This window comes from Myodes glareolus, chromosome 14 (assembly GCF_982192425.1).
Source record: "Myodes glareolus chromosome 14, mMyoGla1.1, whole genome shotgun sequence".
NCBI lineage: Eukaryota > Metazoa > Chordata > Mammalia > Rodentia > Cricetidae > Myodes > Myodes glareolus.
The window spans coordinates 76,082,711-76,371,068 of record NC_142039.1 but is presented as its reverse complement, the minus strand read 5'-3'; the positions used below and the strand labels follow the sequence as shown (position 1 = coordinate 76,371,068).

Sequence of the window (288,358 nt, the reverse complement as noted above, 5' to 3'; positions counted from 1 at the left end):
TTCATTGTATGTGGTACTGTGTACATACACATTAAAGACATTCGACTACAAACACTCCTACCCCAGACCTTTTTTTCTCTCTTCTCCTAGTCCACTTTGCTACCTAAGACAGCTTCCCTTACATTTTTATGCATATGCATGCATAATTTCATGGGTCTGTGTAAGATTGAGGAAAAATAAAGAAAACAAAGCTCATATCTTTCTGATACTGTAGGTCGTGAAAGACAATCACCATGCAGTTGGTGCCAATTTTCCTACAGGTAACTTAACTTTATTTTTATGGCTAAAAAAAAAAATCCCATCACGCATATACACTGTATTGTCTTTATCTAGTCCTCTGTGATGGGCAGGTAGACTGGTTCCATAACTAAGCTATTGAGACCAGCACTGCACTGAGCGCTGGTTGGCAAAGAGCCCTGAGACGCTGCCTTGAGTCCTTCAGGTAGATCCAGTCTTCATTCTCTCAGGTATCGCCGTACTAGCTTCTATAAGAGCCAGACTCATTCATAGTCCTAGCCATAGAAATTTGTCCACACTGTCAGAGAATTAATTAAAAAATTTGTGCCTCTTTTTTGCCTCACGATCTGGCACACAACTGAAGGCAATGATGACTGTCTCGCCCCTAGAAGCCATCAGGTGCCAATAGTTCAACCGTGAGCAGTAGAGCCCCATGAATCCATGCTGGCTGTTGATGGGTTCACTCTTGTCCAGGCCCCATGCAGGCAGCCACAGCTGCTGGGAGGTCACGTTTGCAACAGTGGTGTCAGGCCTTAAAGACATTTCACGCTTCTTCTCCGTATCTTTCATCTCTGGCATTCTTTCCAATCCCTTCTTACAGTATTCTCTGAGCCTCAGAGGAAAGTCAGAGGGTTATAACAGGGTGTATCCACGTGTGGAATTGAATTTCATATAGCCATAAAAGGCATCAGGAATGAGCTCGATGGAGCAACTGCACATCAGAGAGCTTACAGCTAATGGCATGTTGCGTAGGAGAGAGTTGGTAAGAGTAGACTGTGCACACACCCAGTACCAGAAGCTCAGGAGTCAGATGATGCTTATGCAATTCATCTGATTTAAATGCTTGATAGTGTGCACACAAATAAGAATACCATGTTATACATCAAGAATATATGCAAATTTTAATTTCAAAACTTATCATTTTAACAGGAGCTATAGGTACTAATGTAAAATGCAGGAAATTTATATTATGAGCAAAACTTATGTGTCATGTAAATCTTCATTTGATGTAACTGGAAAAGGCACTCAGGGAGATTTACTTTTTCTTCCCTTGGAAAGCAGGTACATAGACTGAAGGCTGAGGACCACGTTGGATTGTGACGGGGCCCCAAGTGACTTAACTGCTGTGCCATACGGCACTTGCCATTTCGGCATCAGTTTGCCTACGGGAAGAACACAGTCATCGTCCCTCCTTCAAAAAGACTGGAAAGAGAAACAGGGAGAAACACCGTTTGCCATTCTGTCGGGTTCAGTCAGACAGCAGCACATGCTGTGTCCTGGACTCCATCTGTCCGAGGCTGTGTCCTGTTAGGTGGTTGACTATTTGGTGAGCCCTCACCCCTGCCAGTGCTGAAGCTGTCAAGCATAGGTAGGACTTGGGACTCAGAAGCATTTTGCTCTCCTTTTTACTTTGGAGGGAAAGAGCGCTGGATCTGAAGGAGATCAGGAGGAGGACGCCAGCTTCCCACGCTGACAAGGTGGCTGCATCCTGAAACCTGCACATGCCATTCCAGGTGCCTGAATCATGAGCATGACAGTGAGCCCATGGAGCCCAGGTTCACTCCATGGTTACCTACGGGAGGTTCTGCCCAACACATGGTAGCCAGTAATTCTCAGGCACCATGAGAGACATTTCCTCCCTCAGTTAAGACATCAGCATAGATTCCAGTGGCCAGAAAGGAACTTGTGTGCTCTGGAAAAACCAAAGCTCATTCCCTTAGAGGAAAGAATTTTTTCAGGATCCAAAACGTGCCTGCCCCACAAACACCTGAGAGGGCTCTACAGCTCCCATAGCACACCTGCCGAGAGAGGTCGCGCCTGGAAACTGCATCAGTCCTGAGCTAGGGCCTCTCCTGAGACAAGGGTCTACACCCCAATCCCACAGGGCCTTTTCACACAACCATCCAATTTTTCCTTTATTTAAAGATGGGATTATCAAGTATCTGTCATTCCCATTGCTCTCCTCCCCCACCTCTTCCTCTTCCACCTCCTCCTTCGCTGCTGTCTCCGACTCAATTCTTCCCATTCTAAAATTTGAAGTCCCCAGGACTAGAACCTGAGGAACTTTCCCAACCCCTTCAGTGCCTCCACTCTGGATGCCCAAGGTCAGTATTTAAATTCCACACATAAATGTGGTTGTGTGGTGTTTGACTTTCCATCCTTTAACTTAGTGTCTTCCAGGTCTGTTGATGATACTGGCAAGGACCAGGTCTACTTTTTAAAGGAAGATTGTATAACATGGTGTAGATATAACACATTTTCTTTGCATAGTCTTCAGTTGATGAGCAGTTAAATGCATTGCATATTTTTTAGCACTGTTTAGACTAGGGTTGCAATGATCAGGAACATGGAGATATTTTGCAGCTGCACTGTTTCCAATGACTCCTGAAACTTTTCTGAGCACAGCTACATTCCTGTCTCCCAGGTTAGAGGTGGAATATTTTATGCTTACGTTTCTCTCTCAGATTCACAGATGAAACTGTGTGCATCTTCCATGAAAAGTGTGGTGGTCTGCCATGTTTCTGCAAGGTGGAATCAATAAAACCAAGATAATTAACGCACACATGATTCAATCGTTCACTTTTAATTAGCACTGCATTCCTCTATCAAGGGGTTTCATTAAGACATCACTGTGCTTGCTTAGAATGATCATGTCCACCTCCTGTAGCTACTCTTTCTCGCCCTCCCTACTGCCCACTTCTTCCAAATAGATAGTAATTCTCGTACTTTTGAATCTTTCTTCCACACCCTAGATGAAAGAATACATGTAACCTCTAGGGAAATCTCTCTCTCTCTCTCTCTCGCTCGCTTGCTCTCTCTCTCTCTCTCTCTCTCTCTCTGTCTCTGTGTGTGTGTGTGTGTGTGTAGCACACTTTCTGATCATCTTCCTGTTCGTGGTACCTGTCACTGATTCTATAGTAAGCTATTATGAGTCATACCATGACAAAGATAGATTCTTAAGGCTTCTCTATTGTAGGCCAACTTAAATTCTTTTGGGTTCATACTCAAAAATATGGATAGGATATATTATAGTTACTTTTGGTTTTTAAGGGACTTAACACTATTTCCATAGTGGCTGCACTATTTATAATCCTAGAAACAACGAAAAAGCAATCTTTTCTCTCTGGACTTCTGCTAGCATTTGTTATAGTTATTTTTGTGTGTGTGTATGTGCATGTGTGTGCGTGTGTGTCTGTATGTTGCGTGTGGTGTGCATGTGTATCTCTATATGTGTTTGTGTGTATGGTGTGTGTATGTGTGTTTATGTATGATGTGTATGTATGTGTGTGTGGTGTGTATGTGGTCTCTATATATGTTTGTGTGTATGGTGTGTGTGTTTATGTATGATGTGTATGTGTGTGTGTATATATATATATGGTATATATGTATGTATGTGGCTGAGACCCTGAAACTAGGAAAACCCCCAGCAAAATGAAAGGCTGTTTCTGATCTGAGCATCTTCAGTTGAAAGGAACAAATGATCCGCTGAACAGGGCAAAATGCTTCTTGTCAATGGCTTTAGTCATTCAGTGAACAAGCAGTAAGCTTTGGGCAGTGTACCTCATGGCCAAACTATTCAATGATTTGCAGTCTAGGGGTAGAAGTGATTGGATGAGCACCACACTCCAAGTGAAAGTATGAAGGGACAGTGCAGCGCTGACTGAAAGCTGATTTAGGAGTTCCCTGCTAACCTTTGGCCAAGTATGCTTTGGTAGTGTTGACTCAGCAGGGATGGGCAGGTCAAACCAGGCTTCCTTTTGTCTTGACTCTGTCTTTCTCATGAGTCCAGGGATGCCCTCTCAATGGCATGATCTAATCTTGGATCATAGGGATCACTCATAGTAGAAAATACCCCATAGATATGTCCGAGCTGCCAACCACTCCATGCCAACAACTCACATGAACCATTCTAGTGTGGCTGCAGATACCCTGTGCCTACTTGGCTTGTATTTCCGTGTGGTTCACAATTTTCTTGGGGTGGGAGTGAGTGGTAGGAATTTGGGACAAGAAAATAGATCTTTAGGCTGGGAAGACAACAAGACCAGAAGTTGAGGATGTCATTCCAGATTCTTGCCACTGTCAAAGACTGAATTCAGTGAGGGGACAAAGAAAAGATGTGGGCCTTTGTGTGTCCATATGTACAAACCCAGGTATGTGCACACGTGCATGTATACGCTTGGATGGTATGTGTGTATGTGCATATGTGTGCGTGTGCACACCTGTGCACACACACAGGTGTAGGCCAAGTTTGAGGCTGAGCATGCCCCTCAGTTGCTCTCTAGTTTCTGAAACAGAATGTCTCACTGGACCTGGAGTTGGCTAACTCAGCTAGTCCTGCTGGGCAGGTGGTGCAAGGAATTCCTGTCTCTGCTCTGACCCCAGCTCCAGGGATACTGGCTCGTGGCACTACACCCAGATGTTATGTGAGGATGGTGACAGGAACTCAGGTCCTCAGGCCTTAACCACAAACATTTTATGAACTGAGCATGCTCCCTGGAAAGGGCGCACACTACGGGATTCAAGAGAGGCCTCTCAGGGAGAGTACATTGTACGTGGTTAGGACAAGGGGAACCTTAAATCTGGAGGATTTGATATAAGGATAGGCAGTCATTCCTTACTACAGTGACTTAACAAGAGATCTCCTACTTCTTATCTATGTCAGAATGCAGGTTGGAAGCTCAGATGTGGGCTGGTTGCTGAGCGGTTAAGAGCACGGGCTGCTCTTCCAGAGGATCCAAGGTCAATTCCCAGCACCCACATGGCAGCTCCAGTTCCAGGGTGTCTGGCACCCTCACACAGACATATATGCAGGCAAAACACCAATGAACATAAAATTTCCAAAAATAAATCGTTTTTTTAATAAAAATGAGCTCAGATGTGATCTTCCATTTAGGATGAAGTTAAGCTGGACATAACTCCACCTCTAAAATAAGATACTACAGAAGCTTAGACTCCTACTTGCTTACTTTTATTTTATTTTTATTTTTATTTTTATTTTGAGACAGAGTCTCACTATGTAGCCCTGGCAGGCCTGGAACTTACTATATAAACCAGACTGACTTGGAACTCACAGAGACACCCCTGCCTCTGCTTCCTGGGTGCTGAGATTAAATGTCCACCCTACCATGCCAGACTAATTTTACATTCATCTTGGATTTCATTGTCTTTCTTCCTTTTGGCTCTTTTGCCAATAAAATTGACTGATGTTGGCTGGTTCATTTTCATTAGCTGGTTCGGGCTTCTGATGTATATTTTATCCTTGTTTGCTGCCCAAACACAGGAGTTTGGGAGCAGTCTGAGTGGCATCTGAACCTAAAGACACGCAGGGTCAGCCTAGGTTACGGTGTCCCGTGGGCAACTCTTCCGAAAAGCCTTTAGGCTCCGACTGAAATAATGCTGAGCACCAACAGGAGGAACGTTCTGTGTCACCTCAGGTGTTAAACGTCTTCCTGGTGAAGCAACATTTGGTGACACCTGTCCTTGAGTCTCTTAAATGACTGGTCTGTGACAGGGGAAACTTGCCAACAGTCCCATCTGGGACATTCTCAGTTCATGTTTTCAGGAGCACTGTGCACGGGACAACGCCACACTTGGCGCCTACAGAAGATAAGGAATCAAAAGAATTTGACTGACGAAGTTCCCTGCCTCAGCCCAGAGTCTGCACTTGAACACCTGCAACTCCAGGACACCCTGGGTCCCAGGTGGAGTCAGTTCATCGGCACAGACAAGGGGCTTCCATGTGGGGGAAGTGAAGGCCTGACCACTATGTCTCCCCAGCGCCCCTTGTAACTCTCATCAGATGCCTTATTTAAAGGGCTTATTTGGACACAGAACCAAATTTTTCAGAAAACTTTTTATTTTCTTCTTAAATAAGCTTCTGGCTATTGACCAAAAACTGATCATGCTTAGAAGGTTTAGAGAATTCCCAGAGTGCAGAAAAAGATTTCATGCACTGAAAAAGTGGAGAATATGATAGTCCATGAAGGAATTCTAGAACAAACACACAGCAGAAGTTATCTTAAAGAGATGATTTTGTGATGGGAATTGAAGTTGAATGAAAGCCATATATCATTACTTGTGTGGTCATACTGCACACGGCATAAAAGTTACCGTCTCAGCATGAGTATGCCGTGGATCAGTGATCTTCTCTAAGCTGTGCCTCCATCATGGTCATCGAGATCCCGTACACTTACAGCACCTTAACATCGGCCCAGGTTTATTGATCACGTTTAGTGTGAATTCCGCTCCTCTGCATTTCCATAAGTCACCCCTTTTCTCCACGGGCTTGTCTGCTCTATACAAGCCATAAAAAGTTTCATACATTATGCAGTCTTTAGTGTCTGGGTTATTCAAGACGAGGCTCTTATTGTCCATCAAAAAGGTGTCAGAACTTTGTATATTTTCAAGGCTGAAATCATTCCTTTAATGAATACTCATTTTTGCTTATCCATTTCCAGTGGAAAAGTATTTGTTTTTGCCTGTAATTTTTAGATACTAAAAGTAATGGTAGTAGAATACTTGTGCACACAATTTTCTTTCCTCTTGGGTAAAAATATTGGAGGAGAGATATATGTGAATCTCTCCAAGGACTACCCCAGTCTTCTCTGAATTGTTACTTCAGTTCACACTTGCAGACGAGAAGCAGAAGGAAGAAAATTGGTGATGGCTTTTTTGGTGGAAGAAAAATTGACCTTTTTGCTTTTTTTCTCCCAGGATTTTGTGAAGGGCTGACCAGTTACAAAAGGAGCCCATGCTCTTTGCTGACTATGCAGGTCCCAAACAGCATGTTGTGGAGGGGGGCAACACAGACCCTCTCTCTGGACAGGAGTTTCAGGTCTGTATGGTCTTTTTTATTTGTCTTTTCTTTCTACAAAAGCATAAAATCTTTCCTTTTCCTATTATTATTCTGTCTGCAGCAGAAAACAGACTTGACAAATAAGAAATTTCAACGCTGAAACTTCTGAACTTTGATGCCTCAAGTTGCAGAACATTCCAGGGTCCATCCTAAGACTTTATGACAGCAATGTCTGCATTAAAAAGAAAGCTTCAAGCAAAAATGAGGAGCGAAGGACAGGAACTGTCTCAGGGTACCCCCAGGTGCTTACTCATCTCCTCAGCAGCTTTCGGAGCGAGGATAGCTCCACCTCAGCTTCAGGAGGCATAAAGGCTGAACAGTCACTAACCTCAGCGTCATCAGCTAAGAGTATAGATCAACCTAGAACTCTGTAAGACTGAGTGAAAGTATCACGTTTTGATCTAGGCAGTCATCTCTACAATCTTCTCTTCAAAGTTCTTCAAGCCTGGAGAACAGGCGTTGGATCGCCTTGGAAGGTCACAGCAACACCTGGTGCTTCTGGGATGCATCAGTCATTCTTATTTCCTTAACCTTTCTCTGATTCTGACCTCCACAACCCTCCTGCGACACTCGGGGCTGAACTGGGAACTCATGATAGCTGTGAACTGTGGGAACTGAGTTCCTCTTACTAGGAAGGGATTCTGCAAGCTGTCTTCAATTTGCTCCTCGTCTTCCTGCAAACTGCCCACACCTGTAGCTCTGTGGCGATGACCATTGCAAGATCATATGTATGTCTCTAATTCCAGAGATGTGCTGACGAAAGGTCACATTTCCCGTTAGCCTGTTGTAACAAGGAGAAAGCTACAGGCCTGAGTTGGTTTCTACATGGATGATAAATAGATCTTAAGCAGAAAGAAGCTTATGAATAAGAATGTCATATGGCTCCATGTTTTAGTCAAAGAACACAGAACATGCTTAACCAACGTTGTTCGGAAAAGATCACAGTGATATCTCACTGAGCATTGTTTTCTACAGTGGACTTTCTATGAGTAATGAGGGTTGAGAAATCCTGTGGTTTGTTTTCCTTAACGGGTCAGAGCCTACACATCATAGATTGACAGATGCTTCCTCATCCAGAACCATCCAAACTCTATCTCAATCCCAGCATGAAGCTCTTTCAAAGGAAAGTCTTTGAGTTCAATCCCAAGCAGAGATCAAAGAAGCGTAACCTTGAACTCAGTGGTGCCAATCAAAGCAGACCCCAAATACTGATGACTTCCCAGTTCTTCACCTAGGTTTGTGCAGACACCTCATAACTTTTGCTGTAGCTGAAGATGTGAGAAAAGAAAGACCTCAGAGTGAGCAGTCAAAGAAGATGAATTAGAAGTACCCCATGTCTCAGGACACCCCTCACCCCAGTCCATTCCTAGGTTTGCTTTAACTATTTCCTCCCCATTTGGGGATTGCCTCCCCTAAAGATTCTGAGAAACCCAGCAGCCATCCTCCCTGACACTGGGGAGAATAAGGCCAGAGTCTGCAATCACCAGGAGACCCAGCTTAGCTGTGAAATCAAGGGGAGACACACGGCTAGAATATAATTGTTCATGGGGCAGCATTGACAATGAATTTAACCAAAATCTCTCCTTCTACAGGAAAAGTAGGATTATGGTGGAAATCCACCCAGAGCTAACTCGATCCTTCTGCCCTGAGCCAAGTGCCAAGCCCTGTGAAAACACTTTCCCTGCTGTCACTGGACTCACACGTTCTGCTTCCCTGGAGCAGGGACCCAAGGCTCCTTCCCCACAGTCCACCAAGGCAGCCCACACCCAATGCCTCAGGACAGGGTGGAAATCAATGTTAGTGTCAATATGAGCCTGCGGTCCCACAACCTGGAGGTCCAGTCCGATTGCCCACCCAGTCAATTGCAGGGAGGGGTAACTGGGCAGGGACACTGTCCTGGAGCCACAGATTTGGGATTTAAAGCCTGGATCCACCTGCATCTGGGACAGAGCCTGGGACCTCAGCAACCTCGGAAGACCTGAGACTGTGAAGAACACCTGTCCAGCGGTGGACATCCCAGGTGAGCCCTTAGCTCTGCCTAGGCAGACTGGAAACTGACACTGGGGGAGCACCATAGAGGGGCTCCTTGCTGCACCATGCAGCTCCCTCAGGAAAGGAGGTATCAACTCAACCTTAGCAGACCTGGTGTGGGAATGCAGAGTAAGGTGGATGGGGATCCCAGGAGGTCACTCGACACTTCAGGGGGCCTATGTTGTTCAGTGTCCAAGTGAGTTGAAAGTCAAGGCCTGAGTACAGCAAGTGCCAGCTTGTCCCCTGAACTGTAGCTGTATGCCCCTAAACATGGGCATAGCTCCAGTGGCAACAGGAAACATCCCCATGCATATCGCTGCCAAGAAAAATCCATTGGTCTGCTATGACAGGTTGAGGAGATGAGCTATGGCGTGTCTTTTGCCAATTTCCCTATCTCAAGTATTACATAAAAAACTTACAAGGCTTGAGCCTGGGTAGTCTGTCCTTCGATCCCAAATATACAAGTGGCTCTGTCACCCAGTGACTTACCCTTGTGGCCAGTTCTCGTTGAGACAATGAGATAAGGTTCTAAGGTACATCCCAGTTATGAGAAAGATGTATTCCTAGCTACTGTTTTTCCAAGATTTACCAGACAGGACATTGCAGAGAGATTTAAGAAGAAAGAAGCCAAGGCATAGTGGCCCTCAATGCATACACTGGCCAAGAAAAAAATGTCTGGTACCTTCAAATCATACAAATCTCTTTGTGTCTAAATCTTGTTTAGCTTTCTTGAGCTCAATAAGAATGGCACAGACCCTAAGACAACTATGTCTTAAGAAGTTAAAGTTGCTTTAAGCTTCTGAACCAGAAGATGCAGCTGGACACTGTGCTGAGCTAAGTGCACAGTGCACACACACTCCAGTGCTTGGAGCCCGGGCAATTGCTCTTCATTTTTTCTTTTGACTGATGGAATCCCTCTATATGTGTGCTTTAAAAACTGTGTTTTTAGTCTTTTCAACAATCTTTAGGTAAATCATTGATAGAAGGGTTAAAATAATTTCATTCCTTGTTGGCAACCAGAATTTATGAGATAGAAATATGATTTTATTTATGAGATAGAAATATGATTTTATTCAAGCACTGAAGTCATCAGAACCACATTTCTTCTCCATCTCTAGGTTCTGGAAGCATGATTCCTCTTTTCTTCCTGGCCACTCTTTGCTTGGGGGTGGTCTCAGCGGCTCCAACACATGATCCCAGTTTGGATGCTGAATGGCATGAATGGAAGACAAGACATGGAAAAACATACATCACGGTTGGTACCATAAAAACTACCCAGGGGCAACGCAGAGACAATGGTCCTGGGTGTGCCAAGTGTATAGAGGATTTACATAGTGAAGCCAGTTTCTTCAGGGCATGACCACAGTTTAGGAGCTGTGATAGCAAACCATGCTATTGACTGGGGACTGGATTGTGGCTTCCAGGGGTGTGCGGCCTCCCTGGGTTCCCACCACCTGTAGCAGCAGGTCCACCGAGGGACTGAGGAGTGGGCGTACAGTAGAATGACCACACGCTGTATTGATTCCAGCACGAAGAAGGGCAGAAGAGAGCGGTGTGGGAGGACAACAGGAAGGTGATTGAGCTGCACAACGAGGACTACGCCAAGGGAGTGCATGACTTCAGCATGGAGATGAATGCCTTCGGGGACTTGGTGAGTGTGCATGGACAGACGACAGAACGGGACCTCCTCTCTGCAGCTCTTCGTAAGCCATCTCTCCTTTGCAATGATTTCTTTGCTCTTTCTTGAAGACCAATACAGAATTCAGGGAATTGATGACTGGCTTTCAAAGCATGGGATCCAAGGAGATGGATGTGTTCCAGGAGCCTCTGCTGGGTGATGTCCCCAAGTTTGTGGACTGGAGGAATCATGGCTATGTGACTCCCGTGAAAAACCAGGTAGGACATGTCGTATTCTCGGTATCACTGTCCACCAGCCAGTCAAGAAAGAAATGCCATCCTTCAATGCTAACTGTGGATCTGCACGCACCTCACTGTGAAATTATTGTATCATATGAATTACTGTCGAACATCTATGTTAATTTTCTAGGTGAGAGCTTTTTCTTTCCTTTTTAGGGTCACTGTGGTGCTTGTTGGGCATTTAGTGCCGTTGGTTCCCTAGAAGGACAGATGTTCCGGAAAACAGGCAGACTGGTTCCTCTGAGTGAACAGAACCTAGTGGACTGTTCCTGGTCCTACGGCAACAGAGGCTGTGACGGTGGTCTGATGGAACATGCCTTCCAGTATGTGAAGGACAACGGGGGCTTGGACACCAGTGTGTCCTATCCTTACGAAGCACGGGTAAGAAGTAGTCTCCTGTGGTCATTCTCGCTCAGGTTTTAAAAGGCATAAGAATTGTGCAGATGATACACTATCCTAAAAACTCATCTCTCCGTGGTAGAATCCATCCATTAAACCTCAGTGCCGCTGAGAAAGCGTCAGCCTGCGCATGCTGATCTGATTCCATGACTTCCATGCAGCTGTCCCTGCTTCTGTTCCCATGGAGAGCATGCAAACCCTTCCACAGATAGTTCAGATTTCTCCGCTGTGAAAATGTATTATCCACAGGCCTATCTATGGATTGTCATTGACAGTGCATGAGCTAGTTTCTACCAGCCACTGAAATCTACCAGCTCATCAGGTCATGTGAAATTTTATAAACACAGAAGCTTGGAGACCCTCAGCGGCATGTGCTGAGTCACCTGTGTGGATGGCAGCTGAGCTGAGCAGAGTTCTGGCTCTGGGTCCCCAGGAGGTGGACAGCAATAACCATGATTTTTTTTTTTAACCTCTGTCTTTCAAAGAACGGAACCTGCAGGTACAATCCTAAAAATTCTGCTGCTAAAGTCATGGGCTTTGTGAAAATCCCACCAAGTGAATATCTCCTTATGAAGGCTGTGGCTACCGTGGGGCCCATCTCCGTCGGGATTGACACCAAACATCATTCATTCCAGTTCTACAGGGGTGGTAAGTGCTTTCCAGGAATCACAAGAAGCTGTGCCTCCACAATGGCTCATCACCTTTATGTCTCATTTTCACATCAACACCTTGAGTTTTAAATATTACTTTTTCAATGGGAGCAGTATTTATGATTTGGTTTTGCTTGACATTAAGAACAATCCTATGAATTTATGTCCAACGTTGTTTTTTAATTAGCAAGGTGAGGTTTTATGTGACATAATTTTATTGAATTCTCTGTTTTTGCTTAATCTTTAAGATTTTAAATAGCTAGTCCATTTCTGTAGTTCAGTCTCAGGGGTGCTTCTGGATTCCTGTATTTTGTATTTTTCTGTGGTTTCTAAGAACCGACATGCTTTGTAAGCAGGTTGAAATTTCTTACAACCATTCAAGCAAGTGTTTTCCCTGAGGATTTTTGCAATCCTTTATTTCTGTGATGTTACATGAGAGTTTATGTACCGGGGCTGGAGAGATGGCTCAGTGGTAAAGAGCACTGACTGCTCTTCCAGAGGACCTGGGTTCAAGTCCTAGCGCCCACATGGCTGCTCACAACTGTCTGTGACTCCAAGATCTGACATCCTCACATGGACAATCATGTAGCAAAACACCAATGCAAATAAAATAAAAATAAATTATATATATAAAGAGTTTATGTCCCATGTCTTGTTAACACAGGATCACTCCCGTCTGTATGACATTGAACCAAAATTAAAAATCCTCCCATTATGGTGGTTGACATCAGTCACAGTGGGGCTGCTGGAGCCTCTCATTTGGCCTTGATTTTGTCTCTCAGGCATGTATTATGAGCCAAGCTGTAGCAGCAGTAAGTTGGATCATGCCGTCCTGGTGGTTGGCTATGGTGAAGAATCAGATGGCAAGAAATACTGGCTGGTCAAGAACAGGTATAAATAACCAAAAAGCATTTATGTTGGGGACACTAAAGGAAAGTACGGCTGGTCAGGTCGCACTTGGGTGCAGGTTTCAGCAATTCACCCCACATATTTTAAATACAGACGTTTTAGGGCGTTTGTAATAACAAGGCTCTATCATGGTTTGGAGAGTGTTAAGATGGAATTTGAATGCATTTCTAGTTCTGAGCTAAATGTGGGTGGGAAGATGCCCTGTCCTATCGCTGCTGTGGTTCACAGTCACGTGTAACCAAGAGTTGACCCTCTGCCTTCTCCCATGCTGTCTGTTAAGTGTGGCCTCTGTCTCTGTTTAATCGGGAGTTAATGTCATGAAGCCTCTGTGCTGTGTTCTTTCCTCCTAATGGCGAATATGCTCTTCTCCCAGCTGGGGCACAGGTTGGGGCATGAACGGCTACATAAAGATGGCCCGAGACCGCAACAACAACTGTGGAATTGTGACACACGCCGTGTACCCCACTGTGTGAGCTGCTGGGCAGTGACAGGAAGAAGTGGTAATGGCACGTGGGGGGGCTCCCCCTTCCTGGATCAGCCTCTGCTGTGGGAGTGACAGCCGAGTCACTGCGGATCCACACTCGATGTGACTTTTGGACATTTCTCTCCAGTCAAGCGTGACTGCCGCTCTGCTCCTGTGAGCAGATTTGCATTAATGAGCTATGAAATTTCAATTTTTTTACAAGATGTATACAGTTCTTATAAAACCTACATTTAAAAGACTGATGGGGCTTTCTTCTGTCTTTGTTGCCATGGCTTCTCTTAGTCACACGTGCCTTTCAGTAGCACAGAGGAGGTGGCAGTGGTGTTTAGGGCAAAGGGTGGGTGACTTTGTCGTCGGGTCAATAATCCAGTCATGATCAGATTTTGAGGTACTCGCCATCAATCAGGATCTGAAAACATGTGAAACTTTCAGAATTTTAAAGTTTTAATTCACATATATTTTCAAAGTTTAAATTATTTGCCATTCTGTGTAGCGAGATGGCACTTTGGGCGGTTCCATGGAACTGGGCCTGGGCCTTGATCCCCTTTTGGAGACATCAGTTCTGAGTTCTGACTGTCCTGTCACCTTGTAGCCAGATCTATCGTGACAGGATGCTTGCATGCTGAAGCGACATCTTCATAACCGACAGGGTCTTACAACGCAGGAGCATGGGATGCTGCTATTGTATCACTTTTCTTCATAGTTATTATTGGTATCTTTTAGCACGTATAACAGACAGGCATGAGCTCAGCGGCCCAGTGAGCCATCTATCTTGGAACTGCAGAAGAAGCACAGCTTACCCTGTCCCCAGGCATTTGATGATTACAAAAAGAAAAAAACCAAAAACAAACAAACAAACAAACAAAAACCAGTCTTCCTGCTGGCCCTGCAGCTTCAAAAACAGTTTACATAAAGAGTACAATTAGCTTCCCCATTCTTCCCTTAAAGAATTCTTCTTCCCCTTTTCCTGTCATTAGTTACAAACCAGCAAGCTTTGATGCAGGTATCTGCTCTCTCCTGAACTCTGGTCGGCGAGTGTGTCCTGTGCCCTGATCACCCTGTGACTAGAACTTGAGGCACCACCTCTAGAACTAGAGATCCTGCTCTAGCTGATTTTGATCACCCAAGATCTCATCTTTGGTTTTTTCCTACAAACTGACCTATTCCTAAGGTCCACACAGGGCAGAGCTGAGCAGGAGGAACATCTGGTTCTTTACAGAAAGGAGTGCTGCCTGTGATGTGCGTGCTGTGCACCGCAGTCAGGCAGTGTGACGCTGAGATTCGGTTCCAGATGTGGACATACGGCCATCCTGTTGAGTTGTAGGAGCTGATACCTGAAGGTCAGGAACAGCCGGTCAGAGGGAGGACTGTGCAAGGCAGAGGGAAGAACAGGGTCAAGGGGCCTGAGGAAGTGACAGTTATCTTTGTCTATAGCAGAGAAAGACAGAACAGTGAGAGCGCCAGGCCCAGATCCTGGCGGTGGAGGTGCAGGTGATGAGTGTTGCAGGGTATGGGCAGAGAGGGGAGTAGCTTGCAGATGTAGGGGGGAGTTTAGTGTGACCCAGGCCTGTGTGGCAGGTAGGTGTGAAGACGGCCTTACCGTGAGAACTGTGTCTGACGGTTGGGCATCAGTGTCAAGGTGCAGGGGAAGCTGGACCCTTGCTAACAGGAATTATTGACAATACTTAACTTCATATGGGGAAGGAAAAAAAAAGCAGGATACCTAAAACAATCCTGGACAATAAAAGAACTTGCAGAGGTATCACCTTTCCTGATTTTAAGCTTTACTATAGGGATATAGTAAGAAAAACTAGATGGCATTGGCCTAAAAACAGACAAGTGGACTAACGGAACTGAACTGAAGACATAAATCCACACACCTATGAACACTTGATTTTTGACAAAGAAGTCAAAAGTATACAAAGGTTGGAGGCTCTATGATGACGGTTAGGGTATTCATCAGTCTGATTACACGGGAAGGCCAGGTTAGGGACTGTTTTCTCTATTGCTAGGACTCTTAGCTGGTGTCATTCTCGTGGAACATTGGGGATTTCCCTAGCACCAGCTTTCTCCCTAATCCCACAATGGCTACCAGTATCTATCAAGATATCTTTCATTGTTCTCCCACTCCTTCCCCACTTCAACTCGGCCACCATGTTCCCTCATGTTCTCCTCCCCCATTCTTGCCCCTTTCTTGTCCCCTTCCCCCAGTTTACCCAGAAGACCTCATCTAATTCCACTCCCCAGGGCGATCCATGTGTCCCCCTTAGCATCCTCCTTGTTACCTGTCTCCTCTGGATCTGTAGTCTGATTGTCCTTTGCTTTACATCTAGCATCTATTTATGAGTGAGTACATAAAGCTGTTTGCCTTTCTGAGTCTGGGTTACCTTATTAAGGATGGTTTTTTTCTAGTTCTACCCATTTGCCTGCAAATTTCAAGATGCCATTGTTTTTCACAACTAAGTAATACTCCATTGTGCAAACGTGCTACATTTTCATTATCCATTCTTCTGTTGAGGGGCATTTAGGATGTTTTCAGATTGTGGCTATTACAAATAATGCTGCTCGATGGAACCAGATTCAGAGATTCACAACCAAGCACCAGGCCAAGCTCAGGGAATCCAGACAAAGAGAAGGAAGAGGGAATATGTGAGCAAGGGAGGTCATGATCATGAAGAAGAAATCTACAGAGACAGCTGAATCAAGTTTGTAGGAACTCATGAACTCTAGACCAACAGCTGTGGAGCCTCCATGGGACCGAACTAGGCCCTCTGCTTGTGGGAGACAGTTGTGTAGTTTGGTCTATCTGAGGGGCCATAACAGTAGAATAATGATCTATCCCTGGTGCATAAACTAGCCTGTTGAAGTCCATTCTTTATGGTGGGGTGCCCTGTTCAGCCTTAATACAATGGGGTGAGGCTTGGTCCCACCTCAACCTAATGGCCAGGCTTTGTTGACTCCCTATGGGAGACCTTACCCTTTGAGAGGAGGAGTGGATGGGAGAACTGTGGTTGAAATGAAAAAAAAAATTAAAAGAAACAAATTAATAAAAATTATACGATGGAAAAAGAAAGTATCTTCAACAATGGTGCTGGTCTAACTGGATGTTGGCATGTAGAAGAATGCATATAACTCCATATCTATCACCCTGCACAAAATTCAAGTCCAAGTGCATAAAAGAGTTCAACATAAATATCCAGACACATTGAAAAGGTGTAAAATAGTCTTGAATGCATTGACATAGGAGACAACTTCCCAAGCTCCAATAGTGCAGACACTACAGAGTGGGAAAAGATCTTCACCAACCTGACATCTGACAAAGGGTTGACTTCCAAAATATGCAAAGAACTCAAGAAACTAGAAATCAACAAACCAAGTAATCTAATTAAAAAACAAGCTGCAAGTCAAAACAAAATTCTCAACAGAATTTCAAATGGCCAAGAAACATTCTTTTACATGGTCGACATCATTAGCCATCAGGGAAATACAAATCAAAATGACTCCAAGATTCTATCTTACACCTATCAGAATGGCTAAAATCAAAAACACAAGTGACAGCTCATGCTGGAGAAAATGTGGAGCAAGGAAAACATTGTTCCATTGTTGGTGGGAGTGCAAACTTGTACAGTCACTTTGGAAATCAATATGGTGGTTTCTCAGAAAACTGGGAATCAGTCTACCACAAGACCAAGTCATGCCACTCTTGGGCATCTACCCATAGGATGCTCCATCTGCCACAAGGACCCTTGCTCAATTCTGTTCATAGAGGCTTTGCAATAGCCAGAACATGACAACAGCCGAGATGTCTCTCAACCAAGGAAGGGGTAAACAAATGTGGTACCTTTACACAATGGAGTATTACTCAACTGTTAAAAACAATGGCATCATGATATTTGCAGGCACATGGATGAAACTGGGAAAAATCATACTGAGTGATGAAACCAAGACTCAGAAAAACAAAGGTATGTACTCACTCATAAGTGGATATTAGCTGTAAAGTAAAGGATAATCACGCTACAGTCCACAGACCCAGAGAGACTAGGTAACAAGGAGGCTTCAAGGGGGAACACCCAGACCTCCATGGGAAGGGAAAATAGGAGAGATTTCATGAGTGGACTGGGGACTGGTGGAGATGGGAACATGAGTGATCAGATTGAGAGAGAATGGAGGAGGAAAGTACTGAAAGAGACTTCTGGAATGAGTGGAGGCATTTTGGGTCAGATAAAAACTTGGCACAAGAGAATCTCCCAGGAGTCTGCAAGGTTGGCTCCAGCTAAGAATCTTAGCAATAGCAGATACATAGTCTGAACTGGCCATTTCCTGTGACCAGGCAAGACTTCAAGAGGACAGAGTGGGACACCAACCCAGTCACATAACCTTCAACCTACAGTCTGTCCTACCTCTAGGATGTGCTGAGAACAAGGTGGCCTAGGGTTTGAGGGAGTGGTCAACCAATGGCTGGTCTAGCCTAATACCCATGTCAGGAGAGTAAGCCTACCCCTGGACCCCACCTAGAGCGCCAAGACCCACAGACTAGATGGCCCAGAGACCTAGGACAGAACCCCAAATGACTGGAGAAAAATGTAATGTCAGTATAATGGTGCCTAATGACACTCTGCTATACTCATAGATTTCGTAAGAGAGGCTTCATCCACCAACTGATGAAAACAGATGTAGATCCACAACCAAGCATGAGATGAAGCTCTGGGAATCCTGCAGACTCCAGAGGAAAAAAGGATTGTAGGAGCCAGAGTGGTCAAGGACACCACAAGAAACCCCACAGAATCAACTAACCTGGGGTCATAGGGGCTCACAGAGACTGAACTGACAGTCAGGGAGCCGGCATGGCACTGACCTAGGATATATATTGTGTAGTTTGATCCTCTTGTGGGACTCCTAACAGTGGGAGCATGGGCTTTCTCTGACTCTTTACTGACTTTTGGGAACCTACTCCTTATACTGGGTCTCCTTGCTCACCTTGAGATATAGGCAGATACTCAGTCTTACTGCACCTTTTATGCCATGTTTTGTTGATATCCATGGGAGACCTACCCTTTCCTGAACAGAAAACGGAAGAGGGGTGGATTGAGGGGTGGGAACAGATGGGGTTGAGGGGCAGAACTGTGAGGAGAAGAAGGAGGGAAAACTGTGGCCCCAATGTATAATTAATTAACTAATTAATAGAAAATCAGCCCTCCTATAAAGGAATGCTTTCAGTCATGGAACCATATAAGGCAATGCCACCTGCTACAGTATGGATGGATGATAAAAGTCTCATCTTGAATAATCCAGACACAGAAGACTGCATAATGTATGAAACTTTTTATGGCTTGTATAGAGCAGACAAGCCCATGGAGAAAAGGGGTAACTTATGGAAACGCAGAGAAGGGGAATTCACACTAAACGTGATCAATAAACCTGGGCCGATGTTAAGGTGCTATAAGTGCACGGGATCTCGATGACCGTGATGGAGGCACAGCTTAGAGAAGATCACTGATCCACGGCATACTCATGCTGAGACGGTAACTTTTATGCCGTGTGCAGTATGACCACACAAGTAATGATATATATCATATATATAATATCTTATATACAAAGTACACACAAAGGCAAGATTGAAACCCATGACATCACAGACGCTGGTGAGGAGGGTGAAGATCTTCTATGGGGACCGTCAGGTGCACACATACCTGAGCTGGATGCTCCAGGGGAAGTATGGCCCCACCTCAGAGGACGAGTTACTCTTGGCCTTGAACTTTGCTAGAGGGGAGTGCTATGCAGCGGTGCCCCTCCCGTCACCCTCACAGAACCACCGTGCTTCACGGACAGTGGGTCGGAATCACGTGAAGGGCCCAGGGGCAGTGAGAGTGCTGATCTTCACAAAGCCTGGGAAAGGGTTCCTGAATGCGGTATTCTAGGAATTTTCCAAGAATGCACAGGACAGGCAATGACTGGGGCGATCACAACAAGACACATTTCCATTGCAGATAAGCGGTCTTGGGAAAACCAGTTTGTGTGAGCGTCCCTGCAGTGGAGATGGCCGATGGGGTTATACACCTACGTAGTCATTAATGGATCAGAAACACAACCGAGCTGTGGAGTCCTCACCTCCTTCTTCCTCCCTGCCCTGAGCTCTTATTTTGCGCGTTCAACTCTGGAGGTGTGAGGACCCCAGAAGGTGTGAGGACACCAGGAGGTGTGAGGACACCAGGAGGTGTGGAATGTAAATCCCAAGGACTAAAAGATAAATAACAAAGGCCGACAAAACCGACGCCTCACTGATTACTTCTCATGTGGTACAATGCTAGAAAAAAATAAAAGTAACAGCACACAGCAGGTTGGAAGTGTGTGTGTGTGTGTGTGTGTGTGTGTGAGAGAGAGAGAGAGAGAGACAGAGAGAGAGAGAGAGAGACAGAGAGAGAGAGAGACAGAAACAGAAAGAGATATAAACAGAGTATGTGTGTGAGGAGAGAGACACACACAGACAGACAGAAACAGAGACAGAGAAAGTATGTGTTTATGGAACAATAATAACAAAAAGAGGAATAAGAGGTCATGAATTTGAGAGGAATTAGAAAGCAGAGAAATTAGAGGGGGGGGAGAGGAAGACTTGATGTGAACTCAGAATCGTAAAATTCAATGTGAAGTTAAACATGGCACAGCATGGAAGACTTCACAAAGGATCATGACTACACCCACAGCTGCCACGGGGATACTGCCCTGCAGTTAGGGACCCTCTGAGGGAACACCCCAAGAGGAGCAAGGTGGCTTTGTAGCCAAGGAGCACAGTAGGGCTCAGGACATGAAAATATCAAGAAGAGGGATCAGAAGTGAGTGGACGCTGCTGAGCACAACTGCAGGCCAGCCAGCGGGAGCACGGCCAGCCAGCAGGAGCACAGCCAGCCAGCAGGAGCACGGCCAGCGGGAGCACAGCCAGCGGGAGGACATGCTGTCTGAGGCAGGAGGAGCCAGAGGGTCCTGATCAGAGAGGACTGGAAGGACGGTGCTCCTGCTGTCATGGCATCCTACTCTTGAGCTTCACCGGAGATGGCAAGGAAGTGCACAGTGGGACAGCTTGAGATTGGAGTCTGATGTGATTTGGGCCCCACATCATTTCGCAGACCTTGTAGGAACCGGTGTTTTCCATGACTGATGTGGATATTCATACCTCCAGCTGCCTGCTTCGATGTCCTTCCCCACTTCTCCAAAACTTAGTTTCCTGGTATAATTTTAACTTCAAGGCACTGTGAGCAAGTTTGGCGCAGGTGTCAAAGCTTTCTCCCCTGGTATGGCTGATGTTGACTCGGTGTTATTCAGTTTTAGGAAGATTTTTTTGTTTTACGGGTATAGCTTCTGGTGTTATGAGGAGAAACAACCTCACAGCAAAGATCCCAGCCCTTTGGCTCTTACCCCCTTTTCCCAAATGTTCCCTGGGCTTTAGCTGTGGGAGAGTCTTGTAGATGTAGCCACTGGGACTGGATTCCACAACTTCTCGTTTTGGTTGGTTGTGGTTTTCTGGAATGTATATGTATATGTGAATACATATATGCATATAAAAACAATTTATGATATAAAAAAAAGTGTCCATAAAGTTGAGGAACAGGGAAGGGTATGTGCAAGGTTCTAGGAGAATGGAAGTGGAGGGGGATGGTAATTAAATGGAAAAGTAGAAAGAAAAAGAAAGACTGATAAGTAAAAGGCAGAGACACCTGCTTGTGTAGGCAAATTTAAATGCTAGGTGGAACTTCAGACACCAAGATGCAAATGCCCAGGGAACACTGGGTGAGAACAAAGCTTTGGTGAGGAATCCAGGGCTGTGCTGGAACGTGACCTCCCTGAAGCTTCTCAGCCCAACTGGAAGAGCAGCAAGGTGTGTCAGTCCAGACCTCCGGACCTCCCAGAAGAGCATTCCTTCTTCCCAGGCATGGGCAAACCCTCGGGGTGAAGGTCTGCTTCCTGACAGGCTAGCTCAGAAGAGCCCTGCGGAAGCAGCCCAGGGAAGAAACTCTGGGTGGGAGGGTAGCAGAATCTTTCTGGACACATTGCTTTGTAGGAAACGGATCTTGGTTCTGAAGACCAGGTGGGGTTGTTTATTCCCCCATCAAGGGCTAAGATAAGCAAAAATGGGATATCTCCATACGGGGCAGTCACTCAACTTCAGAACCGTGAGACTGACGTATGTGTGGGACTGACCGTGTTGGAATGGCCACAGCTCTGCAAACAGCGGGAACAGTGGTTTACTTCCAGCATGGTTGCAGTGCCGAGGGGGATACCAGCTTCGCCCTGCAGCAGTCCTCAGACTCACACAGAAAACTGAGGGGTGAACACGGAACTTGGGAGAGAGCAGACGCTTACAGAGAACAGATTTTCAGTTTAGGAATACAGAATAATAAACTCTGCAGCTCTATGGTGATGTTGGTCAAGACCGTGTGTCAGTTCCTAATTCCAGAGATGTGCTGATAAAAGGGTCGCACTTGTTCCTCTTCTGTAACAATGAGCAAGTTATGGGTCTGAGTTTGTTTCTAAATGAATTATAAATAGAGTCCTAAGTAGGAATAAACTTATAAAAAGAATGTCACATGACTCCATGTTTTAATAAAAAAAACTCAGAACAGACTTAGCAACAGTTTTTTGAGAAAGATCACAGCGACGCCTCACTAAAACTTGTTTTCTACAATGTACTTCAGGTGACGGCTGGGGTTTATTTTCCTTAATGGGTCAATGACAAGAGCTTTCGTCTGCACACTGTAGATTTACAGTGTTTCCTCCTCACTCACATTAGGTCCAAAGTAAACCCCAAGGCAGAGACTGAGGGACCACAACAGAGGCTCAGATCTGCCCATCAAAGCAGATCCCAAATACTGATGACTTCCCTGTTCTTCACCTAGGTGTGTGCAGAGACCTCACAACTTTTTATTTTGTTTTGTTTTTTGTTTTCTGTTTCGATGATTTGGGGGGGGGTTGTTGTTGTTTTTGGTTTTTTTGTTTGTTTGTTTGTTTTGAGACAGGGTTTCTCTGTAGCTTTGGAGCCTGTCCTAGAACTAGCTCTTGTGGACCAGGCTGGCCTTGACCTCTGAGATCCTCTTGCTTCAGCCTCCCAAGTGACAGGATTAAGGGCGTGTGCTACCACCGCCCAGTTTAAGACCTGACATCTTTTGCTGTAGCTAAAGATGTGAGGCAAGAGAGACCCCAGAAAGAGCAAACAGGATGGAATGAGGTACAAGAGCCCCGAGTCTCAAAATACACTTCACTGCAGTCCATTCCTAGGTTTGCTTTGACTATCTCCTCCCTGTTTGGGGATTGCCTCCCCTAAAGATTCTGAGAAACCCAGCTGCCATCCTCCCTGATCCTGGGGAGAATAAGGCCAGAGTCTGCAACCACCAGGAGACCCAGCTTAGCTGTGAAATCAAGGGGAGGCACACGGCTAGAATATAATTGTTCATGGGGCAGCACTGACAGTGCTTTTAACCAAAATCTCTCCTTCTAAAGAAAAAGTAGGATTATGATGGAAATCCACCCAGAGCTAGCTCAACCCTTCTGCCCTGAGCCAAGTGCCAAGCCCTGTGAAAACACTTTCCCTGCTGTCACTGGACTCACACATTCTGCTTCCCTGGAGCAGGGACCCAAGGCTCCTTCCCCACAGTCCACCAAGGCAGCCCACACCCAATGCCTCAGGACAGGGTGGAAATCAATGTTAGTGTCAATATGAGCCTGCGGTCCCACAGCCTGGAGGTCCAGTCTGATTGCCCACCCAGTCAATTGCAGGGAGGGGTAACTGGGCAGGGACACTGTCCTGGAGTCACAGATTTGGGATTTAAAGCCTGGATCCACCTGCAGCTGGGACAGAGCCTGGGACCTCAGCAACCTCGGAAGACCTGAGACTGTGAAGAACACCTGTCCAGCGGTGGACATCCCAGGTGAGCCCATAGCTCTGCCTAGGCAGACTGGAAACTGACACTGGGGGAGCACCATAGAGAGGCTCCTTGCTGCACCATGCAGCTCCCTCAGGAAAGGAGGTATCAACTCAACCTTAGCAGACCTGGTGTGGGGGTGCAGAGTAGGGTGGATGGGGATCCCAGGGCATCACCAGATCTTCAGGAGTTCACGTGTGTGCCAAGTCTCCCTAACATGAAACTTTTCACTCTGAGTGAGCAGAGCCTAGTAGACTGCCACTAGTTACATGGGTACAGAAAGTACCAATTGTCCTCTAGTGAAGCTGTGAGGGCTATCACCTCTTGTCCCAGAAGAGATCACCATTCTCACGTAAATGCAAAAAAGGACGATCCTCTGGGCTCATTGGGCATGTGAATGAGTCTGCGGGCATGACCCTCATAAAGCCGGAACCTGGCATTAGTCTATCCTTGCATCCCCACTGTGTAGGTGGCTACAGCAACCTGTACTCAACCGTGGGGCCCTCTTCATTGAGACAGTGAGGGGGAATTCTGAAGGCTCTTCCCAGTTGTGGGGCAGACAGATTCCTACCTGTTGTCCTTCCAAGACTCTCTAGAGAAGACATTCCAGAAACATTTCAGAAGGGAGAGTGGGCAAGGCATAGTTGACTCCTGGTGTATACCGGCCAAAAAAAGATGTCTTGTGATCCCACCCAAGTCTTGGAGATCTCATTGTGTGTAACGGGGTCACATTGTGCTTAAGTTGTGCTTAGGATACCTCATATCCAGGTAACAAAATCTTGGCCAACTATATCTTAAGTAGGTGTTGCTTTAACCTTCTGAACCTCGGGGGCATCCAGACCCTGTGGTGATCTAAATGCACAGTAGACACACACACACACACACACACACACACACACTCCAAATGTCGGCGCTCTGGGCAGCTGCTCTGCATGTTGTTAAAATCAGGGAATGTTGTTGCTCATCTATATTTTAAGCCAGACTCATTCTCAGCTATGTCAACAGGCATTAAGATGATTAAAATAATTTTATTCTGCCCTAATGGCCTTAACATCTTCTGTAGAAATAAGAGTTGACTGAAGAATTTCTGAGCTCATAGTCTCATTTTTTCTCCATCTCTAGGTTCTGGAAGCATGATTCCTCTTTTCTTCCTGGTCACTCTTTGCTTGGGGGTGGTCTCAGCAATTCCAATGCCCAATCCCAGTTTGGATGCTGAATGGCATGAATGGAAGACAAGACACGGGAAAACATACAGCATGGTTAGTACCATAAAAACTCCCAGGGGCAACGCAGAGACAATGGTCCTGGCCATGCCAAGTGTATAGAGGGTTTACATAGTGAAAGCCAGTTTCTTCAGGGCATGACCACAGTTTAGGAGCTGTGATAGCAAACCACGCTGTGGACTGGGGACTGGATTGTGGCTTCCAGGGGTGTGCAGCCTCCCTGGGTTCCCACCACCTGTAGCAGCAGGTCCACCGAGGGACCGAGGATTGGGCGTACAGTAGAATGACCACACGCTGTATTGATTCCAGCACGAAGAAGGGCAGAAGAGAGCGGTGTGGGAGGACAACAGGAAGGTGATTGAGCTGCACAACGAGGACTACGCCAAGGGAGTGCATGACTTCAGCTTGGAGATGAACGCCTTCGGGGACTTGGTGAGTGTGCATGGACAGACGACAGAACGGGACCTCCTCTCTGCAGCTCTTCGTAAGCCATCTCTCCTTTGCAATGATTTCTTTACTCTTTCTTGAAGACCAATACAGAATTCAGGGAATTGATGACTGGCTTTCAAAGCATGGGATCCGAGGAGATGGATGTGTTCCAGGAGCCTCTGCTGGGTGATGTCCCCAAGTTTGTGGACTGGAGGAATCATGGCTATGTGACTCCCGTGAAAAACCAGGTAGGACATGTATTCTCGGTATCACTGTCCACCAGCCAGTCAAGAAAGAAATGCCATCCTTGTCTTGCTGACTACTGGGGCAGCATGCAGTTCACTGATAGCGAAATTATTGTTTCATGTGATTTGCTGTCAAACATCTGTCTTAGTTTTCTAGGTGAGAGCTTTTTCTTTCCTTTTTAGGGTCAGTGTGGTGCTTGTTGGGCATTTAGTGCCGTTGGTTCCCTAGAAGGACAGATGTTCCGGAAAACAGGCAGACTGGTTCCTCTGAGTGAACAGAACCTAGTGGACTGTTCCTGGTCCTACGGCAACAGCGGCTGTGACGGTGGTCTAATGGAGTATGCCTTCCAGTATGTGAAGGACAACAGGGGCCTGGACGCAAGGGCGACTTACGCGTATGAAGCTCGGGTAAGTATAAATCCTAAGATGTTGTCTGTCCTGATCAGGTTTACAAAGTGGAAAAATTACAAAGTTAATGTACTGTCCTCAGAACTTGTTTCCATGGTAGAATCCATCCTCTTAAAGCCCTGAGTGCAGCTGTGAAAGTGTCAGCCTGGGCATGCTGATCTGATTCCATGACTTCCATGTAGCTGTCTCTGCTTGTGTTCCCATGGAGAGCATGCAAACCCTTCCACAGGTAGTTCAGATTTCTCAGCCTGGATAGCTAGTATCTATAGGAACATGCATGGCATGCCTGAAATCTACCAGCTTCTCGGGTCCTGTGACGTTTTATAAGCGTGTAGATGTGGAGATCACCTGTGGGAATGACGCTGAGCCTAGAGGAGTTCTTACTCAGGATCCCTGGGAGGTGGATGGCAATAACCAGGACTTTTTCTTTTTTTACCTTTGTCTTTCAAAGAACGGACCCTGCAGATATGATCCAAAGAATTCTGCAGCTAATGTCACAGGCTTTGTGAGGATCCCAGTTAGTGAGGCAGCCCTAATGAATGCCGTGGCCACTGTGGGGCCCGTCTCTGTGGGAATTGATTCTCATCACTATTCCTTCAGGTTCTACAGTGGAGGTAAGTGTTCTTCCTTCCTGTAATCAGGGGTATGTGCCTCCAACACAGTCCATGAGTTTGACTTGTTGGTATATAAAGTCTGATGTAAATATTTTGAACAGGAGAAATATTTATGCTGTTTCTATAGAACATTATTTAAACAGAATTCCACAAACATACAAACACACACACAGATAGATAGATAGATAGATAGATAGATAGATAGATAGATAGATATCCATTTTCTTAATTAGCAAATTGAGTTTTATGCGTCTTAATTTTACTTATTTATTTATTTTTTGTTTTGTTTTTTTGTTTTTGTTTTATCAAGATAGGGTTTCTCTAGCTTTAGAGTCTGTCCTGGAACTCACTTTGTAGACCAGGCTGGCCTTGAACTCAGAGATCTGCCTGTCTCTGCCTTCCCAGCACTAGGATTAAAGGCGTGCACCACCACTGTCCAGCAGGTCTTAATTTTACTGAATTTTCTGCAGTTACTGAATCTTTAAAACTTTAAATAGCTAGTCCATTTCTGCAGTTCAATCTCAGGGGTCCTTGATTCCTGTATTTTGTATTTTCATGTGGTTTTTATGAACTGACATACTTTGTAAGCAGATTGATTTCTTACAACCATTCAAGCAAATATTTGCCCTGAGGACTTCTGTGAACCTTTCTCTGTTAGGTTACCTAAAAGAGTTTATGTCCCAAGTCTTGCTAAAAAAGGATCACTCCTGTCTGTATGACATTGAACCAAAATTAGAAATCCTCCCATTATTGTGGGTGACAGCAGTCACAGTGGGGCTGCTGGAGCCTCTCATTCGGTCTTGATTTTGTCTCTCAGGCATGTATTATGAGCCACGCTGTAGCAGCAGTGATCTGGATCACGCCGTCCTGGTGGTCGGCTATGGTGAAGAATCAGATGGCAAGAAATACTGGCTGGTCAAGAACAGGTATAAATAACCAGAAAACATTTATGTCGGAGACACTGAAGGAAAGTACGGCTGGTCAGGTCGCACTTGGGTGCAGGTTTCAGCAATTCACCCCACATATTTTAAATACAGACGTTTTAGGAAGTTTGTAATAATAAGACTCTATCATGGTTTGGAGAGTGTTAAGATGGAATTGAATGCATTTCTAGTTCTGAGCTAAATGTGGGTGGGAAGATGCCCTGTCCTATCGCTGCTGTGGTTCACAGTCACGTGTAATCAAGAGTTGACCCTCTGCCTTCTCCCATCCTGTCTGTTAAGTGTGGCCTCTGTTTCTGTTTAATCGGGAGTTAATGTCATGAAGCCTCTGTGCTGTGTTCTTTCCTCCTAATGGCGAATATGCTCTTCTCCCAGCTGGGGCGCAGGTTGGGGCATGAACGGCTACATAAAGATGGCCCGAGACCGCAACAACAACTGTGGAATTGTGACACACGCCGTGTACCCCACTGTGTGAGCTGCTGGGCAGTGACAGGAAGAAGTGGTAATGGCATGTGGCGGGGCTCCCCCTTCCTGGATCAGCCTCTGCTGTGGGAGTGACAGCCGAGTCACTGCAGATCCACACCCGATGTGACTTCTGGACATTTCTCTCCAGTAAAACGTGACTGCCGCTCTGCTCCTGTGAGCAGATTTGCATTAATGAGTTATGAAAATTCATTTTTTTACAAGATGGATACAGTCCTTATAAAACCTACGTTTAGAAGATGGATGGGGCTTCTCTTAGTCACACCTGTGGTTTGGTGTGCGGACACAGGAGGTGGCGGTGGTTTAGGGCAAAGGATCAATATTGTCATCAAGTCAATATTTCAGCGATGATCAGAGTTCATTCCAGACTTTTATGTACTCACCATCAACCACAGTGCAACAAGTAATAAAAAAATCTAAATGAAAATTCTTGAAATTTGAATTTTTTTAATCTACACAAATTTTCAGGTTTAAATTGTTTGCCATTCTGGATAGTGAAGTGGCACCGTGGACTGTCCCGCTGACGTGGGCCTGGGTATGGCACCGTGGACTGTCCCGCTGACGTGGGCCTGGGTATGGCACTGTGGGCTGTCCCGCTGAAGTGGGCCTGGGCTTTACCTTTTCAAGGACATCTGAACAAAGCCATCACTTCCATTCATTCCGTGATTTCTGTCTATGCTTTTTAGGGTTTGAAAAAATTTACCACATATTCTTTGAATTTTGAATCAGGAGAAATGTTGGGCCTGAAGGGGAGGGCATTACAATTTTGGGGAGGCAATGTCTCTCCTACCTTAGAGGAGAAACGGAATGTTAAACATGATACACAGTGTGGTATTGTCTTACAAAGCACAAGTGTTTCTCTCTGTACATATAATCCCTTTTCAAATACGTGCATATGAAGAGAAGCTTTAATTTTATTGCTACAGCAATTTCTCACTGGGACACTTCAAGCAAAATTATACCGAGTAACAAAAAAATAATGCAATATTAAAAGCTACCATTTCCAACCAGACCCCACTTCCTCCCATTGCCAACATCGCTGGTAACAATTTGCCACAGATTCTTCTTTTCCTTCTTTATGAATAAATACACAACTATTTACCAGTTTTGTAGATAGAGCCCTTAAATTCTATTTGCCCTTTGATGATATTCTGGGATGCATGTTTTAAGATTTCACTTTTATGCTCAGTGGTGAATGCTGAACCCTTCTATGCCTCTAAACATAAACCGTATCTAATGGTCTCTGGCAAATACTTAATACTAATTTTATAAGTCTTTACATATGTGAGATATGGGGTACTAACACTTACGTGTTTACCTCTGAAAGATGACGGTGAGTTTCCAGGCACAACAGTATGCTTACTCAAAAAGCATTAGACATTCCTGGATATCATCCACTCCAAACAACCCACCCCAGTCTCAGGAGCAAACAAAAGGCCCTTCCTTCTCCACAGTCTCACCAACCCTAAACCAATCCTCTTTGGTCACAGCAAGTGGCTGAAGACAAAATCTTCCCTGACTCTTCTCTATGGTTAGGGGAGAGTTTGAGGATCATGCCCGGGGCTTTTTCCCCTGCTCCCAGTGGAGCTAGGGCAGGACCTTGCGGAACAGCGGCAAAGGAATAGTGGCCCTCATAGAAGAGGAGGATCCTCAGAGACACATCTCGGAAGGCTGAAAACAAGATGCTTTGGAAAGCCCTACAGGAAGAATGAGCAGGTCCATAGAGCAGTGGTTCTCAACCTTTGGGTCGCAATCCCTTTTGGGGCCACACATCAGATCTCCTGCATATAAAATGTTTATATTAGCTGAGTGGTGATGGTGCATGCCTTTAATCCCAGCACTCAGGAGGCAGAGGCAGGCGGATCTTTGAGTGTTTGAGCCCAGCCTGGTCTACAAGAACTAGTACCAGGACAGGCTCCAAAGCTACAGAGAAACCCAGTCTCAGAAAAAAAAAAAGATTTATATTACAATTCATAACAGTAGCAAAATTATAGTTATGAAGTAGCAACAAAATAATTGTATAGTTGGGGGTCACCACAACATGAGGAACTGTATTAAAGGGTCACAGCACTGGGAAGGTTGAGAACCACCGTGTTAAAGCCCCCCTCCCCCATCACACCTAGTCCTAAAGTAGAGGAGAAAGAGTAATGGTGATTCCACCAGAGGAGAGTGTCAGGATCTGCTTGTCTTCAGAGTCAGTGCTCTGAGTAAAAGGCCGTTGTGAAAGCCTGAACGATCAGATGTCAAGTCCCACACAGACGACACGGAACTTGCATCTAAAGGGCTATTCCACTACTGTACCTAGAAGGTCCGAATGTCCACTCTAGACACAAATGCGGGTAGAATCTTTGACCTGAGAGCCGATCAGTGCATTCCTTTGCTTTTAGCCTCAGGCTCCAGCTTCTGCTCTGGCTTTCTTTTTGACTGTCAGCTGCTAAGATTTTGGTGGCATCTGAAGTCAAGGAAGCAGCTGTACCTGTTGCAGGCAGGTGATGGGCTTACGGGGGACTAGAGTCAGAGGTTTCAGGGACCTGGAGATGGTGGCTGAGCACCGACAAGCAGAACCCTGTGCTGGGTGAGTGTGAAACTTTATCTTCATGGTGAAGTGATAGGCACAAGTGCTGGATTTCAGGCTTGTCAGTCACAGGGTTTCGCTGTGTCCTGGGGCCATTTTCAACTTCTTTCTCCTTATCAGGACACAGTCGTGTCTGCAGGGCACCTAACACAGGGAAGATGCTCAGTTTAGTGCCTGACACAATACAAGGAAGACAAAGAAAGCAGCTGACAAACTGCTGGGTCTGTGTACACAGATGCAGACTGCACATCTGTGGATCCAAGCCCACTACCTGGGGTGCACAGGCAGAATGACGTCATTGACACGCACTATGGAGCTGTACAATGTCTAATCTCATTGCAGAGAGGGTGGGAGGTTGAGAGGGGACTTTGTGGACCGTGGAGCTGAATTCTTCTGAGATTGTTATAACGTCCCTGACGGTGAGTGACCGCTAAATACTTAAAAGTTGCAGAATTTGTGGGTCAAAAAGACCCATAGGTGGAGAGACAATTTTGTCTCTTCATCTTAGCCATTCTGACTGGGGTCAGGTGAAATTTCAACATTTTAATTCGAACTAGAGTTATCTAGAACACAAACCTGCAGCCACCCTTATGACCAACACTAGGACTCTCTGCATAGTGAACTGTACCCCCGAACTGTGATTCAGAGTGAACCCTTCATTTCTCAAAACATCTCTTGTCATAACATTTTATCAAAACAGAAAAATGACAGGTGATACTTGAGTTTTAAAATCTTACTGATAATATTGCCTGTTTTTTTTAAAGAGATTCTTTGTAGATACCAAGCATGTCAACGTTCCTTATACCATACTTGTGTATGTAGAGCCAACACAATTTCCAATGAAATTCCATGTGAAAAGAGAAAACAATATGTTAATTTTATTTTGTTTTGAATTGATAAATGACCTATTGTGCTTTTTAATTTCTGTTGGCATGATAAAACACTGACCAAAAACAACTTGGGAAGGAAAGGGTTTGTTTTAGCTTATAGTTTACAAACCAACATGAAGGAAGTCAGGAGAGGAACTCAAGGCAGGAGTTTGGAGGCATGAACAGAAGCAGAAGCCATGGAGGCACTCTGGTTACTGGCATTTCCCTCAGTGCTTTCTCCTCTTTTCTTAAACAACTCATGACCACCTGCTCTCTGAGGTCATCTCTATGACATCACCTTCAGTAGGCTGGATCCTACCACATTAATCATTAATTAAGAAAATGTCTCAGCTGGACAAGATTGGGAATGTAGGGATGTGGATCTGGGGGAGAGGGGAGGTGTGGGGTGACTTCAGAGGAGTGGAGGGAGGGGAAACTGCGGTTGAGATGTATTATATGACAGAAGAATCTATTTTCAATAAAAAAGAAATATTCAGAGGGGATTTCTATTCTAAGGTATTTAATAAAGATCCAAAAATTAAAACTAAGCCCAATTTGCAATTACAAGGACATGCAGTGGGAACTTGATTGAATAACAAACAGACATATATATATATATATATACATACATATACATATACTGGAACTAGCTCTTATAGACCAGGCTATAACTCACAGAGATCCACCTTCCTCTGCCTCCCGAGTGATGGAATTAAAGGAGTGTGCCACCACCACTCGGCTTTGACATTAAACTATTATGAATAGTTAAAATTCTATGTAAGGTTTCCTTTGAATATGGTTGAATATTAAGTGTTGTCTGAAAAGAAAAATAATAGTATTTATGTGTGTATGTGTATCACTATTATATAAAAATGCTGACAATAAAAAAAAATTAGAAAAAAAAGAAAATGTCTCAGAGACTTGCCTGTAGGTCATTATGATGGAAGTATTTTCTTAATCAAGGTTCTCTCTCCCCAGACAACCCTAGATTGTGTCAAACTGACAAAAAAAAAAAGCCAATCGACATACTTAAGCTGCTGGCATGGTTTTTATTATAATTTAATTAAGTGGAATGTTTTATCTTCACTGAGGAGTACATATTCTCTCCAGAAAGTTTCTTAGGGCCCATCTCATCTGTTTTAGATGGAACTGATATTTATTTCAACCTTTAATTAGCAAAAGTTTATTTCATTTATTGGCATATTGTTTAAAAGCTCCAGAGTGATTTTAAAAGTTTTACAGTGGAATTAATTCTAAAGAGAAGGCAATACCCCAGTTACTGCCCATACCACTGTACCTTGTATAAAAATTCTAAACTCAATAGAGTTTTGTTTCTAAGAAAGAAAATTAAAGAGAAGGAAAATAAAAGGAATAAAGATAATTCTGAGGGGAAAAAGTAAAATTATAAAACACTTCTGAAATTATCTTATCAATAGCCCTTTGTAAGAGGGATTTTAGGTGCTAATCAGAACTGGTACTATTTCCCTCCTTATTTCATTGTCTCTTATCTCTTTTAATATCTTTTAAAAATTCCTTCCATGATAGAAATGGAGCAGAAACAAATAAACAACAAAGCTTATTTATGTCTGCTGGTGGCACAAATCTGTCTGAGAAACATACACACGCTCTCTGTAAGATTCAAACAGGGCCAGCCCGGTTCATAGGTGACTCCTGATCCTCATGGTGGGGCTGGTTACTGTTTGGAAAACAAGGCAGAGTTCCTCATACCCAGACCCTGTATGCCTTCCGTCTCCCTGCTCTGTGCTCCTCCCCTGGATGGAGCATTTCAGCTCTGCCCACATCAATTCATCACAGTCACAGAGTCCAGCTACGCCTATTTAATTCTCCGTGTAATCCATGCAGGAGAGAAACAAGACATTGCGTACATTTCTCTATTCAAAGATGGGAAACAGAAAGTATCCAAATTACTTGCACAAGGATGCACAGCTAATTTGCCTTTTCTTTTTCAGCTACATATTAGATCACTACCTCTTGTTTTACACAATTATTATAAGGAGTGAACAGAATTAAATCAGCCTTGTATTGTTCACATTAAGGTTTTTTTAATGATTATCATGATAATGAAATAATACCAAGATTTTTTTTATGATACTTTGAAATTAGGACACCTCCTAAGAGGATACTAAAATTAAGGCTAAAAGAATCAGACTTGGTCTAGAGAGTGAGTACTGGAAGGATGCATTCAGTAAGGGATTCTTTTTCTGCTAGAGAAATCTTCAGAAACATCTGCAAAGACATGTGTGCAAATATATTCCTTACAACATTATTTAAATGAAAACTAAAATCGGTATGCTCACCAGGAAAAGAAGACTTGGATTTTAAAATAATTTTCATTTTATCAATTTTCCTTACTGGAGGACCCTCATGTCATGTGAGCACATGGCTGTCAGAGGACAGTTGGTGGCGGTTGGCTCTGTCCTCCCAGCATGTGGGTTCCAGAGATCAAAGTCATACCATAGAGTGAGCTATGTGCATTGAAAAAGGCAGATATGGGTATGTAACAGCTGGGGCAAAACAGGAAAGTATGGAACACTTAATGCCACTGAAGAGCCTAAATATAAGCCGGGCAGTGGTGGCACTCAGCTTTTATCCCAACGCTCAGGAAGCAGAGGCAGGCAGATCTTTGTGAGTTTGAGATCAACCAGGTCTACAGAGCTAGTTCCAAAACAGCCAGAATTCACATCTAAAAAAGAAAAGAAAGAAAAAGAAAAGGAAAAAGAGCCTGGTATATTCTACAAACATGAAATTGTAGAACCCGAGAAATACTCCAAGGTCTGGTGACGTCTAAGGAGACTTCAAGCTGCAGGCTTCTGGCCCCACCCCCACCCCCACCTGCGCTCTTTAACAAGCAGGCCCTTAATTTCAAGGTTGCCAAAAGAACTCTATGATCCAGGTCCCACAGCACAATTGTAACTACAAAACTCTCAAAAATGAAGACAAGATCAAGGTTGAGCTATGTTAGGGCCAAGTGACAATCACAGGCTCTTACAACCTGGGTAAAAATCCGAGATGAAAGGCACAAAGTGAGCTTGGTTGTAATGTCTTTTGAAAGAATAAAAAACACAGAGAATACCATTCTAGATGCCACAGTTTTTTAAAAATTTCCCTCTGGGAACAGAGAATACATTAAAACTTGCTGTTTAGGGGGTCCTTTAATGAGAGAGCTACTTACATCTTTAGGTCAGTGGGAAATAAAAGAATTGCAAAGTTTAAACATTATTGAAAGGAGATACTGACCCCCCCACACACACACACACTTCAACTCGACTACAGACTTCTCTGCTGCTGGTCCTTGCTAATCCCTTGGTGCATAGCATGAAATGCAAGGGCTCAAACAAACAACTCTCCATTATCCCAAGATCTTCCTCACCCCAACACCTGTATCATCTCTCTGGGAGACAGAGACTGGAGATGCTGTAGACCTGGCTGAAGGGCTGAAGGAAAGTCAAGACTGCCATTGTAGTCTCAGGCTTGCTCCCCTAAGCCAGCATCCGGGGATTTTCTGCCTCCATCCTCCCAGGAGAAGGAGAAGCATTCTTTAAATGTTCACACATGTATTGCGAACCCCAAATCCATTTGGAAGTTCTCTGTGGGATCCGTAGAAGGGGGAGCTAAGCACAACACTTGGTTTTTATAGTGGCAGAGAACCAACCATCATCGGTGGAGCAGAGTGCTGTGGTTATGGGTACAGAGTGGTTTCCCCGGACTGAGCTAAATACTGCATCAGTGCAGAATTATGTCTGACAAATGCAGGAGACTGAAGCACAATTAATAAAAACTCAGATACAGAAATTGGGGTTCAGTCTGAAGACCCAAAAAGCAAAGCAGCCAGACACTGGTTTTTACCTCGACCGCCATCCTAAAGGGCGATCCTGCCTCCAGGAATCTCAGAATGAGACTGTGTGTTGAGAACTGTTTCCTCCCGTTTTATAATTCTTTCTAGGATTGGGATTAAAGGCATGTACTGTCTGGTTTCCATGGCTACTAGTGTGGCTACTGTGATTAAAGGTCCGTGTGATTGTTGTTACTGGGATTGAAGGTGTGTGTTACCATTACCTGATCTGTAAGGCTGGCCAGTGGGGCTGTTTTACTCTCAGCATCTTTAGGCAGTCTTTATTTATTAACACACAACTGAAATGCCACTAAATGAGATGGCAGTAGGATGGGTGGTAAGCAATTTCTCAACATCACCATTTTAATGTGGTATTAACATGCTTTGGGGTTGGATGGACTTCCTTTTCTCAAGCATATGAAGATTTACCAGGGATACAACTGATTATATCAAGGTGTTACTTAATTTCTAACACAACTATGTGAGGTTCTGGTATTGTCCCCGTTTATACTGTGCTGTAGGAATTCCTTCTTCAATACTGGATGAAGTCAAGGCTTGGAGACAGTCTTATGTCTCAGTGCTATGCCTAACAGAAGCAGGTGTGAGCTACCTGCTTTCTAAAGGCAGTATAGGGAGTAATGAGTTGCGTTTAAGGCATATTGACTTCAGCTGTTGCCTGCCGTGTCCCTCACATTACCAGTCACTCTTGTGATGTAGATGTGTGAGTGCAAATGCTTCTAAACAGAAGTTTTTAAAATAGTCTCTGTTTAAGTTGTCAGTTTAACATTCATAGGAACAATTCTTTTCATTAATAGGTCAAAGAATTAATAAGAAAGAAAAAGGGATTGCTCAGTCTCATTAGTATTCAAAAAGAAAAAAATCTAAACAGCAGGTGGAAATGAAGACTCACAAAATTCCATGGTCTTGTTCCTTTTTATTAAAAGTGTAAGGGAAAGGGTTGGAGATGCCAACAAAACATACATGAAGAAAGAATAAAAATAAATGTTCTTAAAAGAGTGTGCACAGTGCCCACAGAGTCAGAAGAGGATGTTGGACCCTGGGAAGTGGCATTTCAGGTGTTTGTAAGCAGCTACAGGTTCTGGGAACCAAGTTAGTTTCTCTGTAAGAACAGCCAGTGTCCTGAGCACAGGGCATCTCCAACCCTTTCCCTTACACTTTTAATAAAAAGGAACAAGACCATGGAATTTTGTGAGTCTTCATTTCCACCTGCTGTTTAGATTTTTTTCTTTTTGAATACTAATGAGACTGAGCAATCCCTTTTTCTTTCTTATTAATTCTTTGACCTATTAATGAAAAGAATTGTTCCTATGAATGTTAAACTGACAACTTAAACAGAGACTATTTTAAAAACTTCTGTTTAGAAGCATTTGCACTCACACATCTACATCACAAGAGTGACTGGTAATGTGAGGGACACGGCAGGCAACAGCTGAAGTCAATATGCCTTAAACGCAACTCATTACTCCCTATACTGCCTTTAGAAAGCAGGTAGCTCACACCTGCTTCTGTTAGGCATAGCACTGAGACATAAGACTGTCTCCAAGCCTTGACTTCATCCAGTATTGAAGAAGGAATTCCTACAGCACAGTATAAACGGGGACAATACCAGAACCTCACATAGTTGTGTTAGAAATTAAGTAACACCTTGATATAATCAGTTGTATCCCTGGTAAATCTTCATATGCTTGAGAAAAGGAAGTCCATCCAACCCCAAAGCATGTTAATACCACATTAAAATGGTGATGTTGAGAAATTGCTTACCACCCATCCTACTGCCATCTCATTTAGTGGCATTTCAGTTGTGTGTTAATAAATAAAGACTGCCTAAAGATGCTGAGAGTAAAACAGCCCCACTGGCCAGCCTTACAGATCAGGTAATGGTAACACACACCTTCAATCCCAGTAACAACAATCACACGGACCTTTAATCACAGTAGCCACACTAGTAGCCATGGAAACCAGACAGTACATGCCTTTAATCCCAATCCTAGAAAGAATTATAAAACGGGAGGAAACAGTTCTCAACACACAGTCTCATTCTGAGATTCCTGGAGGCAGGATCGCCCTTTAGGACGGCGGTCGAGGTAAAAACCAGTGTCTGGCTGCTTTGCTTTTTGGGTCTTCAGACTGAACCCCAATTTCTGTATCTGAGTTTTTATTAATTGTGCTTCAGTCTCCTGCATTTGTCAGACATAATTCTGCACTGATGCAGTATTTAGCTCAGTCCGGGGAAACCACTCTGTACCCATAACCACAGCACTCTGCTCCACCGATGATGGTGTCATTGTATAGGTAAGTATGACCACATCAGTGAAGGGTGCAGGAACACAAATGTAGCAATGAGAAGCTCTCTGAAGGCAAGAAGTAACCAAGATGAGCAGCCTTTCAGTGAGCAGAACTTAGCTGAGCAGGAGGGTCTTGACTTTCACCCTTCCCTTATAGCAATCCCCCATCTGCCTGCATCAATTTGCTTTGCAAAGAAAGGAATCTCAAGACAGAGAGTACTACGAGAAGTGGAACAAACCTTAGCTCAGAGATCATCAGAAGGTGAAACTCCAAGTCTCCCTAGAGCCCTTATCTCTGCTTGTATTCCAATCACCTGCTGTCATGACAGAATAGCGAAGAACAGACTAAGGGCTACTAAGGAAAAGAGTTACCAATGGTCTTCAACCATAATGAGATACACTAAGGACCATTGCAATAGGCAGAGGCACCATTGCAACGGGGCCCTGGAGCTGAGGAAGAAGATGGGCTTAAGTACAGCACAGTCATAGATGAGAGGCACAGGTGCACACGGAGAAATCTCATGGGTAAGGAGGACTCTGGTCAAACAGCCCTAACAGGATTCTTGCTGCAAACAGACCAGAATGAGCAGCTGTCAGCTACAGCATAGTGGGGAAAGAAAGGAACCTGATCAGATATGAAGCACAAACAGATATTCAGAATACGGGTTTTACTTAACTGACTTCAAAAGACTCTTTGCTAAACCCGGTGCACAGATGGAACCAGCAGAAGACTCAGGAGCCTGGCTGAAGCCAGTCCAAATGTAATCTTTGAAGTCAGGCTGGCTGGACAAGGCTGAGGACCCACATCTACCTGGAGCCTCCAGCATCTAGAATAGTATGCTGTCCTCTACCTCATTGGAGTGTCCTCCCTTGACCGTTTAGAGCAAACAAAATTCTGCCCCTTCTTAAGACCTATGCGTTGTCAGACTTTTCAGCCAAGACATAAAAATCCCTAACTGAAAATCAGTTATTCAAACAGTGGAGTTCATTCATCCACTGACCCTAAACACATACCCGAGCCACGTTTTCCAAAGAAGAAGCTGTTTCCAGGCATGGTGCTGGATGCTTGCAACTCTAGCATTAGGCAGGGAGATCACAAGGGCAGCCTGGAGACACAGTGAGACCTTGCCTCAAAAGAAAAGGAGAAAAGGGGGTAAAAGATGCTTGCATCAATCAATCCCCCCAAAATCAAAACCAAGGAGCTCAGAAGATCTGCTAAATCATTGCTTCCACCCCGTGAGGTGATGGTTCTTTTCTGTGTGCCCTGCCCCTCTTCCCAACTACTCAAATCGTAGGTTGCTGCTTCCTGTTCTTAACGCCAGTGATCCCAAGCTTTATCCCCAACCCTGTAGGGTCCAAGGAGAAACCAGTTCTACTCCGTAGAACACACAGAAGCTGGCCTTCCTTCCAGCCCAGTGTTCAACTGCCAGAAGCACTTACAAGTTCAGTGTGGGATGCACAGATCCTAGACAAGAAGGTGACAGCCACTTCTCCAAGTGCGTTTTACACTCACATGGGGTCTCGACTGGTGTGATGTCCTCTTCTGTAGAAGTCAGATGGTGGCAAGAAGTACAAGTCAGATCTGTGAAAGAGAAACTCTGAGACCTGGAAGAGGGTTTGTGGGTTACTGACCTGGGATGAGACTGGCGAAGGTGAGGATTAACCCCCACATGCTGGCTCCTTACAAGCTCCTGAACCAGGATGCTGAGCAATAATCTGACTTAAACATATGTGCCATAACCTATGTCCCTGGCTATGAAATAGGATTAGTGTAGTTTTCTGTGGCCCAACATGGAATAACCAAGGTTCAAAGAAAGATAAATGTGCGTCGATTCCAAAGCAACACTCTAGCCATGCCACCTGAGGACAGGGAGATATTGTACCAAGATCCATCTGCTAATAGCAGTCGTCAAAGTCATTTCCCTACAACATGGGCATAGAGGAGCAGGGAAGGCCAAACACAGCACCGTGGCCTTTCTAGGATGCGCCAATGCTTTTTGTGTCTGCAGATATTTCAATAGTCGGGCACAAATGTGTCTTTTACTCTCTTGCTGAGATGGTTCTCTCTCTCTTGATCCTACATTTAGACATCTCTTGATCAAGATTCACTCAGTAAAAAAGAGTCCATGGATTCTCTGATGCATTTTCATCCCTTTCCACAGAGAGACCACCGTTTAGAACAGCAGCTTCCACACGTCCTCTGCCCGGCTCAAGCGGTGGTGCAGATAATGCACCATTTAGGGAGCTGAAGCCACGTCAAAGGTAGAGCAGGAGTGAAGACCTGTTGATGGAGGGATCACATTGAACTCTGTGCTGCCTTAGGTATGGAGACCTGTTGATAGAGGAATCACACTGAACCCTGATGACTTAGGGATGGAGACCTGTTGATAGAGGGATCACACTGAGTTCTGCTGCCTTAGGAACGGAGACCTGTTGATGGAGGGATCACACTGAACTCTGCTGCCTTTCCAGAGACCATCTTCTTCCAGTCACATGCAGATGCATTTCCAAGCCCCTGAGCTCCAGGCACTGAGTATGGGATGAAGGGTTTCTTTATTGTCAATATCTTGAGGCCGTGTGTGTATGGATGGTTTTTGAAGCTCTTCTGCTGATGACAAGGTTATTTACTGGGAAAAGTACATGATTGCCAGCGATGGTGTCGGGAAATCCAGTTTTCCACACATAATGAATGGAGCTTATCATTGGCTTATAATGTATATTGACATTATTTTAGTGGATCCGACACCTGCACATAAGCAATAGAGCTACAGTGGTCTGGAGAGTTGTCTTGGTGAATAAAAGGACTCACTACCTACCTGATGGCCCGAGTTTAGCTCTCAGAATCTACATGGTGGAAAGAGAGAATTGACTTCCACAAGCTCCTCCGACCTGTAGGTGTGCACTGTATTATATGTGTGTGCATGCCACACACACGCACATACACGCGCGTGCGCTCACACACACACACACACACACACACACACACACACACACACACAATAAATGCATGCTTTTTTTTAAAAAAAGCGAACTGTAAAAGAGATAGAAGAAAACACCAGAGAAAAGTTTTTGTGACATAGGGTTTGATAGTGCTTTTCAAACATGACACAATAATTAAGTAAATCAATTGAATTTCATTAAATTAGAAACCTTATTTCATTCAGTGTAATAGAAAAACCAATGCTCAGAGAAAAAACAGTTGCCAGTCATGACTCTAATGAAGAGCTAACATCTAGAAGATTCGAAGAACTCCTAAATGCCAACTCCAAAATGACCAGACAAAACAGCCCAGTTAAACCACAGAGCCCCAAAAGAGAGTGTCCTTCATGGTCAATACTGAGCACTCACACAGAGAAGACACTCCATATCGTTAGTCACTAGAAATGGACAAATCAGAGTCATAATACGATGAATGGAGAAGAGCAAAAGGAAACAATGTGGCTGAGGTGACTAGAGACGTGTGCTGCGTACGGGCAGTAAGGATAAATCCACTATTAACACAGAATTACTTGCCCAGGACTCTCACTTTTGGGTAACTATGCAAAAGGACTGAAAGCAGTTATTTGTAGGTCAACATTGAACGCAGAATCGTAGAGTGTCTGTCAAGGAATGTGGTGTTGACCAAAAAAATGGGACATTGTTATTCAGCCTTAAAAATAAAGACATTTATGACGTGACATCTGAGCAGTATCATTATGATATTATGTAAAGGAAATATTCAGACATAAAAGAGCAAATCCAGCATGGCTCCATTCCCACGCACCTAGAGATTCCTTAGTCTGCTGTGTACCGCTGTCCTGGAGTGGGAGGGGGAATGGAGAGGGGGGCTGGGTAATTTATGATGAACATAAGTAATCATCTCACAGGCTGAAAAGTTACATATCAAGGTGCCAGGATCTATGAGTGCCTTCTTGCTGGGCCTTAACATGGCAGAGGGTATTTTGAAAAGAGAGCAACAAGAGGGTGAAGGTCAAATGTCAAAGGGTTAGGGCATTCCACCCTCAGGTAAAAACATTCTCTGGGACAGACTGGGACCGACCAAGAAACCACACCCAGAGAGGCAGAGAGGTCTCGGGCCACACCCATCAGCTGTGACAGCAAATTGCCCTGCAGAAGATGAGGAGGGTTAGGCTGGCCAGCAAATCTGTGATTTCAAAGCCAGAGGCCAGGTAGCGGAGTCCGAGGATTGCAAAATCGCAATCTCTGAAAAGCTGAATTTGAGGCGTGCACCTGTGCAGCTACATCACCTCAGGTAAGCTTCCCCAGCCCCGTGAGGGTGAAGAGAGGGATTTGAGGAGGTGATCCTCCAGGGTACAAGCTAACTGGATCTCAGAAACAGGAATGTCTTCTCCAGTGGAGCCAACAGCAGACAGTGAATGGGGCATCCCGCGAGGCCTCCAGACCACACGGTGTGGGAGGGGGTGTCCCAGAATATGTAATTATGTCAAGGTCTGAGTCTGGCAACGTGAAACAGAAAAGCTGGACTCAAGCAGAGGAGGCTCAGATGCTCACCTCTCCCTGTACCGATTCTGCCAGACAAAGTCCTCTCATTTTCAGAAATGGAGACAGCGAAGTGGACAAGGGGTCTGAACACTAACCAAAACGTTAGCTGCAGTTGATACCTGCTGGCAAAGGAAAAATCAGTTTCCTCCAACTGTGTGTCATGTAGATCCGCCATGTTCCAGGGCAAACCCTGTGCCCAGGCATAGTTGATCAACACAGAATGAACTCAGCGCTGTTTTTGTGAGCTTTTATTTTGTTTTGGTTTGCTTTGACATTTTCTGTCTTATTGGTCTTTTTCCTATCTGTTTTTTTTTTTGAGGGGGGGGGACTTGCTTTGGTTTTGTTTCTTGTCTATTTTTAAGAAGGGGGAGCAGAGAGAACAAGCTTGGGTGGGCAGGGAACTGGGACAAGTTCTAGATTTGTGGGACTGTTGTTGTTGCTGCTGCTGCTACAGTCGGTTTCTTCTGAGTCTGAGGCTTTTTTATTTCTTCTTTTATTGTTTGAGATCATAATATAATTACATCATTTGTTCTTTCCCTTCTCTCTCCAAACCTCCCCATATATACCCTTCCTTACTGCCCTTTCAAATTCCTGGTATCTTTTTCTCTTCTTTCATTGTTGTTACATACACATATGAACATATGCACACACACACACACACACACACACACACACACATATATTATCCAAAATACACCCTGATGAGTCTGCACAATGTCCCTTGAACGTTTTCTTTCTGCGTATTAGATAACCTATTGGAATAACCTTCCCTAAGAACGACTACTTCTCTTCTTCCACATTTCCCTGTTGCTTACAGTCCCTTCTGCAGGGCTGAGGCTTTGTGAGCCTTCCCATTCACTTTAGCAAGTCTTCATTGCTATTCCTTGTTGGCTTTGATTTCTCAGCTAGGTATAAAAGATTTACTAGAAGCATTGGTTTAATCAGACCCTCACTTCTCTTCCCTCTGTAGATCCTTAAGACATGAGTCCTGCCCTCTACCTGACAATCCTTTTCTTGGGGGTGGCCTTAGCTGCTCCAATATTTGACTCCAGTTTTGATGCTCAGTGGTACAAGTGGAAGATGAAACACGGAAGAACGTACAACCCGGTTGGTATCATGCAAACTGTCCAGAGGGACCCCAGAGAGAATGATCATTGCTATAGGAGCTCATGACCACAGTATAGGTTCTAGGACTCAGATTTTTCCAAGGCAGAGCCCAATCGACCATAGTGTGCGCACACATCCCTTGTGCCTCTAGTCTTGAGGATGGCTACCAACAGTGTACAGCCATCCTTGCCATGAGTCCTCTTCATCCATGGCTACAGGACCACTTGGTGGGCTTAGACTGGGTTTTAAGGGGAAATAAACCTTGGTGGTTTTATGCTTCTAGAGAGAAGAAGAGCAGAGGAGAGCCATTTGGGAGAAGAAAATGACCCAGTTGCACAGTGGGGAAAACCTTGAGGAGAAGCATGGCTTCACCATGAAGATAAACACCTCTGGAGACGCGGTGAGTGTGGTGCAGATGCCTCAATGCTGCCCTTTCTCCTCAGCTTTTTTTATACAAAATAAATAAATACGCCCCTAATGCTTTATTTGCTTTTTGTTGAAGAACACTGAAGAATTAAATGTGCTGAAGAATGGATTTCAGAACCAGAAACACGGGAATGGGGTACTCCAGGAACCTCAACAGAATGAGATCCCCAGACAGACCTGTGGGTTGGAGAGAGAAGAGCTACAGTTCTCCAGCGGAAGACCAGGTAGGACTCTCCACCCTCCCACTGTCAATTGTCCACAGGGATGCCAAGAGGGACAATCCTGCCGTCCCTGCTCTGTGAGGGACACACAGCTCTCTGCTTTCCTTTAGAGAACTCAGACACGTGACCTGCTGTTGGCGTGTTGACACTGGTTCTGTGGGCAACAGCCTTTCCACTCCCTATCAGGGTCTGTGCGATGCTTGTTGGGCTTTTAGAGCTTCTGGGAGCCTAGAAGGACAGATGTCCCAGGAAACTGGAAAGCTGGTCTCACTGAGTGAGCAGAGCCTAGTGGCCTGTTCTTTACCTCAACACAATCAGGGCTGCAAGGAGGGATTAAGGCGCAGAGCCTTCCAGGGTGTGAAGAGAGCTGGGGGCTAGAACACAGAGAGCTCCCACCCATACCAAACCAGGGTAAATGCCGTTACCTTCACTGCTCTGGTTTCAGAAAGGGAGACACTGCAGAGATAACATACCCGTCTCAGAACTGACATTTTAGAGGTTAGAAGCCATGTCTGCGAGCTGTCAGTTCTGTCGTTAGAAAGCGTTATCATCTGCACGGCTCTGTAGTGACGAGAAGTGCAGCGGAGTATGCTCTATTATTACCTAGCAGGGAGCAAACACACGCTACTCCACAGCTAACATGTTCTGCTAAGATAAAAGCTTTCCTTGTGGACTGATGGACCTAGAAAATGTCATTGGAGACAGAAGCTAACTTTCAGTTTAGATCAATGAATAGGGCTGACCATCCTAGAAGGAGTCGTAAGAGCCCGGACTACAGACAGATGCTCAGCTACAAGGTGTGAAGAATTGTGGCTCTGACTCTTGCTCCCCAGAAGGCAGTTGAAGTAACTGAGTCCCTTCCCCAGCTTTACCTTTAAAAGCAAAGACCCAGCGTGTATGACCGCCGGTGTTCTGCTGCTGATTGCACGGGGTTTGTGCCCATCCCAGGGAATGACAATGCTCTTAAAGGAGCTGTGGCCATGGAGGGGCTCATCTCTGCTGCTATTGGTAGACAATGGGGTTCCTTCTGGCTCTATAAGGGAGGTAAGCAGGCCCTGGATGGAATGGTCCTTTGATGAGCAAAACGGAATGAAAAGATCTTGGTGCATGGATTCCACACAGCTGTTTCTTCTGGGCACACAACAGTTTTCACCTGGTGCCTCCATTTGTCCTCAGTCTAAACACACCCCAAAATACGTAAGTAGTTAACAAATGCTTTTTTTATTTCCCGAAGCTGAGGACTAAACCCAGGGCCTTGTGCTTGCTAGGCGGGCGCTCTACCACTGAGCTATGTCCCCAACCCCCACAAATTCTTCAATACCTGCACTGTTAAGTATACAGCTTCATTGTTTAAGTTGTTAATTTGCCCCAACGAGCATTTTACCTTACATTTAAATTGTCTGGTCAACAAATTTTGTGTTCTGTGCTGTCCTCCCAGACCGAACACATAAAAGTAGAATTACAGCTTATCAGAGAACACTATTGAAGGTGGACAGACTCAACTCTGAGCTTGACCTAGGAGTTTGCACCCACCCTGGGTAGTGGAACAGTGGAACCTGTGTCAACAGACAAAGCATCACCGTCTGCGGCGCTCACCAAGTCCTTTACAGAAGGACATGTGCTAATCTCAACTATTGTTAGTTTCAAATGAGAACCTAAATCCTGACCTTCAATTTTAAAATAATGGGTTCTACTTTGAAGTCTTTTATGCTATTTCTGTCATTGTCCTGAATTTAGAGGTGGAGGACAGAACGTGTTGCTGCCAAGGACGTGGAGACGCTTGGCTGAGCTTTGGCTTTATCTTTATTTTTATTATTATTTTATTTTTCAGGCAATTATTATGATCCAAATTGCAACAAAACCCTGACTCGCACTCTTTTGTGATCAGATACGACTTCGAAGGAACAGAATCTGACAAGAAGAAATATTGGTTGGTCAAGAACAGATGGAAACTGCCAAACATGCCTACATCTGAACATCAAACACGAGCTTCCTGCTCGCACTTAGAACCTGGCCAGGTCTCCAAAGGCCTTCTGCTCTTACACTGACCAGAGAACCATCACACCGGGCCACATACGGTGATGGCACAGGTCTCCCAGGGGTATTGACACTGTGTTAGTTCGGTTACAAAACTAAATTCTGAACTTTTTTCCTTAATTCTGAAACATACCTATCTGGAAAGACATTTGCCCTTCCTGTACCCGACTCTTACCATCCGTGTAAGGGGAAGTTTTGACTCAAGGGTGGAAGTGATGTGCAGATTTCGACTCAATAACAGGAACGCCTGCCTCTCCCATCCTTTCTGTCGCGCCCACGTCCCCAGCAGAGTGTTTGCAGGAGGGGATAACCCAGCGTTGGCACACACTAGTGTGTAGTGTATGTAGTCGTCACGTACAGTGGAAACATGGCGTGCTTTCAGCGAGGGTACAAAATGGAGCATGGATGGCAATGGAAAGATGGCGGCCAGAGACCTGAATAACAACTGTGGGACTGAGTCAGCCACCATCTGTCCCTGAGATGTCACACTGTGACGACCGGCCATCGATGGGTGGGATACAGCAGAGGAATCCTTGAAGATACAAGCGTTGCCATAATTTCCTTTTCACTAGTGACTTGTATGAATTCACCTAAACAACGTATTTCATTATGAATTAAATGTATAGTTTCTGAAAAGGTGAGAAACATTTGATTTTAGTAAAGTGACTTTACGCATCAGCCAGCATGTCCTTAGTCTCCAAAGACAGAGCAGAGTGTATCTGTGGCACAATAGAAAACTGGGTGACCTCAGACTCTTCTAGCATTGTGTATGCAGATCTATGCCCTGGGGCCACGGCTGAGCCAATCCACGGCTGGGTGAAGCAGAGTTTTGCAAAGTGACCTTGAGGACAAACAAAAGCCATGCTAATATGAAGTCCTCCCTTCTTAGATAATCAGATATGGAAGGAGTGCAGTTCTTGCTTCCTCCTAGACTGGAATGGCCCAGTAAAGGTGGGGGGAGATGTCTCACACTGGCCTCGCCAGCATCCTTGCTTTTGAAGACCCTGTGGCCAGTTTGTAATTGAGGGCAGACAGGAAACCAAGGGCTTCACAAGGCGTGGTCATCCTGGGATCCACAAAGGATGAGGTATGAACTCTGCTTGAGGCTGGGTTTTGAAATGGTGCTGGTTCTCAGAATGTAGAAGACAGCTGGGCCTCTAGATGGAGGAACTCTGCTGTATCAGCCTTCCATGGCTGTAATGAAACAGACCCTGGACTAAGTACTTAGAAAGAAGACAAATGTATTTGGCTCATGGTTTCATACCGCGCCAGCACGGTCTGGAACCACGAGTCTCGGCGGAGGGTGTTCAGGTTGAATGAAATCCACAGAGCACGAGGTTGAGGTGAAACAGCAGCTCGTTTATTGTTCTGCTGGGGCTAGCTTTTATACCATGGCACCAAATGGGGAGGAGGCTGCGAAGGGACTGTCACCTGACCCAAGGAGGAACTCTTACCTGACCCCAGTAGGGGTCAAGGACTGATCACCTGCACTCAACCTTCACCTGTCCCCAGTAGGGACTGCCACCTGACCCCAGCAGGGATCAAGGAATAATCACGTGCACTCAAACTTCCTCATCCAACTCCAGGAGCAGAGGGAAGTTAAGGTTCTTTGCAGATAAGCACCTCAAATTGGGGCAGGGAAATATAGCTCGGAGTAGCAATTCCCACAATTCCCCCAACTTTATTTTATAATGAGGGGTCCTGTCTTGGGTCCTGCAAGGGAAGTACCTTCCCTTACCTGTCACTGGGCCCCCGATACCCTGTCTTAGGCGGGAGGGTCACCCCACAGGTTGCCCGTCCTTGGAGACCCTCATTTTTTCAGCATCTGCAGCCATACCTCATGACTTCCGGGAGAGTCATGGGCCAGACTGAGTAACACCTGATGGTGGACAAGCTCAGTCTTGGTGAAGGTGTTTAGAAGTCGTTTTAAGAGGAGCAGACCTACTGCTACCCCTACTAGTCCCAAGATCCCCAGGGACAAGGCACCTCCCCATCGCTGTGCCCAACCACCAATCTGGGCCATGACATTCTACCATCCCTCAGCAGATATAGGTTTAACATGGGTTTCATTAATTGTAATAATCTGATGTACCAAAGAGTGGGTAAAGTTTAAAAAGGAATCATTCCAAGGCCCTCTAAGGTAAGCATTAAGACGTTGCACCTCAAAGGACATATTTTTCACTTCCATAAGGGTCACACAGGCAGAATGATAGAAATGAGAACAAGAAGCTTGTTGCACCATTCACAACACATTAATCTGTTCCTGCAATAAGGCTGTTTGCTGATTTAAATTTAGCATCCCTAATTGAATATGTGAGTCCATGGTATTTTGAGTCTCTAAGGCCTGGGTAACACGGGCAGCAAGAGTGTTAACAGTCTCTGCAGTCGCTGCATTCTGGGACATGGCGATTCCCGCAACGGTGGCGGCTGTGGCTGATATGGCGATGGCTGCGATGACTGCGGCGGTGATTCCGAAGTCTCTTTTCTCTCGATACAAGATAAGCTCTCGTCCATCATGTGGGTCTTCTACCACCAGGGGAACCAGAGCAGGAATTCTCACCATCAGCACGGACTCATCCGTCGGGGACCAGCAGTTGCTCAAAAAAGCAGGAGTGGCATCAGTATGGGTGGATTCCTCACCAGTGCCCATCTCAGGGCTCCCTCGATGTTCCTCACTTGAATCCATATTGTCAGGACCAGTAGGGCCTGGCTCCACTAGCCGAACATTCTGCTCCGGCACCCAGATGGGTTTTTTGGTTCCTGGAGGGAAAACACAAACGGCCCCCCTCACCCTAGCCAACATGGGTGTGGGTGACTGCCACTGTCCTGTGATACTATCTTTCCATCTAACCCAACCCAGATTGGGAAGGTTTCTGCCAATGTCTCTCCATTGCTGATAGACCTTGTTTATCTACTGTTAAAAATTTTTAAATGTATAAAATTGTAGATAACTGGGCATTTGGGGAGGTGATATACTCCCCCTTCTTTATTTTACAAAAAAATTGTTTAAGGGTAGCATGTGTGCACTCCACTACGGCCTGTCCTGTGGGATTATGTGGAATTCCAAAGGTATGTGTAATTTGATGTTCTTGGCAAAATTTTGCAAACCTTTGGCTGGTATAAGCTGGTCCATTGTCTGTTTTGAGAAAATCTGGAATGCCCATATAAGCAAAAACCTGTAGACAATGAGCAATAACGTCCTTAATCTTTTCTCCTGAATGTAGGGAGGCATAAATTACCTTGGAATAAGTGTCTACAGAAACATGTAAAAATTTAAGTCTGCCAGCTTGAGACAAATGGGTAACATCCATCTGCCAAAGGTGGTTAGGACGGAGGCCTTGAGGATAAGCACCTTCATTGGGGGCATTATGAAATGGAGCACAAGCTGGACATTGGGATGTGATTTGAGTAGCTGTAGCTAGAGTCAGCCAGAGTGAAACTTTAGAGAAGAGGCATTTAAATGATACTTTTCATGAAGATGACGGGCTCATTGTTCCTCAGAAAGGAACAATGCCATCGGGCGAGTGAGGGAATCTGCAAGCTTATTTCCCTCTGCCAAGGGCCCTGGCAGATCAGTATGGGCCCGAATGTGGCCAACAAAGGCAGGAAACACTCTTTGGCATATAAGACTCTGCAGCTGAACCAAAAGGTGGAAAACCTGAGAGGTAGGTAATATATATGGCGAGGTTTCCAATGGCCCAACAATCCCTGCCACATATATACTATCAGTATACAAATTAAAGGGTTGATCCTTAAAAAGAGAAAAGGCCGTAAGGCAGGCTGTGAGTTCTGCAGCTTGGGCAGAAATTGGACCTAGGGGCTGCTTTTCTTTAATTGAACCAGAGACCACCACTGCATAGCCCTTGGAAGAACCATCAGTAAACACTGAACACACTCCCTTAAGGGGGGAAGTTTTAATAATTTTTGGAAAGATAACAGGATGATTCTTTAAAAATGAAATTAAACGAGAATCAGGATAATGGTTATCAAAATTGGCTCCAGTGGTTGCGATGAACAAGGTCCATCCATCTTGAACCCTCTGTAGCCTTGTTATTTTCTCTTTTTGATAAGGGATTAGAAATTTATTTGGGATCCTGCCAAAAACTTGTAAACTAAAATCATATGCCTTCCATAGAAGCTGTAGCACCATTTCATAATATGGGGTCACTACCTTCTTAGGGGAAGCGGGTAGATGTAACTAATAAATGGGTCCCCCTTGCCAAAAAACACCAGTAGGTGAAAATTGTGAGCATGGGACGAGCCCCTAAATTCTGAGAGGAAACTCTGTCCCATGACTCATTTGCCCCTCCCTGTCTGGAGGCTTTTTCTTTTTGATCTTTCGCTCCTCTACCTTACCAGGCTGAGCTAGCTTAGTTGCTTTTAAAGCCTGCTTAACCTGGACTTTCTCTGTAAGCAAAGCATCCCTGATCAGTCTCCAAAGGGAGAACATGGCAATTGGCAGGACTTTAGGCCCCTCCTTTCTCAAAGTTTTTTGAAGATCCCCGCGAACCTGTTCCCACTCAGAAATATTGAGGGCTCCACTGGTGATGAACCAGGGACTCCAAATTTCTGTAGTTTTAAGAAAATCATCCAAAGTCTTAGTTTTTACAGCTGTTCCTTTCAACAACCTCGTTAACTCTGATTTACCCGGGGTATTCCCCATTCCTTAATTATCTCTTATCTCTTAATTATCTCAAGTATCTCTTATTTTTTAATTATATCTTAATCCCCAATGCATCCCGGCCGGCTACAGGATGACCCAGTCCACTTTCCTCACCTTTCCGATCTCGGGGGGGCCTCCAATTACCGCGCCAGCACAGTCTGGAACCACGAGTCTCGGCGGAGGGTGTCCAGGTTGAATGAAATCCACAGAGCACGAGGTTTAGGTGAAACAGCAGCTCGTTTATTGTTCTGCTGGGGCTAGCTTTTATACCATGGCACCAAATGGGGAGGAGGCTGCGAAGGGACTGTCACCTGACCCAAGGAGGAACTCTTACCTGACCCCAGTAGGGGTCAAGGACTGATCACCTGCACTCAACCTTCACCTGTCCCCAGTAGGGACTGCCACCTGACCCCAGCAGGGATCAAGGAATAATCACGTGCACTCAAACTTCCTCATCCAACTCCAGGAGCAGAGGGAAGTTAAGGTTCTTTGCAGATAAGCACCTCAAATGGGGGCAGGGAAATATAACTTGGGGTAGCAATTCCCACAGTTTCGGAAATCTCAATTCATGGTAAGTGGGCTCAATGCCTTTGAAACTAAGATGAATCCACATAACATGGACCGATGTGCATTAGAGCAAAGATGCCCGCCTCATGGCAGCCAGAAGAAACACAAGTCAGAGACAGAAAGGTCCTGATTCCACTTCCCTGGCTTGTTCCCAGGGAACTCTCATCCTTCCTCTAGCCCCACTTACAAAGATCTCAACATTTCCCAGTAGCCTCACCACATGGACCTTTAGAGAACATTTAAGATCTAAGCTACATCACAAGTACTAGATTAGAGAGAACTGTCCCATACGTCCATGTACAAAACAACACCTGTGTTCACGACTTAATGAGCCCATGCAGGAAACTCTAAAAAAATGCAAGTACTTAGTGATTTAGTACTAAGGGGGTAGGCAAACCAGGGTCCCCGCCCACAGAGCTTCCAGCGGCTTCGATGAAGCCCATCCACACTGGGCCACTCGTAATGCTAGGCCACCTTCTGGCTTTTCCTTGTAGTTTCTAGCATTTTTACTTTTGATTAAAAAGGATATATATTTATTTCATCAGGACTGATGAAATTCTCAGGTTTTATTACAAAAACAGGCAGTGTTATAGCAAGATGTGTGAGCATCCCAAGCCACTGTGCTCCCCACCATCCCCACCCCTTACACAACCCTGCAGAGTTGTGTAAAGCCGCAGCAGCCGTAGCTTTAAACAGAAACTGCTTCTTAGAGGAGCAGTTCTCAACCTGTGGGTCAGGCTCCATTTGGGGGTTAAACAACCTTTTCACAGGACACCTGAGACAGCCAGGAAACACAGACATTTACACTATGATTCATAACAGTAGCAAAATTACAGTTATAAAGTAGCAACAAAAAAGTTTTGTGGTGGGGAGGGTCACCACAAAATGAGGAACTGTCCTAAAGGATCACAGAATCATGAAAATTGAGGACCACTGTCTCAGAGGATGAAGCAGACACAGGAGAAACACTGGGCGCTTCATACCCAGCGTGTACCAACTTAAACCTAAACCTAGGAAGGTCTAATGGCAAGAGGGTGGAAGACACAGCATATTCACCCAATAATTAAAAATGGCTTTTCTAGTCATACAACCAAGCCTTCTTCTCTTGATACAACACAGTCTGCAGAACTTCCTGACTGCTTTTTAAAATTTAATACTTCTGTGTCTTAATCCGGGTTTTTTTTAGAATTGGATGCAGTAGGGTGTTTGTGTGGGATGGGGAGGAAGGGTCTGATTTTCAGGAGTTGATTTATGCCTGGCCAATCCCAGATCTGGGCTGACAGGGTAGTTACTCCAGGAAAGATTCTGTCACCAGTCAAGTTCAAAGGCTGTCAGTAGGAGCTGGACATGATAGTACATTCGTGCAATTCTAGCCCTAAGGGTAAGATAATTACAAATTCAAGATCAGCCTGGACCAAACTGCATCTCAAAAATCAATAGCAAACCCAGCTCTAATACCCAAAGAGAGTGATGCTGGTGAAGGCTGTCTGCTGAAGTCCTTACTCTCTCTCTGGCAGGACAACGTTCTTCCATTTCATTCTTGTCTTCAGCTGACGGGCAAGAGAGACTTACCTGTGTGATGGGAGGTAATTCGATGTACACAAAGCCCACTAACTTCATTGTCCATCTCATCTAAAAGCACCGTAACAGAAACACGCAGAACATCTGACCACATCTGTGCTCTAAGGCCCCAGAAGGATGACTATCAAGCTTCACCACCGCCTCACAGGTCCTGTGTATCTTGCAGTCATTCTCCTAGGTTTATTTTGGTTTCTCATGGAACAGGACATGTGTGTCTGTTGGAAGACTCTGCTGGAATGTCTGTTCCAGTCTATGGAAGATGAACTCATAGGGAAATTGTCAAACTTAGTGGGAGTGTTCAAGACACTAATGCTGCTTAACATGCCCCTTCCAAATATTATCTCACTTAAGTATGGTGATGCTCACTGAGCTAAGAATGAGCATTAAAATAACATGCAATATTATCCAACCAACTGTCCATTCGCAATATGACTTATTACCATGTAATGTTAGGTAGGAATCTCCATGTTTAATTATTAATGCTTATATGCAATCACTTAAGAAATAATTTAGGGCCAGCAAGATGTCTTCAGAGATAGAGATACTGTGTAAGCATGCCAGCTCGACTTTGACCCCTGGAACCCATATAACAGTGGAAGGGGAGAACTGACTTAACAAGGGTCCTCTCTGACACCCACCTTCATGCCCGTGCCATGGTGTATGCCTACACACATGCTTTATGTTGACACACACAATAATGTCTGCCTAAGTAGCACTTGAACAACGAACAACAACACCAGCTGACATCCCGATGGGGATGGAGAAATCTCCCAAGGTCCCATCACTAAATGAAGAACTACAGGCAATTAATGGCTTCTGAGAGAGGGAGAATCACTCCTCTTTGGGAATGAGATCCCAATAGGTTATCCAATCCCAAATGGAAGTAACTTAGTGACTGTATTTATAAATTTACATGTATATGTATATGTGATATATATGTATATACCTATATAGATCAATGATATTAAAGAATAAGAGAAAATGAATTTGAGGAATGTGGGTGTACAGGAGAAATTAGCGGGAGGACAATGAGGGAAGAGATGGTGTAAATACAGCACTCACCAGAAATAAATAAATAAAATAAGTCACTGGACAAAAGAAATTGAAATGTCAGCAAATCCGCAGTTTATATATGAGACAAACAAAACTTCAGTAATCCTCTAAATTTGATAAAAGTCCTAAAATTCCATGTAGTTTTATAACTAAATGGGTACCGAAGCTAGAAGCTCTTCAAAACTACAATAGCTATGAGGATTGACTCGCTCAAGCACCTGTGACAGTGCGGGTTCTGAATTTCCTTCCCGATCTTGCTAAAGGTGTAATATTACAAAATCCATTATATGTAGCAAAAAAGAGGTAGTCAAAGAGAATTATAAAGTGCCAGCTATTAAGAGTTAATAAAATAAGGTTTTTCTTGGGGACGCACCATATAATACACTGTTCTTGGACTGGTAGAAATACTTTCTCTTCTTAGAGCTTAATTACTACATGACAGAAGTAAAAACAAGATAGATCTTTATATTTCATGTGCAGTTCAAAATCAGTTAAAGGGAGGAGGGTGTGCGCAGGTAAGCGTTTGTTAGTATGCAAGAGGCCCTAGATTTTATCTCCAGAGCCACAAAAGACAAAAAGTGCCAAAAATAAAAATGTCCTTAGAGACGTTTGCGGAAGCTGTACTCAGAACAGCAGGAAATGCCCTGGTGTTTCACGGCAGGTGACTGCAGCCTCCCACCATCATCACTAATGTTTCTAAGAGGCTTCCAAGGCCATTGAAAAGGACCTGTGCCGTGGTGGGACATTTAAAAACAGCAGCAAAGAAAAGCATACAGTCCATATCATCGAAACCACACAGACACACGTCAGAAAATGGCTGAAAGGGGAAACTGGCAGCAACTTCTCATTGCATGAGATGCCCTGACAGACAAAGGGCCCACCCCTGCCCCAGGCAGAGCTAGTACTAGGCTTGCTTTCTGTCTCTGGTGCAGGGGCAGGTACACAGCAGCTGCAGCAGCTGCAGGGACCCCCACCCCACCCTCAGGCCAGCTCTCATCTCTCTACTGCTGAGTGCGAGCATATTGATCACAAACTCATGTGATTTGGATTGTGTGTCTCCAAGGATGCTCCTCTCTCTCATGGGAGATAGGGATGTCATGCTGATGCCTCAGAACCAGGGCCCCTGCTGCTCTCTCTACTCACAGTGAGAAGATGCACACACAGCTGAATCAGCCAGACTCTGGGGTCAGAGAATTCTTTCCTACATGCATGTGCATAAATACAAACACGTGTACATATAGACATACACATACACCCTTATTCCTACACACATGCGACATAGCACACACATGTGATTATGGACTTATGCATATGACTTTCAGACATGTTTCTGCATATACATATGTACATACATACATACACACAAACTTACAAATGGATACCCTTAATATTCATGTACATATTTATACTCATGGCATACATGCTAATGTATGTGCAGGTGCCATATTTAAAGGATCATCATGAAAACAGAACAGACTTTGCAGATGGACTCAGGGTAGGTGAGACAAGAATGGGAAGGTCAGTGGGGAGGGGGAAGGGAGAGGATAGGGTTAAGAGGGAATTCAGGGAGAGACCGCTGGAATTAAGGGGCATTTGAGGGATAATATGGAAACCTACTGCATGGAAAACTTCCTCAAATATTTGAAGGTTACCCCAATGAGGTCTCCTTATAATGGGGGAAACAGGTACCGAAAGGCCATCTCTTGTCATTAAACAAGCCTTTCAGTACCAGAACTCGGTTGCATTCAATTGAGTTGTTGGCCAAGGGGATCAAACCTTGTGGAGAGCATCCCTTACTCTCGCTCTTCTTCTCCTCGCTACTTCTACTTCTTCCCCTTCTTCTCTTTCCTTCTCCGTCCTTATTCTTTCCCTTACTCTTCTTTTTATTCCTCCTCCCCTCCAGGCCCCCTTCACTCCACTTTCTCCCCTTGCATGAAAAATAAAGAAAATGCAGAGATAATGTACTTGAGTTAATTTTTTACCCTCAGATCCTCACCTGCCGTAGACATCCAATTCTGAGCCCTGAGTGGGTACCAAGGCTGGTACTCAAGACCTCCAATAATAATTAATATAATATTTACTACGTCTTATTCAGTTGTCACCAGAGAAGCTTCCTCTGGCAGCAGTCAGAAAATGATACAGAGGTCCACAGAGAGACATTATGTGGAGAAAGAGTCTAAATGGGATGTCTCCATCAAATCCCTCCCCTCTGATCCCAGGGAACCCTGTGGAGGAGGAGAGGGAAGGACTGTAAGAGCCAGAGGGGATGGGGGACACCAGGAGAACAAGGTCCGCTGAGCCAACTAAGCAAGGTGCAGCTGAGCTCACAGAGACTGAAGCCAGCAGGGCCACCATGAGTCTCCACCAGATCCTCTGCATATAGATTGTAGCTTTCAGCTTAGTGATTTTTGGGACTCCTGGGTGTGAGAACTGGTGGGTCCCTGTTCCTGGGATTCTTTTCTTTCTGTTGGATTGCCTTGTCCAATTTGGATATGATGGTGTTTTGCTTTATCCTATCATTTTTTTTAAAGATTTATTTATTCATTATGTATGCAGTGTTCTGTCTGCATGTGTGCCTCAGGCCAGAAGAGGGCACCAGATCTTACTACAGATGATTGTGAGCCACCATGTGGTTGCTGGGAATTGAACTCAGGACCTTTGGAAGAGCAGGCAGTGCTCTTCACTGCTGAGCCATCTCTCCAGCCCATCCTATTATGTTTTATTTTGTTTGGTATCTCTTAGCAGCCTGTTCTTTTCTAATGAAAGACTGGAATCAGAGGGGAGGGAGACGGAGAGGAACTGGGAGGGAGAGGAGGAGGGGAAACTACAATCAAGATATATCATATAAAAGAGTCTATGTTCAATAAAAGGAAAAAATGGGAAAGAAATGAAGGATCAACATGAAGAAAAGCCATGGACAAGGTCACCTGTGGTTAGATGATCTGATTTAAGCCAAATCGTGACTGACTCAAGTGTGTCATTCTGTCTAATTCTCTTCATCCCATTAGTTCCAGACCCTACGGAGCGTGTCAGAAGGAGCTCATCCCTAAGTTGAATTTACTTCTAAATTCTGTGGTTTTGATGGAATAAGACCTCCCCAAAAATATAGCCCCCGTTCCCACCCTGCACTCTTAAGAAGTGCAGGACTGCCATTGAAGCCTTGAGTGCCTGGCGGAGTCCCCCTCACCTGGGTGTCACTTGGAAGTGACTGACCTTCCTAGTGCCCAAGCTGCACTAGAAGAAGCTCTCACACAGCTTCTCTCCAGATTGCTCCACTCCCATGCAAGGCCTCACTCCCTTCTGACTGAGCACTGGGGGGCGCATTGTCTCCAGCAAGCAATCCCTGGGACAAGTGGGGAGGGGGGCATGGCTAAGTCCTCCACTAGGGTATTCCAAAAGTTTCCCAAGGATCCCTTCCTGCCGTGAAGGTGTGTGTTGGTCAGTTTCCTGTTACCATAGCAAATAATTAAGATTCTCAGCTTATACGGGATAAAGGTTTATTTATTCTCTCTCTTTTAAAAAGCAGCGTCTGTCCTCCACTCTCGCTCTGGCTTCCGGCTCCGCTTCCAGCTCCTAGACTCCTTTCCTGATCCCGCAGAGGGACTGTTGCCTGGGACAGTAATCTGTAAGTTTTTCCCCTTTGAATAAATAACCATTCTATTAATCATAATTCCAAACTGGTGTGGGATAGTTTATAACTTACACCTTCAAGACGGGAGACCATAATGGGACACATGCAGAGAGCACCCGTCTCTGACCCTCAGTGCTGGGGTTGGCTGTTGAAGTGTGTGCTAGGGATACCTACTCAGGTCTTCACGCTTGCAGAACAAGCTCTCTTCCCCACTCCACTATCCTCCAGCCTCCTTTCACCCTCTGAGGAAGGATCTCAAGTAGCTGAAGCTGGCTTTGACTCTCTCTCTCTCTCTCTCTCTCTCTATCTATCTATCTATCTATCTATATACACACACACACACACATATGTATGTATACATACACACACACACACACACACACAAGGTGACCTTGAACTTCTAATCCTCCTGCCTGCATCCCTTAAGTGGTTGGATTACAGGCATGTACCTACACATGCGGTTAGGCACAGGCTAATGGCTCTGGCATCTTCCAGTAGCGCCATGATGAGCACCCAAACCTTTATGGATCTTTGGGGAAGCATCTCAGATGCCAGCTACTAAAAAAGGTGACGGTTACTCATTGACATCTTTTGAGGGGCTCTTCCTGGTCCAACTCTGGCCAGAGGATTCACCAAAGACAAGGACTTCCGTCCTGACTAAGGACCATGTCATCTAAGTTTATAAATAAAGAAGCACCTAGACCAAGTACAGCGCTTTCCAAGTGCTGAAGGTTAGTAAGATTGTAGTTGGTGACGTGATGCAGAACACTGCGAGCGAAACTTAAGAGAGAACAATTTCTCCTGAATCAAGGACTAATCAATCAATTGCAATACGCAACAGTTTATTTATAAAACAAAAGAAAAAAACCAAACTTAATTCTTTTACGACATCTTATAGATTAAGTAAAAATACCAGTATTAATATATATGTATATACATAGTGCATATATATATGTACAGATGATATGGTAACGTTACATGCTTTTCAGGACAGAATTAAAACATGTTCCCTCATAGTGATTTAAAATTCAATCACAATCTCAATCACCCCAAGAAAACTTGTTTTTTCTCTTTTCTTTCTCTTTCAGACTTCAAGTACAGGAAGTGATCAAACCAGGATCTCAACATAGGACCCATCTGCTATGCACCAACAACAACTGACTGCCACAGAATATGAGCTGGGGTCTTCGGAATTCTTAACATGGGTCTCCATAACCCTACACTGTGTCAACCTTCTACCTGAGATGGGAGGGAGCGGTGAGGCATGACGGTCAGTAGGTTTCATGTACATGTATGTTCACATGGATGTTTTAACAAAAGCAACTTAAAAAATGTCTTCTTACAGCAACACTGGCCATGAACACTCTGGGGGAGGATTCCTTTTTCCTCTTTCCTTGCCAAATGAAACACAGAGCCCCCTCCCTAGAAAAAAAGGGGGGGAATACCAAACCAAAACCAACAACTCAGAGCGAAGCACCTCTGGCGATGACCAGCACACGGCAAGGGACAGAGAGGTAGCATTTCCTTGGTGACAGCGCCGGGCTGACGCAGACGATTTCAACACACCCTCTTCTGCAAAAGGCACTCACATATTGTCTGTTTATAAATCATACAGTGGGGTCCAAGCATGGGAGCCTCTCCTACAAATATAAAAGAGATAGGCTGAGGAGCTGCTACAGCAGAGAAAAGGTAAGAAATACACATTGCGGATAAACGTCTGTTCCTTTCTTTTCTTTTTTTTTTAAAAAAAAAGGATAATCGGTAAGGGACTTTAAAATTTTTTTTCATTGAAAAGTTTGGAATCCCAATAAAATTATGAGTAAGAAGCAAGGTATTAGAGGAGGAGAAATGGAGTCCAAAACACTGACAGGAGGGGCACTAGCTTCCCGTGTGGCCAAAGCAAAGGATGTGGTCTGCTCTTGACTGGGGAATGCGTGAGAGGGAGGGGAATGGAGGCGGGGAAGCAAGGAACAGGATGAGGGAAGGGGTCTTCAGAAGCAGAAGGAATGCATTGAGAAGGATGGGGAGCCCCACCACCACCACCCTTGCATCTCAGTCCATAAAGACCCTGCCCGAGCCACGGCTGCCCTCACCGGGACACCACTGAGCTAATGGAATTGTACGAGGTGCCACTGTTACAGCTTGAGGCGTAGGCCTCCTGGCCATGGCCATCAAGGTTGATCTTGAACACGGAGGAGGCCTTCAGTAAGAAGTCAGCAGCGTCTCGGCGCCCCAGCTCCCGGAGTTTGGATATGAGGATGCCGACTGTACTCTCGGGGTAGGAGGTCCATTCCTGCAGCAAGGCATGCGCTGGGCTGGGAAGGAAATCCCTAGGCGACCTGGTGCTGACGTTGTGCTTGGCCACCATGTCTGGGAGGCCCAAGTTCATGGCCAGAAGGCACCAGTCCTTCCCCATGGGGTCGGGAGGGTCAAGCAGACGGCTCAGTTTCCTCCGGGTCAGCAGATTCAGGTCTGACGCGTGGATGTCCATGCCGAGACTAGCCTGTGAGTAGACGTCGTGACACCCGAAGCAGGTAATGCTGCTGAAGCTTTCCTTGTACCCTCCCATGGTGTTGGTAAGGGAGCTCTCCTTCAGGGTCTGAGCACGGAAGAAGTCGCGGGGCTGGTAGACCATGACGGGTTCATGGTGTTCCCGCAGCTGCTGGGGGCTCAGGTAGTGCTTTACCGTCAACAACCCCGGCAAGGTGGTGGCCATGACGTTCTCGATGGTGCTGCACACCGAGTCCAGCAGGAGGCAGCACTTGATCTTCTCCGTCTCCAGCCCACGCACCTGCACCTCGATGCCCTGGCCGTGGTTGACCAGCAGCACCAACAACTCGGCGCCGCGGTTGGCGATCCTGCAGCCGCTCACCCACAGGCGGATGTCGGCGTCACCCTCGGCACTCTGCTGGTGGACCCACCGGCACAGGTTAACCTGAACCTTATGAAAGATGCCACAGGGGAAGGGAGTGAGGTGCTCCACGGGGACGATGCGCACCCCACCGTACACCATCACCTCATCCTCCTCATCCGCCCAGGAGCGCTGCAGGCTATCTGTTTTGATCAGAGCGGGAACATCCACCATAGTCCCACTACTCAGGTCGCGGGCACAGATGTCCATGGCATCCAGTATCTGTAGCAGCTCCTCCACATCACTGTCAGGGACCAGGCGTTGGATGTCTTCCGTGGTATAACGGCCCCGGTAATGGTGTAGGGCCCGCGGCGTCTCCACAGAGAGCAGCTTCCCCAGGACGTTGGTACAGAGCCATCGAGGGTCGAGCAGCAGCACGTCCTGAACCGTCTCACTCTGCATGATGTTGATCTGCCGGAGGCGACAACTTAAAGTCACCAGGGGGAAAGGGCACCCAGGTTACAGAGGCGCTTACCACCCAGAGCTCAGTGGGGGAAATCCACACTCTGCAGCGTGGGTCCATCTCTAAAGCCACACCTGAGCCCTGCCCTAAGGTGGTTCAAGAGCATCAGAGGGGGGTTTCCCAGAAGCGTTGCCCATGGAGGGAAAAATCAAAAGTATGTAAAGACAGGCAAAATAATAACAACCCAAAGCAACAAATAAACACTGGAGGGAGACAAGGCAAGAAAGTGAGACGAGAGGGCAAAAAGACGGGCTTCTGATGGAACCCGGGCCTAGGAAAGCCACTTAATAAAGGCAGCTACCAAAAGAGATTATTGGATGAATGGAGACGCTTGGACGAAGACAATAAACTCAGCCACTGTCCTGAATCAGGGCTGTGGACTGGACTGTGATCATGTGTTTTGCTGAGTTTTGCGTGGGAACAACCTTGTCTGTGGAGACACAGCATGATTTACAATGAAGTATGGCACAATAAATGTTTAATAGGTAAGAGAAAGGAGGCAAAGGAGCCAGAATATAAAGACCTGGTCAATGCCAGTTGAGAATGTGTGCTTTTGTGGTAGTATCTTTTTGTTTGTCTGGGACAAGGTGTCACCATGTGGCCTAGGCAGGACTTAAATTCTTCATCTTCTTGCCTCAGCTTTCTGAGGGCTAGGACCACAAGTATATCCCATGATGCCTGGCTTCCATAGTGATGAAACTTTCTAAGAAAAGGTCCAGAAAATTGCAACTAAATACTAAAACAATATAAAGCTTAAAGACACGTAAAAACAACAACAAAAACCTTTTGTGTATATGTTTGTCCCTGTGCTAACCCTTCAACTGAAAGAGGGGACAAGAATGATACCAGATATTGACCAGTGTGCCTATTTCTTTAAAAGCCCAAAAGCTGGAGGAAAAGATGTGGGACGAAAACAAAGCAAAGCCAGAAATCACTTTTTCCTTCCTGGCCCTTAAAAGTTAGTCTAAGAATAATGGCCGTCCCAGGTAGGCTTTCACTGCAGGGGCCTCTGACTCCCCCTGCTGGCCACGGGGCGCCACTGCCCTGGTGCAGCTTCTTAGGCCTTTTGCCTTCCTGTTTGAGCCTCATTTTGCCCTACCTAACTTCGCTATATTTCTTTAGGGTTGAGAAAAGCAAAGCTTGACCCATGGAAGAGGAAACTAAGGAACTAGTAGTTCATAACCAGACTTAAGAAGGCTGCAGTTTCATAGAACTAACCCTACCTCTAGCTTTCCTTTCTTTTACTCTCTTTCTTCCTAAAGTCTCAAGGTCAAGGGGAGAGGGGATGTGATATGAAACTAAGGAGATCCTACATCATGACTTTGAAAATTTATGATCAAATACTAGGAGTTAAGAGTATCCTATAAAGGAGAAAGTTTATTCTCATACGAAAGCCACCTGTTATGTCTAAACATCTAAATGCCTCACCCTGTTCCTGTCTTCTTCCTTGCACCCGATTACTTTACAGCCAGTCAGTCAGCCAATCAGCTGGCATTACTGTTTGAGGTCCTTTTGGGCCTCTAGCTCCAGATTCAGCATTAGTTTCAAGACTACACAACTCAGACAAATGCAAACCCTGCTATGACACCCACACAACTCAAATGCAAGCCTTGAGGCGGCACCCACACAACTCTGACAAATGCAAGCTGACAAAACCAATTAACTCAGCGGTTTTCAAGATCCCCAGATGCTTCTAATTGTTAATAATCGCTACTGCCGCTCTTGACACAGCCTAGCTCATGTGGCCACTCGACTTCCTAGGCAGGAAGCGGCAAAGGCCATGCCATTTTCTGGGGACAGGCATTCAGGGTGCAGTCAGGACGGTTTCCACACTGGGCTAAGTGTCACGCAGTCGAGAGTCAATTTCTGTCATTCTGGTGGGTGTGTTTGCTGAGGGGTCCTGACTTAGGGACACCAAACATCAGAGTGTCTTCCTGTCCACAGACACTGTTATGATGACACCTCATGGGTTTTTCTTAGTATTTGTCAACCCAGGACCAAGTCCAGAGCCAGCGCCTCTCAGTCCCCTCACAGCAGCCAGCCTAGAGCTGCCAGGAAGAAAAGGGAAATAGTAGGTGGCTGAGGGGGCAAGAGAGGTCCAGTGACCCAGGACAAGAGTGCTAAATAATGGGGCCTAGGAGATAGCAGCAAACCAAAGAAAACAGACCAGCTGTTGATAGAAAGGAATTGCTCCTATGTGTTGTGAGCTTTGCATACATCTTGCTTCTAATAATGTAACTGATAGCCTGAGGTGCACACACATTCCACTCCAAACAACACACCTAGCAGTCTGTTAACATCCTAGGACCCCAGTGCCTATTAAGCTACTCACACGCACGTGCACCACGCACACATGCACACACACCACACACACACTCACACACTGAACAATGGACCAAGTCTCTCCTTTCAAAAACCATCAAACATATTCTATTCAATCTACTCATGTCAGGGTATAATAGCAGGAGAGCCAGATCCAGCCTAAACTGGTTTTGATGCTGGAACAAAAAGGAAAACTGTGTCAGGAAAAAAAAATACCCTTATTTATCATGTTATACCTATGCATAGTTGGGCATGCATATGACAAAAATCAGGTGCATCATGGGAAGGGACATTCATATTGAGCAAAAGCTAACATAACCTAAACCTGTCAATTAAAATAGAGAACCTCCCATACCTTGCTCCTTGTAACCAGACTTACCCTCTTTCGGGCCTCATAAAGAAGACCCAGGCTCTTGAACACCCTCACCTCTGTGACCTGCTGTCAATCTGGTCAGTGTATTTCTTTCTGATCTGCACTGCTGCTTTGCTTTGAAAAAACTATCCTTGTGATGTATGTAAATCAGGTGAGCCATTAGTTCAAGTCCTTGAAAGAGCCTCAAAACCCAGAAAGACCAGGCCCATATTCCGACCACTTGGCAGGTGAAGAGAGCCTTGTGGGATGAGAGACCACAGGTAGCAGGGTCTTTTCTCCTCTACCAGCGGGGGCTCGCCCACCCTCAGCCCTCACCTCGCCCGTGCTGTGCAGCTGCTGAGCGATGCGCCTGAGATCATCCTCAGAGGCCAGGGGGTTCAGCTGGTCCTGCACGTCGTACACGAACTGCTGCAGCGACATCAGCTGGTTTGGTCCGTTGAGTTTCCGCCAGGAGGGCAGCGTTGACATGATCTTCTCACACAGGTGGGTCATGGGAGGGCAGCCCTAGACAGGCAGGTGAGACAGATCAGCCGCTGCACAAATGAAGCTCTGGGAGCCCAGGAGAGACATTACTTATCCACGCGGTACATACCCAGAGAAGGAGTCAGCGCTTTACCAGCTCAGTAATTAGTAACAGAAGGAGTCTGTTACTAATCTAGGCATAATCTAATAATCAAACACGAGGGATTTGATAGTAGCTTGATGTGTAAGAGATGATGTGTCCTCACAATAGTATTTTAGGAACGATGGACTTGACTCACATTCTCCAGTACCCAAGGCTGCACTCAGATCTGCCCTTGCTTCTGGCTTCTCGCTCTACCCCCTTCCTCACTCACTAGTTAGGTAGTCGTCTTAGAAACAGTAAGGTTGTGCACAGAGTGTGACAGAGAATGAGAATTTTATCAGCCTCGGGGTGGATTCCTGGGGTCTGCTGATGGAATATCCTTAGAGCAATAGCCAATAGCAGTTGTTGACTTGAAATTATTCTCTCACCAGCCAAGGTGGTAAAACAAGCCAAACTATAATACGCTTCACATTCCTATAATCCCACGCCCTCCTAACAGGAAGCCACACACCACAGAGGTGGTACACTAATAGTGACACAAAATCGCACCTTATGCCACCTAAGCTGCACTCTTTATTAAAAAAAAAAAAAAAGGAAAGCAAAACTGGGAGCTGGAGAAACGACTCTGGGGTTTAGAGAGTTTGTTGCACTTGCAGAGGACTGGACTCCATTCCCAGCATCAACATGGTGGCTCACAACCTTCCATAACTGCTGTTCCAGGGGGTCTGACGTCTTCTTCTGATCTTTGTGAACAAAAACATACATGCAGGCAAAACGTTCATACACATAAACAGGAAAAAAATGAAAGCAATTTAAAAAGAAGAAAAAGAAAAAGAAAACTGCCAAGGATAGAGACAGTTGATTTGGGGCATCACCTGCCTGCCCTCAGGACTTGGATGGTGGCTGGCGATGACTGAGTCACGCCCAGAGGATTCAAAGGCTTCCTGTGCACGAGGGACAGGTGCCTTGCTCCAGATCTGGGAGGAGACCCTGGTTTCTTCCCCGAGTATTTGTCCCCATCTGTGGGACCAGGCCTGCCAGACCACCCCATATGGCGACTGAGACATGGTGCCACCACAGCAGGAAAACAAGGATCAGTGAGACACAGGCTGGTGTGTTTGCTAGCGGAGCGTCTTGGGGATCCAGAAAGTACACGTGGAGCAAGAGCTGGTGATGGAGACAGGGATGTCAGAAGAGGACACAGAGTACAGGGTGGCACCACTGGGCCGGAGACAAGTGCACATTCGCTCAGGACACTGGGCACCTCCCTGAGGCTGGTTCAGCCTTTTCCACCATGGCGCTCTTAGTCTCTAGGGAATCCTCCCTCTGCCACAGGCACTGACATCTCCCTCCTCTAAGTATCTTTTCTACTGCACGATTTTCTCTGATGAGGAAAGATAGATTGGTTTGCAAAGGGGTACAATTCCTTGGAAACCTTTTAGAAGGATTCCTCAAGTCCCGAGTTATTTTAAAAACACTCTCCAGAATTCCCATCATGATATTTGTTGCTCGACATATGTGCACGGATAAGCTTGCGTCCGTCCACTTTGGGGATCATCCAACTTATTTCATCCCAAGCAGACAGCCAGCTCGCCAGTTTATTAAGTCACATTTTCTCTGTTAATATGAAATAATATTTTTTCTTTCTCCCCCTTCTTGATACAGGCATGTGTTCTTGTATGTGCACGCAATGCTCGTGCACACGTGTATGCCTACATACATGTCTACTGTCTTCCTCAATCGCTCTCCACCTCACCTCACTTTTTGACACAGGGTCCTTCACTGAACCTGGGACTCACTGACTGACCAAAGCAGCTGACCAGCAGGCTTCTGGCATCCTCCTACTTCTAACCTCCCTGCCTCCCCCTGCACATGGGTTGGGGTACAGGTGTGCCCCTACATGCTTAACTCCTGCCTCTAACCTCCATGCCTCCCCCCGCACATGGGTTGGGGTACAGGTGTGCCCCTACATGCTTAGCTCCTGCCTCTAACCTCCCCGCCTCTCCCGCACACTGGTTGGGGTACAGGTGTGCCCCTATATGCTTAGTTCCTGCCTCTAACCTCCCTGCCTCCCCTCACACACTTGTTGGGGTACAGGTGTGCCCCTACATGCTTAGCTACTGCCTCTAACTTCCCTGCCTCCCCCCGCACATGGGTTGGGGTACAGGTGTGCCCCTACATGCTTAGCTCCTGCCTCTAACTTCCCCGCCTCCCCTGCACACAGGTTGTGGTACAGGTGTGCCCTACATGCTTAGCTCCTGCCTCTAACCTCCCTGCCTCCCCCCGCACACTGGTTGGGGTACACGTGTGCCCCTACATGCTCAGCTTTTATAAGGATGCTAGGGATCAAGACATCATGCTGTACACAGAGGGAGTACTTACAGACTCAGCCATCTCTTCGGCTCAGCATCTCTGTTCGCTAGTGAATGTCAGTGGACACTGTGACCTCTGGGGACTATGTCTAAGCTGCTCTTAGTGATTTTAATTATAAACCCAGTGAAACCTGTTGTCTTCTTCCATTTCTATTTCAAGATGAACATCCCAATGCCCTCTGTCCTACTCAGATTCTGGGTAGAACTGTATTACATTTGGGGAAAATGCAACACTCCCTTCATATTTTACCTGCGATGCAAACACAGTCTAATATGGTCGCATCTGTTAGCACACATCCTTGGGTTACTTTTGTTAGTGGTTATTTTTCTTTTCTGAATTTGTTACACATACTAAAATAAACAGACTAAAATCGCTAGTGTAATTTACAAAAAGAAATGTCATATTTAAAGAACTTGATACATCCTGCATTGGTGGCTGTTGCCCCAACAACCCTCCGTCTTGTGCCTTGTCTGTTTCTCTCTCTTCCTGCCTCCCCCACAGTAATAGGAGGACACCACTTGCATACAGATCTCAGTCCTGGCTCCTACTGTCAGCCTATCCCCCGGAAAATCAATCCAAAGTGAGGCCAGTACAGTGGGATCAACTCCTTGGTCAAGGCTGGTGTCTCCACGGTGGAGTACAGGTCCCTCCATGTGCACTCACCGAGACAATCTGACTCCGTATTTCTTGCAGGTGATTCCGAAGAACCTTGATGTCCTTAGACCCAGATGCCCCCGCATCCAGCACAAACAGCTTATTTGAGACATGGAGGTCATTCCCGAACCTATGGAAAAAGCAGAAGCCGCATCAGCTCTGGTTCAACCTTAGGTGTTCTCATGCAGGGGCTGGGTTGCCACTAGCCCCAGAGGCTGATGGGAGGGAAGTGGGGAGGACCCTGGTAACCCTGAAGAAGCTCTCTGTCCCAGCTGTTGGGTGAACTCTGCTGGTCCCTTTGGATGCTGTGTGTGGGAAGTCAGTGTGCTCTTTCGATCATTTAAGCGGGAGTCTGGGGTTTCAGGGCAGGTAGAGAAAGAGAAGGCAGAAAGATGTCAGAGCCTCCTGAAGCAGAGGCTCAGGTGTTTACTTTCTGAAGAGCAGAGAATGCTGCTGAGGGAAGGGCTAAGATCAAACAGGACAAGAAAGTCCACTGCAGTTCTAAAACTATTCATAGACCTCTTCTCATACCAGGAGGAAAACAGGCTGTATCTCTCATTATAATTTAAGATCCAAGTGCCAACATGTTACAAAAAACTGCAATGTCGAACTTTAGGCTTTAATGATTCATTTTTTAAATTTATATATATATATATATATGTGTGTGTGTGTGTGTGTGTGTGTGTGTCTGTGTGTATGCCACCTGCGTTAAGAGGGCATTGGGTCCCATAGAACTGGAGTAACAGGCTGTTGTATATATGTATATATGTGTTGTATAAATGTTGAACTATATGTGTGGGTCCTGGGAACCAAACTCAGGCCCTCTGAAATAGCAGCCAGTGTCTGTAACTGCTGAGCCATCACTCCAGCTGACAAGTTCACACTTTCTCACAGAGCCTTGGAACATGCTACGAAATAAATGTGGTCTATCCTCCAGGGGTGCCTCCATTATAGAGGCTCTGTCCCCAGGGAGGTGATATGTGTAATGGGGACTTTAAGAAATCAGGCTTAACTGAACGCTGCAAGTTTCAGGAGTTGCTGCCACGCCAAGGATTACGGAAGCTTCCAGGAGGTCTGTGAAGTGTGAAGACAGCCCAATTCCCAAATTCCTCCCTGAATTCCTATCCTTATACATCGTCCACCATGATGCCACCCACCAGGAAGCGATGTGATCAAGGGGTCCTCACAGGACTGACTAAATGGGGTTTAGACTTCTTGCTTCCTAAGTAGCTAAGAGCATCTTCTTTTATTAGCTACCCAACTTCAGGTGTATTGCTACAGCAATGAAAATTACCAACAGAGTCTAAGTAAAAAGTTATATTTACCTCCAGTCCTTTATAAGAGAAACAAGGGTCTTATATGATAATACTCGACAGGAAGGCACTCGGATCTTTTCTAGTCTGTTTTGCTCCATTCCATCCCAACCTACCCCATGATGGAGCTGGACGTTAACCTAAGTAATTTTATAATCCAGTGTGTATCTGCAATTGACATGTTGGGAAATACTGACCGGAGTGTCGTTGCCCATGTCAATCCTGAAAGCCTGAGAACGGAAGTCACCTCTGTGTGGAGGTGCTGGGTGAGAAGATGAGAGCAGCCTGTGGCCTTATACCACGTTCTGTTGGCGTCTAGCCAGGTGTATTACCTGTGTAATTAGTACTCATTGCTTTGATGGAAACGAAAAGTTCAACAACGGATCACTCAAAGTGGGAAGATCCTTCACCCGCTCCACCCCACCCCACCCGACACGGCCACATGTCCTCTTCTGCATCCTGTCACCCGACCCAGTTCCCCGTTCAGATGCTTACCCCATTCCCCCGGTGGGCTGCCCTCACCTGTTCCTGATCTCTTTCAGCAAGGATATATCCTTATCATATCCAAACTCGCCTCCAGCAGGCCGAGGGATGTTCATGATGTCGGCATGTGTGGCCACCAGGACAACTCGGAGCGGGTTCTTCAGCTTGCCTCCAAATGCTGAGGGAGAAAGTGCACTCTTTGAGAGTCTCAACTCCTCCCTGGCTGGTTTCTCCCGCCCCAGAGGGAATGTGCTGGCCTCATGCCTAGACCCCCTGTGCAGGTGATATACAACCTGCCCACAGGCTAGAGGGCAGGACTAGGGAGTATGGCCTCTGGTCCTGATCCTCCCCTGGAGTTATAAGGGCAGGCTGCAGCATAAAAAGCTGCTCTGGGGGGCTCCCTTAAAGAGACCACATGTGAGGGAGACATTTGCAACCAGGGACAGCTTTCATGGGAACAAAAAAAAAAAGGCTTCTGAATGCAACCACACACTGGAGAGACCCCAAAGACAAGCAGTCTCCCACTCACACAGGCATGGCCTCTGCTCACAGGAGTGTTTTAAAAGAGATGTGGCAAAGGATAAAGAAGAGGCAAAACTACATCCTCTGGGAGATCAGTCCTGCTGATGATATGAGCCTGGGCTTTCTGTCGAAGGAAGATGGCTGCTGAGCATCACCCTGAACCAGGGACAGCTGCTCCTGTTGGAGGCTGAGCCCTCTAGCCAATGTGCTGAGGCAGGCCACCTGGGCCTTTTCACCAGGGTTGCAGATGGAAAGATAACCCCTTCTGCTGATGATGCCCCAGTACTTTCCAGAAGGGAGCCAGAGCCATGGACGGAGGACTCCTTGGTGCGCTCAGCAATGATGACTTTGGTGATGAATCAGAGCAGGGGTGAGCAGGGGCTGTCAGGGATGGTTCAGAACTTGGAAGAAATCAGAGCTGGGAGTCCTATTCTGTAGGGTCTAAGCACGGCCAGCATGAGGACCCCAAGAGGAGCACCGCAGAGGCAAAGGAGAAAGGACCTTGCTCACCTATGGGTTCTTCAACTGGGACCAGAGACTTCAAGAAACTGAGCCAGAAAATCACTTGGTTCAGTTGGATCTCGTAGGGTTCTTCTAGACTGAAAACGATGACATGGATGGATGTGGGATCGTTGGCAGCGAAGTAGTCATAGCAACAAAAGTACACAGGGTTCCCAGAGAACTCCCATACACTGAAATCACCAACTCCTTCAGAAAGAAAGCAAAGGCTGCAGTCAGGAAACACCCCACCTATCTTCAGGGGCCGGTAGCATTCTAGGGACTCTGCACAGGCGCCGAGAATGTGTCTGTGTAAGCACACAGCGACTTATGCACAGGTCCCTCTCTCATCTGTGTCTACACGACTCCCCACTAAAGGTTTTCATTACGATCGCTTTGGCTGCAGCTACTGTATATTTACTCCAAATTGCCGGCAGATATATGTGTGTTATAGGTGTGGGGGGCCAGATGCAGACATGGAAGTGCGTGTATACAAACAAACTTTTGATTTCTCTCCCCTTTCATATTATTATATAAAGAGGGTGAGAGCCAAGCATGGAAAGAGATCAGTCCTGTCAGATTCCACAGGAGAATGAGCCAAACACCCAGAATCCCGTGATTTTATACACACACACACACACACACACACACACACACACACCCTGAAACTAGAGGCTCAGCATAGTATGAAAAGTTCTTGGACCAGAAATAGAACTTTCAGCACTGGAGTCCTGGTTTGTGGTGGGGATTTTGAGTGAGGCCCAAATATGAGCGCCCCCTTTCTTCATGTTGCGTGGCCAGCTCCGTCCTGGGATGCTGGGGAGAAACACAGTTTGAAACGGAAGAAGGGGACATGGACTTTAATCCTGCCCACTGGGATCAGGAGCTCTTAGACTTGGGCCCTTGGGGAAGCCCTGGGGACCCAGCAGTCCATGCTGTTACAGACCTCAGGTGATTCCCCGTTAGGCTGGTGCTAGATAATCACAGCTTCAGGTAATATGATGTTTCTCACTAAGATAATCACAGGACCTCACCAGTGTGTCTAACTTGTGGTCTGTGGGCCACATTCCAGTATAGCTAGGAATGTGATCCAACACACCTGTAAATGGTGATGTCATGCCACAGTGTTGAAGGGTTGGACACATCTGGACCTGACATGACCCTGCTGTCTTCTGAAAGCCTCCCCGTGGCAGACAGGACAGCAGCTCTCTCATACACATCCCCACCACCATATCATTGTCCCTGCTGAGGATCTGTGAGCTGCAGGCTGCATCCCCAGTGACCTGATGGAATGGCAGAGACTGGGGCATGATGGGAGCTGGTCACGTGCAAGGCCCTCAGGTAGATGTTAACACCTCATTAACTTTAGTGCCTTGAGAGTGGGCTATTATAAAGAGAGGTTGGCCACATCCCAGCTCTCTGGCTTCTTTTCAGCATGTGGCCTCTCCTGCCATGATGCTTTCTACTTGCGATTTGACGGGAGTGCCCCACTCTACAGTGTTGGGTACTAAGTGGGGAGGTGTTGAAACGTGGTGGTAGAGGAAGGTAGAAGTCTGGGGTGCTACACTGAGGCTCTCCCAGGATGCATGAAAGTCTGGGTGTCATAAGCAAACATAACAACAAAGCATTCAGTATTCAAAGGATTCCTTATGTGTACGCCGGTGTTAGCCATGACGTCAAGGTGTGAAACATCATCTTTTCAAACTTGCTTCATTACCATGAGTGGCTGTGTGCATCATCAGATCCCCACTTAAACAGGCAGGGGTTCTGCTTTTCCAAAGGTACTCATCACCCAATCTACTTATTAAGCACCCGCTGGGTGCTAAGTGTTTTGGTAGGTGCTGATAGTGCCCAACCATGTAGTTTTGCTTCTAGTGTGTTGGCCAGCCATGCATGGCTCAGGCCTGCGTAGGCCCCATCAATAGTCTGCACAGGACTTTCCTTGGATGTAGCTGATACTTAGCAAAAGCTGCCTTTGGGTCAGAACTTGAAGCCCCGTGAAAGGGAACCCCAAGTTCCTTCCCTCCGGGTAGGTGGGGCATACCGTTCAAATAAGCATTCTGGATGTCGATGGCCTTGGTGGACTGGTCGTCGGCCGAGCAGTGCAGGTGATGGGGCGGAGCCACGAACACTTCCAGCATCCCTTTGGTGAGGCCTGGCTCGAACATCATGCTGCGGCTCCTCACACTCACGTTTTCACAGCCAGGGTACAGGTTGTTAATGCTCACCGAGACTGCGGGCCGAAGGGTTAGGACTCAGGACATGGGAAACCCAAAGCAGGCAAGGAGGAGAGAGGTGGATGGTGAGGGAAGAGGTGGGTACAGGTTGTGAATGCTCACTGAGACTGCAGGATGAAGGGTTAGGACTCAGGATGTGAGGATCCCAAAGCAGGGGAGGAGAGAGGTGGATGGTGAGGGAAGAGGTGGGTCTGGGAAAAGGAGGGGCTACGGGATGAAGGATTAGATGTGTGTGCATTGCAGTGTATCTTTCTATAGCTTCCAAGCCTTACGGGAGCATTGGGGACCCCCAGGAATATCTCATGCCCAGCACCCATGTCCAGGACAACCATCTAACAGAAGTGGATATGGTTAGCTGGCTGTGAGCACAAGGCAGCAGAGGAGGACAGGTAATATTGGCAGGAGGCCTTTTCTTTCTATGTCTCAGTGATAAGTGTTCATGGTGTGGATACAGGGCTGGGACAGGCTTGTTTATATCAAAATAAAAGCTACAGCTTGCGAAATCACAGAAAAAAATATTGTTGACTATTGCCCTCTAGTGGCAACAAGAGGCAGACTTGAAGGGAGAACCTATTTCGGTCTGAGGGTCATCAGCCACTTCCTAGACAGGCTGAGTGACTCCCTGTCTCTGGTACAGACACAACAGGACGGCCACAGGCCCCAAGGGAGCCACAAAACAGAGTGAGGCTGTGGCAGCCAGTGAGAAGTGTGTGCAAGGTTCCTTGAAAAGTCAAGTCCCCACAAGCTGAGTCACCCCAGTGTGTGAACTCAGAACCCCCAATGCTGATCTCACTTCAGGAGCACTGTGAATTTCTCCAGAGGAGCTAAGGACCTGCTGGGACCTCAGCCTTTGTCTCCAGCACATCTCACCCTAAAGACTGTAAAACCCAACAACTTCAGGAGGTGTGGCTGCCCCGGGAGCTCCTACCTGTTGGCTTAGCAGCCAGGGGCGATGGTGGGAAGCGGGTGGAGTTCATGGAAGAGAGCCTGGGCCTGCGCCTTCGGAAGAAACTCCTCAACAGCCCACACTTGAGAGACTCCACCAGCGTGGACTTCCCAGACCCCGAGTGGCCGAACAGTTTGAGTTTGATTCTTGGCTGGAGATTCTGCGTGGGCCGGAGCTGCTGGATGAAGAGTCCTCTGTGTGTGTCCTGGAAGAGGGGAAAAGTGAGGCTCTTAGCAGACTGTACCCCGTGGTTCTTGGCTTTCTGGTCCTGGGCCTGCACTTCCTTCTCTAGTCAGGAATACATTTCTTTGCTGGCTCCACAGAAATGGTTTCAAGCTCAGGAAAAGACATGGCATACAGTCACCGTTCTGAAGAATGGACGTCAGGGGTTCTAGTCTCTCCCCTTGCTGTCGATCACCTCTGCTCACCCATCTCAGAGTTCCTTTGTTATTACAGGACTCCCAGTCCATTGGCATTCACTACCCCTGCAATCTGTTCAGCCCCTGGCAACCTCTGTCCCCTGTCTCCGAATCTGCCAGTTCCCATGGCATCTGGATCCAAACAAATTGGGTGGAAAATCCTGTGAAGCATCAACTTAGGCATGAACTAAGACAAACTCTGTCCAGCCAGCTAGGGGTCTAGTCCTCTGTGTGGAGAGCCTGGGGCATGGGTGGTACTGTCATGGCACAAGAGAGTAGAGTCTGCCCCTTTCTGGGTTGTGACGTGGTTCCTTGAGGGCCACTGTGATGGTCCATGCAGGCCTGTTTCTATTTGTATAGAAATTCTGGTTCCTTCACAAGAGCCTGTTCTGGTACGTTTGGAAGGTCTGGTTCCTTTAGGGCCATATCAGCAGGAGACTGGGGAGGAGGCCACAGCCACCTGCTGTGGAAGGGCTGGAGGGCAGCAGAGGGGTCTTGCTCTACTTGTAGGGAGAAATGTGGGTCACCCCAAGGAACTCAATTTCTCATGCTCTCAGTAACTCCAGGGCAATGGCAGGCTCCCTAGATCACTACCAGGGCCCCAGGGCCCAACATTTTCATGCTGAGGCTGAGATTCTACAGAGAAGGATCCATCCGCAAGATGTTCTTAGATCAGTGGGATGGCCTTACAGGAGTGTCGTGAACTCCCAGGTGACTGACACAGAAGCTGTGTCCACTCCTCCCCTCGGCCAGTTAAGGAAACAGGACATGGAGTAAAGCAGAATCTACTACTGGACCCTCTACCCTTTGTGGAGTGTCAAAGGGTCCTTGGTCCTTCGCGGAGTGTAAAAGGAAGGTGAACGGAGCACACGCAGTCAGAAGGTGGAATCTCAGACACAGGGGACCACACAAGCCATTTGCAGCCCATCTCACTGAAGACTGTCCCGTTGGGGCACTGTCTCACACACAGAGTAGCTGTGGTGACCTCTAGACTTTAGTAAGATTCATAAACCACCACTAGGGAAGTGTGCTAAATGAGCCCTCCCTACTTATCTTTCCATAGGGTGTGGCTCATTACTTCGGCACAACACCTCGTTGTGGCTTTGTTTCAGAGGCGAATCCATTCACTGCTAGGGGCAGTGCAGCATGCTCACCTACCTCTCAAGAGCTGGGGCTGGTCACTCATGTCTGAATCACATGCCAGCCAGCTAATTAATAACCGATTTCAACACATCCTGTTTTATAAAAGACAGTGTTTGGCTAAATCTACACCTTGGCTTTTATGAGGCCCTCAACTCTGGGTGACCACCCAAGCAAACACATATTCTCACCTTTAAAGTGGGGGCCCGGGGACATCAGACCGGAGTGGGTTTTCAAAGAAGAAATCCTACTACATCGCCCCCTCCTGCCTATGTTCAGGTCCCTTTCATGTCTTCTCTTCTGTCCACCAAGAGATGACAGCCTTGGCCTGGAGGCTCTAGGGCAGTGGTTCCCAACCTTCCTAACGTTGCAACTGGTTAATACAGTCCCTCATGTTGCGGTGACCCCAACCATAAAATTATTTTCATGGCTACTTTGTAACTGTGATGTTGCTACTGTTATGAATCATACTATAAATATCTGTGTTTTCCAACCGTCTTAGGTGACCCCGCTGAAAGGGTCACTCGGCCCCTAGGTTAAGAACTGCAGCTTTAGACCATAGGCCAGGAGGAATACTTTCTCACGGGGGTGGGAGGAGTCTACAAACAAGAAAGCGCAAAATATCTTCATCCTCATGTGTGAGGGACTCTAACCACATCCTGCGGATGATTTCTCTTGCTCCTCACTTCAATCCCTGGAGAATCTAAACCCAATGAGTTGACACAGAGGTGACTCCGTGGGCAGTCAGAGCATTTTCACTTCTGGCCACTAGATGGCACAGCAGAGACAAGCTGAGGAGCCCAGAAGTGGCTCCCAGTGAACTGTTTTCCTACCCTAAGGAATGGCTCCAGACCAGTTCTAGAAGGTGCTATCTATGTTAATTGGTTTGGAGGGAAGCATGATTATAGTTCACCAGAGTGAATAGTTAACTGAGAGAATAGTTCTGAGGCGAGACCTAGCCTCACACCCAGACTGGTCAGGTCCTGGAGAGCAGGGCCAGGTAGGAGCTTGTCCACCCAGCACCCAGGAGGAGTAGCCAGCTGGGGCAATGGTGCTTCTTCAATCTTTCTCAGGTCTTATGGTGTTCACCAGTGTGTGTCCCTTGGGTCTGTGGGTGTGACTGGGTCACACACAAGGCCGAGGGCGTCAGAGGTTTGGGTGAGTCCTCTCTGTGCAGACTGGACACATTGGTAAGAGAACACTAAGGAGTATGGGTTTATGATCTGGAACCTTCCAGGTGATTGTGGGGGAGGGGGTTGTCAGACAGGTTACACTCACCCCTGAGGAGCTTGCTTTAAGTGCTTGTTTAGGTAGTTACTCATTTGTTAGTTACCATTTGTTAGCAAATGGCTGGCCAAGTCCAGCACCCTCCTGGCTGTCAATGGCTCCCACAGTCTCTCCTCCAGACCCTGACACCACAGCCCGAACCCAGAAAAGGTCTCTGGGTTTACAGTTTTCTTTCTACAGCAACTTTTGCCCTGGCAAATTAGCATTCACTTTCCCACCAGGAAAGATGACGAAACCCACAGGCTGGAGAGGGAGATGACCAGCAATCTGGAGATGCCAGATAGAGCCCAGAGAAGAATCAGTGGCTTTCAGCATGAGGAGGAAGCTGTAAGACCCAATGGAAGAAGTGAAGATCCTAATTATACAAATGCTCTTCACTCCTGGCGAATTTTAATTCTGGGCAACTCCCAACACTGTCCATTTTCCCAAACATTCCTGAGCACTTCTGTCTAGACATGGGCACTTTTAATATCAGTTTACGGAAAGTCTGACTGAAGAGACAATCAAGAAAATCAAGTACCCAAAGGCCTGATAAACATGGAAATTGCAGGGACAAAGGTGGCAGCAAATATGGACTTCAAGGCCAATTCGAAAGCGGCCCACTCCCTGCAGCCACATCAACCTTGCATTTAGATGAGGAAACTTGGTCTGGCTAGGCAGTGCAGCTCAGGTGTGTGGGGTGGCGAGGCTAATGAGCTCTGTTTCCTGGAAGGAATCTCATGTGTGCATGCATGTAGGCACATGCGCATGTGTATGGTAGAAGGGACCCCTTCCTTCTGTTAGTTCCCGTGGCAAGGAGCTGCCAGGGCGTAGCTGTGGTGCTTACAGAGTCCACCAAACCACAACGTGATAAGAACCAAATGTTCCAAGCCCTCCATATTGAACTGGGCCAGTGCAGACTCCACACAGCTCAGCCCTACCTCCTGGCCTTGACCTGGGCCCCTGATGGTCCTAGCCTGTCCAGAGGGATGCTCCTGAGGTCCCCTGAATGCAAGACTTCAGAGCCCTCCCTGGTCCTGCATCAGCCCTCAATGCCTAGTGATGAGCACGGATCCTCTGACTCTCACACTGGCGTCCACTGGTGGTGGTGGCATGCTGGCTTTGGTTCTATTTCCATAGGTCAATCCCCTTATTTTCTTGACAGCAAAGGTTCAAAACTACCTTCCTAGGAGGTGAAAACACAGGGGGTGAGCCTTTGAGAACTGCAGTGACCACATGGACTGTCCCCGAGTAAGGAAGGTCAAGGTCCACCTCTCCTTTGAGTGGCTCTAAGACAGGCAGGGAACACAGCCGGGTATGTAGAGGTAACCTTTGGTTTTCACAAAGGAAAAAAGAGAAAAAGAGATGCTACAACAGGGACCTGGAGGCTAGGGACCAAAACTGTCTGCAATACAGGCCTTGCGCCCACCTGTAATGCCAGGAATACCCTGGTGAGCGTGGCAGAGAGGGCAGAAGGGCACAGTGGACATTCTGCGACCTTCTCTCTTCACCCACGTTCTCTGTTTGAACAGTCTCCCCTCCTGGTGACCCAGAACTGCAAACAAACGCGCCATCACCCTGACTTTCTCTGCAGGTACTTGCTTCTGCAGCAAGCCGCTGCCATCGTCCTAATCTCCTAATCAGGTGTTTCCAAGTGCTGATGAGTTATAGTTTTTCTCTCTCTCTCTTTTTTTACTGATGAGTTATTTAGTTCAGGATCCGAACAACAGAATGGATGAGCAGGGCTCACACCAGGAGGCTCAAATGGAGAAACATGTGAAGGACAGCGAAGGCAAGTGTAGGTCCTGTTGAACAAGAATTCTATAAAATCCTGCCTGACGGAACAGAAACCCCAGCTCGTAACACAGGGAAGTAATCTGACCTGCTACAGGGAGGGATTCTTGGCACAGACTCACTGCGCTGTCCCCATGCTGGCTGGGAATACACAGTGCACAGGCCCTGTGCACACAGAGAGAGTCAGAAAGCAGTGATACTGCACATGAGATGGGACTCTTGGCTGTCCACTAACTCCGCCCTTAGTCTCTTTGAGGCCCAGTTCCCCACCTTCTCTGTGAACCCTGGGGACATAAAAATGACAGGAGAGCTACATGACCACAGGGTTGCCACCAAAATTGTCAGGGTCCATTTTAGGAATGCTCTTCAGGGTGCCAAGCGGAAAGGAAACCACGTGTGCAGGCGCTGTCCTCAGGACATCATTTATCTCAACTCTTTCAGCCCTAAATACCATCCTATGAGGTGCCACCTCTACCCACGGGTCAAAGGCAGATGCTGAAACATAGATTTGGTGAGCAATGGACCAGTTCATCCAGCAAGAGCTTCATGGGGCTAGATCCAGAATCCAGGTCACCTGCACTCCTTGGTTTTTGCCAAATTGATATAAATTCGAGTCATCTCAGAAGAGAGCTCCTCAGCTGAGGAATTGCCTCCATCAAACCGGCAGATCTGTGAGGCATTTTCTTGATGAATGACTAGTTTGGGAGCACCCAGCCCACTGTGGGTGGTGCTACCCCTAGGCAGGTGGTCCTGGGTTCTATAAGAAGGTAGGCTGAATAAGCCATAGGGAGCAATTCAGTAAGCAGCTCCCATCCACACTAGGAATGGAAATCAGGGTTTCTTGAATGTTCTGGAAAATCTCTACCAACTGAGCTACACCCCCAGCCCTAGGGTAAGGGTTAAAATGTGAGGCCAATTTATCTTTTTATTCTTTTGCTTCAGCCTAGAAACCTCCCAAGCATTAACCTTTTGTACTTACAACCTCTTCATAAGCATCCACAAAGGAGAAACACCACCCTGTTTTCTGTGAAATTTGCTACACATTCGTGTCGGTGACCCGATGGGTCTAATTTTTGCTACTACACTTTAAGTAGGACCACAATGGCTATCCTTGTGTGTTAACAAATAGATATATTTTCTTTTCTTTCTTTCTTTTTTTAATTTGGTTTTTTGAGACAGGGTTTCTCTGTATAGCTTTGGAGACTGTTGTGGCCTCAAACTCAGAGAGATCCACCTGCCTCTGCCTCCAGAGTGTTGGGATTAAAGGCGTGCACCACCACTGCCTGGCAACAGATAAATATCTTAACTAAAAGGGGTGAAGCATTCTGAGGTCTCTAGATGCATGAAATGGGTTGCAGATCTTACACCTGTATTTGCTTGTTTTCTGTCTTTATAAACTTTACAGTGCTGTGATTTGATAAACAGGGGCTGGGAATTCAAAACAAAAGAGGGAAAGAGACATCATCCGTGTTCGTCCCCCTCCACTGAAGTGGTGTGTGATGGCTTGAATGTAATTGGCCCCCATTAACTCACAGGGAGTGGCACTATTAGGATGTGTGGCCTTGTTGGGGGAAGTGTGTCACTGTGGGGGCGGGCTTTGAGGTTTCCTTTGCTCAAGTTGTGCTCAGTGTGGTACACAGCTCACTTCCTGTTCCCTGCAGATCAAGATGTAGAACTCTCAGCTACCTCTCCAGCACCATGTCAGCCTGCATGCCACCTACCATGATGAAAATGAACTAAGCCTTTGAAACTACAAGCCAGCTCAATTAAATGTTTTCCTTTATAAGGATTGCCATGGTCGCAGTATCTCTTCATAGCAATAGAAATTCTAGCTAAGACAGGATGGTTAGCACAGAAAAGGTTGGGAAAACCAAACTAACTCATCTAATTTGTGTGTTTGCCTGTGCATCATATGCCTGGTGGCTGAGGAGGCCAGCAGGAGATGTTGGATCTCCTGTAAATGTGGGGCTTACTGATGGCTGTGAACTGACATGGAGATGCTGGGAATTGATCCCTGGTTCTTTGCAAGAACAACCAGTGCTCTTAACCACTGAGCCTATCCCTCCAGTCCCCAAATTCATTTTTTACAGCTACGTGTAGAATAAACCCTATAGGTGCTTTTGCATGTGTGCCCACTGACAGCACATGGACAGATGGTCTTCCCAAACAAGCTTGATGCCTGCTCCTTATAGCTCAAAAGGAAAACTTCTCACAGAAAAATGAAGCTGAGAACTTCAAGGGAAGCTCACCTTCCGTAGTCTCGCCAGGAGCCCCGCCACATGCTCGTGCTGTTCCGCCTTGGCGAGGTCCTCAGCCGTCTTGCCATCCTGTAGGAGACAGATGATCAGTGCCCTTTCCCTGCAAAGCAGAGCCGCGTGGGACCCAAACACACCAGCTCGAGGAAGAAACAGGCGCAGCAGTGTTAGAAGGAAGTCAGGTAAAAAACCGCATCCTGGCTTGTTTCCCTGTCCGGAGAATCCTTATTTTATCTGGTGGCCCAGGAAAGAAAGATGTCAGAGCAAGGAACACAGAAATGTCCTGCGGGGATGGCAGAAAGATGCTCAACTCACAGACTCAGCAACGCTCATCCTCTGACTGATGTTTCCCAGCCCTGAGCCCCCATCTCTAACACAGCAGTCACGCGTGTCTGCTTCAGTGTCAGCTCATGCCTCTCAGTTCTAACACATACAGGCCTGGCTTTCAGGCTGTGCCACACGGCTGGAAATCACTGTGCCTTCCAAACACAGACTAGCACAGTTTGGTTTAAGGTTGCTAACGAACACATAGCAGGGACCCAAGAGTCCACAGCACTTTGACTTTTACTGTAATTAGACTTCTCCCGGAGCCATGGTTTCATATGAAGGGATATATTCTTATTTATAGACCGTGGACATGACCATCTCCAGGGAACCTTCTGGTCCAGATCTGATCCAGTTCACAGTGAGGCACAAGAGTGACCTCACGGTCCCTCAGAGGGACAGGAACTGCGGCTGTACCCCTCCACACCAAGGGAGAAGAACACAACCGCTGAGCTGAAGTTTTATTCAGCCCTAAAAACCAATTTTCAAGTAAATGAAGACACCTATTCAGCAAAAGAAAAGTCTATGGCTTCATTACCAGCATTTGGAGGCAAGCCATCCTGTGGCGGCTTGGAATGCTGAAAGTCTGTCTACCTGCCAAACTCCCAGCTCTTCAGCTCAAGTTACTCTGGAGATACTCATGGGGTCTCTCAAGACCAGCAATTCTTAATCTCGGTTCTACTGGATTATGTAATTCTCTGCTGTGGAAAGTCATTATCTCCTTTATACAGTGGCTAATAACACACTGCCATCTGCCAAGGTGCCGGGAACATTCCATAACATCTAGCTGGAAAATCGCATGTCTCCAGAGAATTCCAAGTATCTCTTGGGAACAAAATTGCCAGGCTGAGAATGAATGCTCCCCCGGGCTGAAGGTGTAGCTCAGGTGGTGCTCCACAGAGGGGTGCTGCAAAGTCAGGGTCACCCTCTTATTACTCTGTCCCTAAAGGCCCGAGATGAATCCAACAGGCAGGTCAGGCCTTCTCCTTGGTTATGGGTTGAATTGGGCTCCTTATTGGACACTTCACCCCCAACCATCTCATCAAACTGATTCTTTGCATGGAATGCCTTTGGAGGGAAAGAAACAGGATGTGGCTGCCTCAGACTTTCCAACGTAACATTCAAGGCTGAGCTCTGAGGATATGCAGGTACAGAGACATGGATGAGGGCCTGGTGAAGCTGCAGGCCTGGGACCCAGAGAGAAAACAAGGAAGGCTGGACAACAGGTGTCCAGGAAGGAACAGGGGAAAGAGCCAGAGGCAGGCATAGGCGGAGACGAGGCAGGTATAGGGAGGCAAAAGTGGGTCAGGACTAAGAAACAGGATTAACAGGAGCCGCTGGTACTTGTTGGGCAGTAAGAGGAAGAGACCAAGTTAGAGGGAGCTACATCAGAGAGGGCATGGAGGCAAGTCACTGTTCCTGGGTGGCTCTCAGTTATTCCATGGCCCGGGTGGACCTACAAAGGTCCTATAGATGACTTACACACCTTGATCATTTTGATCACATACTATTTCATTTTATTTTTGAGACAGCACCTCACTGTGTAGCTCTGGCTGGCCTAGAACTCTCTATGTAGACCAGGCTGGCCTTGAACTCAAAGATTTGCTTTTCTCTGTCTCCCAAGTCCTGGTATTAAAGGTGTACACCACAGCACCCAGCCGATTCTTTTGTAATCTTCGTCTTCATTTATACTAAAAGAGACAAGTTCCTAGAGGGACGGGCCTCTGCTGAGTCAGTGATCGAGGAAGACAAGTCAGTGGAGAGTTGGGGAGGGGAAAGGCAGGAGGAAGGGCAGGTGCCCTCAGAAACAGGTCCCACACGTCCCAGCAGAGATCAAACTAGGAGAATGACACTAGCAGGCGCTGTGGAGTCAAGTATTGCTTGGACACTCTTAGAAGGAACCAGAAAAAGTTACTGATACGGCTGTCCCACAGGACAGCAGCCCCAGCCACGGGTCAGAAATGTGGTCCAGAAAAAAATGGATGTCAGTGCAGAACACGCAAGGCACTAAAAACTTGGTACCAATGAGAGAATATGAAAGACATTTAATAATCTTAAAATACTCCTGTTGAGGTAATATTCTGGTGCTCTACTGAAATTTGCTTCATCTGTTTCTTCTTTAATAGAGCTGCTAGAGAACCTGAAGGGATAGTCAAAGTCTGGGCTTCGTCTTTGGTGAGGTCCTCAGCACATGAGTACCCCACTCCTCACACAAAGGCATTGCTCTAAGAGCAAGAAGCCTGCCTCCACCTGGCTAGAGCACCAGATGCCATGAGAGGCTCTCAGTGCTGCATGATCCCTGGAATCCTTACAGAAGCCAGTGACCAGCAAGCTCAAGACTCTGTATTTGGTACCTTTCTGGAGCCTCTGATAACTTCAAAGTCGCTCAGTGGCTGTCCTCCATGTCCAGCTCCTGCAGAGGGGTCAGCTCCACCAATTTCCCAAGACCCGACCACACTTGCCTCTCCCAGGGACTCCAGATGGGCTGTTGAGACTCTCTGATCAGCATCCCTCTCTCATATTCTAGAAGTTTCCCTGTGTCTGGTATGTCTGAGTAAATGGTGAGACTAAGCGAGACACTATAAGGTGTGGACAAAAAACCCCCGAAGAGCCCCTCTAGAAGCTGGAAGAGACAGGGACCAGAGGAGAAGGTGGCCCAGCAGGACGGTGGTGGGGAACAAAGGAGACAGACAGACAGACACCATGGAAAAGCATGAACGGAGAGAATCATGGGCTCACAGAGGAACACAAATGGACCGGAGGCCACACACATTTCTGGCTCCAACATTTCAAATCACCCTTGTTTCTGTTTTCCCTATGAGGCATCATCCTAGTTGAAGAAATATTTTTCCTTTTAAGCATGTATGCGATGCTTCATGGCAGGATAACTAACCCGTGGGCAAAGACTGGGCTGACAGAGGGATGAGGGCAGCTCAGGCCTAGCAGGTCCTTGTACGGCAGGGGTAAAGAAATACCCTGAGAAGCGTGCCCATTCCACACAGGGCACTGTTAACGTCTGTGCCTACGGAGAGCCCAGCTCTGCACAGAACAGAACTGTTACGTCCTGAGAGTGGATGGCACCGCAAAGACCTCCACATACACCAGCACACATACACCAGCACACATACACCAGCACACATACACCAGCACACATACACCAGCACACAGACCAGCACACAGACCAGCACACAGACCAGTACACAGACCAGCACACATACACCAGCACACAGACCAGCACACATACACCAGCACACATACACCAGCACACAGACCAGCACACAGACTCTCTGCAGATCGCGCCAGATGTCTGCGGCTCTCCAGCACGCATAGCCAAAGACAACAGGTGAATGAATGAGAGCAGCTCTGCCACAGGGAAACAAGCAGCAGGTGGGATGTGGCTAGCTGTGAAGATCTCCGGGAACCAGAGCCTCAGGTAGGCTGCCACATCAAATGCCACGTGATCGCCTTCACAACTGTCAGCAAAGCTAAGGTCTGTAAAGGTCAAGACCTCCCCACTCAAGCAGTCAACCCACTGTTGGGCAAGCAACAACTCGAACAATGGTTCATGGCCACCTCATCTTGTTGGCCAAACTCTTATCTCTGGTATTTTGTGGAATGCGAAGACGTTGGGGTGCTAAGCCCGAAAGGAGGAGCGAGAGGAAAGGACTGCGTCTGACTTAAAAGTAATGTTCTGGCCCAGAGCAAAGGCAGACATGAAACTGTAGACACCTGTCCTTTGCCTTTCAGCACTCACGACCCCCAGGGTCACACAGGGCACTGGGCCTCCGGTGCCCTGGGGCCAGCGGGAAGCACTTACGAAAGAGCAATCCACACGCAGAATATAGAGTTAAGCAGCACGGTTGTGTAACAGGGTAAACAAAAGGCCAGCGCGAACCAGCGGGCCGCCGGCAGAGCGGGGCTGGCGAGATGAGAAATGGATGAAACATTAACTAGATATTAAACTGGGTCTGTGTGGGCAAATGTTTATGTAACTGCAGCCGAGAGTTAACGCTTAATAGCAACCTGTCTGCTTTAGAATGCAGTTGCCAGGCAATACCTTTCTCCCCGTGCCCTTGAGGCATGAGAAGTTTCCATGGCTCTCCACAGCCAAACACCCGCACCTGCCTGGTACTCACCGAGGTCAGAGCCTCCACGTTGGCGCCCATCAGACAGAGGTAGCGGACCACGTCCAGGATCCCGTTGTTGGCTGCAAGGTGGAGAGGAGTACGTCCATACTGGGAAGAGGAAAAAGAAAATACCAGAGGTGTTCTCTTGGCTGTTGCCTGCAAAAGCCCAGAGTACACAGCCACTGTCGCTGGGGGAGAGACAGCATTACGTAAGGGGCCTGGGCCCACCAGAACTAAAGAAGAGGTTCTGGCTGCCACTCAGGCAAGCCTGCCAGGCAGAACATTTTCAGGTACTCTGAAGTTGAAAGACTAGCTTCAAATACACCTTCAAAGGACAAATGAGGAGGCTAGCCACAGGGTAACCGAGTTCTCTGCTGTGCTGGCAGAGAGCAAGGCAAGAGGCAAGAGCGTGAGTGCCCAGACATCCATGTGTGCCTGCATCATACAGTTCAGATCCAGAGAGCAGGGGAGGCAAAAGGAGAAGGGCTGTGGAGGGGACTCTAAGGAGGTGACGCTTTGAGGCCATGCCTATCACGGCTTTTATGCCTGTGGTTCTCAAACTGCATGCCATGCACCTTGAGGCGCTGCAGTGAAGCCCCAGGGATAACAGCGACTATCTTAATGTTTGAAGGAAATGAAGTGAATATCTCCTCCAAAGAACTCAGAGTCGGTGTGTTAGGCACTCCTCTCAGTGATATTTTTCTTTTCAGGTCTGCTCTTAGGAGTTGGCAGCCTCTACACTAAGAAACAAAGGTCTTGAAAACAGGGGTTGGAGAGGTAGCTCCACAGTTAAGTGAACTATCTCTTCTTCCGGAGGATCTAGCACCCACATGGTAGCTCACAATCATCCTTAACTCCAGTGTCAGGGGATTCAACACCCTCTCTGACCCCAGTGGGCACTGGGCACTCATGTGGTGCACAATAATACATGCAGACAAAATACCCAAATACATAAAGTAATATATTTTTAATGTTTACATCTCAAAAATAATCTTGTGAAATGGGGGAGAGGGAGGCACCCAATCCGACTCGATCCACAGGGGGGCACCAGTGCAAGACTCAGCAACCATTGCACCCTGGTGACTGTGAGCATGTACGGGAGTAAGAGAGGGGATTCCTCTCCACAGTGTTTGGTCTTTCTCAGAGGCTGCTAAGTTTGGGGGCTAAGAGACTCCACAAACACACCAGTGAAATTACGAAATCGTTTGCTCTGCAGGAGTCATGAATAAAAACCAGCGAGACACTACAGTTGGATCTTGGGAATATTTGCTTGCACAGTGTTTATTTTTACATGGGTCAATATATTGTCATTTCAAGTGTTTGATATAGGAGGAGGGTGGCAGAAACTCAAACCCTCAGTGCCACTCGGCCTCTTCCCCACAGCCCCCTGCTCTGCACTCTCCATTAACAAACACACCGGAGTATTCCCCTCCCAGCTTGTATCTAGGAGTCTTCCGTAGGAAACAAACAACTGAACTGACGAACACATGATCACATTATTCGACCCATTACTGGCTTATCCTCCTGACACGGGGGTTTCTGCATCTGTAACTCAGTCTGTGGTGTGCTTTGGAAAGCCTGAATGCTACTCAAGCCACGGTGAGCCCGTAGCCAGCCGCAGGGAACGGAGCTGGAGGGAGTGTTCCACTGCATTCCCTCTACCAACAGGGCTGTGACGCGGGTTTTGTTTTGCCATCCTCTTCACAGGTGTTAGAAAACAACTCCTAACGTTCAAACCTGCAGGAGTTAGCGTGAGAAGGAAAAGAGGTAGCTCTGAAGAGCTGGGTGGAATGGTTGGAAGATGAAATGTAAGGAAGAGAATTCCGACACACAGTTTATACAGGGGAGGAGAGACTAGGAGGAAAGACAACAAGGAAACGGACCCTTTCTAAGAACCTCAAAAAGAAAGTTTAGGACAGGGTCTCGTGTAGCCTGGGCTGGCCTTGAACTTCTAACCCTTCAGCCACCACTTCCCTCTGGTGTGTAGCACTGGACATGACAGAATTCAAATTCCTTAGTGTGACACTCTAGGCTTTTTATGTCTGGACCCCAGGGCTCTTCCCGGGTCTGTTTTCTCCCTTTTCCCATCACCTCTGCCCTCAGGAACTGCACACCTGCACGGTACAGGAGCTGCACACCTGCACTGTGTGCACCACAGCCCTCAGGAGCTGAACACCTGTGCTGTGTGCACCACAGCCCTCAGGAGCTGAACACCTGCACTGTGTGCACCACAGCCCTCAGGAGCTGCACACCTGCACTGTGTGCACCACAGTCCTCAGAAGCTGCACACCTGCACGGTACAGGAGCTGTACACCTGTGCTGTGTGCACCACAGCCCTCAGGAGCTGCACACCTGTGCTGTGTGCACCACAGCCCTCAGGAGCTGCACACCTGTGCTGTGTGCACCACAGCCCTCAGGAGCTGCACACCTGTGCTGTGTGCACCACAGCCCTCAGGAGCTGCACACCTGCACTGTGTGCACCACAGCCCTCAGGAGCTGCACACCTGCACGGTACAGGAGTTGTACACCTGTGCTGTGTGCACCACAGCCTTCAGGAGCTGAACACCTGTGCTGTGTGCACCACAGCCCTCAGGAGCTGCACACCTGTGCTGTGTGCACCACAGCCCTCAGGAGCTGCACACCTGCACTGTGTGCACCACAGCCCTCGGGAGCTGCACACCTGCACGGTACAGGAGCTGAACACCTGTGCTGTGTGCACCACAGCCTTCAGGAGCTACACACCTGCACGGTACAGGAGCTGAACACCTGTGCTGTGTGCACCACAGCCTTCAGGAGCTACACACCTGCACGGTACAGGAGCTGAACACCTGCACTGTGTGCACCACAGCCCTCAGGAGCTACACACCTGCACGGTACAGGAGCTGAACACCTGTGCTGTGTGCACCACAGCCTTCAGGAGCTACACACCTGCACGGTACAGGAGCTGAACACCTGCACTGTGTGCACCACAGCCCTCAGGAGCTACACAACTGCACGGTACAGGAGCTGAACACCTGTGCTGTGTGCACCACAGCCTTCAGGAGCTGCACACCTGCACGGTACAGGAGCTGAACACCTGCACTGTGTGCACCACAGCCCTCAGGAGCTGCACATGAAAGCATGTGAAGTCTAAAGCTGCCTCTCCTGACCTCTTCATCCAGCTGGATCTGTCACTTCCGAGAAGGAAACTTTCAGATTCCTTCCTCTTTCCGAAGCACCTTGTGCCTGCCCCATGCCTGCCCCAGTAGTGATGACAGGCGAGTTTACCACTTTGTATTGTGTGCCTGGTTTTCTAAAGGTAGCCTGAAGGCAGAACCACCCAGTGCTGAATCCTTCCCTTCTCAAGGGCCTGGGCTGTGCAAGAATAGGCTGTGCACTATCACACCTGATGTCTGTTGCTCACCCTAGGTGTGGGTGGTGTCTGTCTGCCTTGGGTCGGGGGGTCTCCTGTGAGGTTTCTACCTTAGTGACACTGGTGTCAGCCCTTACTTTCTCTCATATCTGTTCGCTAACACTAAAAAGCAACCACCCTCGTCTTCAAATTAAGCAGGAAGAAATGTCACCACGGAGTGACAAATCCCTGCCCTCTTGGTGTGAGAACAGCAGGATTTGAATGGTCAAGTTTATCTCTGGAGTGCTCTAATCTAGCAACACAGCACTATGGGGAAGGAGTGGCAGCCTGCCTGAGGAGCAGGGATACCATTGTGCTACATCCACTCTGATAAATGGCTGCCCACGTGGGCCTGAGTAAAGACAGACTGGACAGACTGGTGAGGGGTGGGGGAGAGCTGTGGCTGGGACTTACTTTCCCCTGCACACGACTTAAATATCTCTGCTTCATCACGAGAGGAAAGGCAGAAAGATACGGGGAGAGGGTCAGGGATGGAAGGAAGCTAGGAAGAGGGCAGAGGGACAGAACAGGGAAAGAGAGCAGGAGAGAAGACAGGAGAGGGACAGACAGGATCTAAATATCATTTGCAATCTAAAGGCTCCTAGGATAGAGGCCAGACTCACAACATAACGATGTGGGAGGTCACAGAACTGAAAAGGTGAGGCCTGGGAGCATGGAGCATGGAGCATGGGGGTGGGTCACTAGAGCATTATCTCCCAAGATGGGTAGGTTGCTTCTAAAAAGCAAAGTCAGCTTCCTCCTGTGTCTGTCCCCAGTGTGACGCCATTCAGCATGTGAGATTCCAGCCAGAAGGCTGCATTAGGACAACTGGCAGGTTCCTGCTCCACACAAGTCTGGACATGCTGCAGATCGCAAGCTGTCCCTCTGCAACTCGAGGTTTCGCCTTGGATGAGCACCACGCACGACCAGAATCACCCACCGAAGGCCCTCTCTGCTGGCCCAGCACGGTATGTGATCGGCACGCCCAAGTTTGTGAACCACTGTGGCAAGTTCCCACCAAATGAGCCAAGTGTCCGCTCTGTCCACTTTTGTGGTGCTGTGAACAGGCCCACAGGCCTCTTCTCAGCCCAGGCCAGGTGTTTTTAAACATGGAAACCTAGACTTGTCTTGGTGGATGTTTGTGCTGGAGACAGGCTCTTCTCACGTAGCCCAGACTTACCTCAAACTCATAATCCTGCCTGTACGTCACAGGTATTGGGAGTACAAGTGTGTGCCACCATGCCCAACGAAGCTGGACTTTCTAACGGACATGTTTAATAAGATTTTGCCTTTAGGCACAAGCTAAAACATGTTTTGTTTTGTTTTGTATTTTCAGGATAGTGGGAACGGAACTCTAGAAGTTAGGTGGTGTAGCCCAAATGCTGCGCACAGGCTGTCCACTGTGCCGCCTGCAGTGAAGGCTGAAGGAGGTCTAATGAGCACACGTCCATTGAGGCCATTTGGCCTCCCTCTTAAGCCACTTAAATGTCTATCTTGGCGCAATTAGGAAAATATAAACCAGGACAGCAAGACCCAGGATACGGTCTCCACAGGGCCCCAGAGTATGAGGATTATCAACTTCAGTTTCCACCACAGTTAATCTTGTAATCTGCAAGAGGAACAGCAAGACAATTCCCCAGCTGTTTCACGCATTCATTATTTTACCTTGAACAAAATCATAAAGCCCTATGGCACATACATACCACCTATAAACTGACCTTTCCTGCAGTTCAAATTCATTCTTCTCAACTTCATTTTTAACATGACCTTAAGAAGAGACTGTGCCCGCCCTTCATGTAGTTACACACTGAGACTACACAAAGATTTTACTGTTCTTATTTTGTACTGAAAATCTATGTGGGATCCAGTGAAATGGCTGGTGACAGCTACAGTTCAGAATCTGCACTCGGGGCTTTTTAGGGACTGATAACATGCAATTTATTTTCATTCCTTTATTACTTAATTTTTTAAAATTTTATTTATTTATTATGTATACAGTATTCTCAGTATTCTGTCTGAATGTGTGCCTGCAGGCCAAAAGAGGGCACCAGATCTCATTACAGATGGTTGTGAGCTACCATGTGGTTGCTGGGAATTGAACTCAGGACCTCTGGAAGAGCAGGCAGTGCTCTTAACCACTGAGCCATCTCTCCAGCCCCCTTTATTACTTATAAGTTGACAGTATTCCCTTGGTTTTACCAAATTTGCATAGTGCTTATGCATGCACACATACACAACTGTATTTGGAACTTTTGCCCACACACAACTTAGCAGAGACAAGGAAGACAGTGCACCCGGGGCCTTGGTCAGAACACAGCGTCCACAGTGTTTACTGAGAACGGTGTGCATCAGAAAGCAGCCTTCATTTGTACCATGAGTTCCGACTCTTCTTGAAAACACAACCACATGTTTATGTGTGCACATGCATAGGTTCATGCCCCCCTCACACACACATACACAAACACACACATCCATTCATGTTACAAACACAAAAGTGGGAGGCCAGGCTAGGCGAGAAGTGTATGTTAAGGTCCCAATTTTCTGTTACTCTGGGAAACTACTCAACAGTCACAGGGCTCACAACGGCACTGTCCCCTAGCAACAGTCATCCTCAGCTACAAAAAAATATTAAAAGCATGGCAAGAACCCAGCAGCCCGTGGGAATCTGGGGATCCCACCCTCCACAAGTACCTTGTTTGAGATGTCCAGATTGCAGCTGGCTTCGCAGAGGGCCATCACGATAGGTGCACTTCCATCCTTGCAGGCCACATGCAAGGGCGTGTTGCCATGCCTGTCTTGGAAATCCACGAAGCACCCATGGCCGAGGAGGGTCTTGATGACCTCCATCTGACAGCGTCTCACCGCAAGATGAAGGGCAATGTGTCCATCCTGGAACCAAGTCCAAGCCCGTGAGTGCTCTCGTTTCCACCCTCGGCCCTGTCTCTCCCCTGTGCCAGGCTTAGCTGGAAACAGGGTGGCTACTCGAGAACTTCAGAGTCATTGCCTGGAACCCAGAAGGGCGGGGCTCCCCAGAAGGGCGGGGCTCCCCAGAAGGGCGGGGCTCCCCAGAAGGGCGGGGCTTCATCCCTTTCACTCCACATAACTGAAGCCTGAGCTGAACTCCTGCCGATTCGTTTAGGCTCAGGGAGAAGATCAGATAGCAAAACTCTACATCTGTCTCAGCATTGGTCGGCTGTAACTGGTAGTGTGCCAATCGCCCTTGTGAACAGAAGTGAAAAACACTGCTAGTGGTGTGCGCCTTTAATCCCAGCACTCAGGAGGCAGAGGCAGGAGGATCGCTGTGAGTTCGAGGCCAGCCTGGTCTACAAGAGCTAGTTTCAAGACAGGGTCCAAAAGCTACAGGGAAACCCTGTCTCGAAATGCCTCCCCCACAAAACAAAGGAAAAGAAAAACACCGCTAAATTCCTAAGCAGAGAAACTCCTACTATAGTTTGCATCAGGACAGAGAGAGAGAGAGAGAGAGAGAGAGAGAGAGAGAGAGAGAGAGAGAGAGAAGAAATAATTTCCCCCAGGGCTGTTGAATGCTCAGAAAGCAGATGCAAGAACCTGGCCTGGGAATTAATAGGATCCCTGGGGAACAGTACAGGATCCTCAGAGAATAGACGGGCTGTGTTGAGAAATAGAGCTTGGGGCCCCATCTCTGCTGTGTCTGCATGAGTTTCTCCACTCGGCACTCTTGGCATTGGGACTTTTGATTGTCTAGAAGAAGCACTAGCTCCATCTAACAGATTCCAGTAGCAAATACCCAGCACAACCTCGACAAAGAAAAAATGTGTCCAGATATTTCTAGAAAGTCCCCTGGGGACACAGCTGCCTCCAGTTGAGACTGTACCAAGGTACTGCCCCAAAAGGACAGTTGCTATATGAGCTACAAGACCCCCCAGTCTAACTGCACAGTACTGTTACTGTATCTGTTTAAGTTCAAGTTCAAATAGATTGTGTTTTTCACAATCTATTCAAATAGAATTTGCTTAGGTAAGAAGGGAACAGCTGGTGTAGAAGTGAAATTGTAAAACAAATAATAGTGGTTTGTTGCCTTTTTACAAAAGAGTAAGTGGCAAGATAAACACCCATTTCAACATGTGTCTAAAATTTGACAATGCGGTACCATTGTCTCTGTTCCAAAGTTAAAAAGATTAAAACAGTGGTCAGACTGGCTTGCTCAAATCATAAGTTTAGTTACATACCACAAAGAAGATTCTAGAAAATTCCAGAAACTTTTGTAATCAAAGGAAGGAAATCACAGTATACTGAGTTCATGTAGGCAAGTGTCTTGGTCCCTCCACCCCATCAGATCACTTCACAGTGAGTGCCAAGCAGTTCCCCCCAATAAGTACCTTATCAGAGGCATTCAGGTCAGCTCCATGTCCAACCAGACACTCCACGATGTCATGATAGCCCCTGGCGGAAGCTGTCAGCAGCGGGGTTTCTCCCTCCCGGTTCTTGATATTCACATTGCAGCCAACTTCACAGAGGGCCTTGGCCACGGAGTAATAGCCATGCCAGGCAGCACAGTGCAGGGGGGTTTCTTCTTCCTGCTCAAGGACACGGGTGCAGAGAAAGAAAATGCAGATGGCAGTAACATCAAGGCCATGGAGGACAGAGACTGCAGTCAATGGGGCAAAAAATTAATCTGAAATAACGACACCGGAGGGAGCCGCTGGTGTTAAGAGGCAGACCCAGGGCTCTCCCTGGTCAGTCTGTCCCCTCGCCAGGAGTGCTAAGTGAACTTGGCTTTCTCAGCATATTAGAGGTCCATGAAGAGCAAGACCTTAGTGTGGGTGAACTCAGATTACCTTCTGGCGAAACTGATTTTCTTTATTTGTCTCTGAAACTATCACTAGCAGGAAAGCTCTCCTCTGAGCAAGAGTCCCAGCAATTTCAGGGCTTTGATTCTGCCAGGTACCTAACTCCAGGATGGTTCAGCGAAGCATTCTGTGAGGTAGCTATCATGATGACATTTCCATAACTAAGTCTAGGAAGCACTGGCCTCAAAGCTTGGGCATGTGTTGGGGAGGGGCGGGGGTGGAGGTGGAAGGTTTGCACTTCCATCAGCATTACCAAACATGTCTGTCTACAGGTTCTGTGAGACAGTAGTGCTTACAAATAAAAATCTGAAACCCAGACTTGGCAGGGTTCAATCCCTGGTCCCATCACAGACAGCTTGAGTGGGATGTGGAATTTTCTGTGTGATTTCCCTCAACTATAAAGCAAGGATACTGATTACTGATAACAGGCTGTCCTGGGGATTAGAACAGGTGAATGAAGAAGTTAGACAGGGAGCTGGTTGCAGGGTGCTGTCTGAGGACCCATGCTCCGTGATGGATGTGACCTTGAAGTCCAGAGGCCTCCATGTATCACCTGGGTCACCTGCCTGCTCAGCATCGAGGCTGGGGGCAAGAAATGGACCTACCTTGTCCTGGAAGTCAGGGTTAGAGCCGAAGCTGCAGAGAAGCTGCACCACATCCGCGTGTCCATATCGGGCGGCCACATGAAGGGCTGTCTCTCCAGACTGCAAAAGAAATGGACCCGTGATCTGAAGACCAGAACTCAAAACCACTCAAGAGATCATGCCTTCCTTTGGAGGTCTTCACAACTCCCCCTCAAGCCATTTGCTCTCCAGAGATGAAGGGCAGGACCTGGGGTCAGGCGGACCCTAGGCCGCAAGGGCTGCACACTCAGAACTGGATCATCTCGTTACTAAAAACAACTCGGTGAGACTATGTTCCCGCTACCGTGAGGGCCATGTTTTACCTCCTTCATGGACAGATGATTCCAGCTGCTCAACTCGAAACTAAGACTCCTCCCCTCCCCCCACTCTTGTACACAAGCACAGACCCATTTAAGGTCAGGCGTATCATTCTGCAATTATTTAAATGTGAAGCTTTATTTATTAACTACTTTCTCCTTCCATTGCCTCATTTGTGCTCAGAGACTCATTTCTTACATTCTCCAAGATTTCAGAGAACACCGGCATTTGCTCCCGGTGTATTTCTGTGACTAACAAACATAACTTGTGATGCTTTGCTTGTGTCAGCACCTGCCAGTGTCATGCTACCCTAACTACAGAAACACATTTTACTGTCAACCGGCAGGAAAACTGCGGTGATGGATTCCTTTGCTGCTGTCCAGATCCTAGTCACTCGCCAAAGGCCATGTGCAAAAATCTTGGTTCCTAGGCTGTGAGTGATGGAAATTAAGGAGGTGGGGGCTAATGGAAGTTAGGTTACAATAAAGGAGACATTGAGGGTGTCTCTTTGTCTCTGTCTCCCTCCTTCCTCGCTGACAGAAGGGAAACTTTGCTCCAACACACAACCCTAAATACTTTGTTTCCCCCAAAGTCTAACAATAGGTAGAAGCATCTAAGGTAGAAACTCTGATTTAAATATTGGGCCAAGCCACTATCAAAAGAACAACAACAACAACAATAACAAAAATACAACAAAGCCTTTAACTTTGAATCCCCTGCTGGAGGATGTGGCCCTCAATCTTTATCTTGGGGTTCTGGTGTACCAAGCAGGCCAACACTCAATGCAGCCCGATTCCTCTTGTTTCTCTTAAGATGCATGGCCTTACCTTGTCTTTAACATCCAAAGGGCATTTGTTCTCATTGAGAAATTTCAGAGTATCCACGTGGCCATGCCGAGAGGCCCAGTAGATGGCATTGGATCCTCCCTGCAGGGAAACCAATGCAGAGTCACATCTAGAACTCCTGGACCGCACACCCTTTAGAATTGCAGGGCTTCCCTTCTTGTGGGGTAACAAATCCCAGCGGAGCCTCTTCCCAGAGGTACAAAACCCCATTCGGCTTCAAGGCTTTGGTAATTATACCATGGCCATGTACCATATTAGTAGTAGGGGAGGCTCAGTGGGAAGCTGAAAGAGGTTCTCTGTATTACCTTTGCAACTTTTCAAGGTAAAAGCAAAACTGTTTCTTTTTTCTTTTTTGAAGCCTTTTCAATATCAACCTCTAGCTAGAATTCCTAGCAGTACCCCTGGTATCCACAGGGGACTGATTCCAATCCAATCCTCCACACAGGTACCAAAAGAAAAAGTTCATGGGTGTTCAAGATGCTTCTACAAAATGATGTAGCTTGCACAGAAGCGGCGCATCCTCTAATGCACCCTAAGTCACCTCTGACCTACTCCCAACACCTGATATAGCTGAAATACCATGGGGACAGATGTTATGCTTCATCATCTAGAGAACAGTGAGAAGAAACATATTCTGCAATTTATTCCCCCTACACACACTCTCAGTCTGCCTGTGGTCAGATCAGGGATGGAGCTCATGGGCTCTCCGGGACAAACTGGAGTTTTTATGGCAGCTGCTGACAGATCCGAGGCTGCGATCATCCACCATCATCAGTTGTCACTCAATGACGTCTGCCATTGCAACGCTGTTTACACCAGGAAGTGTGTCCATATCGGGATGCGTGATAACACATGCAGGCTAATGAATTTCTGATTAGATTAACTACACAGTAAACACGTTTCCAAGCATGGCCTGTAACACTGCTGAGTAAATGTGATCTGCAAAGCACAAGGCACGAGAAAGGAGCAGAGCCTGCAGGGGGGAAACGTGAGCACCTTTCCCAGTACATGTCAGCCTGCACAAGGCTCTCTAGGCAGCGCCATCTTATAGGAAATCACAAAAGTAGACACGCTCCCCACTTACTGCTCCTAGGAAGACAGTGGGGGACCCATGAAATGGATTTGTTTTTAATAACACAGAATTATGACCTTATCCTGGACATCGATCCTTGAGCCTCGCTTGATGAGTAACTGCAGCATCTGGATATTCCCACAGCCGGCAGCAATCAGTAACGGAGGTGTCCCATGCTGGAAGAGAAGAGGAAGCTACTCTGTTTTTCAGGTTGAGTAGGAAGGGGAAAGCCCATGGAGTCACCAATACCCTCAGCCTGCCTTGTCCACACCCTTCCCCAGATCTTGGGACAGGAAGGGAAGACACTGTAAGAAGGACCAAAAGCACCTTCTTCTTCAGATGTACACTCAAGGATGGAACTACCATTTGTAAAAGAGACAGGACTTCGAGGGTGCAGGAACAGGAGTGGAAAGGAAGGCCCTCAATGCAAAATGTCCTTATTTGCAACTCAAATCACGCTAGACAAAAAGGATTTTCCCCACAGAATGGAGGCTCCATTCACAGGGTGGAGTTGGAGAAGCAACTGGGGCCCCTCCCAACTTGGACTTCTGGGTGCGCAGTCTGTGATGCAACCCCCTGGCACCACCGAAAGAGAGACAGACCTTGTTGGGCTGGTTAACGTCATAGCTGGACAACGAGCCCAGAAGGTGCTGCAGGCCTGGGACGTTGTCGTCATTGATGGCATGGATGATGGCTTTCATCACAAAGGAGTCTTCCTCGTCCTGAGGGAGACACGAGAATGGAAAGAGTTGCACAGTGGCCAGGACCCTCGTCAGCACAGTGGGTGAGCCCTGGTTTGTTTGCCATAGGAGCACTCTAAGGAAAGAAGGGCCGGCCACTTAATCCCCAATCCGCAGTCAAAAAGGGAGCTGGGAGGTGAATGTCTGCCCTTTCGTGCCGCTAACCATTGCCACTTTCTGCTTAGCTGAGCCCGAGGGCACCCACACTGTAACTGAGAATAAACTGTCTCTAAGGCTCCGATTTGGGACAAGGATACTGACTGATGACCCTCTGCTTATATTTGAAATCTGCCAAAACAGAGTTACCAGAAAGGACTGTGGAGAGGTTCCTCTGTGACAGCCTCTCCTGCTAGATGACGAAGGAGAAAAACCACAGAACCAAGGAATCCCACAGTTTCTTTAAAGAAGACAATCTCATTTGCTAAATTTTCCAGTTACAGAATTATCTTTTTCCTTCTTTTTTTCTTTCTTCTTTCTTTCTTTCTTTCTTTTCATTTGAATGTCTTCTTTCTCTAGGTCTGAAATCTAGGAAGGTAAAATCCTCTGAATGCTCAATAAAAGTGCATGTGGGAATGTGTGCATGTATGTGTGTGTGCATATGTATGTATCTGTGTGTGTGGTGTTTGTGTGTGCCCACATACATGCATACAGCCTGTAGCCCTGCACAGTCATCAGCAGAAGACAGTCTATAGCCCCTACAGTCACCAGCAGAAGACAGTCTACAGCTCCCCATGGTCAGCAGAAGACAGCCTACAGCCCTTACAGTCGGCAGAAGACAGCCTACAGCTCCTCACAGTCGACAGAAGACAGCCTACAGCTCCTCACAGTCGACAGAAGACAGCCTACAGCCTCCACAGTCAGCAGAAGACAGCCTACAGCCCCTACAGTCAGCAGAAGACAGCCTACAACTCCTCACAGTCGACAGAAGACAGCCTACAGCTCCTCACAGTCGACAGAAGACAGCCTACAGCTCCTCACAGTCGACAGAAGACAGCCTACAGCCCCTACAGTCAGCAGAAGACAGCCTACAGCCTCCACAGTCAGAAGAAGTCTATAGCCCCTATAGTCAGCGGAAGATAGTTTGCAGCCCCCACAGTCAAAAGAAGACGTAGCAGGTGAGATCTCCTCTCCTAGGGCTCCTACCCTAGCTTTTATGAGACACAGGACTGCTAAGAGTGCTGATTCATGAGCTTCAGTCATCCCCAGTCAGACCCACACTCCTGTTTTTCTCTGGCTTCACTCACACCCTCACGTCCTTCCAAAGTGGTCTTCCTTCCCTGCCTTCATAACTTCCTTCTCCCTGACTTTCCTTCTCACATACACACACACACACACACACACACACACACACACACACACACACACACACCTTCTCATCTTACTCTACAGTTGTAGACTAAAGCTGATACATTAGTACACAGCGTAGCTCAGGAGAAAAGAAGAGCTAGTGTCTGCTGCCATGTGATCATCGCCCTAGGAGTTCCTAGCTCTATCCAGGAAGCACCCGACTATTGAGTTACAGGCCATGGTGGTTCCCACAGAACCATTGTGTCTGCTTTTCCTGGAGTCCCCTTCACGGTCAGCGAACAAAGCCGCAGTGTGTGACTGGCTGGAGAAAGTCTCACTGAACTGAGAGATGTCTGGCTGTATCTGAAGAGCTCATCAGTGATTGAGTTTCATTTCAGACCTGGGGAAAATTGTGGTGCCATTCGCAAGGACTTTGGACAGTCAAGGCAATGTCAATAAACAAAGTGAATATGGCCTTCTGGTCTACCACGAGACAGGCACTGTCCTATCCTTGGTGTTGGTGGGGGAAGGAAGTGAAGGTTCTCTGTCTTTCTGTGTCACCGTGATCTGTATTCTCCTATTGGTGGCACAGTTCCTATGCTCATTCATGAGAATTAGTGTAAGCTCGTTCTTTTTCCACTAGTTATCCTCTTTCATGTGTGTGTGTGTGTGTGTGTGTGTGTGTGTGCGCGCACACACGCACATGCACACATGCATGCATATGGATGCTTGTCTGTGTATCTGAATGTGTGTCTGTGTACACAAGTGCTTACAGGAGGAGTAGTACTGGAAACAGTAGGGATGGCAGCTAAGACAAGGCCAAGTCAACTGAATAAAAATCAAAGAGGAGAGCAGAACAGGGCACAGAGTCAGCCCACCTTGGGAGTAAGTGTGAGTCTGCTATTTCCATGACGTGGGCTTTCGGGACTGATGAACAAACAGAACAGTGTAAACAATCCAAACACGGTCATGAAAGAAGCTGTCCAAGTCAAACAGGATTGCTTACCAGAGTATCATCGCTTCTGGCCACGCTCATGTTACTTCTGGACAGAAATGACCTGGATAATCTTTGGCACAGTGATATCAAGCGAACAGATTGCTAAAAACAAAATAAACATAAGAAGTCAAGGGGCGGAGGAAAGAGAACTTACGAAGAAGGCACTGAGAGCATGTTCACTGCCAACAGGCCTCCGGGGGTGGGCACTCCATGGCAGGCTGGGCTATTTGCTTAAGGAAGTATTCTAAAGGTCATGTGCTCAGACAGCAAGACAGAGAGACTCTGTGCATTCACTGTGACCTGCGGAAGTGGTTGCCTCATAGCCCATCTCTCTCTCTCTGTGCCTTGCTTTCTAAAACCCAACAAAACCCTTGTGGGATCTTCCTGGGTTCAACACGGGATGCAGGGCCTTGCTCTGAGCTCTCTGGGCCCAAGCCAGCTAAGGGAATACATGTGACTATCAGCACGCACAGATGGGAGACAGATGCACCGGTCTGCAGTACAACCTCCTCCATATCCTCAAAGGCTGAAGGAAGCCACAGGGAAATGAAGAAACACAAGGGAAGGAGAGAAGAAGAAAGAGAAAGAAAAAGAGGAAGAAGGGGGAGAGAGACGGAGACATAACCTCTAAGCCTTGTTGGCAGTGTAGGTATAAAACTGAGGTACACCGCTAGACCAGCCAGGGAGAAGGAACAGGGGCTTGCTCCCTCCAGATTTGACCAAATCTTGGGCACTGGAAGCCACAACATCACCTTCTGATCCTGGAATTTTGATTGCTTCAAAGATGCCTGAACCAGCATCCCACCAAGGTCACAGGGAAGGCACCACTGGGAAGAAGTAGAGGCCATACTGCCCGGGCTCATACCCCATCCTGGGTTCCCCTGCAAGCCCACGAGGAGGAGGGCGGGTTTCTGTTACAAGCTTCGGGCCTTGCTGCTCAGGAAGAGCTGGTTTATTTAGAATGTGATTTGTTACAGTTGGAAAAGCGTTCACTGTAACTTTATTGTACTGATTTCAAAATCTGCCTTGCGGACAATCTGAGAAAAAGAGCGTGCAAAATTTCATTTCAAAAGATAAGCTAAATAGCCCTGAAATATGGTTTGTGCTTGTCTTTGAAAGTCACTAATAAGAGCACAGAAGTTTGCAGATGGCCTCTTGTTAAATGAAGGCAGTTACCGATTCCCAGGATGAGAAGAGTGAGCCCTGACCAGACAGAAAAAAAACAGAGTTTGATGCCTCTGCATCGAAGAGTCTTACTTTCCATTTTTTCCGAGCTGCAAACTTCTTGAATTTCTCCATGTTTACTGCTGAGGCTTTTCGACTAAGCGCTTGTTGTGTATCTTTAGGCTAAAATGAAAATTCAAAAGAAAATAATGAAAGTTAATTACAGAAACGGGTTAAATGGCAATGTTTTAAGACCCCTCACTACTCTGAAAGGCTTACACACTCACTATCCTACAATAGCATACAGCGTGGAGAACAACATTCAAGATCCAGGAGTTAGGCTGGGATGCAGCTCAGCAGGTGTGGAGTCTTCCTAGCATTCAAGAAGCTCTGGGTTTGATCCCCAGCACCACATAAACCAAGCAGGGTGGCTCATGCATTCTCAGCCCTCAGGAGTGGGAGGCAGAAGGGTCAGACATTCACGGTCATCCTTGCCTGCATCCAAAATTGAAGCTAGCTTGGCATACTTGAGACCCTCCCAAAAAACAGACCATCTAGGAAGAACTAGGCTCTTCCAGTTAACTCTTAATGATCCAGTATTTTGTATAAGACATAGAAAAGGGCATCTAGAACAGGAGGCAAGCTTGTAACCAAACTCAGAAACAATCTTCCACAGTGACAGTTTGGGAATAGCAAGATTCATGGGGAGGCCTTTTTGTGACAGGTTTGAACTTGAGTCTTTCTTACTGAGTGATGCCAAGTTGGGAGGGACCCTAGAGGTCTGCGCGTTTGGCCCATCCTATGGGCACTCAGACACGTTCACTGCAACTTCTGCAGAGGACACACGTAAGCACAGGCTCTACCCAAGTGGGAGAGCGAGAGCCCAGGCCTTCCATAATCCCCACTGATGAGGCCCATGGGTTTGTTTTCAACTATGTGACACCTTTATTATTGATCAGATCTTAAATGTTCCCAGTGCCTCTTATTCTAACAGCTTAGTGGTCAGTTTGTGCAACTACTGGGCAGGAGAGAAACTTTGCAGTGTTGGAGGCCATTGGAAAGAAGGTGAGCCCTTGAAGGAACCTACCAGGACCACTGCCCCTTCATCCCACCATCCTGCCTGGCTACTCTGCGGTCAGCAGCTCCATCCACCACATTCTCTCTGCCGTAATGAACCAGCTTGCTAGAGTCCTCAATGACCGTGCCCACTGTCCACCGCTCTAAAACTGACCCAAACTAGCCTTTCCCCAGGCGCTCTTCCACAATGACAGAAAGCTACACATTTGCCAACCTCAGTTCCTCTTATTTCAGGCTGAAGCAAATTCAGTTTTGTTTGCCCCAGTGCCAAAAGGTCAGCAATGTAAAAGTGTCATGTGCCAGGGTCAAGGCTCCAAAGAAAAGACAGCTTTCCCTACTGCTGTGTGGAAGGAGGGTGTGGCATCTTCAGACCTTCAGATTTTTCAAAAGATTCTGAGATTTGAAACATCTATATGATAGAAAATAACTCAAGCTTTAAAATGTTGCTTGTACTGTAACTCCATAGGTTACACCAAACACATATGTTCAACCAACGTGACTTCTTCCTGCTCTGAACAGCCTGTTTTTCTCCCTCTGTAATCACTGGGACACACTGCTGTCTATCACGCTGTGTTACAATTATGGGACCAGTAGCCAGTTCACACTCCAGCATAACCCATAGGTGCTCACACCAATCACTGTGGAATGATTAGAAACCCAAATGTAAGAAGCAACTTGCCTTGATCCAGGGGTGCTGCAAACTGTCCTGGATTGTCATCCTTTTCCTTTGGGGAAAAAAGGAAGAAGAAGAAAATTCTCATGACATTGAGACCGTGCTAAGGTTAACTCCATGCTGGCCCAGTCTACTAAGCAGACATTCTGGAAAATGCAGTTTTGGGCCCACATTAAAAACAAACAAACCCTGAGAACAATCCTGCAGGTCACCAGCTTTGTTCCTGACTCGTCCTCTGTGCAGGAACGGAGTCAGCAAGCAGGCAGACCCTAAATGCACCTTCTGCCACACTTCCTTCTGGGGCATTCTTCCTTTAGCAGGTAGAACAGTGAGGGTCTGACAAAAAGTGGCCACACACAGAACATGTGCTGCTTCCAGTCTCAGCCACAAGAGGCTCCGCCTTACAGGAAGGGGGACACTCACTTTGGATCCTTGACCAGCAGTCTCCTGATGAAATCTTTGGCAAGGGCACTGGTATTACGGAAGAATTCCTCCTCAAATTCGTAGTTGACAGCAGATACGTTCGCTAATGTTTCTTGCTTGGTGTCTCCAAGAAATGGGGAGGCCCCACTGAGGCTGTTCAGAATAAAGCGGGGCATTACCAGAACATTAATGACCGACCGCTCATGTGGAGTCACTGCTTCTTCTGTGTCTCATGTGGGAAACACCAAACAGGATTAGAACCTGATGTGGGATTAGTCACTCAAAATCAATCACACATCACGGAACACTGAATGGTTACGAACAAAAGTATTGACTTCATGCAAAGCTGTCCTGCTAAAGGTTCATTTGGGGCTAAAGAGATGGTTCCGCTGTTAAAGTGCCTGCTGCATTTGAACCTCCAGAGTCCGCAAAGAAAGCCAGACACAGTGACATGTGACTGTACCCCTAGCAATGGGTGACACTGGCTCACTGGCTAGCCACTGTAACCAAATCAATGAGCTTTAGGTTTATAAAGAAACCCTATCTCAAAAAATAAAAAGTGGCATGCAGAGCAATCATTCAGACCTGTGTACACACACACACACACACACACACACTAACAAGTACAACACACACACACATGCTATCTGGTATTTTCATCACACACAAACATACCACTGTACACGATCATTTGAACCAGCGTGTAGTTTAAAATAAAACTCTTCTTCCTATTTTCTCAGTGATGGACAGCTAGAATTTCTCACCATGATTATGCTACAATCTCTGGCAATTCATTTTGATTGAGGAAGAATAAACCCAAACAGCATAAAATAAACCCCTTTTGAAAGGTTCAGGATGAAGATGCTTAACGGAGAGCATGTGTGAGCTGAAAGGGCCTACATGATCTGTCTGGTTGACAGGTGGCACTCATGGTCTCAGAGACAAGGGAACAATACATGAGTTGTAGACTTGATACTTACAGAATGTAGGTTATTACCCCAATGCTCCTGTACACAGAAACAAAAACAAAGCCAGGTTAGGAGAACAGCCAAAGAGATCAGAGAGACACCAGCACCAAGGACATTCTCCTTACCACATGTCTGCCTCGAGACCAAGGGGCTCATAGTTGACAATCTCTGGAGCTACAAGAAAATAAAGACTCATTAGCTGGGAAAGACTGCAAGCCAACAGAGTCTACCCTCATGTAACAAACAGAAACATGGACAGGAAACGATCCTAAAGCCAGGGAGATTCTGCCAGCAGAATGTGGATGAGAGGGAAGTGAGCCCAAGAGCAAAGGAAATTTACCCACGAACTCTGGTGTCCCAAATATATTCTTGAATTCGTTTCCAAAGTCGATTTTATGGGCCAGGCCGAAGTCGATGATCTTGATGCGAGGCTTGGGCACATTCCTATCCAGAAGCATTATGTTTTCCGGCTGAAAGGGAGCAAGAAGGAGGAGTAAAGGATGTCAAATGGTCCTTCTTCACGCTTTAAAAAAAATAGACAAAAACCCAAAAGGATGTAAATGAGAAGAGAGCCCCGGGAATAATAGGTTTGGGGCTCGGGGTTTCTAGAAGGCAGGTCTGAGACAAGAATTTGAGACCTGAAAACCCGTGGTAAGGAAGGGGAGGCAGGAAACAGGAGGCAGATCTAAAATGTCTGCTATTAATGTAGGATGACGAGGACACCGTCCTTCTTGACAGCTTGAGAAGAAAGGGAAGAACTCAGAGTCCTTCCCACGGAAGCAGACCCTGTGCCTGTCTGCCATCTCCTACCCTCCGGTCCTGACAGCTGCCCAGGGGGCACTTATTCATGGGCACTGCCAGCTCCCCAGGTCAGAAACAAGACATCAAGCAGATGGGTACTGGCAGAAATGTACCTTACGGTGTGTACTGCTCAACATTGGGGACACAGACATGGGCTTGATGGTCCTGTTTGTTATAGGGAATACTTCAGGACACGTCAGTCCTCTGCAGTCTTGTTCTAGCTCAATGGCCAGCCTGTGGTCACCTCCAGTCCCTCTATCAGTCCCTTCCTCTTGTCTCTGTGTTGTCTTCCTTTCCCAAAAAGATTACGCCTCCATAACGGCTAGAAATGGAGCTGACACATTTCCAATCCCCCATACAGCCTTGCCTCCAGTCAGTCAGAGACTGGCTGTACCAACAAAGTTGGGTTGACTTGACAGTGAAGGGGAGGGTCAGACACTGGGCTTGTATCAAGAGAAAACACTGTCCACCAAATGTCCAGCCACAGGAGGATGAAAACTGTGCCAGTCACCAGCCAACCCAGCCGAAAATAGCCTAGTGTCCAAGAGCAGCCATTGCAGAAGCACCTGGTTAGGAAGCCCTCTGGCTCCTTCCCAGGGATTCCTGACTTTGACCATTGAGCTTAAGCCTCTACCCCACAAAACAGAGATTAGACACCCCAGCCATAGGAAGACCTCATATGCTAATGATTTACACAAACAATTCCATCTGTTAAACCCATGTGGGGGAAATCTTTACTCAGGAGCCTCGGTTGCTCTTAGCCAACAAGACACAAAGGCCACGCCTGACAGAGGCTTCCACCGGCTTCACCGGCTTCCACTCACAGTGAGTGTTACCTTCAGGTCAAAGTGGGCAATCTGAAGCGAGTGTAGGTAGTAGACACCACTGAGAATCTGCTTGAGAAATTCCGTCGCTTCCTCTTCAGTCAGAGATTCCTTCTCAGCCAAGAAGTCAAACAGCTCACCCCCTGCAACACTGAGAGCCAGGAGCCAGGGTTAATGGAGATTCGTTCATTTACTTATTCGTCCGTTTGTTTGCTTGTTTGCTTTTATTTTGGTTTTTCAAGACAGGGTTTCTCTGTGCAGCTTTGGAGTCTGTTCTGAAACTTACTCTGTACACCAGGCTGGCCTCAGACTCACAGAGATCCACCTGCTTCTGCCTCCCGAGTGCTGGGATTAAAGATGTGTGCCACCACCGCCCAGCTCACCTTATTTTTTAAGATGCTGCTCTCTGAGTTCAGAGCTCCCTATTTTGGCTAGAGTGGCTGACCAGCAAGCCCCTGGGATCTGCCTGCCTCTATCCCACAACACGGGGTTACAGAAGCCAATGGCCACACACAGCTTTTACATGGGTACCAGGGATGTGAACTCAGCTCCTCATGAACGCTCAGCAAGCATTCACCCACTGAGCTAATACTCCAGCCTCTAGCATTTCTTGACATTTCAAACTTAGAATTTTTAACTCCCTGTTCAAGGAGGGGGAGTTACACCCCAGCTTTGTCTAGGACCCAAAGAATAATTCATCCTGTATGTTAGAGAGGTAACCAGAAGATTCCTAACCTGTATTGCAACTGATTTTAAATTGATTGCAACATGGTATCATAAGGATTTTCTTCAGTCTACATTTGTTTATAAGTGAATATGAGCACATTTATAAATGCAATTTTTTAAAAAAAAACACATTTACTAATAACTTTAAGAAATATTTTAGTTGCTAAGAATGAACTTATGCAAGACCACAAGGTACATGGCTAGCGGAAGATTTGTTGAGTCTGTCACTGCCCCACCCCACTAGACAATAAACCCACTGAGGGCAGCAGGCTTTACCCCCAGCACGGTGCCAGGCTCACGGTAACAACTCAAAACTTTTCTATATAGTAAAGAGAAGAACAATTCCTCCAAAACCCCACAGGGGTGGTTAACAGAAAACAACAGGGAGCGTTTAATAAGAGTCCTTGTAAGGTAATCTTTATCAAGTTTAACAATTCACAACATTGTAATTAAATGTGATTATGTACATAACTGCTATATTCTGTTATTGTTCAGCAAGACGGGACCCCATACACATGCGAATGAATAATAAATCTACACCCATTCAGTATAAACAAGCAAGAGCTCGTGGGCCTTATCCTGCAGGAAGGCTTCTCACCCCACCTCAGCCTCCACGTCAGAAGCTGCCGGCTTGCACAGCTAGGCTCCACTGACCTTGGAACTAGAGACACCCTGACAACGCAGACTGTGGGTCTTCCAGCCTGCTGTGTGATGGTTTCCACTGGGCACTTCTAACAAGCATTGAAAACACTGGGAACCACGTCTTGAGGGGCGGGGAGGTTATCCCATGCTGCTTTAACAAGCCTCACTCAATCACTGGAGGGTTGGTGACCCAGCCTGGGACTCCAGAGGACAGCTGGAGTCAACAGAGAGTGTGAACCTTGTCAGTGAGGTGCCTGCCTCTCCCACTGCATCCCCAGTGGAGCTCTGGGAGATATAATCAAAGCCCTTGGCTCTGCAATGCCCTTGGCCACACTCATCTCCTTCTCCCCATTCAAAATGTGATGCCCAATGTGCTACTGGGATTGAAACAGCTAGAGAAGGGATATTTCCAGTACAGGGAGGAGGAAAAGACAGGGAAAACAAGAAACCACAAAGGACCTTACACAAAGAGAGAGAGAGAGAGAGAGAGATTGGGCCAGTCTGTCCGCTCCTCCAGCCTTTCTGTATTATCTATGTTGGAAATTGCTATGGCCCTCTCCAGCCAGACAGACGGCATTCACATTGCATAACCCTGACTCAGGGCACCCGGGTCAGATAGTTTTCTTAGAAATAAACTCTAAGATTTATTTATTTTATTCTATGTGTATGTGTGTTTTGCTTGCATGTACTTATGTGCATCACAGGCATGTCTGGTGTTCATGGAGGCCATGGAATCCCCTGGAACTGGAGATACAGACACCATGAGCAGTCATGTGGGTGCTGGAGCTGAACCCCGATTCTATGGAAAAGAAACCAGTACTCAACCACTGAGCCATTTCTCCAGCCCCGAGGTTAGAATTTTAATTCCCTCTCAGATCTGCATCCTGAATTTCTCCCCTCCCTGCTCTCTGAACTTCATTCTCCCATCAGTCAGAGCCACAAAATAATCCTTTGAGGGTTAAAGATGTTGGATGAGGCTGGGCCGTGGTGGCATACAACTTTAATCCCAGCACTCGAGAGGCTGAGGCAGGTGGATCTCTGTGAGTTTGCGGCCAGCTTGATTTACAGAGTGAATTCCAGGACAGGCTCCAAAGTTACACAGATAAACCCTGTCTCAAAGGAACCAAAATAAAAAGTATGTTGGATGAATGTTGATCACTGCCAAAGTCTGGCACAAGGCAGAGTCCCGAACAATGAAAGAAGAAGGCTGAGCCCCCATAGCACAGGACACAGAATGCCTGGCAGGCTCTGACCAGAGAGTTCTCTATCCTCAGCTGATCCTCAGCTGGCCCATGCTGGGGCCAGACTGCTGAGATTCCCAGAGAGCAGAGGAAGAACAGAGGCACAAACAGAACAGGGCCTTTCTCTTGTGAGTTTGGTGCTGTTCCCACCTCCTCTCTCTGCCTCTCTTCAGGACTTCCACCTCCATCTGACACGGGTGATGCTTCCACACATACCCACACCTTCTCCTGCCCACAGGAAACTCTGCCTGTGGTCTGGCTGCTCCTCTTGGTGTCTGTCTTACTGCACCTACAGGGTTGGGTATAGCACATAGGCTGATGGATTCTTCTAGTGACTCTACCGACCCTTATTCCTATCCCAGGCAGTTGATCTTGTTGCCCTGGGCTTTGACTCTGTCCTCTTCGGTGGCTGGCTCTCCCCACCACACCCTGCTAATGGTTCTCCTCAGCACCTCCCTACTAATGGCTTTCCCCAGTAAACTCCTGTACCCCCCTGCTAATATGTTCTTTCTCTTCAGATCCGAACGCCCAGGAGATCCAGCCTTTACAAGGCAGGATGACAAACATGAGGTGATCCTAACTCGGACCCTACGGAGCCACTCAAACTCATGGAGACTCTGGTTCTTTTCTTATAAATAAGGGGGCCAACCACACTTTTTAAATAAAGTTGCCCCAAGGTTTCCAGGCACATCTAGGCCCTCTGTGGTTAGAAAATATTGATGCCTTTCTTCCTGTTTAGCCTCTAACTAAAACTCCTCCCACAGTGGCGGTAGAGTGCTGGAGTATTTATTAATAGCTCTCTGGAATGAGGGTGGGACAAAAGCTGTTACCGATGTGTTCTGTCCCCGTGGGGCCATGCAAGCCACCCACACAGTGTTGGGAACAGTGGAATTGGAAAGGTATACACACACAGCAAACCCCTGTCCGGTGGGTAGCTGGTTCTGGTATGATCCCAGCCACTGATGTCTTCTAAAGACAGGATCTCACACCTTTCCCTCTGCACCTGGATCCTGCCATCGTCCCAAGAGACGTCACCTATGGCTCCACTCTGCCATCGTCCCAAGAGACGTCACCTATGGCTCTACTTTTAGAGTGCAGACAGGCCCCCTGACTACTCTGGCTACAGGGACAACACATGTGGTTATCTACAGAACACAGAGAAATGCCATAAAAACAGAGTCACAGGAAGAAAAAGAAAACAAAGAACTCTGGTGGTTTGAAAGAAAACAGCCCCCACAAACCCACTGAGAATGGCACTATTACTTGGCATGGCCTTTTTAGTGGAAGTGTCTCACTAGGGGGAGGGCTTTGAGGGTTCAGAAGCTCAAGCCAAGTCTAGTGTCACTCTCTCTGTTGCCTGTAGATCCAGATGTAGAGCCCTCAGCCCCTCTCCAGCACCATGTCTGCTTGTGTCCCAGCACACTTCTCACGATGATGATAATGGACTAAACCTCTGAACTATAAGCCAGCCCCAGTTAAATGTTTTCCTTTATAAGAGTTCCTATGGTCATGATGTCTCTTCACAACAATAGAAACCCTAACTAAGACGAAACCCTAACTAAGACAAACCCCAAGTGAAGAAGATCTTGGAGCTAGATCATACTACCCAGTGGAAAGCACAGACATCAGAGATTGTCCATGAATATATTCCAGAATTCACGAGCAAACTGAAATAGTCATTTTAGGCCACTATAGTAGACATCCGTGGGCACCACCCACGTTTCCACCCCTGAAGGACACTGCTGTCCCACTTTCCAGGGGTGGTTCAGTGGACATTCCCTTGGCCTCTGCCACCCAGAGCTCTTCTCTGCTGAAGAGAGGCCCTGACTCAAGGTCATACCTCGTCCTAGTCCACTACCTAGTTCAGCAGCTGATCAACCTGGGGCCACATAGAAGAGACCATCACATTTCTGTAAGGCTACACATGACATACTATACACACATGGATGTAACATGAAGGGTCTTCTTGTTGGGGTTTCTGTCCCACCCAGTACCCCACAGCCGGCAAGCCCCAAAGAAAATCACACAAAGATCTCCATAAGTTATAAAACTGATTGGCCCATTATCTCAGGCTTCTTATTAACTCTTGTAGCTTATATTAAACCATTGTTCTTATCTATGTTAGCCACGTGGCTCAGTACCTTTTCCAGCAGGGGCAGGTTACATGTTGCTTCTTCGGTTGTCTGGGTTGGACTGTGAGGAATGGGCTTCCTCCTTCCCAGCATTCTCCTGTTCTACTTCCTATCTGGTTTACTCACCTAAACTTCCTGCCTGGCCAATCAGGGTTTATTTAAAACATGATTGACAGAATACAGACAATTCTCCCGCACCACATGGAGACCATCATGTGTATAAGACTACACATGAGACATTTGGGTGGCACAGTCTGCAGCAGCTGCTTAACTCAGCCAGCTCAGCATCAGCATGAAAGAAACAATAAGTAACACCTAGCAACATTTGAGAGATTGGGTGTGACTGTGTCACAGTAAAATGTTATTAACAAAAGCAGGTGGCTACCTGAGTTTGGCTGCTGTATGGTAATCTGCCAAACCTTGATGACTTAACTCCTGCTGTTTCCTGGCCACAGAGAGTCAAGAATATCTCCAACCCCTAGATTCAGGTCCTGGAATGCGCAGTGGCATTGCTTAACCACAGCTGAGGGAGAGCAGGCCTCTAATTACCTCTGTCTATGGTTCACGCAGGACTCGACTTCACTCTCGTATTGTACATAATGTAGTCCATGCTCTGGCTTGTGAAGGAAGCCAGATGTCCCCCTGGAAAACAGACCTGCCACTGGTGCTCGGAGTACCCTGTGTTTATCATCCTCCTTCCCCCTATGTCATCCTTTACCTCATTCCTCCTTCACCCCACTTACTTACACACTCATCCTCGCTCACCCCTCCTTCACCCCACTTACTTACACACTCATCCTCGCTCACCCCTCCTTCACCCCACTTACATACTCATCCTTGCTCACCCCTCCTTCACCCCACTTACACACTCATCCTCACTCACCTCTCCTTCACCAAACTTACACACCCTCACTTCAGCAAAGGTTTGCACGCATGACACACCGTGTACGATGTACTTGTCCCTGCTACCTCCAACGGTAGGTAGCAAGTGACTGGATGTTTGTTTGCTTTCCTTCTCACAAAGCCACTTCCACACACATGCTCAGACTCAGAACCTCCAAAATAAGGATAAGAAAGAAATATGTGCAATCCTTTGTACTTGGACTTTTTGTTCCAAATTTTATGTTTTGCTCACAAAGGAAGACTGATGGAAGGAGAGCAATCTGCAGAGTAGATTCTGGGAGCAAACTGAGTCTCCTTCATTAGGTCTTTGAGTCAGAGAGCTTTAAATTCCAATGCACGTACTCTCTCTCTGTCTTTCTCTGTCTCTCTCTCTCTCTCTTTCACACACACACACACACACACACACACACACACACACACACACACACACTAGAAATGTGTGAAATGCAAGCTCACAGGCACTTGCTGTCTCCACCAAGAGAGGTAGGAACAGAAGTTCTCTCCCACCAGCAAGGCCTCCTGAAAGAATTCCATACAGGACAGTTTTAAAAGCACCCTGTGCTCCTGGGGAGGTACACAGTCAGTGGGTTGAAGGAAATTTCATTTTAAAACTTCTCCCAATTATTACTTTGCAAGATTTCAGTCTCTAAATTAAAAACACCAGGAAGTCCCTGGCTCCTGTTAGCAACTGCCATGAATATTAACAGGATTCAATTCTGGATTGGCTCTGGTCTCAGCTGCCAGCTAACTAACAGACTCGGCCCTTTTCAAGACAGCTGCTGGATTCCCTGAGATTGGGGGCGGGGCATGTCCTCATTTGGTACCAAAGACCAACTACATGTGACAGGTGAATTAGGGACTGTCAACAATCAGGAACCACATATGCTCTACTGTGGACAGGCTCCAGAGGACATGTCTGGGAGTGGCCTGTCAGGGATCTGAACAGGCCTTAGTACCAACTGTGTCCTTGGATGTGGGTGACTGGACCCTAATTTTACTATCTATAAAATGATGAGTTGAGCAATTCAGTCCAGTGGGTCTCTTAACCTAATAATTAGGGACATTTTTAAACGCGATTTCCTCATACCTGCTTGACTAGGTTCCAGAATCTGTATTTAACATGGTCTTTAAGATGATCTTGGTGCACACTGACCACACACACTAAAGATAAGGACCTCTCAGTTAGCCAGCTCTGACATTTTAAGATTCTGTACGCCTGGGCACACGTGTGCACACAAGTATACACATATGTGAGCATGGTGAAGGTGCACATTCTATGATTCCAGGCCTCCTGTTAGCTAGGAGTGTGGCAGAAAGTGATATGTGTTGTTCCATTTCAATCATGGCCTCTAACGCATCCCAGACAAGCCTCCACCCACACTCACCTGATCTCCTAGAACACAATGTCTCTATAAGGGCCTAAGAGATGGCTCACTGATAACAGCAATCCTGACAACCTGTATTCCATCCCTGAAACCCACATAGTAGAAGAGAACTGACTTCCCAAAGTTGTCCTCTGAATTCTTTAAGCATGCCATGGTATATATGTACAAGCTTGCTCACACACGTGCACACTTGTATACACACACACATACACACACAAATAAGTAAATAAGTAAATTTGATAGAAGAAGAAGAAGAAGAAGAAGAAGAAGAAGAAGAAGAAGAAGAAGAAGAAGAAGAAGAAGAAGAAGAAGAAGAAGAAGAAGAAGAAGAAGAAGATCTACTGTCCGGATGAAGAATCAGTGCTCTAGAATCAAAACATGGCCAATGTGGAAAACCGACAGTTTCCTGCAATTGCTCTCACTCATGAATGAGAAGGCAGAATCATGACTTTTTTTCCAGGATGAAGATGAAGACATAAAGCCAGAAAAGCATCATGGTTTAGCAGCAGCAGCAGGCACCACCAATGTGGGTCAGACCACACCACTGAGCTGCTAAGAGGATGCAGCAGTCACAAACACCGCGCAAATCAATCTCACATCCCACCAGCAACCAGAAAGCCTCATGAAGTCCTGAGTTAACTGCACACTGAAGCCCAAGGCCAAGCAGGTAAAGCAGTTTGTTGAGTCAGATTCTCAAATAAGAGGCCACAGTTCTTAGCTAAATGAGGTACTTAAAAAAAAAAATCTTCATTTTTCTGTTTTTTAACTTAAGGAAGTTAAGTTAACTTTAATATAATGGAGCATTTATTAAAAAGTCAACAAGCCCAAACCCATTTTATTTTTCTCTTCCTCTTCCAGTGAACAGACTTCGCTTTCCCTTTACCCATTACACAGATCACTACGATAATCAACCTTGAATATGTGCTCTGGGTTCACAGACAAGCTGTAAGAGACAGTTTTGGAAGCGAAAGTCTCCCTAGCTCCCGGGAGATGTCACTAAGGCCTGTTGTACATCACACCCTGCAGGGCGTCTCAGGTAGGTGGCTGTCACACCTACGATAGATTGTCATAAACCAAAGCCCTTCCTCCCCCAGCTCAGAACGCTTGCTCAGCTTCTGATCCTCCACTTGCATCTTCACATCTACAAGGGAACAGAAGGAAGGGCATGTGGGAAGTAGGGATGAATGCAGGAGCTGGCATGAAATAATTCCAAACAGATGAAGGACGAATTTGTTTCAAGTTCCTGGAGACAATGATGGAGCCCGTCAGTTCAGCTGGGAACGGGCAAAAACTTAAAGGAGAAAAATCTACAGTCTGCAGACAATGGCCTGATCAAACCTCTCAGGACGTTTCAAAGAACCAGAGGATGCAACTGTCAGGGAAGAGTCCCAGATAGGGAAGCCTTAGGGCACTACTGTGATGTGAGGGGAACCTCCCTTCAATTTCTGGTTATAGCCATTAGGAGCTTTGGACTTGGGGTTTCCCAGGCTGATGTGGGATTCCTCTCTGTATGTTGTGATATCATTGGTTAATAAAGGAATTGCGTTGGCTATAGGGGAACAGAGCTAGGCAGGGGAAAACTAAACTGAATGCTGGGAGAAAGAAGTCAGAGTCAGAGAGAAGTCACGTAGCCCTGCCAGAGATGGATGTTGGAAACTTGCCGGTAGTCCACGAGCCTCAAGTAAAATATAAAATAATGGAGATGGGTTAATTCTAAATGTAAGAGCTAGCTAGCAATACACTTAAGTAATTAGCCAAGCAATGTTTTAAATAATATAGTTTCTGTGTGATTATTTTGGAGCTAAGCAGCCGGGAACCAAAAAGTTGCCTCAATACTAGGCCTCATTTGCAATTTACAGACAGGCCAGGGTCCCAAGTATGTCAGATGACGTCATGAGCAAATTCAGATTAGAAAAAATCAAAGTCAGGCAAGCTAGAAAGGAAGCCCGAATTCCAAGTGAATGCTTAGCTGCTTATCTAGAGGATTGAGAGTGAGTTTAATACCCAAAGCATGAGGCAGGGCCACCCCATCCACCAACCCAAAGACTACATACAGATGGCCTTAGAGAGATAAAAGGTTGGAAAATCTTCAGAAAGTGTCACGTTGGGAGCGTGGCTCTGAAAGACGGACTGGAGTACTCCAGGCCCTGTGTCTGGTCCTCCAGCCCAGAAGACGGGAGAGGAAGAGAGAAGAGAAACATGCACGCAGCAGCCAATAACGACTTTTCTCTCTTGAGAAGTTTAGATGCAGAAATTCATACTGCAGTTGGCCTCAGAAAAGAGGAAATTGACTAGAGGGGTGTCAGGGAGGAAGCCCATCAGGAAACACATGTCCCTCTGGGTCTGCATCTTAGAATTCAGTGCTGTGTCGCTATGGGGGGTGCAGGTGTGTAGAGAGAGACTCACAGTGCTTAGATTGCCTGCATGGGTCCTTGGCACTGTTCCGGTTTCCCTGGGGAGTCATGAGCAAACATCTGTTTACCCAACAGGTGAACAAAGTCAAGACTCCACCCAAGACCAACTTAGCGAACCAGTAAGTCTACTGGGCGTGTTTACAGGAACATGGGTGACAGAAACACTGTGACCATACACTCCCCACCTCATCATGACAATGACATCATGGAGTATACTCTTAGCTACTGCCAGTACCTCCCAAGATCACTAAGGCTGGGATGGGGTGAAGGTAAACGCTGAACTCCCATGTGAGGGACCCCCAAGATGGTGGTGGGTTTATGTTTATGCTGAGAGGAAAGTCATATACAATGTTATCTGGTGACTAGCTTGACCCTGAAGATGGTCATCTCCAGGCCGAGATAGCCTCATCCATTTAACCCAGTGACCTAATTCAATGGCCATCCTGAAAGCACCAGTGAGAAAAGTTCAGGAGCAGAATTGCTGTAGGCACTACTGTGGGGGAGGAGAGAGGAGGAGCCAAGAGAGGAGATCTGCCATGCACTTGGGCCATGCACATTTCCTGAATTAAAGGAATGTACTCATTCCAGGGGAAATGAATAACCCGACAGTCAGAAAGCCCTGCAACATATGCCAAGCCTCTTTTCACTTTAATGGCTTCAGCCCAAGCTTTGGAAACCCACAGAAAGAATTAGGCCAATCGAAAGTGGGGCAAAGGAAAAGCTGGGGCAGCCAGGCCTCTCTTCAGCTTGGGTAATTATAACTGGTATTAGAACAAAAGGCCGATGGGACATAAACCAAGCTAGGGCAGCCATAGATAGAGGATGATCCCAAAACCAATTTATCTTGTCTAGCTGAACAGAAGGGAAAGCGATTACCCAGGGGCCGTGTGACTTCGGCCCCTCCTTCCTGACTGGGTTGAATTCTCCAGTGAAGGAGTTAAAATGACAGTTGCTGATTACTGTTAATGATCTGGAAACCCAGGCCAAAAGACCAGCAGCCCATCAGAAAGCACACACAGCCAAGGCAAAGGACCATGCTGCCCTGAGATGCGGATGTGGAGAGCTGGGCTTCTGCGTGCACAGGGCAGGAGGCCTTTCCCCTCAGTTTGAGGACACGTTTTAAGAGGAGGAGAAGAAATTTAGAACTGAAATTCACTTGTGGGTATGAAGACTTTCTTTAACTTCCTCTCAGTTGCTAAAAAGCCCAGCTCCCTGGGGTTAATCATGGGGATCAAGGGCAGGGCAGGGAAGGAATCAGGAACCCTGAAGAGTGGGTAGGAGGTGAAGAGGGTCTTTCCGCTGACCAACTATGCTGATAAGAAAGGGAAGGAGCAGTCTGCAGCCCTGCTCTGCTAGAAGGGGGAGCTGAGAGTACAGAGGCAGGCCCAGCAGAGCCATTCAAAGATGGAGATGAGATCTAGATGCCCCTCTCAGCAACAGAGTTCAGGTCCAGGAAAGAAGAACTCCATCTTGAGCAAGCCAACCTTTGATCCTCTGAAAGACTCTTTTTTCTGTCTGTCTTGCCCCCCTTTCTCTCTCTCTCTCTTTCTGAACACCAATTTAACATCTGATTGGCAGGATTGTGTTATACATCTATAGCAAATTCTGCCACCCACGTCTGAGTGATACTGGTATCAGAGTGAGACCCACAATAGCTTTCAACTTCTATGCCCTGCATTCCCATCTACTGGCCATCATTCCAGTCAGCTTGCCCCAACCTGGTATGGGACAATTGTCTGCATTCAGGCAATTATATTATAAATAAATGCTGATTGGTCAGTAGCCAGGCAAAAAGTATAGGCGGAACAACCAGACAGGAAGTAGAGGTGGATCAAAGAGAACAGGATAATTCTGGGAAGAAAAAAGTTTGGTGCAGAACGTGACCCAGCCACAGAAGAAGCAAGATGTGACTGCCTCGCTGAAAGAGGTACTAAGCCACGTGGCTAGCATAGACAAGAATAATGGGCTTATATAAGTTATAAGAGTTATTTAATAAGAAGCCTGAGCTAATGGGCCAATCCATTTATAGTTAATGTAGACTTCTGTGTGATTTCTTTGGGATTAAACGGCTGGGTAACCTGGTGGGACAGAAAACTCAGTCAACACCAACCTACACACCAAGTATGAACACAACTCCCTATGTACCAGTGCATATAATCTGCCTGTTCACATGAAAATAGACGACTTCAACCATGGCAGGCCATAAGCAAGCAGGGCCTTGGTCGGCAATGCCGTGAGCATTCCTTCTTCTTTTCACCCCAGTGTCCTCACATAGACAAGACTCTCACTGTTGTCCCTAAGAACTAGACAGCCGTCTTCCAGCTAATCCCCTAGACTGACAGGACTTGATCCACTTTCACTAGGCACCATGCTGGCCTGCACATCTCCTTATACATCTCCTGATGTATAAGAACAAACAAGGGAAACTCTAGCACAGACCCAGAAAGCGTATAGTTCATTAAAGGAGAAACATACACACACAATCTAGTAAATGCATGGGCAATACACTTCTAGAGGTGATTTTTAAAAATCTGAAAGATGTCAATGGGTAGATAGAAAACCAAAAAGAGAGGCAGGGTAGCCAGGGGCAAGAGGGAGGAGACCAGAAGCTCACATGAGAGCATTTAAGTTTGAGGAGATCCATTTGGGTGGAAATGTTGACGAGATCCCTGGAGGATGCTTGTGGGGCTTCTGAGAGACCTCGTGATGTAGTCTTGGGGGTTGAAAATATTCTAGGAGGTCGCAGTTAAGTGTCTTGAACTGTGTACATATTAAAGCATTGTGCAGCATATATTAGGAAGCCTAAATGGAAGTTTTTCATAGGCCAAAGAAGAACAGAGGGCAGAGTAAACTCTTCTGAAGGGAACAAAGATCAACAAAGAAGAACAAACAGGTACAAGTTGCTTCCTATCTCCACCAACATCTATATTGTAATCATTCTATGTGGACGGCTCTCATCTCATCTCATCATGTGTGTGGACGGCTCTCATCCCTTCTGATGTATGTGGACGGCTCTCATCCTTCCAAGAACACTACATAATCAATGACATCAGCTCAGATGCCATTGATTCCAAAAGGCAGAATAAGAGACAATGAACAGAGCCTTCAAACTACATATCCAAGAGTTCAGACACACATGGCTGTTCAAGAATCAAGCCGGGCACTTAAGCGAGTAAAAGTACTAATAATAACCTAGATAACACTTTTCAACCAGGCTGGCAAGAAGAGAGAATGTAGAAGATACACACATGCAGGGTTTTATTTCTCAAGAGCTCACCTGAGTGGAAAGTCATCTACTGTGTGTGATTTGATCTGTTGTGAAAGGCGGAGGTTGCCGCCAATTGCTCTTGACGTCTCTGCTCTTGGCTAATAACAGATATCTAAGGGGTAGAGTACCAGAAGGAGCTCTCGAAATTGCCTTGGCAAACAGAAGCAAAGGTTCAAAAAGTCATGAGAGCTCAGCCTCAGGGAGGAACAAGCAGGTGTGCCAGCAGGAGGGACCATGGAGGACGTCTCGAAGCTCCTCTGTGTCATGGGCACCGTGGGAGAAGCCTCTGGCGTCCCGCTCTATTAGGGTCTCCCCCGCCCCGGTTTACTACTTTGCCTGGAAGCATCGATTTATTCTTGGCCTTTGTCTCTGGAACACGTTCCCAGCTCTGGGCCAGCCAGACAAATGTGTGTGCACCACACCAGTGTGTGATGATGGGAAGGCACAATTCCTGTGCACAATTTCACCTCGGGGTTTGGCTAAGAAGTAAAGGGTTGGATGAGCAATGATCTTACGGAAGGTGTCTGATACACAGTAATATTTGAACACAACCTGTCTGTCAGGAGCAACTTCATCCCAGAACTCACTACGTTGCTAAACCCAAAGAGAACTGAAAAGAACTGCTGTTCACCAAGGGAGGAACCTCAGACTGTCAAGAAGAATTGTCCAAAGCTCCAGATACAGCAGCATGGATGCGGCTAATATAACATGTGCAAGCATGGTTAGCACAATAAATCCTACATTGGGAGGGTTTTTTTTTGTTTTTTTTAAGGGAGACATCCATATCAAACTCTGGCCTCACACACACGCTGTCATCCACATATGTGCTCCTCACAAATAGGAACACATTCACATATGCACATCACACACATAAGAGTTGTAATATAATAAACAAAATGTAACTATTTAAGTAAAAAAGAATTTTATTTTCATGACCTGCACTTGGAATGGAATCATGCATGCATACATACAAACATACATACATACATGGATGGATGGATGGACGAACACGCTAGCGTCCACACACAGTGGCTGCTTGACACCATTTACCATCTTGTGTCTAGAGTTCGTGAGTCCAAATCAACACTTGTCTCCACTGCTCCCCTGGTTTGGAGGAGTTCCATGCACCCCTTGGCTTGTGACCACATCTCTCCACTGTCCTATCTGCCAGCATCCTCACTGCATCTCAGGTTGTTCAGGACCTTATAATATCATCAACCACGTTGGACTGCTGCCCTGCTCTACTTCAGCATGATCTCCAAAGAACTAACCACACTGGAAACCACCCTTCCTCCAGTAAAGTGGCATTCTGGCAAACTACTTACTAAGAACTACAATATATTTGGACGTGGGGCATAATCCAACCCTTACCAGTTTTACAAAAGACAGAGCGCAGACCAGTCATGGCATCTACATCAGAATATTTTAAGAGGACAAATGCTTGGCTAGGGATGTAACTCAGCGAGTCGAGGGTTTGCATACAACATGTATGAAGCCCTGGGATGGACCTAGCATAACTGAAAGCCAGACACAATGGTGCAGCCCTGCGATCCCAACACTTGAAAATTTTGCCATTCTAGCCTGGGAGAAATGAAGCCTTGTCTCAAAGATCATTAATTAACTGTTAATTTTTTTCTTTTGGTTTTCTTGAGACAGGGTCTCTCTTTGTAGCCTTGGCTATCCTAGAATTCACTATGTAGACCAGGCTGACCTTGAACTCACCTAGATCTGCCTGCTTCTTTCTCAAGTGCTTGCATTAAAGGGATATGCGCCATGCCCAGCTAATTAATTAACTCTTAAGACATAGATGAAACTCTAGAAAAAAATCAAGAAGCCTGTCTTCTGTAAGCCTTTCAGGAGACCCTAGAGGAAACTAATATTTGGGAACTGCTTCCATGCACTGGAACTGTCCGATGGTTCACAGTGTGTCCTAGTGCCAACTCTGTGTCTTGTCTTCCCAGGACAATCTGTAGCCTCTGGGGCTTCCCATCTTCACATTTATCTAAGGCGGTGCCTCCTGTGGCCGAGATTCCCTGGTGCCACTGTGCACGTGACATGTTCTTAGATCTGGAGGTCTGTAAAGGCCACAGGTGTCTTTCACACATTGTTTAATCTGCTTAGGAATACTATAAACTGACTGCCACGTTAAAAATCCTAGATTGGACTTTAAAAAAAAAAAGATCTGGCCAGTCTGGATCCTACATTCCAACATGAATAATCAACCTTGGCTGTTAGTCCCCTGAGGATACTGGTGAAGGACAGCATTGAAGACCTCAGTCAGTTTCCACCATTCTCTGGAATCTGAGGTGTCATGGTGCCAAGGATACTTATTTCCATTGTCAGCTGAACCCTGAAGATATCTGGGCTTGAGTCAGCCCCTCAGGAACAAAAGAGGGATGGAGGAAAAACTGCATTGTTACCCACAGATCGAACTGTCTAGCAATGTACTGCTAGATGTCGGTGCCTCTGATGGACACCACCACGCACTTAGAGGCAGCGTTCATACTTGGATCAGAAGTGTCTACCAGACCCCTTGTGTTTGCTCGGCTGCTGCAGGCAGGTGGTTGAGCTTTAGAAGGTGACTAGTGAGGGACGTAAGGTCACAGGAGGACGCCACCCATGGGTCCTCTAGCCGTAGCCCCTCCGCACTCTCTGTCTACTTCCTGGCTCCAGCATGCTCTCCACCATTGCATGCTGCCACCCCGGTTACTACGCAACGAGGCCAAGCAGCCATGGACTAATACAGCCTTCCCCCCTTTCAAGTTCATCTTTTCAGGTATTTCCAAGGTCACAGCCACGGAAACGCTAAGTGCTCTCAGTTCGGTTTCACTGCTCACAGGGTAACAAAGTGCGTTACGGAATGATCCAAGTTTTGGAGTGGCTCAACCGTGCGCTGAGGCGGGTGGGCGAGAACACAGGCAGAAGGGATCTTTGTTTCGGCATGACTTCATTAGGGAACAATGGCGCGTGGAGGACGTGAAGTCGTGATGGTGGGATGTCACCTGTGCCTCCTGTGTGTTTATTCTGCACTTCAGTGCAATGGTAACTCTTCTGCCGTGAAGCAAGCAAGCGCAGGAGGGGTAGTTACTGTCTGAAAGCTACTTTGCAGAGTTGCAAGGAGTGGAAGGGCAGAGCCTGGCCTAGAGTCTGACTACTGTGCCTTACACACACACAAACAAACAAATAAACAAACAAACAACATAGTATCCACTATGAGGTTAGCAGAGGTCCCTTCTCAATCCCTGCAGGGTGGTTCCAGAAGTGTCTCTTACTCAAGGAAGGACTGGTCATTTTGTTTTAGCAGAGCCTTCAACTGATTGAATAAGGCTCACCCATCCTTGAAGAGCTGTCTGCTTCCCCAGGTCTAGCCAGTTCACATGTTGACATCATGCAAAATCACCTAGAGCTTTTAACCAAATGTCTGAGCAGCTGTAACCACCAAAACTGCACATAATAGGTAGGTGAGGAGGCGAGACCATCATCCCCAGGAATGCCGAATCTGACCCTGTGAGGATGGAGCCTTATAACCCTCCCACCCACTTCCAAACTCCTGCTGCTCCCACGGAACTTCCACAAGTTGTATTCAAGGTCACAACACAGTCAGCAACATAAAGCTGCCTGCTGCCAGGCACCTAACCACATGCCTGCAATTAAAGACAAACAGTGCTGATGCTGGGGCTGGCAGGGCAACCAAAGCTACCTACTGCTGGAGAGGCTGAAAAGTGAAGCTTCATCTTTGGGAAATCAAGCCTGCCAGTTGCTTGTGGGGTCCCCACATGCCTCAGCAGCCCCACTCGTAAGTGCTGACCCAGGAAATGTGGAGCGCTTGTTCGCGCCAGTCTGTGAGTGCTGGAGACAGCATCGCTCCTGACTGTGGAGGATTAGAGACAGCCCATGTATCCACTGGGTGACCAAAGCAGAAGGGAGTACTCCACCCCGGGTGATGGAGGGCTACTAGGCAGTTTTAAAGGAATAGAGTGTGTGTAAGAGTGCAAGTTTTACATTGAGTGAGGGGAGCTGGTCTCAGAGTTTACACCTGTGTCATTCCACTGGCACAGCGTCTGGGGTTAGGACATGGAGATGGGTCTGATTATAAAACAGCCCAAGGGACACTGGAGTGCCTAGGAATGTGGGGAGGGACCGTGGGGCTTTCCTGAAATGTGATCCGGGAGTCACCTGACTGTGCCCGTGAATGTTCCCATAGGGAGGCCACCTTCCTCCAGCATCATTTACTACAGAATGAGAACTTTAGAAAATCAAAAGGTTAAAAGGAGTTGCGTGGCATCCAGTTTACAAACAAAGGAAGGGAACTGTTGAACAGTGAGTGGACACATCAGGACTCAGGAGCCTCCCAGGGAATGGATAGGACTTGTTGGCACCCAGCATCAGCTCTCAGGCCTTAGCACTACACAACCCTCTTCCCTCAGGTGGACATTCACATGCCATAGAGAGACTCTCTGAGAATTCTGAATGGCTTCTTCCTCTCTCCTGCCAGAATGGGCTGCTGGACTTGGTCACAGTGGGTCCCCATACAGCACATGCAGGCAGGAATCCGGGGAAAGGAGGGATAGGAGGTGGAAACCAGAAACAGTTCAGAACAATGCTTGTCAATCAGCTGCCCACCATGACACTGGATGGGCAAGATGGAAAATCTGCAGCATGCTCAGAGAGTCCTGTAATCACCTCCCGGAGCTCAGCTTCAACTTCACCCATTCCTGTAATTAGCGCTGACAGTTCCACAGCTAAAAGCAGGGTGTGCTTTAAAGATTAAGAGGGAAAAGAAAGGAGAATGGAGGGAGAGAGGCAGAAAAGCAGGGCAGACAGTTGGGGGGCAACAAGCATGAAGGTTATGGAGAATCCACCCCCCAAGATCTGCTTATGGTAAACAGCTGAACCTCAGAAAGGAAAACCTCCCACATAATGTACTTAATGGTGAACAGAGTTAAACCTCAGAAAAGAGATGAGCCCCATGATCTGGGTATTCTCTTGAAAATCGAGTGTCACTTTGTTAATGGAAAGTATTCTCGTAAAATATTCCAGGCGACTGTATGTAACTAAGCCTCAGGCAGGCAGCTCAGGACTGCTCTCAACAATGGTCCAGTTGGGCTAACTATGGCCTATGCAGACCCATGTCTCTCCCCACAGTCTCTTCCAGACACCACAGGAACACTCACAGCTCCAGGATCAGAATGACATCGGTCTTGTTCTCATAGACCTCATGCAGGGTGATGACGTTCGGGTGGCGGATCTCCTTCAGGATGCTGACTTCCCGTTCGATGTCCTCACGGCTCACACCCCGTCGGCTGGACTTGGTCCTCCTTTTCTTGATGAACTTGGCCGCATACTGAAGACCAGTGCTTTTCTCACGGCATTTCTTCACCACCGCGAACTGTCCGCTGGCAGAGAAAGATGGAACATGTTCAGGGCTCACTAAAGACAGAATCTGAACAAGGACATAGCATGGAAGTGGGTATACGGCAAAATCGTGACTAGGGAAGGTCAAAAGGTTGACAGCTAACAAAGGGGGCAGGCAAGCTTCTTATCCTTCATAGTGCCCATTCCTTCTGAATAACGTCATAAGGAATAACACATATTTGATTGAACAGGTAGCCAGTCTGTCTGAACAACGTCATAAGGAATAACACATATTTGATTGAACAGGTAGCCAGTCTGTCTGAATGTCATAAGGAATAACACATATTTGATTGAACAGGTAGCCAGTCTGTCTACACTCTCTTCCTCCCATTTCAGGCACTCACATCTGACCTGTTTCGACAAACTCTTCTTCAGCATGTCTAGACACATAACCAGGAAAGGATGAGGGAGGGTGGAGAGCAGAATATTGGCATAGAACAGTCAAGGTTCTGTCTTCCAAGATGCATTTCTAGTATCAATATTAAACACCACAGCACCCAAAGAAATAAGGCCCACAAGAGGGATCGCTGTGGTTCTGGGCTGCTGACTCCACCCCCAAATACTGGATTATATGATCTAGACTGAGCCAATCAGTGCAGTGTATTCTTCTGGCTCCAGTGATAGACTTGCTATGACCTTCCAGACAATGGGGAGACAGTCTTTATGAGACTCTTCTTATGAACACTGAACTATATATAACCCCAGAGTGACTACCAGCTATGTGGGAGCATTAGGAGAACAGCTTAGGATTTAGGGGCAACCTCTGTAGCGGGGTGCCTGTGGAGGGAAAAAAAAACCAGGTCTGTGGGAACAACACAAAGTGGCGAATTAAGTCCAGCCTAAAACTACGTCGCTGACTTTTCAGCTTTTACTAAAGGCAGTTTGATCTGAGCTGCTTTTTCTCACAGGAGGAAGCATCTTCCGCAGCACAGAACACACAACCAGAATCTCCTTCCCACATATGAAGGAGATCAGAAAGGAAGCCAACACAAAATCATGTGTGTCCAGAGAGCAAGCGAGACCGTGTGAGCTCAAGAGCAGTTCCTGGTGGGGGCGGGGGGTAGAGAAATACAGGGGGAGCCTTCTGGATCAACCTCCGCCCCTCTCCCTCCTTCCCAACTGACAGAGGAAGAGGCCATCCACCGCTCACTGGGCTCCGAACATTTCTGGGCATTTGCTGAAGAACTGCTATGTAAGGAAGCCTCATGGGTATTTGTGATGGCTTTATTCATTCTTGTGAAGACAAGGGTAGGGGGTAGGGAGGCAAATGAAGGATAATATTTCGATATTCAAGAGGGGATGCTTCACCACACATACACTTGCCTCAGCAGCAAAAGCCACTTAAGAAACACACACACACACACACACACACACACACACACACACACACACAAGTGCACACACACACATCATTTTTGCAGCAACTTATATACAATCGGTTAATTCCCACGTCCCCCTCCTGCAGCAGAATAGAGGGACAGACACAACAGAAAGCCAGGATTGGGATGTGACTATCTTGATCATTGTACCGTGTTCTTGGAAATCCAACCCCGCTCTCTGCCACAGGGTGGGGGACGGCAGAGGAGAACCTCCACAGCCTGAACAAGGAGCAGGTCTACACCAGCCTTAGAGTCCAGAGAAGCTAAGTGGCCCTTGCCTCACAAAGACAGCATCTGGCAGACACCAAGCACACGAGAGGACCCCAGATGCAGAGGTCCAGCTGGGACAACCAAGGACTATGCCAGACCGCCAGAGGTTGAGCTGTGCATACCTCACCCGTGGGCACAGCAACTCAGCTCAAGGCTCCAGGCTGCAGGCTCCAGGCCCTCTATGAATTGACTCAAGGATTTTAACACAGTGATGGTACAGACATTAAAGACAGTAAAAGTAGAAAACTTCCTGCAAAGAAGCCACAGGATCCAAATGGAAAGTTAGGCTCAGAGATTCTCCTGAATGTGGCTTCGCTTCTTGCAGTTCCAAGGTGAGCAGCCACTGCTTTCTATTTTCTGATCGTTTCTTTCCTATCCTACTTCCCCAAGGCTGTGGATTGCCTGAGGACCACGGGCCCCAGGGTTGGTGCACAGCACAGGTTTGCAATGCTGGCATCTTGGGCACCAGCACATCAGATGGAGGACACTGTTACAAGCCAATGGAACTGTGCAGCAGCTAGACCTATAAGCTGTTAACAGACTCCCAATGCCACCAAGAGGCTCCAATGATCACACCATCATGAAGGGTTACTGAAGAAGGATGTGTTCATCTGCTTTCTGTTGCTATAACGAAACACATGACCTAACTTACAGAGAGAAAAGACTTGACTCATTATTGCAGAGGTGCCAGTCTGTTATCAACTGGTCTCGTTGCTTTGAAGCCCGCTGCAGGACACTAGATCATGGTGGGAACCACAGTAGACCGAAACCTTTCACCTTTGGCCAAGAAGGAGAGTGAGTGAGGAGAAGGAAGGGGTCTCATAATCACATTCCAGAGCAAGCACCCAGTGGCATAAACAGCCGTCCTGAGCGCCCCGCCTCTTAGAGGTCCGGTCACCTCTGCTGTGCTCCAGTCAGGGCCATGCCTTTCATGCATGGGCCACTCAAACATCCAAATTAGAACAAGGGTAAGTGCTTCAATGAAGTTCTAAGAGACAGAGTAATTAGACGTGCCCGACAGCAGCACAGGCGACCACTATTTACTGATAGCTATTATTAATCTGCAAAAACCAAATTATTTTCGTTAACACTGCTTGTTTTTATATCAACGTGAAGTGACAGTACCTTCAAAATATCACTTCTAATCAGTGTCCTCCATGGGGAATGATAGTAGCATGGGCAAACGGGACCCAAAGGAGGAAGAAAATGCCGCCAAGATGGCTGTATTGATAACGTGGCTGCTGGCTCCAGTCTTCATTCACGTCATTTCTCCACCCATTCTCACCGTCCCCACCCCATGTGCGTCGCTGCTAAAACTGCAAACTACAGGCTGCAGCCTTGGAAGTTCAGGGTCACAAGTATGCATAGTCCTGGCAGCTGCGTACCTGGGTCACACCCACTGCCCTGGTCATCTCCTCAGGCAGCTAGCACACATAGCCAGGGACTCCTGGGTCAATGCATTCCCCTATATTAGTCACCTTGTGGTTGCTGTGGCAAAGTATCATGACGAAAAGCCACTGAGTGGGGAGGCACGGTGGCTGCAGCAGAAAGGTAAGAGACACATCTTCAACCTCAACCACAACACAGATTCAGCAAACTGGCAGAAGGATGAGGCCATGAGCACCAAAGCCTGCCCCAGGGACAGACACCCTGTAGCACAAACAACAAAAGCCCAGAGACAGATACTGGGGTTCAACCTGAAGATCAGAAAAGCAAAGCAGCCAGCCACTGGCTCTTACCTCTCCCCAAGACAGAAATGGTGATCCTGCCTCCAGGAATCTCAGAATGAGATTGAGCTGAGACCTGTCTCCTCCCTTATATTCCTCTTTAGTGCTGGGATTAAAGGTGTGCACCACTACCGCCCGGCTTCTATGGTGAACTAGTGTGGTTATTGGGATTAAAGGTGTGTGCTATGGCTGCCTGGTCTGTATGGTTGGCCAGGGTGGCTGTTTTACCCTATGATCTTCAGGCAGGCTTTATTTATTAAATACAAGTGACCTGTCACTACACACTTCCTCCAGCAAGGGACCCTAAACCTCCTGAACAACTCCACCATGGGACCAAGAGTCCAAATGCCTGAACCTGTGTGCAGGCATTCTCCTTTAGACACCACACCCCAGCTCATCACGGGCAACTGCTGCAGAGACTCTGTGCAACGCTAGGCTACTGGCTAATTGCTGCCAGGATTCTTTTCTTCCTTGGCACCCAGAGCCGGACCATGGCTTTCCTATCACCTGCTTTCTACCCTGAATTTCAGTTTGAAGATAATTCCTACCTAACAGCCTAACCACTAATAACAAACAAAAGGGGTTTTTATGCAAATACTTCTACTGTGCGAGTCCTAGCATAATCCGATTCAGAGATGGAACTCAGACTACGTGTCCGTCCAGCTCTGCTGTCCACACCCTGAGGGTGGTCAGAAGGGAATTCCAACATGGAGGGCAGCAGTGCAATTACTGTTAGTCCAGCAAAAGGCTGGGTGTGAAGCGGTCTGGTTTCTGTGCAGGGAAAGTCTGAACCCACACTGAATTTTATTAAAGTAGTGTAATAATCCTCACTGCTCACAGATTCTGCGAACATTTATTTGTGCTGTCCCTGTCAATCCTTGTGGCTAGCACATTTAAAGAAAGATTTATTTAGTTTACTTTATGTGCATGAGCGTTTGACTGCCTGGATGTATGTGCACCATATGCATGCAGTACTCTCCCGGAGACCAGAAGAGGGCATCAGATCCCTGGACCTGGAGTTACAGACAGTTGTGAGTCACTATGTGGGTGCTAGGAACCAAATCTGGATCTTCTGTAAGAGCAGCAAGTACTCTTAACTGCTGAGCCACCTCTCCAGCTGCCTTGTGACACTTTTGTGGATATTTACACACACACACACACACACACAGAGAGAGAGAGAGAGAGAGAGAGAGAGAGAGAGAGAGAGAGAGAGAGAGAGAGAGAGAGAGACTAAAGAATTGAGCTGCTAATAAGCATTTTCAAGCTGAGGACCCTGAAAATAATGTTCCTTCCTTCTAAGTTTAGCTCTGACATTGTCAACCAGCGGCCCCTTTGTACTCTGCTTGATACCAGATTTTGTTTTCATGTGTTGTTGGGGGGGAGGTCACTGTATTTTTTTTTAATAGCTTTTTGTGATATTTCACTATTTTGGAAGGTCTCATGTGCTGTTTAGTGTAGTGAGGAGCTGCGGGCAGGCCTGCTTTTCACCTCACCCAGCTCCCGCACGGCTAGCTTAGTCCCAGAAATAACAACACACAAATTGTATTCATTTAAGCACTGCCTGGCCCATTATCTCTTAGAGAGTTAGTTACTGACTAACTCTCATATCTTGATATTAACCCATTTCTAATAATCTGTAGCACCACGAGGTGGTGGCTTACCGGAAAAGATTCAGCATGTCTGACCTGGTGGCTGGCTCCATGGCTTCTGCCTCATAGCCCTCTTCCCAGCATTCTGTTCTGTTTACTCCACCTACCTAATTTTCTGTCCTATCAAGGGGCCAAGACAGTCTCTTTATTGACCAATGAAAATAACACAATAGACAGATAATCCTCCTCCATCAGTTTAGTAAGCCAAGACTGATGTGCCTCATAGAAAAACAGGCTTATCAGTTAAGCATCATTCAGGGTGAAACGCCATTGCCATGAATTCAATGTCAGCGAAGCGATAGCACCTATTAGGTGAGGCATCTATAAATGGAAATGCACATAAAAAGGGTTATGCAGCATGCTGGCAGAAATGTTGAAAATAGGCTTAGAGGAATCCAAAGCTGCATTCCCCCAAAAGCAGCAGCTTGGTGCCTGCCAGTAATTAATAGGCACAAATTTCCCTGAAAATAGAATGCTTTAGATGCCATTCTGTCAGAATGCTAACATTCTCTTTCAGGATAGCCTGCTGCATTAGAGATGACAGCCAATCCGTTTAACACAAAACTTTTCAATTAAATGTAATAAACATAAACTATCTGGTGGACAGATATGAGATATATCCCTATTTGAAGAGTTTCATAGATTTAAAAAAAAAAAACTCAGACTATGGTAAAAAATGGGCCGCTGATGAACTCACTGACAGAGCACCTGCCTATCACGCAAAATGCTAGGTCTAATCTGCTGTGTCGGGGACTGGCACCGACTTCACATGGGCTGAGGAATAAGCGCTTGTCACGCAAGCATAAGGACCTCAGTTCCCATCCCCAGCACCTGCTTTAAAAATGAAAGGTTAAGCGGGTTGGGCCCCAATCCTGGTGAAAAGAGGCAGAGACAGATGGATTCCCAGAGCTTGATGGACAACAGGTTTAACCAAGCAGTTCCAGGTTCACTGAGAGAACCTGTCTCGAACAGTTACATAGGAAAGATACTGGGCAAAACACCTGATGTTGCTCTGGCTTATACATGCAAAAATATGTGCACATTCACACACATGTTGCATTTATACACATGCACACACACATATAGACTCAAAAATTTATTTTTAAAAAAGTCACAAGTCTTATTAAAAGAGGAAGACCTTGTTTATAAGAATAAACTGACACCAAGCTTCCTTGTCCAGCTTATTAATGTATTCCGTTTGACCATGACCCTGATTGCACCTAGGACTCTACAAGGCCCATGACACAGATCCCCGCATGGACAGCCGCCACGCTCTGACACACACGACTGTCATCTCTTCTATTGGTGAAACCTGACGCTCAAGAACATTTTATACATTTGCGTAACTATCACAAGGCGGGTAAAGCTGCAAGGCTGGCTACCAGTCCAAGCCCCGAAGCCCCATTCACCGGACAGTGGCCGCTCTAACCTGTGCACACCCAGCCAACACATCACTGGAGGGTGGATCTTCCCAGAAAAGACCTCTAAGAGGAGAATGCAAGCCTAGGGCTTTGTGGATAACTCAGGTCACCTAAAGTCGCCTACTCCTCTCTGAAAATCAGGTGCCTTGGATAATTAAAGCCAAAATTTGGAGGTGCTCTGGAGAGCCCTGCAACAAAAAAGTACTCTGTGTTTGTGGACTTGCTGAGAAAGCAGTATGGAGGTAGAGCATCCCTCATCAGAACATCAAAATATCTGAATCTTTGAGCATGTTTGTAACAAAGTCCACATCCACAAAACTTTGTTTCATGCTCCAAATCGTTAATAATATTGAAAAAAATACCTTCTGGTCATAAGTGGTGGTGCATAGGAAACAAATGAATTTGCTAATTCCTATTGGGTCCCATCCCTTTGCTGTGCCTATGCAAGCATTCTAGAATCTGAAAGATGATGAAAACGCTGTGGGCGAGGAACGCATGGTCTGCATTTAAAATGACAGACAGCACACGCAGAGTCTCAACATCCGGTCACGTGTGGTACGTCTATTTGTGAAACACTGGTGTTTCTGTAGGGCTTAGTTAGTCCACTAAACACTGAAAACGAACCCCTAAAATTCTGGTTAGCCCAAACAGGTCTAATTTTCGAATATAGTCTTTTGTGGAAGACTCTGATCATGGGAACGAAGGGCGAAATAGGGACCACTGCCAAAACGGGGCTGCAGGGTCTGTGTGCACGGCTGGAGCGCAAAGAGCCTGCTTGTCATGTCGGGGAAGGCAGGGGGTGGAGGGATGGAAGAAAAGAAGGAGGAAGAAAGAAAAAAGTGTAGGAGAGGAAAGGAACAGGAGAGAAGTGGGAAGGAAAAGAAAAGGAAAGGGGGGAAGGAGAAGGAAATGAAAAAAAAGATGTGACATTAAGCATAAAAAAGGTACACTGTGATAAGATATGACGGTGCCCAAACCAAGGTCTCACAATGTCCCATATTTCTCCAGAGTTCTCCCCAAGAGCATGCTCCAAACCTGGACGGGGGTGGGGGGGGCAGTTTGCAGATTCAGAACTGTGGCCACGAGAGCAGGCGGTTTTTACCTTTGATTTTAAAGCACACCCACAATGAATGTGTGGGTTCTTCTTTCAAATGACACTTAGAAGAGTAAGCAGGATCTCTGCTTCCATCCTAACCCTACCAACTCCACAGACCTTGGCAGAAGAGAAGGTAACCTGAATGGAAACTCATTAATGCCTGCCCCACGTGGTACCCGTTCCCTTGGAACACCTTCTTGACGTAGTCTACACTGACAATCGCTCTCTGCCTTCCCATCAAGAAGCTGCCACGAGAAGCAGTCAAACTACATGATAGGAAGATGAAAGGCTTGTGAACTTTAAAACCCGTACTGAAAAGGAAAAAAAAAATATTTGAACTGCTACGGAGCTCAGGAAAATAGCCTGGAGAGCAAGGGCCCTGATGAGCAAGCAGCTCAGGTTACCATGACAGGAACAGGGAGAAAGGGCTTCCAGAGGGCATAAACAGCATCCTGTCACCCTGGGAACCCCCAGGAGTAACATGCAAAAGGCGCAGAGTCGCCTGGGGGGTCATGCAAATAACACAGCATGGAAAGGACTGAGACAGATGCCGGTTCCTGGGAGCAGCAGCATCCTGAGGACCAGATCACACAGCAAAGCACGAGAAGGCACAAGTCCAGAGGAGTCAAAGAAGCTGGTAACAAACAGCAGGTGGCCCAAGCACCCCCTCGGAATTGCTGGTTTCTGGAGACAGCCTCTCACTTAGCTCACCCAGTCTGGAACTCCTGATCTCTGCCCCTTCCCTTCCACGGAAACAGAAGGAAAGTTCTAGATCCATCTAGCTGAACAAGTCTAGACTTCTCCAGGAATACCTGGAGAAATTTAAAATCTGATAAGCAGTTCTGATAGGCTGTGTGTGCAGGGTTAAACCTGGCCCTTGTCACAGCAGGACGTAGTGTCTGTCAGTTCCATCGTTTGAGGCGTCGTTATCCATAAAACCCTCACAAACTTACGGCTTTTTGGACTTGGAGCATTTTAAAGTCCAGCATTTTGGAGGTAAGCTGGATCTTCTCCCAGGGACACTGTCAGCACCTCTGTAGTGGGGCTGGACCTGTATCCACTGCAGGCTTTAGGGCTCAACACAGAACCGCATCCAAGGCTCTTCCCAACGGGTGGTGCTTGTGACTGAGTCCCTTTATGGACGGATGGAGCTGAACAGAAAGGTGGAGGCGGGAGATGCAAGGACAAGTGTAGATCCTTCTGGGGCTCTATGGTGCATTAAAACATGGGGCTGTGCTATGTCTAGCCTGGGAGAGGAGATCACTGCCTCCTTCAGGCTGCTGATCAAAGGGCTGCCCTGGGGACGGGCAAATCCATGACCGTCTCAGCTGACACGGGTCTTACTGGAACACGGTGTCTGAATTTGTTTTCTTCCTTCATTTGTGCTGGGTATTTCTGGAGGCAACTGAGAGCAGAGTAAGATGAAGAGGAGAGCTACTAAGACTGCACTGGATGCTGGCCAGCTGTCACAGACAACTCTTCTTTGGTTTTGACGAGTGTTTTTTTGGTAGTGACTGTGGATTGAAACTAGGACCTTGCTCCTCATCATTGCTGAGTTATAAACCAGCCATTATTATTATTATTATTATTATCATTATTATTTCTGTTTTGATACAGTGTCTTTCTAAATTGACCAGGCAGGTCTTAAGCTTGTGACCCTTCTGTCTCTGCTTCCCAAACAGCTGAACTAAAGACTTGTGACACCAGATCCAACCAGACCAACTCCCAAGCCCTCAGAGTAAAAGTAGGATGACCATGAAGAAAAAGTGTGCTAGGGACAGGGAGGAGTGTGGGTCCAGAGGCCTCCTGGGAGCAGCTCTGAGTATTCCAAGGACTCCTGGGAGCAGCTTTGAGTGGCCTGAGACCTCCTAGGAGCACAGTTCTGGGTGGCCCGAGGTCTGCTGGGAGCACAGTCCTGAGGGGCCCAAGGCCTCCTGGGAGTAGCCCTGAGTAGCCCAAGGCCTCCCCCGAGGCCTCCTGGGAGCACAGTCCTGGGGGTCCTTTCCACACCCTAGCCAGATGGGAACTGATGGATGCACTGTTATATTTTTTCTTATTGTCCTTTTCCAAGTTACTTTTTTTCAAATAAGACCTCACTGTGTAGCCCAGGCTGACCCTGCACTCACAACCCACCTGCCCCCACCTCCCCAGTCCTAGAAAAACAGGTTTTGGCCACCTTATCTGACTACATTGCTTATTTGCCCCAGGCTAGTCTCCTTTGTCTTTTGGTACTCACTGCCTAAGTAAACAATACTGGCCCAGATAAAGTCCTGACAGTTCAGGAATTTATATCCATGGCATTTCAACCCAAGAGAACTTCAAAGTGCTGGACGTACAGACAGTGGGTCTCTTGGGCAGCTAGAAGCTCCAGTGGGATCCTCGCTGGCCACGCACAGCACCGCCCCTGCGACCTAACAAGACAGCGCAGGCCTGGAGCTACATCTGCTCATTGTTTGTTTCCTCTTTAAAGACAAAAGAGAAGGAATAAGATGATGTTGCTAAATGTCATTTAACACAATCCAAACAGGGTCTCCACAGACCAGACAAACAAGCAACACTCGGAATCTTCTCCAAACACAATAAGCTCAGCCTGAGTTACACTGGCCTCTGAGCCTAGGATTATGGAAAAACAAAACATCCGGTAAAGAAAGTACATCTTCAGATTACTGTCATACAGCTGCCATTCCAGGGACAGGACCATCAGAGGGACAGAGACTGGGACTTCCTGCCTCAAAAGCACATTCCAGCCATGAGGGTTTGGCCGTCCCTGCTGAGACTCAGCCTGCTGACTATTCTGACTTCACCGCGTGGATCCCTGGAGCCCTTCCCTATTATTTGATCATGCTGACTCTATCCTGTAGTGTCCTTTCAGCTACTGGGACAAAGTTAACTGGGCCCGAAGATATGATCTGCTCTGAACTCAGCAGGGCGCTCTAGGGGGGACCATCTGAGAAGGGAGCAGTGTTCCAGTGTCTGCATGAGGGGAGAGGAAACACGCCAGGCACTCAGCTGAGAGACAGGGGAAAGAGTCAGATTTGTTCAACATGGGGAACAATCGGCTGGAGGAAAGAGCATGCAAATCCACTGTGCACAGCTCATGAGTAACTGGGAGATCTCTATAAACTAAGGAGCCAGATTGAGACACAGCTTAGGAAGCTGAGGAGATGACCTGGTAGGTAAGAGAATGCTATGCAAACACGAGGGCCTAAAATCAGATTCTCAGCACCAACATAAAAGTTAGCATGGCTGTAGATGTCTGTTACCCCAGAGCGTGGACAGGTTGGTGGGGGGCTGCCCACAGATGCTTTCTGGCAGCTAGCCTATTAGAAAAACAGTGAGTTCCAGATTCCGTCAGAGAAGCTGTCCCAAGGGACTAAAGTAGAAAGAACTAAGGCATTCTCCTTTAATGCACACGCGCGTACACACACAGACACATACACACAGAGACACACACATACAGACACATACATACACACACAGATACAGACACACAGAGACACACACATACAGACACATACATACACACACAGATACAGACACACAGAGACAGGCACACACAGAGACACATACATACATACATACACACACAGAGACAGACACACAGAGACAGGCACACACAGAGATACATACATACACACATAGACACATACACACACAGAGACAGGCACACACAGAGACACATACATACACACACAGATACACACACACAGAGACAGACACACAGAGACAGGCACACACAGAGATACATACATACACACATAGACACATACATACACACACAGAGACAGACACACACACAGACACATACATACACACACAGACACATACATATATACACAGATATACACACAGACACATACACACACACAGACACATATACACACACAGACACACATACACACACACACAGACACACATACACACACACACACACACATACACAGAGACACACAAACGCCAGAGTGGAGCTTACAGAAATCATGGGAACCCCTAGTGTGTACTCTGCTCTGTTCTAGAACACGAGTGGGTCTAACAAAGACATCCATCTTCACTGTTCCCTCTCTGCCTAGGTAGGAAGATTTCGCCTGTGTGCTCTTATAGAACCATTAGCTTCATGGCCCTGAAAAGATCAGGTGCACAGCGGTGAAACCACGGAACACCTAATCTCCCACGGCTGTCGGCACAGCCACATGGCCGCTGTGTTTCAGCCATGCTCTGCTTAGGTCAGTCTAGCTATGCAGACTCAAGGCAACCAAAACTAAAAGCTTCAGGTGCTGTCCTTCTCGGGGCCTGGGAGCCACAGGCTCAGGCCAGCAGGAGGCAGAATGGCTGACTGGCTGTTTGCAGGACAAAGACAAATTCTTTCCATAGAGTCCAGTTCTACCTGCAGTGTCTACAGATCTGCCAGCCTGGCTCTGAGTCAGGAGGGACTCACCTCCCAGAGGAAGTCTAGGGGGAGAGAGAGAACAGGAAGACCCGAGCGGGTCACTTCAGGCCAGGTGAGGCAAGGCTGGCACACAGCTTCCCTGCTGGAGTTACTGAAGTGAGAGCCATTCTGATAAAAGGGAAAGACGATCAGCAGTGGAAGAGAAACCAGAGCTCCCTAGAAGCCCGGCCATTCGCTCCATGCAAGCAGAAAACTCTCTGGAAGCCTGCCAGAAGGGCTGACCTCACCCCAGGGATGTGATCCTACACACATGAGGCTAATGGTGAGAGCCAAGAGGTGACTGGAAATTCCACGGCCAAGAAAACAGACTCTGACAATATTACTTCTCTGAGGAGGTGGGTGTCCAAGAGCATAAATATCTTAAGCCAACCAGTGAAAAATAACAAAAGATAATCAATGTATATTAAGTTTACAAGTGACAACTATGGGACTGAGGGGGTGAGTGACCTCATGACCTTTCCTAGAGTAAGGCTTCCTAAGAAAAGGCATCTGATTTCTGGGAGACTTGGGGTGACCAACTGTGGAGGGGTCCGAATGGACGAATGATCTATGTAAAGAATCCACCAGCCCTTCCCAGGAGCATAATCAGGCCCTGTTTTAGTTACTTTTTCTGTGGCTGTAATAAAATACCACGATCCAAAGCTCTTTACAGAGCGTTTGTTTGGTTTGCAGTTCCAGAGGGAACAGTCAATATCGGTGGGAGAGGCATAGCAGCAGGCACCCGGAGCAGGAAGCTGAGAGATCGCAGCAGAGCAAACCCGAGGCACAGGGAGTGAGCAGGAAGTGACATAAGGCTATAAACTCCCCAAGTCCACACCCAGGGGTTCTCCCTCCAGCAAGGCTGCACCTCATAAAGGTTCACAACCTCCCCAAACAACACCACCCACTAAGATCCACCACAGACCTAGAGGACAGTGGGACAATCTAACAGAGACTTGGTGTATGTCATACTGATCACAAGCACGAGGCACCTGTCACCCTGCTTTCTAGAAGTCCCTGTGACAAACCGTAACAGAGAAGGGGACTCCCCTTCCTTCCCCTGGAGTCCTGGGAAGGAGCTGACCACTGGCAAAATCTATCAAAATCATTTTTAAGTATTCATGATATTTCATTGAGTTCTCACTGTAAATACTTACAATGTTCATGTCCTGGTAAATAAACAAAGATGTTGGGGCAAAGAATCAATCTGATCCCCTATGTCTGCAGTCTCCAGCCCTAGCTACCTCCAGCAAAATAACTGAGTGTCACACAGTCAGGTGGACTGTCCTATGACAGCACGAGCCATTCTGAACACCCTGCAACACCTTGAGAAGACAATACAACCAAAGTAACTGATTGTTCCACTCCCTGAAGGCACAGACTCAGCCAAGTCTGTCTCAGTTCCTACCACACACTTTGCTGACCCAGGCTGGATGAACTCTGGATGACTCTGTAGCCTTTTCCACCTAGACCAGAGAGGGAAGGCTGGAGGCAAGGCTGTGATTGGTGAAAACACATGTCTTTTGCCTGTGAGGTGAGCTATGATTGGCCAGAGCAGCTCCCCTAGCTCCCTCTGTGAGCAGGCTGCCTCCCTGGCATAGCCGTATTTGGCTCAACAGAAGCCTGATCTTGAGAAGTCCTGTATTTGCCTGTGCAGGAGTGGTAGTAGCTGAACTGATGAGATGAAGACACAGCGGAACAGCGACAGCAGCAGGGACGAGGAGCAAGCAGGGGTGGCAGCAGGTGAGCCGCTGGCGGCCAAGCTGCAAGGTGGGAAAGTTGGCATCTGCCTGACAGCTGATGAAAGGGGCTACAGAAGGAGCGAGCGGGGTGCAGAAGCGAAGAGGGCAGAGAGCTGAAACCGGAAAGGACAAACCTCTGTGCAGAGCTGGTGGAGAGCGACTGCCTGCTCTGCCTGCTGGGACAGTACCAAAGAACTACCTAGCCTTGGGGGACAAGACACTGCATCCAGGACCCGTAACACTGGCCACTGTTAAGGGCTGGGGACGCCTAATACCTAAGCCCACTGGGAAGCTTCAACTCCAGCTATTGTCAGTACCCACAAGTTCCAGCTTCCTGCGCCTACAAAATAATTGTAACACTTCTAAGGCCAAAGGCCCAAGTGACCCTTGTAAATGCTGATGGTCCTGACACCACCTACAAGATGACCTTGTAAACTCTAGGAGCGCCCCCTCTACCGCACACCAACTGCTGCTCCTGCCTGCTTGCAATTGCTGCTCTCTACTGTCAAAAAAACCCAGAAACTTCACTTCTCAAGCATGGTGACATCGGGAACAGCATTTATTATTTATTTATCATTATTATTTATTATTCGGGAACAGCATTTATTATGTACAGGAACTATTCAAGTACTGTTCTCCTGAGAATAATTCAGAATTAGGAAACCAGGCATCAGAAACAAGACTTAACCAAACCAAAGGGACTGAGGAGGGCACGGCTTTGCTTCCCATTCTTGTTCGTGTGAACAGGAACCGCTGCAGGCTGCAGTCAGAAGCCTTCCTGCCTGGGAGCTGGTGTTCAAGCCGCTACACTGAGCGTGGCGACTTCAGGACCATGAGCAGTACCAGCTCGTCCAGATCTGTGCTCCGAGTGAAGGAGGGGGTCGCCAGCTGTACCAAGGATGTCAAACACATAATACAGAAACAGGGACCTGATCTTTCCACCTCAGTAAACTCTGGTGCTCACAGAGGGGGACGATTCAATTTCAGTCCTTGGAATCCCAAACTCTTGGTGTTAATATGTTTGGCTGCCCCAGCCAATAAAGAGAACACTAACTGGGTGAAGTTGTCATTATTGTCATCATCATCATCACCATCATCATCATCATCATCTTCACCCTCATCTTCATCATATTATGTCTTAGAATATGATAAGGGAACACACAGAATCAGCAGAAGCCAGTGTGTCAGGTGCACCAGGATCGTATTTAGAATATCGGGTGTCGGTGCTGGGATGAAGCTCAGGGTGCAGGGTGCCTGCCTGATGCTCCTTAAGTCACAGCACTGTATGACCAAAGCTCAGTCGTGACTACCGGTCATCTCGGCACTGAGTGGAGGTGTGAGAATCAGAAGTCCAAGATAATCCTGGGCTACGTGTGGTCCTGCCTCAGATGGATAGATACACAGACAGACAAATGGACAAACAGACACATAGGCAGATAGATGGACAGATGACAGACAGATAGGCAGATAAATGGCCGGGTATGCACTCACGATCTCATTTGCTCAAACTAATCACTCACTGTTAATGGTTCTGGGTAAAATAAAGTTGAACTTTGTACTAGTTTAAATTCAGACTTCTTCAAATGCATGCAATTAAATTTCACAATGCAGGAAAACTCTGCAAGAGTTAATTCAGCACACACGTTAACCTGTGAGTCCCAACTAGTGATAATTATCTGGTTAGAGAACTCGCCTAACAGTATTTTGTTGTAGGAAAGCAATGGAGCCTTCATCATCAGTACACACAGACTTAAGTTCTTAGTAGCAAACGTCGATACACGCAATGACTTCAGGATGGAGCTGCCCGACAGATAGGCAAGACAAGCCACAAATGCGGACAGTTTGTGCAATTGAAAAAAAACTCTGAAGCCCCACCTTAGTCAAATAAAAAGGGCAGGCCAAATTAACTTCAATAACATCTTATTACAGTGCTTCAAAAATGCCATAATTTATACATTATAGACATTTAGACTATAGAACTATGAGATTTCTGTCTCTAACTATTAATTTTCTTCCAGACAGGGTCTCACTATTTAGCCCCGGGTAGCCTAGAACCCACTAGGTAGATCAGGCTGTCCTGGAACTCACAGAGACCCACCTGCCTCTGCCCCATGCACCATCATAGCTGGCACTCCCCCCCCCCCGCCCTTTTTGTTGCTGGAGCCCAGTGTTTATTTTACATCCACAGCACAGCTCTGCTCCACAGCACAGCACAGCACAGCCCAGACCAGCTGCACTTCAAGCGCTCGGGGGCTACAAATGACTAGTGGTTGTTGTGCCCGACAGCACAGCCTGAAGCTAATTTTACAGCCATAACATAAAACTGGGACAGAGCACGGGTATTTATAGACAGGAAGTAGAAGAGATCCTTGTGAGGTAGCTGGGATGTAAACCTCATCAATTCAGTACCTCAGTGACCAGACGGGAAAGTGTGACAGTCTAGGAGATCCAGGACCGAGTTCCTTACAACATATGAATAGAGAAAGGAAACAGAATGAAGAGCCAGTCTACAGAATGGGAGAAAATCTTCTCCAGTTACAAAACTGATGGGGGATAACTGTCTAGATCGATAGAAAAATAAAAAAATAAAACAGCAGATCAATCTATCAATGGGCAAATAAGCTAAACAGTTACCTAAAGTATAAACACCGACGGCTGATAAACACTTAAGATACCCTTTGCTGCCAAAACTGTATTAAGATTCCATCTCATCCCAGTCAGAATGGCCATCACTAAGCACATGTAGCCACAAATGCGGGTGAAGATGTGGGTTAAGAGGAATCCTAGTTCTCTGACAGTGGGAGTGTAAGCCTATGCAGCTACAGCATGGCTCTACAGTACAGTGGAGGCTCCTGAGAAAAGGACTCTGCCTGGCCAGGAAGAGGCTCAGCAGGTAAAGGGCTCATTGCAAAGTTCAAGGACCTGAGCTGGATCCACAGGATGAAAGGAGACAACTCCTATAAGCTGTCCTCTGGCTCCCACATAGGACATGGCACATGTGTATACACACACAGGCTCCTAAAGACAAACATTTCATTTTTTTCTCTTATATGTAAAATCTAAGTGGTGAGGTGAGGGATAGTGGCCGTATGGAGGTATGTGTTACATTCATGCCATGGAGGTATGTGTTACATGCATGCCATGGAGGTATGTGTTACATGCATGCCATGGAGGTATGTGTTACATGCATGCCATGGAGGTATGTGTTACATGCATGCCATGGAGGTATGTGTTACATGCATGCCATGGAGGTATGTGTTACATGCATGCCATGGAGGTATGTGTTACATGCATGCCATGGAAGTATGTGTTACATGCATGCCATGGAGGTATGTGTTATATGCATATCATGGAGGTATGTGTTACATGCATGCCATGGAGGTATGTGTTACATGCATGCCATGGAGGTATGTGTTACATGTATGCCATGGAGGTATGTGTTATATGCATGCCATGGAGGTATGTGTTACATGCATGCCATGGAAGTATGTGTTACATGCATGCCATGGAGGTATGTGTTATATGCATATCATGGAGGTATGTGTTACATGCATGCCATGGAGGTATGTGTTATATGCATATCATGGAGGTATGTGTTACATGCATGCCATGGAAGCAGAAGGTAACTGTAAGGAATAAGAACACCAGCACGGGGTCAGGGACTGGGAAGGGACAACCATAAGTAAAATATAATGCTGTAACCTTTACAAAAATAGTATAATTTTTTAGGAGGTGAGAAAGTGACATTTTCAGTGCTTGATGCACACAAAGACGATTCCCTTTTTAAATATATTCTGCCTGTTTGCCTATGAAAGTCCACTGGGTGTCACGCACACTGCCAGAAGCACTTATGCGCCAAGTCTCCACACAACCTCCTCTGGCCAACCCCTGTTGGGATCCCCACCGGTGCATGCAGACTAGCCTAGGGCTGCAAAAGAGAAAATATCAACCTACACACAGCACCTCATAAGACCGTGAATAGGAGTCCAGCTCCGTGTGAGAGCAAATGGGTTGTAGAACTCCGCTGATTTTGAGGGTTTGGTAGCAAACGGTAAGTGGACTTCCCATATGACCTTATTTCAATTAGCATCACATCCACCTCTTCCCCCAGACAGAGGAGAGACAGTGGGAGGGGGGACAATGGGAAGTGAGAAACAGTACCTGGGAAGAGGGGTACGGGGGAATTTCTGATGTGGTCGAGGAAGCAGGAAGCAGATGCTGTGACACTGAAAGGTGAGAGTTACAGTTGGAATAACGAGGAGAATCAAAGAGCCAGTTTGAATGTGCAGGGAATTCTGTCTTCTGCCTCCGTGTGTTACAGTTACTATATGTATATGCTTGCTCATGCTCGCGTGTGTGTGTGTGTGTGTGTGTGTGTGTGCACGCGCACATGTGGGTGTGCAAGTCAGAGAACAATTCCAGGTGTCATTTTTTTTGTCATTTCTCAGGCATTAACCACTTTTTTTTGGTGGGACAGGGCGAACACGTGGTGTCTTAGTCACTGTTGTATTGCTATGAAGAGACACCATGACCTAGGCAACTCTTATAAAAGAAAACATTTAATTGTGGGCTTGCACAGAGTTTCGGAAGTTTAGTCCACAGGCCAAGAAAGACAGACTGGGCCTGGAAAGGCCATCCCCAGTGACACACTTTCTCCAGCAAGGCCAGACCTATACAAGCCTATGGGAACCATTCTTATTCAAACCACCACTCATGGTGGAGAGCAAGTAGGCTAGGCTGGCTGGTCACAAAGCCCCAGGGATCATGTGCTAGGATAACAAGCACACACTGCCATACCTGCATATTTTATCTAGGTTCTGGGGATGGAATTCAGGTCCTTTACCACCTGCGCAGCCCCATACATCGTATTTCTTAAACCATTGGTTCCCTCTTGCTTTTCAAAGTCATTAAAATGAACAAACCTACAGTATGGGACTCATTGTTGGGCTCAGGGAAATCTGTGAAAGGACACATTGCTCCTCCCTCTCCTCGGCAGCTTCTGAACAAATGTCTCTCCTCTCCACTGACTCTTTTTTTTTTCTCCTCAGTCTACCTGCAGTCGACCTAGAACGGCTCTGTCCTAAGATCCCAGGAATCACCCACTTCGGTAGGAGGGCAGCCACTCCAGCGGCTGCAGGCCTGAGCCTCCCACGGCCCAAAGTCACGTTGGACAGAAAGACCTGACTGGAAATAGGGGCAGCTGACGACAAGCAGCAACGGCAAGGAGACATGGAAGAGTCACAGCGAGGTGTGGCAAGAACAACCAGGGTGGGAGTCCGCCCACTCCTGATCTACTCGTCCTGTCTGTCCCCACCCACCACCTCCCGGCTACCCCTGATGTACTCTGCAGTGCTTGTTCACCACACTAAAGAGCAACGTGAGCTGTGACCATGTGTCCTCTCCCGTCCTGCCAATGGGCTGGGTGGACAGCCACAGCACTTTACGATTCCTACTCATCTTTTAACTCATTTCACCTATGACCTTCTTGGCTTTATATCATGTGATACAATCCCAAAAGCTGCCACGGTGTCAGCAACACTCCTGTGTTGTTCTACAGATGCACACCTTTAGTGTCCCCGACCACTCCAGCTCATTGAGAAAGGAATGGGGCAGTCCCCGCCTGGTACGGGACCACAGTCAAACAGGACACCTAATAAACCTTTGTTAAAAGTGAAAGGTGATCCCATTAAGTGGCAGAGCGCGAAAGCCCTTCTGGGTTCTCCACTGTTGTCTTTAAGTGGGTTGTTTGAGTGTCTAATTCTCTATTCGAGTTCCCAGTCAGTTAAAAATCTCTTATTATTTTAAGCCCAAGAATCTCAAGTGAAATAAAATGAGAACAAATCACGTTTAAAGCTGCACAGGACCGTGGAGCAGTCACGTGGTCTCCGCCAGGTGCCAGGCTCAAGATGAATGGCTGGCTTGTTCCACGGCAGCTTGGTAAAGGCCCTCCACTTTGGCAAGCCAGTGTAGTCAGGTAAGTTCCACAGCTAACTGTTGTGTGGGCTGGTCACGTGAGCACCTCGCTTTTGACCCAGGACCCACAGGGAATTGAGGAGAGACAGGAAAAAGAATCAAATTCCAACCTGGTCAGAACTACACAAGAGCACATGATTTCCAAGCTTAAAAGAGGCCTCAGGTCTCCCAAACAAACAGCCTCTGGGGACGATCTTCTGTCTTGTGTCATGAAAACATACTATTTTCAAGACATTTTGATTTTTAGATGTTATCCTATGTAAAACTGACTAAGTAATCATCATCATCATCATCATTTTTTTTTCAGCTTTTCCACTCTGGAAGACAGAAGGAATCCAAACACGGCAACGGCTACTCCAGGTGCCAGGGGTTTTTGGAGGCCACACCACCCAGTGGACGGATTCAGCCTGAGTTTGTGAAGATTACTCGAAAGTGGTTAGGAGGAACCAAGCGGAGAGAAGCAACTCAAGGTGGCTGAATTCCCAGGCTGTTACCTAACTGGGTCCTGAGTTCCTCCTCTGCCAGTGGCTGAGAGGAGAGAGGACTCAGGGGTCCACAAAGTCAACACCTAACCTAGCAGGGGACAGGGCCAGAAGTAAATGTCACATATTCACATGCGGTTTCTCACGGAGTTTCCAGAACTCCACGCCAGCACGGCTCTCCTCTGAACTTCAGAGAATCTCTTTGGGAGCTTAGCTTCCTGCTTGATTCTGGGAACGTGTTCCCTTTCTCCGAGAAGCCTCATGGTACTGAAATGACGGACAAAGAGAGGGTGGGGGTGGAGTAAAAAACCAACCTCAGGGTCACTGTTTTTGGAGAGGGTGGAGTTTTTAGACAGGTTTTCTCTGTGCAGCCTGGCTCTCCCGGATCTCACTGTCCGGGAGACCAGTTAGTAGCCCAGTTAGTCTCTGATATCTAGAGGTAACTCCTTCAGAGATAAGGGGACTAAGGGAAGGAAGGATAAAACTCTCTGTGCGGTCTAAAGTGGAGTTCTATTTCCAAAAAAAAAAAAAAAAAAAAAAATGAGGCGAAGGGTCAAAAGGGCAAAACTACACTTCTGAAGGAGGACACTGAGACCGCTCCTGCGTGAAGCTCCGCCTCTGGCCTGTGCAACCACCATGTCACACTGCAAAGTCCCCCTCACCTTCCATATAAAGACTTCAGTCACAGTTCCAGAGACTAAGAGGGAAACAAGTTTGGGGCCATCATCCTGGCCACCACATCCCCAAAATGAGCCAACCTGACCACTGTCCTCCTCGGTTCCCTATTCTGAAAAGCGGGAACTCAAAGGAACCGTCTGGGACATCAGCTTGGGACGTTCTCCAGCTGTGGACTGCAGGTAACGAGTTTCCATGCTCAGCTCTCAACGACCTCATCTCCCACACCCATTCCCGTCGAAGAGCTGGGCCTCTTAGCGGGCAGATTCTCTCTAAGGTTTCCATCATATCTAGTTTTGCCAAGAAAGCATCTGCCAAGATCACCCCTTACCACAGTGGACCTCACTGCTGTTCCTTACAAGCCAAAACCTTCGAGTCAGTGCTTGTAGAAAGAGGCTGGGTGATACTGCTAAATACATTTTTACTGGAACATGGGTGGTTGGCTGGGTGAATGGATGGACGGAGGGAAGGATGGGTAAATAGGAGATGGCCAGGTGGATGGATGGAGCAGAATATAGCTAGGAGACTTTGAGATGGACACAGCCTGTGTGGTCATTCCTGCAATATCGCCGTTGATTTCCCGGTTAAGCAAGAAGTCAGATGACTCACTGAGCACAGAACAAGGAGAAAATGTGTCAGTCAAATGCCTTGACCCTAGAGGAGAAACGCTGAACGGGTCCTCCTGCCCTCACCCCTCCTGAGCGCCCCTACCTCCCAGTTATCTGGAAGATCTGTGTCCAGAGGGCCAATCAACTATAGAGAAGACATAGGGGGTGGGGCCGCATGGACACTGAACAGGTAAGGAGGTTTCTTGTCAATACTTGCTAAACAACTCGGAACAGCAATTATTTACAGTAGATTAGATATCAGCCGCCGGTGTGTTCAGGAGAATGCGAGTAGGCCATGTGCACCTACTACTGAGCCCTGGCTCATTTCAGCTTCACAGGGGAGGGAGAATGGCTTCCAGGAAGGAATCTTCCAACCACATTATTCTTGGAGTTCACCAACAGAAGCCTCGACTCTCCTCCCTGAACCACAGACATTGCAAGCTTCAGCATGGATTCTAGCAAGCAGGAAGCAATCTACATATCCAATGATAGAACGGTCAGGATGTATGACCCTGCCACTGTAACCAGTTGGGGCAGCCTGAAGATGTCAATGGTCACTGTGGGAATGTTCTCTCTACCTAATCTTGAACTCACTCAGTCCTTCAGTCACATGTCATTTGCCAAGAAAATGGATTCCCTGGTGTTCCAGCCGTCAGGGACCCAATGGAGAGCGTGTGAGCTTGTGGGTCAGTGTGCAGGAGGTGAGGGAACTGTGTTCAGCATGGCCTCCCCATTAGCTGCTGACACATGCCCTGGCTATCTGGATAGTCTGAAGGCAATGACTGGGATGCTGCTTGGGACAATATCCCAGAGAACTTTCCACGAGCCCCTTGAGGGCATTGTCCTACACGACACAACTGTCCACATAAATGACTGGGCATGAGGAGATTCAAACATACAATGGAGGTCAGGACAGTTGAGAAGCCCTGTCACAAAACAAACAAATAAACCAACAACAGCAACAAAAAAACAAAGCAAGCAAACAAGAGAATCACAACAGCAGCACAGAGGAGGCCCAGATACGATGAAGATGAGCTGACAGGAGGGCAAAGCTAAGAATTCCAGAGAGTCTCAAATCTGAGAATAAAACGAAACCCAAGGGCATTAAACTGTGGCTCCCTACATGCGAGGAAAATGAAGATAAAGCTGTTGCTTGCAGAGCTCCGTAGAGACAGCCACAGAGAAGGATCAGGGGACCAGGCCTCAGAGGTTCCCCGAGCACACTGTCCTGAGGGTTTTTAGACAAAGCGACAGTTTAGGTCTGGGTTTTGATTTTTTAAAATGTCTGGCAAAGTACAAGTTATGATGGGCGCTTTCATATAGGGAGTAAGAACTGCAAGACCCTTTTGGAAACAACTTTAATTCTATTCAACACGAGCCTTTAAAATGTAGCTTTTGGCTCAGCGGATCAGCTTCTAGGAATCTATCTTAAGGAAATAATCAGAAAAGCAATCACATCTCTTTACAAGGACACTTAAACTTACCACAGAAAACAAGACTGGCATTAGCAGAGGCAAATGGCTGATCTAATCACAACAAACCCACACAGTGCAATCTCATGCCAACTTCCAAACTGGAATCGTCATAATATAATTTTTGTTTTTTTAAAAAGAGGCATGTGGCTAGAATCATAAGTTTGATTTTCATTTATGTCACGAGTCACAAGACTGGCTAACACAGCAAACACTGGTGTGGAGTGGGATCTTAGGGGGTCAGGTGATGCCAGATGCCTACTTCCTCTTCCCTACTTCCTCTCTCCAAGTTTCCTTTTTTTAACTTTTGGCATGGCATAGGCTACATGTAAAGCCAGAAGGAGGCTGCCATCCAGGACATCAGATCACTACAGGGCATGAGGTGACGTGAGGCCACCTTCCTGTGGGCTGTGGGAAACATCTCAACAGGTCCTGTTATCTCCTCTGAGCAACTCTTACTGAAGAATGCTTTCTTCAGTTCCCATCTCTGCACCAGAGAGTAAATGCAGGAGGAGAGGAAGGGATGGAGAAAGAGAGGAGGGAAAACAGAAGCTCTCCAGAGTGGTACTAGTCTTGGTGGGTGAGGGGAGGTCACGGTGAGGCACATATATTGATGAGTGGTAGCCAGAGGTCCATCTTGGGGTCAGTCATTCCTGTGCACCCTGTTTTTTAAGGCAGGCTCTCCTATTGGACTGGAGTTTGTAGATTGCACTAAAGTGAGCTTGCCAACAAGCCCCAGCGATCCATCAGCTTCCTCCTCCTGGGCTCAGGGCTGACAAACACAAGCAACAAGCCTGAATGGGCCCACAGGTTTATACGTCTCTTTACCTGCTGAGCTATCCTATCTCCCGGGCCCCGTGGAGTGGAGGTTCTCCACTCAAGTCTCTGCTTGAGTCAAAGCCCAGAATCACGAAGTCAGAATAATCAGGCTGGGGCCTGGCTTTACATTTACAGGGAAGCGATGACCAGGTCAAAAAGCCGTTGCCAGCTCTCAAGTGTTAATACACATCCTGATCCTCTGTGCATCTGGTAAAACATTGACGACTGGGTCTCCCATCCTGTGGGTCCAGGACAAGCCCTGAGAGTCTGCGTTGTCCTCGGGTGCTAAGGAGGAAAGACACATGGAGATACAGAAACAGCTCCTTGGCCCTGCCTCACTGGCTGCAAGTTCCACGCAAGACTGACATACAAACCTGACTGATGTGGCCCATTATCCGATCCCCTAGCTCTTAAACACCGACTGGCATGACAAGTCACAATAAAAACACAAAACAACAAAACAGAAGAGCGAAATGTGGGTCACGGAGAGGGATGCTGGCTGGACCTGTCCCACGCAGAACTGAAGCACACACACGGAAGGCACCTCTGTTTGCACCTTGGGAAAATAAATGCTGAGCTCAGCACTCCAAGGCTGCAGCTAAAGGAGAGGTGGGAGCCAAGAAGTAACAAGGGCTTGTCCATATACCGAGGTTCCGGCTTCTTGCCTGCCAAGAACACATACGACAAAATCCATGCAGCTTAGAAAGAATACGATTTTGAAAAGCTGGGAAAATCACAGAGCCAAACAAGCCTGTTGAGGCTTGGATTTGCTCTGGCTTTAGCTCACTGACTTATTGTGCATGTTTGTGTGCGTGCATTCACGCGTGTGCAGGTCAGAGGACAACTTTCGGGAGTGGGTGCTCACTTCCTTTCAAAGTGCAATCATCGCTTACGGCTGTCATTAACGCTGTTTCGAAGGCCTCTGTTTCTTTCTGCCTGTGCGTTCTCCCATCTCTGGCCAGCATCCGTTCAGGGAGTGCTGAGTGTATGTGGTGTCTGGGGGAAGAGCTCAGACAGCCAGGCTTGCACGGCAAGCACTCTGACCAGCTGAGCCATCTCCAGACCTTTCGTTCTTACTGCAGCAGGTGAAGCCGCCATGCGTTCAGCACAGGTAGACACTTGCTCTCAGCCCACCTTTAACACAAATCCTACCAGATTTCCATGGACTCTGCTCTCTGTGTGTGTGTATGTGTGGGTGTGTGAAGAATGGGCCCATAAAAACCCACCTAAGTTTGGAACACGCAGAATGCTAACATTAAGAGATTGCACTAAAAATGATTCCCAATTACTGCACACAGCTGTGCCAGAAGAAGCAAAACATGGAATGACCAAAATCAAGCCCGTGAGGTGGGGCTGCTTTGGATTCAAGACTTTAGGTATTTCTAGCCCTCCCCCTGGGGCAGGACTGGGTCTGTGCAGCAACCACCCACGCGTACAGTCACAGAGTCGAGCGGTGCCTCTGGTTTGCCCTGAACTGTGCATGCTAGGCAACTCCTCAATGCTGGAGGCTGTCAGGAGAGTTCTGTTCTGAGTTTGGCACCACTGGGTTGAAGAAAAATTATTTTTATTCCTCTCAGGGTACACTGCCTTCTAAAGGGAAACATTGTGTTTGCTGTTAGGAAAGAGAGGAGGCAGGAGAAGAGGAGGAGGGAGAGGAAAGGGAAGGGGAGCAGGAGGGAGGGGAAGAAAGAAGGAGCGGGTGGAGAGTTAGCAGTCAGCTCCCTTATGAATATGCACCTTCACACTCACCCTAAGTGTTTTCTAGGCAGCACACGAAACACCTTAGGGCAGGGACTCTAAAATGTTGAAATGGTAGTGGCCTGGCTTCAACCCGTGCAATGGTCAGGAAGCCTCCACTTGAATGTCTGGCCCAGATCCAAACATTACCTTCCCAGTAAAGACCAGTAAGATTTGAATGGCCCGAAGACCCCCGTGAGGCAGAGACATTTGTTCACCCACTATCTGATCTTTTCTTTGCCCGGTCAGTGTTTGGGTGTGGGGCTGGTCACTCAGTGTAAGTACATTTCGTACCTTGTGGACATGCGACTATGTTCGGCACGACAGGATGGGAGCAGGGACATCTTCCACTGCAAATAGCCTACCCGTGCCTGACCACGCCCAGTGCCCGACCCCACCCAGTGCCTGGCCCCGCCCTGGGACGGCTCAGGGCACCAGCAGTCATCTGACAATGTCACCAAACGCCTAAGCTTAGGGTGGCAGAATAGCACCGAAAGAGTGGCAGAGTCCTTGACCTCCCAAAGTTGACAGGTCCCTGTGGACTCCACACGACAGACAAATAGACTGGTGCTTCCTATAATCCTTATTACTCAGGGCTGTCTTTGACAAGGACTCAAAATGATCCCATCAAGTATCTAGTAAAACATCTCTTAAATCACCTCAAAACCTTTCAAGGTGAGCCCTCACTCATGGTTAGAGACAGAGAGCTGGGGAAGGTGGGAAAGTCTCCTGCCTGACACTTTCTCTCACTTGTTAAGTTTCTGGACACAGGCCTAAAGTGTCGGCTGCACCTGGAATCATTTTCTCCATCCAGATGTGCGAGCCTTCCAGCAATACGGCCAGGGGTGCTGCCCACCTCTTTAAGCACATGGGGCTCTTCCAGAGCCATTTGGCCCTGTCTATTCCCAGCATCTCCCAGGTTAGATAAACAAATGACTCCGTGACTACCGTTTCCATCCTGTGATCTGGGGCCACCAGCGGCGAGTACCATGCCGAGAATGAGAGGCACACCAGGCCGCTCCAAGGCAGAAAGTGTGCAGGTTCCCTGCGGAAGCCAGGCAGAGTCTGCTGTGCAGACCCCAGGGAAAATAAAAGATCCAAACCTGCATGCACCCTTCGGTGTATGGCCCCATTCAGTGTCACACGGGAGGCAGCATGGGAAAGGAAGGTGCCATGCACTGCCTGACTTCATGCAGACCACAGACATCCTCAGAAGGCCAGTTTTGCTCAGTGGTCTAAAAGCAAGGCCTATGTCTTTAGAAACTAGTCTCAGAGTTTGGAGGGGACACAACTTTCTCTCAGTCAGGCCTGGCTATTTCCAACCAGGAAGCCTACCACTCAGTGCATTCTGGGTGCAGTACCAGTGTCAGAAACGCCAGGTCTCGGTCCGGCCCAGATTGAAGAACTGGAATTTGCATTACCCGGAGCCTCGCAGACTCACAGAAAGTCCGAGAAACATGGACATCTCCTCAGCCACTGCCGGGGAACCTGATCCACATGTTTGCTTTCATCGTATTTGTTAAGAAAAATGAAAACCACCTATTGGGAGCTGGAGAGGTAGTTAAGAGTACTAGCTGTCCTGCCCCCCAGACGTCCTGAGTTTACACTCCAGCACCCACACAGTGGCTCACAACCATCTATAGTGGGACCTGATGCCTCTTCTGGTGTGGAACGTACATACAGACAAAGTACCTGTAAAACTACAAACAAATAAACCTTTGCAAGATAAGATTGACACATGCTCTTAATCCCAGCAGGCAGAGTCAGGCAGATCTCTGAGTTCAGAGGCCAGTCTGGTTTATAAAACAACTTCCAGGACAGCTAGAGCTACACAGAGAAACCCTGCCTCAAAAAACAAAACAAAAAACACTCATTGTGAGGAGTAAAGCTGGCAGTAGGCACGGGAAAGGCAGAGAGACATCAGAGGTGTTTTTCTACCGCTAATATCACCAGCTGATAGTCACTGGGGTAGATCTGCTAACCCGCAGGTGAGCCAAGAGGGAAGTTAAACTCCACACCACCCTCCCTGGCGAACAGAGAACACTGAAAATCTTGGTCTTGACTGACACCCCCAAAAGCAGAAGAAACAAAGTGTCCAAAATGAAAATGCTGGGGTTTGGGGTTATCTTTGCTGGAGCCCACAAATAGTTGGTCACTCTCAGAGAAGGTTTCATACCTCAAGGTCAAACAGAGGCACCACATAACCTCAGTGGGAGAAAAGACAGGTAGTAGATGTCCACGCAAACACTGGGCATGAGCGCCCACACACTCCCTGCAGACAGCTGCTCTTATAGAACGGTGTGAGACTTCCAAATCGATTCACCCAAAGTTAAGCGCTGGCAGACGGATGGCTAGCCACACAATGCAATCCTCAATTTGTGTCTCTGGAACGTCCACAAAGAGGCAGATTGGATAAGAGAACAAACTCTCTGTTCCCTTTTTAACCTCCTTCTGTCTAATCTCTCTCTCTCTCTCTCTCTCTCTCTCTCTGTGTGTGTGTGTGTGTGTGTGTGTGTGTTTGTGTTGTAGGTAGAGAGTAAGAAATAATTAAGAATTAGAGTCTGTGTTTTCAGAGTTGATCTGCACAAAGCCAGATTTATTAGATTTTAATTATTAATTTTTACTTCTTTTTGCAATATTGGGATTGAACTCAGGGCCTTCCACGTGCTAGGAGAGCTCTCTAACACACACACACACACACACACACACGCACACACACACACTCCACTTTAAGCTCTGGGAAACACCATTCCATGGATCAGAATTTCACAGGCAAACACCAGCAACAGTTGAGATGTTTGCTCCAGTGTTCCCAGCCACTGACTTTACAGAAAGGAAAGTCTAAACTGTCCCATCTTGACCCCAGGTAGCGGCTTTTGTTCCCGATGTACAATGAAGTCACTGTTGGCTTTGGATGCGTGTGTACCGAATGCACAATGCCTTCTATTCTGGGGCCTAAAGAAAACAGGCATTGGCATGAGGTGTTGCATCTTCCTGCATGCACTGGACAGTCCAACCTGAAATGCAAGGGCTAAACTTTCAACAGCAAACAGAGGGCTCGTGTTCCAGTGTGGTTCACTGAAACCCAGAGGGACCCTGGGGGTGTTGACTTTCTTATTCTTCTCTTATCAACACGTTTAGGGGTCAGATCCCCATGTGAGCAACAAAAGCAAACTGAGCACATGACGCTTTGGATGGAGGAAAATAAAACCACGGAGACCCCTGCTCTACACTGTATGCGTCCTGAGTGGCTACTGTCCCTTCTTCTCTTCTGGCCCCTGACTCTAGGTCTCAGGATCTACAAATGTGCACAGGCAATTCAACATTTGGAGTCAGTAGCCTAAATCTCAGCCTTAACTCCTCCCATGGGAAAGTCCGTGGAAACGGATGTCTGTGGGACTCAAGTATCTCTCCCCAAGCAAAAGTGGTCTGTCTGCTCATGCGTCAAATAAACTACACATCTGAGCATGGACCCCTATATTATTCATGCCATGTGTGATGAGCTGTTTATTTGCATAATAAATGAGAAGAATGAAAAAGAGCAATGGCCCAATTGGGAAGGTGGCATTCTAAAAGGTAACCATGACTCACACCGCGGACTTGCACCAAAACCACTGGCGATGCGATAAACTTGGTTCCTGAACGTGACTTCTCTACCTCCGGCCACCAGGCAATTTGTGTTGTCTCTCTGGGTGTTAATAATTAGACAGGCTGGGATCAGAAGCTGAGTTTGGACCAGGCAGAGAGGCCTGAGTCAAGAATGAAATGCCTAACACCAGGACCAGAGGGAAAATGAGGTCAAGTCCTCAGGACCCCGGTGCTATTTGATCAGCAATGTTTGTACCTTCTCTCCTGAAACTGACAAAGATTCTTCCCTTATCACAGGCCACAAAGAAAATATTAACAGGTGACTCGGTTACGCAAAGAATAACACAGAAGTGTTGCACAGCATTCCAGACAAGAAGTGAAACTCAGCTGTGAGAAAAGCACACTCCAGGGCGGTCTCGAAGCTGTCCGAACTAAGAACCAGAAATATAAACATTATGCTGCCAGAAATAAAACATGACATCCAGAATTCTGGAAGTAGATCCTAGATCTTTAACCAAAAGAAATTATCTACTGCATCTCTAATGTATTTAGTATATTCTTGAAAGTTGTTTTCTGGAATCTTATGGGGGGGGGGAGAGAAAGAGAGAGAGAGAGGGCATCAACCAATCAACCAGAGGGAAATAGTTCTCAGCTTCATGGAGTCACTTCCATAGAGTCTACTGCAGGCAGGAAGTGAAGACACAGGATCAGTGGCCAGAAAAGGGGTCTTGGAGCACACTGGCCTTCAGGAGAAAGCTGAGACGGTGTCTAGAATGAGACACAGCATTTGGCAGCGATCCTCTCTGCCCCTCCTGTAATCACAGCCCCAGCTGACTCAGGCAATGACAGGTTCTGAGCCTAATAACCACTTCCTCCTCGAGCATTTGTCCAACATGGGCTTCCAAGGCTGAATCACAGCACTGAGGAGAACAGAAGCAGAATGGCCACAAGTTCTAAACTAGCCTGGGTTACATATATGGTCCTTGGATGAACCTCACTACAGAGTGAGACCTTATCAAGCCCCACACACTCGCATGAGTGGGCCACTGAAGAATTTCTATACGTGTCTGTGCAAGGGTGTGTGCATGCATGAGCATGTTTACATGTGTGTGCGCATACGTGAGGTGCAAGCACATGTGTACAAACATGTCTGAAGGCCTGAGGCCACCTGGAGCGTCACTCCTCACATTATGTCCACTTTTTCTTTTAAGACAGTCTCTCATGGTTCTAAAACCAGCGAGCTAGCCTGGGCTGCTCGGCCAGAGCCAGCTCCAAAGCTGCCTGTCACCCCTTCCCAGCACTGATGACAAGCACACACCACCATGCCTATCTTTATTTACGCGGGTTCCGGGGTTTGAATACATGCCCTGCTAGCACTTTATTTGCCGAGCTGCCTCCCCAGTCCAAGTGTTTCTATTTATTAAATGCAAATACTTTATCTGTGTGTGCAGATTTAGGTACCCGAACTGCAGCAGATAAGCCAATCATTAGCTGAGTTGAGATGGAGGAGGGGCTTTTAAGAATACTGTTTCCAGGGCCCTTCAGCTCTGACTCAGCTCCCTGGGCCAGTAATCTTCAGTTTAATAAGCTCCCTAGGTAGGCTGACTAGCTATGAGGTTTGGATCAGACACCTGAGCTGGGTGTGGTGGCTCACTCTTGTGATCCCCAGTAACTTGGCAGCAGAGGCAGAAGGATCAACAGTTCAAGGCAAGTCCATGTTACGTGAGAGTCTGTCTCAAAAAGCAAAAACTGAAAAGACACTGAGGGGGCTGGAGAGATGGCTCAGTATTAAGAGCACTTGCTGCTCTTCCCGAGGACCTGGGTTCAGTTCTCAGCTACTACATGGTGGCTCCAGTTCCAAGGCATCCAATATCCTCCTTTGGCTTCACAGAAACCAGGCACACACATGGTACACAAACATACATGAAGGGAAGCACACATGAGCATAAAAGTATGTGTATATATACATATACAAATATGTGTGTGTATACATACACACACACACATACACACACACACACAAAACCCAGCAGCTGAGAAGATGGCTTTGTGGGTGAAAGATTTGCTATGCAACCATGAACACTTGAGTTTGTAATCTCGGCACCCACATAAAAGCCGGCCCGAGACCTCACTGTCCAACCAATCGAGCACAAATGACTCAAAGCAAGTTCAGTGAGAGTCATAGACACACACACGCGCACATACACAAACATGCACATACACATATCACACACAAACACATATGCACACACGCACACACACATATGCATACAAACAAATGCACACAAACTCATATATGCACGCACACCTACACAAACGCACAAACACACATATGCACACACACACACACACACACACACACACACACACACACACACAGAGAAACGCACCACATACATACACACACGAGTTAGACTTCATGCAGTCTAGCTAAATCTAAGCCAGCAAACAGCCTGGCTGAGACAGTGAGGCTAATAGGAGCAGAGCTACCTAGTCAAACCCAATATCGGGTTTCCTAACCCTGGAAATGAGGCAAGTTTCCCTATTCCTTAAAAGTCCTCTCTCACAGCTTATTTCAATAACACCACACGCATACCAGGCAAGAGCGAGGTCGTTGTCATGGAGAGTCACACCCTGGGAGTAAGGGAATTACAACCACAATCTGAAAGTGGGCCTGTTTTCAAAAATGACCAAACAGTGTGTGGGCAAGAAGGCTCGGTGGGTAAAGGGGCTTGCTGTACATGTCTGCAGACATGAGTTTAATCCTAGGACTCCATACAAGGGGGCGTAGGGGGACAGATTCCACAACGTTTTTCTCTCACTTCCACACACGTGTGCACAGAGATGCCAATTAATCCACAATGGATAAAGCTAGGCAGCCCTCGTCCACTTTCGAAAGGTTTTCAGAAAATGCCATTTTTAAATGACATTGGTATATGACACAAGGTGCCCAGAGAGTCCTCCCCTTTGGGACAGCTCCCCGTCGGCAGTGCTGAGACCACACAGCACAGACAGGGCACAGGGCAGTTAACCTGGCCAAGTGTCCAGTCGGAGGTGCTGAGACCACACGGTACAAACAGGGCATAGGGCAGTTGACCTACAGATGTAATCCTGTGCTCACACTGCAGCCCAATTTCCCACTCTCTTGAGCCAACATGCCTGCAAGCTGGGGACACAGGGCAGACCTAAGAAGGTACCTTACATTATAAACCATCTCTCCAGAGTCTGCATTAATTCGAAACTGAATTGCTTCGACAGTCTTCTAAAAGCAAGAGCCCTCAAAGGAAATTAAGCCCCAATTATAAGGAAGTGTCGTTTCTACCCATTGGTTACAACTGGGGGCTTGAAAGGCTGGTTGAGCCACAGCCAGAACCACAGTGTTTTTGAAAAACTGAGTCCAAACTCAGTATCTTAAAACTCTGAATCCTAACATTGCCAAAAGACTCAGGAGAGCTGGCCCACGTTACCACGGACCTCTGAGTGGCCCTGTGCTCTCTAGCTGAGCATGCCTCTCTCCTGGTCAGCTTCACCCAGCACTGTCCTCTGCAGAGTCACCTTGCCACAAGACAAGGAAGTGGATCTGTAACCGTGTCCCGATCTCCTAACTCACTGGCCATGAGACCTTAGACAGACATGCTCCCCCTCCTTCGAGGCTCATTTCTGTGGTGCTGGTTTACAGTGAACAATGCCAGCATCTTGAGGTGTCCATGTGTACTCACGGAAATTGAATGTAAACAAGCACCCTGATGGAGCAGCATTTGAAATACAATTGCTATCCCGCAAGACTCCTGAGCACAACTCTGAGCTATTGGGGCACTCCTGGGTAGGATATCATAGACATCCAAAACCAATCAGAGGAGTCAGATGTAGCCTCATCCACCAAGACCCTGGGGAGCTCTGATCAATCAGGCCAGTGGAGACTCTAAAGAGACTACATACAAAATGTATTCCAACCAAGGCAGATCCGACATTACTTCCAGCACCTCCCATTTGGCTCCAGTTCTCCTGATCCACAGCTGGTCTTTCTCTAGCTGGAAGAAACACACAGGTTGGAAAGACCTAGAGGAAAGCAGACAGGCCCACCTCTCTCTCTCTCTCTCTCTCTCTCTCTCTCTCTCTCTCTCTCGTTCCTCCCCGACTCGCTCTTCTCTATTATCAGCTGAGTAGACTGCTTGCATTCTGGCAGGATTTTCCTTTGCCAGCACTGGAGGCTGAGGGAGACAGCAGATGGCTTGCTCACAGCTAATTTGAGTACATATTCAAGACAATAATCAGCTACAGATTGACTTGGCACCCACCGCTGTGGGAGGGGGAGGGCAGGAAGCATTGCTGAAGTCTATCCTGTCCCCACGACTTTGTCCACAATTGCTTTGCCAGGACATGGAATTCTAATGTCATGATAACTTGTTTTGAGAGAAACTCTATATTTCATAAGCAGGGTCCATCCATGTCTTCCGTGAACTACCCACGTGAATTCCGGAACATTTCTCCGTGAATTGTAAACCTTCATCACTAGGTTTTCTTGCTATTTTTCCACCCACCCAGGCACCTCAATGTGTAGGAATCTTTCCATATTGGCCCCTGAAAGATGCCAACAGCCCATGCAAGTCCCCTGCATATCACAATACAGGCCTGCTCTACATCAATCCAGTCAGTGGTGGCCTCGTCCAGTGACGGAGTCCTGAGGGTCGCTGCTTTGAACACAGCAAACCATTAGAAATACAAAGGCACATCATTGGCCCTTCTGCCTTCAGCTAGTGGCAATTTTCCACGACTCTTAAAAATCTTAAAATCTCCTAGGATAGGGAAGCCTCCGCCTGTGACTTGGGTTTTGTTCAGGGACAACGAGAAGCTAACTCCTTGCTTAAACTGAGATGCAGGCAAATTCAGTCTGTTTTCCTTGAAATACGAGGCATCTACTGTCAGCATCCCATATGCTTGTGTAGCCACACTTGGGTCTGGACTTTATTCTGTGACTTCAAGCAAGTTCAGGCTCTTCTTTAAGATCCACAGAAGACCTATCACAGTGCTTATGGTCACACTGGTCACCCTCAGTGAACTCTCAGTGTGAAGTGCAGGAGCACCTTAGAAAAACAAAACTTCAGAAGTGTCTCAAGGTCTAATGATTTAAAACGTCTCTTTTCGCAAGCTGCCCGGATTCCCGTGTGAGCTCAGGACAGCTGTGGGGCATCCAGAAATGCGGGTCCCTTCATCTTTAAGCTGACAGCAAAGTCACACACCCTCTTGCAGCCCCGTCTCCTCATCACACATATTCCCGTCATCCTCTACTTTCCCCCTCAGAAATGCAAGCATGGTCACTGATAAAGTACAAAATCTTCTGCTGTGGTTAGTAATTACTTCCTGGGTGAGTCAGAAGCAGGGACAGTCAAGGCACAAAATAATTCGTTGAGGTGGGGATACCCTCATGAGTGCCTTACTCCTTGCATCTCTACACCAATCAAAAGGAAACCAGCTGGGTTCAATCCCAGAAGCCAGCCAGGATGCTGTCCACAGACCCTCAAGAGCCTTGCAACAGACAGAAGGGTTCAAATCCCAGCTCTGACATTAACGCTATGTTCCCTCTGGCTAGCTGCTCAACTCCTCTGGGTCTCAGTGTCATCGCTGGTAACATCAAGAGAACAGGTCATTCTCAGAAGTCTCTAGAGAGTGGAATGATGATCCATAGACGGAACTCAGCACAGCACCCAGTATGTGCCCAAAATCAGCGTTTTCACACAGCAAGGAGCTAGGAGAAATAACACCCATAACTATAGGCACCAAGAAAGCAAAATAAGTGAGAACAAAAGAAAGAACAGTAAACTTCAAATAGTCCTGCAAACAGATAAGGGTCAGTACACACACTATGCTTTATTTCTTAATCTGAAGTATAGATCCCTTCAATTCAAAAGCAGTCAAGGACGTTACAGAGGCCGGTGGACTTTTACATCACAGCTTCCACAGCTCCTATGCAGTAGGAATTTAACAAATGTGTACCTGTGTGATGTAAAACATCACAAATTCATACACGATGTGCTCGGGGATGTCCCCGCAAAGAGTGTGTCAATCACTGGACACGTAGTGACTGCTCACTAACGTGATGATGTTCCTTCTTCAAGGCTGCTAGACCTGAGGTACTACTGGGATAATGTTTAAAAAGTCTTGTGTTATTAAAGCAGGGGAAGGAAGGAAGGAAGGAAGGAAGGAAGGAAGGAAGGAAGGAAGGAAGGAAGGAAGGAAGGAAAAAGGAAAGAAAGGAAGGAAGGAAAAAGGAAGAAAAGAGGGAGGGAGGAAAGAAGGGAGGAAGAGAAGAAGAAAGGAAAAAAGGAAGGCAGGCAGGCAGGCAGAATATAGTGGTGCAGCCTGTAATCCCAGTATTCAAGAAACAGAAGCAGGCAGATCTGTGAGTTCCAGGCCAGCCTAGGTTACAGAGTGAGATCCCACTTTGTTGACACTCATGGGAGGCTTACCTCTTTCTGAACAGAAACAGAGAAGGAGTAGGTTGGGAATGGGAAGAGGTAGGAGGGGATGGGAGGAGAGGAAATAGGGGAAACTGCAACCAAGATGTAAAATAAACGAATAAATTTAATAAATAAACAAATAAAAATCTTTAAGACAGAGACTAGAAACATAACGACTCATAAAGACGAGTCTCTGCCCAGGACTCCACAGCTTCCACCTCCGGGCAAGTTGCTGCTTGCCTTCCCTTCTCTGACCTTCACTTCAGGTTACTTCACTTCACTTCACTTCATTGTCTACCAGGAAGGATGCAGAAGAGTTTGAGGTCAGCACTCGGCTTAGGTTCCAGCAGAAAGCAAAGCAGGTTGTCATATCAGAAGACCCCTCGTTAAGTCATCCTTCAAGCTCAAGAGGCAGCAAACAGCCTTTACTTTGCAATAGCAGCTGTTATCCAAATTCGGAAGGCTGACATGCCATTGTTGTATGAGCTAGGCTTAGCAGGATCTGCAGTTTCCCTGTGGATACCACCTGAGATGCAGGGAAAGGGCAAGGTGTAACCAGACTACAGGACAAGCTCACCTCCTTCAGGCTACAAGACAAGCTCACTTCCAGGATACAGGACAAGCTCAGTTCCTTCAGGTTAGAGGACAAGCCCAGCTCCAGGTTACAGGACAAACTCAAGCCATCTAAGGCTACATGGGGAAGAAAATTCAGCCCCTCCAAGTTTGGGTGTGATTATGTGACTTTTTTTTTTACATGAATGTGTATTCATATTCCCCTGTACAAGTGTGTGTGTGTGTGTGTGTGTGTGTGTGTGTGTGTGTGTGTGTGTGTGTGTGTGTATAAAGCCAGTTCTCATTTTGCTGCATCTTCCTGGCTCATCAACAGGGCTTTCAGTCGGACAGAATCCCAGTGACTTTGGTCCTAGACTTGGGACATTAGACATAAGGACTATTTGTTACAGCAACATAACTCTGCCAGTCCTAAAAATATAACTACAATGAACAAAAACCTAAACTTCAGCATCTATGCTAACAAGCAGGAGAGCTTCTTTCAAACAAGATGGCACGTGGGCTTTAGGAAACACACTCTCCACATCCGTATCCCTCTTCCTCCTATCTCCTTGCTTGCCTTAGATCCAGGAAAGCATATAATGTCCTTTTGTGACTAAAGACTCTCAGAAGGTGCTGGGAGTCTTTAGTCACAAAGACTAAAGTCACTCTCAGAAGAAGCAGAGTCGGAGACACACCAAGTTCTTTTCCTCTCACAAGGCCGTTGTATTGACTTCTTTGATCAGCACTGCCAGGTCTGGAGTCCTAAGATGGGGCATTTCTCCACTATCCATGGAAACATCTTCTCACAGCTCTGTCCCAGAAGGAATTGCCTAAAGACAGTGCTCAGCAAGTAGAAGTCATAGGTTCTTTCCCCAGGCTCATTCCTGGCCCAAGTCCCACTGCCCTCAATGTCAAGCAACCTGCTCTCTTCTCTGGAATGTAAAGACGTCACCTCTGACTCTCTGTGTCCATCTGAAGTCTCAGGGCCTGATCTCCACAGCCCTATAGCTGGTCACACGTCCCCAGAGGCCTCTGGAGTCTATGACCTCGTCTGAGAGAGGCTCAAAAGCCTACACTGGCCTCTTTAACATTACTGAGCCCACCAAGCAGGCTTCTCGTTTTGCTTCAATCCCAGTTTCTAAGGAGCCAGGATGACATCAACCCCCACATCCCCCAAAGCCCTGTGCTCACAGACAGTAAGGAAAGAGAAGGATACAGACTTGGGGACCATCAGAGCCATCTATGACGATGTGGGTGGATAAGGCTTTGTCTGGGAAGAATTTATGTGTTGGAGGCTTGGTCCACAAAGATTGCTGATAGGCTGAGGCCATAGGAGGTGGAGCTAGATGGGGGCTCTGGGGTCCTGCAGCATATGTCCTCAGAGGGACAGATGTTAAAATCGGTCTTGCAGGAACTTGAGTTAGTTCTTGTGAGTTGTTACCAATGAGTCAAACACACTCTCTGGGCAGCCCTGAGGGTCCAGGCAGCTACCCAGGCTGGTAGAAGACAGCAGACCCTTCAGACCAATGGGACAAGAATGCATGCCTCTGCCCAGTATGCTTCCCTATCTCAATGCTCTGGTGAAATAAACAGGACACAAAAGATGACACTGTACAACTTCAGATGAGGAACTTCGGGTCCCAAAGTACAGAAACAGAAAGCAGAAAGGCAGCCGTCATAAGCTAGGAGGGAATTCGGTTTAATGGATTTCCTTCTTCGTTTTTTTAAGGGGAGCATGGGGGGGGGCAGGTTCTGAAACAGGGTTTCTCTGTGCCATAGCCCTGACTACCCTGGAACTTGCTCTGTAGATCAGGCTGGTCTTGAAAGCACAGAGGTTCACCTGCCTCTGCTCCTGAGTGCTGGTATTAAAGGTGTGAGCCACCACACCCGGCTTACCATAGTCTCTAAATTCGGGTCTAATAGTTTCTACAAGATGGAGACTGCTCTGAGTTGTGTGTGTATATGAATGTGCATACTCGGATTATTTATGATGGCGAAGTGTAAGTTCACTCGCTGCTGCCTGCAGATCAAGACGGAGAACTCCCAGCTCCTCTCCAGCACCGTGTCTGCCTGCATACCACCATGTCGCACCATGATGGTAATGGACTAAATCTTTGTGCTGTGGTGCTGTCTACATGCTGTTTTATAACCTGAATGATACTTCTATCATGAAGTCAGTTGTGCAAATGTTTGGGGGCTTACTGAAATCTGAGAACATGTTACAGTATGCTTAAATATTAAATACTGAATGCAAAAAGAAATAAAAACAAACAAAAAGATGGCAAAATTTAAAGTTATGCAATATGATGACAAATTAAACACAAAAATAGAGTTGGACATGTAATTAAATGGAAGAAGGCTTGCCTACCACGAGCAAGGCCCTAGGTCCATTCCTAGCACTGGGACACACACACAAAAACCACACACACACACACACACACACACACACGCACACAAATTTTAAAAGCTACAAGGCAAAGGAGGGGAGAATGGATGGGGGCCTCTCCAGTTGAGCAGGGCAGAGAAATGGCAAGGCTGGGAGATGGGAAGAACGGGCATTGCTCTGAGGCAGGTATTTGTGCCAAGTCACACAGAGCCTCTTTGTGGGGCTTCAGGCCTCAAGCCAGGGTCTTTCAAACCCCCAGAACTATTACAGACATCTGACTGCCTACTGGTCCAGATTCAAAGAAGCCATGGACAGGTGCCGTGGAGCTCCTTCTTTGGAGACTGCCATAATGTTTACACCACCAGAAAGAGTTAGGCGTCTGGCGGGGCTCAATCTTTTCAGTCCGTCTGACCAAGTGCATGGCTTTCAGTGCTGAGGATCACCTACCCAGGGTTCTGGAGAGTACTGAGAAGAGCCCACAACACAACCATACCAGAAGCAAGGCGAGTCGCCAGTCACAGTGGAGCTACAGCAATTAAACCTTTATAAAAATGAGACTCACATTTCCTGTGCTGTAGAGCCACATGGATGAGTGGGCACGAGGAACCAATTCCCTAGCATCGGAACATTCTGCATACAGCAGCAGCCCCACAGCCACCCTATCTGCCGCATTCGCATCCCGCCCCACCTGCTCCATCCTGTCTCCTGACGAAAAGAGGCCCAACCAGGTGGCCTCAGGCTTTCGCTGGAAAACAAGGGTGGTGGAGTCCACACTCCACTTTCAGGGTCCAACGTGGGACTTTCCAAGGCGACAAAGAGGCAAAGAGACACACGTTCAATGGATCCTCACTTTGACTGGGTGTGGAAACACATGCCTGTAATCTTGGCACTCGTGAGGCTAAGGCAGAGGATTGCTTAGAGCTCGAGACCTGTTTGGATAAACAGCAAGAACACCAAAAAAAGCCAAAAACAAAAAAAAAAAGTGGTGGTGGGGGGGGGGTAGGGATGGAGGACATGATCAGACCTGACTGCAAATTTCAAATGTTAAATTTAGTCTTTTCCTGGTCTATCAGGATGCCATCTGACGCCCTCTCACCACACGGCACGGCAGCAGAAAGCCAGCAGCCTGGCCGTGGTCAGTGTGCTGTGTGGCTGGATTATGTCAGAAGCCTAACAGGTGAGACGCAATCACTTTCACCTGAAACTTTACCTTACCAGGGTGTAACCCCGTCAGCTGAAGGCATCTCTGTCAGCACCGAGTTCAGAGAATGAATGAATCAAACTGGATCTGGATAGCACCAGCTGGTAGTCCGAGTCCCTGAGTGCCAGTTCTTGTTTGGGGGAGAGAGAGGAATGGTGTCTGTTGAGTGGTGTGCGCAGTCACACCTGGACTTCTTGAGGAAAGAGCCCTGTATCACGCTGAGTTCCCCAAGTAGGAAAGACTGAACAGGGTGAAGAACCCAGCCCCTCCATCTCAGGCAGAGGGGCTGGGGCCAGTGCCCCCCGTCCCAGGCAGAGGGGTTGGGGCCAGGCTCTAGGCAGTCTGGTTTACTCCTCTCTCCCTGCCAGTCAGGAGTCCATTCACAGACAGCATGGGGATGGGAACCACAGGAGCGGGTGCAGCCCATAGAGAAGGCTACAACTGAGCCTCCGTGTAGCGTTCCCAGGCCCCGCAATGAGGCATGAAGGAACCTACCCCCTGGTCAAGAAAAGCTCTTTCAGTTACAGCCCCTTCTCTACAATTACCTTGAGGGAGTAGACAGGAGAAAACCTGGGCCCGGCTAGTATCTAGGAATTGTCTATTTCTACATAAACAAACGTTTACAGGCAAGGTCTTTTTGTGGCTCAGGTATCTGTACACAGCTACAGATGTGTGTGTGTGCCTGTGTCTCTGTGTGTGTGCACGTGCGCGCGTGTGTGTACACATCTGTGTGAAACACGTTATCAAGTATCCATTCTCTTCTAGCTTTTTCCTTGGCTTTTGCAGTGCCGCCCAATGGGCTGACTGTACCAAAAGAATTTAATCTGTTATCTCTAGTATCTTCCCATGATGCCTTAAGGAGAGCAAATGACAGGCCAAGATAGATGGCCATCATACAAAAAAAGACAGCAGTCACTTCGAGGGTCTGCGAGCTTCACTGGAAGCCAGACGGTCAGTCTGTCTTCTTCACTAAGCTCTCAGAGGCCAAGGAGAGGTGACAGTACTCGCCAGGAGCAACCAGTCAGCACGCTCGGCTACTTCTCACAATTCTGTCAATCAGAAGGAAGCTGGAAGACTTATTGTGGTGGAGGAAACAAGAAGGGAAACACTGGAAGTATCGCTAGCTACTTACCCAACGAAAGACAAGCCTGGCTACCAAATGAAGGGCTGTGGACATCCAATACACCTCTACCAGATCATTCCTCAGTGAACAATGCTTCAAAGGAGGGGATGGGGCCTCCGCGGCAGAGAGAGAAGCCACTCAAAGACTTTGTCCTGTCGAAGGACCAGATGACAGCAGCTTAGTTTAATGGTCTTAGTTGGCTTCCAGCATCAGGCAATGCAAAATAAAATGAATATTCTAAGAGACCCACAGAAGAGGAGGGCTCAGGAAAGCAGGATCGGAACATACAAAAAACCAGGAGGATCAGAAGTAACAGACAATAAGTAATTACTGATGTACAAGGGGCTGCACATGTGTGGAGAGGCAGAAAACCCCTCACGCATCCTTTCTCTCCAGCACCGCTCACCTTTGTGGGGCGGGCGGCGCAGGGTCTCTGGCTGGCCGGGAGCTCCACAGAAAGGCTACCCAGTGAGCCTTAGGGATCCACCTGTCTCTGGCTCCTCAGGACTGGGACTACAAGGGTGGCCACCACCGCCCCTTTTACATGGGTTCCAGAGAACGAACTCAGGTCCTTATGGTGACAGAGCAAACACTGTCCCCACTGAGCTGCCTCCCTGGCCCCTGGTTACTTCTTTTGTGGACAGTTAAAAGCAAAAAGAACTTTACCATGATGGTGACAGGCACAAGTGGTTTAGGCATTTGGTAGTCCTCCCTCTCTCTAACCCTTCTTTGGCCAAAGGTCAGACAAAGAACTTCCATTCAGAATTTCGTTGATGAACATTGGTGTCAATCATTCCACCTGGCCCACTGGGGACCCAGTACAAAATGATGTTCCGTCTAAGAGTTATGTAATGGTCTCCAAGACTTTCTGAAGAAAAAAAAAGCTGTAGAGATCCAGTATCATCTTGAAGTTGGCAGTTCTTAATCCACATGACTTATAAGACCGTGCCACCATAATCGAAAGAACAAGGAAAGCAGAGGGAACACAGAACGAGGCAGAGGTGAGAGGCACAGACTGTCCTCAGGCTCAGGCATGGCCTAAGTTTGAGCTTCCAGACTTCTCTTATGAGTCTTGCACACCCTTGGGCAGATGTGAGGCCACCAGGTCAGCTTCATTTTGAGCGACAGCTCTGAGACAAGGGGCTGGATAAACACGGACCTGTCAAAACCACCAACTTTCAGTCACCACACCAGCCATCTCCTAAAAGCTGGTCAGGAAGGGAGACTTCCTCTTCTCTGTGCTGCAGAAGGTAAGAGCCCCTGAAGGCCAGAGCAAAAGCTCCAGGGCACCCACCCTGACCCCAAGGCTTCACTAGTGCGTCCAAGATGCCCACTCATTCCATAGGGCCTACTCCTCACAGAACACCCAAGCTCAACTCAGGAGGAGGTCAAGACCCAAAAATAGGACTCTATCCAAGACCAGTTTTCCACCCAGTAGGGAAAATGAGTTCTTAATCACTCACTGAAAACAAGGCAAGGAAAAGCCACCCCATCATCTCTTCAAGTACAACTCAGGTCCAGGAAAACAACTTATCGATAAAGTGCCTGCCACCCAAACACAAGGGACCCAAAGACGAAGCCAATCCCAGCACTAGAGGACAGAGACAGGAGGGTACTGAGGACTTGCAGGTCAGCCAGTATAGACAAATGTGCAAAGTTTGAATTCAGTGAGAGATGCTGTCTCAAGGTAAAATGGAGAGCAATCAAGGAAGACAACCAGTGCTGATCTCTGGCCTCCATGCACACACACATTCAAAAAAACCAAACAACTGAACGTCAGGCATGGGGCATGGAGGCACACTGCTCAGAGATAGCGCTATAAACTTGGGTCCAGCCAGGGTCACAAAGCAAGTTCAAGACCAACTAAGGAGCCACACAGGCCTCACTGGATCCTTCCCATCATGCTATGCTTCCTCATTAGCTGCTTCACAGCCTACAGAGACCAAGACCCCGTCCCTCTCAGCTGAAGAAGTCCCACCCCAGGCCCTGCCAATCATCTGCATCATGGGGAGAGACTGCCTTGCCTGCTGCTGTGTGTCAGGGAACTAGAGAGCAAAATGAAGGCCTCTGCTCACCACAAGCAGCACTAGAGACGGATGGATGGCAAGGACAAGCACACAGGCAGGCCCGGGAGCCAGCTCTGTGGCCTCTGATTACAGGGAAGCCTGCACTGTTCTTGGCCAGTTACCTCCCAGCTGCCTGTAAAAAATCAGTGTGTTTGTGCTGACCTCACAGGGCTACTGTGAAGAAGCATGAGATCACAGCACCTGGATGACCCCACCCCCACGTGCGTGCAGGCGCTGTCTACCCCAACTGCCCGCTATTAGGATTCCTGCATCATGGAAAAGTCCCAGAGGAGGAAGTGAGAGGGTGAACAAACCGCTTCCTCTGCTCCCGAGTGGTGACTGGGATGGCCCCATTCTTCCTCGCTGCTTCTTTCCCGGTCTCATTTTCCCATTGGTCTTTTTAGAGGAAATCAGCACCAAGTGGTGACATGAGCTGGTGACTACCTCCCCTGCTTTAAGTAGTAATTTCCCCAAACACTGTTGAATCATATTGATATGGAACTCGCCCACCTTTTAGCTAGCCAGTAATTGTGCCTACTTGATTGAACAGTAAATAATATTAAGAAACAAAAAAGTGCTTTGTGGGCTTTTAAAAATGGGAGGTGAGTGTTTAATTATTCGAGGAGAAGGTTTTCACTGTTTTTATTCCTTGTATTTGGAGAAGGATAGCAGAGGGCCCCAGGGTTTTTCTGTTTTCTCTCTGGTCTGTGTATGGGGAAGAAGAGAGGGAAAGGCCCAAGGAAAGGCAGACACATTACTTTAGAAGGTTAGACTAGGTGCCGTCTTGCCTCTGTCCTGCTTAGGAATGAGCTCTGCTACCCTGGCCTCTCAGCACAGTTGGACCAGGGACTGGTCTTGGGGGCCTGTGAGTGCTTTACAGATGCACAGACTCCCTTTGATGAGAAAGGGATACTGAGTAACTCCCATCCCCTAATCAATCATCCGTGTGGGGACTGGATGCATCCAGAGGACTCTCCTCCACTCTGTGGACTCTGGGGGCTGAGGTTTAACCAATAAGCACCCTGGCTCCCAGAAGAACCCTTCACCTATACATCCAGTCTGACAACAGCTGTGGCAAGAACCAGCCACCTGCATGTTTCCTCTTTCAAGATCTCTTGAAGCCCAAGGGAAGCCAGGAAAAAGGCCCAACCATTCTCTAGCGTCTTGGGGTATCCCCCAGAAGCCTGGTAGCATAGAGCACCAATCTTGGTGCAAGCTTCTGGTGTAACCAAAAACAGATGGAGGCCATCTGAGGGCATGGTGCTCTTTTGGGGAGTCCAGGCACCATGGAGATCTGGACTCTCCCAGGGAAGCCTCCTGGCCACAGAAGCAATCCATATTCCCTTGCTGAAGAGTCCCAGTTCACAGTCCTGAAGATGGACCTAAGTGCAAAGTCCTGAGTCTTTGATAGTGGGGCTTCATTGGGGGGAAGGACAGGGTTGTTGTGGGTGATCCCTTCCATCTTCCCACCTGGGTCACCATTACGCTCAAGGTAAAATTCATTAAAACTATATTATTACTGAGGTTCTGAAGAGGGAACAGGTAGCTCACTTGTTCTAGTCTATATTCTACTGCTGTGCTGAATTTTCTAGATGCACTGAAGAGGACACAAGTAGTCCCAGCACAGCGGAGAGCTAAGGCAGGAGGATTCCAGATAGCTTCCTTCGCTGGGTGTGGGGGCGCAGCCCTGTAGTCCCAGCACAGGGGAGAGCTGAGGCAGGAGCGTTCTAGATAGCTTCCTTTGCTGGGTGTGGGGGAGCAGCCCTGTAGTCCCAGCACAGGGGAGAGCTGAGGCAGGAGAGTTCTAGATAGCTTTCTTCGCTGGGTGTGGGGGCGCAGCCCTGTAGTCCCAGCACAGGGGAGAGCTGAGGCAGGAGGATCATGAATTAAGAGGTCCTGAGAAAAGGGAGAATGAAAACCAAGAAAGAAGGGGAAGGAAGGATCAAGAAAGAGAGGAGAGGAAAAAAGGAGGGAGGGAAGGAGAGAGAGAGGGAGGAGGAGATCTTTCAAGAGAGGGGGAAAAAGAATAGAGAGCTATAAGGAAGAAATGGGGGGGGGCATGAAGGATTGAAGGGGCCGAAGGTGAAGGCAGGTGGAGGAGGGAATGGGAGGACTCAACAACACTAGCGACCAGCTGCAGCAGACATACGGAGACTGCTACTATAGAAGCTTCCTAAAATGTATACACATCTAAATATAAAGAGACTTTAAATGGAGTTTCTTTTTTTAAGACACAGACTCCACTAGAGAGCCCAGGCTGGCCTCGGATCCTCCTGCCTCTCAGCCTCCGTCATATTAGGATCCCGGAATCCTGCTGACGCTGGGGCAGGATCTCTGATTCGGCGAGGACGGACGGCTCTAACAATCTACTGAGACTGGAATTATATGCTTGGGGACATTTTTCTGAGAGTGGGTACAGCTTTCAGCTATACTCAAAGGAACTTCCCAACTATTAAGCTAGAGTTTGCTTAATCTCCAGTGAAGTTTCCCAATCTGGTTCCTTCTTTTCATTCCACTGAACACATCAAAACCCAGGAAGAAGTCTAGTGGGGGTGTTCCCATGTCCCTTCCTGTCCATAAATGACATAGCACATCCTTTCTCTTCCTCTTTCTCCCATTACTCTCCATTGTGGAATGTTAAAAAGTATGCATGTGTATGCGTGTGTGTGTGCGTGTACATGTGTGTGTGTGTGTGTGTACATGCCATATACACTGCTAAGAGTTGAAGAAGTATGCATGTGTGTGTGTGTGTGTGCGTGTACATGTGTGTGTGTGTACATGCCATATACACTGCTAACAGTTGAAACTATCAAACAGGACAGAGAGGGTCTACATTCTTAAGGGGCTTGTTACATTCTTAGGGACCACATTCTTAGGGAAGATCACATAAACTGATAATTCGTGGAAATATCATTAGATTAATTCTATTTTAACATAATTCATAATTATATGACAGCAGTTAAAATGTACAGACTATTAACTAAGAGTTAGAGACTACGCAGATAGAAAACATTTCCGATCATTTAGCTCCACACTATGACACACAAAAGCCAAGACAAAGAAATACTCCACAAAAGCTGGGGAGGTGACTCAGTGGGCAAAGCACTTGCCACCATAGTTTAAGGACCTGAGTTCAAATCCCCAGAACACACATACAGCAGTCTAAAACATCTGTAATCTCAGTCCTCCTGCAGCAAAACGGACGACAGACATAGGAAGATCCTAGGAGCTGGCGGGCTGGCTAACCAGGTGTGCTCAGTGGAAATAAACAAAGAGAACCCATGTCAAGGGAGGCCAAAGGCAAAGACTAACAAACAAGGCTATCCTCTGATCTACACACTGTGGCATGTGTGCACTTGTAGTCACACATAGGAACATGTATCTGCACACATGCGCACACACAAGAGAAAAAGGAAGAGAATACTCAAGCCTGACAGCTAGGATGTTGTTGGTCTCTTACCCAGCTGTCCTTTGAAATCCACATATCAGTAATATCCAGAATGATGTTTCCTCTTTCCAAACTAGCTTTAGATTCAGACTGAGAACACAGCACGGTGGCCAGCGCAGGCTCGCAGAAGGGCTCGGTGACAAGTCTCATTTTAGGAGGATGATAAAGTTCTGTAAGAAGGGGGTGGGGAACCTCTGCACAACACACTCACACCGGACTGCTCTGCACAAACACCATGACTGAAAGCGACCACAGGGAGGAGAGGGTTTGCTTCCCCTTACAATACTCAGGGAATACTCCGCTGCTGAGGGAAGTTAAGACAGGAACTCAAAACTGATGCAGAGGCCGGGGCAGGAGGATTGCTGTGAGTTCGAGGCCAGCCAGGGCTACAGAGTGAGTTCCAGGACAGGCTCCAAAGCTACACAGAGAAAGCCTGTTCATGGCCTGCTCATCCTGCTTTCTTATACAACCCAAGACATCCTGCCTAGTGGTAGCATTGCCCGTATCAATTATTAAACAAGAAAATGTCTACAGGCCAAACTGGTGGGGGCATTTTCTCAACTGATGCTCCCTCTTCCCAAATAACTCTAGCTTGTGTCAAGTTGACAAAAAAGAAAAAAACCTAACCAGTATGTCACTTGAGGACAACACCTGAAAAAAGCAACTTATGGAAGAAGGGATTTGTTTTGGCTCAAAGTCTGAGGGAACACAGTTAATTGTGGCAACAGGGGCATACAGTTAAAGGCTCCTCACCTCCCCATGCCTCCAGGGAAACAGGAAGCAGGGACTGACCAGGAACCGAGGAGAGGTAGAAATCTCAAAGCCCAGTGTGACCCACTTCCTCCCTTAAGGCTGTTCTTCCCAAGGTTCAGCAACTGCCCCAAACAGCACCTCCTGAGAACACAAATATTCAAACGCATGAACCTGTGAGAAAATGACACTGGCTACGCACCTTTTGTGTGGGTTTTTGTTTTTTGTTTTTTGGGTTTTTTTGTTTTGTTTTGTTTTGTTTTTTGTTTTTGGAGACAAGTTTCTCTGTTTAACAGTCCTAGGTGTCCTGGAACTAGCTCTTGTAGAAGACCAGGCTGACCTTGAACTCACAAAGATCCTCCTGCCTCTGCCTCCCAAGTGCTGGGATTAAAGGTGTGCACCACCACTGTCCGGGGAGCTATGAATTTTAAAGTGGTTAAAAATGGTGTGTTTCATTGCAGATAGACAAGTGTTGATTTTTCTTCCTGCACTAGGCAGAGAGATGTCACCATGCTGGTGTGTGCCGGGTGCTCCAGGAAATGATTCTGCCGGCTGTGAGAATCACCCACCTTATTAAAGATGTTTCCCTGTCATGGGTGGGGACCAGTACATTTCTCTTCCTGTAAAATCCCTCCCTGTTCCTTTGTGGGATATTTGGCGAGGTTCAGAAGGAAAGCCCAGGTCCAGGGAGTCACGAGAGCTGTGGTGTACTGAACAACGGGGGTTGAAAGACCACACTCAACAGAGAGATCCCTGTACGGCAGCATCCCCTTCCTGTTGGCTGTCCTGGGCGGGCTCCAGGATACCTCCCTGGCCTTGGAGAAGGCAGAACCACAGTGAAGGTCAGGCATGCCCTCCACAGTATCACGTCTCCCAGACTAGCAGGCTGAAAGCTGAGCTGGCCAGGCAAGACTCCTCCATGTTGCCTCAGAATTTGATCTTGGGTATCACCGGACCTCCTCGCCCTCGAAGGTCCACGGCTTAGTGGTAGCAGAGATTATCCCAGGGTGTGGCTGCTCATCTAGATCCCAGCTGCGATGACCCCCAGAGTCATCTGAGACTTGCATCTGAGGCAGGGTAGACGCTCCATCTATCAGTCGGGCTCGCTTCTCGGAGAAGACAGGAGACTGAAATGGTTATCAGCAGAGCACCCTCCTCTCGGCTCTACAGACACGCTGGCTTGGTTACAGCTTCTCCGTGTCACCCTATCAGGACCCACTCTGCCCTGAAGGAGGTCATGGTGCTCACTGCTCTCTGATGCCTAATTGCCAAGCCCCAGGCTCTGCCAAGGGCCTCAGATGGTTTTGCTCCTGTCCTGCCATTTCTCACCAATGGCCTGAGCATGAAGGGCAACCTCCCCCTTTCCTTGCTGTCCCCGGTAACAGGCTGTCAGGCTTTGTATCCATCCATTAACCACACAGGCAAACCACAAGATTAAATTAACAAGATGAGGTGTCTTAATTGGTTTTCCACTATGATAACAGGATACCCAAGACTAGGTAATTTATGAAGAAAAAAGAAGGATGAGTTGGCTTCATGGTCCTGGAGGCTGATAGTACCAGCATGAACCTGAGGAACAACCATGTGTTGCTGCAGACATAGAAGGAAAATGGAAAGGCATGTGTGAAGAGGAAAGACAGGGGTCTGACTCCTTTGATACCTAACACACTTCTGTAAGAAAAGTATTGAGCCATTCAAGAGTTTTAATGAGGTCACACCATACCTATAATGTCACCAGTTTTAAGAAATAAGATCCAGGGCTTTGTCACCACTGCCTCCTGGTACAACAGGAGTGACAGAGCGGAAGGGCATCTAGGGGTTCAATACCCACCCCTGGGTTAGCCTCCTATCCTCAGTGTTAGGATCTGTGTGCAAAAGAAACAAAATCACATGTTCTCAAAAACACTCCCAGAATAAATCATGGGGAATGTTCACTCAAAAGAAGAAGAGTGATATGATAATTAATTGAATTAAATAACTCAAACCAACCACCTGCACAAGAAGTAAATTCACACACTGGGGTAACTTCCCAAAGGTACGTTCTTCACAGTCTCCTGTAGAGCCTCAACTTTGTTGGCAGCTCCTCCAAAACAGATCCAGACAGAGTCTGAAACATGCATGCATGGGTAACGCAGGCTGGGAAATCCCAAACCTGGACACCGGACCATCCCCGCATGACTACCAAGAATAAAGTCGACACTATGCTCCTCAAGAAAGCAGTCAAGGACGAGGAGGCCTGGCTCGGAGGATACACTGTCCTGTTGGTCTCCAGAGCGAGGTGGTAATCCTAAGTGTGTGTGCATGCGCATATGTGTGTGCTCTCAAGAGTGCCCTTTGAATGGAGGACAGAACAACCTTGGGTTTCTTTCCATAGGTACCATCTACTCTTTGTCCTTCTTGTGCCTGTCAGTGACCTGGAATGTGCCAAGTAAGCTGGGCTGGCTGGCCAATAAACCCCAGAAATCATGTTTCCGCCATGCTGGCCTTACAAGGCCACTGGGTTACTAGTCTCAGATTGTCTTCATGCTCTTCTAACTTAACCCACAGGGCTGTCTTCCCAACCTTCTGAATATTTTTTAAGATTAGTTACTGTTGGAAAAAAATCAAAGAAGTAATTTCAGCCTTTGGTATGACCTTAAAGAAAAGTGGAGGGGGGGGGGGGGAGTAGTGTAAATCAATTCTACTTTTCAATCACCAAATGTCTTCTATTGATCATGTTACTGAGCTTATATTTTGTAGAACAGACATAATAAGAAAAATGTAGCCCAGATGATGGTGAGCGGGAAGCAGACAGAGAGACAATGAAGGAAGAGAGGGTGTGGGGATGGGGGTATGCTCTCCACCTCATTCTCGTCTGAAACCAATCTCCCAATGTCTCTCTATCTCTCTGTTAATCTTGTCTCCGTGTGTGTGTGTGTGTGTGTATGTGTGTGTGTGTATGTGTGTGTGTGTGTGTGTGTGTGTGTATGTGTGTGTTGTCATGTCAGAAACTTTTATTTGGGAGCGTTTCTGACCTCCCAGGGTTGGTCTATGCTGAGACAGCCATTGCCCCATCTGCCAACATATCTTTCACATACACACACACACACACACACACACACACACACACACACGAGTGCTCCACACACTCTCCCCACCTCCTGTAAACTGGTCCTCACACTCCAGGCCACAGTCCCCCTGCCCAGGCACCCAAGGGTAAAGTATCCCTCAGCTCCATGCCCTAATGCCCCCTGAAATCACTCAGCCCAGCCCGTCGTAAGCCTGCTTCACTTCCTAGCCTTTTCCTTTCTAGAAAACCATAACAGAGGCTGCTGTTCATGTGTGACCTGACTCACACTGCCTCCTGATCCTCCCTGTGTGACACAGAGGGCCCTGTTCTGTTGGCAACTGTGAGCACTCTTTCCACTGGCAGAGAGGACTCCTGACTGCTGGCCTCACTGTATTTGAATTAAAAACAAAAGCTACAGAAAGACAGTTTGCCTCCAGCACATCCAGTCTCTCAGACTCCTTACCGAAGCGCTGCATCATGACAGGAGAGCAGCTTCCAAACATCTGCTGCCTGTTTGCTGCGGGAGCTGCACTCCTCCCAAGTGGCTATGTGCTGCTGCAAGAGAAGTAGTCACCTCAAGAAGCTGTGTGTCGCAGGAGATGCACTCATCTAAAACTGCTGTGTGCTGCAGGAGCTGCATGTACCTCAAGTAGCTGTGTGACACAGGAGATGCATTCATCTCAAGTAGCGGTGTGTCTCAGGAGATGTATTCACCTCAAGTAACTGTGTGCTGCGAGAGATGCATTCACCTCAAGTAGCTGTGCACTGTAAAAGATGAATTCATCTAAAGTGGCTGCCAGAGATTATTAACAGCAATTTAGTGGTCTGCTCCAAAACCATTTCTACAGACCACTGTGTAGCTTACACCTCCCCAGAAATCGGGATCTGCAGAAACACCAGGCTCCTGGTAGCACGTTTGATAAAATGTGTTAAATGGCTGGGTGCCGTCGCAAGGCCTTTAATCCCAGCAGTCTGGAGGCAGAGGCAGGCATATTTCTTTTGAGTTAGAGGCCAGCCTGGGCTACATACACAGAGAGAGCCTGCCCACCCCCTAAAGTGGGGGTAGGGCATGTTAAGCACATTTAAAAAGCCTCAGCTAGTCTGACTGCTCCATATTTGTGTTAAAATGATAGGGGAGTTGACAGCACCTTCAAGGCAGGAAGGTAAATATCCAAAGCAGCCAATCAAATGCTCCAGGTTGCCCCAAGGAGAGGCACCACCCACAGTGCTGAAGTCTGCCAGAGAGTAAAGCTTAGGAGCACAGGGAGATCTGAAATCCGTGACTCTCAATCTTTCCAGCTTGCAAAATGCCTTTCCTGAATTTTGGAGCGTAGGAGGGAACCTAACATTATATCACTATTAAATACTCACCTAAAAATCAGCACTGTCTATTTCTCCCACATTTCCAGTTTGAAGTTATCTCTCCCCAAGGAGAGGCTGCAGAAGTGTGCTCCCTGTGGGGACCTCCAGGACCTCACTATTAAACACAAACGTCACCTTTAATGTCCGCACGGGAGGCTCCCCACGAGTTTGAGGCCAGCCTGATCTACATAGCGAGCAGCAGTCCGTACAGGGCTACATATGAGATCCTGTCTCAAAAACAACTGAAAAACAAATAATGTGACAGCCATTAGCACTACAAAATTACTTGCTTTCAAAACTGTGTGCATTGTATCTTGAAAGAAATGCCAGACAAGTTTTCTGGAAGGTATGTGTAAACATAGGACACACACAAATAAGCCATGTATTACTAAGCATGCATGTACACAAGCGTGCATGCAAATACACATACACACAAGATCACATATTCTAAGGCACTACATATTACTATTTATTTATTTACTTACTTACTGATGAACTTGAGTTTTTAAGAACAGGTGTTTTATACAGCCCAGACAAACTCAAGGTTAGCCTTCGACTTCTGATTCTCTGCTCTGCCTCCCCATTGCCGAGACTCCTGCCATAGGCTTCTGTGAAACCCATATATTCTTTGTCTATTTGCCTTATGCAGCTTCCCCTGCCCGTGAAAGCTACAGTTAAATATGGAGACCTAAGGACTTCACTAGTTTATCTTTGTGTCAACGATACAAAGGGTAAATGAGGGTGAAACAAAAATCCTGACAGGGTTTCACTGAGACAGTGAGATTATAGGTAATCTTTTTCCCACTTGATTTTCTAAAACTCGAGGAATGAGGGGCTGGAGAGAAGGCTCAGTGGTTAAGAGCACTCTCTGTTCTTGTAGAGAACCCTGGCTTTATCCCCAGCACCCACTTGGCAGCTTACAACTGTTTGTTCCAGTTCCAGGGGACCCAATGTCCTCTTATGGCCTCTATGGACACCAGCTACATACATGTGACAAGGCATGTATGCAGGCAAAACACTGAGACACAAAATATTTTTTTTAATGTTTAAGCTTGAGTAGCAAACTGTTCTAAGCTAATCCAGCACATGCTCACTCATGCACGATCCTCTTTGGAGACTCTATCTGAGATCATTTCATAGCAAGACCCACTGGGCCCTCTCTATTTACAATCTGTGCCTTTATTATCTCAACATGAGCATGCTGATAAATAACAGAAACCACTAATTAAGGTCACACAATGTCTTCCGAGTCCTCAGTTCTTAAAACCTCTGGAACAGTATTATAATAACAGGATTCAAGCGCACACAGTTATAATGCATTAATTCCGGGTAAAAAGGGAAGCTTTCATATTTTTCCTGAGTTTGTATTGCCTTACCCAGCTCACAAAGAATACCGTGGAATCCATCAGATAAGGACAGACGACATCACAGAAAACGTGGTGGGATGAAAGGACAGTCCTGAGATCACGCTGGCTGCACAGTTCTTATTAACTATGTCAGAATGCAGCTCTGTCTTCAGAAAATGCTGGCCAGTGCATATAAAGAACCCTGGGTTCAGGGCTAGGGGTGTGTGTGACTCAGGGGAGCAGGAAGCCCTGGGTTCTGTCCACAGCACCACATAAGTCAGGTGTGACCAGACAAGCCTGTAATCCCAGCACTTGAGAAGTGGAGTAGGGAGTCCACTCAGAAAGGCAGAGAGTTCCAGGACAAACTGGACCCCACGAGAACCCATCTTGATGGGGGAAGGGAGCCGGAACAACCACTAGTGATACTTCACTAGTAAGCACTGGGACATGTCCCCATAAAAAGTTCCAAATTGTAACTAAGAATGAAGGAAGAAAAACAACATGCCCACTAAGCTGTCCATTTTGTTCTCCCACTTCCCCTTAGCACCTTTTCCTGTGATAAAGTCTCCTTCCTTATTGGACCACTGGTTCTGCAGAGCCTTCGCTGACCCATCTCAGTCACAGTGAAGCATTGTTTTGTATACAATGAAACTAAGTAGTATTTTTCAATGTCTCAAACTTCTTCATACACCATATGCCATATCCTAAATCATAACTGTCAAAAAAACAATTCCCATAGACCATCTACATGATTCACTGTAGAAACAATGAAAATCACTCATTTTCTCTTTCCACCATACCGTCTGATTATAGTATTTAATTATAGAAAGGCATGCTAAGTAGCCAACTTACATGAGAGTCTCTGTTTGTAATTATGACATCACCTCACGAATGTCCACGGGCTCTGCCATGGTGAGGGCGAGAAAGTATGTCATTAGAGGCTTCGTGGTGGCTCTGCATTCATCCACATTTAAATACAGAACTCAAAATTCAAAACTAGGATCGACACATGAGACAAACCATACAGACTTGGTCTTTCTGGCCCTGTGTCACCTCACTCAATAATTACAGCAGCACCCATTTTCCTGCAAATTTCATAGTTTCTTTCTCTTTTATGCTGGATAAAACCCTGCTCTGAACATGCGCCCCATGTTCATTGCCCATTCATCCGCTGGTGCACATACAGGTTGACTCTATTTCCTTGTTGTTGTAACTAGGACAGCAATGAACACAGACACGCAGCTGTCATTGCCATGGGTCCTCTGAGTATATACCCAGCAGGGATAAAACAGGGTCACAGGGTAGTTCTGTTTTAACCTTTTCGGGAAACCTTCCCACTGACTTCCATAGTGTCTCCACCTGCAACATTTCCACCCAGAGTGGCCAAGGTTTCTCTCTTCCCTAGAACCCCATCAGCATCTACTCCCATTTGAGTTTATGGGCTGAGATGAAATCTCAAAGTGGTTTCACTTTGCCCCTCCCTGGAGGCTAATGGTAGACATCATTTTAAAGACGATCAAAGATAATGTCTTACCTAAAAAATACAACAGCAGCAAAATGTGATTGCACCAAATTGGGAAAACACCACCATATGCTACACACACACATACACACACACACACACACACACACACAGAGAGAGAGAGAGAGAGAGAGAGAGAGAGAGAGAGAGAGAGAGAGAGAGAGATTTTACTTGTATTTTAATACATAAAGCTTAATTGAAGATCAGAATACAAAGCTACGTCACTAGAGGCCAGAGAATGGTGGCACACACCTTTAATCTCACGACTCAGGAGACAGAGGTAAATGGATCTCTGTGAGTTCAAGGCTGCACTGGGCTACACAAAATCAACCCAGAAACAGATCCAGGTGGTGGTGGTTCACACCTTTAATCCCAGCACTAGGGAGGTGGAGAGGGAGCAGATATAGCTGGGCAGAGAGAGAGATAAAGGGGAAGAGACAGGAACTCACTGAAATGTGAGGTCTGAGGATTCGTGGAGACAGGCTCTCACCCTTTCAGTCTGAAGACTGGTAAAAGGTCTGAAGAGGTAAAAGGTCTGCTTTGCTTTTCTGATCTTCAGCTTGAACCCCAATATCTGTCTCTAGGTTTTATTATTCATGCTATAAATCCCCTGACTTGGATTTTAACACCAAAACAACAACAAAAACCCTACCACATGGGCAATAACAATTATGTACATCCCAACTGTGCGTAGATATGTGTATAAAAGGTAGCTGTGAAGATGCACCCTGGAGAGACTCTAGCACTCCTTAACTCCACCTTCAACCTGAAGATCGACTCACACTTCTTGTCCACATTTGTTCACTGATTAAACACCAAAGACCGCTTCCAAAAACCACTTGCTGCTCCGGCCTGCAGCAGGCTGTGGTCATCCCTCTCCATCACTCCTGGTGCTGGAAAGAAGAGCTGCTGACCCCTGACAAGAATGTTAACTCTTCAGGGTAGCTGTGAGTCAGAAACTGTCCATCAGGGGTAAAAATAGCAAGCAATATTCATCTAACTAGAAGCCTCTAAGAGCCTCTGCGTGGGGCTGAAGAGATGGCCTGGTGGTTAAGTGAACATAGAACTATTGCACAGCACCCATGCTCTGTTGCCGGCATCCTCACTGGACAATTCACAGGCCGCTCGCAACTCCAGCTCCAGAGCATCTCACACCTCTGACCTTCACTGGCCCCTGCCCTCACATGCATGCAGATCCTACACATAGACACATATTGAGAACAATTAAGAAATGTAACAACCTCTCTCCTCATAAGCTCATGCAGCTCCCAGATCTCATTAGAAAAGTTTCTGGCCAGGCAGTGGTGCTGCATGCCTTTAATCCCAGCGCTCAGGAGGCAGAGGCAGGCGGATCTCTGTGAGTTCGACACCAACTGGGTCTACAAGAGCTAGTCCCAGGACAGGCTCCAAAGCCACAGAGAAACCCTGTCTCAAAAAACCAAAACAAACAACAGAGACGTTTCTGGGCACAGTGGTTATGCAGAAACTGAGCTGGTCAAAGTGCAGAGAGTAAGAGACTGTGCAATGCTCGCCACAGATGGGACATCTACATCACATCCTCTCCCTAAGGTGCAGGGACCATCTCAGAAGACAGGGCCGACAGACTGAAGATCCAGAGGCCCGGAAGGACCTGAGGTACTTCCTCAGTGTCTTCTGGGAGTGGCAGGACTGCTCCCCTTGTGAGCTCACGGTGGTTGCCTGTATAAGACCTGCAGACATTCAAGCCAGACAACATCTAGCATACATGACAATGGGTTCATGAGCCCCAACTCCTAACTAAGGAGCTGTGATGGCTTCTGAGAGTGTGGCTGCTGGCAGGTTGACCACCCCAGCAGGTGGCCCCACACCCAGGAGTACCCAGGCAGCACAAATCGAATCTGAAATCCACAATCAAGGACACAAAGTTGGAGAATAGGAAGGTCAGGATGGACAAAGTTGGGGTGGACATAATCAAAATACACTGCACGAAATTCTCAAGCAAATAAAAATATTTATTTCAAGAAATATCCACTAATAACAAAAGGCTAAAATGACTTACTTATCTCTATTTTAATAGACTTTACTTCAGGTTTTTTTCTATTCGTATGCATGCTTTGCCTACATGTGTGTCTGTGCGCCACACCTCTGCCCAGTGTCCACAGAGGTCAAGGGCATCAGATTCCCTGGAACTAGAGTTACAGGCGGTGGTTAGCTACTGCAAGGACCCTGGAGACAAAAGAGAGCAAGCGTTCTCCACTGCTGAGCCTTCCTTCCATCTCTCCCGTCCCACTTCAAACATTTTTGACGGATTAGAGCTACACTCATAACCTTGTCCCAGAGGCCCAACTGGGCCCTATTATTAAGCACAACTAAACTGCAGGATAATGTGTATCTATATACTATGATCTCATCTCCGCAAACCCAGAGTGGGAGCTGCATCTTTATATGAGTGTAGATGCAGACATGTATGGAAATGAGTGCTTAAAGCTAACAAGAATCCTTCAAAGAGGTGTTCTACCTGATGCTATGATTGTTGTCTTATTCTAAAAATAGGGTTGATAAGGTACACACATGAATATTCTTACTGTTTGAAAAACTCAGGGTCTCAATTAAAATGTGCTAAAGTCTGAGAGTATGTTCTTCTAAGCAGTACTTATTCCTGTGTGAGATTTAGTTTATTTTAAACGCAGAAAATGGACTTCTATGATATGTCTGCCTCGGCCTAAATTTCTACTCGACAATTATTCATGCGTCAAGTACGCCCTAAGCACTGAGATGATAAAGACACAGACACTCAGAGGACCACAGTGTCGGGGAAAAGCCAGGTAACTGTTTGCCACGACCACCCAACACCCTGTGAGCAACCACAACTAAAGTGATTTAAGAGCTCGGGAAAAGGCTCAGGGCTGCCCTATCTTCAGAAACATGTGCAATCCAAGCACCCTGACCTACTGAGCTCTACATCCTAATCAGAAAGCAGACACCGTAGGTGGTGAGGTAACACAAACCTGGAGTCCTCCTGAGGAGGCTGTGCATCCCGGGAGCTACAAAAACACCCCCATTCACAAAAACAATAGTAACAATAAGAAAACAAGTGTCTGAAACTTCAGAAACTTTGTTTAGAGACACTAAGTAACTTTGTAGTCCAAGCTGGCATAGAAGTTACTATATAGATCAAGTCAGTCTTGAATTCAAAGAGATCTGTGGGAACACACACAGAAGTGCGCCTGTTCACCTTAACTAGAGGTCAGAGAGTTTGAGCTTATTTTTGTTTTCTCAAAGTTGTTGACAACAGGTGTGGCTACAAATGAGAGATTCTGACCTAAGGTGTTAATTAGTATTTTGGAGTGTAGAGATGGATCTGCTCCATCTGGACCAATCAAGCCTATTCCTTACATCATGTTAACAAAATCTGTTGCCTTCCCCTCCTCTTCTGGAATGACGTATATAAGCCTACAGAAAATAAACAAGGCGAATTCAGTATTCACTGAATGTCCCTCCCGATGCTATCCTGTGTTTCTGTCTCTTATTTCTCCTATATCTCTGTTCCTTTTGCCTCATAATTCTAATCCTCACGCTCCTACCCTAGAACATATGAGTTTTGTCAAAGCTGGCTTTTGACAGAGATCCACCTGCCTCTGCCTCCCAAGGGCTGCTGGGATTAAAGGAGTGTGCCACCATGCCTGCCAGTAACTGTTCTAACATACTGTAATTCCAATTTTCAAAAGACAAACTTTAAGCTAACATGTAGTGTTTTCATGAAAGCTCCCCAGTGGCTCAGTGGGGCACCATGACATACTTCTTCAATTTTAACCAAAGGGGCATCCTCATAAGGGAAGAGTTAGTACACTTAATTCTTAAAACAGAATAAAGTCAGAAAACTGTTTATAAAACTCAATTCCCTGCTATATTGTGAACTATTTTACTCTCGTTTATGGTAACATTACTGCTTAGCTAATTGGATGGAGGGTGTGCATTCATCCATCGGCCATGGTTTTCTCTGCAGTGTGTAATGCCTCTCAGAGAGTCAGGAGACCTTCTGAACAGAAAGCTGTTGCCACAAATACTGGATCTCACTGATTTAATGTTTTAAAAGAATTCTGTTCAAGCTTTTGCCCTCACAACACATTTCAGGACTAACGAGCAGTGTCACCAGAGGTTTGGGGAATTCAGTAGAGGCCTTTAGTGAAAAGACATCGGCACCGAACGACAATGGCTGCTGCACCAAGCCAGCGCGCCCAGCTAATGGGAAATAACCGGACACGGATGGCCCTTCTCTCTGGGTGGTGGCAGATTGAGGAGTGAAAATTATAGCAGTTTTCTGTCTAATGGCTGCTGTGTGTGGGCGGAAATCTGTCATTTTACAATATACTTCAAAAGAGCAGGTCCTAAGCCACTCTCTGGAGCTACTATTTGGCTCAATGATTAAACAATTCTTCTGTGAGAAATTAACATCTTAAATTTCCTCTGCAAGGATGGCCTTGGCACTCATTTAAACGCTGACACTGAGATTACAGCCTTGGCTTTAATTAGAATCCTTTTGACCTTAAAGTAAAGCTGGGAAGACACGGAAGTCCTTAAGCCCTCAGCAGCTACAGAGCATTTTAACCAGCTGGGATTCCCGTGGGGTGGGGGTGGAAGCTGCAGACACTACGTTCACAAGCAGGAACACACCACAGCTCCCCAACCCCCACTTTGCCTGGGGCTTTGCTCTCTGATGTTTATAGCTTTAGGGGGCTGATATCACCCAGTTGCACCTCCTTGGCCTGGAACCAATCTAATCCTCACCCTGACTGTGTTTTAACTTTACAGATGCACATTTCATAGCCAAGACTAGAAGCCTCCTCCATCAAAAGCGTGCTTGACAGCATCCTTTCTGGTTGATGTCTCCATGGCTCCCCTAAAGGCACACAGGCATTCAAGTATCACACCCCATCTATCACAGACACCTACACACACAAGAAAGATGCTCCACAGATGTGCATGATAGTTTTACATACACACATGCACCCAACACACACATCATAGTCCATACACAAATACACAAATTCATATGTCATATCAATCATACACACACACCACTTACTACCACATACTACACAAACAACATGTATAAAATCATGCACTACACAAGCGATGCACAGAAACCACACAACAAAACATAAACATGTAGGCACAAAGCACTCATTACACACAATATATACTTCACACACACACACACTGCTTTGCATACACAATATTCCATATCGCGCAAGTTACAGATTTGCTACATAGCTACTGACGTCCGTTGGCTACTAGAAGTTTACAAGCCCAATAAGAGTGCATTTCATGGGCTGGAGAGATGGCTCAGCAGTTAAGAGCTCTTGTTGCTCTTCCAGAGGACTGAATCCAGTTCCCATCATCCACATGGGTAACTAACTACTTGTAACCCCATTCCAAGGAATCCGACATTCTCTTCTAGCTTCTGCATCCAGAGACAATGACATTCACTCACACACACATAAATAAAATATTTTTTTAAAAGAGAGGGCATTTCTTTCACTACAATGGTTCCAAGGTAAAATTTCATTCAAAACAACAATTTTTATTCATTTTGGTTTTTCAAGACAGAGTTTCCCTATAGCTTTGCAACTTGTCCTGGAACTAGCTCTTGTAGACCAGGCTGGCCTCGAACTCACAGAGATCTGCCTGTCTCTGTCTCCCAAGCGCTGGGATTAAAGGCATGTGCCATCACCGCCCAGCTAAAACAACTATTCTTACCTCAAATGACAAAGCTATATTCATACATGAGCAAAGTATAAAAAGACAGGTTAATTTAAAGCTATTCCCTATCCCTGACTTTATATTGTCATTGTATTCATTCAAGATAATCAAAATCCAATAACGGTAAGAAATGTAGTATTCTGAGAAACAATAAAAGCACTGCCCAACACTGGTTTTAAGTCATATAGACCCATGGGTTGGGACCAAAAAGGCAGCCATAACTGATTGGAGTGTTTTACTTATTATTACATTATTACCTATTTGCTTATTATTAAATTTATTGATTCTATTAAAGCTATGGTCTTCAAAACATTTTACAATTCCCATAAGACTTGTGGATTTGTGTTCTCTTTTTCTAACCAAATCAACTGTCAGAATTTAGGCTCTTATTATTAGTTCTTATTAGCACAGGCAGATAAAACCTCTGAACTCTTCAGCAATTCCCTGGAGGAAAGAGTCATTTCACAAGCCACCTCTGAGCCACATGCTCTTTCCTCCTTGTCCTCAGAACATTTTGGTTTGCAGACAAGGGCTGTGACATGCCAAGGGGTACTAGCTCATCATGAGGACATCTTTGCAAATCCCTTGTAGATCCAAAGAGAAAACAGAAACCACACTAAAACCTTGGAGGAATTCCAGGCTAGGACGTCTGTCTTTAACCCAGAGGCTGTTGGCTGCCCCAGACTCCTGACCTGGAAGACACCCTGGGATTCGGCTGAACAAAAGGAAAGCAGGGAGGCTGAGAGCAAGCAGGTGTAGGCTGTGGAACACTTACAGGCAGAAGGAAAACATTTAAACCCTTAAGATTGTAAGTGAGGATTGCCTTCATGGTACAGGGAATGCCTCGCATGTAGGACACTCGAGGTTTGATCTCCAAAAATACTGAAAGTGGTAAGATAAAAATAAACCATTTGGATATGCCTTTTTTTGTGAGACCAACTGTCAGGCACCAACCTTCTGTTTTATACGAGTCTACTCTTCCTCACCCAGCGTACACGGAAACAGAAGAAAGTGCCTTGACCGTGCACCCATCTCGAGAGAGGGACACTGTCTTGTCTATTTATTGAAAAGACTATATATTTTATGTAACAATTATGTAAAGAATTGGTGACCAAAGTTTAAGTGCCTGTATGCTTCTCAGCTATCTAGCCACTTCTGCAAAGCAAAGGCATATGGGACTATGAAGGAGAGTACAACTCAGAGAACTGAGACAGGTTCATTGACAGAAGAGAGTCATCCTTACCGGCAGTACTGCCACATTAGAGTGAACAGCACCTGTCAGGGTACAAAGTATCATTTACTGTAGCAGATACTGACCCTCTGAAAAGCAATTTCAATTTTATGCTCTTTTAAAAAAGATCACAACCCAGAGGTAGTATGAGTTCTAACTCTTCAGTCCCAGCAAAACACAGCACTGGGCGCTAAAATCCGCCCGGAAGCCCTGTACACGTACCAGTGATGTTTGCTGGGTCATGCTGAGGGAACAGTAACCCAGGGTCACAAGCACCGGGAGGGGGGCTATGGGAACGTCTTTCTCAGGGCAGCAGTGACCACCACCATTACCACAGGAGGGACACAAGGAAACTCCCCCCGCCACAGATGAACAACCACAAAAGAAAGATGTCTCTCCTCATCTGTTTATCCACTCTCATCCATCAGGGGCTTCACAAGGTAGGTACCAAAGGAGGATTTGTTCTTTAATCCCCTGAACAGCATGCCTTCCCAAAGTGCGCAGGAAATGCATTAGGTAACAGAATCAATTATAACAAGTGGATCAAGGAAGAACACTTCCGAGTTTTCAAATCAGGGTCTGAAGAGAAAGGCATGTAAATCAAAGTCAGTTTACCCGTCCAAAGATCATGGAACGCATTGAACCGAGCTATAAAAACTGAGAAAACTCCAACAGTATAGGCAGAAGCCAATACTACTACCAGCCGCCTTAAGTGTGTAAATATAATTGTAATAAATCGTAAGGACAGGAGTCTGAGTACTGTTGTGGGGGAAAAAAAAACACACAGAGAAGATTAAAGATGGGTCCCTCCCACAGCAGGTTGCCAACACCTCCCTCCCTTAGGAGCAGGTTAGCACACTGAGGGCACAGTCTCACCCCAGCCTGCCTGGGTCCCTGCTGTCAGGAGCTCCCAGAGGCTGTTTCTCCTGCCTCAGGACACTCCTCTGGACTTGCTCTAAAGACTCGGCATAACCACAGCCAAGCTGTCCAGTGTTTCACTGTGACTCACCCTGAGATAGGAAGGAACGGGGAGACCACAATGGCCCAGCAGACAAGCCTGCATGACCTGGCCAGACTCAACCCACATGTTCTCTCCCATTGCCACACACTTTCCTGGATTTTTGGTTCATGCCTGCCCTCTATGTACCCTGCACATGGCAGTTTTAGCTGCACAATGGCTGTAGCATTGACCCAGTCAAAGGCAGGCCTCTCCCAGCAAATTTCCTTCTTTCTTCATTTTTAAAGATTTATTTCATTTCTAATGTGTGTGTGTGTGTGTGTGAGTGCATGTACATGAGTGCAGTTACTCTGGGAGGCCAGAAGAGGGAGTCAGGTTCCCTGAAGCTGCATTTGGAGGAGGATGTGAGACACCTTACATGGAACTGGGAGACCTGGGTCCTGGGACCCACACTGGAATCCTCTGCTGCCATCTCTCCATCCTGCCTGACAGGTTTTCAAAGACTCTCACTCCATGGGCCGTTCCATTCCTTTACATACACTTTGTATCCAGACCCATCAACTTCTTAGTATAACAGAGTGCAGGGGAAAAAAAGAGGAAGTGAGAGAGAGAAAGCAGAGGCTTGTTTTTTTCTTTTCTCAAGCATGAAAAGGCTCTTCGTACACAGGCCTCTGTATGTACATCCTCCTGTTAACATTTTCAGATTTTTTTTTTTAATGGAGGGGAAGGTGCAGCCAGAGTCAGACTTCTATTACACAGAATGAAATGATTCGATATATCTTAGGTCCCAAAATTCAAACCAAACAAGGGATCACAGTTCTTGTTCACCCTAAAGGTGAAGCAGGAGTTGGCAAGCCCTTTCTGAAGAGACCTAAATCTACAATCAATAGTCTCACCCATGAGAGCATCATGGACCATCACAACCCTGACATTCTGCCACTACAGAACAAAAGCAGTGATCAACCAAGAGAACAGTGACAACTGTGTTCAAACGCAACTATGTTCTTCGGCTACTGAAATTCTCATATAATTTCCTATCACAAAATAGTCTTTATATTTTTCCAACTAAGAAAATGTAAAAGGTCACTCTGCACACTGGCTTTCCAAACAACAGCAGTCAGATTTTGTCCTGGGGCCAGTGGCTGTCGACTGATTTAAACCAGGGGACATCGGTCACACCAAGTCACACCACAGCAGCCTTACTGAAATGAGGGTGGTAAAGGGTGCCATCGGTTCCAACGTGGACAGAAGGAACACAGGCCTTAGCAAGCACCTGCGAATGCCGTGTGGAGGGAGAGCCCATGCCTCAGGCCTGTACGCTCTCAGTACTGTGTATAACAGGCTGGAAAAAAAAAACCAACCCTTAGGCACCTGGTCAAAACTCTGTCTAAGATGGGCAGCTACTGCAGGGGAGGCCTTGTAAGGGTAGTGAGAATTTAAGGGAGGTGGGGCCTGGCCAAAGGAAGCCAAGCCACTGGAATATGGCAATCCAGGGGATACTGGGACCCCCATTTCTTCCTCTCTCTTTTGTCTCCTAACCTCCACAAATGAGCAGCTTCCTCTGCCACGCACTCCCTGCCATGATGTGCTGCGTCACCCAGGCCCAAAGGCAAATGACCAAAGCATCTGAAAAGTGAGCCGAAATAAATCTTGTCTTCTTTTCTTTATGAGGCGGAGTCTTGCTATGTAGCAGAGTGGCCTGGAGCTCAGGAGCCCTGACTACCTCAGCCAGGCACACCCTAAGATCACAGGTATGTGCCACCAGGTCTCCTTCCCTCTCTCCTTGTCAGACATTTCTCTCAGGGATTTTGTCTCAGCAGCTGGGGGCTGGGTGATGCCTTGGGGGTTCCTCTGTGTAGACCTCATCTACAGAATCAGGTCTCTTTTGCATCTCAACATCTGCAGCATCCTGTGATCAGAGTTTCTGCAGAGGCACGCACCAGCTGATATGCAACTAAAAGCTCTTGAATCCCAACTCATCGTCTACCACACGCACACACACAGAGACCCACACGCACATACATGCACACGTGTGTGCACAGAGCCTACAGATAGTTCCCATCATAACCACTCCTATTCTCCATCTCTTCTGTTTCCCCAGTTGTAAACTATTTTGTGTGTGATACAGCAAACACAAGAAAAGCCCAAAGGGAAAAAATTCAAGCTATTTTTTTTCTTTTTTTTTTTCTAAATCAAGCTATTTTCAAATATCATCTCTACTTTGAATGACAAGGCTAGTTAGTGGCTACATAATCCCAGTTTGGCACTGGCAAGTGAGGCTAGTGCCCACCCCCCTACACACGCACATACTCAGAAAGGACCGAGCAAATACACCAGCCCCAGTCCCACAGGAGTGGACATGACAGCGCTCGGCCAATGACCTGTTTTTTCTTAGTGACATTTTAGACAAAGCTGTCTTTTCCTCCTGCTCTTTTTCCTCTCCTCTCCCGTCTCCTCTCCCCCCTTCCTCCTCCCTTCTCCTTCTCCCATGAGGATGAGACAAACACTTTAAGATCTATCCATGTTTCCAGCTGACTGTTCAGAGGGTAAGCGTTTCTGAAATGCATCAGCCTCTATTTTTAAAAGACCCGATGCTAATGTTTGGCTCACAGCTGCTGGATCCCAGGGGAAGGAAATTACTTAAAAACCTCCTTTGAAAGGGAGCCTTGCTTGACTAGGAAGAAGTCACCAGGCTGGCCCAGGCGGTTACCTTGGTTCCAGAGAGGTTGAGCTTCAAAAGGACTCGGTAGGGACTTCCCAGGAGGCCACATCCTCTTCAGAAGGCCCCCATCCCTGGAACTCCACAAACACAAACAGGCATTGTCTCGATCATTTTGTTCCTAAATGTCACGATTTCCAAGGAAGGTGGTGTTTAAAAATTAAACAAAGTTGAGTTTTTTAATATTTTATTTGTCTGTACGTCCTCCTCTGTGTGGATGCACGAAGGTGTGGATGCATGCCTGTGGAGATGAGAGGTCAAAGGTGAGTGTCCTCCTAAGTCACTCTGTCTTATTTTTTGTGAGCAATTCAGACTGACTGGCTGGCCAGCAAGGGACCCCCCCCACCCCCGCCTCTGCCTCGCCAGTGTTAGGATGGTCATGTACGGCTGTGCGCATGTTCTTACATGGGTGCTAAGGTCCGAACTCAGGTGTTCATACTTTTGTCTCTCCAGTCCCCAGTGGGAAATAATTATGGAATTCCTGAAGATAGGATACCATAGGTGGAAGTTATCAAAGTTCAGTTATCAAAATTAAGAGGCTATGCCAGTAGCCACATATTCGTGGGTCAAAATGGGACAAAAAGGCAGATACGTTGTTATCTGTGTTATCAAACAGAGACGATTTGTGTTTGATAGAAACTCTCCCTAAGACTTACTTGAAATTAGCCCGCAGATTTAAGTAAGACCCAAGCCCCCTTACAGAGGGCTGACTGCAGCGATGGGCGGATAGAGCAAGGGCATTGAAAGTCAGCTGTCTAGGCTTCTTTCTGCCCGCTACCGGCATGGAATGGGACACGTTCAAGGCTCAGTTTATTCCTTACACTGTGGGAAATTCGGCATTGCTGCGGTGTAAGTCACAGTGAAAGCATTTATAGTGACAGGGCACACAGAGTCATTCATGTCTCGTTGGGGCAAAGAGGACAGCGCCAATGGGCTGTTTGGCCATTCCCAAGCAGCTGAGAGGGTAGCTTCCACAGGGCCACTCTGGGCGGAGCTGGGGCTGCAGTGGGCGGGGCCAGAACTGCTGTGGGCGGAGCAGGACTGCTGTAGGCGGGGCGGAACCGCTGTGGGCGTAGCCTCAGCTCAGTCTGCACAGATCTCCAAGGCTGCTCCCCAGATAGAATTCTTGGAGGGGAGTAAACGCTGCTCCTGACATTTGGAGAGACATCAGACCCTCCTCCACACTAAACGTTTTCATGACACTTAAAGTGCCAGAAGTGACAAAGAGAAGCCATGGAGAAGAAACCACACAGAGAGAATAGGTCTGAACTGCGCAGGGCAAGTGGCAACATTCACTCCTTGGCTCTCTCCAGGACTCCTCCTGGTGGTTCCTCTGCTCTGGGTGGCCTCACTGCGGCCCTTGTAGGTAAAAGATGCCGTCTGCAGTCAGGGATGCAAGGCTCTGTCTTCTCCACAGCCACCTAGCCATTTTCTTCAGCTTAGGGGGTCACTACCCGGTAACCCAAACACTATTCCACACATCTTTGATCCACATGAGCATTTACATTATGTGAAAGGGTCAGGAGCGACATCTAGATGATTTGGCCATCTTTGAAAAAAAAAAAAAAAAAGGAGACGTACTTTTAATGAAGCAATCTGTCCCGGCATCACTAAGAGACAGCTAATCAAACTCTGAAGAAAGTCAGAGTCAAGAATGTGGTTCTTGGAGAGGAGAAGAACATTCCAGAAAGACAGACTAGATGATACACAGTAACATGGGCTTCTAATGGGGGAAAAATGGTGTGTTTAGCATAATAAAGGTTTCTTCTCTCTTCTGTCAGGTCAAACAGAGACAAGTATTCAGTCAGCTAGCTTTAGCCTGTACCCTACTTAGTGTCCTTAGCTTAGCTTGCTGCTGTGCAGAAGTCACACCATCCATGCACAACTGTCTGAAGTACTGTGGGATGGGATGCACATGTGCAGTGGGAATGTTTCTGAAACTTAGTTTTCCATTTCCAGGTCAGCAGACTGCAATGTCAAAGGGGAGTTCGCTATTTCTGCATTCTGGTCAGGAAAGGGCCAGCTGCAGACAAAACTGTCTCCAAAAGATCACTTCCCAGCCCAGGATTTTCTCCAGGGTTCATGTGCTTCATCGTGTAAGCATTTAAGATGTCACTTGTAAGAAAAGAGGGCTAAGAAGACTCACCCCCGGGAAGCCCCAATAATTCAGCCAGTATCAGCTCAAAAAGCAACTCTGTGCTTGGAAAGTCTCCAAGAAAAATACAAGGTTGCTGTTTTGAGACTCTTGTTAATGGAAGCCAATACTAAATGTGCATTCACTCAAATGTCTTTTAAAGGCTTTGAGGATCTTTCCCCAAATTACTCTCCTTAGAAACACGGGTTCAGACAATATCAAATTCCAGGAAGGGAGTACCTCAGCTGGAGTGAGCTCTGTTTTGTGCTTGCTAGGGTTTAGCTGTTGCAGAGTGTACCCACGCAGAACACAGCCTTCCCACCCACCCAGAGAACAAGGATGATGAAGCAGAAACAGTCCCGCAGCACCAAGCTGCCTTTGTGGACCTACAGACCCATCAAGCTGCGAGGACTACCGTGCGGGCGCTAGGTTCCCAGAGTGCGGATTCAGCATCAGAGACCAGCAAGCTTCTTGGTTCTCTCTAGTCCACTTTCCATTGCTATTACAAAATGCCTGAGGCTAGCTGAAGATAAGAGATTTATTCAACTCAGAATTCTGAAGACTGGAAATTCCAAAACTGACTGGCCCTCATCTGCTCCACCTCCAGTGAAGGGCCTCTAGCTACATCTCAACATGGTGGATGGTACCTTGGAAGGAACACAGCAAGCGGGAGAGATCACAGGGACAGACAGGAAGGAGAGGCCAGGAAAGGGCCAGATAACCCACTGTCTGGAACTAGTCTCTTCCCATGAGACCTGACCACTCCCGTACCACTGTATTAATCCATTCATTAAAGATGGAGCCCTTGTGATCTTATTACATTCCACTGACCTGCTTCTAACCACCAGAAAACCACTTTACAAGACACAAACCTGCTAGGGGCCATATCCTACCTCATCTACCCCAGACACACATTCTCAGAAAATACAAACCTTATTCAAACAGTGAGTACCTCCCACACCCCTTTGGGCTTGTGCAGGTCACTAGGACACCAATACCATGTTACCTGAAAGACACACCCTGCTAAGGAAGCCAGCAGACACTTTCCTTCCTGAGGTGGGAAGCTGTACCGCTAGCTTAGCTCTTGGAGAACAGGAATAGAGTTTATTTTCATTATCCATCGACAACAATAATCAGGCAACTAACACCACATGTACCCCACTCCGTCAGGGTCCAGTCTCCTATCTAAGGCACGCATGTTCAGTGGGCTCCCACCCCATCTGCCTCCCCAGTTAGCAGTGCTAAGGAGTCTCGCTGTTCCCCAACTGCCTTTGGAGTCGAAAGCAGCATAAAGAGATGGTTTCACATGGAGTCTGCATTTTTAGAGAAAAATTCATGTAACGTTTCCAAATTTGATCAGCACCAAAAAAGGTCTGTCACACATGAGAGAGTGTGGCAGATACCAATTAAGTATCATGGAATGGTGAGATGTCACCAGAACAGCACAACACGAGTGACTGTGGCAACCACCATCATCGTAAAGGGCACACAGTACATAGTTTCAAGGACCGCATGATACATAAACGTCTTTGCCTTCAAAAGACACCAAACACATTTGTTCCTATTAATTATCTAGCAGGCGTGCCCTCTGCTAGTAGTGGGAAATCAAATACCAGCACAGTAGTCCCTGTCTACCCAAAGAGGACACGATGCAGACCCCCAGTGGATGCCTGGGGCCAAAGGCAGTCAGAGACCAAACAGCACTGACTGCACATACTACAGTCTTCTCTTTCACAGCTAAGATCATTTTAAAAGTCGAACACAGTACGAGGCTTTTAAATAAAGGAAATAGAATAATTGTAACATCGCATAACAAATCTTAAAATACTGCTATTTTCTGAGCTTGATCATGGATAACTGATCATCGTAACATGCCATAAAACCCACAAGTCCCGCAGCTATAGATGAATAAACTGTGCACAACAGAGTATGATTCAGCACTAAAACGGGGAAAACTATGAATGCAGGCAACTATACCACAAGTTCCAAATGCATTATGGCAGCCAAACTGCTGTAGTTCTATTCTCAGAAAATGATAGAATACCAGAACAGAAAACTGACAATTACCTGTAAGGAAAATGGAGAAGGAAGTTATCCAAGGCTTGGATGGGAAACACTACATGTCAAGATTGCGGGGGGCGGGGGGGGGATGTTACATGAGTCTATGCATTTATGAAAGCTCAGAACTGGATAGTAGAAAGCATGGATGTTACCACAGAAGATGGCTCAGAGGTTAAGAGCAGCAATGGCTGCTCTTGCATACATAACCAGGGTTCAGTTCCCAGCACCCAAATGCCAGGTCACAACCATTTGCAATTTTAGTTACAGGGAATCCAATGTCCTTTTCTCCTGCCATGGATACCAGGCACAGACATGGTGAACAGACATACATGAGTGCAAAACACATAAAATAATTTTTTTTAAGTAAAGGGGAGGAAAATTGAGCAATAATCGGCAAATAAGTTAGGCCAACAAATAATTTAAAGAGCTACTGTTTTAGATAAACTACATTTTATCACCTTAAAAACCAACTTACAACCTCCTCTATCTGTGTGTACTCACCCACGGAGAGGGCAAGAGAAGTGACTAACTGAGCTCGCCTGGCCTAGGGTCCATGCACACAGGCACACTAAGAGGGACAGCCATAGCCAGATCTGGGGAGTTCACAGTGGATAGCTTTGACAGCGCATGCAGGAAATAGGCCTGAAGACACACACACACACACACACACAGATGTGTCCCAAGTCTAGAACCACCCCACGTTTCACTGGCATGATGTCTGTCATTGTCATTCATTTATTCAACTCATTTTAGTTATGCAGTGTGCTGGACACAGTGAAAAACAGATACGGAAGGTTCTGGAATCCACCCACTCACTCGCACAGAGAAGAATGATTCTTCCACTTTACTGACGGGCTGAGGTCTTCTCGAAGCTCTAGGCCATGTGGATTTGGGGTGTACCAGTTTGAAGTTGGAACAGGCATTGCCTGCTGACTACTGTGTCCCCCAGAAACGTGTTTGTCCCCTGGAGGCTGTAAAGAGGAGGTACTGGGAGGTAATCCATCCCAGGTCCTGCAGGTCTGAGAATTTTGGAATTTCAAGGTCTTGTGTATGTGTCTCCCACCCTTTTCCACATTACCTGACAAATCACTGACACTATGCCATCCCCAGGCAGAAAAGTAAGCCCCAAGTTCAAAGCCCAGGGCCCTTACCAGGTGTCCTGACGGCAAGGAGACGGAGGCCCAAGTACGTAGAGAGCCTGGACTGGATAGGGATGTCATATGGGCTCCTTGGTCTTGGACCTAGAGATCACAGACCTGATGCAGCCAATTAGCAGGAAGCCCAGAACACCTTCAGCTCTTCAGGTCTGGTCCAGGTTCCCCATGGGTCTCCAACACCACCTTAGTCTCCAGTGCCCCAAGCCTCCACTTGAGTCTCCAGCTCCCCCTCCAGCCTCCACCTGAGTCTCCAGATCCCTCCCCAGCCTCCACCTGGGTCTCGAGCTCCCCCCAGCCTCTACCTGGGTCTCCTGGTCTCCAGTCCCTCCCCCCAGTCTCTACATGGGTCTCCTGGTCTCCAGCCCCTCCCCGCAGCCTCTACCTGAGTCTCCAGATCCCCCCAGCCTCTACCTGAGTCTCCAGCTCCCCCTTTCCAACCTCTACCTGGGTCTCTGGGTCTCCAGCCCCTCCCCCAGCCTCTACCTGAGTCTCCAGCCCCACCCCAGCCTCCACCTGGGTAGCTGCATGAAATGCTCCTCCCGGGAGCACATTCTGTCGAAGGCAGTAGTACACTCTGTCCCAGGGACTTCATCCTGCTTCACCTGCCCCCTCAGTGGACACAGCACACGACACCAGCAGATTTTCACACAGCAACAGAAAGCAAACTAGAACACCCTGTGGTTAAAACAAGAAAACATTTATTCATGAGTTCCCTGACTTGCATATGCGAAGAGTAGATTTGGAATGATCCCCAAGAAGAGATAGCTGCCAGAAAGCAGAGGATACTCTCTATGGCTAGACTACCTGAACACATCACCCTCTGAAATGCAGAAGACATAAAGGACGCTATCCGAGAGCAGGTGTATGAATCCCTTCTTCCTCATAACTGGTCCTGGTCCTTCCAGTTGGGTATGGACGACAACCATAAAACGCCAAGTTGCTGGACAAGAGACCTTCCCTTTCCTCCAAGATGAGGGCATAAAATTGACGACAAAGAATGAAGTTAGAAGCACAGGACACTGAGGAAACGGTCTCCTCCTCTGTGTGCCACAGCCCGAGGGTTACAGCCCCAGATGGCAAGGCCCTGGCCAGTCCAGTTCTGGGTCAGTCCAATGCCTGGGGCCTTTCTTACTTCCCACTGAGCACTGCCCTCCTGGGAAAGGAACCAGCCACAACGAGCTCTGGGCTTCTGCTTGGGAGCCCAGCTCCTCCATTGCCCACTGACTCACTACATAGTCCAGGCCTTCTGGGGTCCAGAGGTAAGTATGGTAACACCTGGTGATGTCCTGGGACCGGCTGGGGTGGGAAAGAGCCAACAGGTTGCTTTTTAGGAGTTGGCTGCTGAGTATGAACAAAGTTGGACAGGTCAGAGTCAGTCATGAGAGGGCAACAGACATTAAAAGGACAGCTAGAGCCACTGCCGGTGCCGAAGCCCCTGTGAGGCTCAGCATAAATGAACGTGCTCTAGATGAGGCTTGGTTCAATGGTGATCAGTTCTGCGATGTGACAGTGAAAATGGAAAGAGCCAAAAGGTTCTGTTCAAACAATGGTTGGCCACAGGTTGACCACGAAAGAGACATAACCATTGTGTGCTCATGCATATCTCTAGTGTATGTCACATACACTGGTGGAGTACACATGCATATGAATCTATATGTGCAGCTACAGATACATGTAAAAACCTGCATGAATACATGCATGTTTGCCCACACAGGTGGGATATTTATTCCTCACCAGAAATGCTTACAGGTATAAGGGTTTCAAGTTACCTATTTGGTGGGGGGAGGGGTGAATTTTACTTGCTAAACAACTTAACAAAGATCACAGAAAATTAGGGATTTTTTTTTTAAATTTTCAGATGTAAAACCTTTTATTCCACCCTTAAATTAACTCTGCTCCCTCAGACACAACTTCTTTGACTTCTATTTTCCTGATATATAAAAGCCCCAAACCGCCAGCAGTTACCAAGGGTTCAAAAAGAAACTAAATAAGCCACACAAATTGTTACCAGTATCCGAATTCATCCCTCCCAACCTGCACCATAGCTGTCTGTAAATAACCTAATCCTAGCCAACTGTTCCCGAGCCCTGGCTTTCAGCAGCTGTGTCTTCCTGTCTCCCGCCCTTTCATCATCACAGGAAGGAATGAGAAGAGCTGCATGGGCCTGGAAACTGCCATGTCCCCTGCTGTCCCCGTCCATCTCCCCAGATCCATCCAGGGCCTCACAGTTGACACTTCTTGCCCTCCTCCCTGAGTGCCTTCCAGGCTAATTCACACCTTCTCATGCTGGCAAGACTCCCACACAGATCTTCCCATGGCTCCCACGGAGGATGCTACTGCAAAGTTCTCCTCCCCCACCTCCCCCGTGGTGAGTGGGGGCAGGCGCACCTTGGAGCTCTTCCCATAAAGCACCCCGGTTCACAATTACACGCCACATGCTTTCAAAACCACCATGCACCTTCCCGCATGTACTAGAATCAATTAAAAGTCACCAGGAAGAAGCCAACTCCGAACTAACATCTTCCTTTTGACAGCTCAGCTTCAGGCATCCTTAAAAACAGTGAGATTTGACAGGGCCGTGGGGCTGGCTAACAGCTTAGATCTCAGAGCACACAGGCTTACCACCATGTTCCTTGCTCCGTCTTTGAACCCGAAGATTCCCAGCAAGCAACTACACTGAGGAGCAGTGTGGCCATAGATACGTGTGGCTCATCTCATCAGAACAAGAAGGAGTCCCTTTACCTTCTGCAATAAGAGCGGGTTGAACACACTGAACTCTGACTAGGCATGCCTCCTTTGTAGGATTTGGAACGTGTGTTACACGAGTCGTAGGGCGAGAAAAGTCAATGTTTTTAGGGGATCCTAGGAGAAAGAATTCATCAGCTGACTGAACCCCCCTCTGGCCTCGTCAGCAGAGAGCTGAGCCCTCACAGGTTAGCAGGCCTCACAGCTGTTCTGAGTGTGGGCACATGTACAAACATACTATGCTATCACAATTTGTTTTCAGAAATGATTTTATTATACAGTCTAGGCTGGCTTTAACTTGAGATCGGTCGGCTGGACTAGCCTGTACATTCTATGGGACTTTCTGTGAGTACAGTCAGCCTCCTTAGATGCAGCCTACCTCAGGTCATACATGTGCAATGTAATCAGGCCTGTAACAGCTACATCTAAACACACACGTGTAGAATTGCTTCCTGTGACTGTTTCCTGGACAATGCACTATAAGACAACTTTACACAATGCTTGCATTACATTAACAATTAGCAGTAGTCTAGAGGTAATCTCAAGTACACAGAAGATAGGCATTCCATACGAAATGTCTGCTCACAGTGTAGGGAACTCAAGTATCCGTGAGTTTTGTTATTTGTAGGGGATTCTGGAACCAACCCTCATGGAAACTTTGGGACAGACACGGGTGTGTGGTGCATTTTCTTTATCTGTGCATGTAATCACAGACGATAGGTCCGTCCTGTGATTCCCACTCCGTGGGCACGGCAGTAAATAGGGAGGCAGATACGCCTTTCAACTGATGGATCTTACTCCCAGTGAATGCTCACTGAGGCTGACAAAAGTCAGTCTACTCTGAAGACTCCTAGCAACCATCCCAGCAATGAGGAGTCTAAAACAGGAGGATTAGAAGTTCAAGGTCATCCTGGACTGGCTACACAGCACGCAATCAGGTCTCAAAAACAAAACAAACAACAACAACAAACAAAGAACTACGGCTCCAGTCTTTCAATTCAACATGTCCTAATTATATCAGTTAGCAGCACTGACTATCAGTCTGTTATTTCGGGACTATCTTCTCCTTGCAAAAGGCTGGGAACAAATGGCTTACAGCTTTTACCATGGGTACTGTCCTTATCCCCACAGGCATGGAGACCTTCTAAAGAGACACTTGTGTCTTTGTCAGACCACTGAGACAACAAACCCCAGGAATTGGCACCTCCTGTGGGAGACGGGGGTCAACTCTACCCCTCGGAAGTATTTGCCACTTGCCAGACCCCCTTTAAGGACACTGTCCTTAGACAAGGATGATGGCTAAGAGACCCACCCCTTGACCCAGTCTGCTTTTCTGTTTAAACCTAAACTTCCCATCAGCCCTCCCCACAATAAGACAGACTGGGGCCAGGGGGACACAGACTCTCTTTGTCCCTCTTCCCAATACCCACACTGAACAGATCTCCATTTTCTGTTCTTAATTATCACATTCCCTTGTTCGATTGGCTTATCGAGGTTCGGTGGCCCACCCTGGCATGTAAGGACTCATGCCAGAGGCATGGCAGAGCTCATGTTCTGGCCCTAGTGAGTCCAGCGGTATAGCCTCACACACACGTGTGTGCGCCTCACACACACATGTGTGCAAACACAAGAGTGGAGAGTGTGAGGCGGAGCAGCACGGCAGTACACACTTGCCTACGGAGGACATTCTGATGCTCAGAGATGACTGTGCACAATTGGAAATATAAACACAGTTCGCCAGAAGCAGTGTGTTCAGGGCGTAGACAGCACAGACACCCACACCTGCACCAAGGGAGGGAAGGACAACAAAGCCAGCTGGTCATCCCTGTTATCATTGGTGGACACCCCTTCCTGGTCAACCCCCCTTCTGTCCACCCATATCAGTCTGTTCTTCCTTTTTCCCTGCCCAGGACACCACCCTGTTCCCTGCCGGGCTTCCTGTTATGTTAGGGCTGCTGGGAGGTGCAGACGGGAGTGTGGGGTCACGATTGAGACAGATGTATGCTGGTGACTCTAGCTCACCAGAGACAAAGCATCAACCCCCTGTGTTGCCAGAGAGTGCTGGTGTACACTTCACCATCCCAAACTCCTGGACCACAGGGATACGGTCCAGTTTCCCACAGCATCTCCTCCCCACTAGCAAACAGTGCCTTCCACATCAGCCCCACCCCCTCCCACTAACAGTGCCTTCCACATCAGCCCCACCCTCTCCCCACTAACAGTGCCTTCCACATCAGCCCCACCCCCTCCCACTAACAGTGCCTTCCACATCAGCCCCACCCCCTCCCCACTAACAGTGCCTTCCACATCAGCCCACCCCCTCCCACTAACAGTGCCTTCCACATCAGCCCCACCTCCTCCCCACTAACAGTGCCTTCCACATCAGACTCAGAGACATCCACCCTATGCCCTAGCCTGGAGGCTGGCAGTATGCAATGAGGGATGATTGCAGTCAGCCTCTGGCTGGAACCCAGTGTAGATGCAGAAGAGTGTGGGCCCAAGACCCCAACTTCCACACAAGCACAACGACAGACTCTGGAGCCAGTTCAGTCAGCACAGAAATGTGGGCAGTATCCAGTCACCAAAGGCCGGTTTACCCACATCACTTCCCATGCAAGCGGGTGTGCTGTCCTTGGTTGTTCAACTGAGTGAGAGGTAAGTGCCTGGAGTCAGGGAGAAGCTGAGGTGCAGCTGACATTGCTGGGCCTGGGGGTGAGGCTAGTTATTAGCAGCAAGGAGGAAGGATAAGTACACTGGGCCCTGAGACCCACAAGCAGGCAGTTCCAACTCAAAATCTTCGGTTGGACTCTTACCCACCCTGGCAAACTGAATTATGTCACATCTTAGACTTTTGGTTTAATATGTCAGTAAAACAGAGAGCAAGCTGGCTAATTATGGTACACAGGCTGAACTCTCTCTGCCTGTTTCATCAGAGAACACCCACGGGCGTCCAGACACAGGTTCTCTGTGTACCTTCTGAACTCCAACCAGTGTTGAAACAGAAGCCATGTGGCCCCGAACTCCTAAAATATTTATCTTCACAGGAAAAGTTTGCCAAGCCCGAAACAGAAGATCCCCGAGAGGCTCTGATCTGATACCTGCGAAGGGGTGTGCCTGGAAGGTGCCGTGATAGCCAAATAAAACAGATTATATTCTGGAGACAATAGTACCCCTTACTTTTGCCTTCTCACCCAGAGGAGAACGCCACCATGTCCCATTACAGAGTGCCCACGGCCTTCCTCATGTGAACGTTACGCTTCCAAAGTACCATCAAAGCTGCTTTCACTTATGCAATCCTAACTCTGACTCCCCCAGAAATTTGTGAATTACCAAAGCATTGCCGTTCTCACCCAGCAACGTGCAGGACTTCCCTGACACTGAATTGGACAGTTGCTGTTTTCCTCTAATTTTCCAGCTTCTTGGGTGTCTGTCCCACTTAATAATGTGGGGTGTGGTTCACCCAGCAGTTAACATGAACCTTCCATCCCTGGAAACCACTCAAACATGGAGCAAGACGAATTCCAGGTCCTTTCATGGGCTGCCGTGAGGACGTGGAAGGAGATGTGGGCCTGAATCACAGAAGAGTTCTTCTTCCTGAAGAGAGCGGCACTTCCAAGTTCCCACACAGAGATATAATTGATGTGAACACTGTTTACAACAACAAAGGTTCTGTGTGTTTTTAAGTTGATGTGCTCTTAGTAATGTTTACAAAACCTGCTTAGAAACTTCAAGATCTGCTTTATCCTTTTACTAAATAAGGCATTTAAAAGCCTGTACTGTGTTTCTTCAAATGCCAAATAAATGTTGTGGGAAAGATGGAAAAAAAAAGTCAGTTACAAAGTATTGCTTCTATTTGAGGCATTCCGAGGAAATCATAAAGGAATCATAAAACGTTGCTGGACAAATACTTACATCTATATAAATCTGTCCTATTTTACAAAACTTCATTGTGCCTGTGATCTTCAGGCCTCTATACTGATAGTTGAGGAAACACCTGCCACTGACTGTGGGTCCCCAATAAACTCCTGGGGAGCCAAGACAACAGAGGACACTGATTCAAAGACCCCCTCCAGCCTGAAGAAAGGGCTCTTACATTTCTTAAAACCTCCCATGTTTAAAGGATGCCTAAGGTTTTGCTCAGTATATACCTAAATAACAGAAGTAGTGTTCCAGATTTGGTACAAGTAAAGATGATTTCATGCCCTTACTCTAATCAAGTTTTTTATACAGCTGCATATTTATTCAGACCCCTGCCTTGTTTGAAGGCAAGTTTCCGCATTTGAAAAGATTGGCCTGAGACGGTTTGGGGTGAGGAGCCCTCGCTGAACTTGCAGAGGATCCAGATTTGGTTTCCAGCACTCGTTGGGCATCTCTCAGTCTCCTGCACCTCCAGCCCCAGAGGATGGGCATCTATCTGCATGCACACACCTACCCAACCACAGGCACACACTTACACATAATTAAAAATAATAAAATAAAACTTAAAATAAAAGTGAAAAGATTTAAATGTTCCCACTATTTTAAGAGTGTTTTACTTTGGCTGGTTTTCATTGTCTTTGGAAAAGAATTTCCTTACACCCATAACGTGGATGAAAGAGATGGAATTCTAAATTAACACACACACACACACACACACACACACACACACACCCCAAACAAAGAAAATCCATTTGGGGTTACCTGCACTTCAAATCCATAGCTAGGTCCCTATTTAATCTGCATTCTGATCCAGCTCACCCGGAACGCTGCCCAGTGTGCTAACTGGACTCAATCTCATCCTCCTGATGGGAAAGACAAATGCCAGCCTCTGGCCTAGAGACCACAGTCCACATCTTCAACCCTCCCCTACTTAGGTGGACAGTCAACATCCACAAACCTTTTCTGTTAAAAATCATCCCCGATTCTTTTTTAATATAAACAAAAGGCTGGAATATAAAAATGTAGACTTGGGACCCAGCTGCCGCTCAGGCTGAACACCTGCAGAAGCCCTGACAGGCAGGCGCCCTACAGAGACATTGTCTGTGAGTCTCTAAATAGCAGACCTCCTAGGACCAAGCTCTCTTACCTGGGGAGTGAATTTACCTCAGAGGGGTTCTGAGGGTCACACATCCTGTTCCCCATCCTCTTCCCTGTCTTGAGCCTAGGAATCCAGCTGGGCTGCAGAACTGAGCTGTGTGAAAACCCCTCCCCCACCCTCAGAAAGGTGTGAGAAAAGAACGTCCTTTTCTGCCCCTAGAGCCCAGATCTCCACTCTTCTGAGCCCCAGCCACAGTCTGCCTCAGTGCTGGGGTCTGAACTCTCCTCATAGGCTGTTACCTATCTGAAAAAGCTTTTCTAATAAACACCATACTCTGCAGCAATCCGTCCGAGTGTCCCGCCTTGAACCCCTCATCCAAGACCCTCCAGAAGCGATTCCACAGATAACACATTTAATTACAGCGAGGATGAACAGAAGGAAAGAAAAGTAACCCCACCTTTGCCACCCCAGCATGGTGAGTCCAGCCGGCAGGGTCTCCAGGCCTAACTCTCTGTCCCAGCCAAGCAGGGACAAAGGAGACAATCACTCAAGAGCAACCAAGACAAGCCAAGGAAACTGGACTTGAAGGAAGCAGGGAGGCGAACACCCACCGACCCCATCCCAGCTGACAACTCCGAGGCTGAGCGGCCCTCCCCATCAACTTCTAGCTGGTCGGCACCAAGAGATGACATTCCTGCCGCTTCAAACACAGTCTCTAGGATGGATGGTCGCTCTGTTCTGTTTTGCTATTTGGTTTTGCTGTGCTGGATGACTGAATACTAAGTAAAGGTTTTACTGATGAGTGCCTTTGATCTCAGCACCTGGGAGGCAGAGGCAGGTGGATCTCTGTGAGTTTGAGGCCAGCCTGGTCTACAGAGTGAGTTCCAGGACAGCTAGAGCTACCCTGTCTAGAGAAAACCCTGTCTCAAAAAAAAAAGCAAGAAACAAAGAAAGAAAACAAAAAAAATCAAAGATTAAAAAAAATGTTGACTTCTTTTCTTTTTTGTGTGTGGTTTTTGTCTGTTTGTTTTTGAGTCAGAGTTCTTTTATGTAGTCCTGGGTGTACTGGAGCACTCTGTAGACCAGGCTGGTCTTGAACTTTTAGAGATCTGCCTGCCTCTGCCTCCCGAGTGCTGTGATTAAAGATGTGTGTTGACTTCTAATTGACCCTCAACTGCTGGTCTAGTGGTGTCCCTAGTAAATTTCAGGCTCCTTGTGCCCTTCCTTCACATCTGTTGGAGGAGGCTACTTGTAAGTTCTTGGCTGCTAGGTGCAAAATAATCACACAGAAACTATATTATTTGCAATACTGTTTGGCCAATAGCTTAAGTCTATTTCTGGCTAACTTATACCTTAAATTAACCCATCTCCGTTAATCTGTGTATCACCGCAAGGCTGTGGCTTACCGGGTAAATTTTGGGCATCTGTCTCCAGAGGGGCTACATGGCCTCTCACTCGCTCTGCCTTCTTTCTCCCAGCATTCAGTTTAGTTTCCCCATTTACCTAAGTTCTGCCTCGCACAACCTTTTGTTTTGTTTTGTTTTGTTTTGTGTGACAGGCTTTCTCTTAGCTTTGGAGCCTGTCCTAGAACTTGCTCTGTAGACCAGGCTGGCCTCGAACTCACAGAGATTCGCCTGCCTCTGCCTCCCGTGTGCTGGGATTAAAGGCAGGCTTGCACCACCAATGCCTGGCCCTTTCAGTTTCTTGCGGGGGAGGGAGGGGGGGTTGTAGACAGAGACAATCTGTACTCTGTAGATGCTCCTGAACACACCAGTTTACAGATAGATGTCTATCTCTCATAGGAAGCTAAATGGATGAATTATTAAAAAATATGAGGAAGTAATCAAATCCTTCAAATCAGAATGATATAATCATATTTTTAAAATATTTTCACTTTTATTTCACTAAAAAAAATATTCATTTTGTGTGTGTCCTGAATGTTCTGTCTGCACATGTCTGTGCATTGGGTGTGTGTCTAATGCCCTCAGAAGCGAGAAGAGGGTGTCAGATGCCCTGGAACTGGAGTTACAGATGACTGTGAGTCACGTGGGTGCTGGGAACTGAATCCAAGTTCTCTGCAAGAGCAGCCAGTGCTCTGAACCACTGAGCCATTTCTCGCCCTGCAAAGCACTGTCATTATAAACTAAAGATACCCTACAAATAAGTTTACCCTTCAGCAGTCATGTTCTCTAAGCAGCCATATGCTACTTCGGGCCACTTACAGGGACAGCCACTCAGCAGCAGCAGTGGCCGTTTCCCCGGCAGCTGGTGGAGTCTGGCCATTAGCAAATCTGAACAATTCAGCCTTTCAACCACCAACCTAATGGACTTTCCTTGGCAAAGGCAGATCTGACTTGGCCAAGCACCCATTTTCACATCTCAAATAAGTACGTGTCAGGAATGAATGGAACCTCCCAATCTGCCCTGTGCCTTACTTTCTATAGCAGGTTTGTCTGGTCAGAGACCGCAGGCATTCATCTCAGACTCCCCTCTACATAAAGATGCAGAACACAAATCAGTTCAATTTCCCGTCACCAAATCCCTACTGTTGCATCTGGCCACTTCAGCTGGTTTTGACATCAAAGCATAAACTAAGAGAAGGTATTATCTGCTTTAGAGAAGTTAGGAACGCCATATTAAGTCAAGTAGTAGTGGTTCACGCTTTTAATCCCAACTCTCAGGAGGCAGAAGCAGGCAGATCTCTGTGAATTCCAGTCCAGCCAGGTCTACAGAATGAGTGATAGGAAAGTCAGAGCTACCCAGAGAAATCCTGCTTTAAAAGAAAGAAAAAGCCACATTAAAAACATGAATTTACATGCTGACACACAGTCTCAGGGTGACCACCCTCAGGACAGAAAACCTTCAAACCAAGCAGCTGACTCCTTCTCCCTCCTTCTCTCTGCTCCCTCTGACACGGTTTCCTTTTGTAGCCCTTCCCTTCTTAGCAGAGCCTCCTGGCCCTCAAGTGGCTTCTGTTCTTTCCTCCTGTGGTCCAAGTGACCGGTGACTGTACTCCCTAAGCTCTGTCTCCAGTGGTCAGCTCTCAAGTGCCCAGCCAGGTGTCTCAGAGATGCTCCAAGAACCGCCAGTACAGCACAAACCAAGGCCAAAGGAACCCAGGCCAGAGGACAGGCAGACAGCTTGGGGCGGACAGACAGAGAAAGGCTCAGGACCCACCCAGCAGGCTGAGCCAAAGGGACGGAGAGAAGAGAGGAGTGAGCAAAGATGAGGGAAGGACCCTGCCACAGCCACCAGGAGCGGAGATCAGAACCCGAGTGTGCCATGAGGGCGTAAGAGCACAGAGGACCCAGAAATACAAACAGAGCCAAAACTGATTTACAGTTAGCCAATCCTCCCTCATGACAAGAGGCAGACCTGGGAGGAAAGGAATCCTGCCCAAGCTGGAGGAGGATGGAAATCATCTCATTGGTGATCTGAAAACATTAGAGCCTTAGAGCTAGGAATGCCCAACATGTCTGACAGCAGCACACATTCAGAGAAGCAATACCATATATATATGGAGAGAGAGAGAGAGTGCGTGTATGCGTGTGTATGCACTTGCACATGTGATCATGTGATTGGAGGCATGTGTGTGTGTATATATACACAGGTGTACCCACATGCGGAACCCCGAAATTTGAGATTGACACTGGGGATATTCCTCAGCTGTTCTCTCCATATCTTTAGAGAGAGGGTCTCTCACTAAACCTGACTAACTGGCCAGCAAGCCCTGGGAATCCTGCATCTCCATCTTCTCAGTGTTGGCATTATAGGCATGCACCCGCTGTCTCACCCAGGCTCTACCTGAGTGTTGGGGATCTGAACTCAGGTCCTCAAGCTGCACAGCAAACACTGCACCAGATGACTCACCTCTCCAGCCCAAACAACTTCTTACCTCCCCTCCCAGATGTACTTCCCAGATGGAAGATGATTTCCATCTGCTCGATAGATCAATAAAGTCTCATAAGTTGAGTGTCCCTTATCTGTGACACTTGGGGCTGGAAGTGTACCAGATGTCACAGCTTTGTTGGACTTTGGAATATTTATGAACTCACCAATGAGCTTCCCTCATGCAAAAATCCAAATAGCACTTCGAGCACTGTGTCTGTCATCAAATAGGCGGGATTCCTGAACACACCAGATTTCACGTTCTCAGACCAGGGAAGTTCAACCAGTTGGTACCTGTTGGCTCACCAGATGTCTAGGGCAGCATCTGTGTTGAAGACTCTAGCCTTCAACTGTCTTTACAGGATGCACACGGCTTCTGCACCTACAGTTCTCCGGTAAAGCAGTGGCTTTGACTCCATCCCTCTCCCAGAAACACACAGCACAGAAGAAGGGGAGGGAAGAGCTGTAGGTGGGGGAGGGAAGAGCTGTAGGTGAGGGAGGGAAGAGCTGTAGGTGAGGGAGGGAAGAGCTGTAGGTGAGGGAGGGAAGAGCTGTAGGTGAGGGAGGGAAGAGCTGTAGGTGGGGGAGGGAAGAGCTGTAGGTGAGGGAGGGAAGAGCTGGCTATGGGGGGGGGGAGAGCAGGTCATGGGGGAGGGCTGACCACATAGCACAGACCCTCTCAAATGAGGGCAGCATCAGAACTGAGCCAACACCAACACGGACCTCTTCTCCCCAGCAGAGCCCACTGCGTATCCTTTCTTCCATTACTGAAGTGGTACACACCCTGCCCTCCTGAGCGGCTGGGCCACAGACAGACCTCTGAGTTGCTAAGCAGAGAGATAAGAAGCTCGGAGAAAAATCCAACCCTCCTTGGGATGGGGACAAAAGAACAGCACTGGTTATTCATTCTCTTTCAGCTTTTTCAACTGGAAAATCCTACAGTGCAGGCCAGGCAGAGGGGACTGTCAGAATGCCCAAAACAGCCTGAACAATTTCACACTAAAAGTAAAAGACATGGCCAGGTTTGTGGGGCACACCTTTAATCCTAGCACTCAGGAGGCGGAGGCGGGCAGCTTGGGCTCATCCTGGTCTACAAAGTGAGTTTGGAGTTTGGGGAGTTTGGGGAGATGGCCCAGACAGTAAAGTGCTCACCACACAAGCACAGGACTTGAGTCCCTAACACCCAGCCAAGCACAGTGATGGACACTTACAAAACTAGTCTGGAGAGGGAGAGACATGTGGATGGATCCCGAGCCAGCTTAATCAGTATAGCCAAGGGCTCCAGGTCCCCGTGAGAGAATCCTGTCTCAAAACACAAGGCAGACAGCTCCTGAAGAATGATCTATGGCCTTCATAAGAAGCACACATGTGTGTCCCTACATCTGTGTAAGCGTGCACATGTGTGCACACACAAACACCAAAAACCAAAAAAGTAGGTGTGTCTCCAGTACCTCAGGGGAAAGAGAAGAAAAACAAAGTTACATAGTTTAAATAATAGGAAAATAAATAAACTACCGATAAATGATTAACATGGAAATCTGTTCATTCTTGCAAGTGAAAATATAGAGAGGCCCTTTTCCAAAATGACTAGGACTGTAAGTGTTTAGGATTTCTTTTTTCTTTTTCTTCTTTTCAGATTTTAAAAGAGTTGCATATACATAAAGAGTTAGCTCAATGAAGAAACCTAAATCTAAATGCAAAATTGATTTATTTCACTCACACCTTATACAAATAGTCTGAGGTAATGGGAAGGACGGGTATGCAGGATGCATGCAAGAGAGTGTCTGCTTGCTTGCGCTTTCATGGAGGCCAGAGAAGGACACTGGTGTTTTTTTCCCTCCGTGTCTACGAGGTTCCCAGAGACCCTGTCTCCCCTGGCCCAGCACTGCGGTTACAATACCACAACTTTTGTCTGTCCTAAGGAAGATGCAAGTCGGGGATGGTTATTGCTTGCATTAATATTTAAACCATTTTAGTAGGAGGCCAGAAAATCAAATGCCAGCTTTTCCTCTCTCTATCCTGTCCTGACTACACACTTAAAGGCCACTGAAAATGTCAAGAAGGGAACGGGAAGACTCTCTAATAACGCCTTGCTATGGAACCTCCATGGAGGCCAAGAAAAGATGCACTGTGTTCTGCAGAATTATCCCAGAAACTCAAAGCAGGTCAATTGAATTTTACCTTCCCTGTAAAATTCCAAATGATCACACACCAAGTCTAAAAAAACTGTCCATCAGTGAGGAGGCAGACCCAGGGGACAGAGTCTTCCCCATTACACTGCGGCAAATACAGCATTAGAGTTTCGTCAAGTTTCTAAAACACTAAGCTATTAACGTTGGGACTTGACTAAGCATTACATCTTGTACTGATGCCACACGTAACTGCAGGGCACAAGCCACAAAGGGAAGGTAAGAAGGTCAGAGCATCCTGAAGACCTGAGGGAGCACTCACACTCAGAAGGGCAGCGGCTTCCAGCTCGGGTCGGTTTCTATGAAATCCTTCTGGGAAGAGGATGCAGTTACAGTTCAAAGCTGAGGAACTTTCGGGAGGCGGGGCCTGACTGAAGGAAGCAGGACACTACAAGTGAACCCGATCTAGCTGCAGCCACTCCGATTCCTGGTCCACCATGACCTGACAAGGCTGCCATGCTTTCCCGATGGCACGCACTAACATTCTCTGCCATTCATACCTTCCCTGCCATGGTGGGCTGAAACTTGTGAAACCATGAGACAAAAGCCCCTTAGGTGTTTTCATCAAGCATTCTGCCCCACGAAGGCCAAGATAACCCATAGGCTATTCCCAATCATCCTCTGCGTCATGTCTGTTGGGGTGCATGCACGTGCAGAGTTGCCCAACTTGAATACCAATTTCATTTGGCTCTGGCAAGCGGGGAATGGCCACAGCCGAAACACTATAGACAACAGCTCAGCCTGGGCCAGGGTCCTTAAGGGATCTCTCTCATCCCCTACTGACCAGCTGTCCTGGAAAACCTACTGTGACTAAACATTGAGCTGACAACCCAGGCTTCCTCGAGGCTATAGTTCCTGAGGCCTCAGGTTGCCAAGCGCCAAGGGAAGCCACTCCCCTCCAGTCAGGACATGGCCTCCTGTGTCTATGATCAGAAGATCAGAAAGTCTTCGCTGCTGACACCATGTTTAGGTTGGGTATACACAGCAACTGCCTCAGAATTAAGGACCCATTTCCCTGCTGAGTTAGTCAATATAACCTTGACTTTGCCATCCTGCACCCCATTCCCGGACACCATCTGAGGGAGTGGCGTGCCTCTCCACCCACTCACCCACATCTCCCTACCTGACCTGGAGAGAAATGGTCTATGCCTTCAAGGCATGACAGCTGCTGGGAGGCAAAGGACACAGAGCAAGGGAAATGCTGCCTCTCCTAGTGACGTGTACTTAGCTCCTGAAATGAGTGTGAGCACCCTCCGTGTTCACAGCTTTCCTGGTTTCCCTGGGGCACACAACACAACTGACCCCTCAGGCTCCTAAGGGCAAGATAAAACACCTGCCCAGAATGGAAAGGCATGTATGCAGGCCCAGAAAGTCAGCTCCAAACCCTCTCTGCGACTGGCCACACGGAGCCTAGCCTAAGCTCAGGCCCAAGGCCAGAACACAAGTCTTCCACCGCCAGCCTCTTGCCCACCTTCCTACAATTTCCATTTTCAATTAAAATGTCTATGGATTTTATGACAAATGGGGAAGGTAATAAATCTGAACTATAAGCCTCTAACCGCTATCCAAGCCAATGTGAAATACTTAATGCTATACTCTACTTGTTTCTGCTTAAAACTGATCTCAGTCTTGGAAATGTGGGCAGTCATGCTCCTTGCTGCTGGGTGGCAGAGAGTGCAGATGCAAAAGCTTCATTCCCATGAGCGGCAGCTTTGACATCTTGGGTTTCTGTCTTCATCATGGTCATACTTTCTCAAGGCCCCAGTGATGCTTCTCCCAAGGACTCTGTCAGTCAATCACCGCACCTTGGGTGAGCACCTACTGAATACCATGCATGTATCTAAGTCAGCACTAAATATAAAAACATGGTCCAAGGTCATTGAACCCTGAGAAATCAAACAGGCTATTACTGGCCAGGGTGACGCCTGCCATGATGCAGAAATGTTACTGAGTGAACATTAGACAGTGACTAGGCCCAGAAATCCTGGGCCATTGACTCTAATTCACCTACGACCACGTAAATAAAGGCATCCAAAGCAGTACACCAAGGCAAGCCCATCCTGCATTAACAGCACCATACCTGCAATCACCAGCTACACTTTAAATGCTCTGTGTACAGCTGCCCTGGCAGCTTGGAGTCGGGTCATTCATGGAGACGCGGGCCTTGTGTCTTTAGCACACATCACACCCTGTAGAGAAGGACCGCAGGGATACTGGACCACAGAGCCCACGGAGAAAGAACTCCCAAGCAAGCTACAAGAACAGTGTCATAAAACCCAGGGGACCTGATCCTGCAGACAAGTCATCCACCTGGCTCCTGTAACCATGGAGTGGTTGCACAGATACCTCAGGGCTGGGGGGTGCTTCCTGTTGTAATCCAGGGGACCAGGAGTTCAAATCTCAGCACTCATATAAGTCAGGCATCCCACACACTTCTGCTGCTCCAGCTCTGAAGAGAAAAGTGGAGGAAGAAAACTAGCTGAGGCTTGCTGGCTGCTAGTCTACCTAAGAAAATGTGAGCCAGGTTCAGGTAAAGAACCTGCTTCAAAGGAACAAGCAGGGCAGTGACAAAGGAAGGTACCCGATGCTCTCTTCTGAACTCCACACATGCACACAGGTGAACACACCTGTACACACACATGCACACATTGCACACACAACTATGAACATGAACATGCGCATACACACACACCGGTGCACACAACTATGAACACGCACATACACACAAAATAATAATAATAATAATAAAACTCTTTTTAGAATGATCATAAAAGAGTTAATAAGGAAGTGGGTCTCAGTCAGACTGGATAAGTTCAGACAAGGAGACGGAAGACACAACCAGTACCTCAGCAAAGCAGTGGATAAAACTCTTTTTAGAATGATCATAAAAGAGTTAATAAGGAAGTAGGTCTCGGTCAGACTGAGTAAGTTCAGACAAGGAGATGGAAGACACAACCAGTACTTCAGCAAAGTAGTGGACAAGGAGGTGCCCAGGAAACTCCCAGGCCAAGCTCAGTGATTGCCAAGAGTATAACTAGGGCCAGTGGTAGGTAAGTCAGCAAGCAGCTGCCCAAAGGCCCAGCTAAAAGAAGTAGCCAGACATACTATTAAAACAACCTAGTATTCCAGCCTTGAAAAGGGCTATCACCACAACACCTCTTAGGGAGCACTGCACATCATGGAAGAAGCACTGTGTTCTCTCATCAGAACTCCTCTTGGGGAGCACTACACACCATGAAAGAAACACTGTATTATCAGAATTCATCTTGGGGAGCACCACCCACCATGGAAGGAACACTGTGTTTAGCCTCTCAGGAAAGGGAGGGAAATTGCTAGACGGTCTCTTCAAGTTAGCACTGAAGGGCACCAAAATCTCCTAAAGACAATGGTTCCCTCTGCTTCTACTTGGAGAACAGAGCTCCAGCCTAGAGTTGCATCAATCTGAATCAAAGAGGTCAGAGATAGCCAACCACAGCAACAGTCTCCACCAGAACCCTTTTCATAGAATGGCTCCCTTCTCTTCCCAAGTGGCCCACCGAGCTATCAGCCTGTCTCAGATACCTATCTCGGGGTCAGTCCTACAGATAATCTGCTCTTGTTTACACCTTATAGACTTTCCACACCTTAAATGACCTGAGTTTCACAACTTCTATGAAATAAGTACTGGGCTTATCAGTTATGACCTGGGAGGTGATAAGGCCATTAAATTGCAAAATTGGATCCAGGCTACCAATTGGTTGGTCTCATCTGTCACTGCTGCAAAAACATGATAGTTTTAAAGTTCTCAGCAGTCAACAGGAAGTTCTACAGTCTTGGACAATACACATAATACACACACACACACACACACACACACTCAAAAGTCATACTCCTGCAGTTTTCTCAAGAAAAATACCAACAATGTGTTCTACTTCCCTAAAACTCTTCCTTTCTCTTCGAGATGAGGATTTTCTTGGCCCACTTGTGAGATGAACAGCTCTATTTAAAGATTACTAAATAAACCTAGTCGGAGCTAGAGAGACAGCTCCATGCTTGAGTGCTTGCTACTCTCCTAGAGGACGTGAGTTCAGCGCTCACACCAGGGGGCTCATGCCTGTAACTCTAGCTCCAGAGGATCCAGTACCCTCTTCCGGCCTTCATAGGCACCTGCACTTGTGTGGCAGATACACAGGCTCACAGATATACTAAGTAAAGTTTTAAATTCTGAATGCTGGTCCACTTAGACCAACAGTTCAGAGCTAGCATCACCCTCCATTTATGCCATGCACCGTCTGGTTCCATTTCTCCGCCCTTGAATTCCTCCCTTCTACTCCCCGTCTTCCAGAGACATCTCTACCTATGCACCGTACATCAACGCTTCTTTGGCAGAAGTGATGACATCCAAGACATAAAACCACAGGGTCTAGAAGAACCTTAGAAAGAGCCAACCACGTGCTTCATCTTTTGGCAAAAACAAGAGCAACCATCACAATAGCGGTGCATACATGTTGTCTTTCTTAAAATGCCAACTCCCAGCTCCTCCAGAGCACGTTTTCAAAGTTCCTAGGTCACACAAATTATTTAATAAACAACTTCTCAATTAGTCTTGCATGGAGAAGAGAACAGTTAGATACAGAAGTGAAGACAGAGTCAAAATCAAAGTAGAACACAGAGACAAATGAGCAAAGCTCCCCTGTCATCACACCCACGCAACAAAGATCAAAAATGTGTTTGCTAACCACGGGCAAGCCTCCCTCTTCTTTCTCTAAACACACAATTCCATGAAAAGATCTTAAGGGAAACAGAGTCAATACATCTTATTCACAAAACAATCATCTCGCCTCATTTTTAACCATCTTTTTTTTTTTTGCAAGATAATTTATAGACTCTGGCAATCATTCAGCAATGGGATGAGAAATTTTTCCCCCTTCTTATTTTCTAGTCCCCTGGGAAAATCCCACACACTCATCTTGCTATGAACCACAGGAAGAGAGTGGTTGAATTCCAGTTAAGCCAAGTATTTCAACTGCACACTCTCGACCTCAATCTTAACCATACCCATGAAATGTGATCTTTCAGAGCCTGGCCTTTCAGTCATTCATTAAGATGTAAGATAACGGTTCTCTCCCTAAGCATGGGCTCTACAGATGCCTCGGGTCTATACTGAGAATACACAGAAACGCTCTGGGCTATAACTTTTAAAAAGACCTTTTTCATTCCTGGGTTATCTGAATATTTTAAAGTTTTAGTCAGATATCTTCCAAAATCCTATTAGGTAATAGAGGGTGTGGGTCTTTTTTTTTTTTTTTAATTTTCTTTCCATGAAGAAAAAAAAAAAAGCTTGGTTGAAAGCCATTGGGTATATACGGAAAAATACAAATTTCAACACAAGCACTGTGTGAGTAACTGCAACTATGTTTGTTTATCAATCCTTTTGCCTGCTTTAGTCACAATGCCAAAACGCAATTCCACACGCCAAATTTTAAATAGAGTATGAACACTGGGCTATTTGCTCACATAAAGCACAGATCAATAAACCCGGTGGATTAATGGAAAGAGTCACCCAGCAGTTGCCAAATGCTGCCAGAGAAATCTTCTTGGTGCACCTAGACACTAGCTCACCCTGCTCAGCACCACAGCCCCCACACCCACAGTGTGCTGGCAGTCTCTGAATATAGACAGTCGCTATCAACAACACCAAGCTGAGCAGCAAATTCCTGGTGGGGGTAAGTTTCAAATTCCAAGGCCAACATCTGACAAGTTCCACGCCTACCTACCAATCCTGGCTGATGTGCACTGAAAATCCAGCATAAGGGGTGAGTATTAAAATGTTAAACGCCCATTAATTAACTTGTACTCTGTTTAAAGCACACATAGTCGGTCCCTCCAGTCTCAGTTAAGAGTCCTGGCGTTTGCCTCATTGTCTCAGAAGGGAGACTGCTGACAGGAGTTGGTGCGCACAATGAAGTCTGGTCTGGTCCAGGGGTTTTGACCACACTCTGTGCACAGTAACGGCGCCGTGGACTGCCTCTTCACCCCTCGGATCAGGCAACTTATTCCTGGTCCCTGGCCTTCGCGGGTTAGGCAATTGCCTCTTCCACCATCAGCACATCCCAGAGAAGGGCCAGAGAGGCACGCCTGGCTTTAGCAGAATATGTTTACCGCGCACTGCCCCCCACACTGAGCGCTTCGGCCCCCCTCTCCTGGTACCTGCCCAGTTCCTCGCCGGTGTCGTAGTAGTCGTCCACGTTTTCCTGCCTGAACACAGTCATGATAGACTGTCACGCCTCACCAGAACCCAGGCCACTCCGGCTCCGCGGCCCGAACCATCCCCACCGCCGCCGCGCCGCTGCGGGCCCCTCATGCACCAAGCCGCAGACCTCTGAAAGAAATGGAGAGAATGAAAATGGCAAACCTCAAGAAAATCGGGGTCCCCGGGGCTCCGCTCCAATCTCGAGGCCTCCCGCGGCTGGGGCCACACGCGCCCTTTGTTAAAGCCCGGGCTGAGGGACCCCCCCACGACCCACACCGCCGCGCCCCCAGCCCCGAGCCTACTGTTATCCGGCTCCCGCCTTCGCCTCCGGACGACGCGGGGACAGCGGAGGGAAGGGACACAAAGCGCCCGGCCCGGCCACCTGTTCCCCCGCGCCGGGGCCGCCCTCCCGCTCTTCCCGCTCCTCCCGTCGCCTGTGGCGGCCGCTTACCGGCCCCGCAGCTCTCAGTCCGTGCGCCCTGCGCCCCGTGGCGGGTTCCGATCCGGGGCAGCTCCGAGTGGCCTCTGCTCCTTGCCTCGGGCGCTGTTCGGCCCCTCAGGGGCGCAGCCACCACCTTCTCCTCCTCCTCCTCCTCCTCCTCCTCCCCGTCCTCTTCCTCCGCTGCGCTCACGGCTCCTCCCGGCTCCGCGCTCCCGCCCCGCCGCGCGCACCCCGCACACACCCACTCGCCCGCACCGAGCGCGCGCCCCACCTGTGACTTAGCGCCCGGCTGCCCTCTGCCGCCCGCTTCAGGGTTCTCCAGAGAGAGAACCCAACGACCCGCGTGGGCCAGGCTGTGTGCTCCGTGCCAGAACCACACGCACACACGCACATACACACACACACACACACACACACACAGCAGGTTTAAAAAAATAAATCAATAAAGTCCTGCCCCAGAGACGCCCACACCCTGATGGAAGCGATAGCAAATAAATAGCTTTTAAATGAGGTTGCTCTGTTCTTCTGTGTTGACAACAAAATCAACAGAGAATAACAGGGGCCTCATCAGAGCGGGCAACACCAGGACAGATGTTTTGAGCTAGAGTGAAGGCAAGGTGTGTGATCCACAAAGGAAGCCCGACGAAGCTTAAGAGGCCTGTCAGTACCTACGATCATCGGTTGTTGATGTTGAAACAGCAAGTCCTGCTTGAGCTATGTTAAGCATACCTTACACATCAGAGTCCAAGACACAACGAAAACACGAATGAAAACCGCCATAAGCGTATCTTTTGTTAGGTACATGGTCAAACGGTGGTGTTTTGCCTCTATCAGATTAAATAAAACGTTATTAAAATTAATTACAACTGTTGGGTTTTTTTTATAGTCATCACAACAGTACACAAGCGCCTTGCACTGGATTGCTGGGGACTGGCCACCACACTCCAGGTCCACTCGTGAAACCGGTAGGTATCCACATATCCATTTTTCATTAAGTCTCTCCATGTTCCCAGTTGAGCGGAATTCTCAAAGGGAATTCTTCTATTCAGCTCCCTAGAACTGCCAAAACTCATCCGTGAACCCACGCCACTGCTCAAACTCTTGATTCATCAGAAATTTTCAGCTGTGGAGGCTTGGGGCTACAAGAACAAAGTAAAGAAAAGAATGTTCCTCAGGCCATGCATCAGATCCTAATCTTAAATATTTCCCCAGGTAGGAGTGGTCGCACACACCTGTAATTCCAGCACTCGGGTGGTAGAGGCGGGAAAATCAGGAGCCTAAGGACAGCCTCAGCTACGTAGCAAGTTGGAGGCTATCCTGGAATAGGCATCTTAAAAACAAAACCGAAGATATTCTTAGTGGCCCACGGGAAGAGCCCGGCAGACATGAGAAAAAAAAGAACGAGGAGGTAACACTGACCTAAGCGGTAGATATGAGAATCGATACAAAAGAATCCTGAAAAATAATACAAAGATCAGAAACCTAAAGGAGAGGGTGGGGGACAATTCATTTTGGAAACAGGAAAATGAATACATCTGTGGGAAAAATGAAAAGCACGAGAAGAAACTTGGAAAGTGTTTGCTGATGGCTGGTTTCCTACAAAAGCAAATTTATTTTCCAGGCCACTAAAAGGATTGGATCTACTTGGGGCCATTAGGGCGGATTACAAGACATTTTTCTGGTGTCATGAAAGAGCAGAGTGGAATTTTGATTTATAAATTTTCATCTAATAATCGTAAGGCTGTCTACCAGCTGCACAAGCTTAGATGAAATCACTTACCCAGATCTGCACTAATTCAGGCAAATGTTTTAGAAAAGGGGACTGTGGTAGTTAGAAATAATGTCCGTAAAGTCTTTTACTTTCCTCCAATCAAAATGCAGAATTTAATATTCCTCCCATGAAGACAGGCCTCACCCCTCACCCTGGTTGTTTCTAAGAAAATCTGGGGATAGCCATTACTGGGTGGTTTCTTTCTAATGTTAATAAGCGCGCTCGTGTGTGTGTGTGTGTGTGTGTGTGTGTGTGTGTGTGTGTGTGTGTGTGTGTGTGTCTCTCTCTCTCTCTCTCTCTCTCTCCCTTTCTCTCTCTCCCTCCCTCCCTCTCTCCTTCCCTCCCTCTCTCTTTCTCCCTCCCTCTCTCCTTTCCGCCCTTTCTCCCTCCTTCCCTCCCTCCCTCCCTCCCTCGCTCCCTCCCTCTCTCCCTCCCTCCCTCCTCATTCCAGGGCCCTTCAGTGAGTTTCCTCTGGAACTGCCCTTTAAACAGATAAAAGCAGAGAAAACAAAGGAGTCACCCTTCCCAGTTGGATCTAGCCAACTCTACAGTCGCTCAGCCCCTGGGCAGTTGACAGCAGCTAGCTCAAAGTCCTGTGAGGATTACTGTGGGTTGATTTCTAGTAAAACACTAGATCACCACATAAGAAAATCAGGAAAAGCTAGAGGAATCCAAAAAGGCTCAGGGAAATGTAACTTTGAGACACACCAGGGGCAAGGCTGGAGAAACTATTCTCTCACTGAACCTTTTTTTACACAATTATGTAAATTGAGTTTTTCCAGTTTATAGTTAATTTTCTTAGTCTGTTTCATCATCTATAAAATGGGGACAAGTTGAGTTGGATACCCCAAACCCCCAGTAAAAGGACAGAAGGAACTGCGCAAGGTTGTCCTTTGAACGACACACACAGACACACAGGTACACACACAGACACACAGGTACACAAACAGACACACAGGTACACACACAGACACACAGGTACACAAACAGACACACAGGTACACACACAGACACACAGGTACACACACAGACACACAGGTACACACACAGACACACAGGTACACACACAAACAATGGACAAAGTAAAGAAAATAATGTTCACGGGGACAACTATCCTTGAATCCTCAGAGAATCTGAAGAGATAATCTCTGAATCACAGCTGTGTGCATCACACAATACATCAGACTGTTTGTCATGGGTTTCACAAAATGTTCTAAGCAAAGGCAGCTCCAAGGGACACATCTTGTTCGTAGAAGACAAGAGCCCTCCTGGTAGAAGATTCGAGCTGCAAAGGATGTCCACACAAATGACTGGTTACCATACACACCAAGACCTATGACAATCACGGACGTGGAATTTAAACCACACTTTAGATTTCAGGCTACTATTTCATAGCTACATTAGTCTGAATAAAACCAGTTGCGGTAAAACATCTAGCTCATCTCAAAGATTTATCACACTAAAGATTCGTTTCTTGTTTCCAGGGAGTTGGAAGAGGTCTAAGCTCTATGATGTCACTCAGGGACCCAGGCATGTGCCATCTCCAAGACTTCATGCAGGGACCAGGCATGTGGTGATGGATTCATTGTACCCAGTGCAGGTTGTGGTCTTTTCAAGATTAGCCGATGAGAACAGAGAGCATGCAGACTCTTCATGTTAGGTTTGAAGTTAAGATTTAAACTTCTGTTTTTCTTTCCTTTTTTGCTTTTTTTGTTTCTTTGCTTTAATTAACAAGATGGTATCAGATCAAGAAAAAGATACTTTCAGGTTAGTTTTTAATAATGTAACTTTAGTCTTACCAAGAATAGACATTTTTTTGCTGGGCAGTGTGGCACACGCTTTTGATCCCAGCACTTGGGAGGCAGAGTTTGAGGCCAGCCTGGTCTACAGAGCAAGTTCCAGGATAGCCAGGGCTACACAGAGAAACTGTCTCGAAACCACCACCACCCCCCAAAAAAGAATGGATTTTTTAAAAGATATATTTATTTTTATTTTATGCATATGAATGTTTTACTACACATATTTACATGCTCTGTGTGTATTCCTGGTACCTGTGGAGTCCAGAAGAAGGAATTGGATTCCCTGCAACTGGAGTTACAGGTGTTTGTGAGCCAAAATGAAGGTGCTGGGAACGGAACCCCAGTTCTCTGTAAGAGCAGCCAGAGCTCCTAACCACTGAACCGTCTCTCCAGCACCATGAGCAGATATTTTTAAACAATACCATGCAGAATATGCCTGCACGTTGCTTCACTGTTAAAGATGCTTTCCTTGGAACTGGAGAGACGGCTCAGCAGGTAAGAGGGCTTGCTGCTCTTCCAGAGCAATGTTACAAGCATTGGTACTCAGTTCCCAGCACCCACCTTAGGCAGCTCACAACCGCTGTAACTTCAGTTCCAGAGTATCCAGTGGCCCCCTGTGGTCTCCATGGTGGGATGGGAGGGTTGCGGAGATGGTTCAGTGATTCAGAGAACTGATGGTTCCTCCAGAGAATCTGGATTCAATTCCCAGACACATGGCACATGGCAGCTCACAAACATCTGTAATTCCAGTTCCAGGGAATGTGATGCTCTCTTCTGGCTTTTAAGAACACCAGGCATACTCATATGCACACACATGCACACACACACGCGCGCACAAACACTAGACACATAGAACAAAAAGAAATCACGTGGCAATTTTCCCAGCACAATCCTCAAGCAAGCATGAGTTACCATTTCCACTGATTTGATTCGCAATCTTGAGACTCTACTCTGTTTGAAGCTAGGGGTGCACACAGACATCAGGGTCTCTTCCCTCTGCCAGGTAACTCAGACTGTCTAGAGGGGCTGATGTGAACAAACCCGCCTTGTAACTGTGCTAAATACACTCCCCACCAGCAAGGCCTTTCTTGCATTCCCCACCCTTAAGGTTGAACTGCAAGACTGATTTAATCTTTCCTTAACCTTGGGTTGATAGTGGATCTGGCCAATGCGAAATGTTAGCCTGAGATCAAAGAGCAGGGAGGAAAATGAGAACAGAAAAGTTATTTCCCAGACCTGCTTGTGGAGTTTCCTCAGCCAGGGTCACACAAAGGGGTCCTCACCTCTTCTGCATGATTTTGGCTATTCCATTTCTCTTGTCTCCTTCAAACCCGAAGGTCTTGGCAACCCCACTGTCCCTAAGTGTTACCCCTCCCCTTCAAACTTAGACATCATTGTACTTCTCCAGAACTCTGGTTATTAACAGAAAAGCATTTCAGGGAGCTGTGGAAACAAGATGCTCGGTCTTAAACCCAGACAAACGGCTTAACTGAGATGCCTATTTAATATACGAAAGCGGACCTGGCTGCCAAGTTCTCCCAGCATCCCTCAGTCCCTACCTGTTACAGGGTCCTCCCTTCCCCTTACACTTTTCGCTTGCCACGGGCTGGGCTGCCCTTCCCCCAGCTGTTCTTCCCTATATAATCCAGCCATTTTGGCTACTCAGTCCTTTTTCCCCCTTTACCCTCCTAGTCTCTTAGTCTCACCTCACCACATAAGACTCAGCTCAGGGTCACATTCACTCTGGACTCTTCCAGATGTCTCTGCCTCTGGCTATGCTCTCCCTCACGTCTACAGTAAACCTCCGCCATCATACCTAGGAGCAATCATGTCCTCCTTTTTATTCCTTTTTCTCATTCAGCAGGGAGGATTCAGGGGTGGGAGGAGTCTAAGACTTGGAGGAAGCTCTTATTTACTAGATCTTTGAAAGATGAAAACTGAGCTCAGCTGACTGGGATGATGGAGGTGGAAGAGGGCAGGGCAGAAGGTCACAAGAGAGCAGGATCTAGACAACAAGAAAAGACACAAGAAGATCTGGATTGTGACCTTCAGGCTTCCGTAAGCTGCCAGAACCTAGGCAGTGAGAAGACAGGTTAACATGAAGAAGTGATGGAGCTATTCCAGTGTCTCCAGGATTTGAAGAGGGTGGGCGGAGAAAGGGATACTCAGGATGATTTGAAGTTTGGCTGGGTGGTTAAATGTTGCCACCATGTAGACTGAAATACAGGTAGTCAAACAGTTTGGGAAGAGAGATAAAGTCTGTCTTAGAGATATGGAGGTTGACGTTAAAGATGCCCAAGTAGAAGTGGGCACTTAGGAAGTGGGGTTGGAGAACTACCAAGGACACGAAGGTCCTACAGCCCTGGAAGTGGCTGAAGTCACCTAGGGGCAAGATGCTTGAACAGAGGAGAGCCATGGGCCTGAGTCTCCAGACAAATGAAGCAAAAGTGAAGAGACAAGGCTGCCTGGTCAGCAGCTATAGCCAATAGATCTGATGAGATGTGGCTGTCTCGTTTGTTTTTTCTTAGACAGAGAACAGATGGGGTCAATGTGCAATGAGTTAAGACTTTATTATAGCTGGGCGGTGGTAGCGCACGCCTTTAATCCCAGCACTCGGGAGGCAGAGGCAGATAGATCTCTGTGAGTTCGAGACCAGCCTGGTCTACAAGAGCAAGTTCCAGAACAAGCTCCAAAGCCTCAGAGAAGAGCAAGGGTCTCAGAGTACACCCTACATTTGTTTCTTTTCTCAGAGAACAGCTACTAATTCCTTCACCTAATCAGAAGCCTCTTGCGAGCTTCACCTCCCAGCTGATCTTTTTGTCTTCCGCAGTTGAAGTGAATATTTATAATATGACAGACACAGCACAGGACCGGGCCCTATTTCCAGTCCCTCTCGGGTCCCTTCCCACAACACTGACACAACTTCCTGTCACTCTTGATCAGGGTTAGTAGAGGTGAATCAATCCTGAGAGGCTGTCAGAAGGTAAAAATCACAGACGGCAAAAATCACAGACGGCGGTCCTGTATGCCTGTCGAAAGGGACATATAGGATGACTTGAAGTTTGGCTGGGTGGTTAAACATTGCCTCCACATAAGCTGGTTTTAAAGATGAGAGTTTCCATTTTATCCACGTGGCCTTCCACCCTAGGGATTTGTGATCCCAGTGTCAAGGCCTTATGGGCTTTTGCCTGCTGTGGTTTTTATGTCCTCATTTTCCTCTCATTCAGCTTCTAATTTTTATTTATTATTGAAGTGAAATCCAGACACAAGCCCTCAGCCTCATACCCCTACTAGAATTGGATGTGCCAATCATACTCACCTGTAAAATGCAAACTTACAGCCCACCGGTGTAGCGAAGAGTTACTTTGTTCCCATCAAGTCTACTTTTTCCCCTCTGTGGTGACTAATGGGCCTCTCTAAAGCCTTCAGACCTAGCACCCTCAATTGCTATTTATTTTCCTTTCAGCAGAAATTATGGTGAAATGCTTTCAGTCCACATCAGAATTTCTCCTTTTTGTGTGGATGGGTGTTTTAAACACCGCAAGAGATTCAGTCTCAACGGAAGCCTCTGGGCGTCCCGGCAGAGTTCAGAAAGTGAAGGCCTCATTACTCAAGCCAGCGACATGATTCACAGTCTCTGTCACCGCGCTTCGTAGGATTTATAGAAACATCACTTTTAAAAAAGACAAACTCGCCATGAATTTTCCCGAAAGTGCTTGTCAGCCTGAAGATTTGCAAGGAGAGCAGAAACCACTGGTGCTGTGGACATCCTCAGACCAGGAACTCGGCTCACATACCGCGAGGGTGCTGCGGCTTTCTGCTTAGAGGGACGACATCCAAACGTGCACACACATATATAATATAAATGGTGCAATTATTTTGAAGCTTGAATATTTTTCTATTTCCCTATTTCTAAAAAAAAAAAAAAACCTTAATGATGAAATATTATGAGGGCATGCCCGTCGCACACACCTCAGGAAGTCAGTGCTGACCACTCCTGACAGCCACATGAAATCAAGTGTAAGCAGTTATTAGGAAGCACAACTGCGTTGGACACATCACCATGTGCTTTATGGTGACAGGTACAACGTCACACACAATGTGACATCACTGTATCGAAAGTTCTAATTAATACTGGGTGGTGGTGATCCTAGCACTTGGGAGGCAGAAGCAGATGAGTCTCCGAGTTCGATGCCAGGCTGGTGTACAAAGCAAGTTCCAGGATAGCTAGGGATACACAGAGAAACCCTGTCTTGAAAAACCAAAAAAGGATAAAAAGAGTTCTAGTTAAGAAAGTTGGCTGGAGCCCAGTGATACATGGAAGGCTGAGGCAAGAGGATTCTGAGTCTGAATTTGTTTTTGCTACCCAGTGATTCAAGGCCACTATGGGAAATATAAGGAGACTTTGTCTCAAAAACATGAATAACTAAGTAAACATGAAAATGGAATAGTATGTGTATTTAAAACAGACATTAACCATCATTTCATAGCTATGCTGACCTTAAGATTTTGGAAGCTGTTCTCCAAATTCTTGGAAGAGTTTGGAAGTTCTTGGCACAGATCACTTACTGAGTATCTGTCCAGGAAAGTGTGACCTAGTTTGCCTTTTGTTCTTAGGAAAGTTCTCCAAAGCAGTGTCTTTCAGATTCCCCAACACAGCTCAGGAGGATGCTCTGAGCATATGCTGTTTACATCAGTGCTTGTTGCACGAGGATGTACTGTATTGATCAAAACTTAAACCAAAGTATCTCGATTCCTTTCTACGATTCCTCTTTCAATTTAATTGCAAATTCTTATTATTAAATATAATAAAGTTCCCATGGGGTTGGAGAGTTGGCTGAGTGCTTAAGAGCACTGGTTGCCCTTCCAGAGGACCTGGGTTCGCTTCCCAGCACCTAGATGATAACTGTAACCCTAGTTACAGGGGATCTGATACCCTCCATGGGCACTAGACACACACATGGCACACATACGTATGTGTAGACAAACAGTCAGACTCACATAACAAATTTTAAAATGCAAGATTCCCCCCCACTACCAAATAAACAATGACCTCTCCCGGGTCATCTGAGAACCACACTTACAATTGTGTGGTGCAATATCAATAATACACCTATAACAAAACTCTAAAATTCTGAGCTTGTGGGGTAGCAGGTGCTGAATGTGGAAGCGTGGCAAGTCACCCTAACCCTCCAGCCATGAAGAACTAGACACACTTGTTGGATTTTCTTTTATCCTAGCCACACGTTGGAATACCAAAATGTGGTTGTTTGTTTGTTTTTGCTTTTTGTTTCTTCTTCTTCTTCTTCTTCTTCTTCTTCTTCTTCTTCTTCTTCTTCTTCTTCTTCTTCTTCTTCTCCTTCTCCTTCTCCTTCTCCTTCTCCTTCTCCTTCTCCTTCTCCTTCTCCTCCTTCTCCTTCTTCTTCTTCTTTTTGTCTTTTACTCTTTTTTTGGGCTTGTTTACTCTTTTGGTGGCCCACCACCTAGCTCTCAAATACACACACACACACACACACACACACACACACACACACACACACAAGCTTAACTCTTAATTATAAACACCTGACTGTAACATGAGGGCCAGCTTGTTGGGGTATCTGTCCCGCCCAGTACCCCACAGCCGGCAAGCCCAAAGAAAATCACACACAAGATTCCATAAGATTATAAACTGATTGGCCCATTAGGTCAGGCTACTTATTAGCTTTTATAACTTATGTTACCCCATTATCCTTATCTACATTAGCCACATGGTTCAGTACCTTTCTCAGCTGGGCAAGTTACATGCTGCCTCTTCGGTGGTCTGAGCAGGAGTGACAGAGGGAGCTTCCTGCTTCCCAGAATATTCCTATTCTCATCGCCCCGCCTCTACTTCCTGTCTGGTTGACCCACCTATACTTCCTGCCTGGCCAATCAGCGTTTTATTAAAATACACGATTGACAGAATACAGACAATTCTCCCACACCACCTGACCTTAGTTTGTCTTATTTCTGGCCAGCTTTTCTTAACTTAAATTATTCCATCTACCTTTTGCTTTTGGGCTTTTTGTTTTTCTTCTTTCTGTATATCCTACTTTACTTCCTACTCGTGCTGGCTGTGTAGCTGGGTGGCTGGCCCCTGATGCCCTCCTCTCCTTGTTCTCTTGCTTCTCCTTCCTCTCCTGCCAGATTTCTCCTTCTGTTTCTCCTCTCTGCCTGCCAGCCCTGCCTATCCTTTCTCATGCCTTGCTATTGCTGTTCAGCTATTTATTAGACCATCAGGAGTTTTAGACAGGCAAAGAATCACCGCTTCAGAGTTAAACAAACGCAGCATAAAAGAATGCAACAAATCTTTGCATCATTGAAGCAAATGTTCCCCAGCATAAACAAATGCAGTACACTGTAACATGAATTCTAATCGGTCTTAATAATAAAAACCCAGAGTCATTTATTGGGGTAAATACTGAAAGACCAGAGAAGTAATCAAGCCAACCTTTTACCTCCACCCAATCCTCAGACCAAGTGGACAAGATCCTCTCTCTATGAATCCTCAGATTGAATGCCTTGAGCTCCAATCTCCTCCCACGCAAGAGGAAATATTCCTCTCTCCTCCCAACCATACCTCTTCCTGTCTCCACCTTCCTAGTATTGGGATTAAAAGTGTGTGACTCCCAAGTACTGGGATTAAAGGTCTGCTTCTACTGACTTTTTGGAACCCATTCTCTCTGGGTGGATACCTTGCTCAGCCTGGATATAGTGGGAGGGCCTTAGTCCTTCCTCAGAGCCCTCTCTGGGGAGTGGAAGGATGGTGGAATGGGAGAAAAGGTGGAGGGGGTGGGAGGAGGGGCGGGGATGAAAACTGGGATTGGTATGTAAAATGAAAAAAGATAGTTTGCTTTCTTTTTTTAAAATAAATAAAAAAATAAAAAAATAAAATGCGACCCTTTTACAATAAAGAGCTTTTACACTGAAATCTTTCAGATTCTGTACTGTTGCCTCCACGTCTTCTCATCCCCTACCTCCTCCCGTCCCGGGAAACAGAGATCATACAATAGGCAGCAGCAACAAGCCCGCAACAGGCTTCGAGGTCTCAAGGTACCACCCAGTGTCTCAGTTCGTTTTCTATTACCTGTTGATCAGCTTCAGCACCATGTCTGCTAACATGCTTCCATGCCCCACCATGATTATAATGGACAAACTTCTGAAACTGTAAGACACCCCATTACATGTTTTCCTTTATAAAAGTTTGCTGTGCTCATGTTGTGTCATTATAGCAATAGAAACCAAAGCTAAGACTTTTATTGTGACAAGCTCTCACTAGGTAGCAGTGACTACCCTGGAACTCACTACATGGATAAAGCTGGCCTGTCAATTACAGAGCTCCACATGCCTCTGCTTCCCAAGGGAAGGCTTGCAGATGGGCCCCATCAGTTTACTTTTGATATACATTACTTTTTTGATCAATCTGATTTTCCAGAAACGCTGAGTATAAGTTTAAAATTTTCCTTTATAGCTGGGAGGTGATGGCACATGTCTTTATTCCCGCTTGGGAGGCAGAGACAGGTGGATCTCTGTGAGTTCAAGGCCAGTCTGGTCTAGAGAGTGAGTTCTAGGACAGGCTTCAAAGCTACATAGAGAAACAGTATCTCAAAAAACAGAAAACAAACAAAAATTCCTTTATAAAACACTGGTCTGACACATCTGTTGTGTCTCCCATTCTCAGCATCTCCTGCAGGAATGGAAACCTACACTGACACATTGTCACCAACAGTCCACAGTTGACTTCAGGATGCCCGCTTGCTTTGTACAGTAAGCATTGGCATTACTTACTGCCAATAATCATAACTTGAACTCACAAATGTCCCAAATCCACTGTAACTGCCTGCTCATCCCTCCCTCTTTCCCAAACTCTGGAACTGTTGATCCTATGACACAGTTTTGCTCTTTCACAATATAATGTTGTTGAAATCAAAGAAAATATCATCTTAACTTGGTAATATGCTTTTAAAATGTCTCCCTCTTTCTTCAAGGCTTGATAGTTCTTTTCTATTGCTGAATAATAGTCCACTTTCTCTCTGAACCCGCCTCTCAGTTGATTTACCTACCAACCACATCTTAGTTGCTTCTAAGGTTGGTAACTATGAACAAAATTGCTAAAACTTTCCATGTGCTGGCATGCATTTTGTACTTAGCCGGGTAAATAACAACAGAGCAGGTTGTTGGCTCCTATAGCCAAAGAACCTTCAATTCTGTAAGAAAGTATCCAAATGAGCCATACCGCGCTCTGTTGAAGAGGACTGAGGCTTCCACAGCCTTGCCAGTTCTGGTCCTTTAGTTGATGCTTGGTGATAGATTGGTGGGAACATTTTTCCATACGATGCCTGATCACTACCTGCTGTCATTCGGGACTGTGGCCCGTTATGATCTCCTAAACTGGATGAAGCTTCTTCACAGGCCAACAGGAGAGTTTCGTGGGAAAAAGTGTTCTGCAATGTATCACTTTCTTTTCTGCTGCTGTGACAAAATACCTTGGCCAACAGCAACTTTAAGAAAAGTTGCTTTTGGTTTAAGATTCCTCTGATGGTAGTGGAGGAATGGCAATAGGGCCAGAAAGATGGGAAATCAAGTCCCAACATCACATAGGTGGCAGGTAGAACAAACTGGAAATAGAGCCAGGCTCTGAACTCTTAAAAGTGGTCCCATTGATGTAATTCCTCTGGTAAGGCTATGCATCATAGAAGTTCCATAGTCTCCCCAAACAGTACCACCAACTGGGGACCAAGTTTTCAAATATATAAGCTTTCTCATTCAAACCTCTACACACGGTCTAGACAAGCTTGCAGAATTCTAAAACAGGTAGCTCTGGGCTGGAAGGACGGCTCAGTAATCAAGAGCATCGGCTTCCAGAAATCCAGAGCTCCATTCACGATGGGCAGCTCACAACTGCCTGCACTTCCAGCTCCAGGAGCATTCTGCATCTCCGGAGCACATGCACAGACTTTCTTCCCTGCCTCATTCCCTGGGCAGTATAACATGACTGTTATACCGCATTCTCATTGCACACGTAATAGAATCAATGTTGAAACAGAGAACCTGGGTGTCCATGGACTCCACACAAGCTGCAGAGACTGGAGCACCCTGGGACTTGGGTGTCCCCAGGAGGCCCCAGAATGAAGGGGTTACCGAAGCTGCAGCTGTTTCTGCCTGCCTCCTCCCCTCTTCCTGTGTCCTTCCTTTTGCTTTTGATGAAATCTATGTTAATTGAAAACGTAACAGTTCTATTTCCAGAGTGTATCTCAGTAGCACTAAATTAGATCTGCTGAGTTTGAAACCACACGGCATGTTGTTGAAGAAGCCAGTGCAAAGATACAAGTTCATAGACCCTTTAACTTAAGAACTGCAGCAATCTCTCCAGAGATCAGTTTATTAAATGTGTTATGTTTTGCTGGTGGAATATACCATTTTCATCTCTGACTACAACAGACTCAACAGGAAATGCTTGGTCATGCGTACCCTGCTGGGAGGGAGCACCTTATAGCTGGGTAGAGTTTTCAGTGGTCTTGATGCAGAGTGGAGGTAATAAAATATTGTTCAGATCTGCCCGAGGAAAAGCAGGCCTCTCCGTACAGAAGTGTAACCTAGGAACCGCAGACACCGTGCACCTGGACTGAAAGGGTCCGCAGGCCTGGGAGAAGGGGATCGATTGCAGGCTTCTTACCCAGAATAATCACTTTTCAAAGAAGATGCAAATTGTACTGACCACCCCTGACTGTCCTCTTAAAATGAGTGAATTTCAACAAAGCCTTAAAAAGAGGCAGACGTTCTTCAGAACGATGTTCCAAGTGTTCTTGAAACTTTGAAACTGCCCGGAGCCGCAGAACACAAGCCTTCTGCTTAACTGACTGAAGCAGCCTTAAAAGTCATCCAGATTCAAAGGCAAAACAAAACAAGAACCTCCCCTCTCCAAAAAAAAAAAAAAAAAACTCTCAGTTCTGACTGAGAGAGTCCTTAAAAAAATGGCAGAACTAATGTTCCCTCAATATGTACAACAGACTTATTTAAAATAATTGCCCACAATTTATGTTGAAGGGTAATGTTAAGTACAATCACACACACACACACACACACACACACACACACACACCATTTTGTTGAAGTATGATTGTCTTGAAAAAAAAAAGCTGTTCTCACCAATATGACTATCTTGAGGAATCTGGAGACAAAATGCACCCATCACCAAGGCCACAAACACTTTTTTGAAAAGTGCTTTATTGTTTTATTTAATGGAACGTGTTTACCTTGAAGGAAGGCCATAAACAAACATGACACCGCATAGCAAGGATGCTTGTTAGTAAACATGCAAGCTCCTCCAGAAAGCACCTGTTAATGGGCATTGGAGGGTTTTGCTTAGCCTGTCAAGACTACAGTGTGCAGTGTAAAGAATCACGTGTAAGTCGCTGGTAATGGGAACATCTGAGCAATCCTTTAGGCTGCTGAAGCCATGTTCCACAGTCCTGTCTTCCTCCAAGGCTTTCAAGCCAGTGTCCTCAGCAACTAGAGGGTGACCTGTCCCTCAATCTGTGTGTTTTTTTTGAGACAGTCTTATTTTGTAATCTCAGTCAGGCTCAAGCTCATGGTTCTCCTGCCTCTGCTTTCTGAGTGCTGGAATTACAGAGTGTACCAGCAAACATGATTTTAGCAGTCAGTTTTATGAACGTTGTTTATGCTTTGTTCCATGACGTGGAGACGCAGTGACTGGATAAACATCAAATTTCTTTTCTAACTTCACCTTGTGCACTGTCACATTTTATTAACAGTCGTGACTTCTGGAGTCTCAGCTTCCCCTGTGTATACTCCCTCCAGAAGGATACTTTGGTACATCAGGCAAGACTCAAGGAAAACCCATGCCGGGCTGCAGAAAGAGTTCAGCTCTGAGCCACACAGGCTGTGGCGTGTTTGGCTGATCATCAACTGCCCTGCTATATGACCAAAGTGGTGGCATGATCTAGTGTCCTACAGCCAGACTCCCAATTTCTACAAACATTTAAAAATTAGAGGTCATTCTTTGTGTCCAAGGAAAATGGGAAGAAGGGTTACTATGAGGCATCCTTCTAGTCCAGCAATGGCTGCTTGGTCAAGGAAATTCTCAGAGTCTCAGCTTTCATGACAACAACATTGGTGGCATCCATGTGTAAAGTGCTGCGCATAGCAGGGTGAGGGTAAGATACCCTGACATCAGACATGTTATAGGAATGTGCCATATGCATTCCAGGTATTTTGTATGTATAGTGGGGACTGCACATGCCTCTGTGTGCAAGTGGAAGTGTCTCTCTCGACACTTCTATCTTGTTTTTGATAGTTCTTGATTTCGGCTTCTGCATACACCAGGAGAGATGGCTGGAACCTCTCTGGATTCTCCATCTACTGTAACAACAGCAGGACTACAGAAATGTGCCGCTGTACCCAGCTGAATGTCCATTCCAGGGATTCGAACTCAGATCTTCACTCTTGCACGGTAAGCCCTTTACCCACTGAGCCATTGCCCCAGCCCTGGGAGGTAACATCTTCCAGGCAACAGACATTCTAGCCTGCAGAGCTAGGGAACCCGGTCTCATACTTGGTCTTGTAAAACACGAAGTCATCTGCATCAACAAGCTTTACAGCTCATGTCTCTCTCCACCCTGGCGTCTTCCTCCTGTGCCTGTGCATTCAAGCTGGTGGAGCTGGGGTGGTTTTGGCTCCTATTCCTTCCCAAGCTCCAGGCTTGCCCTACTCTCGCACTCTCAGTGGGTTTATTAGTTGTGTTTCTTACACTGTGTGTCAGCGGTCTGGACCATCCTGCTCTGCTTTAGGGCTTTCTGTGTACTTCCTACTGAGTTTTGTCAGGGGACAGGACAGTGGAGCTGGACCTCTGTCCTACCCCAGCCACCATCTTTCTTCTCACAAGGCTCATGTTGCCCACACAGGCCTTGCACTCACTGTGTAGCGGAGACTAACCTTGACATACCCTCCCTACCTGCACTAGGATTATTGGCGTGCACTGCCGTGTGTGGTCTTATGCAATGCTAAGTGTGGCCTTGTGCATGATAGGCCAGTACTCTACCAACTGAACTACGTACCCAGTCCATATTATCCTTCTTTAATAACCCAGAAGGTCCCTTAAGAGCTCAAACAATTGTGAGCATATTTGATGAAAGTTTCTAGAGATTTGGGCTGCATGAATACCACCGAAGCCTTAATGCTGCAGAGTGACCACCAAATACATTCTAGTCCCTATGTTTGGCTCCAGCAGTTGCATAGATATTTTAAAGCCCCACCCAACATGTACACGCGCGCGCGCGCGCGCGCGCACACACACACACACACACACACACACACACACACACACACACACACACACACACAACTCATTTTTGTGCCCTCTGGCTGGCTAACTGCTTAGCTGGTTGCAGTTGCCCTGTGAGCTCCTTAATTCTGGGCAAGCCACCTTTTCATCTTACACCTTTGCTGCCATTTTGATGAAAAGAGGCCATGGCTCCGTGTCTCACCTCTGCCTATAATTTTACATAAAGTTTGTCACATGCAGTAAATCCTGTCAGGGTTCTCGTGGGGCTTGGAAAAGGCTGCCCAAGCATCACCCTCCTGTTCTGCAGCTGTCAGGAGTGAATTCACGACTCACCTTTCGACGGCCACCTGCTCCGAGACATTTAGGGGTTGACTTCAGGGCCACCCGCTTTTCCACAGAATTCCAATTTGGAGTCCCTTCTTTATTCTGTCTACCTCCATTAACGCATGCTCTGAACTTTCAAGAACCTTTAAGAAATTGAAACGAAGAAATAAAATCTGGTCATGGTTTTGAGGGAGTTGCGCAGATCCTTCCTCAGGGCCTAGGCGTCGTGTGCAGGAAACCCCAGGGTCTTAGCTCTCAGGACCGTCCTGTGCAAACACGGACAAGTTGCTGCAGTTATACAAACTGTGTTTCCTCCTTGGGAAGATGGGGTCCATGGTGCTACCTGCCTCCCAGGCTGCTGCTGTTGCACACCTGATGCCTGTGGTCTGGTGGCTGATTATGTTTGGTTTTCAATGTTATGCTCACTAAAACTATTAGGGATGATTGCTATGATATCATAGAGATATGATTCGGGCAAAAATTACACCTGAAATTGCAGAGTACCATGATGTGTGTGCACGCGTGCGTGCGTGCATGTGTGTAAATACACATATGCAGTACACATGCGGAAGCCAGAGATGGACGTTGGGTAGCTTCCTCAATCACTCTTCACCTTGGCGAGTTTTTTTTTTTAAAGTTTTTGTTCCATAATATTTATTTACTTTTATGCATGAACGTTTTGCCTACACATATGTGTGCCTACTACATGCTTGTATAGTGCCTGTTGTGTTAGATAAACTCCAGATCCCATGGAACTAGAGTTACAGATGGTTGTCAGCCACCATGTAGGTACTGGGAACTGAACCTAGGTCCTCTGTAAGAGTGGCAAGGGCTCTTGATGGCTGAGCCACTTCTCCAGCAACACATTCTTGTTTGTTAGTTTTTATGAGTATGAGTGGTTTACCTGAATGTAAGTATGCACACCGTATGCATGCACAGTGTCTGAGGAGGTCAGAAGAAGGCACTGGAGTCCTTAGAATTGAAGTTGCATATGAGCCACCATGCAGATCATGGCACCTGATCCCAGGTCCTCTGTAAAAATAGCATAAGATCTTAACTGTTGAGATATCTCTAGCCCCTGGTTTTGCCACTTTTATCTTTTTCTATCTATCTATCTATCTATCTATCTATCTATCTATCTATCTATCTATCTATCTATCTTCATCATCATCATCATCATCATCTATTTTGTGTGGGGGATATGAGAGCATGAATGTGGAGGTCAGAGAAACAACTTGCAGGGATCAATTCTCTTCTACCATGTGGTCAGTATCAGGGATCAAACTCAGGTCACCAGGCTTGGTCTCAAGTATTTTTATCTATGATATTTTGCTGGCCCCACACTTTTTTTTCCTGAGACAGAGTCTCTAAATGGAGCTTGGTGATTCACTAGACTGGCCAGCAAGCCCCTAAAATCATCATGGATCTGAGAGTCTCTATCTCCCAGAGCTGGGATTGCAGATACTGGTCCATCTTGCTGGCATTTTGAGTGGGTTCTGGGTATCTGAACTCAGGTTCCCAAGCTTGCACACTGCTGACTGAGCTACTTTCCAGCCCTTAGTGGTGACCCACAGTTAACTCATTGCCCTTTGCCTCCAGCTACTGTGACGGCTGGAGGAAGGCTTGCACAGACTACAACATGGAGGTCTGGAGGAAGAAGAGAACAGCAGATAGAGAACAATTTATGAACTGAAATCCGGCCCTTGACAGAAACGGAACAGCAAAGATTGGCAAGTTCCTCTGTGTTCTGAGAGGAAAGGCTAACTTAGAGAGAAAGATGAAACGTCCCAGGAGTATTCTGCGAGGCCTGGGGAAGGCAAGCCTACGAGTGCTCCTCTGGAGTCAGACTGAAGTTAGTCTATTCCCTACCAACAACTGAAGGCATGGTTCACACTGTATATTTAATTTTTGTTAAAAAAAAATATGCAGCTAAGAGAAAGCCAAGGAAATATTTTCATATAAGAGACACCAACTCTGACATCTTCCGTGTGGGAGGAAAGGGCTGCGTTTTCATTTTTGCCAATCTCAACACACATCCCAGTTCAATGACTTGATGGTCCTCTGAGTTCTAGGGAAACTAACTTTCCTTCTTAGTTTCCCTCCCAGTCCCATTCCTGTCTTTCTTTCCCTTGGATGTTGGGCATGGGGCCTTGCTAAGCACACGCTATGACAGAACTGCTCCCCAGCACAAGGAGAATGAGAACGTGGTCAAAGTCCTCAAAGAGTTTTCCCTCCATAGCCAATGTCTTCATTTTCCTGATGGGTGACTGAGAACTTGCTTTTACTGTCCTGCCAACAGTTTTTACACCTTCAGTCCAAGTCCCAGTCCTCTTAGTTGGATTTGAAGATAAATTAGACCCCTTGTGTCTCTGTGTTAGAAGTTGCAGGGGTTGAGAGCAGGGGAACAGGACATAAACACAAATTTGGGATCCAATAAACCAGGTTCCCAGCCTGTGTGGTCTTCTGGTATTTCAAGCCTTGGTCTCCTCATTTGTAAAATGGAATTAATGATGATACTTGTCTATGGTGGTTTGAATGAAACTGCCTCCCATTGGCTCATATATCTGCATACTTAGTCCCTAGCTGATGAACTGTTGGAAAGGATTGACAGGTGGGGCGGTACTTGGGTAGATAGATGCGTTCTTGCTGAGGGGGTGAGCTGTTGGCTGCTGGGGATGGGCTTTAAGGTTTCAAAAGCCACAGCCAGGTTCAGTCTCTCCCCTCTCTGCCTTCCTGTGGGTCAGGACATAAAACTCTCAGTTACTTCTCCAGCACTACATCTGCCTGCCTGCTGCCATGATCTCAGCCATGATGATAACAGACTAACCTCAGAAACTGAAAGCAAGTCCCCAATTAAATGTTTTCTAAGAGCTGCCTTGGTCATGCTGTCTCTTCACAGCAATAGAATGGTGGCTGAGACACTATCTCATAGAGTTTTTGTGAAAATTTGAGGTCGTATATGGATGATGAGCTCATGGGGGAGGATGTAGAACTTTCAGACTGCCTAAATGGGAGTCTTATTTGCTTCATCAGCTCACTTAGTCCCAGTATGGTTGTGTGTGTGTGTGTGTGTGTGTGTGTGTGTGTGTGTGTGTGTGTGTGTGTGCTGGGAGTGGGGGGACCAACCCAGGGCTGAAGGAGGATCCCAAGCAAAGGTGAGAACACCCAGAAGACTGTGTCAGAGGAAGGTTCATTTATTAGGAGGAGGCAGGGGATAGTTAAACAGCAACAAGAATGGCCAGTTAGAGCCAGAGGTCCCAAGTTCGAGTCCCGTCTGGCTCGCAGATATCTAAGCAATCAATAAATCGCTATAAATAATCGAAAAAAAAAAAAAGAATGGCCAGTTAGGTCTATGTGGTGGTATATTATTGGTTGAGGCAAGAACATTGAGGGTGCTTCGTTTGCATACTTTAAAGCTGCAGGGCCAGGGGACGGCACCTTATAAGGTCATGTAGAAAAGGAAGGAAGTTCTGGGATGTTTCAGTGGTCAGATAAACAGTAACTAGTCCTTGTAGCCTTGGAGATACATGAGCTTATCAGTTGCTACACACACTGGAGAATGTTCATGCCCACAGAAACCTAATTGCTAGGTGCCTGAACAAGACAGGGGAGCTATCAAACTCCTGATACTCTCAGGATGAGAAAATCTGGGGTTTTAGGCAGGCTTTGACCCCTTCTTAGTAGGATCAGGCCAGTCCCACAACCATGTGATATTGGAAATATATTCTTTTCATTTTCTTAAGATTATTTATTTTATTTTTATGTGTAGGAGTGTTTGCCTGTATGTATGTCTGTGTATTGCATGCATTGCTAGTGCCTTGCAGGAGTCGGAAAAAAGCACTGGTTATCCTGGAACTGGAATTGTAGAGAATTGTGGGTCGCCACCATGTTGATGCTGGTACTTAAACCCAGACTGTTTTAACTATAGAGCCATCTCTCCAGGTCTGCTATTTAAAATATTGTGGTCAGCATCTCCGCCTACAAAGCGAGGATTCAAACATTTTCTGACTTATTATGCTCATGGAGATGATTAAAAGTAACACTCCAGAGTAACAACTTGACTAACACAACTTGGCTTCTGCTGATTAACATAATTTTCTCTTGGTCTTGTGAGAAGCCCATGACTTCTTTAGTCTTTTATCATGGAGATGGTTTTTAACCTTTTATCTTTTCTTGATTTCTCTTTGCTTTGGGCACCTGTGGAGTTCTCTGTACCTCTCCTGAGCATTCTTCCCATGATACAGCTCATTCTATCTGTCATCTTGGTCGCACTACAGTACCCCGCTGTTCAGCCAAACACCGATGAAGGCGCTGTCGTGAAGGTCTTGAGTAGAGAAGGTAGCATCTGAAATCAGCTCGCTTTAGTGCAGATTCCCTGGATGATGTGGGTATGCCACTTCTACCCAAGTGAAGACAGAAAGAAGAAATCCTGCAGCAAGCTGGTAAAGAGAGATCTGGCCTCAGAACCTCAGTGTTGTCTTCTGGCATTCCCAGCCCCCTGCCCTGCCCTGTAACAGACACTCTCTGGCCTCTGCCATTTCATCAACCAGTTACTTAAAGTTAATCATAAATGACCCTTTACTGTTACCTTATTTTTTCTTACATGAACTCTCACTTATTATGTCTACTTTTCCATCTAAAAGTCACTGTGTGTGTGTGTGTGTGTGTGTGTGTTAATATGAACATTTGTACATGTACAAGTGCTGGTGAAAAGCATTGTCAACCTCAGGTGTCTTCTCAATCATTCTTCACATCATCACCATCATTATCGTCATCAACATCACCACCATCATCGTCATTATCACCGCCACCACCACCATCATCATCACTATCATCAACATCAACATCACCGTCATTGACACCATCATTATCAGCATCATTAACACCACCACCATCATCATCACCATCATCAAGACCACCATCATTGACACCATTATTATCAGCATCATCAACATCACCACCACCATCAACATCACCATCATCAACACCACCATCATTGACACCATCATTATCAGCATCATCAACACCACCACCACCACCATCATCATCATCATCACCACCACCACCACCATCATTATCACCATCACCATCATCAACATCATCATCAATGACACCATCATCATCAGCATCATCAGCATCATCAACACCACCACCATCATCACCACCACAACCACCATTATCATCACCATTACCATAATCACCATCATCAACATCACCATCATTGACACATCATCATTATCATCATCAACACCACCACCATCATCAGCATCACCATCATCATCAGCATCGTCAGCAACATCAACACCACCATCACCATCATCACCAGGGACAGGGTCTATCCCTGAACCCAGCACTTGCAGTTCACTTAGACTGGACTAGGCCAGTATATCCCAGGGATCTTTCTGTCTCTGCCTCCCCAGTGATGAGATGAGATGAGATGAGATGACAGTGCTCAGCCACCCTTAACTTTATGTGGGTGCTGGGGATCTACAGTGAGGTCTCCATGCTTGCAGGGCAAGTGCTTTGCCAAGTCAGCCAGTTGCTAGCCCTACATGTTTTCCAATTAGAAAAAACAAAACACAAAAAAAAAACCACATATGAAAATTTTGGGCACCTGCATCATTTCCCTCCAGAATGAGAGTCTCTGGAAGGCAATAGGTATCGTGTGGACCTTTATGTATGTTCTATTAACTCTGGGCTGTATCTGTCTCGTGATAGAACCTGGGCCCTCATTTGGCCAGGGCAGGTGAATTCCCCAGAGAGTTTGTAACGTGTTTAAATTAGCTGCTAATGCTGAAAACAGGAATATCTCTCAGAACAATTTTGGAATTGACTATATTTTGTAAGATTAGTTTTGTAGATTTGGAAACAGAGGACTCTTTACAGGAACTGTTACCCAGCACACTGCGTAGCAGACAATGCTCACGTTTCTGGTCCATTTGCTACAATGGGGATCAGACCCAGGGGCTCACACTTGCTAGGAATTTCCATTGATGGTATGGAAACATCTTTTTTTCTTTTCTTTTTTGTTTTCTTTTCCTTTTAAAATTTAATTGTCTGTTTGTGTCTTAGTTAGGGTTTTTATTGTTGTGAAGAGACGCAATGATCACGGCAACTCTTATTTTAAAAAAACCGTTTAATTGGGGTGGCAGTTTACAGTTTCAGAGGTTCAGTCCATTATCATCATGGTGGGGAACATGGCCGCATGCAGACAATGATAGCATTTGTAGAGCTCTGTCTACTTCTGATTCCCTGCAGGCCTAGGATTAAGGGTTTGGGCAACCACACCCAACATTCCCTTTCCTCCTCCTGCTTTCTGTTTTTCTTTCCTCTCTCTTTAAATAATTAAAACTTTATTATCAAGAACTTGCAAATTTAAAAAAATGTACGGCGAGATTAGCCAGATCCAACAACCATAAACCTCGATGAACTTCTGTACGATTGCAATAGTCATTCTTTCCCATAAATTTCTGAGATAATTACTATTCCTAAGGGGAAGGTTTATTTATGCTACACACATGCTGTGCTACTGAGTTCTACCTCCAGATCTAGTTTTCTTCTTATGGTTGTGGTAGCCCAGTCTGAGGGTCTAATTGATATCTGTCTGCTCATCCATGCATTCACCCATCCATCTATTTACTCATCTCCTTTCTGTATGTGTGTATATGTCATGTGTATATATTTAAATAAAATAACTGAATTATTTATCACCTCAATAATCCATTTGCTGTGGTTTACAATTGCGTCCTGCAAAAGTTCATGTTAATATTAACTTCTTGGTTAATCTGAAGAACATATTGAACCTCAGAAGCTAAAACCAGAAGAAGGAATTAGGTCACTAGGCATGTTTTTAAAGCAGTGTTGGGACTCCGATCTACTTGTTTGGGTGAGGTGAGCACCTTCCTCCACCTGCTTCCCTACCAGTATCAGCAGCATTCCCAACTGATAACGGACCAAAACTTTAGTGATGTGTGGAAATCAAGGAGAAAAAGAAACCTGTTCAACGTTAACTACTTTAGCTTTGTGTCACGGTGACAGGAACTGACTGAGCACATCCTTAAATTATCTACAATTTCTGAAAGATTTCAATTCCAGAGGGAAGAAGGTAGGCAGTACATGGACTTAAATCTCTAGCAATGGGAGGTTATGGAACAGTATTAGCACAAGTCATCCAAATAAAACCAAGGCCTTGCTCCAAAGCAGATGTGGTTTTGTGCAATCAAGTAGGACACTGTGTTTAGTGCCCCAGCAGCCATTTTTCTTTCCAATTGGCTCGCTACCTCTGTCTTCCTTGCCTTGCTCCACCCCTCTTAATGCAATCATTCTGGAACCTTTTCTGATTGATTTCAAATTAGAACCAGACTGAATTAACCTCCCCAAATGGAATTGCTACAGTCTGGTTCCCATTATTATCTACACTTATTATGAGAGCAGATTCTTCATGAAAACCTTCGGCTGCTGCAGTTTCAGGATCACGTGCATCAGGGGCAACCCAGAGTCAAGTTGGTTCCATCATTGTGAGTGTCTGTATGGTAATGGAGAAACTGCCCAAGGGATTTCTCCCAGCATCCACCTAAGTTAGCATGCAGGAACATGCGGTGGGAACATCCAACGGAGCAACACTTTTTTAAAGAGTATTGGTTTGCTGTCATCCCTGGGGTCTGTGATCTAACTCAATCCACTACTTGCTCTCTGTGAATTCTTTAGCTTTCAGACCGATGTTCATGTGTGTGTGTGCGTGTGTGTGTGTGTGTGTGTGTGTGTGTGTGTGTGTGTGTGCGCGCGCGCATGCGCACAGGGTGTGCTAGGAATGGAGGCCAGGGATTCACACATACCAAGTGAGCACTCTAACACTTTGTAAACTTGACTGGAAATGGTACAACCTTCCACAACAGTCAGAGGCCAGACTTCTGCTCACACTGTGTAGGCTGGTCTGACTTTCCACAAACAAATTTCTGCTTTGTGGTATGAGAGGTGCTGCATGCAGCCACAATCCCTGCTTGAGCCTGTTCCATGATGCAGACTTAACTAGTCCTGTCTGGTGGACTGGAGACAGGTTCATGAGAAGTGAATCATCTGAGTAGTTTTCTATCTAGCCTGTTTTTGTTGCTGAAGGGGAGGAAGGAATGGGATGTTGGGTCTCCATTGGCTAGCTGGCCTTGATGCTAGAACACACTTAGCTTCCTTCAGCAATGAGTCACTGGATTTAGCCCAATCAGTGATGTTTTCTTGCAACCTTTAGTGTCAGCCACTGAGGTCAGCACTCTGTGAGGCTTGAACTCTCCTCTCATGACTGGGACCAGCAAGGGAAATTTTGACTTGATGGAGAAGAGAAATGGAAACAGAAGTTTCTGTCCCTCCTGGTCCCATGGCCATTCAGTCCCAAAGAAACACACAGAGGCTTATGTTAATAATAAACTGTTTGGACTATTAGCTCAGGCTCATTATTAACTAGCTCTTACAATTTAAATTAACTTATACTTCTTGTCTATATTTAGTCACAAGGCTTGATATCTTTTCTCAGTAAGGTATTCTCATCTTGCTTCTTCTGCATCTGGCTTACAATTCACTCTCTGACTTCTTCTTCTTCCCAGAATACTCCTTATCTGTTTTCCCTGCCTATACTTCTTGCCTGGCTACTGACTAATCAGCATTTTATTAAACCAAGATGAGTAACAGATCTTTACAGGATACAAGAGCATTATGTCACAGCAGAGGAAGATCAGAGAGGAGGAGCATGCTGGTGTACTCAGGTGCCCCTGTCAGGAATGTGACTCAAGGTCAAGTGTGAGACATAGCAGGAGGCAACATGGTCATAACTGTCCCATTTTCTGTGTTCTGAAACAAATAAGTCAAGAGACTGTGTCACCCACTTGGGTACTTAGCATGTGGCAGGAGGCTTCCCTAAGGTCACCTGGAGGAGTACACAGCAGCAGCTGGATGCTTCCTTAGCTAACCCAACATGCAGCAGCTGGATGCTTCTTTAGCCAACCCAACATGCTTGAGGAGAGGGGACTCCACATAGCCTTGTTTGAGAGAATGTTCGTGCTTGTTTTTGAGGCAAGGTCTCCATAGCCCAGGCAGGTTTGGGACTCATGTTACCCTCTGTCCTTTTTTTTCCCCCTTGAAGTGTAGGGATTATAAGGATGCCACCATGTGAGGTTCCAGTGAAGTTTATGATTCATAGAAAGATTCTTAGAAACCTTGCACAAGAGGGGATAAACAAACTAGGGTTTGGATTTTTCACACAGGGAATGATTTTGGCCAGGAATATCTAAAAGAACATTTTCAGACATGCATGTGACTCCCAGAGAGGTGTTGTTTTGGGAATGCCTTGTAATTAGATCCAAACCCTCGCCAAGCAGCGACTCAGGACTGTAATTTCCATGTCAGCGCCACACATGGTCTGAATCACATTCCAGTTTGTGTTTCCTTCTGTTTTGTTCAAGTTTTGTCCCGTCTTACAAAAGGCAAAGCTTCCATTGGTTGTCCCAAACAGTCACCTAGGTTTGCTGGATGGAAAAGCCAGGTTGTGCACCAAGTAGGAAAGTAAAGCGATCAACCTGGAGATTCTCTGCCCTCACTCAATCACCTCACTACCCCCTTTCCCGTAAGAGAAAGGGGTTAAATCCAGAGAAGTTCCTGAACTAGTGGTCAGCAGCATAATCTTCGGATGCTGGGATTGGGGTGAAAGGGAGGGAGATTTTAGCCAGGTGATGAACTCTGCTCCAGTCCTACGCTTTCGCTTAGTGCTGTCTGCTTTCAAAGGACCTGTTGTAGTTCTATGTCTACAATTTATATGAGGAAAGTTTGGTATGTTTTTAAAAAATGGAAATGTCTCTATTGTTTTTCCTGATTTCAGCTTTCTGGTTCCAAATATTCATAAAACATAGAATTTATAAAATAAAAGTCCCTCACAAGTCTTATCTCTCAGCAACATCCTCTGTCTCCTTGTCATATGAGAATGTATAGACTGTTTCTGTGGAAACCCACTCACGTTTATTTTTACTACTGCATCTCCAGAAGTCTTATATGCCGTCATGTTTGTTCCCTCACAGGTTCTGGCCATACTTCTCCATATCAATATAAAATCTATCCATGTTAAGAAATACAGATTTCCATGATCCTTTTCAGTGGCTTTCCCACATTCTCTCAGAAGGCTTAGTCATTTATATTCTTGTCCTTGGTAAAAGACCTTGGAGTTGTTTCTATTTGCTTGTGTGAGAACAGAACTAAAATGATTGTCTTTGTATCATCCTTTTTTTATCCACTTCTGCCCTCATTGTCATTTTCCCTTGAAGGTAAGTTCCTGCAAGAGGAAATTCTGGTTCCAAAACTGACCAGGAGGATGGAGAAATGGATCAGTGGTTAAAAGCACAAATTACCCTCGCAGAGAACCCAGGACCATGAGGATGTCACAACTGTCTATGACTCCAGCTGCAGGGAATTGGGTAGTCTCTGGCCTCTGTGGGTACCTGTGCTCCCACGCACAAACCCACACAGAGACAAGCAGGCCTACAATAATTTAAAAGTTGTAAAAATCAAGTCTTTAAACAATTCAGGAAAACACCACCAGTTAATGCCCTCACTGAGCATTATAAAGTGGTCATTTCTCCAAACTCCAGCCAAGTTGGCTTCAGCATCCTCTTTAATTCCTGATGCACCCAAGGGCTTATCTCTGTATACAGATGGGGCAGCCCATGTGTAGAGTGTTCGCTACAGTGAAAGTCAGTTAAGGAAAAATTCTTGCTCAAGAGAAGAGACTCTTCGGTCTGGGTGGAGGCTCAGCATTGTGGGCGGGCCAATCATTGGCCAACGAGATCTCAGGAAGGCGGGACAACCCTAGGAAGGTGAGCTTACCTTATACCATGCTAAACATATGAGTGAAATATTCATTTCTTTAATGAGATGCTATACTGTTCCTTCCCAGAATTCCTTGCCTGTTGGGCATAATTCCCTAACACTGAGTAGTTGTAAGACTTGGCTGGGTTCATCCACCTTCGAGTAGGGCAACATTTCCTTTTTTTTTTTTTCTGTCTCAGAACCTGAGCAGAATCAAAGCATGCCTTTTCTGGTACATTGAGTTCCTTGATCTTTCCTGAAGCTCCCCTCCCCGCCATGTGGCAGACCTCCATGTCAGTAACTCAAACAGCATGGCCTTCCCTTCTCTCCTCCACTTTCCTCTCTGCAGCTGTTGAGACTTGCAATTTGTCTGCTCGGAGGGTTGTTCTTTTAAACATTAATAAAATTGCCCTCCAGCTTATGCTTGAGTTCTATGCTAAACTTCTTTATTACTGAGCCTATGAACCCTGATTTTCCTGATATCTTACTGACCATTTTCTCTTTTTCATTTGTAAACTGCCTATCTATATTTTTTCCAGTTTTTAACTGGAACCCGAGTCTGTTTTATAATACGCTGACAGACCTAAAGATGAGATTTACTCAGCTGGTTATTTCCCAGCGGCCCTGTTCAGCACACCACTGTGCTAGTTAAGGTCACTGATGCCATGATGAAACACCAGGATCGAAAGGAAGTTGGGGAGGAAAGGATTTATTTGATTCATACTTCTACATTGTAGTCTGTTAGCGAAGGAAATTAGGGCAGGAACTCAGGCAGAGCTGGAGCCTACAGGCAGGGGCTGATGCAGAGGTCATGGAGAGGTACAGCTTGCTACTGGCTTGCTCCCCATGGCTTGATGGATCTGCTTTCTAATAGAACCCAGGACTGCCAGGACAGGGTGGCACCACCTACAACGGCTTGGGTCCTCCCATCTCAATCACGAATTAAGAAAATGTTCTACAGGTTCCTTGATCTTATGGAGGTCTTTTCTCAAGTGACGATCCTTCCTCTCAGATGATTATGTCTTGTATCGAAGTGACGTAATACTAACCAGCACAACCATAGAGTTGGGTTAAGCTTCCAACTGACTATCCACCTGCCTGAGACTTCACCAGGGACACTAAATTTTAACACGTGAACCCATGGTAGACATAACCAAATGATAGTTGAATGCTTATCACTTTTTTCTTAGTCTTTTATAAAGACTCATTCTATGTTAAGAATATTCTTTGAGGTCTAATACAGATTCTACCCCTTTATTCTCATTCCCATTCTACTCTCATTTTAAATAAAGACCCCAATTACCCATCACTTATAAAGTAAAAGTCTATGGATTTTTAGGAAGACTAGATTGCTGTTCGGAGAAGGTAAGAGATTGACTTTCTATGACATTAATGTAGTCCCAAATCCTATTTCCTCTATGACTTTTACTGACTCCACTTCCCATCCAAGTCCACAGCACCCATATCAGCACCCCAAATGGGGCTGTCAAGGGGCTCAGTGACTGGAGGATTTAAATATGTTGAAAGAGAAGTGGGTGGTGATGGCAAGTTATTGAAATTTGAAGGAAAGCCAGTGTGATACAATTGAAATTTCACATTGGGAGTGCGTCACTATGGCAACAAAGGACAGATCTGGAGAAACAAGGCGTAGCATCTTAGAACTGTGGAGAAAATGGATCAGGGAAAAGAGCGGCTGCATTATCTTTTGTTTTACTCTCAGCTCATTTCTTAAGACTCCACATTAGCACCTGGGAAGCATATTTCTGCTCACAGAAACAAACACATTTTAATTATGTTTACATGGATAAAGCCACAAGAAGGAAATCCTTTTGGTAATATTGTTTGTAGTAACAGTGTCAGGATCTCTGCAGTCTTTTATTTGAGAAGCAATGGTTTAATTTAAAATATACACAGAGCTTTGAATTCTCATCTTCCTAAGTTAATGTTTTCATCCATCTATTTACTCGATAAAGACTCACTGAAATAGAAACGAAGTTTACAACTTTGAGCAAACTTTGACCTGGTGTGTAGTCTCATCCTACATCCCACAAGAGACAATTCTCCCATCCTTAAACATCCTTGCGTCCCTCAGTTCAATAACAACTTGTGCATGCATTTGCATGTGTGAGGATTGGATAATTCCCTACCCTTTGACATTTGCACCATTTTTGTTTTTTCATTATATCACCGAGGAAACAAGAAGCGAATCTGTGTTAAGACATGTCTGACTCGGTGACTCTGTTAGGAATCCCCAGCTTAACACACCACAAATCTTAAAAACAAACAAACAAATAAAGATAAAATCACAGCCTTTCAGCTTCTGGAGAGGAAAGATCATCACATCCAAACCCCTGCTTCCGGCCACAGAAGAATAGGGCAAGAAATTCCTCGTGCATCGTTGCTTCCCAAAGCACGTTGGTGACTAGAATGTCACTTCAGACATTAGAAATCAGCAAAGCTAATGAAGGATCAGCATTCGGTACTGCTCAGTGGTTAGATTCCTGATGGAGAAGGCATCTCTGATAAGATAGGAAAAGGAGGTTATACCCATGCAGAAAGGCCGTTTGTGGAAGAACCATGGCCCAGGTCCTTAACAGAGTGCGTGTTGCTTATTGAAAAGACAATAAAAACACAGATACTAACTTCATATTTCATGGAGTTTGCATTCATCATACTCACAAGAATCAAGTGTCATAAGGGCCAATACACAGTTCATGTGTTCACAGATGTGGTCTTAGAACGCTTTCTCGTCTAACTCCCTTGGTGACGTAACTTCCTTACTTCAGAGGACTTGCGCATCTCCTTCTCAGGAACAGTGAGGCAAAATAACCGGAGTGAATTCATTTGCTGTAACAAGACTTGTTGGATTGTGCAGAACGGTTTGTAAACTAAGAGAAATAATTGACTTCCATTTTCAGCTTGATCCTCCTGGTGTGCACATGACTAACCCCTGAACACCTGGGAAGCAAGTTCAGATCACTGAAGGTGACCTCTATTAACAACGCTTGGGATTTGCCTCTTTGTTGTTTTTATCAGTGTTTTTCCCATCAGAGATGACCTTAAGATCTGTAAAGGGAAAAATATTGTTTGTTGGAAGCATCCCAGATCGACATTTTGGAGAAAGAGAAAAATAAACAAAAACATCAATAATAAATAAAATTGCGACTATTCTGACCTCCAGGTAAAAAACTGAATTGAGATTTTTTTTTTTCTAAATTGCTTATAAGCGCTCTGGGTCTCTATCAACATTAATGTTGATCAGCTGGGTGTGGTCACCATGCCTGTAAACTTAGAACACTTGGGAGGCTGAGACAGGAGGACCAGGAGTTCGTGATCAGCCTTGGCCACGTAGGACCCTGTCTCCACAAGCAAAAATAGAACAGAAGATGAATGCTGATGTGCCAGGGAGTCAGGGAAGGGAGATTCCCCATGTCCACTGGTGCTGAGCCTCTGTGTCCAGAGATTAGTTAGGGTTTACCCTTCCACTGTGACAATAAGGCCGATGACAGTAAGTCATGCAGGCCTGGTGTGTGACACTTAGGGACTCCTGAGCTACCTCCCCAATGAGACGCAAAGTAGGTTTCAGGATATACTTAAATTAGACTAATTTAGTCTGAAATAACCATGGGCAGAAGAACAATTATATTTAAGGTTATATAAATCTCCATATAAATTGTAGCTCTCAGTCCTGGAATCCCTTGAGGTTTGCATATTTTCCAACCTTAATATAGAATATAAATTTGGCCCTCATTTATATTCTCAAAGACTCTGATTGAAGAATTATTAATTATTAATGCATGAAAACCGAGACCACACATGTATATCAATGAGTAGGCAATTATTAAATTGCTAAATAATTTTCCACCTCATGTTTTAATTATATATTTTATTGGCAGGGAGTTTTTAGAAAGTGCTTTCTGAAAACAAGGCTGTACTCACTGGCTACATTTAACAGAGCAAGGAGCCACGGGAGTATGAGAAAGGATGGCTCAAGGTCCCAGAAACAAGGTGGGCACAGAACTCAGAACCTGGGGTCAGCCTCTCAAGGTGTTTGGTTCTGCTCTGTTGCCTAGGAACCAGAGTTTCCTCACCTGGCCGCATCATCTCTGCCCAGCAAGCTACTACCAGTGTAGAATGTTTAAGTGAAAGTCCTTTGTGTGTGTGTGTGTGTGTGTGTGTGTGTGTGTGTGTATCAGAAGTGATCTTACTTTGATGAGATTCAATCTGAAAACTGAATCCTAAGATTGACCTTACTGTCCGTTTTGTCTTGCAGTCCCCTGCAGCAGTTTAGAATATAGTTTTTAAAATTTGTTTTCCTGGAGACAGGGTTTCTCTGTGTATCCCTGGCTGTCATGGAATTCATTCTACACACCAGGCAGGCCTCGAGCTCAGAGATCTGACTCCCAAGTGCTCAGATCAGACGCGGGTGCCACCACTGCCCAGCAAATTTGTTTTTAAAAGATGACATCAGATAAGAACTGTGTTCTGAACTTTGGAAAAGAATCACTGACAATAATCATTTATTAAATTCAAGTATTATTTCAGAATTTTACTTTAAATGTTGGGTTTGGGGCATACACCCTTAATCTCAGCACTTCTGAGGTAGAAGCAGGAGGATTAGAAGTTCAAAGCCATCTTCAGCTCTTTGTGAGTTCTAGTCTAGCCTGGGCTACATGAGACTCTGTCCAAAATCCAAATTTTGGCCTTTTCAGGGGTTAGCTTTCCTTTGTAGCGATGGTCTAACTAAGGTGGTTAGAATTTGAATTGATGGTTTCCGTTGTTCAACGTCAAGAGCAGATGGCCCCATAGCTTTTATTTGGTGGAGTGGAACATTATGGAAGAGTGTGTAACACAGCAAACACAGAGAAAGAGAGCAAGAGGGACAGATTGGGTACCCACACCCCTTGGAGGGCACCCTCCAGTGACCTGCAGACTTCTCAGAAGACCTGAAGGTCCACAGATTCCCCCCAATTGCTCCATTTTGGGGCTTAAGCCTTCCTTCCATACATTCACCCCCGAGACATACTCATCCAGACCACAATAACCTCAGAATTTGAACCTAGAACCCTGGCATCAACTCCACACCATGAAACACATGCTTCTGGCTGAACTGAGTGTGGGGGCTGTGGCCGGGGCCCTGGAGTGCAGAGGTTATATCGTCCAGGCAATCATGGAGTCAGACTGAACTTCCTGTGTCCACCGTGCTCCTCAGCCTGGAGCACTGCCCTCATGTTCTGGTCTTCACTGGCCAAACATGGAAGGATAATCCTATTTGCTTCATATATAGAAGCCTTTAAGAAGATCAAATGATCACACGGATGCAAGACACTTGGTGCTGTCTGTGTCTGTCTCCAGACAGGGCTCTGTAAAACAGTAAACACTGCTGCGATTGCTATCTACATTACCAGTTAGGAAAGACACAGACAAAAAGCCTTGCTTCCCCTTCAGTGTAAGACACACCCTGGGGGCAAAGGGTCAGGGCTGAGGCCAGGCAGAGGTGTGCATAGCACCAGGGAGCCAGGCTCCGTCACTACTCTAACAAGCATCATGGGACTTCCATGTTCTCAGATCAAGAAGCCACGTGGATCCTTGGAGCCTCAGCATGGATCCCAGAGGGTAGCAGGAAGGGCAGCGGGCTGGGCTCTTAGTGGAGTCAGCCCTGCTAAGGCATAGGGAAGAAGGCCCTGTTCGTGTCTCACTGAGGGGGAGGGGGACACTGGCATGGATGTCTGAAAGTGTAGTTTTAGTGAAGTTCATTCCCGAAACATCTTCTAGTTCTGTAGTGAGGAACAATAGATACTGCATGCACAGCTGGTGACCTCTGCCCCAGGCTAGCCCCTTCTGCCCCAGGCTAGCCCCTTCTGCCTCCTGGGTTTCTTACTCTGTAATCAGTGCTCTAGCTTGAATTTCAGCTCTCTTCCCTGAACACTCAACTCTTCCCTTCCTTCCCCCTCTCTTTCTCTTCCCTTCCTTTCCTCCTCCCTCTCTCCCTACTTTCTGTCTGTCTGACTTAGTCCAGGTTAGTCTTGAACTTCCACGTAGCCAAGAATGACCTTGAATGGCTAATCTTCTTGTTTCTCCGAACCGCCTGAGTACCTGAGTATTAGGATTATTTGATGTGGGGATCCAACCCAGGGCATCCTAGAAGCTAGGCAAACCCTTCACTAACTCAGCTACAACCCTGGCCAACCTTGAAATTATATTTTACTTTTTTTTTCTCTTCTGGTTTTTTGAGACAGGGTTTCTCTGTAGCTTTGGAACCTGTCCTGGAACTAGCTCTTGTAGACCAGGCTGGCCTCAAAGTCACAGAGATCCTCCTGCCTCTGCCTCCCAAGTACTGAATAAAAGGTGTGTGCTACCACTTGGTCTATTTTACTTCTTTTATTTTTTGAGATTATAAGATAATTGCATAATTTCCCATTTCCTGCTCTTTATCCAACCCCTTCTATATACCTCCGCTTTCTCTTTCAAAGGCGTGGTTTCCTTTTCATTAATTGTCATTACATGCATGCACATATATACACATATATATACATGTGTGTATTTATACATATATATTCCTAAGTACAACCTGCTTAGTCTGTATAATGTTACTTATATGTATGTTTTCAGTGCTGACTTTGGTGTTGGATGACCAGTTAGCGTGCTCTTCCCTGGGGACGGCTATTTCCCTCATTCTCAGCACACTTTAGATGATGCCGGTAGTTCTTTGTGTAGGGCGGAGGCTTCACGAACCTCCTTGAAGTTGTTGTTGTTGTTGTTATTGTTTTTCTGGTGTTAACCTGGTTGTGGCTGGGTAGACTGATGGGTACTATGTAAGGATTGTTTCAGAGATGTATGAATGGCTAAGACCAGGCATCCGTAGTCATCCGAGAAAGGAGAGACATCGTCAGGCAGATATGTGCAGAAAGTATATGGTGTGCCTTGCTTCCCACCTGCCTTTGATAGCAGAACTGGAGCAAACAGTAACTCCGCTCTCCTCACTGCTCCTTTTCCCAAGGCTGTGAGTTTTAATTCTGGCTTTGAGAGAATTATCTGGGCTCCGTCATAAGGTCCAAAGATGAATCATTGTGCTCAACTTGGAAATGCCCTGTTCATATCAGTGCTTGCTTAGTAGTGATAACTAGGCATTCTAAGTATTTCTAATTAATACAGTGTTTTTGAATTTTTTCGTGATGAGTCTCATCTCAGAAATAAAGAACATTTGGGCTGGAACTGTAGCTCATTGGCAGAGTATACATTTAGCATGTTGATGGGGAGGGTTTGGTCCCCCCACATACACACACACACACACACACACACACACACACACGTAAGTGGATGGACTGCAGCATTGGGAATATGTTCCATCCCGATCCACTAGTCAGATTAGAATAAAGAATACTTGGAATTTCCCAACAAGTGTTTCACACACAGAGCCCAAAAGTGGAGGAATGCCTGTCCCTGTCATGCAAACTGTCCCTCTCAGTTGTCTAGTAGGGGTTCTGCAGCTAGCCAGATCAGACTTCTCGACTCCTAGCCATAAAGTGGTCATTCTGGGTAGGAGAAGAAACCTCCCCTCCCTCTGAAGTCTCTAAACTAATTGACAAAAACACGTAAATAGAAAGAGAGGTTTGTTTCCATGCACACAGAGGCCTTCCTAGAAAAGAACTACCCCTGCCCCCACAGAAGCAGGAGCCTTGGGAAGTGGTGCACCACCTTGAGATGGGTAGAGCTAGTCAGAGTGGCGAGCTGTGGGGATGGCCCTGTACCAGTCTAGCAGATGATAAGGGCTGCTTTGGCAAAGGTTGTTTATGTAAAGTGATCCTGGTGCCGGACTTTCTGTCTCCAGCGAGAAGGGCGGTTCTCTTCCTCCTGGTGCTGAGGGAGGGCTGGGAGAGAGCGTTAGTTAACCCAAAAGGAAATTGACATCCCGATTTAGGGCAGATACTTCTCTATCTGCTATTTCAAAGCTGTTTTCAGCTCAAAAATAACCCTCATGTCAACGTGACACTTCTAGGGACGGGCCCTCTAATTCCCTTCAGAGTCAAAAACTAAGAGCCTGGGGAACTTCAGGAGTGCCTTTCAGGAATATTTACATGCTTGCCCTAAGGCTAGGCTCAGGAAACTGCCACTGTTTCAGGTTGGTGCCGTGTTCTGGCCTCGTGGGTACAGAGGTCACAGGGCCTACAGACAGGCAGCCCGACAGAACCACGTGGAGCAGGATGGAAAATGTGATACAAAGGCAGGGACATACCCAGGTAGCAGTAACATGTCTGCCACAATAAACTAAAAGGTCAGAGTTACAGGAACTGCGACTGCTTAGAGTCAGTCCTGGAACCTAAAGGGAGGAGACAGGTGAATGTCCCCCTTATGCCCCAGGGTGAAGCCCTCGAACTCACCTGCTCACCACCTGCAGGGAGGAGGGGCACAAGGTGCCTCCCAGGGGGTGTCACTATGGCTGGTTGGCTTTTGGGGTGTCTGTTTGTTTAAGAGTCATCCTAAGGGGCTCAGACTGGCCTTGAATTCATGATTCTCTCGTCTCCACTTACTAAAAGGTGTGTGCCACCATGCCCAGTGAGTGGCTGTGACTTTGAACCAATTTAAACTTTCCAAAAAATTTATTTATTTGTTATGGATGAGTGTTTGCCTGGATGTATATCTGTGCACCCTGTGCCTGTCTGGTGCTCAAGATATCCAGAGGGAGATGGATTTCCTGGGTTTGGAGATACACCTTGTCATGAGCTTCCACATGGGTGCTGGGAATCCAACCTGCATCCTCTGGAAGAGCAGCCAGTTCTCTAAACTGCCAACCCAGCCTCCAGCCCTGGTGCTGAACCGATTTAAAAAGAATGAAGCGAATATGAAAAGGAGCTAGAGCGATGGCTCAGCAATTAAGAACATTTGCTCTGCTGCGGACGACCTGATCTCGTTCCTGGCACAGAGTCAGGGTGCCTCCTAACTGCCTGTAATTCCAGCTTCACAGGACTGAGGCATCTGACCTCTGCATGAGTACAGATACTCATACATACGAATAGTCGTACACACACACACACACACACACACACACACACACACAGAGAGAGAGAGAGAGAGAGAGAAATAGACATTTTTTTTTTTAAAGAAAAGAACCTGTGAAGAAATGTAGACTTAGAATGGCCTGGCCTACTATCCTGTGGTATTTTACATGATTCTCAGACTTGGTGTTTTAACCTCAGGCAAGCAATAAAACTCACCATATTCATGAGACTGTGGTTGGAAGGCTTCACAGTGTGGTCAAGAAGAATGATCTACAAACAAAATGTATCAGGAGAGGAAACATTTAAGAATGTTTTGTACAGTGAGAAATGTCTTGTGCTATTTATGCATCAATGCTCCGGCTATCTGAATGTATTTTTGATGCGAGGTTTATTTTGTCACGTCAGCTATGGCCTTAGATGCCTGCGGCTGTCATTTCCTTGAGGGTCTGTGACTGTGTCTTAACTGCTAGGCTTTCCAAAGGTGTGTTTTACCGGAGATGTGGTGGAGTGGGCCAGGGGTAGCGATGCAGCTGTGTGCTTCTGCTAGTTTTAGGGGTGAATTCCTAGAACCTTAGACTGGGTGTTGTCTTAGTCTATAGGGTGCAGTAGTAAAGTAGTTAGAATCCAAATCATCAAAGTGAGTCCAGAGGCTGATTTATCCCTGTTTAATCTCACAACCTGAACAGGTCTTTCAGTGAAAACTCGAACTCTGACCAGGGGTCTCAGTCACTGGACTGGGCTAGGTGGGAAGATTTAGATGAATTTGAAAAACCATATGAACTTTACAAATATTTTGTAGAGCCCTTTCCCTGACATTGGAAGCTGCATCTCCTATGGAGAAGAAAGATGATTATTTTGCACCACACCTGTATCATCTCTTGATGCTCAGGGTACCAAGGTCCAAGTGCGAGGTACACAGGGATGGGTACAAAATTAACGTGTACATGTTTGGTGAGTTCCTCCTAACATCTGCTCACAGTAAGGATGGCTATTTGAACCAAGAGAAGCCACTAGATAAGAAGAAAGATGACATATAATGATTTCCTTGGGCTTGGATGTTGAGCGTGATGGCCGTATCTGCTTGAGAGGTGGTGGAAGCAATGTTTCATTTTGTGGAGAATTTCAGATTTGTTGCAACCAAACATTTGAATAGGTTGGCTAATTATGTTTTTTTCTGATATATTTCTTAATTTAGCCAATGCAACAACAAAAAACCCTAAAAATAAAACCTCATCGATTCTGTATAATTATGGTAAATAAGACATTTAAAAAGACGATAACTGCTTTGTAGACCCGCATCTATTGAAAGTTTTATGAATGAGGAAAAATGAACCTCTTATATGTAGCAAGCACCTATTCTAACATACTTTTGGTTGTTTGATATCCTTCCATGTGAAGTTCAGTCACTTTGGTATTGAATATCAAATAGTTTTGCTGCCTCTAAGCCATAGGGATTGTCTCTACTGGCCTGGAGTCTCAGAAGATCAAGGCGGTATGTTAACTGCTTCAGAGAACTCCAGGGCAACTGAGGATAGGCCCCACTCCGAACTGTAGGTTTTCTAGGCTTGTTCCTGGACAGACTCTTTGCACCACTAACAACTGTCTGGTCTACAGAGGGACAGACTCTCAGTAGCCGGTGATTTTTATCCATTTCTGTAAGTGGAGAACACCAGAAATCTTTGTCTTCACCTGATGAGATCAGCAATACGCATTTGCCATCCTGCTCTGTAGAACCTTCAATCCTGGCACAGTCAGTTAACCCTTTGCTGCAAGGTTTATGATGAGGCCAGGAGGAGCCAGGGCCTTTAGCACAGGGCCTTTTGGGGACATTATTATAGACCCGAACTCCCGCAGTCCCTCTGCCATAGAACGGAGAGTCCCGTCTGTAGCGACACGGTTGGGGATGTGTTCCTGGAGAGTTGCTGTGGGGTTTCAAAAAAGCACAATTGGAAGCTTTGAACCGAAAGTTCTGGAGAATGTATGGCCTTCTTGGGATAGGTCTTAAGAGCGTGAGGATTTGAATGGTGGTGATTTAGCTCGTTGAAGACTTTATAAAGAACACATGCTTGCTCTGGAGGCTGGGAGTCATCAGCGTTTGCCAGACCTCTTAGGAAGGCTTTCTAGATGGACTAAACATGGCGTGACCATAACCTAACTGACCTGGCTTTTATATCAGAACCGTTCTTGAGATATCCCACTAACCCCAATTCAGTTAATACTTGAGTGGGTTGATCCATTGATTAGGACAGAGACCTTGATTGCAGGGCCACATCACCATGCATGGCTAGACTTCTTTTTCAATGAGATGAACAAACCTTCGCATGTTTCAGCTGAAAATACTTGGGTTTCTGGGGCATCAGAATAATAACAATAATATAATTATTGTAATAGCACAACTCATTGAGAAACCCTTCATGATGATGGCCACAGACCTAGAGGATGTGCGTTGTGTCATAGCTTGAATGTGGCTTCCTTGTGAACAGTGATGTCTAGTCCTGTGCTGAGGAAGTGAGACACACACGTGGGGGTTTGGCTTCGTGAATGGATGAATGCTGGTCTCCTGGAGTCAAGTCTGTCTTCCCAGACTAGTTTTTGTGAGAGTGAGTTCTCATAAAAACTGAGCCTGATGGCGCCTCTGTGTGGTGATTCCTGTCTTCCATGTGGACTATCGTGCCCCTTATGTATGTTTCTGTCAGAATACCACCTACAGAAGGCCCTTGTGAGAGGCTGGACAAATGAGGCAACCTGATCTTGGACTTCAAGTCTCCAAAACAGTGAATTAAAGAAACCTCTTGTCATTATAGACTATCCATCCATAGATACTTTGTTACAGTCACAGAATACGGACAAAGATTACCATCTAGTCTGCAGATAGAGAGTGGTTTTCTTGCTAGGCGTGTAACATTCCAGGGCCAGAGAGAGAATGTGACACTCAGAGAAAGAATGTAGCTCGGGGAAAGGGCCAGGAACAGGAATTTCTTGTTGAGGAATGGACTTGCTTGTTTTTCTGTGATCAGCAATACAAACAACAAAATGGTAGTGAAGACCTTCAGCAGCCAATTAACTGTTTTTGTAAAGTCTAAAGACTCTTCACACAGACACTTGGCCTGAGGAGTCTGCCAGTGGGCGGACCTGCACCTGCTCTGCAAGCTCTCTCACCAGGACACACAGGAGCCAATCGCACCTCACACCTGACCGTCCACAATTCTGAAGCCCTCTCTTAGGATTTGACTGACATGGCATCAAGCCAGGCTCTGGGGCGCTAAGCTTGTTCGGAGTGAGCAAACACATGTGAATCTGTACTCCCGGGACGGGTACACAGGAACTTCATTACCGTGAGCAATATTCTTCATAGTTGTAGGGGTCTGCTGAAGGCAGAGAAGTTATCAGATTAGAATCCTGGTTCTGCTGTTACCTAGGCAACCTGGATGAGCCATTGCTCTGCTTTCTAATTTGGCACCTAGGCATTGCCCTTGTCTCACAGAAAACAATGCCTAGCAGGTTCCCTAGAACTGTGCTGTAGGAAGCCCTGCAATGGCTAACTTACTTCAGCGGTGGATCCCAGGAATAACTGTGACTCTTCCAACTTAGTTGTTGCTCTCTGGTCACCCTCTGCATGGTCTAGGAGTATTCCCGTAGTCAGTTAAAATCAGTAATAAAGCTGGGCATGGTGGCCAACTCTTAATACCAGCACTTGGGTGGCAGAGGCATGTTGATCTCTATGAGTTCAAGGACAGCCTGGTCTATATGATGAATTCCAGGACAGTCAATGTTCTGTAGAGAGAACCTGTCTCAAAAACAAAACAAAACAAAACAAAACAAAAAACCCAACAATCACAAAACCCACAACCCAGTGATAAGAGGACCTCTGGGATCAGGAACCCAGCGGTGACAAGCTCAGTGCCTGTGGGGATGTGGGAGTGTAAATTCAAGCAGAGATGTAGTGTTTATGTGCTTTCTGAAGCTCTCACCAGCCCCATGTGTATTTGTGTTTTACTGCAAATTAAACCTGGGACCTAGAGTACCCTAGATAAGTGTCCTACCACTGACTTTATGCCCTCAAATGTTCTCTCTTTTCTTGGGGAGGTTTCCATGTAGCAAAGACTGACTTTGAACTCTTTATACATCTAAGGATAACCTTTGATCCTGGATCCTCCTGCTTCTGCCTTCTTGGGATGAGATTAGAGTTATGCACCTTATGCTTGGCCTTAAGTTAAAATTTCTGAATGGCATAGACCAATCATGTTGGCCACTGGGGTTCTGAACTTTCAGATCCTCCAAAGAAACTTTCTAGAAGGCTGTAGGAATATCAAAAGGTGGAGGTTGAACATGAAGATAGGTGAGTGCTAGGAAGAACTCGATACACACATATATGAATTTGTTACAGGGATAGTTAGTTGCCTAGCAACGCTATCCCCCGCTCCCTCAGACCACATCATCTTGAGCTTGCGCATTGCCTTCTTGAGACATCTATACTCCTTTCATTTTTTAATTAAAAAAGACTTTAACTTTAAAAATAGAACAGATATTTATTCTTTATTCAGTGAGACCATGTTTCCCTCTGTTGCTCAAATTCCTGGGAGCAAGAAGTGACCCCAGGACTGGAGAGATGGCTCAGCAGTCAGATTGTGGTTCTCAACCTGTGGGTTGCAACTTTTATGAATTTCAGATTTTTATTTTACGATTTGTAACAGTAGCCAAATGATAGTTATGAAGCAGCAATGAAATAATTGTATGGTTGGAGGTCACCACAACACGAGGAACTGTTAAAAGGGTCACAGCATTGGGAAGGTTGAGAACCACTGAGTTAAGTTGTTCGAGAGGAACTGTGTACAGTATCCATGTCAGTCAATTTACGACTAATTCCCCAGAAGTCAAGCTACAATGGATCCAATGCCCTCTTCTGGCCTCTGTGGGCACCTGCACTTACATGCACAGACACACATGTGTGAGGCATGCACATGCATGTGCACACACATACGCACATGCTATTCTCCCATCCAGACTCCAGAGTAGCTGGAATCCTAAGAGTATACAGGGGGTCCTGGCTTTTTGATGATGGCTCCACGCTTGTTGTATATCTAGATTTCATTCAGTATCAGTCTGTTCAGAGCAATGTGTATCACGAGGGGATAAAGAGAAAATTGGTTTACTTGTGTAATTGGGAAGATGTACTCTCCAGGTGCCTCTTCTTAAAGTAAATGGCCCACTTTTGTCATGTTACAAAAGTTAGTACTTTGTTTGATAGAAAAGGGTGTTGTTTGGGGGCTGGAGAGATGGCTCAGTGGTTACCAGTATTGACTGCTTTTCCAGAGGATCCTGGTTCAATTCCCAGCATCCACGTGGCAGTTTATAACTGTCTGTAACTCTAGTTCCAGGGAATCTGACACCTCATACAGACATACATCCAGGAAAACTACCAATGCACACAAAATAAAAATAAATTAATCATTTTTAAGAAATGTTTTGTTTTCTGATACTTAAATACTGTCTTTTTATAGACCCCAGGTCACACTGTCTTATCTCTGTCCTCTTAAGTGATATATTTAGTGGTTTAATGGACATTTCTCATTGTGCAGAGACCTAGCCATTCTTGCGGGGAACTTTTTTACCCGAGGCCAGGGAGCCTGGCTTGGTGGCCTGGGTGGAGCCCCTTCCCAGCAAGGCATGAAGCTGCCCTGAAAAAGAAAAATTAATGCAGTTTTATTTTGGAAAATATTTACTAACTGGGTATCTAGAATAGGTAAAAAGCCAAAGCCTGATTTACAGTATTTACCAAAAGCTATGATATAAATGTTCTCTTGACAGGCAGTTTTGTACTGTCCCTGTTTAGAGGGTAGGGGAGAGAGACATAGACTACTCAGGCCAGCCGCCCCTCATAACAGGGAAAGTTCCATCATTCAGTGTTCAGAGGAGAATTTCAGACATCTGCCTATAGTCCTGCAAAATCCAAGTCCTATGAAGATTCAATTCAAAGGGTAAAGAAATTATTACAAAATTTCCAGAGAAATGCAGGCACATTTATAAAGTCCATAAAACACAAGAACAAAATTATCACTTATAAAACCTCAGCCATGTGTGAATACTGACTCTTAATTTGCTTGTATTTCTAACTTGATAGTCCTAAAATTGTTTCTCAAAATCAGGCTTTATGCTAGGAAACTACAACCATTTCAATAAATGTTAAGCTGACTATATATTTAAATATACATTTTAAGAATTAAAATAAACACTCATTATTTTGACCTCTCTAAAGGATATATGATTCCTGATGCAAATCATTGTACCAAGTCTATGTTGTACATTGTTATTATTGGAGTCATTTTTGAGACAGAGTCTCATTATGTAGCCTAATGGGTCTGTGACTCTTGATCCTCCTGCCTGGCCCCTAAGTACTGAGGTCACAGCTGGGTACCACCACAGCCAAATGTGAACATAATTATTACTATTTATCTTTGTAGGCTGAGTGGCCCATCACCCTCTAATAATGTAGTTGGCAAATTCTCAGCGCTGTATTTAGAGAAATCTCCAGAGGATTCGGCTCTCAATATTCTGGAAATCTTTAGGAATAATGAATTTAACTTTCCTTTAAAGTTCATGTTGCCACCCAATACATTTTGCCTGGGAACTTAACTACATTTTGTAGATTTTATTAAAACGCCTGTCCTGTTGGAGGGACAGACACATCTGCCTCTGTTTGACATCTCAGCAGAGTTGCACAGCAGCAGCCTGTGCGGAGGACTGCCAGATTTTCCTCTCTGTGGTCTGCATACCTCTGGGGCCATCAGGAGTGGCTTGGAAAATGAAGGATCTGTGTGTGAGTGCGATCCTGCTTCCTGGGAAGGTAGTGACCAACCTCTTGACCCCTGGTTCCCAGTTGGTCAAACTGGTTAGAGCAGAGTCTTTGACAATAGTGGGGGAGGATCAGATTTAGTAATACAAGCTCTCTGCCCCACCCTCCCTTCCCAGCTAATCAATGACAGTCGTTACCAACAATAATAAACGATGGAGCATTTTCTTTTCCCTTACTGCTTTTGACCCACAGAAGAGAAATCTCCCTTGCAGATCTGCCAGAGATTATTTATGCATGGGGCTGTCGCTTTTTCCTTGCTTTAAAAGGTACTGCAGCATCCAAACACAAATCCAAATCAAAACTGCTTTCCTAAAGGAGAGCTGCTTCTAATTACCATCTGTCTCCTGATTACGGGTTATCTGCATTCATCTGTGACTTGTAATTCATAATTTATGAAGCCCTGCATTGCCACTTGCCTTAATAGCCCCCATTTTAGAAATCCGATGTTGTCAAGGATGCTTAACACAATGTTTAGTAATGGCGATGAGCCTCTATCAATTATTCCTGAAGTAAGTCTTGTAAAGAAGGAAGCAATTTCCAATTTGCCTCCCAGCATCCTCCTCTAGATAGCTTCTAGAAGAATCAAGAGCCTGGAAGGTACAAAACACACCCTGGTTTCAAACCCCACTTCTCTGAAGAAGCTTGGACCATCACCGGTAACTTACTTCTTGGCAACAGGCACCCAGCCTTCCAGCTTCTCTTGAGCGTTTTGGGAATGGTCCTATCAGGAAGATAAGTTCTGGCAAGATTTGAGCCAGTATTTACAGCAGGTAATTGACAATCACCATTCGTATGAAGGACCCTAGGGCAGCGAAACATCTGTAAAATCACGGCATGGATACCAGGAGTACCAAACAGGAGGAGATGCCGCAGCAAAGTCTTGGTTGTTGATCTAACCCAGGATATGGTCTTGGGGTGGAGAAAGGTGCCAAGGTCTGACAGTCCTGGGTGACCTGGCTTAAACTTCACAGCACAAGGTAAACCATTTAACGTATTTTCATTTGTTGGTTTGTTTTGTTTTTCTAGATGGGGTTTCTCTGTGTAGCCCTGGCTGTCACGAAACTGGCTCTGTAGTAGAGCAGACTGGTCTTGAACTCACAGAGATCCTCCTGCCTCTGTTTTCTGAGTGCTGGGATTAAAGGCTTGTGCCACCACTGCCTAGCACCATCTAACATTTTTTTAATGTGTTTTCCAAGAAAAGAACTGGGCTGAGCAAAACCCTATGTTAGCTTACTTCTAGCTCTGAGCTTTTGAGTTTTAATTCTATACTTTCCTTTCTGAGGTGCTTTGGTTCCTGTTAAATCACATTTGTGTTGACCATGTTCAGAAATTAAATGACATCCACATGACTAAGGTTTCTAGTGCCTGACCCCTCCCTTCCTCAGACATTTCAGCAATGCCTTTATTTACCTTCAGAGCTTAGAGTTCACGAGTTGATATAAGGGTCATGTTTTGATCCACTTCAGCTCGGTTTAAACAGTAGAAATGTAATCTACACAGTGCATAGAAATAACTTAACAATCTTCAGATCAAGATGAACTCTGGTTCAAATTCCAGATCAACACCTTACTCCCAGTGACCCTAGGCATCTTGTGTACAATGTCAACAAATATGTCAAACCATGAAAAGCTTGCCACTCAGGACTCCACCTCTGCTCTGTGGGGTGGAGGCTTCATGTTGCTTGTGAGTTTCACTCTCTCTACTTCTTTCCTTATTTCCTTTTATCCTCCGAAGCCACTCACCACCACGATGAAATACGAACAGTCCATCACAGTGGATTCACCAGCTCTCACCACTAGTGTCTGGACCCGGGTGTTTACCTGACCTCCACTTCCGATCCTGCTGCCTCTCTCCCAACAATTCTTAAACTTCAGTTAAGGCTGTCATTCTTTTCTTTAAGATTTGTTTCGTTATTTACTTCTGTGTATTTGTGTGTCTATGTGCATATATGCACATGTGTATGCAGATAAGTCTAGCATCCAGAAGAGGGCATCGAATGCTATGGAGCTGGACGTACAGGTGGTGGTGGGATACCATTGTGGGTGCTGGGAATCAAACTCTGCTTCTCTGCAAGGGCATCCAGTGCCTTTAACTTCTGGATCACCTCTCCAGTCCAATGCTGGTCCTAACTCATGTTCACCTCCAGGCCCCTTATCATGTCCTCGTTTTCCTTTCTTCTCAAACTAGAGTCCATGGCCCATCCTTGCAATGTCAAGACTTTTGTAGGGACTTACTCAGTAAGCAAACATACAATCATGATTAAGTGTAAATCTTCACCTCCTAGGTACCTACCTTCCCTTGAGCCCATTAATTACTACTGGTTGACGAAACACAGCTGTATTGATTAGTTCCTGCTTTAATTCACAATAGCAGACGTCAATGGAGCAGTCAGTGTGTTCAGGGGCCTTCCCTGGAAGATTAGTTTGTCTTATATGACCACCGCCTGCCTTCTTCACGTTCCTTGAATTTCTTATGTTCCTCTTCTTCTATCAACAAAGACAGTAGCACCCATTATTATGTATGAACTCCTTCCCTGCCTCCACTTCCCTTCCTTGTTCTGGTCCCCAGGAAGGAACGCAGCACCCCAATCATCCCTAAGCAGCACCCCCAACCATCTCTAACTAGCACCCCCAACCATCTCTAACCCGCTGCAAGTCTTCATTCATGAGTCTCTGTACTCATCTCCCTATGCTATGTCCGTGTCATGGCAAGCACCATGCTGCCCATGGATATAATGACTAACAGGGCATCGTTCCTTCCCTGAGGGATTAGCTAGATGGCCTGGTAATGGACAGACTGCTTCCTTAACAGACTACGTTCCCAGGTGATTCCGGGATCGCAGGGGTGGAAAGCGCTGTGCAGAAAACAGTTCCAGTGTTCACTGGGGATTTAACAGTATCATAGTCAACCACTGTCACTTACTTAGAGCTAATTAACCTTCCTGAGTGTTTCATTTGTTTTTTAAATTACATGTATGTATGTATGTATGTATGCATGCATGTATTTGTGTGTGTGTAGAAGTTAGTTCATTTATTTTCCTATGTGGGTCCCTGGGATTGAACTCTGGTCTTCAGGCTTGAGAGTAAGCCACCTTTACCCACTGAATGATTTCACAATGCTTCCTTGTTTTTTTGTTTTTTGTTTTTTTTTGAGAGAGGCTCTTACTGTGTCTCTCAGACTAGCCTTGAATTTACAAGCCTCCTATCTTAACCTTTCATCTTGTTGGAATCTAGGGCTGTGTTAGAGTTTTTATAACATGGGGCAAGGACAGTCGTTTTGCCTGATGGGGACCCTTGACTAAGTCTGTGATAGTTTTCATGTATTCCAAGGATTCTTGTAGTTTGATGTGCTTATACTATATACTATAGAACTCTTAAATTTTTGTGAAATTAAGTTTATTTATTGCTTTATAGTTTTGTGGCTTTAAAAATAGGCTTAATAAGTGTTTTAGGGCTTGTATTGCTGTGAAGAGACACCATGACTACAGCAGCTCTTATATTTTTGGTTGTGAGCCTAGCCTTTAATGAGCCATCTCTCCAGTCCAACTACAACAACTCTTATAAAGGAAAAATATTTAATTGGGGTGGCTTCAATTTTCATAGGTTTAATTCATTATCTTCATGGTATGTCATGGTGGTGTGAAAGCAGACATGGTGCTGGAGACAGAGTTGAGTTTCCTACATCTTGACTCGCAGGCAACAGAAAATGGTCTAACTAGGCAGTATCTTGAGCATAGGAGACCTCAAAGCCTGCCCCCACAGTGACATACTTCCTCCAACAAGACCACACCTACTACAAGGTCACTCCTTCGGGGGCCATTTTTTTTCAAACCACCACAATAAGACTTTCTGTCTCAAAACCATGCTTTCCCAACCATTCACTTAACAGTTGCTACTGGAGAAGTTACGATGATCTAAGCATTGCTGTTGTCCTGGGCATTCAGAGAAGGCAGCTTCCTTCTATGGGAAGCTTTAAGGGTCATTCACTTAATGACTCTAGGTTATTATGAGCCCTGGGGGATATGGATAGAATCTTACAATTGACAGCACAGGGGAGAGGATATGAGGGTCACCTGAGAGACAATGTTAAGAGACCTGAGACCTGAGGGATGGGGGGGGGCAACCATGGTAGGGTGTGCAGTTCAGTGGTAGAGTGCTCGGTTAGTGTGTACAAAATCCTGAGACGGGGTTTCTCTGTAGCCCTGGCCATATTGGAACTCACTCTATAGACCAGAATGGTCTTGAACTCAGAGATCCGCCTACCTCTGCCTCCCAAGTGCTGGGAATTGAGGTGTGTGCCTTCCTCCCCTGGTCTGAATCATTTTTTTAACACCAGAGGAGAAGGAGGAATCATCTGTCAGCCAAGTCACATCTCAAGGGAGGAAGAGTGAGGGCAGCTGCTGCATAGCAGGGACAGGGCTACTGTGGAAGGCAGAGAGCAGACGGTGGCAGACAGACTTGTGAGTCTGGGAATTCACCATGAGATAATACACGGGGAGTGAACAGGACCCCACCAGGCACTTCCAGTCCTCGTCTAATACAGGAACAAAGGAAGCCACTTGACAGATATTAAGTAGAAGAGAACACAGGAGGCCACCTGGTCCCTGACGGCTCGTCACACATAAGCCCTGCGCAGGAGGGACTCTGGGTGTGCTTATCTTAGGACAAGCAACTAACAGAGTTGGAGAGATTGCCCGGGAAACTTTTGGTAGGAGAATCAAAAGTAGACTGTCTAGTCCCCATGTGCATCTAAGATCAGGATAATGCCAGGAAAGTGCATTATACCATCCCTCTGACCCAACAGAAACATATTTACGTTAGTAAGTACATTAAAGGCTTCTTTAAAAATACATGCACTCAACTTCATGGAATGTTCTATTTTAAAAATGACCTGAATGTTCTGCATGTACCATGGACTCAAAGACAAGATTCTTTTCTATTCTTTTAACAAAGCATGCAGATGAATACAATTGATGAGGTGGTGCACAGAAATCTGATTTAGTGAGTGGGGAATGCAGTTCATTTGGTCATGCCTCTCCTAGCATGCACAAAGCCCTGAATCCCATCCCTAGTAGTAATTCTTAAAACTGGGCCTGGTGGTGCAGCCTGTAACCCTGCCTCCAAGGAGGTGGAGACAGGGTCAGGAGTTTGAGGTCACAGACGCACTACATAGTGAGCTGGAAGCCAACCTGGGCCACATGAGACTCTGTCTCAAAAACACATAGCAAACAAGCTGAAAGTCACTAGAAAAAGCATAGGATACAAACATTTGTGATAAAACAGGGAGAGCATCCAGTGGAGCACAGCATCATGCAGGAGGGAACTGCTCTGAACTGCTAAGGTATCCAGGGAGGACTCAGTGCCACTGTCTTTGGGGCCACATCTTGGAGAACTCTGCAGCAGACCAAACTAAGTGAGAGCATTCACAACATCTGAAAAGGGGAAATCGTGACCCAAAAGAAGGATGGGCACATTTGGGATAAGTTAACAATAAATCTGGAGGATGGTCAAGATGGGCTCAGGATACTAGGGCAAGAATGCCTTCTTGCATGACAAGGCTGTGGGCAGACACATAGAGGGCACACTTGCAGTGCCTCTCAGATCCTGGCTGCACTGGGCACGATAGCTCCCTGCTATCTGCTGAAGCAAACTATTTGCTCTACAGGCATCTGTATGCTTTGTTCTCTCGAGATTCAGACCTGGGTCCTTTCTAGTGTACTGCCTTCAGGTGGCGAGGCCCTCCCATTACCTGCATGATTGACATGCCAGGAGTCCCTTGTCATTTCTGTCACTCCTATGTAGACCCTGAAACCTCTGTTCCCTGGCCTCAGGGAGAGTTCTGGAGCCTGACTTCTGCCTACATATCCCTTGTGGAATCTGGTGGAATGTGTTCATTCAAAACTGAGCCCTGTCCCATTCTTTCTTCTTCCTGTCTTTTCTTCCAGCTTCCTAACCTGGCTTCTCTGGAGAGCGCCACCTTCCTCCCCCAATAACAAATCATCCAAACAGGAATTCTTTCCCAAGCTCCTGCACCTGATGGCCAAAGCGCACTTTAACTTCCCTAACAGGCCCAGGAACGCCTCATCGTTGGAGAGGAGAAGCTTTAGTGGAATGGCAGACCACAGCCAATTGCGGAGCGTGAAGGGGGTGGGAGTTGTGGACACTGCTGTTCTTTTTGGGTATCCTACACTTTCTTCAAAGCTTTTATTATGTTTGAGTTGTTTCCAGATTCTTATTTCTTGCCTCATCAAAGCAGAACTCAATGATTAAATCTCCATCATTTTGTGCAGGTGGACTGTGGCAATGTGGGACCAAACACATCAGACACACCCATGCCAACCTTCTTGTAACATGAGGGGGCTGGGCCTCTTGTTGGAGGTTTTCTGTCCTGCCTGGCCCCCCAGCTGTTTAGTCCCAGAGAAAAATCAAACAGAGAACTCCATAAATTATAAAGCTGATTGGCCCATTATCTCTAGTCTCTTACTGGCTAACTCTCTTATCTTGATTAACCCAATTTTCTGATCTATTTTAACCAGGTGGCTCAGTACCTTTTTCAGTGGTGCAGCTCACATCCTGCTGCTTCTGTGGTCTGGGAAGGAGTGGGAGGAATCAACTTCCTCCTCCCCAGAATTCTCCTGCTCTCTTTGCATCATTTCCACTTCCTGTCTGGTTTCCCTGCCTACACTTCCTGCCTGGCCAATCAGCGTTTATTTAAAACATGATTGACAGAATACAGACAATTCTCCCACACCACCCTCTGCTTAGCTGCTCGCTTGAAAAAGGGACTGTTGTGTTCAGTTCATGAAACATACATGGTGGAAGGGGAGAACTAATAATGTAACTGTCTTCTGACCAGCGCACACACAAATAGGTAAATAAATGTCTTTTCGAAAGGAAAACAACCTGCTGAAATTGAGGGGGGAGAGAAGGAGAGAGAGAGAGAGAGAGAGAGAGAGAGAGAGAGAGAGAGAGAGAGAGAGAGAGGGGTAAACAGAGACTGCTCGTTCATTCCTGGACACCCAGACATGAATAATCACACAGAAACTATATTAATTGCGACAGTATTTGGCCAGTGACTCAGGCTAGCTCACTCTTATAGCTTAAATTAGTCTATTTATATTATTTTATATTTTGCCATGAAGTTCGTGAGTCAGAGTTTCACTCTATAGTTCTAGCTGGCCTGGAACTGGCTATGTCAACCAAGCTGGCCTTGATCTCACAGAGATCCTTCTGCCTCTGCCTTCTGAGTGCTAGGATTAAACTCTAGGTTTATGTTTATACATTGTATGGGTGGAGGAGCAGCACCACTGTGGGCTAAGGAGGTAAATGTATTCCATCAGGTACCACAGGACAAACTCTGAGTTAAGGAGGTAAATGTATCCATCAGGTACCACAGGACAAACTCTGAGTTAAGGAGGTAAATGTATCCATCAGGTACCACAGGACAAACCCCTAGCTGTAGCAGAGTTTGTCGTCAGGACCGACAGCTCTCAACCACATGGAGACTTACTATTCATTATAAATGCTTAGCTGATAGCTTAGGCTTGTTACTAACTAGCTCTTTTCACTCAAGTTAACCCATAGTCCTTATTTATGCTCTGCCATGTGGCTGTATCTTTATTAGCATGGCATGCTCATCCCCTGCTCCCTCTGCATCTGACTGGTGAACCCATGACTCCTCCCTTCCTCTTCCCAGCATCCTCCCAGTTTGTCTCTCCTGCCTAACCTCTTACTGCCTAGCTATTGGCCAGCCAGGTCTTTTATTAAGCCAATCAGAAGGTGCCTTGTTGGCAAAGATACATCTTCACAGTGCACAAAAAGATTATTCTATAACACCTAGCACTCCCCACACTCTTTGCAGGGTTTTCTCAAGAGCAAATATTATAAGAAATTTAAAGAATGAGTCAGCCTCAGATGAGCCAAATAAAAGAAAGAAATATGAGACATAGGGCCTTCTCAATGTCAACCCCACCCACAAATAGATGCTACGATTGGCTGCCTTTGCTGTTTAAAATGTTTTTTAATAAGCACTAGCCCGATGTGTCAATAAATACTTAGAGGAAAGACAACATTTTGCACAGCAAAATTCATTGAGACTTTAGACAACACAAAAGCATTATGCACAGTTCATTTTTCTTTTCTGGGAAGGTACAGCCATGCACGCAGTTTGTGGGTGGCTTGAATGTGCTGCCTTTGATATTATCTCATGCCTTGCATTGAAGTAAAGAAGGAGGGCTGGAGAGATGTGATGGCCCAGTGGGGCAGAGCATGAATCATGCCTAGCAGAGGACCCGAGTTTCATCCCCAGCACCCATGTCAGGCTTCTCATAACCATCTGTAAGTCCAGCTTCAGGGCATCTGACACCTCAGGACTCCCTCGGCCCTTGCTCTTATGTGCCAATGCCCTACCCATACACACAATTAAAAAGAAAATCTTAAACTATCAGAGGTGTTTCTTGCTGGCTCTTGGGTAGGAAAGGGGATTTCTGCTCTCTGGGGACAAAGTGGATAAGATAACATCAGGGCCCTGACATCACTGTGATGACTGAAATCTGATGCTGTGGCAGCTGAGAATTCAGGAGGCCAGGGCATTGTCTCGCTGCTCCATTAGTGGAAATAATTTATGTTTAATAAAATACCATGATAAATAAACAAATATAGCAATTTAAAATTGAAAGCAAAAGGAAACATAAACAGCTTCCAAAAAAGGGAGGGAAGGGGTTAGAGAGATGGCTCAGAGGTTAAGAGCACCAACTACTCTTGCAGAGGACCTGGTTTCAATTTCCAGGACCCATATGGTGTCTCGCAGCAATCTGTAACTCCAGTTTCAAGGGATTTGATGCTGTCTTCTGATCTTCAAGAGCACCAGACAGAAATATGGTGTATATGCATACATGCAGGCAAAATACACACATAAAATAAATAAGTCTAAATAACAAAGAATTGTTATTTAGGAGGTAAGAGCAAGGCATTTCTGTTGTGAGTGTGATCTGGTTTAGCTCTCTGGTAAGCATTTCCTTACCGGATTCCAACATGATACATGGATGTTAACCCCAAACAATGGACTGGATTTTGAGTCGAAAGTCCTATTCAATCATTAATAAGTGTGTACATGAGTTAGAAGCTCATGCAAGTCCTTAATTAGAGCATGAAGCCTCCAAACTGAACCAATCTCACGCGGCTTGACCTAGTCATTATTCTTCTGAAAATCCACTGAGACAATCAGAAAGTCTGACTGGAAATCTTACGTGAAGATTCAGCCTAAAGCTGAGGGAGAGGCCGAGCGCCCCCCCTCCCAACTTCCCCTGCAGCTGGCTGCTCAGAGTCTCCAACTTCAAAGGTCCCGCTGTCAAGCGTACACCCCATTAGCTTTGCTGTGGGCAGCACCTCCGATATGGTGATGACGGCAATCACTTAGGAGACCCCTTAGGAGCAGTCCAGAAGGTTGGTGAGCACATGCAGGCCACTATTGCATGCCTAACTCCTGGGCATACCCTGCTTCTTTATCTCACAAGTGCCCCTGAATCGTTCTTGGGGCAGGGGGTTAGAGGCAGACCCTGGCTCCCATTGTTGGCTGCTTGCGAGAAAACTCATCATCTCAGCATTAGGTGGGCGCTCTGTGTGTTAAGGAAAATGGGCCTGGTATGGTGGCATACACAAGGATGTTATGTTTTTATAAGGTTTGAAAAGATGTTAGCCAAGTGTGGTGGTGCAGGCCTGCAACCCCACACCAGGGAGACTAAAGCAAGAAAATGGGAACATCTGCAGAAAGCAGGGTTTTGTTGAATATGAAAATAAGGGCATTCAAATGATGTTGAATGGTGTGGTATGTACCTGTAATCCCAGCATTTGGTAGGTGGAGGTAAGATCAGGAGTTCAAGACTAACCTGGGCACATGAGACCCAGACGCAAACAAAAATGAAAACAAAGTAAAAAACAAAATCAAATTGAAAAATTTTAGGGTCCTAAAATTAATAATATATGGAAAAAGAGACAGATTATCTCTGTTATGCCCCAGCTTTATAAAATAATGATTATCATTAGTAACAGCACTCAGCATGTGCATACATAAAAAATATGTAGCAAGCTATTAAGTGTTGAATACTCAGGTGGCAATTCCAGAGATTTTAATTTTCTTCCCGGCATTTCTCCCAGTTTCCTGCTGTGATACTGAACTGCATCTACAAGGGAAAGCCGTGATTTCACGTAAAACTTTTCCACAGTGGGGCGTTCACTTCCGCAGATGGTAGGATTTCAGCCTGGGTGGAACATCAGCCTCTCCTCTCTAAAATCGCGCGATATGAGATGGAGGCATGGGACGGTGGCTCCGCAAAGTGCTTACACAGGAGGACCTGAATTCAGTCTCTGGAACCCGTCTAATAGCTGGGCCAGGTAATCCCAGCCCTGAGGAGGATGCCAGCTGGCTAAGCCACATGGTGAGCTTTTGATTCAGGAATGGATCCTGCATCAGAAAATTGGGTGCAGGGAGATTCAAGAAGACCACCTGACGTTGGCGTCTGGCCTCCACATTCATGTGCACACATCTGTGCACACACACTACTTAAAATATTACAAAAATAAGATTTAGATTCCCAAAGTATTGAAACTCTGGTTGGGACCATTTGAAGGAAGGCTAAGACAGTAAGAATGGAGTCCAGTTCACAGATCCCGGGGTTTTGAAACAGCGGGATGCTCTGGGGAAACACAGGTGGGATTCCCTAGGTCTGAAGGGGGCTGAGTGCCATGGATGATGCTCATTGTTAACAATGATTGGCTGATCGCAGGGCAGAAGAAATTGAGCAAGGCAGCCTGACACAGGGAGAATGCTGGGAGAGAAGGGCAGAGTCAGGGCAGTCGTGGGAGACGCCAGTCAGTCGCCTAGGAAACAAGGCATGCTAGGGGACAGGTAAAGTCATGAGCCACGAGGCAATACATAGATTAGTAGAAATGGGTTCATTTAAATGTAAGAGTTAGGGATGGCCGAGCATTTATGATTTATATTAGCCCCCGAGTGTTTATTGGGACTGGGCGTTCAGGTCGGGAAAACTCTGAAGAGCTCTCTGGGGTTTCAGGTGCTGTGTGTGTGGCTGTGGATTACACTTGGAGTGAGAGTGAAGCGTTACTCTCTGAGCACACAGCGAGGAATCCTCCTTTACAAGATGAGAGACTGAAAGCAAGTGGGACTAGATATACCAGGAATGTGTGTGGCGTCCGGAAGTCCATCTCTGGGAGAACATGCTGGGGTGACAGAGTCACTAAGAGGCTAACAAATGACGTCATGGGGCACTCACACAAATATGGGTCTAAAATATCTATGCTTTTTAAAACGTGTGTATTTTTGATGAACTTTTTTTACTTTTTAGAGTTTCACCTTTCCCAGGTTAGCCTTGAACTCTCTACACAGCTGAGGGTGTTCTTGAACTCCTGACACTCTTGGCTCTATTTCCTTACTGCTGTGACTACAGGCGTGCGTGCACCAGCACACCTAGTCTGTGTGGTCCCCGGGTGAAACCCAGGGCTCTGAGGGTGCCAGTCAAGTTCTCTGCCAACGAGGCTGCCTCTCAACTCAGCTGGGGAGTGTTGTCCAGGAAGGTCGTATGCATCATGTGGCCTCTTTCCTGACGGGGTCATATCAGTGACTGAAAGGACCAGCCCCAATTCTTTCTCTTCTTTTTCCTTCTCCCTTTTCACAGAATCTCTGGGCTCTGTGTGTGCTCAGTAATAAGAGAAGCCAGAGCCCCTGTAGGTCCCAGGAAATACTTTATCGAATCTAAAATTAGACAAGTGCCCATTGTCTCATACAAAAGCAAATCCCATGCACTAACCCAGCAGAAAGCTTCTAGCTCTTAACAAGATAACAAGATTTCTTCATTTTTTTTTTTTTTTTTTTATCCTGGTGAATGGCAGTTTCCATCCTATCCTGTGGCAGACTGAATTAAGCAAGAACCAAAAGAGCTCTTTTCTGTGAGGGTCCGTAAATCTTGAGATGGGCACTCAGTCGCCTCAAGGACTTTGAAGGACACAGATATTCAGTGGGGAGATAAGTGGCCGTTATTATGGACACAGATGCGCCCTGCCCAGCAGTGCTGTGTTCTATGTGCTTGGCATTCCTCTCAAAATCCAAGAAGGAGGTCTGTAGAGGCGGAAGTTTCTGTCCCGACCTGTTCCCAAGTAACCACTCAGAGGCTTAGTATTAATTATAAATGCCCAGCCAATAGCTCAGGCTTGATAATACCTAACTTTTACCTTTATTTACCATATTTCTTATCTATGCTTTGCCACATGACTTGGTATCTCTTCTCAGAGTGGCATGCTCATCTTGCTTGCTTTTCTCTGCTTCTGTTTGGGATTCCTTAGACTTTGCCATTGCTTCCTCTCAGCATTCTCAGTATACTTCCTTTCTGACTGCCAGCCAGTCAGTTCTTTATCAATCAATATATATATTTTATCAATACACACACACACACATACACACACACACACAGTACAGAAATACTTTTCCACAGCAGATCTGTGAGGTGGCTCAACGGGTGAAGATGCATTGCAGGCCCTGGGGACCTAGGCTGGATGGATTCCTATGACCCACATAAAGATGAAGAAAAAATGGACTTTACATGGCTGTGTTCTGACCACATGCGTGCCATGCACGTGCACCTGCCCCTATATCATGCATACTTTCACACACAATAATGATAAGTAATACTAAAACTGAACAAATAAAAACCAAGAACCATTGTCGGGGGCTGGGTGGGACTGTGGGGAATGACTGCTGCTACCTTAGGTTTCCAGAACAAGATGATCTGAAGTTAGAAAGTGGCTATAACTGCATCATCTAAGTAGTACACTAAAGGGCACTAATTGTACTGTTTAAAATGGAACACAACGACCCCCACCTTAGAGGCATCTGCAGTGTCAGCCAGTTCCATGGTGTGCATGCTGTCAGTATGGCTGACTTCTGGGACAGTAAGAGGAAAATCACGACAGAAATAAAATCGCAAGAACCTTCAAACCATCAGGCAGGCATCCTTCAGAGAGCAGGGCTTACGTTCAACACCAGCTGCTTCCTGGAATATGAACTTTGGTCAACTCTAACCTTTGACCTGAAGACTCTGGAATCATCCAAGAGTGACTCCAGGCCACAGTCATAGGGTGGATGGCTAGATTTGGGGACACTTCTTCTGTTCCTCTTCTCTATGTTGCTCTTTCTTTTTACCCATGATGCTGCGCTCCATTTCTATTTTCAGCAGTTGATACTGATGCCCACTTCTGCCTTTCTTGGAACACAGAAGCTCCTAGACCCTGCTTCCCAAACTACCACTCCTCTAGTTTAGAGTTTGAATTGATTGGAATGTCCATGCCCTGGTTCTCATCGTCTCTATAGAGACTGGAAAACCAGAGTGGTGCAAAGGCCTCACTGTGTGTTAGTCTGTGGGGTGTGCTTTGGGGGTTTGGTTTCATGAAGAGATTATGATCAGTAAAAACGTCCAAGGACCAGGAGTTCAGCACTTATCTTTCACTAATTCAGATATTTAACAACACAGTTAGCATCTATAAAAAGAAAAGATTTATTTTTATTTAGGTGTATATGTATAAAGAAACAGCTGAGTGGTTAAGAGTGCGGACTGCCCTTGCAGGTGACTGGAGTTTGGTTACCAGTTCAAGGTGGGTCACTTTCCAATCACTCTAGACTTTCTGGGGCTTCCACAGGCACCTCCCACACATGGCATCTATATGCGTGGGCACGCATGCATGCATACACACACACATACACATGTAAATAGAAATAAATCTTTTTTTCAAAAGTCCCTGAACACAAACCAGTGCATTATTGAAGACACTTTATCCAGGCTGCTAATGAGCCTGTGTTCTTGCCCCAGCCTCTTACCATCTTCCTCCTTAGTATTATGCTTACCCGGCCTCAGTGCCAATGTTTACGGTGCTGTTTTGAGTCAACAAGCTTTCCTTGCTGTGAGGATTGCTTGCATAGAAGCAGTGCGCCCTTCATGCGGGACAGCTCAAGAATGAGGAAGTAGCAAGGGACCAGGCTTGCTCTAAGTGTGACCTTCAAGTATGTCCTTCATCTGCTCTCAACTAACCTGCATTTTTCTGCGAATCTCAGAACCAGACGAAATTATTTGATTCCAGCAAAAGCATGTCGTAAACCTCTCGTGATCTGTGGGTGCAGCCTATGATCTCATTTACCACTCCATCCCAATTTGCTCAGCACCCCGCAATCTGACTTCAAAAGCACCAGAAATCACACACAAAGCTATTGGAATGGCAAGCTTGGCTCTTTCTTGAGAAGTGCACAAACATACCTGAGTTCTTCTCTTAAAAAGTGTTTACACATTTTGATTGTGTGTGTTCCTGTTTGGTGTGTGTGAGTTCAGGTTTGTGCATGTCAGGACAAGCATGCAGCAACAGGAGGACAGACGGAGTCAGTGTTCTCCTTCTGCCATGTGGGCCTAAAATTGAACCCAGGTGTTCACTTGTCTTGGCATCAAGTGCCCTTTCTTGCTAGGTCATCTTGCTAGCTTTTCTACTTTTTTCTTTTCTTCTTCCTCTTCCTCTTTCCCTTTTCCTTTCTTCCCGTGAGACATGGTCTCATGTAGCCTAGGCTGACCCTGCTATGTAGCTGTGGATGACCTTGAATGCCTGCTCCGTCTACCTCTTTCTCTCCAGTCCTGGGATTTGGGGCAGTTTTCACTATGCCCACTGTTATGTTCTATAATGACCCACTATAAAAGGGTCAGGAAAGTTCCCGGTCTTTGTGGACGCCGTGTTTGTGAGTTAAAAGTCTTATCTTGATATTAAAGAGTGTCAATTCAGAAGTTTTTTTTTAAGGCTAAACTTCACAGGGATAAAGCCATAAAATCCTAATCTTGTGTGATGTATGAGTTAATAGTCAGGCACCTTATAAAGGGTCAAAGTTTTGTTATGTTCAGATTTAGCTTCTCATATATGTTTTCAAAATTAAGCCTAAAACAAGTGACTAGAAACAAGCAATGCTTGTCTCGTTCAGATATACTTAACAGATAATGGTCCTCAAACGCTTCAGAGACCTGCGAATATAACATTTAAAATGTTTAATGGAAAAGCTTTTCATGATAGAGATATGACAGCTTCTGGCAGCATTCCTATCTCTTCCAAAGATGGATGGATACAGAAGAACCTCCACCTGGAGCTTGCTTTAAATGTGACAAAGCTGGCCATAGGGCAGAAAAATCTCACCTTTCACCTGCACTGCTGCCAAGAGTCTATCCAGACTGTGGACATGCAGGACCCTGGGAAGTTGATACCCTGCTTTGCCTAGACAAGGTATACTATTCCCCCAAGTTCCTGCTCCACAGGAAAGTCTGCCGAACTTTTTGGGCCTGGCAGCTGAAGGTTGATGCTGTCCTGGGAGCTCCATCCCCAATGACCATGCAGCGACCTGAGGTAGCTGTCTAGGTAGCCAGCGAATCTCTGCCATTTTAAATAGATTCTGAAGCTGCTTGGTCTGCACTTCTGCTTACTCAGGTGAAATGTATCCTTTTCAGGTCTGATGTGACTAGTGATAGCTTCGCCAATTTAACAACTTCTCCGTATGGCTACAAACCACTTTGTTTGTCGTTAGTCAATTAGTTAGTTCATGCAGTTAATCCATTAGTTAGTTCATTAGTTAAGCTTCTTATTAAAAAGTAAAGACAGGTTTGCCTTGTTCACAGGCTTCATAGTAAAGGATAAAGAGATTTTAGATGTAACTTCCCACTAAAGAAACACAGGAAATGATTTAACATGTATGGATACAACTTGTAAAGGTATAAGTAAATGACTTAAGGTATATAAGGATGTTTCAGACTTCTCTCCCCTTACTATGCTGTTATCACACTGGGATTTCCGAGTTTCAGAGTTTGAGCATTGCTGAACTGATAAATGCAGTTCTGATAAACGGATCGAGCACTCACTACTTAACTATTCAGTCACAAGCTCAAGACTTTAAATTTCCTTGGGTTGTTTTCTAAGCATAGATATGAAGGTGCGCTTCATCAGGCTTAATCCAGGCCCTCTAGACATAGGAAAAATGTTCGTGCCTTTTAGCCAGCAGCCTTTGCTGGGACACCGAGGTGTGGCTCTGCTCCAGATGTTTCACGGACACATGCGTGTTCCCGGGGAAAGAATGCTGCCACTGTATCAACAGATCTGACCTGGTGGAAACTCAAATGGAGTCACGCCACAAATGATCTGAAGGACTTTACCAATACAATCAGGGCGCATCTCTGCTCCATTCTTTCTGGCGGTCTGCACTCTTCCCATGACTAGCCCTCTTCATAAGGCCTGTGGTAATAATCTGTCTGTGTTTTCTTCCAGCAACTTGCCTTCTTTGCTTCTTCCAGGAATGGGTTCGTGAGGTCTCCAGGGTGTAGTCAATGAATGTTTCTTTACCCATGCCTGCCCATCGACTCCTGACTCCTGACTCCATCTCCCCACATGGTCCCAGGCCAACAGGAAGTAGCCAGATTTGAAACCAAGCTCACATACCCAAAAAGGTGGGGATGTTCAGCTGGAAACTTCAGCTCGCCCCAACATGATCAAGAAAGCTCCATTCCTGTCTGTCTCTCTCTCTCCAAAGCCCACACTCTCAGAGTCTCTGAACAAAGGAAAGGCACAGAATGCCTATTTCTGTATTCTTGGTGGCTACAGCAGCTTCCTCCTCCGAACTTGCCAGCCACTCAAGTCCCTGCCTAAAGCCTCCAGCTTTTGACCATACTTGGGCACAAATCCAGCTTGTGACAGACACGTCATCACCCCTCGCCTACAATTTATATAATCTCCCTGCTTTGGTTTGGGCTTGTGACTTCCCAGACCTCTGTCTCTGGAACCAGAGAATCCTCCTGGGAGTTGCATTGATCAAATAAACCTGTTGCTATACCTTTTCAATTTGGCTTGATCTGGCTTACTGCATCGGTGGAAAAACCTATTGTGCGCGGGGAGGCAGAAAACCTATTACCCACAACAACTTCCTTATTATTAATGCCTCTGTTTAAATCTACAATAAAATCATGTGTGTGTGTGTATATATGTGTGTGTATGTGTGCATGTGTGTGTGTGTGTGCATGTGGTATATACATGAATGTACAAGCACAAGTGTTCTCTTCCAAACATTGGCATCACGATGCTGTCCTCAGTTGCTCACCACTTTATCCCTGAGGCAGGGTTTTCTGCTAAACTCAGAGACAGCATTTGGGCTCTACTGGCTGGTCAGTGAGTCCCCCAGAGAGCCTCCTGTTGTACTCTCGTGGTGTTGGGGTTACAAGCACGTGCTGCCTTGCTCTGCTTTTATGTGGTTGCTGGAGAACAAAACTCAGGCCCTCCTGCTTTTGTTTCTGTTCTTTGTTTTGTTTGTTTGTTTTTTTTTTTTTGAGACATAATTTCTTTGTGTCGCCTTGGCTGTCCCGGAACTCACTCTGTAGACCAGGCTGGCCTCGAACCCAAAGATCCACCTGCCTCTGCCTCCCAAGTGCTGGGATTAAAGGTGTGTGCCCTACCCAGTTTAGGTCCTTGTGTTTCTTTAGCAAGGACTTTACCCACCCAGCCATCTCCCAGCCCCTAAACTCCTTTAAGATAAGATTTAACTCTGATCTGTCAGGTGCATCTTTTCTGTGATGCCGAGAATCTAAGTGAATGCCTGTTTGTGGGCCTTCCAGTCAGTGTCTTAACCTCTGTGAACCCAGCACAGATGCTTGTGTGGCGAGTAAGACATCTGAGGGTCAGTTAGTGCCGCCAGCTCTTCGACATGCTCCCAGAGGCATTAGTGGAAGAATGAGACGGACACACAAAGCGGTGGCCGGAATGCGCTCCCCGATTTTCAGCCTCTAGTTCTTGGTGTTCAGTCCCTTCACATATAAGATACGAGGACATGGTCATTATCTGTACTGACTCTATCTGGATAAGAAGGTTCATCAGTTGTTTCCAGGGAAACATGTTGCAAAAGAAGGCCCTTTGATACCCAGGAGATCAGAAATCCAGATGTCTTTCTTGAAAATACCGGGGAGCCACAAAGTATCACGTGGTTTCCAGCGGCAGCACAAACAATGGACATCAACACGGCCCTGTACTACAGCATGGACCATGGACATCATTATGGTCCCTGGTGGCAGCCTGGCCTACGGACATCAATATGATTTCAGGCAGCTGCACAGATCACAGCTATACAAATAGTCCTTGATGGTAACACAGGCCTCCGACACCAACACAACCCCATCTGCAGAAGGACAAGGCCCTTAGTAGCAGTATGGATCACAGACACCAACATGAACCCAGGTGGCTGTACTGGCCATCCACATCAGCATGGCCCCTGATTGCAGTAAGACTCATGGTTAACAAAATGGCTTCAGGTAGCAGCATAAACCGCTGACATCTGCATGACCTTCGGGGGGAACACAGGTCATAGAAATCACACAGACCCAGCTACAGCCTGATCTTCATTTTCTCAATTGAGGTTCCCTTCTCTCAGATGACTTTAGCCTGTGTCAAGTTGACATAAAACTAGCCTGGAAAATTTGCATATAGGATTAGGTATTGTTGGAATACATGACTGGTTGGTAGAGTTTGGAGCCTCCCCATGGCCTGGCAGCTTGTCTCATTAGCTCAGCAATATGGAGCTTCCTCCTTCCAGCAAGGCTGCCTGCTTTCTACCTAACCATATCTGGAGAATGTCCTTATCTGAAAGCTGTCTCTACACCAGATGCCTGGTTCATCTTTAGTTTGACCCTTGACACAGATCCCTGCTAAAAAGTCTTGTGCTGGGAGCTCTGCCATTAGACCCTACTGTCAGACACTAAGCCTTGTGACTGGAGCATGCCACTTAATGCAAATTAGGGTTTGACCCCAGGCTTCCAAATCCTATGTATTCCTTATACTCTGCAATAAAGTTGAGCTGATTCACCAAAATCCGTCTCCCGGAGCGCTGTCTCCATTCTTGCTCATGGGTTCTACACAGCTTTCTGTTGCCCATTTTGCCTCTTTCCTCTCTCGACCTGGTGGCTAATGGGCTGAGGGGGAAAGAGGACTCTTACAAAGTATGTACAGTGGTAGAGAACTTGTGTGAAATCCCCATCTCCAGCAAGGCGAAGGAAAAACAGAAAGGAAAGCTTGCACGTGGATATAAACACGAATGTACCGGTTTGTTGTTGCCAGCCAGGTCCTATGCACAGGGGCACGTAGTTGTCCTCATTTTATCTTCAGACCAAGTCTCCCCAACTTGGCTTTGAACCTCTGATCTTCCTGCTCAGTTTCCAGAGTGGGTCTCTGTGCCACTGGGGATGAAACCAGAGCACACAGGAAGCAGGTCAGGAGATCAGGGTCACACTTGACAATGGGAGTTTGAGGCTGGTGGACTACATGAGACCCTGTCTGTTGGTGGGGAAGAAGCTTCTTCACAGGGACCCGAGTGTGTATCCATACGGATACAGTGTAAAGTAACACTATAATAATTATTCTACATATTATCTGAATCATATACTTGATGCCTGTTCCAAAGAGATCAGCAGCCACACAATGTGTGGTTTGCTTGTTCAGCATGTGCTTGCTTCTCATATCCTAAAGGAAGAATATTTTACAGCCGTGGGTCAGACACGGGCTTTCTAGTGTAATTCTGACCTTCTACTTCGGAGAGGTAAATGCCCTTTAAGCCATGGTCTCTGGGTTGACCAGCCCATTAATTTTAGGGCTGCAAGGTCACTGCAAAGAAAACACGTGGTGAATTGCATTTTAATTTGAGCAAATTAGCAAGTTTCAAGGCAGCTTTGTGGGGGAGGTGGTTTTTTTTCTTTTAAGAGTTAATGAGTAGAAATTCTGATCTTTGTTTCTAATTAATTTTCTCCATTCTCATTTGCATTTTATTTGTTAAAGTCCCGGCTAGGCTTTGTCTGGGTGAAACAAGAACTCCTCAGGAAAGGGACTGGGTCTCCAGTTTGACAATATACTTGTGATGAAAAGCTTCTTGGGAGCCGGGGCTGGGGTTAATGTGCTGTGTATCTGCATCCTGTGTCTCAATCAGCTCCTCCAGTGAACAGCTGTTCTGAATCATTTCTGGTGGCTGACGAGCTGGGAAGCACAGAGTCACTCGGCAGCTTCTCCTCCGTCTGCTGTCTTCATCCTCTTTCTTTGTTGCGTCCCAGCTTTGGAATCCTTTCGATAAGTCGGCCACGTTTTCAAAGCTGGTGCAAGATCTGTCTCTGAGATCAACAGCCCCAGCCTAGGCGATTCCTGGCCTTGAATGAAGGACTGCCATTCCCTACCAGTCCCTGAGACTCTGGGAACAGAAAGGCTGGGCCCTTAACTGCCCAGCACTGCTAGAGTCTGGCCTCGGGCTCGTCCAGTCACTGGTACCCATGTTTGTAGATTATGTCTTTTCCAGAAAGTTATTGTTTATGGCCAGTTTGCTTAGCTATTCCTTGTGCTTTGAGGTGGATATGAGTTTGAAGGGCTTCCTATGTCCTTCCCCACCCACACACCAGTTCCCACCCCCCCAATGTTTTCTCTTCACGTTCAGTACAAGACTCCCTTCTTTCAGCTTCTGTTCAGTCCCAACCTCCTCTGCCACCTATGTACATAGATCTGACCTTCCTTCACCTGCCAGCATTCACAGTGATGGTCTGAGCAAGGCAGCTGCAGCGCCATTGCCTGCTCAGTCCCTGGAGGCTCACTGTGAAACTCAGGTGTGGCAAGTCTGTGTCTTCTTTCGACTACAACTTCTCCTGCCAACAGTCTGTCTCCTCTCTTGTCTGGACACCAGGCAGCTGTGGCTCTTTCAGAGGACCACAGGGATCAAACTGGGTTCACACTGAATTGAGACCTAAGACAGTGTTCAGTCATGCTGACTGTCCTCATGAAGAAAGGCTTCTAGCACCTCTTCCCCATTTCCACCCTCCGCCAGTGATGCTTCCTGGGTCCGTAGACATGAAGGGGCAAACGGGTGTCACTGTGAAGTAAGTGGGTGTCTTTCTGGTAGCTGCTACCTTAACTCTAAGACATACCATAGTCAAAAAATTAGAATAAAAACAAAAGAAAAACAAACAAACAAACAAACAGAGAACAGCCCAAGAGAAGACATAAGAAACAGAGACCCACTCATTCACACACTCAGGAGTCCCGTAAAAACATTAAACTTAAAGGCATAATATAAATGCAAAGGGCATTCTTCTGTTGGTTTCCTGAGCTCTGAGGGGAGGTTCTTGATAGAGACGTCCCATTTAGGGCTGAGTGTTCCAAGGTCTCTCACTGTCAGCCTAAGGTCTAGCTGGGGGTCTCTGTATTTGTTCCCATCTGTTGTAGAAGGAAACTTTGCTGATGATGGCTGAGCAAGGAACTGATCTATAATGCTAGCAGAGTGTCATTAGAAGTCACCTATCAGTCTGTCTGTTTGTCTGTCTATTTATCTATCTATCATCTATTATCTACCTATTAATTATATATCTACCATCTATTATCTATCATCTATCTATTATCTATCTATCTATCATCATCTATTATCTATCTATCTACCTACCTATCTATCTATCATCTATGATCTATCATCCATCTATGTATCATCTATTATCTATCTATTTATTATCTATCTATCTATCTATCATCTATTATCTATCTATCTATCTATCTATCTATCTATCTATCATCTATCTACTATCTATCTATCATCTATTATCTATCTATTTATCCATCTATCATCTATCTATCTATCATCTATTATCTATCTATCTATCTATCTATCTATCTATCTATCTATCTATCATCTATCTATCCACTAGAACTGTAGCATTTGGTTTTACCCTAGGTCCTTGGACTATTTAGTCTCAGGTCCTTGCTCACCATGGCAGTGTCAGGTCTTTGTTCCATTCGTGGAGTGGGGCTTTCAGTTGAATCAGAGATTGATTGGTGACTCCCACAAGCTTTGTGCCTCTGTCACAGTAGCTTGTCCTGCAGGAGGCCATCATGGTAGATCAACAGGTTTGTGTCTGGGTTGGTGTCCATGCTTCTCCTGTGACAGTGACTGTCTTAGTCAGGGTCTCTATTGCTGTGAAGAGACACTACGATCATCATGGCAACTTTCTCTCTCTCTCTCTCTCTCTCTCTCTCTCTCTCTCTCTCTCTCTCTCTCTCTCTCTGAGACAGGGTTTCTCTGTGTTGTTCCAACTGTCCTGGAACTCATTCTGTAGACCAGCTGGCCTTGAACTCGTAAAGACCCGCCTGTCTCTGCCTCCCAAGTGCTGGGATTAAAAAAGTGCACCACCACTGCCCGGCTCACATAAAGGAAATCATTTAATGAAGGCTCGCTTACATTTCAGAGATTTAGTCCTTTATCATCATGCAGGAAGCAAGGCAGCACACAGGCAGACATGGTGCTGGAGAAGAAGCTAAGAGGTTTACATGTCAACAGGAAGGAGTTGGAGGGTCATACTGGGTGTAGTTTGAGCAGAGGAGACCTCAAAGCCTGCCTCCATGGTGACACACTTCCTCCAACAAGGCCCCACCTACTCCTTCAAAGCCACACCTCCCAAGAGTGCCACTCCCTAAGCTTATGAGGGCCAATTACTCTTCAGTACCACAAATGCCTTCCTGTGCCCAAACCACTAGACTATAGGAGTGAAGCCTCTATGTAGACCAGCTCAACTCGTCTATGTTCAACCTCAAGCCGGTTACGTACTGGAACCTTAAAGCTGTAAAACTCATGGGAAGAAATTTTCCTACATGTGATCACCATCCAAAACAATTTTTATGGCATTGTACATAAAGGGTGAGAGACTGACAGAATCTTCTACATAGTCAATTTAAAAATTCCATCAGCCGGGCTAAAGGAAAGGCAGGCGTCTGTCCGTGTTTTTCTCTACTTCGCACGGCTAACGCTAGAGGAAGGGAACACTGCTGTGAATTCTCAGACGCCAGTGCACGTCTGCTCTTGTGGTTCATTTATTTCTACATTAGCCTCCCTGAAGCGTATGATGCTATTAATATTTCTCAGTGTTCAAAGGTTTACATTTCATTGTGTTTTTATTTTTCTTGTATCTGTACTCAAGTCTTCATCTTTTAAAAAAAATTAATGAAGTGGGATTCTGAGATCATTTAAAGCCTAGATGTTCAGTTGATTTGTCTTTGGTCCCAAGCAATAGTGAACTTGAAACTACTGTGATGCTTCTGAGAAAACAATTCGGTTAGTGAAGCTTCCCAATAATGGAGCTTTGGTGCAGAAGTTAAATGTTCCCCTCCAGGCTGTAGAGATGGGTTAGCGGTTACGAGCACTGGGTGCTCTTTCAGAGGCCTTGAGTTCAATTCTCAGCAACTACGTGGTGGCTTCCAAACATCTATAATTGGATCTAATGTCCTCTTCCAGCTTGTAGGCATGTATACAGATAGAGCATTGATATACCTAAAATACACAAATGCAAATTAAAAAGAATTATTTTAAAAAAAGTTCTCTATCAAAGTACCACCCCATCTCTTAGCCTACCGAGTTTCAGAGCACTGGCTTCTTTTACACAGCAAACTCCTGCTTTCCTTTCTTCTTTCTTTCCTTCCTTCTTTCCTTCCTTCCTGCTTTTCTTCCTTTTTTCCTTCCTTCCTCCCTCCCTATTCTCTCTTTCTTTTTTGAAACAGGGCCTTATAATGCAGCCCTGGCTGTCCCAGAACTCGCTGTGAAGACCATACTGGCTTCAGACTCAAAGATATCTCCCTACCTCTGTCTCCCAAGTGCTGGGACTAAAGAAATATATCACCATGCCTGATTTACATAGCAAATTCAAAACAAGTGCTGGAAATCACACATTTGAGTTTGAGAAATGTCCATAAGCACTAGAATTTCTATCATGACTCTTGAATTTAGAGTCTCTGGTTTCTATAGATTAAGATTCCAAGTGAGGACATGCATTTTCCACCCAGTAGACCAACTACATGGAAATCTCTGAAAACGAAAAGCAGTCTTCAGTAGAAAGCTGTGCCACAGGGATAATTTGGCTGGTTCTTGAGAACAGTTAGTTACTGGGCACAGCCAAAACTGGTGTTTGTCTTCTAACAGCTCACAGTACCAGGCGGCACAGAGGACAGGAGCCACAGGCGGTGTGTCTCAGAGAGGGCTGCTGTGATATCCAAAGGCGTGGATCCCAGAGGAGGGCTTGTGCCTTCCCTACTGTTCAGCTGGGGCTTGTCTGGCGCTCGGCAGCAGTGACTGGGGGGAGTACAGATTGGTAGAGTCTACTTGTAGGGAAAGAACTTCTGGTGCCGCTTATGAACACATTCCAAAAGATAAAGATGCCGGTGGAACTCAGAGTAATTCAGACCTGGTTATGTTGTTGCGGGTCTCCAACTGTATCTCCGGAGTCACACTGAGAGCTGTCCAGCAAGGTTCTGGACAGGAACTCCAGGATTTCTGACTCAGCAACTCCGGACTAGATGAGCCTTTTCTTCTTGAACAACCTCCCTGGCGACGCTGATTCCGCTGCCCGGAAGCACCAGACGGCATCTGCTCTTCTCTCTTCACATCTTGCAACAAGGGAGTTGGCCACCATCGCTTGCATTTTGGCAGAGACAAAAAGGCAGACAGAGAAATCGAAATGCAATAAATAGAAAGAACGGGCTTGCTTCTGGTGTGGTCTTCGCAGCGGCTCCTGCAGGGGGAAGTGGGAGGTGGACTGGCCAACACCCGGTCTGAGAGATCTGCGGCACACACTTGACTTTCTTGGGTTTTCAGTTGGAACTGGGAACAAAAATAGAGAAACTGTCAGTTATTATTCGAGTCTGGATATTTGGGGCCAATTATCATAGGGTTGTCTGCCTTCAGCAAGAGAGCGTGATCTGCCTTCCTGTAAATTGATAAACACTTATTTTTCAACTTTTTTTTGTAGGCAATAGATTGTTCTGCTGTTGTGAATGATATTCCTATGTATGGTTCATCTCTGGTTCGTTTGCATATGGAGTTTCTCTAATTTCCCTTACAGGAAGTTTCTTGTCTATAAAAAGGAAAATCAAGTTGGAGAGATGACTCAGCAGTTAGGTGCACTGGCTGCTCATCCAGAGGACCTGGGTAGTGATTCCCAGCACCCACATGGTGGCTCACAACTCTCTGTGCTCCAATTCCAGGGGATCCAATGCCCTCTTCTGGCCTCCGAGGGCATCAGGCATGCATGTAGTGCACAGACATACATGCTGGCAAAATACTCATCCATATAAAATAAAATAATAAAAGAAACACAAATAACTGAGGAAAAATCATATTGATAATGACAATGGCTCAAAGCCAAGTCCCCTTTTGTTTTGTACTCTCAAACACTGGCTCAGCGTGTGTTCTATGGCACATGCATGCGGGCGCAAGTGACATAGCTTGAGACAAGGAAAGCTTAGTCCCTAAAGCTCTTTTGAGGCTCACAGACCACGCAGGACCAAGAGCTGTAGCCGAGACATTTTAATGGAATATAATAAGTGAATTTAGTGACATATGAACCCTGCTGTGAAAGAGGAGGAATCCTGGAGAGATCCATGCTGAGATTTGGAGAGGAAATGGCAGCAAGGTGGGAGGTGGTCATGAGAAGGGAAGGGGGTACAGTTTGGTAGACCCTGGGCCATTGAGTACCATGCTGCCGTAGTAAGCAATTACCCCCAGGACTCAGGGATGAGAACAAAGTTCAAGATGGACAAGACAGCTTCTCTGCATAACTCCCTTACAAAAGGTGGTTCTGGCGTCCATGCGGTCTCAATTGTGCACCCTGTAACACTTCACTTCTAAACAGGGGGTGGTGGTTGGACAGACAGACTATGAAAGCCTCATACTCTAGTGGACCCATATGCCTGGGGCAGAGAAGCAGAGTGGACACAAGGTAAACATTAGAAATGTCTTTCTGAGTTTATTTTATGTGTATATGAGTGTTTTGCCTGAATGTGTGTCTGTGCACCGTGTGTGTGAAGTGAAGGTGGAAGACATCAGGTCCTCTGGGTCTGTGACAGGTGGCTGTGAGCCACCTTGTTGGTGCTGGGAATTGAAGCTGGGACCTCTGCAAGAGCACCCAGTGGTCTCAGCCACAGAGCCAGTCCCAAAGCTGCTGAATTTGAAGGGGGAGTCGGTAGCGCGTTTGGATAAGGCCCCGTGTGTCACAGAACACAGAGAGGGCTCAAAGCACATAGGTTATGGCTGAGGAGGAAAATAAGAAGCCAGATAGTTTGGGAGCAGTTATGTTGGGGACATATGCCTTGCTCAAAGGACAATGGGAGCTCTTGAGGAGTTAATGAAAGGAACTTCTGGGGTCTTTTTAGCGACTTCTAGAAGATTCTGCTAGTTTCATTCTGAGTCATGGGTTGGAGTCAGGAGAGTAAAGAAAGAGAGAATAAGTGAAATTCATGGATAATTTTATAAAAGAGTCTATTTATTTTATTTGTTTTGAGTCAGGCTCTTACTGTATAGCTCTGGCTGTCCTGGAACTCACTGTGTAAACCAGGCTGACTTTGAACTCACGAGATCTGCCTGCCTCTGTGTCCCAAACACTGAAATTAAAGGTGTGTACCACCACGCCCAGCTTAAAATACAGGTTTGATGAGTTCATCTTTAGCTGACAGCAAATACTTAGTGTTCAATATGAACATAGTATTAAGCAATTTAAAATTAACTGCTTTATTTACTAATTCATTTGGCAGTTTAATTATGGTTCTTACAAATCCACAGAAACCACAGTTGGGACCTTGCTTTGGAGGTTAAATATATGAGTACTGTAATCCTCCTATACTTTTTTTTTTAATTTTATTTTATTTATTTATTTATTTATTTATTTATTCATTAGAGACAGGATCTTTCTTTGTAGCCCTGGCTGTCCCTGAACTCCTTTATGTAACTCAGGTTGTGTTGACAAGAGGTTTCTTTCCCAACCTGTCCCGCAGTCCCAAAGAAACATGCAGAGGTCTCCATTAATTATAAACTGGTTGGCCTATTAGCTCAGATTTTCTTATTAACTAACTCTTACATCTTACATTAACCCTTGTTAATTCTTGTCTGTGTTAACCATGTGGCTTGGTACCTTTTATCAGTGAGGCATTCTCCTCTTGCTTCCTCTGTGTCTGGGTGACGACTACAGACTCAACCTTTCCTCTTCCCAGAATTCTCCTGTTCTGGTTGACCCACCTATATGTCCTGCCTGGCTATTGGCCAATCAGCATTTTATTAAACCAATACAACTGACAAATCTTTACAGGGTACAAGACCATTGTCCCACTGCAAGGCTGGACTTATAGAGCTCCTCCTGCCTCTGCTTCCCACTACCTGTGGTTTGTAAAGTTATCTTTTTCACATGGAAACAATGCATGGAAATTCTGATTGGGTGAAAAGGATAATTCCTCAGGAAGGATGATAAACAAGCCCAAAGTCTGGGGTTCAACGCAGGAAAGCTCTCTGATGGGAGAAATTCATATAGAAATGTTGAACACAAACGGTAAGTGTGCAGAGGGCCCGCCAGCTGCACTCTGGGTGGGACAGCAGTGTTCTCTCTGTTTTGTGGTGAATCGCCAAGGGCCTGGGAACTTAAGGGACTGCGCTGCTGGAAATGTGGTGCGGCCCAACCTAGATTTGTTCTGCAGGCATAGGAAGTGGGAAGGAAAAAAAGGAAGAGTAGGAGGGAAAAAGCAAAGGAGGGAGGGAGGGAAAGAGGAAGGGAGGAAGAGAGGAAGGGAAGAAGAGAGGAAGGGAGGGGAGGTCCCGGATGTCACTGGAAGTCAGTGCAATCTTCTAAGACACCATTGCTACAGGATCCAGGAAACATAATCAGATCTGGGCCTGAGAGTTTAAGGTGAAGAAGGCCTGGCTTGTCTGCCTGCCACAGTCTTCGGGTACAGGATTTTGGCTTATCCTTCCTGTTTAAGTGCAGGGCATCTTGCTGCACCAAAGCGCCTGGCGTTTTGTGACACCCATGAGTTCCGATGGCTGAGGTTGCTTCCGTGGGAACTTACCTGGGAAATGGTTAGAAAGAAGACGGCCGGGAGAAACTGCTGCACCCTCCCTTGTGATCAGCTCTTTGCAAGATGCAAAACCAGAGCTCCGGAGAGTCTGTGTTTTGTCTTTTAAGTTAGGGCAGCCAGAGGAATTCAATCTGTGGAGAACTCAGGCTAAGTCCTGTCGCAGTTGCGTAAGCCGTGTCGATGCCAGATCTGAGAAGGATCAGATTTCTTCAAAATCCTTTTCCCACATTATTTTAAACTTTTCACAAAACCCAAATATACACAGGGATAGATCAGGTCTGGGTCATAACTTAGGGGTGGGATACTCGCTTAGCTAGCTCAGGGCCTTAGGTTCAATCCTCAGTGCAAGAACCAACAAAACAGACAAAACAGCATCAATAAAACCCTACAAACTCAAAGATCAAAGCTAAGAACAAATCAATAAATATATCAAAATTATTAAATAAATAAACATAAAAATTATTATTTCTTAGTCCCAGGAGGCAGTTCTCTGAGGATCCTCAGATGGGGACAAAGTCTGAGATTAAAGTCCCACAGAAGCAGAGCATAAAGCTTCTCTTCAAATGCCACAGTATGAAAGTAGTCTAGGTCGCTACCCATGAGAACAAAACGTAAACAACTAGTGTTGTCTGGAGTTAGTTTTCAGACTGTTTCCCCGCAGATTCAGCATCACCACATTCTTTGTGTCTTAATGTTGTCTTCCAAGTATCCTGACACTGGCTCCCTAGTATCCCGATTTACTCAATTTCCATAATTTGCCAAACAATTTGTCTCCTCGTTGATGCTAAGGTTGTTCTGAGTTTTTTTTGCTTTTTGTTTTCAGTTACATACAGTACTGAAGTACATTTTTCAATCTCTTTAATTTCCATAGATTCTATAGATTTTTATACAGTCCATAAAGTCTCAGGAGGATCCAAAGTCAAAAGACATGAACATTTTCACGGTCTCTTTTCTGTAATATTGAGGTGAGAAAGTGCTTTTCTTATTTAAATTGTTGACATAATAGAATTGAACTTGCTTTGAAAATAATGACAGAAAAGGGAGGGGGTGTGGCTCAGAGGTAGAGTGCTTGCTCAGTACGTGTGAGACCCTGAGCACACACACACACACACACACACACACACACACACACACACACACGAGGAGAACTTGAGAGCTCTGCCCCCTCGATTATGCAACATGGTCAGAAAATTAACTTAAGCTGGGTACTGGTTAACTCTGTAGAAGACTCATGACTGTGTGGTGAGCATTAACAGTTCTTGCCACAGGCAATCATGGTTGAAAGTCCAAGGACAAAAAAGATGTTGATCGCACACAGCAGGAGAGTAAGGGACACCCACCCCGGGACCCCATTTCCTGCCAGTGCTGTTTTTCAGCTGGAGCTGTATCTCACCTCTACCTGGCGGCCTTCCTCATATTTTCATCCATGAGGATCTGACACCCTGCTTGATTTGTTTTAGCTCCATTACCTCAGCTCAGGGGACTAGAAGTATCAGGCCGGAAATTGCTAAGAGGCACCCTAATCAACCTCCCAGGGAGGCCAGTTGTTCCTCATCCATGCAGTCCCTGCATCCGGGTGTCCCCCCACCCCATGTCACCAGTACAAAGATCTCTGTTTATTAGGTCAAGTGTGTGATGAGCCCAGCATGCCCACGTGAGGTCTCAGCTTCTAACCGAACAGAACAGACGTCACAATCCCTGGTAGAAGGAGGCTTCCTGTGAGCACTAGGACCTCCAAACTATTCAATCCCAAGATTTGATGGGAAAGCTAATTTCTCCCATCCATTATCTGGTGTAAAGTTGAAAGGGTCCAGGAATGGAGGTACATTCCTATAGTCTCAGTGCTTAGGAAGTTGAGACAGAAAGATCATGAGTTTGAGACTAGACTGGCAAAAGACCCTGCCTGTAGGCCCCTGTCTTCCCTTGCTCCCTGGGATGCAAATCAAGGACTGTTTTGGCTAACCAACTAAGCTTCCTGCTAAATTCTATGCTCTGCTATCCTAGCCTGGTGAATTATAGGGTCTTGTATTACTTTGGAAAGGTAATTTCCCAACCTGCCCGGGAGAGTTCACGGCGCCAAGGTCCCTCTCACCTGTCTGCCACTGCCCCGCACCTCTTGCCCACCTGCCTGCGGAGAAGTTCTCACACGGCGCCTGTTCCCCCAACCCCCTCTGGCTGGGAGGGGATTCCATTACTGGGGGAAAAAGTATATTAACTCTGGATAAAGCTAAATAAATTGGTATTCACCTCTTGGCGAATGACCCGGACTCTCTATGTGTGTGTCTCTGTGTTTAACCCCTAGGCCCTTGCCGAAGCTTGTGGTGGTATGGAGCCGTGGACCATACCGGGAGGGTGGTGATGCAGACCTCAGGTGATTCAACACCTGACCCCCCCCCCTAAAAAAAAGTGAGAGAAGCCATTGGTGTTCCCATTCCTGGTTTCTGAAACCATGGGAGAGAATTCATCAGGATAAAATTTGAATTATTGCCTCTGGAACTGCTGTTGATATATAATGTCTGCTATGAGGTGTTAAGAGCTGGGGCCAGTGAGGACCTTTAGGTGTGATTAGGGGTCTGTGCTCTTGAGTACATTTCTTCATGCACAAGAGTAAAATATAAATAGGTTGTCTCTCGACTGAGCCTACCAGGAAAGCCATATTGGCTGGGTCTCTTTTCTTCTTCCCGTCTCTTGCCACAAGATGCCTGTGCTCCCTCCAGACTCTGGCATCTGGAAGACACCCTGATACAGTTTCTTAACTTTGGACCACACTCTGAGCTCAGATAGACCTGCTTTCTTTGTTACTTAGTCTGTGGCCTTGTGCTGCCAATAACGAAAACAGGATCGGACAGCAGACTCCTTGTTTAAATGCTTGGTTAGTAAGTAGTGCATTCCCATTTTCAGGTCTGTAGGTCAAAGGTCAGTTCATGGCTTGTTTCTGGGGGTTGTGCTTTGGCTCTGCCTGACCCTCAGAGAAGCAAGCATGGCGAATTTGTGGCTATCCCTCCCATGCCTCTCCTGCCTCCAATTACTTTGCGGCCTGCGTGGTTCATCTTCCTCGGATACGTTTTCTTGAATACGATGCCACGGTTCTGGTTTCATTAAGAATATATTGCACTCACTGAAAAAAAAAAAAAACCTTAAAATTTAAGAACCCACCATGGAGGGAGGCTCCTGGTTTCTTTTTTCTGGGGTCACTTTCCAGGCTGCAGTAGTCCTGAAGTTACTTAGGTTTTATTCTTGGCCTCTAGAATTACTTGTCTCTGGGCATTGGAAGAGAACTCAGTGTTGTAGGACGTTTTGTTCAAACTCTGACACTCCGTAGACTGCCAATAAAGCTTACTTTGAATCACAGGGCGGAGCTAGCTACCAGCTGACTAAAATTAGCCATAGAGGTTTTGGAGGACCAAGGATATCTAGAGAGACACAGGAAGTAGTAGGGTGGGGCTTAGAAAGACTCTTGGCCCTTTGTGGATCGAGGAAGGACAGTGGAGGCCGGTAATCCCGTCTCGGATCATTCAGATTCTTACCCCATATCTGACTTCTGAGGTTTTATTGATAAAGAATAATTAGATAAATGTCACATCTGGTATCCAACAAAACAGTCACTCGCCTTCAGCTTTGCAGCCGCTAGAGTAGCTGCCCTGACTGCCTTTCCTTCCCTCCTCCCAGGCCCCTGGCAGAGATCTGGAGTTTTTCCCATTCCAGGCTGCTGTTCTGTTTTTCTGATCTTTCACCCCCTAATACCTGACTCTGGGTTTTTATTATTTTATTTATTTCATCAAACAGCATAGCCATTCAATCTAAACTCACTTATAAGACTAACAAATATCTTTCTTTTGTGCCAGGACTCACAGATGTGAGTCTGTTCTACCTTGACTAAAGGTCAGAGAGATTGGGCTTATTCTTGCTCTCTCAAAGTTGTTAGCAGCAGGTGTGTCTACAAATAAGAGATCCTGACCTAGGGCGTGGTTACTTAGTATTTTGAGTATAGAGGTGGATCCTTTCACCTTGACCAAAGATCAGAGAATTCAAGTATATTCCTGCTCCTTCCAGAAGATTAGCAGGAGGTTCCACGGACTGGCTGCCTGCAGGATGCTGGTCTATTCCTTGTATCATGTTAGTAAGGTCTGTTGCCTCCCGTCTCCCCTTTTGGAGTGAAGTATGTAAGCCTGTGGAAAATAAATGCAGGTGAATTCAGTATTCACTGAATTTCCCTTCCAGAGCTATTTTGTGTTTCTGTCTTTTATTTTTCTAACATCTCTGTTTTTGAGGAAGAGACTAGTCAGTCGTCCTCAGCAGCCATACAACCTAATATGGACAAGTTCAACAGAACCACCATATATTGACTGCCCACACATGCTTC

General features: G+C 46.5%; 3 protein-coding genes and 4 long non-coding RNA genes across 14 annotated transcripts; 5 read left to right on the top strand and 2 right to left on the bottom strand.

Moving 5' to 3' along the window:
- Positions 1 to 10,253: 10,253 nt before the first annotated feature.
- Positions 10,254 to 13,572, top strand: LOC148119922 (procathepsin L-like). Of its 7 annotated transcripts, none has more exons than XM_087896715.1 (7): positions 10,254 to 10,379; positions 10,653 to 10,733; positions 10,931 to 11,020; positions 11,198 to 11,422; positions 11,926 to 12,088; positions 12,873 to 12,981; positions 13,373 to 13,572. In XM_087896715.1, exons 1-7 carry the CDS (start codon positions 10,254 to 10,256, stop codon positions 13,470 to 13,472), a joined length of 894 nt encoding a protein of 297 aa, XP_087752841.1. In that variant the 3' UTR covers positions 13,473 to 13,572. The 7 variants fall into 7 exon arrangements, with proteins under 7 accessions (XP_087752841.1, XP_087752843.1, XP_087752839.1 ...); XM_087896717.1 differs by having other exon boundaries at positions 10,653 to 10,775; positions 10,874 to 11,020; positions 11,366 to 11,422; XM_087896713.1 differs by having other exon boundaries at positions 10,653 to 10,775; positions 10,874 to 11,020; positions 11,926 to 12,085.
- Positions 13,573 to 24,527: 10,955 nt separating this feature from the next.
- On the top strand, positions 24,528 to 28,094 carry LOC148119921 (procathepsin L-like). 2 transcript variants are annotated; one of them, XM_087896710.1, is made up of 7 exons: positions 24,528 to 24,653; positions 24,927 to 25,049; positions 25,148 to 25,294; positions 25,475 to 25,699; positions 26,151 to 26,313; positions 27,131 to 27,239; positions 27,630 to 28,094. In XM_087896710.1, the coding sequence occupies exons 1-7, from the start codon at positions 24,528 to 24,530 to the stop codon at positions 27,727 to 27,729; spliced, it is 993 nt and encodes a 330-aa protein (XP_087752836.1). In that variant the 3' UTR covers positions 27,730 to 28,094. The 2 variants fall into 2 exon arrangements, with proteins under 2 accessions (XP_087752836.1, XP_087752837.1); XM_087896711.1 differs by having other exon boundaries at positions 25,475 to 25,703; positions 26,218 to 26,313.
- A 29,856-nt stretch (positions 28,095 to 57,950) lies between these two features.
- Positions 57,951 to 213,271, bottom strand: Dapk1 (death associated protein kinase 1). Its single transcript, XM_048447634.3, has 27 exons — positions 213,124 to 213,271; positions 212,630 to 212,801; positions 122,032 to 122,253; positions 104,159 to 104,297; positions 102,862 to 102,991; positions 102,647 to 102,695; positions 102,534 to 102,560; positions 101,554 to 101,706; positions 101,137 to 101,182; positions 99,474 to 99,563; positions 98,226 to 98,318; positions 95,795 to 95,914; positions 95,270 to 95,368; positions 94,103 to 94,201; positions 92,940 to 93,038; positions 91,864 to 92,061; positions 90,197 to 90,394; positions 84,124 to 84,222; positions 79,658 to 79,735; positions 72,772 to 72,994; positions 71,651 to 71,839; positions 69,619 to 69,816; positions 68,626 to 68,764; positions 66,800 to 66,920; positions 63,514 to 63,702; positions 59,223 to 60,451; positions 57,951 to 58,769 (listed from the first exon to the last, which is right to left on the bottom strand). Exons 2-27 carry the CDS (start codon positions 212,689 to 212,691, stop codon positions 58,730 to 58,732), a joined length of 4,329 nt encoding a protein of 1,442 aa, XP_048303591.3. The 5' UTR covers positions 212,692 to 212,801; positions 213,124 to 213,271; the 3' UTR covers positions 57,951 to 58,729.
- Positions 142,963 to 151,823, top strand: LOC146892129 (uncharacterized). Its single transcript, XR_015005252.2, has 2 exons — positions 142,963 to 143,294; positions 151,634 to 151,823. It is a non-coding gene; the product is annotated as an uncharacterized LOC146892129 (long non-coding RNA).
- A 51,916-nt stretch (positions 213,272 to 265,187) lies between the features above and the next one.
- LOC125408965 (uncharacterized) lies at positions 265,188 to 272,946 on the top strand. The gene is made up of 2 exons (XR_015004995.1): positions 265,188 to 265,470; positions 272,377 to 272,946. It is a non-coding gene; the product is annotated as an uncharacterized LOC125408965 (long non-coding RNA).
- Positions 272,947 to 278,310: 5,364 nt separating this feature from the next.
- Positions 278,311 to 284,326, bottom strand: LOC146892127 (uncharacterized). The gene is made up of 2 exons (XR_015005251.2): positions 283,987 to 284,326; positions 278,311 to 280,756 (listed from the first exon to the last, which is right to left on the bottom strand). It is a non-coding gene; the product is annotated as an uncharacterized LOC146892127 (long non-coding RNA).
- LOC146892126 (uncharacterized) lies at positions 283,106 to 286,262 on the top strand. Its single transcript, XR_015005250.2, has 3 exons — positions 283,106 to 283,472; positions 284,867 to 284,960; positions 285,619 to 286,262. It is a non-coding gene; the product is annotated as an uncharacterized LOC146892126 (long non-coding RNA).
- The last annotated feature ends 2,096 nt before the right edge of the window (positions 286,263 to 288,358 follow it).

Coding starts and splice junctions, on each gene's coding strand:
- LOC148119921 (XM_087896710.1), top strand. CDS start 24,528: ATGATTCCTCTTTTCTTCCTGGTCACTCTTTGCTTGGGGGTGGTCTCA. Junction 25,700..26,150: donor CTTACGCGTATGAAGCTCGG/GTAAGTATAAAT, acceptor TGTCTTTCAAAG/AACGGACCCTGCAGATATGA. Junction 26,314..27,130: donor CTTCAGGTTCTACAGTGGAG/GTAAGTGTTCTT, acceptor TTTGTCTCTCAG/GCATGTATTATGAGCCACGC.
- Dapk1 (XM_048447634.3), bottom strand. CDS start 212,691: ATGACTGTGTTCAGGCAGGAAAACGTGGACGACTACTACGACACCGGC. Junction 69,817..71,650: donor CCAGAATGCTTATTTGAACG/GTATGCCCCACC, acceptor TTCTTTCTGAAG/GAGTTGGTGATTTCAGTGTA. Junction 58,770..59,222: donor ATTAGCTCAGTGGTGTCCCG/GTGAGGGCAGCC, acceptor TTATATTTGTAG/GAGAGGCTCCCATGCTTGGA.
- LOC148119922 (XM_087896712.1), top strand. CDS start 10,254: ATGATTCCTCTTTTCTTCCTGGCCACTCTTTGCTTGGGGGTGGTCTCA. Junction 10,380..10,652: donor ATGGAAAAACATACATCACG/GTTGGTACCATA, acceptor TATTGATTCCAG/CACGAAGAAGGGCAGAAGAG. Junction 11,021..11,197: donor TGACTCCCGTGAAAAACCAG/GTAGGACATGTC, acceptor TTTCCTTTTTAG/GGTCACTGTGGTGCTTGTTG.